Source organism: Diabrotica virgifera, chromosome 5 (assembly GCF_917563875.1).
Source record: "Diabrotica virgifera virgifera chromosome 5, PGI_DIABVI_V3a".
In the NCBI taxonomy this organism is placed as follows: Eukaryota; Metazoa; Arthropoda; class Insecta; order Coleoptera; family Chrysomelidae; genus Diabrotica; species Diabrotica virgifera.
The window spans coordinates 217,824,909-218,113,266 of NC_065447.1; the positions used below are offsets into that span (position 1 = coordinate 217,824,909).

Consider the following 288,358-nt stretch of genomic DNA (forward strand, 5'->3'; position numbering starts at 1 on the left):
ATAACCTAACTCAACTATTAAGAGCAGAAGATTTCAATGTTTATCAAATTTTGTACAAACATATTTTATGTATTAGATTAAGTTTATAACCTATGTTTTTTTTCCTTTCGTGTTAAGCCCTATGCCTATCCGAGGTCCACCTGTCTCGTCTAAATGCTCTGATCGACCCCTGAGCGTCAAATTGTGTCCTAGTCTAATATCCCAAATTATATTGAAAAAAAGACAATGAAAAATAAAAAAAAATATCAAAAAAAAATATATATATATAAAAAAAATAAATAAATAAATAAAAAAAAAATACATAAAAAAATGATAAAAAAAAATCAAAATGAAAAGAAATAATTCCAAATAAAAACAAAAATCGTTGAAAATTAGATATAGGTATATAAAATAGTTCTTTGTAAAATTGGAGCAGGATTGTGATTGGATACATACCTGAACAAATCAGTAGAAAGCAGGAAGCACTCCTTTAGAGCTTCCGCATAAATAATACAAATAATCCCAAAAAGGTAAGATGGCGAATGGACATTGACTCCGAAGCCAATAATGCTCAAACACACACACACAATGTGATAGTTTTAAAATTAAAAAATGTAGTTGAGAAAAAATTAGCAAATAGACTAACTACCTATGTCTTAAACATTTATCATCTATACTATCACCTTAGAACATACTAGATGGCAGATTGTAACTTTTCGTTTGTTATTTACATATTTCCAAAAATGTTAAGGATTAAATACAATCCCATTCCCAAGTATTGTCTTTTATAAATAATTTAAATTAACTTAACTTAAGTAATACTAATTAAATTAACTACCTTACGGGGTTACATAGGTCTTACGGGTGAAAAAATGACCTTTTAAAAAAATTATATCTCAAAAACTAAAAATTATTTTTATTTATAATTGGAACATGTAAAAGTATAGTACCTAAGGTACTCTCAAAAAAATGTTTAGCCAAAAATATTTATTTTTGTAGAGTTGACTGCAATTTTTAGACAACAGCCCTTTCTTTTGCAGTGGGCAGCATAACTAAGTCCAGTCTCATCTGAAATCAAAAAGTTTCTTGTAGTTTATAGTATTCTCTGGCTAGTGAATGAACGAAGGAATTAAAAAAATGAAATTTGAAGATTTTACATAATAAACACATTTTTGACCCCAATTTTTCTCATTTTTTTTAAATGACCATTTTTATAAAACAAAAATAACTTCATCTAATAAAAATTCCTTCGTTTATTCACTAGCCAGAGGTATAAACTATAAGAAACTTTTTGATTTCAGATGAGACTGGACTAGTTATGTTGCCCACTGCAAAAGAAAGGGCTGTTGTTTAAAAATTGCAGTCAACTCTACAAAAATTAATATTATTGGCTAAATTTTTTTTTGAGAGTACCTTAAGTAAGTACTATACTTTTACGTGTTCCAATTATAAATAAAAATAATTTTAGTTTTCGAGATATAATTTTTTTTAAAAGTACTTTTTTTACCCACAAGACCTATGTAACCCCTTAATCTACCATTTAACCAAACTCAAAAGTAATTCCTAATTAATACTAGCAAAGTAATTTTACACTAGTCAACAAAAAAACAAAAAAAATGCGACTGATGTTAAAATGACTGTACCGGAGAGTTTAAAGCGTCCTGAATGCGAATTCAAACACTAAAATTTTCCACCACGTATAAATTTTGAATTATCTTCTTCTTAAGGTGCCGTGCATTTCTGCTTAGGGGTCCACGCATACATTGTCTTGTCAGGTGAAATGTTAGATGTTGAGTTAGAGAATGCACCAAATATTGCTGTTTATTATAAAAATTCTTTTATACTATATACACATAAGTTCAGAACTAGAAACAAAAACCATAGTAAGTCTTTTGTACACAATTTTCTGCCTATCCCAATTTTCCCATAACACTATGTGGATTACTACAAACACACATATTTTATCCTGCTTAGTAAAAAACTAGGATAGCTCCTGGTTACGGTTCCTAAATATTGTAAGTTTTACTGGCTAGTAAATTCCATTAAAAAAATCCATTATTGTAATGTAGAACCTAGAGTTTGTTAAGCATTTTTGTTTGTTTGTTTGTCTTTTGGGCAAGTGAAGGTCTCGAACTAAATCATGTAATTCGGCTTGTTGGATGCAATAAGGTGCTTTTTCGTCGCTTTCGGGAAAATAAGAATAATTCTTTTCTGATACATCATCGGGTTAACTTTTATCGCCATACATTTCCAAATCTTCTTCCCAATTTGCCGGGGGTCCTGGAACTGGTAAATCTTCTCCATGGAAAACCGGTTTTATTGCTGAGATAATATCTGGATATTCAATTGTATGCTTGCCTTTCCTTGGAAACCCAGACACTTTTGTCATGCAGAAGTAACAGTGGTTAAAACGGTTTAGAACTATAATAAGTTTAAATGAGTAGTTTTACTGATTAAGGATTACCTTTGGTTTATTCTTTATTTAAATGTTATGTGTTATTCGTAGATATTCCAGTGTTGTCAAATTATGCACAATTTTTAGGAAAAACGTTAATTTGATAACATCACTCACCGATATATTACAAATGACTGTTTTAAAAAAAATTAGTAAAATACTCATAACTCAAAAATCGTAACTCATTTTTTTTTAAATCATAACTCAAAAATCTTACGTGTTAGAAACTTTTCATCATCATATTCATATTCAGAGAGCAAAAATTAACAAAACACCATTTTGCATTCCAGTCGCAAATTGGTTGTAAACTAGTGTTATTATTTAATCCTATATCCTTAAGAGGAAACAGCGATCAACAGGTAGCAATAAACGTGTTCCAAGACTGCGGCTCTAATTTTGAATAGTTTGTCGAGATATTTGGTACACATATTCGTAAAATAATAAAGAATAGCGGTACAGAGCCCAATTTTAGAAATATGTTAGTATATGGAAATTACTCTACACATAAATAAAATATTGAAAAAAGGAGCCTGTACCGCCATTAAGAAAGACAAAAAAATACACTTACTTCAAATAAACTTTTTTACCCCATACCTAGATTTTGTGTAATCTTGGAACTACTAAAAATAGATTTTTTTATAACAAGAAATCGAATGTCCCTGACTTGGCAACATTTTGCGCCTATGTGTATAAAAATTATTGTTTTTGATAGTATAAACCTCAGTGTCGAATTACCGACACACTGTTGCCTCACTTTTGAAAGTTCGCAATATTGGACCACGTTTGTTGCCACCTGTTGATCGCTACTGTATCACCTTAATTTAATAAATTAGAAAAATATTCATGAACAAGTTGATGTCTTGTTATATTGTTGTCTATCTCTCTTGCTCCTCTATCAACAACAATTTCATTTTCTACATTGGCTAAGGCCATCGCTGCTTCCTCTTCTTCGTGTAGTACGGGTAGGGGGTCATTAAATAGCATTGCAATATTGTGCAACACTGATGTTGCAATTACAATTGCTTCTACCCGTTCTAACTTTACCCTTATTCCAAAGACCAATACAGGAAACCGCCGTTTCCATATACCAAATGTTCTTTCTATTGGATTCCTTGTTCTGATTTGTGCCTCATTAAACAGATTTTCTGCTGGTGATTGAGGATTGCCTAAGGGTGTTATAAGGTATTTTTTGATGCCATAACCACTATCACCAACCAAAAGATACCTTCTATAATGATCCCTTTCTAAATCGGCTCTTAACCTAGAATTGTTGAATATGGTCGAGTCATGTGTAGAACCAGGCCACCGACATACTATATTCTGCATTCTGCACTGTGCATCACACACTACTTGGACATTTAAAGAAAAAAATCCCTTGCGATTTCTATAAATTTCCGCTTCTTGTCCACCAGGTGAAGAAATTTTTATGTGAGTGCAGTCAACAGCACCAATGCATCTTGGAAAACGGCTTATTTTGTAGAACTCTCTACTAATTGTTCTCATCTCACCTTCCCTTTGTGGCATTTTAATGAACTCCTTGTTGAGACTGGCAATTGCTCTGGATACTTTCTGGATAATTCTGCAAGCTGTTGATTTGTCAATGCCCACAAAATCAGCCACAACTTGGAAAAAGGAACCCGTCGCGTAAAACCTTAAAGCAACAAAAACCATGTCTTCAGAACATACAGCATGGTTCCTAAAAAGTTGTAAATTTCAATTAATAACCAACATATTATTTCCCATTGTTTAAAGTTCTTACCTATCAGTTTGATTTTTTATCTGATCAGCAATTTTATTGTGTAAATAGCGAACTGCATCTTTAGACAGTCTAAATCTTTGCAGAAATTCAGTATTATTCCATTTTAGAAAATGATCTTCTCTGCGTCTAAATTGTTTCTGTCTTCTCCTTCCTTCAACAATATTTAACAATTCTAAAAAATCTTCATCATCCGTTAAATTTTCAATTTCAATTGGATTCATTTTAAAAAAAAATACAAACAAACTCACAATGAATTTGACAATGACAAAAATGTGAGGTTAAAAATCCTTGAACCAACGTTAAACCGCCGAATATCGACCGCTCAGCTGAACCCGGGCTTAAACCGAGCTCAAGCTTAAACTTTGTATGTACAACGCACTTCTTGCCCTGAACTCGGTAATGGCGCTGAGCCGGCGTTGAACTTCGATTGTACAACCGGGCCTTAATCTCTCCCCAAAAATAATCTGTTCTTCTTTTTTAAATCTAGGTACTTGCCCTTTTCTGATAGGTATGCAGCATGCAGCTATATTTTAAAATTCTATCCTTTTAAAATTTCGATGTGTATATTATTCTACAAATGTATTTTACTGTTCGATATTTTCTAGAAACATTAGTTATGTTTATTAATAGAGTAATAAAAATACTCGATAACCTGTATAATCACTAATTATTTGTTAACTGAAAATTCAAATATAGTCGGTTCACAAAACTCAAACGCAACTGGCTAGATTTATGATATTTTAGTCGGTAATTTTTTTGTTTTTTGCCAATTTTGCAAAAATTGGCAAAATTACTGACTATTTAGCAATTATTAACTATTTAGTAATTATTTTTTGCCAATTTTACTAAAATTGGCAAAATTACCGACTAAAATATCTAGCAAGTTATCCTGGAATTAGGTCACCATAATTTTCTTTTTTTTTCATGGTAGCAGTTTGTTGTAAATAACTGATCTTCCATTCCTTCATGATACCCATTTTACTATTCTGGAACCCTGTACCATGTTGTATTTTGTATATATCTATCATCATACATAGTGGATGGGTAATATGGGTAGGTAGGTATCATATGAGCCTATCAGAATCAAAACCTGCTAAATCCTAAATCTTTCGTTTTCCACTTTTTTACACATTTTCAAAGTTCAAGTATAATTAATCTACAGGCATAAGGTTTCGGCTCAAAACCTTCTAAATCCTCTTCAAAATACTTACCACTGAAATGTTAACGTTAGAATCAAACCCTGTTATGTCCATAGTTTTATTAACAATAAAATACTTCGTTTTCTTGTATATTTTGTATGTTTTCCTATCAAAATGGTTCAATACCTACTTTTAGTGCATTAGTTACGCCAAAAGCAGTTGATAATGAGGAATTTGTACTATACATTTTACTTGTTTTTTAGGCTCCTGAAAATTTTTAAAAAATGGATCTAGTAGGTTTTGATTCTATAGGTCTCATATGTTTTTGGAGTCACTTGGTAGTCTGCACAAAATTTTTGCCGCCTGCGATTTAATGTCTCGCAGTCATGCAAGGTATGGTTGCATGTCTGTTTCAGGTTCCCGCTACAGGGTCTCCATGAAAGAACCCCATTGTTTGCAGATGTCCCTAGACTGGAACAGACCCAGTAAGGAAGCTGTAATGCCTCTTAAAACTAATCCAAGAAATAATCAAATAATCAGAAAGAAGAACAAAACAGAATATCACAAGAATGAAGATCAAATAAGCATCCAAATTACCTCTCTTCCAAAAAGGAGACAAACCGGAACCAGAGAAATACAGAGATAATAATTTATTAACCAAAACATTCTAGAAGAATCCTTATGTCGCAACCTGTGGGAAGTAGAAATAGGGGTAGGCCAAAACTTAGATGGAAGGATGGTGTAGATGAAGATGGGAGAAAAATAGGTGCAGCAAACTGGCAACGGTTGGCAATGGATAGGACTGACTGGCGTAATAGATTTGGGAAGGTCGAGGCTCTTTCATAGGGCTGTAGCACCATTTGATGATGAAACACAACATTAAAATTGATGGCCAAATAAACTGAATGAAATTATAAAAATATCAGAATGTTTTCGCGCGGTCGGGAAGATCATGTACCAACGCGATATTAATGGTAGGGGAGCCCAAGCGGGGATTTTTGCAGTTACTCGAGCGCGTCAGATTATCATTTGGGGAGAAACCTGGTACCCTGCAGATGTACCTCTACCATATATTGGCTCTTAACACAGGGGAGTTCGTTAAGGGGGGCCCGAAAATAAAAATATATCCTTAAAAAAACTCGAAATTGTCAGATTAAGATAAGGTAAGTTAAGTACATGCAAAAGAGTGCATATTTCAAAAATCTGACGATTTGAGCCGGGCGTAAGGAAATGGGTGAGTCCCAAAGTTTCACAAGAAAAAAGCGAATATTTCGCGAAGCGAATCACTGATTGAAAAACTAAAAAAGATGTGCTCAATATTTTTTAAAAATCTATCGAATGATACCAAACATGACTTCCCACGGAGAGGGGTGGGGGGGCAAATTTATTATTTTAAATACGAATCCTGCGATATTTCGCGAAATGAAGATCAGACCGAAAAACTGTAAAATACACTTATTCAATATTTTTGAAAAATCTATCGAATGATACCAAACACGACCCCCCACGGAGGTGGGGTGGGGGGTTACTTTAAAATCTTAAATAGAAGCCCTTATTTTTTATTGTAGATTTGGATTCCTTACGTAAAAATAAGTAACTTTTATTCGAAACATTTTTTCGAATTATGGATAGATGGCGTTATAATCGGAAAAAACGATTGTTGGAAATGGAAAATTGAATTAAAAAATGGCAAGCGCCCACTAAAATGGAAAACTTTACTAAACTTTTTTTGGTTTTAGGACCTACTCTTCACAACCCAATAGGTCCCCATAACGCTCGAGTGACTGCACATTTAGCATACTTTGCTCCCCTACCATAATGAGGTAAGTTCAAGAGAGATCATTGGAATACAACAAACCAGCACATTTATATTTCGAGGACCTTAATAAAGCATTTGACAAGGTCAATTTAAGGGACGTTATGTTATCCTCTTATTGTACGCAAGAGAGATATCCCTAGGAATAATCAAAACGATCGAAAATAACTACCCGAACAACACAATAAAAGTAACAGTAGAAGAACTAACTGAACCAATTGAAGCTGTCAATGGGATAAAACGATCAGATAATAGAACAAGTGATGCAGTTTAAATATCTTTTTATTATAGGCATCACATTATCTATCCATGGAAAGCTCGAAACAGCCGGTCATGTGTACACAAAAAGAAGATGCTCTTCTGGCATTAGCTCTTTCATTGCCATGTATTCCCATAGACGTATATATTAACATATAGAATAAGCAGACTGTAGAGCTAAGTGACGATACCATTTTTTTTTTCATTGCTCGTTGTCTCCTAACATCAAGAAAGTATAGCAGTGTCTCTTTTTGGTGACGAATTGCTGATTACGAGATTTCTGACAGTCTTGAAAAGGAGTTAGCACTCCTTTTATCGGATCAGAACAAATCTAAAGCATTAGAGCGTCTTTTTGATTAAAAAGTAGATATAGGATATACATCAAAGATCTTTCAGGTCGCAGTGGAAAGGTCTACGAGTCAAACGATCTTTTGAAATCTACTTGTCTAGAAAGACCATAAATCTTCTAGAAAACATAAATTTATTGCAACTATATACCCTTTGATAGGAATTATGGTGACATTAAGAAACAATGTAAAAAAATAAAACTTTATTTCTAAATATTACTGATATCTTTCACTTTTATTCATTTTTGATGATGAATTTATAGGCGTAAAGACTTCATAATCAGCCACCATAAAATTGTAATCTCCCATTAACACAGATGGAGAAGCGCCTTCTCCGTCATATGTATGTGGAAGGTTTGAATAACTATCCATGTTTGTATTGCAATTACTTGAAATAAGTAGATCAGCTCCAGCTCCAAAGATTGGACCAGAACTAAAATAGATAAAAAATTACAAAAGAGAGTAGGTATATTGGATATGCTCCTATCTGTAAAACTAGAATGATCGTTGGGCTGAAAAGTTCGTAGGCTAACATAGAATTGTTGATAAATATTGTATGCGTTATGTCGACCTTTGCGGTGACACAAAAATTATACAGGTCATACAACTTTTCAATACCATTTTTATAATATAATTTTTCTTTAGCCTCAGTTTCGGCGATTACCTCTTCATTGGTACTAAATTTCTTTCCAGCGAACATTCTCTCGAGGTCAGCGAACAAGTAGTAGTCGCTGGGAGCCATATCTGGTGAATACGGTGGCTGCGGAACCAATTTGAAGCCCAATTCATTAAATTTTGTCATCATTTTAATTGAATTTTGACAGGGTGCGTAGTCTTGATGAAATAGCACTTTCTTCTTCTTCAAATGGGACTGTTTTTTTTTCGCGATTTCGTCCTTCAAACGCTCCAATAACGCAATATAATAGTTGCTGTTAATGGTTCTTCCCTATTCAAGATAGTCGATGAATATTATACCATGTGCATCCCAAAATACTGATGCCATAACCTTGCCAGCCGACTGTTGCGTCTTTCCACGCTTTGGAGTCGGTTCATCACGTGCAGTCTACTCGGCTAACTGTCGATTGGACTCCAGTGTGAAATGATGGAGCCATATTTCATCCATTGTAACACATCGGCGCAAAAAATTGGTTTTATTACGATTGAACACAGCTTCAAACACTGCTCAGAATCATCAACTTGTTATTTTTGATCGATTGTGAGCTCTCGCGACATCCACTTTGCACATAGCTTTCGCATACCCAAATATTCATACACAATATATCTAACACGTTCCTTTGATATTATCTTTATAGTCTCAGCTATCTCGAACAGCTTCACTTTACGGTCATCCAAAATTATTTTGTGGACTTTTCGATAGTCTAAGAGCTAGTGAACCCTCCGACTAACGGTCGTCCTGTAAGGCTAGAAATTTTTCTAGTGATAATTCATAGCACACTAAAGCTAAAAACCATGACCTGGCAGGCATCAGCGGTGCACGTGTATCTACCAGGTGAATCGAAAAGTGCAAATTTAGGGGGTAAAATAAACTTTCTCCTGTAAGGTTTAAATGTAAGTATGTGTTTGAGTAAGTCATTTAGAAGAAATGTGTGCAATGACAGGCGATTCTGAAGAGCATAAGACCTTGCCAGGCGAGGGGAAAGATTAGGAGTTTTTCCAAAAATTATTCTTTTTGCATCGAAAAATATTTTTTTAGGTTCTTTGAATCATTCCAAACAGAAAAGGTCTTTAGTGATTTTTCTCTTAAGTTAATAGTTTTTGTTATATAAGCGATTGAAAATTTTGAAAATTGCGAAATCGGCAATTTTTAACCATAAATCGGACATTTATCTAAAAATTTCAATGTTGCCAAGGTACGTAGACATTCTTTAAACATTGATTGATGAAATCCCGAAGAGTTTTTTGCAATAAAATATCGAAAACCCCTTTGTTTTTTAATTGCTAATCAAGCGGGCCCGACACTGTAGTATAAGTGAGGACGTTTGAGTTTGCATAAATTCATTATCTCGAGAATGGGCAAATTTCAAGAGAAATCCTCAGACAGGTCGATTTAAATTTTTGAATTAGGACTTTTTGGCATATATATAATACTAGTGACGTCATCCATCTGGGCGTGATGACGTAATCAATGGTTTTTTTAAATAAGTGCAGGGGTTGTGTGATAGCTCATTTGAAAGGTTATTTAATTCTCTATTCAGTAATATAAAAATTAACATAATTATTTATACAGGGTGAACAAAAAAAATTTTTCTTCTATTTGTCAAATTTAATCAAAGTTAATTTAATAAAAAAAATTTTTTTGTACACCCTGTATAAATAATTATGTTAATGTTTATATAAGTGAATAGAGAATTAAATAACCTTTCAAATGAACTATCAGACAACCCCTACTCTTATTTACAAAAATTATCGATTACGTCATCACGCTCAGATGGATGACGTCATTAGTATTACGCCAAAAAGTCCTAATTTAAAAATAAAAATTAACCTGTCTGAGGATTTCTCTTGAAATTTGCCCATTCTCGAGATAATGAATTTATGCCAACTCAAACGTCCTCACTTATACTACAGTGTCGCGCCCGCTTGATTAGCAATTAAAAAACAAAGGCGTTTCCAATATTGTATTGCAAAAAACATCTTGGGATTTCATCAATCAATGTTTAAAGAATATCTACCTACCTTGGCAACTTTAAAATTTTTAGATAAATGTCCGACTTAGGGTTAAAAATGGCCGATTTCGCAATTTTCAATCGCTTATATAACAAAAACTATTAACTTAAGAGAAAAATCACTAAAGACCTTTTCTGTTTGGAATGATTCAAAAAACCTAAAAAAAATTTGTTCGATGCAAAAAGAATAATTTTAGGAAAAACCCCTAATCTTTCCCCTCGCCTGGCAAGGTCTTCTGCTCTTCAGAATCGCCTGTCATTGTAAACATTTCTTCTAAATGACTTACTCAAACACATACTTAAATTTAAACCTTACAGGAGAAAGTTTATTTTACCTCCTAAATTTGCACTTTTCGATTCACCTGGTAGATACACGTGCACCGCTGATGTCTGCCAGGTCATGGTTTTTAGCCTTGGTGTGCTATGAATTATCACTAGAAAAATTTCTAGCCTTACAGGACGACCGTTAGTCGGAGGGTTCACTAGCTCTTAGACTATGATGTTTCCGTCGGTAACAGCCTCTGCGTCCACTGCGTGCATCGTCCTCGGTGCTCATTTCACCTTGTTTAAACTCAGCAAACCACTTCTCAACGGTTGATTTTCCTGGTGCAGAGTCTGAATAATGTTTATCAAGCCAAGCCTTGGCTTCAACAGTATTTCGCCAAAAAGCAATGCTTTATTAAGACACGATATTCCTTTTTATCCATTTTTTTAAACTAACTCAAGTCGCTTCACTCAAAATGATATATTTATCTCATAAACTAATAGTTCAACAGCTGGCAAATTTATACATGCATCTTTTGAAGGTTAGGACTGACTAAAAAAGTAGTGCCATCTATGTGTCAGCCTACTAACTTTTCACCCCACCTATTACATATACATACTCTGGATGATAACATATGGCAAACGGTTTTTTCACTAAATGAAATTGAGTGGGAGGTACATCTTGATGATTATACAGTGTAAAAACAAAAGCTCTTTCAGAATGCACATAATGACTTTTTCCTGGAGGTCTGCCCCATGCAGCATCACTAAATCCACCACATATTTCTCCCCTGGTGCCCTGCAATAAGGTAAAAGTTTAGAAAATACGGTTACGCAAACTTAAAAACGTACCAGAACTATGACATAAGTAGGAGAAATTCCGTCACAATGTCTGTGAAAGGAAGATGCAGAATAACCATGACTGCTAGCTCTATAGATGAGCCTCCAATTTTGTTTACTGTTACCGTACCAAGCGTTTAGTATTCGTTGGAAATGGCTCTTGTCTTGGCCAAGTATAGCAGAGCCAGGAAATACGTGTGGAGATATTCTGGGTTTTAGACGTTGATCTTCCGAAGCTTCTGGATATTTGCTTGGTAAAGCAGCATGGCGATATCTTTCTAAGCTCAGTTCCATAGGTACTGCTCCAGTTGGTTCCACTTCTTCAGCAAAAACTTGGCTATCTGAAAAATAAAATGATTAGTATACAGGGTGTCCAGAAACTCTACCGACAAACGAAGACAGGAGATTCCTCAGATAATTTTAAGATAATTGAATCCAACTCATCTAGTCCGAAAATGCTTCCTAAGGGAGCTAGAGCTATTTGAAGATGGCGTCTGGTAATTAGTTTTTCTTAAATACCTCTGGAACGCTTCTATTTAGAAAAACAAAAATTTGTATACGTATTTACCTTCCAGAGATAAATCTATTTCATCCATTGCAAATTTCTAGTACCGGTCATAGGTGTCCGTTTTGGGTAGGGCAACGGTTACTGTATCGCATAACTTTTCTGTCTTTAATTTTTAAGCATTTTTGACTCTGGGTTATTAAATTCTGAGATATTCCAGTATTAAAAGGTACTCTTGCTTTAAGTCGATAGGATACACCATTTTCTAGAAAAATCAATTTGAAAATTTTTCGTTTTTTGAATTACAAAAAAAAATCGAAAAAACTATTTAGAAAAATGAAAACTTGTACGTTTAATTATATTCCACAGAAAAATCGATTTCATTAATTTCCAATTTCTAGTACTGTCATATGCGTCGGTTTTGGGTAGGTCAACGAGTATTTTATCGCATAACTTTTTTGTCTTTAATCTTTAAGCATTTTTGACATTAAATTATTAAATTATGAGGTATTCTAGTTCTAAAAGCTACTCTTGCTTTAAGTAGGTAAAATACATCGTTTTTTTGAAATTTCTTTTTTATTTTTTTTTTCAAATTTAGACGACGAAAAATTTTCAAATCGATTTTTCTAGAAAACGAAGCGTCCTACTGGTTTAAAGCAAGAGTACTTTTTAGTACTAGAATACCTCACAATTTAACATTCCAGAGTCAAAAATGCTTCAATTTTAAATAAAAAAAGTTATGCGATAAAATAACCGTTGCCCTACCCAAAACGGACCTATGACCGGTACTAGAAAATCGCAATGGAAGGAATCGATTTATCTCTTGAAGATAAATATGCGTACCAATTTTCGTTTTTCTAACTAGAAGCGTTCTGGAGGTATTTAAGAAAAACTAATTACAAGACGTCATCTTCAAAGAGCTCTAGCTCCCTTATGAAGCATTTTCGGACTAGGTGAATTTGGTTAAATTTTCTTAAAATTATCTGAGGAATTTCCTGTCTTCGTTTGTCGCTAGAGTTTCTGGACAAACTGTATAATTTCACTTTCAGTGAAGATTTGACAATGTGACCGATGAGATCCATTTAATCCCAGTTTCGGATGCCTTCATTCTTAGCGCTTTTACCAGTACTTTTGTTATTGTCTAGAAACTTGAGGTTTAGATGCTTTTAAGTGTTGTAATTTGGAACTATATAAGGTTTTGTCGTCTATTATACTTTAACTAAATTTAAAGAAACTATCAAGTAAGTAGATACTAGTTGTAGTTCTTCAGTTGTTGTCGTTCAGAATGAATTCAAAAATAGTGATTTAGACATTTTACTACCAAATAAGGTAATTTTTCAAGTATATGAGAGTGATGTAAATAATATACTTCATTAACTTTATGTGGTAACTCGATTATGTATACAGAGAGGGGCTAAATTATGGAATAAATTAATTTTATCTAAAATGGACGACTTTGGAGAAAAATCGCGAAACAGGTTGATTTTTATTTTTAAATTACAATTTTTTGGCATATATTTCATACTAGTGACGTCATCCATCTGGGCGTGATGACGTAATCAATGATTTTTTTAAATGGGAATAGGGGTCGTGTGGCACCTCATTTGAAACGGTGTTCAATTCTCTATTCAGTAATATAAATAATAATATCATTATTTATACAGGGTGACCAAAAAAATAATTTTTGAATTAAATTAATTGACGCAAAAAGAAGAATGTATGTAATTTATTTAACTAAAAATACATTGTATTGCTGTCAGTAAATAGAAAAAAATGCTTATTTCACAAATAAACATTTCTTTTCGCTTAAATTAAATCACAAACAGCCTCCCACCTACCACTTGGCAGTTTGAACATTTAATTTAAGCGAAAAGCAATGTTTATTTGCCAAATAAACATTATTTCCTATTTTCTGACAGTGATAGAATGTATTTTGAGTTAAATAAATTGCATACATTCTTCTTTTTTCGTCAATTAATTTAATTCAAAAATTTGTTTTTTGGCCACCCTGTATAAATAATGATATTAATGTTTATATTATTGAATAGAGAATTGAACACCTTTTCAAATGAGGTGCCACACGGCACCTATTCTCATTTAAAAAAAATCATCGATTACGTCATCACGCCCAGATGAATGACGTCACTAGTATGAAATATATGCCAAAAAATTGTAATTTAAACATCAAAATCGACCTGTTTCGGGATTTTTCTCTAAAGTCGTCCATTTTAGAGAAAATTAATTTATTCCATAATTTAGCCCTTCTCTGTATTATCAACACTTATATTTATTGTTTTACTAATTTAATCGGAGTTTTAATAGAGCTCATACCTACCTATGAGCAAAAGACGAACATGGCTAATAACCAAGGATAAATATTGGCAAACACGGGCTCTTTCTTCTTCAGTCCAATGAGGTGTTGGCTGCGTCACACCAGCTTGATATTTTGCCCAGTTGAGGACAGCTCTCCAAACATCTTCTTCTTCAAGGCACAACTAAAATAGATTAAAAATGATATCACCAACAGTATCTCTTGTTAATATTGATAATTCAAGGAAATAAGTAAAACATGTATCCTGTCGAGATACTCGAGATCGTCAGAAAATCACATGGGGAGAAACCTTGTACCCTGTCTTAATACAGGGGAGTGCGGTAAGGTGGGTCAGAAAAAAATCTATCCTTAGAAAAACTCGAAATCGTGACATTAAGATAAGGTAAGTACATGCAGAATATTGTATATTTAAAAAATCTGATGATTTGAGCGGGGCATAAGAAAATGGGTGAGTCACAAAGTTTCACAAAAAAGCGAATATTTCGCTTTTTTGCTAAAAATTTCGAAGCAATATGTCAAATAGTTTAAACGTTATTTTATTTGTTATTCCAAATTAAATTTTTTTGCAACGATATGAGTCAGAAAATAATGGAGATACAGTAATTCTGAGGGCAGTATATGAAAGAAGAAGGTATATTCTATCAATATTATTAAAAAAAATCATTGTTCAAAATCAAATTTAATCATTTTGCAAAAACGTCGATTTTTGGCTTATAAGCATTTTGAATAACTTTTTAACCATTGCCCAAGGGAAAATTATTTTTCCACCTACCTCTACCGAAAGTATACTTTTCCGGGCCTGATTGTAGGGAGCAAAGTTGTACTTTTCTTCCCTAGGGAGGAAAATATTTTGCCTCCCTAGGGAGACAAAGTACTTTTACTCCCTAGGGAGTAAAAATAAAAGTAAAAGTGACGTCATGATAGGTATGTCATTGATGAAATAACTTATTGACGCCCTATACAATATTCTATTTTCTATTACGTAAGTATCTATACATTTTAACGTTTATTTATAGAACACCCTGTATTTTGCAGAATGGTAAAAAACAGTAAATTGTTATTATGATTTAACAATGTTTACAATAATAATCACTAGTCAACAAAAAAAATTGAAAAAAAAATGAACAGACACTCTGATGGGTGTTCTTTACTAATTTTGGGTCGCTGAACTCGAATATGACCTCCGTTTTTCCATCACCCTCCATTTTTCCGCTCCCCCCTATTCTTGCCAAAATAGTGGTGAAATAGGTAAATTTCGTTTAATTTGCTCATTTCGCAGCGATAAATGCCAACTTATAGATTAAAATTACAGTAAAATAATGATTAAGATTATGCCCAACGATAAACATAATTGGGGATCCGAGGGGGCGAAAAAAGGGGAAGAAAGGGGTATTTTTCTGAAAAAAACGTAAAAAATCAGCATTTTTCAGTATTTTTTTTGGAAAAAAAGCGACATTACAGGCCTTTTGCCATTTTTTACACCTTCCCAATACCCCCCTTAAACCGCCTTGCATCATCGTATCTCTCTTTTTCACCCTCCCCCCTTAAAGCCCCCTCGTTCTTCAACAAGAAAAAAAAACATAAATATGGATGTACAAAAAAAAAAAAGAAGTTACCTATTTATTTGAAACAAACTCTTATGTGATTTTGATTGTATCTGAGAATTATGACAAAAATATGATTAGACAAGGTGGAGGGGGAGAAAAAGTATTGAAATTAATCATAAGGCTAAGCAATCAAAAAGTCTGAAAAAAAAACATACCTGCATCTACTTGGAAATTTTTCTCCTTTTGTAAGCGTCCTCCGGTGTTTCTCGAATTTGAGTCCAACAGTAGTCCGCCAACATACTAGGGTTCCATTTTCCAGCGTATCTCTTCTCCATTTGGGCAATCTGCTGATGAAATCTTTCACCATGCTCGTCCGAAACGGCTCCACAATTTTCCGGGAAAAAACTCAGGTGGGAGTGGAGAAAATGGACTTTCAATGACATATTGCAACCTAAAGCCTTGTAAGATTTAAGTAGCTCATCAATTCGTTGTTGATAGTCATCTGACATTTTGTTTCCAAGAAAATTGCGACAAACAAAAACAAAAGATTCCCAGGCTCTTTTCTTGACAAACTGTTGGAGAAAGCATCGTCATCAAATAACTGTTTAATCTGGGGTCCCACAAATACGCCTTCTTTGATTTTGGCATCACTTATATGCGGAAATTTTTGCTTCAGGTATAAGAATCCTTTACCATCCCTATTTAGAGCCTTAACGAATTGTTTAAAAAGGCCCAGCTTAATGTGAAGTGGAGGTATAATGATTTTTTTTTGTCTACTAAGGCACCAAAAGCGATGTTTTTACAACCGGGAATACCATTCACGCGCAAGGGCCAGTCTTTTCGCACATAATGTTGATCTTTAGCACGGCTGTCAAAGAAAGCAACAAAATTTAGTGTATCCAGCTTGCAATCCAGTTAATATTGCCACTACTTTGAGGTCAGCACAAACATTCCATTGATGATGATCGTAACTAATTTTTTCCAAAATTTTTCTTAGATTGTCATATGTTTCCTTCATACTGGTTGCATAGGCAACAGGGACCGATGGTAGATCATTTCCATTATTAAGTAAAACCGCTTTTAAACTAGTTTTTGAGGAATCAATGAAAAGTCTCCAGTTTTCAGATACGTATGGTATTTTTAGCTCAGTTATTAGTCCTGCAATGTTGTTACAGCTAATTAAATCTTCATCATCATCATCTCGCGAGAAAAAAGAAATGAAGGCGGAATTTCTTTTTCTGAAAAACGTAATATTGACATCTTTCTGCAGGAGATTTTTCTGCTGAAGTCGTGAACCAAGAAGCTCAGCTTTTATTTTAGGCAGGTCTAAATCGCGAACTAAGTCGTTCAATTCCTCCTGAGTAAAAAGTTGTGGTTCGTTCGAACCGTTAGGCGTGTAGTCTCCATCTTGGCTCCCATGTGAGGTCTCTTCTTCCAGTGGTGACGCATTCTGTTCAGTTGCTGATTCTTCATCATCTAGGGTGTAGTTTACGGGTGGTATGGGAACAGGCAGCATATTACTATGTTCCACGGGTCTAATTGCCGAAGGGATATTCGGATAAGTGATGGTACGTTTCGATTTTCGCGAAAATCCAGATATTTTCGTCATACAAAAATAACAGTCCTCGGCATGAGAAGTGGGCTCACGCCAGACCATTGGTACAGCGAAGGACATCGGACGTGATTTCCCACGTAACCACGAACTTAAATTAGTGTAACAACTATTGCAACATAATTTTGGAGCCCATGGCTTGTCTTGATCCCCGACTTTGCAACCGAAATAATGCTCATAAGCTTTTTGAACCATCTTATTTAAAGGTCTCCTTTGATTCTTAAAAGTTACTTCTCCACAAATATAACAGAAAGAATTCACATCATTCTTACAAAAACGCGGCATTGTAACTCCAAAAACTTTACAAAGAAATGTACTTGAAGCACAGAAAAAAAAACACGTGTGCTAAACGCAAACACCTCACTTTTAAAAACTTCGAGACAGTCTGTCTCGAACAACACGCTCACTGCAACTGACAGGTGCTTGCTTGCGAATTCAAGTAGTGTAAAAGAGAGAAGGGGGGGGGGTGAAAAAGAGAGATAGGAAGGTGCAAAGGGGTAGTGGGAAGGTGTAAAAAATGGCAAAAGGCCTGTAATGTCGCTTTTTTTTCCAAAAAAATACTGAAAAATGCTGATTTTTTACGTTTTTTTCAGAAAAATACTCTTCCCCTTTTTTCGCCCCCTCGGATCCCCAATTATGTTTATCGTTGGGCATAATCTTAATCATTATTTTACTGTAATTTTAATCTATAAGTTGGCATTTATCGCGGCGAAATGAGCAAATTAAACGAAATTTACCTATTTCACCACTATTTTGGCAAGAATAGGGGGGAGCGAAAAAATGGAGGGTGATGGAAAAAAACGGAGGTCATATTCGAGTTCAGCGACCCAAAATTAGTTAAGAACACCCATCAGAGTGTCTGTTCATTTTTCCATGTTGACCAGTGTAATTTGACTTATATTTGACAGTTATACTGTACCTACTTGTTAGTTTTAGTTCTTTAATAAATTTTGTTAGTTACATAAATAAATTATTTAAAAATGAAAAAATGACTTGTTATTTGAGGGAGGTGGAAAAATCATATGTATAACATGGGAGTAAAGTGCCTTTTCCTCCCTTGAATTATTACTGCCTTCATTCTCGGGAGGAAAAGTAGCACTTTGCTCCCTTGTTATACAAATAGCTATTTTAGCCTCTTTTTTTAATTCAGAGCAGCGTTGAGTCAATTAAAAGAACTTACTTTAAAGTTTTAATTGTGCTAAATTCGAAAAAGATTGCTTTTCAACGGAATTGTCCACAAAGCTTCAAAATGTGTTCTTAAAAACCGACCAGCTTTGAAACTCACGGTAGAGATGAAGGGGAGCTGTTAATTGTATCTCTGGTTCTTGTTTATGTATTTAGACGTTTCTTTTTTTAAATTTGTATGTACTTTTTGCGAACATTACGAATATGCATTATTTAAATAAATAACTTGTTAAATAAACCATCTGATTTGTTTAACCATTTTTTTCTACTTTTTTTTAGTAATATTTATTGTAGAATATAAATATTTATGATTAATATATACTTCTTGAATAATAGAGAGAACCATTCTATTCTTTTAAATCATTAGTTCATAAATACTGGTTTTGTTACATAGACATACTAAAATTAACCCTTAAAATAAACATGCTCCATTTTATTGCATTTAGGTACACTGTTAACTTACATAGTCTGAAGAAATTATTTTGATGACTGCTTCCTTTGAAAGATTCAAAAATGAGTTGGTGCGCACACATTCTGATGCATTCTCTCCAATGAAACTAATACACCTCTCCACAAATCCCGAGGCTGCTTTACCACCTAAAATATCAGTTAATAATACTTAAAATTGTTAAGGTGCATGTAAATATACATAGTGGAAGTTTGGGAACACCTAATTTTTTTTTAATCGATGGTCCAAATTATATAGGCTATTATATTATGTATTATAGAAAGGAACTACAACGTAAACGGAGTTTTATTGTTTAATATAGTCAATGGACCCCTAAATATGAAATAACCGCGGAGTGCTACCATTTAAAGGGGCGAATTAGTCCCTAGGCACAGGACGAATTAGGGTGAGTTCTATGCACTTTTGGTACAAACACGTCTACATAAAAATTGTTCCAGGTTAAATTTATTATTGAAATATCACATTTCAAAGTGAAAAATATTTTTTTTTGCAAAAATAGATTCAAAAGAAAAGCAAGAAAACAACACGAAAGATAGCAATTTTGTTTTTTGCCTCATGACATTGCTTCACAGAAAAAAACTTCCATCCTTCCTCTTTAAAATGGTGTTTGGTAGAAGTTTCTAAAGTTTATGGTTTCCAAAATATGATTTTTTAAACTTCGCTACTCACAGCGATTTTGACCCATTTTCCTTGTTACTTCGCAAACATTGTTGTGTAACTTTTTTCTACTCAGCTTTAGGTAGGTATATGCAATGGTACATTTTGTAAGAAGAAAAGTCAATTACCTTTAAAAGGGTCTATTGCAGAAGGCTGTATGACTATATTTAAGCAAGATATGGTTTTTGAAAATTGTATACTTTTAATGATTTTTGATTTATTTTTCGATTATTTTTAAATTTCTCATTATAACTTTTTTATTGTATATTTCGGTGTATACATTGTGCAACAAAAGAAAGCATATTTTCTTTACTTTAAAATGGTGTATTGTAAAAAATTCTAGAACTATTTTTAAACAAGATATGCGTTCTCACTAAAGCTGGAACCGTATGGAAACTTTTTGAAGTTATACTTCTTTAGGCGCGATTGAGAGTAAAATTTTTCATAAATCTGCGCGCATGCGCACACAGACAGTATGACGTTTAGTTGCTAATCTTTCAAATTATGTATCAGCGCAAATAAGCCATTAAAATAATATATTAGTGTTTTTTAGTAAATGTATTATAATTTTGTATCTTTGGATTTGTCTTCCTTGGGCGTAAAATAATAAAACATCTATTTTTATATTTCACTTGTCACCGTGATGTGTAATTATGTATATCTGAAACGTCAGTAACATGCGCCTTGATGGTCTGGTTGGTAGAGTATTGGACCAGAGATCGAGAAATCGCGAGATTGTGGGTTCAAATCCCGAAGGATTCATATTTTTTTTCTTTTTTTTTTAATATTTGGCATTATTAAGTTTTGGTTAATTTTTGGTAATTATTGTTAATTTTTTGTATTGTAACTGTTAAGTATATTTATTTCGTTGAAATTATATAATAGAAGTATAACTTCTTACGTGCGTACAAAGTACACACACATTCTTTTTTTATTATTAACTTTATGAAAAAAATTATTCTTTATAAAATGCTCTGCATAATCTAAAACCTGAGATGCAATCATCAGATATAAAATTTTATCAATAGTGTACGAGGTATATTAAAAAATATGAATTTCGCTCAAGAGTAAAGTACCTTTATATTTCACAATATCGAAAAGTGTTATCAAGAAAAGTTATTTGGAATTGAAAAAAATAAAAAAGTTACGGATACCCTTGGATATTCTACGGCTATCTTGTTTAAAAATAGTCCTAAAATTTTTTGCTATATACCATTTTAGAGTAAAGAAAATAATATTTTTTATTGCACAATGTCTATACCTAAATGTACAAGAAAAAAAGTCATAATAAGAAATTTAAACAACAATCATAAAAAATATCAAAAATCATTAAAAGAATAAAACCTTGAAAAAGCATAACTTGCTTAAAAATAGTCGCACAACCTTATACAACGCTTATACAATAGACCATTTTAAAGGTAACTGACTTCTATTTCTACTAAAGGTACCATTACATATACATAGAAATGCGTAGAAAAAAGTTACAGAACAATGTTTGCGAAATAATGGGGAAAATGGCTCTAAAACTGTTGTGAGCGGCGAACTTTGAAAAATCCTATTTCGGAAAATATAAAACCTAGTGACTTCTACTAAAAGTCATTTTAAAGAGAAAGGACTGAAGTTATTTTTCGCTGAAGCAATACCTATACCTATATCCCTAAGGAAAAAAGTTATGGGACAAAAAACAAAATTGTTTTCTGTGGTTTTTTTTTCTTGGTTTTCTTTAGAATATATTTTTGTAAAAAAATATGTTTGACACTAAAATGTGATATTTCGATAGTAAATTTAACCTGGAACAATTTTCCTGTATACGTGTTTGTACCAAAAGTGCATAGAACTCACCCTAATTCACCCTGAGCCTAGGGACTAATTCGCCCCTTTCTCAAAAACGCACCTATTTAAATGGTAGCACTCCGCGGTTTTTTTAAATATAGAGCTTTGTTGACCATATGAGACAATAAAATCTCATTAACGTTTTAGTTCCTTTTAGCTCTCTTATGTTGAACATAATCAATAGCCTAATACAAATATCTCCAGAAATACTCACATGGTAGTAAGGTAAAGAAGCATAGAAGGGTTTGATGGTCAAATCTCTGGGGAACGCAGCCTCTCGCAAGACATAAAGTTGCTTTATGAATGAGTTTGTTTACGAGGTTGGAGTCATATCCGTAACATTTGTAACGTTGCCAGATTTACCATTTTTCTGATATCATTAGTTACTTCAGTTTTTTAAATAAACACCCTGTATATTATACCTTTATTGAAATCTCTAATTCTATATCAGTTCAGCCATATAAAATACTTTTGATTTTATATAGTTAGGAACATCTTAATAAGATAAAACAAAAGTCTAGAAATACCTAATTGTCTCGTTCTGATTCAAACTATGTAGGTACAACTAAATTTAAATGTAATAATTAAAAGTTTCACACCCTTCATATGGCTGAACTCATAATAGAAAACAGCACTTCAATATTTTCATTTGTCCGAACATTTAGTTGTTAGGGCTCGTAAAAGGAAAAAGTTGTATTTAGATAATTATTTATAAAATTAATGACATGTTATCAAAAACCTACAAAAAATGTCATTATTGAAACAAGTTTTTCAATGTTTTATAAAGAAACAAATGTAAAGATACTGTTGTTTACTGCTATTTTTAAAGGGCCGGTTACACCAACAACAAATAAATCAGTGAATAGTTAGTTATTCATCGAATAAAATTTATTAGTTGATTATATTTTTATTGTTTCAATAAAATTTTGATAATTTAACCCTTTAATGCTTTGTGGCTACATAAGTAGCCACGTGAAAAGTACATGAATGGTCCAATTTACTGTTATTCATAAGTATATGGTTACATATTTAACCAGAAAACATGCGACTGTTAAAGGGTTAAAGTTAAACTAACGAATTTTCTTTGTTATTGATATTTAAAGTAAGGTTGCCTTGTCAATTTATTCAAAAAATAAATATTTATTTGACAAAAAAAATAAAGTGTAAGCCTGTGGCTCCACGGACGAGAAATTGACGCTAGCAGTAGCAGTAAAACGAACTTAAGGTTCCCCGGAACAGAATAGGAATAGCCGAACTGTACCGACTACAGGACTTGTGCGTAGTCGGTTCAGTTCGGCTATTCCTATTCCGTTCCCTGGAACCTTAAGTTCGTTTTACAGCTACTGCTAGCGTCAATTTCTCGCCTGTGGAGCCGTTCGCTAACAAAATAGTCTCACAAGAAACTTTTTAAAGTGTAACAAAATAGTCAGTATAACTTATTATAAAGTGATGAGCACGCTAATAACTGGCAAAATAATGCAAAAGATGGAAAACACATTAAGTTGTGGGATAAAAAGAGAGTATTGTTACTGATTACCTTAATTATGACTGCTCTTGGATACTAAATTCTCAACAGTTCGGATTTTCTTATGGTAAATCAGCAGAACTTAGTTTGTTGCTTTATGTTGATACCTTGTCTGAAGCTTTGGAGAGAGGGTTGCAGATTGATTCAGTGTATACTGACTTCTCCAAGGCTTTTGATAGGGAGAACCATGATCTTTTGTTACATAAGCTCAAATTATATGGCATAGAAGGTTCTGTGTTGAAGTGGTTGGGCAGTTACCTAACAAATATAACACAGCAGGTTAGGGTTAATCATCATTACTCCAACACTTTTCTAGTAACCTCTGGTGTACCTCAGGGCTCTCATTTGGGTCCACTTTTGTTTAACCTGTATATTAACGACATCGTCACCTGCTTCTCTAACACTTCTGCTCTCTTATTCGCTGATGATCTTAAATGTTATCAAATCATTAATAATCAAGATGATGCAATATCATTGCAATCAGATTTAGATAATTTAGCCAACTGGTGTCTTGATAATGGGATGGATTTGAATGTCAACAAGTCACATTATCCGGTTTTGTCGGAATCATCATTTATCAGTATTTAATTATAACATAAATGATCAATTATTGGATACGGTAGACTCAATTAAAAATTTAGGTGTTGTTCTTGATTCCTCTCTGAGCTTTAACCATCACATCAACAATATTACTCAAAGATCCATGAAAATGCTTGGCTTTGTTAAAAGGACAACTCATGATTTCACGAACGTGTTCGCTATTAAAATGCTCTATTGTTCTTTAGTCAGGACGCACCTTGACTACTGTTCTCCAGTTTGGTCCCCACATTATTTACACCTCAAGAACAAACTTGATAGTGTTCAACATAATTTTCTTAGATATATTGGGTTCAAAAAACACATCAATTATAATTATACAGATATGGAACGATTTTTGAATATCTCTTCTCTGGATGTCCGTAGGAAGCGTAAAGATCTTACAGTATTGTTTAATATTATCAATGGCATATATTACTGCCCTGAACTCCTTGCCAACATATTGTTGTTTGTTCCACCACGATCAACAAGACAAATTCAAACCTTTCATATTTCTTTTCATAGATACAATTACTCATATTTTACTTTTGTTCCTAGAACACTAAGACTTGCTAACTCCCTAGGTGACCTTTTACTTTTTGGTAACTCTGTTGATGTTTTTAAGAACCATTTAACCAAATTAAATATTTAGCAATGTCATAACCTTGTTATTTGTTAGTAATTAATGTTTTGTAATTATTTTACTTTGTCATGTCTTTTTAAATGTTTTGTACTCTCTCATTTTATTCTTATATATTCAACACTGTAATTATCAATATCTTATTAATGTATTACCGAATTGGGCTTGCCCGTATAAATAAATAAAAGGAATGAAACTAGTGGAGGCGGGAGATTCACCGATAAAAACCTATACACTTGCATTCTACTTATTATTTCCCACCTTTAGACGTATCAGAGGAGTATGTCAACTAGAACTGTCACTGTGACAGTGGCAGTTGCCAAACTCGTCCGATACATCTAAAGGTGGGAAACAATAAGTAGAACATAAAATCTATAGGTTTTTATCGCTAAATCTCCCACCTCCACTAGTTTCATTTCTTTTTATCTCACAACTTAATGTGTTTTCCATCTTTTGCGTTATTCTGCTGGTTATTAGTGTGCTCATCACTGTATACTTATAATCATAGACATAAAATACCTAGACAATGAGCTGCCATCTAAAACTAAATGACGACTACGACAGAGAAAACTGAGGCTATTAGGTGGGAAGTGTCTTCCTAATCAGAGGAGTTCATCAAATCAGCAACAGTTGGAAAGTGACGTGATAGATAAACCCAATGTCATTGGATAAACCCTGTCGATTAGAAAGAGACTACCCACCTAATAGCCTCAGTTTTCTCTGTCAGAAACGTCACTTAGTTTTATATAGCAGTGCTCAGTCTAGGTACCAAGTCTATGCTTAGAATAACAATACATATAACTATACACTTTTGGCAATCATCAAAGCCTTACTCTCTCCTCTCATTATTTGGTGGTTGCATTGCAGTACAGAGAACGAATTCGTTTCATGAAGTGGTATTGTTTCATTATTAGTACACACTAAAACCTACTATTTTAAAGGATACTGGTAGTAATCACACTAGGTTTTACCAAAAAGAACTTATATTACGGAATTATATTCTTATTAACTTAAATTACACTTAAGCTAAGATTTTCAATAGTGAGGTTAAGTTTAAGAGTCCGGTTTTACATTTTGGATCACAGTTATATTGTCCCCTTTTAACATAACTCTTCCGAGCTGTCTCCGGTTTTTAGTCTTCATATGAACTTCCTCCGCCTCGTCCAGAACAAGATTCATGTATTCATCGAAGCCGACGATGTGCCCCTCAATTCTTAAGTTGATATTCTCGTACAGCCAAACTTGTACTCTAGATCTATTTTGAAGATATCGAAAAATCAAGTTGATGGGTTGCACCATCACTTTTTGCACTTTTTGTGGTTTGTAAGCCATTTTTTCTGTTTTTAACTAACTTTTTTTAAAACAGTAACTAACCTAACAAGTGCCTAACAAAGCGGTCAAAAGAAACGTTTTGTTTTTGCTGCCAACCGCTGTCAAACCGATCTTCTTTTTTATGTTCTACAACTAGTCTGTAATTCAGCCAGGTTATTACCTCAAACATCACAGCCGTTGAACATGCGTAAAATTAAAGTATCCAATAATGAAATTAATATAAAAATAAATATGCACGATCGAATTTATTGTACAGTGAACTTTATAACTGATTTAAAGGATGTTCTCAACATCGACGATAACGTACTTCCTCATTGTATCTTTAGATAATGTAAAATAAGAGCATCTAACCACGATTTTTATATCCAATCGCTGTAACATAAAAATTATGGATAGGAATAGAAATAGAAAGATATTTTTGCAACAATAAAACATATGTTTACTCAGTTCTTTTGCTCAATTAGAAGCAGTTTTTAGTGCCACAATGGCCAAAATTATTTAACAAAGAAATTTCTAAACAAAAGATGTAACTTTAAATCAACTATATGTATAAACAATGATTTTTGTAAGCTAGAATTAAGAGGAAACAGTAGCGATCAACAGGTAGCGAAAACGCGTTCCAAGATTGTGGCTGTAATTTTGAATATTTTTTAGAGATATTTGGCACACGTATTCGTAGTATAATAAAGAATGACGGTACAGAGCCCAATTTGAAAAATATGTTAGTATGTGGAAATTACTCTGTAATTAAATACAATATTAAAAAAACGAGCCTGTACCGCCATTAAGAAGAACAAAAAAATACACTTTCTTCAAATAAACTTTTTTATCCGATGCCTAGATTTTGTGTCATTTTGGAACTACTAAAATTTTTTATTTCATTAGTAGTTCCAAAATGACACAAAATCTAGGCATCGGATAAAACAGTTTATTTGAAGAAAGTGTATTTTTTTGTTCTTCTTAATGGCGGTACAGGCTCGTTTTTTATTATTGTATTTAATTACAGAGTAATTTCCACATATTAATATATTTTTGAAATTGGGCTGTGTACCGCCATTATTTATTATATTACGAATACGTGTGCCAAATATCTCGAAAAAATATTCAAAATTACAGCCGCAATCTTGGAACGCGTTTTGGCTACCTGTTGATCGCTACTGTATCACCTTAACGTTGGGAGTCAACCTATGTCCAACCTACCATAAATGTTTCCGTTAATATTCCAGAGAGGTTGAGGTTCTCAGAGATAGACAAGGGCCTTAAATGTTTGCTATTTATGTAAATTAAACAAACTAAAACAAATATGTAACAATACTTCTACGACCTGTTGTTCTTCTTGATGTGCATATCCGTGAAGAATGTTGGCGATCATCATGGCAATCTTCACCTTATCTGCAGCAACGCGGAAAAGCTGCACAGATGTTGTGTTAAACCAAGTTCTGAGGTTCTTTACCAGGATGTTCTACTTCTTGGACCTCGCTTTCCAAATATTTTTGCTTGTAGTAGGGCATATCTATATGTGGAAATATTGTACCTTTCGAGATTTGATGATGGTAAGTACCTCTCGGTCAGTGGCGTAACAAACTCCGTCGCCCCCCCCCCCGCAGAATTGAAAATGGGGCCCCCAATAAAAAATTACTAAATGCGACTTGTGTAACAAAAACTTAGGTACATATATGTGTGATAGGTGATAGCCCAGTAAATGAACGTGAAATGCGGCGATACCGTGTAATTTTCAGTGCCGACGTTCAGTTATTTGCGAGTGAAAATGTTAATTGTTCAAAAAAAAAAAACACGTTTTAGGCGGTTTTTCGCAAATAACTCAAAAAGTAAGTATTTGATCGAAAAAATATTCCTAGCAAAAATGTAGCTTATAAAAAAAAATGAAAAACAATGAAGTCTAATCGACCCAGTAAAAGCAAAGTTGTAACTCATGAAAAATACGTTCTTATTCGTCAAATTCCAAATTGAATATTTCAACGTCAAATAACCAAAAAATTAAGCACTTTTTCGGTCATTAAAACTTTTTTAACGTAGTTAAAAAAAGCTTTATTTTTATACTTTTATACAAGTTTCTAGCATCAAAACGAAGCTAGTTACTCTCAAAATAAAATTGACCCCTTGTTTTTGGTAAAAATAAATCGCGAAAATCTCCCCCTATTTAGCACCCCAAATGAAATTAATCATTACCGCTTTAAAAGTTACTGAACTTTTCTTTTATATGACCTGTAAGTTTGACAGGTTCAAAGTGCTTATTTTTGAAAGGATTCTAGTTGAAAGGGCTTGAACGAGTCACTAATTACAAGAATATGCAAATTTTAAACAGCCATATCTTAACCAATTTTTGTCTTACGCAAAACCAAAATAGTTATAAAAGCAAAACCTCCATTTCTTTACTCTTTGAGATTTTTCGTATCACTAATAGGTAGGTACTGTTTAAGTTATTTTGAAAAAAGGGCATCTTTCTAAAATAAAAAAACTTTTTTACTATAAAAGCAAATTTTTTTTTCATGAATAAGAACTTTGAACCGGTTAAAACAGATCATATTATAAACAATACATATTTTGGTATATAAAGTAACTGGTAAAGCGCTAACGATTAATTTTATTTGGGGTGCTAAATAGGGGAGATTTTCATGATTTTTTTTACTAAAAAAAAGGGGTCAAGTTTATTTTGAGCGTAACTCGCTTACAATAGTTTTGATGCTAGAAACTTTTATAAACAAGAATGTGTGTGTACTTTGTACGCACGTAAGAAGTTATACTTCTACTACATATTATGTGATTTTTAAGACTATACCAAAAATTTAAAAAAATAAAAGAATAAAACGCACACAAACACATTGAAAAATGCCACAAAGAAAAAATGATTTCTGGACGATAATAATTGTTGGCAAAAATTTTAAATACGCATTTGCTGAAAAAAAAAATATATAACAAATATACTTACAATCATAATATGCATAAAAAAATAAAAAAATAAAACTTGCATCGGGAATTGAACCCTTGAATTTCGTGCCGCTTTGATTCGTAATCGAAGCGTAGACTCACTCGTCCAATCGCACATTATTTATCATGTGGAAAAATACGGTAACTGAACGTTTTACTGTTTGACAATTGTTTTGAAAATTATGTAGTTTAAATTTTGTGGAAGAAAATATAAAAATATAACAAAACAGTAAGAAAACAGTATCTTAGATGAAGATTGGTAGAACTTTTGTTGGTACCTAATCAAATTAAGTATGTAAATCAAAGCATTACATACCTACTAGATAAATAAATCTACGCCAAAAAATCATAATTTAAAAATAAAAATCGAACCTAATTTGGGATTTCTCTCTAAAATCCGCATTCTTGAGAAAATAAATGTATGTATTTCAACCTAATCCAAATGTATAATTACAATATGATTATAATAAAAACTAGGTACTTACCAAATTAGAATGAGTTTTCCTTGTCCAAAATAGTCCAAAAATATAGGTATATGAAAACTATTTAAAAAGGCAGTATAACTATTAACTAACTTTTGTTTGTTGTTTCTTTTCACACAAATTTTAAAACGCAATAACCATAAATAATCTAACTACAGCTGTGCCACAGCCACCATATTGAATAATTTTTGACATGTCATTTGAACATCCAATCAGAACAAAGTTATAATGCGCATGCGCCCGGTCGCTAGGTTTTCCCATATAAAAATTTACCCTCTATCGCCGGTAAAGAAGTATAACTTCAAAAAATAAAAATAAAGCTTTTGTTTTAAAGATTTAAAAAAGTTTTAATGCGTTTCCCCGAAAAGTTTTCAAAACCAAATTTTTTGGTTATTTCACGTTGAAGTATTCGATTTGGAATTGGACGAATAAGAACAATTTTTCATGAGCTACAACTTTGTTTTTACTATGTCGCTTGACTTCATAAACAGCATTTTTTTTGTTTTTATAAGCTACGTTTTTGCTAAAAATATTTTTTCGATAATTTTTAATTCGATAAAATACTTATTTTTGAGTTATTGGCGAAAAACCGCCTGAAAACGTGTTTTTTTTGTTGAAAAATAAACAATTTCACTCGCAAATAACTCAAAAAGTATTGACTTAGATAAAGAAACTATATAGAACAAAAGTTGCTTACAATTAGTCAATTTATTAATTTCCGGGTTTTTTAAACGTACGTTTTTTACCCCCCGTGTGGGGGTGACTTTCACCCCCCAAGTAAATGCAACTAACGGCACAAGTCCAACTTTTTAGTGGAGGGTAAGTAGAACCTAAATCTAAATTGTCAAGCAAATCCATCGTGACGCTGAGAATTACACTCCAAAATGGTCATTTACAGGGCTATTAAGGCCGCGTCCCACCATCAAATAATTTGATCAACCTGGTTTGAGCAAACTGAAAGTGACAGTTGGTGACGTCACATCCTGAGTGTTCATTGTGGATAATAATGAAAAATTTTAATTTTAAATAAAGTACAAACAAGTTAGACAACTCAATATAAAAAATTTGATCAAACTAGACTGATAGTGAGAGCACAGATTTTTAGAATTTCAAAAAAACTGCAATTGTGACGTCACTTTGACGTACTTCCGGAGTTTGCTCAAACTGTTTGATCAAATTATTTGATGGTGAGACGCGGCCTTGTGTATCCATGCACTGTTAATGACAACTTACATTTTTCATCTTTATTGGTATAGAATAAAAATAACAAAAATTAATAAATGATTACATTATTACATAGTATTATTATTATTCTGAGATGAACAACTTTCTTTGTGCACTATCAGCGATTATATCTACAATTTTATTAATACATAATATTAATATCTGTCTGATGGGCAATTTAATTTTCAATACCGCACTGGCTAAAAAACGTTGCGTATATATGTGTAAAATAATATAACAATAACAGATTTTTACATATTATATTAGACGACAAGATGGGGCCCCTGACATATTGGAGCCCCCCGCAAGCTTCATGCTGCGGGGGCCTCTGTTACGCCTCTGCTCTCGGTTCTTCTTCATTCTTATGAGGATCTCCTCATTTGTCATTCGGTCAGTCCGCGGGATTTTACAATGCTTCCAATTTTCTGCACATATCTTCATTCAAGGTCTACGATTCAACACCATAAAAATGACATCGCAGCATTCTTACTTTTATACCAAGAGAGAGATTGTGGCTCTTGAAAAAGGTACCTATCCGCTTGAAGGTGGATCTAGCTTTCCCGATGCAGGCTCTAATCCCTTGGTTGTTGGTCCATTCTTCATTTATTATGGTACCGAGGTAGTTGTCGTACGTTACTCTTTCTACAGGGGTTTGGTTGACGTAGAGTTGACCTTCTGTTATCTTATTCTTGCTAAGTATCATAAGCTTTGCCTTCTTTATATCTGGTGTCGTCTGCATATCTGGTGTTCTTCAGCTGGTATATACCCGTTTAGTAGAATACGTTTCAGTTTCGTGCAAAAGTTGGTAGTAAGGGGAGACCGGTATAATATTCTTTAACTTATTATGATGGGTAAAATCGAAGGACGCAGAGGAATTGGTAGAAAGCAGGCCTCTTGGTTGAAGAATATCCGGGAGTGGACGGGAATAAAGAAAGCAGAGCACCTATTTAGAATAGCTCGAGACAGAGACAGTTTCGCCATGTTAATCGCCAACGTCAAGGGGACTTGATAGGGCACGTTAAGAAGAAGAAGAAGCAAAAATTTGATAAATATTCCTTCAGAGTAGGTATAGATTAATAATAGAGGAGACAAGATGCCTTGGCAACGCATGATTTTCAGATATTCGGTATGTTCACCTTCAACTCTGAGATTTAGGTACGGTCTGATTCCCGTAAATATTTCTAATTATTTTCAGATCTTTGATCGTATAGATACACTGATTCTCTCGTGCGCAGAAGATTGTTATAATCAGATGGTTTATGTCTTAATTCATTAAAGAGATTGACATGGGTGAAATTTCTTCTCTGCAACCATTCCTTACATCACTGTTTGATATTCTTCCGTTTGTTTTACATACATAATCGATGATCCTCTTATACCGTAAAGTGTCGAGGTGTCTTCTTTACTTAGGCCACTTTTTTCGGTTCCTAGCTAATTTTTTGGCTTCCTGCCACGATATTCCTCTATTCTGCAATATTTCCATCACACTTGTATTCCACGTTTTCCTTGGTCGGCCTCTCCTGTTTTTCCCTATCGGCCTTGCTTCCCATGTCATTTTAACCTGTCTGCCGCCGTTCATTCTAAATAAGTGCCCAGTCCATTTTAATTTCTTTTCATGAATTTTTCCTTTAATGATTTTACTTTTAATTATCTTCTAATATCTTCGCTACGTCTTTTATCGATTCTCCTAGCTCCCACGACTTTTCTTAAATACCTTATTTCCGCTGCTTGCAATCTCTTTTCTTGTTTGTCGTTCAATACCCAATTCTCTGCTCCATATGTAGTGATAGGTACGTAAATTGTTTTAAATATTATCATTTTAGTTTTCCTAGTTATTTCTTTTTTATTTAAGTTTTTATACAGCGAATGATATGTTCTTGTGGCTGCTTTTATCCTATTTCCAATTTCGTCTTCTTGTGTCCCCTTCTTATTTAAAATTATTTCAAGGTATTTAAATGTATCTACCTGTTATTTTTTTTGCCTTGGATTTCAATATTTAAGTTAACATCTTTTTTGGATATTGCCATTACTTTTGTGTTTTCCATATTAATTATTAGATTATAATTTTTTAATTCTGTCTCCCAGATTCTTATGTTCTCCTCCAGAGCTCTTTCAGTTCTTGCCACAATAACAATATCATCTGCAAATACACAGGCTTCGATTTTTATTTGTGCGTTTGTTTTACGTTTCGCAAAAATTACAAAAAGTACGGAGAGAAAGAAGAGATCATCTTCTGGAGAATCCATGGTGAACTGACAAACTTGACAGATATACATGAAGAGTGTATGTGCTCCTCGCACCTGACAGGCGTAACTGTTCAGGCATACCCGTCAGCCTGTACGACGGCGTCAGGTGTACCTGATAGTGAGTGGTCGGCCATATGGAGAGTTTTGTTCTGCGACTACTGCGCTCCCGAATTCTAGGTGTAACATCATCGTGTCAGCGGGATAGGTAGTACATTTATAATAAATACTACCACATTTTTACTTTCATCTTAGAAAACTAGGAAAAAAAAGTTTGGCATACACTTATACAAATGAAGTAAATTCAAATATGTAAATCGTTTTAATATTAGCATTAGGTAAATGAATGATTTCGTACCTGGAGATTTATCATGAATATCCATTGCTGCGGCAAGAAAAGTACAAGCTGATGGCACTGATAATGTTGATGTGACATGATCTTCACATGCATTACGAAGTTCATCTACCCCTAACTCTTGAGCTAGGGCCATCATTTCGAAAATGCCATTGTCTTGGAGAAGGATCTGCAATATTTGGTAAAATATAAAACACGAATTTTGTGTTTATAAAGTAGAACCAATCCAAAACGTTACGTGAGAAAATATACTAAACAGATAAACAAAATGAGAGGGAGTGAACTGATTCTAAAAGTAAATAATAAAATAACGAGAAACGTGGCTTATCATCATCATCATCATCATCACGTAGCGCTACAACCCTGGGTGGGTCTTGGGTATCTGCACAACTTTTTACAATTTGTTCGGTCTTTCATCAACCTAGGGTCAAATGGAATGTTCATTTTCCGGAGATCTGCTTGGATGTTATCTCTCCATCGCATTCTGGGACGTTCGAGTGATCTTTTACCTGTAGGAATCTCCTCCCATGCCAGTCTTACAAGTCTCTCGTTATGAAGTCTGTGCACGTGCCCTGCCTATCTTAGTCGCTGTGATTTAATCTCTTGGACAATATCGGCGTCATTGTAGAGTTCTTTTAATTCGATGTTGGTTCTGATCCTATATTGGTTTGTGGTGACGTCGTGATGAGGTCTGAAAATTTTTCTAAGTATTTTTCGTTCAAAACGTCTGAGCTTTTCTTCGTTTGCTGTGGTCATTTTCCACGTTTTGCGTCCATATGTTAGTACAGGCATTGATGGTACAGGTCTGACGATGGATTTATAGATTTTGATCTTTGAACTTCTTGTAAGATTTTTTGATTTTATAAGCTTATCCAGTGCGAACAGACAGCGATTTGCCGATTTAATTCTGTCTTTTATTTCTTCAGTAACATCATTGTCAGCTGTTATTACGGCCCCCAGATACTTAAAACGTTGTGTCGTTTCAAAATTGAAGGTGTCGACCGTCACATTTTGTCATATCCTGTCTCTTTTGTGTCGTTCTATTTATACACATATATTTCGTCTTCTCTTCATTAATCTTCAGCCCTAATTCACTTGTTGCTCCTTCCACCTTGTTGAAAATGTCTTTTATGGATAGGATGGAGTCCCCAACGAGATCAATGTCATCTGCATATGCTAGTAATAGCTTGGGACCTTGAACCGATAGCAATTCTGTTTTTATTTCGGCCGACCTCATGGCTTTTTCTAATACAAGGTTAAAATGTAGTTGAGATAACGTATCACCCTGTTTGAGTCCACTGTTGATTGCAAAGCTGCCAGACAGTTTATTATTTACATGTACTTTAGATATTCCATCCTCCATACAGACTTTGGTCACCCGAATGAGTTTCTTTGGTATTGAGAACTCCGCCATGGCATTCCATACCTGGCTTCTTTCTACGCTATCATATGCCTGTCGAAAGTCTATGAAGAAATTGTGTATGGGTCTGCTATACTCCCATCCCTTTTCTAGAAGCTGTCTCAGCGTGAATAGTTGATCTACTGTTGATCTGTTTGGCCTAAAACCGGCTTGATATTCTCCTATAGAGCGTTTCACGTTAGGAATAGAACATTGCGGAGATAGCCCCATGTATTTCTTATGAACGATAGAAGCGCATCGATGCCATGCCGTACTGGCTAGAATGAATTGTATATCGGCAGTCGAGTATCCACCCGAGCCCGAGAGGTTTGGCGATACTGATCTCCGTAAGCGTAACGTTCTATTCTTAACTTGAAACAAAGTATAGGACATTTTCAGCATAAGGGGTTAGTCTACTAAGAATGATGTTTGAGAAGATTTTATATGTAGTGTTTAGGAGTGAAATTCCTCTATTATTCGCGAATTTTGTTTTGTCCCCTTTTTTGTGGATGGGCACTATGATGTTTTCCTTCCATATTGCTGGTATCCTTTCTTCTAACCATATATGCGTTATTAACTGGTGGATTTGGCGATGTAGGTCTCCCCCATATTTCAGAAATTCTGCTAGCATCGTGGCATCTCGTCCGTACCTGGCGCTTTGTGATTTTTCAGCTTATTTAAGGCCGTTTGGGTTTCTTCAAAAGAGGGATTTTTGACGGGCATGTTCGCTGTGATATAGATCTCTTCTTTGTGCTGTTCTTCCTGTATGATGTTTAGAAGGTCCCTGAAATACCCCTTCCATTCTTCAGTTACTTCTTTACCGGCGATTATCATATGGCCTTGATTGTCTCTCAGTGTAGGGATAGAATTGGTTCTATGTTCTCATTTCTCAGAGGAAATTGCTTTATATGTATAATTCTCTGGAGCCTGGTTTTGGGTTGGCTTATGCCAGATGGAATGTAGAAAGAACGAATCCATTATAGAAGTAAACAACTAAACAGTTATATTAAAATCATCTTCTGGCTATAAAATCTACTAACCTTTCCTGTGTAAACATATAAAAGAAATTGTTTGAACGTTTCGGGCGCTGTTTGGGGTAGTCTTATTGGAGTAGGAGTTCCTGGAGCTGCTGGAGAAACAGTGCATCCTGGTATTCTGCATATTTCACCTCTCTTCGCGGTTTGAAAACTTCGGCATCTATAACAAAATAATATTTGACTATATTATTGATCTATGCAACATAATGAAATTTAGAAAAGTTCTCAAAAGAACCAATAAATGCACGTAGCTAACATGTCAAACAAAACTAGTGATATTGTGCCGATATCTGCTTTTACCCTGGGGGTGAGTTTCACCCCTTTTCGGGGGTGAAAAAAAACCTTTAAAACAAATCCGGAAGTGGATAAACTGATTAATTCTAAGCAACTTTTGTTCTATACAATTTTTTCATCAAGTCAATACTTTTCTAGTTATTTGGTTTTTTTGTTGAAAAATGAACATATTCATTCGCAAATAACTCGAAACGTATTGACTTCAGGGCCGGACTGGCTCATAAAAAAGGCGCCAACCCAAATCCTAAAAAAGGCGCCAACCTAATATCTAAACAAAACCGCCAAACCCCCCCCCCTCCACCTTCTTTACATGAAACTTTTTTCAAATCCTAACATAAATATTACTTGTGATTTTTTTAAGTTTATTTTAATTTAAATCCATAAAGTAATTTACTATTTTTATTGGAAATAGTAAATTATATTAAGATGCCATAAAAATATAGCTTCAGTTTCCCAGTATCCCTTTTACTCCGTTACATTTTTTGGTGCTCTCTGGAGACTTAAAACAAATTTTTAAAAAGTTTGAGTAATTTTTTAACTGCTTCTACAGAGGAATCTACTGGTTCAAAAACATTTAACAAAAATCATGATTGGTGTTCAATATAAGCCACTTTTTGAATTTTTTCAAATTTTTAGAGCGCTCTAACACTCCATATAATAGAAGAGTAAATCTAGATAAAATATCCGCAACCACACGGTGTCAGACGATCCGTGACTGAGTGGTGAATGACCTAGATCAGACGGCCCCAAACGAAGCCCTCGGAGAACTGACGAAACCCTTTGAAATTCAAGCCCCTACTCATGGGACAGCATAATTCGCCCCTACCCATGGGAACTATATGAATAAGTATTTAATCACGCAGGAAAAAATAAAACAAAAGAAAGGGACAATGGAGCGAGTCGCCGGTGGTGATGCAAGCTGGATCAAGCTATGAATGAGATGATAATATGGTATTCATCAGTAGTGAAGGGAACAAAGGGAAAGTACTTAGCGAAGAAGAAAAGAGAAAGGAGACTTCGGAAAAAGGGGATCTGTTGGAAGAATTCCGGTCAGGGGAAGGGACCTGAACAAAACGGATCTTCCAGCGGAGGCAACCTTGCAAAGGAGCTCCTCACTTGGGGAGAAAAGATCTAGAGAGAAGGAGTAGAGCTCCGACATAACGGCTATGGTAAGAGCAATGAATAAACTTACCAGAGTTACAAATAATTTAGTGAAACTAATGTCCGACCATAAGAACACAAAAGTCGAAATCAAGAATGAGGTAAAAAACTTTAAAAGAGCCACCAAAGACATCTTTTTCTTTTTGTATAGACATAACTGTCTGTTTTTTCAATGTGCCTCTAGTAAGTTGTCGTTCCATCGTTTTCTTGGTGTTCCCTCTGATCGTCTTCCTTCCTTGGGGAACCGTCTCTCGCTGTCCTTAAACTAACGAAGACCACTGTCCACCGAAGACATGGAGGGCACTTTCAGAGAAGTCGCCCTCGGCAGCATTGAGAATCGAAATATAATAGTGGAGAAAATCGGTGAGGAAGTAACGACTAAGAGGCGGCAAGCGTATACACACAAATGGACTTTCCCAGACACACAGAGTTCTTACCCGAATAACTTAGTAAAATAAAAATACAAATGATCGCAACGGTGCTGAACTCAAGGGAAAGAGGCTTTGAAAAAATTAACATTATAAATTCGAATGGGAAGAAGATTACTTTACTTTACGGTCGTCAAACCGAGAAGAGGAAATAAATCTCCAGGCGACTTTGTAATAGTCTTGGAACCTGTACTTCTATGTGAGGGGGTCTAGGAAAGGTCCCACGACCTGATCAGGAAAAATCGAAACTGGTAGTATGTGCAGTAGATACATACAGACCAAGAGAGATACCTCCAATTTAATTCTATGATCACAATTACAAGGTAGAGTCAGGAAAAAGATAACCGGGGAAATCGTCAGACTATTTTCATGATCCCTGTAGAGAACGGTGTGACGGAAATGGAAGGGGACAAGAGACTACTGGCAATTATTTCTAAATTATCGAGGGAAGACATGGAGACACTGGCGACCAGAGAGGCGTCCCTAAGTCACCTTTATGGGTATGGACCTCCACCTCGCGCTGGAGGAGTATGAACGTGGTGACGCAGAAGATGACAGTGAAGGGAGGTGGAAACTTCTACGCTGAGTTGCTAAAGCTAAATAAAGACAGTGCAGATACGAGGAAGAGTAAAATTGGTGTCAAAAGCGCTAAGAAGATTAGGTACAGGGACCTAAACTTCGAAGTGGGACGGAAAGAACAGCCCGAGCAGCTGAAGAAGATAAGCGTGGCCCGCATGGAGGAAAACGTATTAGAGAACATCCGGGGCTATCGCAGGACCAGGTGGACATATTTAATATAGACAGTGATGTCAAAAAGGAAGAAATCCTGAGACAGGCTCGGAGATATACCGGCAGTAGAAAATCTAACACATAGGATTCTAGGGCGCTACAATCCTATCTGTATAATGTAGTTATGGAGCGCAGAAGACTGCACTCACATATTTTAGGCCAATTGTGAGATGTAACAATCTTATATTATAATAGAAAGAGCCGATATTGATACCTACGAAAGGCGTCTGAATCGTAAAATTGGTCTTCGAGGGCGCCGCGCGTCGCATCTAAGCTATTTGATTAGGTATCTAACACCTGATATAAGTTGACAAGTTGTATTTTGTTATACCCAATGGCTTCATTATTTAGGATTCTGGGGCGCAACAATCTAATATCTGATAATATGTTGACAATTTGTATTTTGTTGTACCCAATGGCTTCATTTTTTAGGGTTCTGGGGCGCAACAATCCTATATGTATAATGTAGTTATGGAACGCAGAAAACTACACCTGTCTATTATAGGCCAATTGTGGGATGTAACACTGTTTGTATCAAGTATCAGATAAGTAAATGGCCTAGATGCGACGCGCAGCTCCCTCGAAGACCATCTTTATAATAGAAACAGCGGAAATTGGTAGGTACCTACGAAAGGTGCCCGAATCGTAAAAATTATATTCGAGGGCGCCGCGCGTCGAATCTAAGCTATGTATTATAATAGAAACACAGCTAGAATTTAAACCTTCGAAAGGCGCCCGAATCGTAATAATTATCTTAGAGGGCGCCGCGCTTCGTATCTAAGCTATTTACCTATTATACTAGAAACAGCGGATATTGATTCTTACAAAAGGCGCCAGAATCTAAAAATGATCTTCGAGGGCGCCGCGCGTCAAATCTAAGCTATTTATTATAATATAAACAGCGAATATTGATATCTACAAAAGGCGCCAGAATCTAAAAACGGTCTTCGAGGGCGCCGCACGTCGTATCTAAGCTATTTATTATAATAGAGACAGCGACAGCGGATATTGATACCTACAAAAGGCAAAGGAATCTAAAAATAGTCTTCAAGGGCGCAGTGAGTCGTATCTAAGCTATTTATTATAAGAGAAACAGCGGAAATTATTGATTCCTACGAAAGGCGCCCGAATCGTAAAAATTGTCTACGAGGGCGCCGAGCGTCGTATATGTGCTATTTGATTATCTGATACCTGGTACAAGTTATACTTTGTTGTACTCACTTGGCTTCATTATGTAAGTTTCTCTAGCAGTTTCTGTTTCTTCATTAAGTAAAAACAGTTTTTAGGGGAATGGTAGCCGCCTAAGCTTTATGTAAAGGTTAAAAAAATTTTTTCTAAGCTATGTATTACAATAGAAACAACGGATATTGATACCTACGAAAGGCGCCCGAATCGTAAAAATGGTCTTCGAGTGCGCCGCGCGTCGTATATGTGCTATTTGATTATCTGATACCTGGTACAAGTTATAATTTGTTGTACCCACTTGGCTTCATTATGTAAGTTTCTCTAGCAGTTTCTGTTTCTTCATTAAGTAAAAACAGTTTTTAGGGGAATGGTAGAGGCCTAAGCTTTATGTAAAGGTTAAAAAAAAATTTTCAGCGTTTAATTTTTTTAATGGATAGATACTAACGAAGGCAAAAGGCGTACCGGCCCGCGGGCCGGTGGGCCGGCGGCCCAGTCCGGGCCTGATTGACTTAGTGAAAAAACTCTATAGAACAAAAGTTGCTTAGAATTAATCAGTTTATCTAATTCCGGACTTATTTTAAAGGTTTCTTTTTTCACCCCCGAAACGGGGTGAAACTCACCCCTAGGGTAAAAGCACACATCAGCACAATATCACTTGTTTTGTTTAACATGTTAGCTACGTGCATGCCAAATTTCATATCATTACAAGAGGTTTTTTAAAATTTAGAGCAAAAACCGTGAGTAAACGTACTGTGACGAATTTCTAACTGAGGCCGGCCCTGCCCCTAGTAGTCAACAAACAACAGCGACACGTCATCGACGAGTATTGTCTCCGCTAATCCAGAAGTTTCCCCGATGATAGACGTGGACCCGCCTCAGGCCTTCCAAATGTTCTCGAAGCAGAGCCGTATCTATATAAGCGGATGATTTTTAAGCAGCAGGCAGTCAGTTAATATATTCGACGCGATATATTGTTTTATTGTTTGATCGGGTTGCTGAAATGTATGTATTTTTAAAGTAGATAAGTCGTATTTGTAAATAAATTAAATGTTAGAAAGTGTAAAATAAATTAGATATTGTTGTTAAATAAGTGTTAATTGTAAGTGTTATAAATTAAACAATTTCAAGTAAGTCTTTTATTTATTTAATAATAATTAAAAGTCAATTCGCGTAATAGTTCACAAATAAATAAATCAGTACAGTAAGAACCCAATAAATGGTGCAGAAGTGAGGATACTTGAAATACATAAATTTAACGTAAATTTTCGGTTTAAATAGAGTGTGGAACTTTTAAAAATAAATAAAATATAAATCGTAATAAATAAAGTGTGTGACAATGTCTTCACAACATAAGAAAATCACTGAATTGATCGTTAAGGAGCTCCGCAACCAGTTAGAAGAGAGAGACATGGACACTACTGGGAAAAAGGCTGATCTAGTCGAACGTCTAAAGAACGCTCTTCAGGAAGAGGGTAAAGATCCAGAAACCTATTTGTTTGAAGACAAGCATGCTGCTGTGATCTCGTCGATTTCGAAGGTTTCGACAGACATTACATCGTTAGAGAGCAAAGTTTCTAGTGAAATCTCCCAAGTTTCCTCGGATGTTTTGAAAGTATCGACAGACATTACATCGCTAGAGAACAAAGTCTCGACAGACATTACATCGTTAGAACATAGAGTTTCTAATGATATTTTGAAAGTTTCGGGTGATATTTCATCCCTTGAAAGCAAGATGACTGACAAGATCTCTAAAGTCACTTTGGATTTTGACGACAAGATATCGTCCATAAAATCTACTTTTGAGGAAAAGATCAAGGAATTAGAAAAGAAAATGGAGGAAACTGAAAAAGTGGACAAAGTGGTGGAACCCATCTTAACAGATATTAAAGACGATGAAACCAAATACAAATTGGAGCCACAGTCGATAGTTGAAGGGAGTGTGAGTCTTGCTCGTGTTAAGGTGCCAAATTTCGACGGAAAGTCTTCCTGGAACAGTTATGTGAAACAGTTCGAAGCAGGTGCAAGAGCGAACGGATGGTCTGAAAAAGACAAAGCTGTAAACCTGGTTATTGCTCTTCGAGGAGAGGCTTTAGATGTACTTGAGACCATAGCAGTAGAGGAAACTAATGATTATGAACAACTTATGAAGAGACTAAACATGCGCTATGGGCAGGAACATTTGGAGTATGTCTATCAGGCGCGGCTTAAAAATCGACGACAAAAGAAAGATGAAGCTCTTCAAGAATATGAGCTAGATATTGCCAGGCTAGTGCGATTTGCTTATCCAACAGCTCCCGAAGACATGATGGAAATGTTAGCTGTTCAAACATTTACCGATGGTCTTCGTGATTTTGAAATGCAGAGAACACTGCGATTAGCTCGTCACAAGACGCGGGTCGATGTATTGTCCGCGGCCCTCGAGTTCGAATCAGCTACGCAGGCCTCTGGTGAGTACAGTGCAGTTCGAACTGTGAAAGAAGAGGATGAAGACAAACTTGACCAGCTGGTAAATATGGTGAAAGGCTTTACATCGAAGAAAACGAAGACCATGAATTGCTGCAATTGTGGTGAAAAGGGGCACGCACGGAGTTTAAGGAAGAACGCAAATCAAGAAACTCACCAGCAGGAAATAAGAGAACGCACAGACCCTAGGGGGGCAGCTTCGACTCAGAACTACTCTAAAGACCATCTAATACTAATAGCTTCTTTGAAATGTCGTGAAGATAGTGTATATGTAGATGGAGAAATAAATGGTAAAAAGTATACATTGTTGGTGGATACCGGAGCGACCAGGACCATTATACGACCGTCAGTTATAAACAGTCGTAAGAAACTCTTACCAACGAGGTTGCGACTGCGGACTGCCACAGGTGAAAATGCCAACATCCACGGAGAAATCCAGATACAATTGGGGATTGGAGCAGAAAAGTTCGTCCATACTGTCATAGTTGCAGACATCGAAGAAGATGTTATATTAGGAATGGACGTAATGAATTTGCGTGGATTTCAATTGGATTTTAAGAGCAGGGTAATCAAAGTTGGCAACGAGGAGGTATTTCTTTATCCACATGATGACAGCACTATGCTAGCAGCTATTAGAGAAGATACAGTTGTGCCTGCGAGGAGTGAAACGATCATCGTAGCGCGGCTACAGGGAATTGTAGAAGAAGGAACACCTGTTATGATGGAGCCATGGAACCACGACGAGGAGGTTGGCCGAGGAATCATAATTGGAAAGGAATTGGTTACTTCTGCTAAAGAAATTCCCGTGAGATTGATTAATGTCAATGACTACCCGGTGACCATCAAGAAGGAGACAAAAGTAGGAACTTGTGTACCCGTGACGTCCATAATCCGCCAGACGACAACATCAGATAATTCCAACGACAAGTTCGACCAAATGGTTGCAGTTGCAGGCCAATCTCTAAATCAAATGGAAAAAAGGAAATTAAGGGAATTTCTTAGGTAATATCGTGACATATTCGTACCGAAAGGAGGAAAGACAGGAAGAACGACAGTTGTCAAACATAAAATTGACACTGGTACCGCTAGGCCAATTCGTCAATCAGCTCGACGATTACCACAGGCGAAGAGAGAGGAAGCTGAAAGGATTGTTCAAGAAATGAAGAAAGACGGGGTGATAGAAACTTCTACGAGCCCATGGGTCTCTCCGGTGGTCCTGGTCAAGAAGAAGGATGGAACTACGAGGTTCTGTGTGGACTACCGTTTGTTGAACAATGTTACCAAGAAAGATAGTTATCCTCTGCCTCGGATCGACGACACGTTGGACACATTAGCTGGAAGTAAATTGTTTTCTACGTTGGACTTGAAGTCTGGATATTGGCAGGTAGAAATGGATCCAGTGGACAAAGAGAAGACGGCCTTTACGACAGGATCTGGATTATGGGAATTCAACGTTATGCCGTTTGGACTCTGTAATGCTCCTGCGACATTTGAGAGGCTGATGGAAAATGTGTTGAGAGGGTTATCTTGGAAAACATGCCTGGTGTATTTAGACGACATAATCGTTTTGGGGGAGACGTTTGAAGACCACCTGAAGAATTTAGAAGACGTTTTTAATCGACTTAAAGCTGCCCAGTTAATGTTAAATCCCAAGAAATGCCAGCTATTTCAAAGTAAAGTCAATTATTTAGGCCATATAGTCAGCAAAGAAGGAGTGGCCGTGGACAAAGGAAAAATCGATTCCATTAAGGAATGGCCTGAACCAACTGATAAACACCAAGTGAGAAGTTTTCTGGGACTATGTACTTACTACCGGAGGTTCATTAAGAAGTTTGCAGATATCGCTAAGCCATTAACGCGACTTACAGAGGAAGCAATAGATTATTGCTGGGATGGAGACTGCCAAACGGCCTTTGAAACTTTGAAGAGGCATTTAATTACAGCGCCAATATTAGGGTATCCACTGCCAGAAGGAGAGTTCATCTTAGATACGGATGCAAGTAATGTGGGAATTGGAGGAGTGCTGTCGCAGATCCAAGGAGGACAGGAACGAGTCCTTGGATATTTTAGTAAAGTGCTTTCAAAACCTGAACGAAATTATTGCGTCACGAGAAGAGAACTTCTAGCAGTAGTAAAATCAGTGGAACACTTCTATCAATACCTCTACGGAAGGAAGTTTCTAATCCGAACCGACCATGCCGCCCTTAAATGGTTAATGCAGTTTAAGAATCCAGAGGGTCAGATAGCCAGATGGATTGAACGACTTCAAGAATATGATTTCAAGATCGAGCATCGGGCCGGAGTTAGCCACAGAAACGCTGATTCTCTATCTAGAAGACCGTGTCCAGCAGAATGTTCCCATTGCAACAAAACAGAGTCAAAGGAAGCAGCAGTACTAAGAACAACAGTGGTCAACGACGAGTGGACGCCTACCAAGATCAAGGAAGAACAAGAAAAAGATCCAGTTTTACAGAAGATTCGAAAATGGAAAGAAGAAAATCGTCGACCATCTTGGCAAGAAATATCAAGCCTAGGCTCAGCAGTTAAGACGTATTGGGCCCAGTGGGACTCATTTATCTTGGAAGACAGCTTGCTTAAACGAGTAATAGAAAATGATGATGGTTCGGTGAGGAGAACACAGTTGGTGATTCCAAAGAGCAGAGTAGCCGAAGTACTTCGTCAGTTACACGACAGTCCATCAGGAGGGCATTTTGGTGTAAAGAAGACCCTTCAGAGAATTCGGGAACGATTTTATTGGATGAAGAGTTCCGACGATGTGAAGGACTGGTGTAAGAAATGTACTACCTGTGCTACAAGTAACGGGCCCTACCGGAAAAGAAAGGCTCCTATGAGACAGTACAATGTTGGAAGTCCGTTTGAAAGAATAGCTTTGGATATTGCCGGGCCATTTCCAGAAAGTGACAATGGATGCAAATACATGTTGGTGGTAATGGATTACTTCACGAAGTGGGTGGAGATCTTCGCAATTCCAGACCAGAAGGCCGCCACTATTGCAGATGTGTTAATCAAAGACTGCATCAGCCGATTTGGAGTACCTCTGGAGATCCATAGTGACCAAGGAAGGAACTGTGAGAGCGATCTATTTCAAGGAATTTGTGATAAACTAGGCATGAAGAAGACAAGAACCACGGCCTATCACCCGCAATCGGATGGAATGGTGGAGCGTATGAACAGGACAGTTGGCAAGTATTTGACAAAAATGGTGTCCAATCATCAACGAGACTGGGACCAGTACCTTCCGTTCTTCGCAATGGCCTATAGATCTGCTGTTAATGAATCAACTGGCCAAACACCAGCAAAAGTCCTATTTGGACGTGAGATGCGTCTACCCTGTGATCTAGAGTTTGGATGTCGACCTGGAGAAGATGTTGCTGGTGAGGATTACGTGAATGAATTACGAAGAAGAATGGACGATATACATGAGTTGGTCCGTTCTAATCTTCAGATCGCTAGCGACCGAATGAAGAAACGATACGATACCCAAGCCGAGAGGGGATGTTTCAAGGAGAACGACAAAGTCTGGCTTTATAATCCAAAGAAGCGAACAGGTTGTTCTCCCAAGTTGCAGCAGTTCTGGGAAGGTCCGTACCTCATTGTCAAGAAAATCAATGACGTTATCTACCGAATAAGCAAGATTCCTAGGGGAAAGCCGATGATAGTCCACCATAACCGGTTGGCGCCGTACGAGGGAGACCACGACGTAGATGAAGAAGTGGAAGTCAACCAAATTCGAGGAATACCTGACCTTACCTTTGAAGAGTTCATGGGTGCCTACGGAGGTACCGGTAAAGCAAGACATGGTGTTACCACTGAAGAAAAGCGAGATCTTCTCGCACTTCCCGATGACTATTCGCTGGCCCATACCATCCCGGCCAGTATCAAAGACGCACGAGGGTTGGCATCCGCCTTCCGAAGGAAGTTTGGTCGAGTTGCAGAACTTCAATGCCAACTGCCAGCTCCTGGCAAAGCATTGAAACTCCAAGATGCATCACGTTACCTATTCTATCTGGTAACAAAAGACACTGTCCGTGACCAACCTACCTACCAAGATGTATGGGATGCATTAATTCAATTGAGAGAGCACGTGTTGGAGTCCGACGTGCAAAAGTTAGCCATACCAAAGTTAGAATGCAGCCAATTAGACTGGAGAGTTATCCGAAATATGGTAGAAGAAATTTTCCAAGACACCGAGGTCCAGGTGTTAGTCTGTTGCAATCCGCATAGTTACTGGTGCGGAAAGAAGACCGTCCCCTGTCACTTTTATACAACTGGGAGTTGTAAAAGAGGGTCCAGTTGCCGATACCAGCATCCAGTTCCAGTCCTGACAAGGTTCCAGGAGGAACCATCATTTAAGGAGGGGGCAATGTGACGAATTTCTAACTGAGGCCGGCCCTGCCCCTAGTAGTCAACAAACAACAGCGACACGTCATCGACGAGTATTGTCTCCGCTAATCCAGAAGTTTCCCCGATGATAGACGTGGACCCGCCTCAGGCCTTCCAAATGTTCTCGAAGCAGAGCCGTATCTATATAAGCGGATGATTTTTAAGCAGCAGGCAGTCAGTTAATATATTCGACGCGATATATTGTTTTATTGTTTGATCGGGTTGCTGAAATGTATGTATTTTTAAAGTAGATAAGTCGTATTTGTAAATAAATTAAATGTTAGAAAGTGTAAAATAAATTAGATATTGTTGTTAAATAAGTGTTAATTGTAAGTGTTATAAATTAAACAATTTCAAGTAAGTCTTTTATTTATTTAATAATAATTAAAAGTCAATTCGCGTAATAGTTCACAAATAAATAAATCAGTACAGTAAGAACCCAATAGTACTATAAACCGTTATTTTTGCAATAATTTATTAATAACAAAGTCGGAACGTAGTTTAAGCTATCACGACTAGTGACAATCGATTTAGCGTATAAAAATACTACGAAAAAGACTACAAACTTGCTGTAGATAACGCATTTAGAGCTTTCTGGCGAATAAACGATTATTTTGTTATTAACAAAATAAGAACACATTTTGAGTAATTGCGACTAGTTGCATTCGATTTAGGGACCAAAAATACACTAGAGAAGACCTTAACACTATCACTTTATTTACAGGGCTTCTAATAATTCGTGATAAACACCTAATTTTACCATAATTTGTTAATAACAATTAAACGCACCATATTTGGGCTTCCAGACCACTTCCATTGGATTCAGCGACCCAAAAAACCTATAATACCACCATCAAATCGCGGCGAGCTAAAAGTGCCCACGGGACCCCCTATGTTGCGACTAGACTAGAAGACAGATTCAATGAGAGGAAGCCATGATTCTTAGACAAACCTATCATTGTTCAAGATGAGATTGTTCTAATTTTGATAACAGAGAATAGACATCACTGGAAACATGTAATAATATGAAAGAAGACAGACTTTTAAAGAGAAAAGACAGGTAATCATGTAACGCCGTTGTCCTCTATCAAACAGATTAAACAAAGTTGTTTCTGGAAGATAGGTCGTACGAAGCTGGTTTTGTTGTATATAGTATGATAGGACGACAATACTTTAGTGATAATCAGACATAAAGTTTCAATAGTATATAACGTTAGTTATTATATATAATTTCAGTCGGTCAGACGGCTCAGTGGGCAGAGGCGCGCTTGGTCGACAAATCTAGCGGATATACGATCGAGGTTCGAGCCCCAGCCCGGTCATTTGAAATTAATAAAAAGGCCAACGTCGTAGTATAAAATTCTATATAGAATCTACTTGGTCTGGAGTAAACTGGTGTCTGATCGGCCTATGGAGGAGCGGTACGGCAAGAGATACATCGCCGGAAACATGTCATAATATGAAAGAAGACACACTTTTAAAGAGGAAGGACAGGTAATGATGTTACGCCTGTTGAAAATAATTACTTACAGTTTTAGAGAAACCTCGGCAAAATACTGTTCCTCCGTCTAAGTACCTAGTTTGGACATCGCGATATAAACAAATTAACAAAGTCACGTCAAAATCATCCAAACTGATTTGCGATATCTAATGAAAGGTCGTACGAAGCTGCTTTTGTTGTATATAGCATGATAACACGACGATACTTAGTGATAAGCAGACATAAAATTTCAATAGTAGGTAAATAACGCGCTATAAGTAGTCATATCTGTCGCATGTGCCACGTGCCGTTATTTATTGTCTTTCGTTTTTGAAATACATATCTATATTTATAGGCCAGGAACCGAAGCTTTTCACCTCGCAATTTTTACAGAATGGATAGATTTGCTTGAAAATTTGAAAATAAGTAGTAGACAGACCAAGGATCAAAATCTATATGATGCGGAAAGGCGCTTCTACAATGGGGTGGTTGTCACCCCATCTCTGGGGTGGAAAGTTTTTATTATATTTTGACCACAAAAGATGATAAAAACATTCATTCTAAGCAAAAAATGTAATATACATTTTTTTGATAAAATTAACAGTTTTCGATTTATTTGCCATCGAAAATGTTGGTTTTATATCGAAAAAATCAATGTTTTGATAGGTATACTCATTTACGATTCACTCAATTTTTGCCGTAGAAAAATGTTTTTCAAACCAAGTTCTTGAGAATTGAATAACCTACAATTTTATATTGAAACATTTTTTCGTATCTCTGATGCTAATCTTTATAAACTGAAGAAAATGGCATTTTTTACCAAACTACAAAAATTCGTTATTCGCTTTTAACTCCTGTTTTTTAAAACTAATCATTCTAAGCCAGTCGAACATCTAGAATCTATTAATAATACATAAATAAATAAGAATGAATAAGGCCAATGACTAAAAACACCGCTAACTTACATTATTATGCTTCCAATTGGATTTCTCCTTTTTTTTTTCAAAAAAATATATTGATTTTTTAACCCTAACATTTTTAATTTTGATCCTAGAAGTTTGGTAAAAAGAATTTTGTAGGTTTTTATAAGGTCTATAAGGCTATTAATATTAATTCTTGTTAAAATCCTCAGTCGCAAAAAGAGGTGACTTTGAAAGGGTTAAATTGTCGATAGCTGACTCAATTTTTGTCGCAGAAAAAATTTTTGCAAACCAGGTTTTTGGAAAATAAATCGGCTACAATTTCATATTTGAACATTTTTTCGTATCTCTGATGCTAATCTTGCTATTCTGAAGAAAAGCCAATTTTTTCCAAACTACCAAAATTCTTTATTTGCTTTTAACTCCATTTCTTTTTAAAACTATTCATTCAAGCCGGTCAAACTTCTAGAACCTATTAATAATACATAAATAAAAAAAGACCAAATAATGTCAATGACTAATTTTAATTAGGGTGGTGATTAGGGGGTTGCTTCCAATCGCTTTTTTGCTGAAAAAAATTGGGACTGACATTCGTTTCATTAAAAGTTACTTAATTTTTGAGCTAGAGACTTTTTTATTTCTAAAGATAGATATTTTTAATACCTACTTTAAATTAGTTTGAACAAGTTGTCCTCGAAAAATGCATAGTTTTCTCGTCTGTTGACTTTGAAACTACAATATTTAGCATTTGACGAAGAGCCAACATACCTATATTAAAGTAAAGCGCGATTACTATTGGTCTTAAAGAAAATCTAAAAACACGTTTTCGTTTATTTTTTCAAAAAGTACATTTTTGCTAACTAAAGTTGTTTTCATAAAACGAAAACTTTTGGAGTTATTAGCAGAAAACTTATTAAAATCATTGATTTTTTCGATATAAAACCAACACTTTCGATAACGAATAAATCGAAAACTATCAATTTTATTAAAAAAATATGGCATTCCAAACAATGGCCTGAAGACTGGATAAGATCTACAATAACGACAATCCATAAAAAGGCAGCTTCTATAAATGCGACAATTATAGAACTATTTCTCTTATATCACATGCCAGTAAAATATTGCTACATATAATCAATGAGAGACTAAAAACATTCCTTCAAAGAGAAATTCCACAAGAGCAAATTGGATTTACCAAAGGTAGAGGTACTCGAGAACATCTGTTGAATATAAGACAGATAATCGAAAAATCTAGGGAATTCAATATTCCACTGTACCTACTTATGCTTTATACTTTATAGATTATCGTAAGGCGTTCGACAGGGTGAAGTGGAGACACTTCTTATGGCGAATACTAAAAGAAGTAGGCATACCACAACACCATATATGGTCGTAAAATAAATAACCTACGTTTCGCAGATGACAAAGCCATTCTTGCAAATAGTCAAGCAGAGCTGATTTATCTTATAGGACTAGTTGAAAACGAAAGTCAAATATTTGGTGTGCAATTAAACATATCAAAGACAAAGTTCATGATAATGGATAGACTACGTAACAATCATCCACACATAATCACAATGGATGGGTTTGAGGTTGTGAGCTCATACTTATATCTGGGATCATTAATCACAAACACAGGTCACTACAGGGAGAAATAAAACGTAGATGTGATCTAGCAAAAGTTGCCACAGCAAAAATGACCACAATATGGAAGGACTGTCAAATTTCAAGAGCGTTAAAGATGAAGTTAATCAACTGCTTAATATTCCCAATACCGCCCTACGGATGTGAATCTTGGACCCTGAGAAAATCGGAAAGAAGAAAGATAGACGCCACTGAAATATTTTGTTGGAGAGGAATGCTACGAATTCCTTGGACCGACCATAGGATAAATAATTCAATTTTAAGAGAGCTAAAAGTTAGCAGACGACTCTCCAGTAAAGTCCATCTCCAATAATTAAAATACTTTGGACATGTTATGAGAGCAAACACAGAAAACATGGAAAGACTCATTATACAAGGAAATGTGGAAGGCCGAAGATCACGAGGAAGATCCCCAACAAGATGGATCGATCAAATTACAGGAATATGCAAAAGGCCTATGCCTATGCATGAGTTAAAAGAAATGACCAGAGACAGAGATCTTTAGAGACGGACAATACACGACATTACTTCGACCACTACATTCCCTCTGGGGGTCAGAATTGAAGAGAAAGGTATATCTACTAAAATTAGCGGATTTGAATACAATTTTTGATATAGTTGCACCACCTATTTTTTGCATCAATAACAATTGAAGTAGTTTCTTGATTTCATCGAGTTTATTACATGAAGTAACTGAAACTCTCTCGAGACTACTTAAAATATTCTTTATAAATCTCCACAACAAAGAAACAGTCGTAAAGAGTCACTCTATAATCCGTCAGGTACACTCACTAGTATCCATTCGCATCCCACGGTGACTTCCTCCTTATGAGCATACGAGATCAAAGTGTAATTGTTAAAAGACATCTTTAATTATCATCCCAAACAAGCGTCATTAAAAAGTAGAAGGGTCTTATCATTAGCATCATTATAGGAAATTCTAAAGGAGAGTAATAGACTTAAAGACAATGTCTCATAAAACTGGGCTTTGATGTCGTGATCAAAGATAAGCTTGCCGGGGCGAGGGATGGAGGGATCGACTGGAATCTTTTGTTTGTTGCATCGCTTCGGTATATCACTTTTTCAATTACTTGACGATGATCTTGTCACATCTACGATGCGTAGACGGAAAGTGCTTCCGCCAGAATGCTACTTTTATATTGGGAATTTGTAATTAGCTACCTTAGAAAGGTTTAGCCTGGAGGTTAATTACCACTAAAATAATATTTTTCTATCTAAAAAATTGCTTATTTAATCAATAGAAAAGTCTTATAAAATAGTGCAGTCACTGAAGGTTGTCACCTCCGATTTCGTTGGGGGTGAAATTCTCAGGGGTGAACATTATTTTATTAAAAATAAGTCGAAGCCAAATTTTTTGTTATATAAAGTTATTAAAATAAATCAATACTTTTTGCGTTATTAAAGATAAAATATTTTAATTTTTCGTGCATAATAAAAAATGCATGTTTTACAGCAGTGTGAAATAAATAGCTCAAGAACTATAAGTTTATACAAAAAGTTATTCGTTATTCTTGCGGAAATTGAAGATAATAATAAAATCAAAATCGAAAAGTTCCTTACTTGAAAAACAATTTAATATTAACTCAAAGTGAGTTATAGGTACGTAATTGAATATAATATATTTTTTTCGGCGAAACTGAAATCTATGTATTCAAGCTTAGATAACGAGAAAATGATGCATTTTATAAAATATACTTAAGAGCGCAAGCGCACATATTTTACGCCTATCCCTACTTTTTTTTCTTTACACGGCAAATTACGTGTAGTAAAATTTTCACTAGTATGGATAATATGTACATAAACATTACTTGACAGTGACATTGTCACCATTAACTTAGATGCCTTTTGAATGTTTTTAGATAATAATAGCTTAAATTATCAATTCAGTTAATTAATATGATATTTTTTTTTACTAATTAATACTTAATCGAGAAAAGAGGAAAAGTGATAAAGTGATTTTTTTAATAATATATTGTTACTATGGAACGCTTGGATAAATTTTGCTTTTAAACATCTTTAACATCAAAATACATGGATCACAGACTATATCCTGGTGTATTATCTGATTGGCTCTTCCATAAATAATAAACAATAAATAACTTTTTATTAATTTCACATCAATTATTTATCAAAAATACACTATCGATATTATTTAATAAACAATTCAAAATATTCCTGAAGCCTTGTCAAATATCTAAAATTGTCACTGTCTTATAAGCACATTCTGTTCGACTGAGTGCGTGGTATGACAAAGATAGCGAATGTTCGATTTGAAAAATATTACCACGGACATGGTGTATATTTTTGTCGAATCCTGAAAAAACTAATAAACATTTTTAAAAGATTTAAACGCAGAATGAAAGATTACATTATTACCGAGGGCCGAAAGTTCCTTGGAATAAATAAAAATTTTCTTTTAGTTTTTCACCCCTGTAATTTATTAAAATAAACATTATAGAAGTTTTTAGGGACTTTCGGCCCTCGGTAATAATGTAATATTTCATTCTGTGTTTAAATTTTTCAAAAATACTTATTAGTTTTCTCAGGATTCGAAAAAAAAATTAATCCGATTTAAATAGCATTGGAGCGGAAAGTTTGCCCGATCCCCTTAATAAAGACTAGTTAAAGTACTTGGAAATATCGATCAAATGAGCTCCAGAACAAGTTAATAGGGCTTTTCTTTCACAGTCATTTGTTTCGAGCTTCTGTCATTTGTCGTATAATCTTTTCAAACTTTTTACGAAAAAGTGAAAAATAAAATATACGCCATTTCCACAAAAATTAAAATTTATAGTAAGTAATCCCTACAAGATGTTCTTTAATTTAGCATAAGAAATGACTTCAAAAATTTTGACTGGTTTGGAATGCATATTTAAAAAAAATATGATATAAAAAAATCAGAATACTAATTTTAAATTTTTGTAATTTTCATTTTCTTTTGCTAATAACTCCAAAAATACTCGATATAGATAAGTAAGAAATGGTATAGAATCAAATTTTAAATTTTTCTTTACCATATATTTTAGTTTATTTAGTATTTTTGTAGGATAAAAAAGAATCTAGATAGAAACCGAGATAGATTTAAAGTCTAAATTTTACTGCGAAAGCCATGTAACAGCAGCCTTTTATCATTTTATCTTAAACAAATAAGGGATTTAAGAGAATAAATTTAACATGATATAGTTTGTGACGTTTCGATGTCCACACCGGATATAGTTTTCAAAAAGGATTTATTATCGATGTTATTATAACCGAAAGTTTAACTGTTATGCTACAAATTTTAATGGATGAATGAGTTACAAAACAAAAAAATCATGTTATATTAACAATTATTGGTAAAATCACCCCGACCATTTTACGTAACGTGAATCTTTCGATATATTACTTTTAATATAAATAAACCGGGAGATATTAACAGAACTTCAACCACGATTTTCTAAGTCCTGCCCTGTGCAATACTGGAAGGTTAGAATAGGTACTTACAATTTATGGAAAAATCCACGGGTTTCCTGTGACATTTTCCTGGGAAAATTAGATTTTCCATGAGGAAAAAAATTGGGAGTTGTGATGAATTTCTGAGTCCTGCCATATCCATAGAATGACAGGATACTATCAATTTTATGAAGAAAATTTTTTGGGCAGGAGGGTTGCAAAAGGACTAAGAGTGTATATGGATATACGAACATGTAATGAAAATAATGAAATTTTCATAATTTTCTGAGTCCTGCCAACTTAATAAATTAAACATAATTATTAGAAAATGATCGAAAAAAATGTTGGCATGACGTCTCCTAATGTTTAACTGCACTTGTCCCTTGGAAAATTCTGTGGAAAATTTTCATCCTGGTTCCGTGATTTTCTGAGTCATAAAATAAATTGTATTATAATATAAATAATTTAAGTAGACATTATTCAAAATGGCAGGATGTTTAGTTACACCTTTTTTACTACACATAGTTAAAAATGTGTAAGAAAATTCGTGGAAAGTTACACGATTTTCTGAGTCATGCCATTTTGGACATATCTCAAGAATGTTAATATAAAGCTATTTACAAAGAGGCAGGATGGTTGTGTATATAAAAATAAAATTTTAAGTCAGTAAAATTATTGCAGGTTGTTATACAAACACATTCATATCACCACAATTTTCTGAGTCATGCCACGTCAAGTATGCTTAAAAAACACTAATCTAAAACCGTTTACAACGTGGCAGGATAACCGCAAAGATATTTAATACATAAAAATTAATTTTTATATCGTTAAAAGAATCGTACGGTATTAAATATTATTTTCCTAAGTAATGTCTCGGATTTTTACATACCTTTCAAATCTAATACCAAACTATAACCTATTTATTTTAAGCGATTAGATCATATTTGTATCTAAGTAAACGTAATAAAAGTAATAGGAAGAAAATCAATAATTTTAAAATTAATTGGTTATAGTAGGGATTGTACCTATTGTACACGGTGTCCAGAAACTCTTCTAACAATCGAAGCCCGGAGATTCCTCAGATAATTTTAAGAAAATTTAATTCGGACCAGTTTTTGTCTATCGAAATGGAAACGTTCTGGAGATAAAAAAAATCTAATTACAAGGCGCCATCTTCAAAGAGCTCTAGCTCCCTTAGGAAACATTTTTGGATTATGTGAATTGTGTTAAATTGTCTTAAAATTATCTTAGGAATCTTCAAATTATATACAGGGTGTTCCATTAAAAAAAACATAAGTTTGTGTCACCCTTTCAATACGGGTAGCCCTGTATATTAGAAAATATTTTTAAATTATGATCCTCTCCTTGCCCCACGTTTTATCTAAATAACTTTCTTTCGTATCTCTTACGACAAACGAGTAATTGGACTTTGTCACACTAATGTCCCACCCTGTATACGAAATTACTATAAAACCATCCTGCCTCTTTGTAAACAGACTTATATTAGGATTCTTGAAACATATGCAAAATGGCATGACTCAGAACATCGTGGAATTTTTCACGAATTTTCTTACAAATGTAGGACTCCTGCCGTCTTACAAGAACCGTTTAACCTTCCTGCCGAGTACCGAAAAAGTATTGATTGCATTTGAGTATTATAACGTTTTAAAGGCAGGACTCAGAAAATCACGGAATCAGGGTAAAAATGTTGCGCATAATTTTCCAAGGGACAAGTATACTTAAACAGTAGGAGACGTCATGCCAACATTTTATTTGATAATTTTGAAATAAATGTGTTTAATTTATTTAGTTGGCAAGACCCAGAAAATCATGAAAATTTCATTATTTTCCTTACATGTTTGTATACATATATACTCCGTTAGCCCTTTTGTAACCGTCCTTCCCAAAAAATTTTCTTCATAAAATCCATGGTATCCTGGCATTCTACAGATATGGCAGGACTCAGAAATTCATCGCAAAACAATATTTTTATTTTTTGGGAAAATCTAATTTTTACAGGAAAATGTCACAGGAAATTTGTGGATATTTCCACAAATTGTAAGTACCTCGTCTACCCTTCCACTATTGCAAAAGGCAGGACTTAGAAAATCGTGGCTGAACTTCTGTATAATATCTCCCGGTCTAAAAACTTGATTACTCGAGAGTAGATTTTCTCTCTTCCCTTATTGGTCTGACTTGAAACGTTTCTTTTCCGGTTGCGAAAGTTCGAACTCTGCCGTCGCGTCATCAGGAAATGAATCTTTTCATTACGCGGAATTATTGACACATCAGATATTTTGAGACGGATATTCTGAGCTCTGTATGTAACATAATGTACAAAAGTGTATGCCGTTCTATTGTAATGGGCATTTGAACGTTTTCTCGTTGTTGCTTTTCATATTCTCGTTTTGTAGATAAGTTAACGATGAACGATGATATTTTTTATAATAGGTATTTATACGATAATATACCTAATAGAAATAGTTAAGTTTTTTGAAGAGAAGCTTTAATAGTGACGTTGTATTAATTTTTATCTATAGTAAAATGAAAAATCGTCACGGAACGTGAAATAGATGGAAGAGTTACTCAACAAGTCCGTCATACAAATGTAAACATTTTGAGTTATAGGTACAGGGTGTACCGAAAAGATTGGTCATAAATTATACCACAGATTCTGGGGTCAAAAATAGGTTGATTGAACCTCACTTACCAATATACAAAACTGCATACAAAAAAAGTTACAGCCCTTTGAAGTTACAAAATGAAAATCATTTTTTTTTCATATATCGAAGATTCTTAGAGATTTTTCATTGACAATGGACATGTGGCATTCTTATGGCAGCAGCATCTTAAATAAAAATTAAAGTGAAATTTGTGTACCCCATAAAAATTTTGAGGGTTTTGTTCCCTTAAACCCCCCCAAACTTTTGTGTACGTTCCAATTTAATTATTAGTGTGGCACCATTAGTTAAACACACTATTTTTAAAACATTTTTTCCTCTTAGGACTTTTTCGATAAGCCAGTGTTTACGAGATATTTTGAATATTTATCGATCATCATCATTCTCTTTGCCTTATCCCTATGCGGGGTCGGCTTCCCTAATTGCATTTCTCCACACAATTCTATCTTGGGTCATATCAATGTTCCCCTTTACCAACATGTCCTGCCTTATCGTCTCCACCCAGGTCTTCTTTGGTCTTCCTCTACTACTCCTTCCAGGAATCTGCACTTCAGCTATTCTTCGTATTGGGTGATTAACGTCTCGACGTTGAACATGACCAAACCATCTTAACCTATGCTCTCTCATTTTGGCATCAATTGTTACCACACCTAGACTTCCCCTATTATACTCATTTCTAATTTTATCCTTCTTTGTCACTCCACTCATCCATCTAAGCATTCTCATTTCCGCCACATGCATTCGTTGTTCCTCTTTCTTTTTCACTGCCCAAAATTCAGTTCCGTGCATCATAGCCGATCTTATGGCTGTTTTATAGAATTTTCCCTTCAGCTTCATTGGAATTTTTCTGTCACACAACACACCACTCGCTTCTTTCCACTTCATCCATCCAGCCCTAATTCTACTGCATGCATCTCCATATATTTCTCCATTACTCTGTAATACCTAGGTACTTAAAACTATTACTTTTCACAATCATTTCACCATCCAAAGATACCATTTTATTTGTAGTAACTCCATCTTTAAATGAACATTTCAAATACTCTGTTTTTGTCCTACTAAGTTTTAAACCCTTTTCCTCCAGAGCTTGTCTCCACTGTTCCAGTTTTTGTTCTAAGTCTCTTTCACTATTTCCTATTAACACTACATCATCAGCATACATTAGGCACCATGGAATACTACCCTGTAGTTTCGCTGTTATCTGGTCCAAAACTAATGAGAATAAATAAGAACTAAGCACCGAGCCTTGGTGCAATCCTACTTTCACCTGAAATTTATCAGTCTCTCCCACACCTGTCCTAACACTAGTTGTTACTCCCTCATACATATCTCTCACAATCTTTACATATTCGCCAGGGCCTCCTTTCTTATTGAGTGCCCACCACAGAACCTCTCGAGGAACTCTATCATATGCTTTCTCAAGATCAATGAATACCTTATGAGCGTTGGTCTCTTTATTCCTGTATTTTTCCATCAGTTGCCTTACAATGAAAATTGCATCTGTTGTTGATCTGCCCTGCATAAAGCCAAATTGATTATCGGATATTTCGGTTTCTTCACGTATCCGTCTATCAATTACTCTCTCCCATATTTTCATGGAGTGGCTAAGTAGTTTTATAGCCCTGTAGTTTGTGCATTGTTGTATGTCTCCCTTGTTTTTGTAGACAGGTACTAATATACTGCTTCTCCATTCGTCTGGCATTTGTCCAACTTCCATAATTCTATTAAATAGACCTGCTAGCCAACTTGTTCCTGTCTCTCCCAATGCTCTCCATACTTCCCCAGGAATATCATCTGGTCCGACTGATTTTCCTTTCTTTATTTTTTGAAGCGCTTGAGCCACTTCCTCGTTTGTTATTCTGGTAACCATTGCTGTTACTGTCTCCGTTAACTCCACAGGCTGTCTGTCAAATTCTTCATTTAATAGACTGTCAAAATAATTTCTCCATCTCTTTTTGACATCCTTTCCGTGAATTAGTATTTTATTATTTTCATCTCGGATACATCTAATATCTAATCTGATTAAAATCTCTTGCATTCTTTGCTCTCTGTTTGGCTATTTTATATATCTTTGCTTCGCCTTCCCTGGTATCAAGTTGATCGTATAGGTTTGAATACGCTTCTGCTTTAGCTTTTGCTACTGCTACTTTCACTTCCTTTTTGGCGACCATATAGTTTTGAAGTTATCGAATCCACCACATATTTGTATATGGTCAAAGTACGATTATAGAGACCAGTTAATAATCTGAAAATGTATTTTTTGCACGATTGATCATTTTTGACTGTTTACCGTGACAGATTTTACGTCAATAGGTGACATTTACTAGCAACTCGACGGTAAGTAATCCAACTCGACGGTAAGTACTCCAACTCGACGGTAAGTAATTCACTTACCGTTGAGTTAAAAAATCTCTTAATTTTACTTTATTTTTTGAAAGAATAAAGAAAACTAACGAATTATTTATTAATATTGAAACTTATGGTACAATTTGTTAAATTATTTTGCAGAATTTCTAAATATGGAATTTTATCGTCTGGTTTATTAACGACTGTAAAAGTACGCTAGATGTTCGTTTTTGTATTGGGTACTTTGAAGCACGACAAATTAGATAAACATGTGATGTACATAAACTTAAAAAATACGTGCTACATAATTTAAAATCGCACCGGCGGCTCTAATCATCAAGAGATTTTAGGGTGTGAGTTCATACAACAATATTTAAGCTAAAGAAAAGAAATTATTAATTTTTTGGGCGCCATTAATAGATCAGAATGTATTGCTATTTATCTATATAAAAATTACAAAAATGTTACGAAAAAAATGGTATCCCTTTGACTACTCATGGTACTTACCCTTGTTGTCTGTGGTAGGCTGCATTTCCTAATACAATAAGGATACATAGATGGATTGTGCGAACAGAAAAAGACGAAATAAGTTTTAACATAGTTACCATTTATTTAGATAGAAAATAGTCATTAAACTGAGTTGATTAGAAAAATAAAAAAATAAGTCTTTCGCGTTGCATCTTAAAAGTTCAAAAAAAGGAAAAGGAACGAAACAGTTTATTGCAAAATACCTGGTGATAATCCGTTGTTGTTGAATTGCTGGAATCGGGTTAGCTCGCCAGAGTTGTGGATACGACGAAATCACTTTCACTTTTCACTTTCATTTTTAGAGTTAAAGTACTGTTACATAATTGTTATCATATTATACGAAAAATAAAAATTCCATAGTTCTTTTTGTTTTATGAAAAGAAAATAACTGCATTCATGATTATTAGTGATACTTCTCACTGACTTGATAATTAAACATATTTTATTTAGACCATAGTCTTTAAAAAAAATGGAACTGCGTTCCACGAAGATTGAATTAAGTGCGGTTTATATGAGACATATTAAACGGAAGTCTTATCCGCAAATGTTGAACTAAGTTCTGTTTGAACGAAACATATAACACGCCGTACTAAGAAAACTATTATTTTATCGTACCGGACACAACACAGAGAATATACCGGTATGGTATTTAAGACAACATATCGCACTTGCGATTTTCACGACAGAATCTTTAAGATTCCATTTTGCCTATTTAGGCACAGACAAGAAAAAAATGCAGGTCTTCACTGCATGACCGCTAGAACTTAATTCCTTCCTTCTTGTCCTAATCTCGGACAAGATTCCTCTCTGCTCTCTATATTCACCTCCCTTTTTCACAGCTCTTACCTAATTTGACCAATAATCATCATTCCGAAATTTTCGTACCAATCACATAGCTGGGAAATAATGTTTAGACCAGCCTTATTATGATCATACGTCTCTTTTTCGGCCAATCACCACGAGTGTCCTTTTTGTAACCGTTTAAGGGTTCCCACGAAAGTTACTGCGTCGTACTTTTGTGGAATTCTGAGATTTCTATCATTCAAACACTTAGCAATCTTTCCTATTCTTCTTTTTATGAGGCATATCCTGTGCAAAGTAAATACTTTTAGGAAAGTTGTCTTCGAGCCCTAAAGTCTCTTTGTGATTTTACTGCCTCAAATAACTAAAAGACCAGCTTAGGCGTCTAGAATTTCTTAAAATATTAATCCTTCCGCTTTCTTGTGGGTGGCCTAAGAGAAACGCGTTGGGAAGTACATTTCGTCTTACTTCTATCTATAACGCAGAGACGGACTTTTGCGATATTTAGATTGTGATTCTTCGAGCCTGTTTCACTGCCTCCCCCACGATTTCAACTTCGTGCTAACCAGTTTGAAATCGGAAACGGAAATAAAAAAAATGAAACAGCAAAAAAATGAAAACCTCATTTGTTAGTCACCATATCGTAATATCGTTCAGAGGCCTTAGGCTTTCTCTAACGATCAATACATGTCTTACAATCTAGACATGGACGCGTTAATCATAACACAAAAAATTCACAAGAATACAACGACGCAATTCGTCATCGTAGACACAAAAAAAAATAAAAACACAAAAATAGGGCAAGATATGTTAACGTTTTTTCGGATGCATAGGTTTCTTTCAACCTAGACTAACACCACGAATAACATAAGAATAATGATGTATTAGCATCATTAACGCCATAAAAAATTAACATGTTATCCTTGACTTGGATGCATAAAGTCTCTCATTCATGACTTATTCCAGAGATAACACAATATAATAACGCCATAGGCAGTTATTACTTACGGACAAAAAAACAAAAAAAAAGGAGTTACTGATAGTTCTAAGTTGGACCTTGTAATTCTATAAAGATAAGCCTGTAATTAGTTTATTGTGGAAAAATGGACACATTGCTTTTCAGAAACTTACCACTCTTTCAAGAACAGGGGGGATTAGGAAAATATTGATATTTTAACTTCGTTGTGGTAACCAGAACAAGCGATAACTGACGCGTATCATACGCCTATCATAGGAACATTTTCGGTGGGGTCAACTTAAGGTAGGGTCATAGTCGGTAGAGTCTATTATTTAAAGTTACACAACCAAACGGAAGTTTTAGGAAATGACATAGGAAGTCATCACCTAAGGTCTGTGGCTAAATTGCGATTATGAATGGCTTCTCATTCCGACGAGTCAACTGGCGGGAATCCGCTCACTTCATCCCTAGCCTTTCTCAGTGTCTGGCCATCCATACCGTAAAGGGGGTTAGACAACATATTTTAATAGAGGGGGCTGACATTCATAGGTCCTTGAAGTAAGAATAAACTTAGGCAAAACAAATAGGTTCTATTACGAACTATCACTAGTAACTGTACTAAGGACTTCTGATATCAATCTAGATACCAAAAAAAATAAGAAACGATTTTCAAAAAAAATATAAAAAACATTTTCCCTAAGCTTAAGCTGGATTGCATATAAGCGAAGGTAGTATATCCTAGAAGGATACCAAAAAAATAAAAAAATAAAAAAATAAAAAATCAACTTTTTATTATGTAAAAAAAGTTTTACTTCTATATCGGACTAACGCACGACATAAAAACATTTGAAGAAGGATTTTTACTGTGTCCTTTCAACAAAACAAAAAAAATTTATATTCTTATTAACTAGGTAAAACAGTTCAAAGAACTGGGGTGTGAGCCAAACTGAGTTGCTCTGGAGATCAACGTGCGGAATCCCCTACACTACTTCCAGAGGCTCGTCTCCTTCGCGACAACATAAAAAAAAAATATATCAAATAGATAAACATTGACCGCAGCGGGACAATTCCCTACTATTGGTCTACACCACACATCAAAAAAAAAGGTTGTCGAGACAGCTCTAAAAAATTTATGCGCGTCTCTCGTCCTGAAGGGAACGAGGCACTTGGGGACGGTTTTGCCGAAGCAAAGTTGTATTCAACGTACTACGTACTAGGGTATCAGTGCATTACTGACCCCACGCCAAAATTTGTTGGAAGAGAAACAAATCCCTTCCAGGAAAAACTTCGCAATTTGCGCGACTTTTCCTTTAACACGGACCACGGAGGAAATGGGGCGTCGCTAAAAAAAAATTACCGAAGTATTTAGATTATAATAGGCTTTCAGATCAAAAATTCATATGTCCAAAATCATTTATTTGAAATCACACTTTCCAAAAATTGAAGAATTTCGACTAATAAAAAAAATTTGGTGCACAAAACACAAAAAAAATTATTTCTCTCAAAAAAAACTTTAAGCACCTGTACTAAAAAATAGAAAAAATCAAAAATATCTAAAAAATTTATTTAAAGTTGGTTCATATCGCCCTGTAAATAACGGAATATACATTTCTATTCGTTATCGGACAGATCTGAAGCATCTGACGAAACATTGACGGATGAATAAGCTTTTAAATCTTTAATATGCCAATTTCCAGCATTGGAACCATCTGGATTCCTAAGAACGTAAACTAACGAGGATAGTTTTTTAATTATGGTACATAAAATATATTTGGGAGCCAATTTTGCCATGAAATGTTTCGGGGCGCTAGATAAAACCATATTTTTTCTCCAAACTTGATCGCCAACGTTAAACTGTACGTCGCGTTTACGCAAATTATATGTTTTTGCATTTCTCTGATATGCACGAGACAAATTTTTACGCACGGCCGTGAAAACTTCTTTTATTCCCGTTACTTCGGACGCATAATTATCGCGATCACCCGGTAGGATTTCTATATCAACAAAATCATGGGGTATTTGACCGTAATAATTTCCAGACAACGGTACGTGTCTAGCAAAATTTAAAAATGCCGGTGAATATTTGGTTACTTCATGTTTCGCTGTGTTTATGGCTTGCCGAATTTCATGTATGTGTTTGTCCCAATCGCGATGTTCGTCAATATAACTTCTGATTGCCGTACCAATAGTACGATTGCTCCTTTCAACAAAATTTACTTGGGGAGAATAAACTGCAGAGAACCAGATTTTTTGGACTGCATATCTCTCACAAAGATCTTTCATTATTTTACAATTTAAATTAGAGGCATTATCACACATGAGATGTTGTGGAACTCCAAATATGAGAAACACCTGTTCCTCTAAAAATTTACAGATATTTGAAGCAGTAGCCTTGCGAAGAGGATGTAACAAAGTGTACTTAGAAAACCAATCTGAGACCACCAGCAACCACGTAAAACCGTTTCTACTTCTGGTTAAAGGGCCTATTAAATCAACGGCGATAATTTGCCATGGGTATTCGGCTTTTTTCTCTTTACCCATTTTACCCATTTGCGCCATATTTGGTGCTTTTTGTGCTCCACACGTTTTGCAGGCACGGACATATCTAACAACATCTCTTCGCATTTTTGGCCAGTAATAATTTTCTTGGATTCGAGCAAGAGTTTTATAAACACCAGGATGGGCACAAGTTGCAGGATCATGACACGACTTAATAACATCCTCACGTTGAGGTTTGGGAACAAGGACTTTCCACTCGATTAAATTTGAATTAAAAGGAAGACAAGCCGGAATAAATTTGTATATGAGGTCGTTCTCTACTTTCCACTGTGGAAAACTTTCTGGGTTAGACAAAATCTTTGTACGCAAATCATCGTACCAGGGATCGATGCGATCAGTATCAACTTCAAGATAAGCAATTTGATCATTCTCATGAATCCTACTAAGTGCATCAGGCACCTTATGACATGCTCCTTTACGATAGACGATTCGGAAATCAAACTGTTTGAGACGCATAGCCCAACGAGCTAAACGGCCTGTGGGATTTTTTAAATTTCTAAGCCATAACAACGAATAATGGTCAGTGATGAGGGTAAATTCAACACCATCTACATAAGGACGAAATTTTTCAACAGCAAACAAAGCTGCAAGGGCCTCTTTCTCGGTGGTTCCATACGAACGTTCTGCTCTTGTCAAAGACCGACTAGCATAGGAAATCACCTTTTCTCCACCGTCTATTTCTTGAGTCAATACAGCTCCTAGACCGATGTTACTTGCGTCACACTGAATAGTGAAGGGACGAGAATAATCGGGTTGTACTAGAACTGGGGAAGATACTAAAGCTTCCTTTATGGCGATAAAAGCATTCTCAGCTTCTGATGTCCAGACTATAGGTTCTTTCTTTTTCTTTCCTTTCAAAAGATCATTGATAGGGGAAACAAGGGTAGAAAAATCTTTGACGAAGCGTCTATACCAAGAACAAAGACCAATAAAACGTTTAATCTCCGTTGTGTTAGTTGGACGGGGATAATTAACCATAGTGGAAATTTTGTCGGGGTCCGACCGAAGAGAGTTATCACCAACGATATAGCCTAAATACTTCAAAGTTGTTTTGAAAAATTCACATTTGTCTACATTTATCGTAAGGTTAGCATCCTTTAGTTTATCTCGAACTTGTCCTAACAAGGCAACGTGTTCCTCAGCAGTGGAAGAACAAACAATAATATCATCCAAGTAAGTAAAAATAAAAGGTTCGAATTCTGGTCCAAAAATCTGATCTACTAATCTTTGCTGGGTTTGAGCACTATTACAAAGACCAAAAGGCATCACAGTAAATTGAAAAGATCCACGGCCAACAACAGCAAAAGCAGTTTTTTCTCGCGAAGATGGATCAAGAGGGATCTGCCAAAAAGCTTTTTTCAAATCTATCGAACTTATATATTTAGCGTTACGCAATAATGACAAAATTCGGTCAATATTGGGGAGAGGATATGTGTCATGACGAGTAACTTCATTAAGATTCCTGCCATCAAAACAAAACCTAAACTCGCCTGTCTTTTTCTTTACAAGCAAGACTGGACTACACCAAGGACTGTTACTCGGTTCTATAACTTTAAGTTTGAGCATCTCATCTAATTCGCGATTTAAAATATCTGACATGTATGGCGACATAGGAAAAGGACGTTGTCGAAAAGGCTTTGCGTCACCCGTATCGATAGTCATTTTGATCATATCTGTTCTTCCTATACCATTCTTTTTGTCTACCTCCTGAAAACTATGGATGACAGCATCCGCTAGAGGTCTTAACTCGGCGGCAAGAGAATCAATCGAACACAAAGATTGTGGAAACGAAACATCGCCTTCAGGTTTTGAAGTTACTATCTCACAACAAGGATTTCTGACACTCCATTTATTTTGTTCGAAATTTATCGCTAAAGAAAATTTTGAAATGAAGTTACTTCCTAAAATAAAATTTATTGGTAGCGATGGCACTACAAGACAACTAATCACATGACAAATTCCATTCGCCACAAACGGCAAATCTACAATACCAGAAACCTTTTTACTCGATCCGTCGGCTAAAGACACATTCTGACTACACGGTAAATCGATCTCAATGTTGTTTCTCTCAAGAAAATCCAATCCCTTTGATCCGACTACAGTAGTGGAACACCCGGTATCTAATAAAAGCGTAAAGGGTTGCGAAAGAATTTGAACCTCCAAGTAAGGTCTGTTATCGAATGGCTTTGAAGCAATGACCGGAGATAATTTTGACGAATGTTTATAAAAATTTTTTACTGTACCTAGCCATTTGTACCAATCAGAGACATTAAAATTTTCTGGAAACTTATTATTGGCCGCAAAACATGAATGTTCGGGGTTTGAAATTTTATTGTGAACACTCTTACCGAACTTAAGGGTGTTGGTTATTCGTTTTTTGAAGGTTTGACACAGTTTGGGCATGTCCTTACCGTAACATTATCTGCGCCACATCGGAAACAAAAATATCTATCAAAACGCTGTTTACAGTCGTTGAAATTGTGCCCGCGTCTTCGGCCATTAAAACAAACGATCATCTTCGATTTATTCGAAGTACTTTTACTAGGGTTTTTTGCCTCAGAATTTCGCGGAGCCGAGCGGTCGTCATTATTTTTAAAATTTGTTTTTCCGTTAGGAACATTGGCTTTTCTGGAGGGACCGGGGAACTCATGATTAACATAAGCGACGGACGTTTCCTTCTTGACACTAGGCACGACCACATTATTCTCTAGTTTACGAATAACAGCAGACAACTCCTCAACAGTATTGGTATCGACTAATGCAATCAACGGAATATATTCAGGGATAATATTTTGCCTCAAGTGTTTCACGATAGTTTTCTCTAAAGGCTGCACCGTCAGCCGTTTTACCAAAGACATAACCTGTGCCTGAAATAAAGCGAACGACTCATTTTTCTTCTGCTTCCTGGATTTGATCTGGTTCCATAAATCCTCGTCGTAGTCTTGGGGAAGAAACGTAGCCTTCAAAAGACCAATCAATTCGTTCCATGAAGAAACGGTACTACGAACACTCCTGAACCACACAGCAGCGCTACCTGTAAATAACTCGACAGCTGATCTGAAAAGAACCTCTTGTCCTACATTACGGGATTCAGCCAGGTCTCTAACTTTTTCTATGAAAGGGAAAACTCCTTTAGAATCTCCACTAAACTTAATGTTCCAATCAGCTAAATTAGTTGGATGCGACACCTGAACGACGGGAGCTGGAATATTAACGACCGGCTGTGAAGGAATTATATTCGAAGAAACTGATGGCCCAACAGGAACGACTTTGTCATCTAATTGCCCTTCTAAAAGTAAACAATCTGCAGAAGCCTCTGCCTTATACTCTTCTTCTTCCTCAAATTCTACGGGTAACCTAGCTATTCTAAAAGATAAATGCGTAAGATGAGCCTTTGCCCTACGATAGACCGAATCTCTAACGTCTCCTTCGAAATCTCCAATTAAACTACGGATGTCAACAGCAGTTTCGTCTATCTGCTTCTTCTCATCGTTGAATATTAACCTATTTTCCTCTAAATCAATAACGGCCTTTTTACTAAGTAATTTACGAAGCATTGTTTTTTTGTCACTAAGATTTTTCTTAGTCTTAACCCCTCGTATCAACAATTCATAATCAATTTCGTCATTTTTTAAATATTGAACCACGGAGGATTCCATTTTGAATTATATTCTCTCAAAAATTATGCAAAAAAATTCAACAAAACTATTTAAACTCAAAATTTACTGTAAACTTGGAATTGAAAACTAGCAGTTATTATTTTATTTACCTTTGGAATTTTCTCTTTTCGTATTTACATTACTATCTTATTTCTTATCTGCGCATCCATCGAAATTTTATAAACAGTATAAAATCTCTATTCAGACACCTTTAGACAACAAGGAGCCACATTTTAAATTAGTGCTGGGAAAAATACCATTTACGTGTAAAACAAAAAAAGGAATGCAATGACGTTGTTTTTAAGTACTCGTTAACACGGAGCAAAAAGAAACAAAAAAATGACAGAAACCTCTAGGTGCGGTCGCCGTTTTATGAATAAAACTTAGGTTGCGTTAAAAATAAAAAAGCCTTTTTGTGATATTACTAATTAAGAGTTAGATGAAAAACTTAGCGTTATTTTATGAATCAATAATGAGCAGAACAACGTGGACAAAATAAGAAAACAAACTAATAAGAATTAGACAAGAGATAGCCCCACGTTCTAGGGTGCCATTTTATGAAGCACGACAAATTAGATAAACATGTGATGTACATAAACTTAAAAAATACGTGCTACATAATTTAAAATCGCACCGGCGGCTCTAATCATCAAGAGATTTTAGGGTGTGAGTTCATACAACAATATTTAAGCTAAAGAAAAGAAATTATTAATTTTTTGGGCGCCATTAATAGATCAGAATCTATTGCTATTTATCTATATAAAAATTACAAAAATGTTACGAAAAAAATGGTATCCCTTTGACTACTAATGGTACTTACCCTTGTTGTCTGTGGTAGGCTGCATTTCCTAATACAATAAGGATACATAGATGGATTGTGCGAACAGAAAAAGACGAAATAAGTTTTAACATAGTTACCATTTATTTAGATAGAAAATAGTCATTAAACTGAGTTGATTAGAAAAATAAAAAAATAAGTCTTTCGCGTTGCATCTTAAAAGTTCAAAAAAAGGAAAAGGAACGAAACAGTTTATTGCAAAATACCTGGTGATAATCCGTTGTTGTTGAATTGCTGGAATCGGGTTAGCTCGCCAGAGTTGTGGATACGACGAAATCACTTTCACTTTTCACTTTCATTTTTAGAGTTAAAGTACTGTTACATAATTGTTATCATATTATACGAAAAATAAAAATTCCATAGTTCTTTTTGTTTTATGAAAAGAAAATAACTGCATTCATGATTATTAGTGATACTTCTCACTGACTTGATAATTAAACATATTTTATTTAGACCATAGTCTTTAAAAAAAATGGAACTGCGTTCCACGAAGATTGAATTAAGTGCGGTTTATATGAGACATATTAAACGGAAGTCTTATCCGCAAATGTTGAACTAAGTTCTGTTTGAACGAAACATATAACACGCCGTACTAAGAAAACTATTATTTAATCGTACCGGACACAACACAGAGAATATACCGGTATGGTATTTAAGACAACATATCGCACTTGCGATTTTCACGACAGAATCTTTAAGATTCCATTTTGCCTATTTAGGCACAGACAAGAAAAAAATGCAGGTCTTCACTGCATGACCGCTAGAACTTAATTCCTTCCTTCTTGTCCTAATCTCGGACAAGATTCCTCTCTGCTCTCTATATTCACCTCCCTTTTTCACAGCTCTTACCTAATTTGACCAATAATCATCATTCCGAAATTTTCGTACCAATCACATAGCTGGGAAATAATGTTTAGACCAGCCTTATTATGATCATACGTCTCTTTTTCGGCCAATCACCACGAGTGTCCTTTTTGTAACCGTTTAAGGGTTCCCACGAAAGTTACTGCGTCGTACTTTTGTGGAATTCTGAGATTTCTATCATTCAAACACTTAGCAATCTTTCCTATTCTTCTTTTTATGAGGCATATCCTGTGCAAAGTAAATACTTTTAGGAAAGTTGTCTTCGAGCCCTAAAGTCTCTTTGTGATTTTACTGCCTCAAATAACTAAATGACCAGCTTAGGCGTCTAGAATTTCTTAAAATATTAATCCTTCCGCTTTCTTGTGGGTGGCCTAAGAGAAACGCGTTGGGAAGTACATTTCGTCTTACTTCTATCTATAACGCAGAGACGGACTTTTGCGATATTTAGATTGTGATTCTTCGAGCCTGTTTCAACTTTTACAATCATTAAACCATCGGTTTGTTGGATGTCATTCATAGTAATATTATATAATTCTTCTCTTCTACAGGCACCAGATATTCCCAATATCATTGCGACCTACAAATTATGAAAAAATCTTCATTAGAGTATTTCTTTTACCTAAACTAGCTTATATTACCTTGTGAACTAGAAATTCTTCATCCGGTGCTTCCAGCAGAAATTTTTCAAATTGCTCCCGTGTAAAAATGCTCGCTTTCTTAGGCCTATAGCCAACATTTTTTCTCTTCAAATACGCGATCAAAGTTGAAAACTTGGAAATATCAATGCCATCATAAAGAAAAACGGTGGATTTAATCATTGAATATTCTGCCCAGAGGCTTCCAGGAGCTTTCAACTACATATGTCTTTGAACGAAATATGCCAATAGAGTCTTTTCTTCGATTCTTAAATTCTTGCCTTCGCACCATTTTTTAAAACTTTGGTAGATATTTTGATAACGGAATTTGGATTTTTCGGGAATAATTGCGGAACACCCTTCTTCCCAAGCCCGTTCAATTTCTTCAAATTCACTTTCGCTCATATTTTAATTTATAATAATCAAAATTGTACTTAAAATTGTTGACAACTAAATAAAAACTCAATTCTCCATTGTTGTTATGCACCCTAGTTACTACCTAACAACCAAAGTATCTATCTTGATAAAATGAATGAAACTAGTCAATATGACAAAATGTTTAATTTTATAATTTATAATGGTATCAATCGTGCAAAAAACATTATAAGCATGTCGAACGTTAAGGGTAACCGATCTCAGGCAATAATTGGAGTCGTCGCTCCGCTCCTCCTCCAAACAATTGTCTTCGATCGGTATAAAACCCTTACCGTTCTCCATACTTAATATACTATATAATTTACATTTTTAGGAATATTTTGAAATAGAAGCCACATCTCGATAAAAGGTGACTTATCAAAAAAATACTAAGCAAAAAAGTTTAAAAAACACTGTGTTTAACAATCAACGGTTTAACTAATGGTACCATAATAATAGTTTAATTGGAACATACACAAACATTCGGGGGGTTTAAAGGAACAAAACTCCCATAAAATTTTTATGTAAATAATATTAAAAAAGAAGCCGCATCTCGATAAAAACTCGCTTATCGAAAAAATACTAAGAGGCAAAAAAGTTTTAAAAACGTTGTGTTTAACTAATGATACCACAATAATGAAATAATTGAAACGTATACAAAAGTTTGGGGGAGTTTAAGGGATCAAAACCCCCATAAAATTTGTATGGGGTGGAGAAATCTCACTATAATTTTGTTTTAAGATGATATTGCCATAAGAATGATACATGTCCATTTTCAATAAAAAATCTTTAATAGTTTTCGATATACATATTAAAAAAAAATCGATTTTCATTTTGTAACTTCAAAGGGCTGTAACTTTTTTTATGAGCATATTTGTACTAAGGTGAGTTAGGTTCAATCGAACTATTTTTGACTCCAGAATGTGTGGTATAATTTTATGACCAATCTTTTCGGGAGACCATGTATAACTAAGTTTAAAGTAGAATAAGGAGACTCAGAATATCGTGGCTGTGCAACCTGAGAGAATGGTACGGATGTACATCAAATAAACTTTTCAGAGCAGCCGTCTCTAAAATCCGAGTAGCTATGATGACCTCCCTCGCGGAGATGGCACTTAAAGAAGAAGAAGAAGATGTCTAAAGTCAGCTAAAAACCAAGACTCCAGAAATCGTTGTCTTGTTTTAGTATTAAATTAAAATACAAACCGTTGAAGTTAAAATAAAAACAAAGTAAGATGATTAGGATGGATTCTGTAAAAATGAGCTTAGGATGTGTGAGTAAAAAAATCGAAGCAAAAATAGGAATTTCATGAAAATATACCTTGCCATTAGGATCACTCGATGAGCTAGTATTCTTTCTTCTTCCCTTCCAAGCACAAATGCAATATCTGCGGAATCAGTGTCTTCTGACAATCTTTGAAGATCATCGAGCAGTCGCGGTACTCCAGCGAGGGCTTTGTCTGCTGGAAGACCTGTTGTTCCTAAGCCTCCTATTCTTGAGCCCATGTTTCTTCTGTCTGTAAAAATGGTAATGTTAATCTTAATTGTACAACATACCATAACAACAAAAGAATTAACAGAACAACAACACAATCGTAAAATAAAAATATAACGAAGAATAATTATTTATTATTTACGTACTGAGTTGACAAAACTCCAAAGAAACTTTAGAAACTACTAAGAAGTCATTCTCTTCTTAAAAAATATAGAAAAATGCAGCTAGCCATCAACCAGCCGTCCACCACGACAAGCTTGGTATCGAAATTAATAGACTGCGTTCCAGATATCGTCCATTATCAAAGACGACCTCCTTACATCACAAACATTTCACCTTCACCAACGTCTGGAGAAGACAATGGAAGAGCGACTCACCATAGGAAGTACACCATATGACCTGTATCGATGAGAAACTGTTAGGGTTTGAACTGCTCCGTAATACGCGGACTACACAGAACAGAAAAAGATTAAGCAGCGGAAAATGTGCCGACAACAACTTACATAGAAGGAGAAAAGCCTTTATTCCTGAATGTGACTGTGGTGCGCAACGACAGACTATCTATCAAAACATCACATTTTTGAAGAATGTCCCCGAATTCGGTTCCGTGGAGTTTTTGATAATTTCCTGAATGCGACCGAAAATGTTTTCGTTTATATTTGAATCAGTGAGTGAAAGAACAATATAAACGCCAAAAACGACATTTTGAACTGAGATAGCCAAAATACGTTTAATAGGTTAATGCATCACTGGGCAAAAGAACAGTATAAACACAACTCTCTGCGATTCAATATCGACAGGGCAATTTGGTAGATGAGTGAAAGAACCGTATACGTGCAATGCTTATACTGTTCTTTTGCTGCTTATACTGTTCTTTCACTCAATGACATTACGTCGTCGCGCGCCACTTGTAATCAGGATTCATTTAGTGAGTGATAGTAAAGGGTTAACAATCTTGCATTCCAGGCATTGTTAGTAAAAATAATATTTCTAAACAAAACCAATAAATGTAGTTTCAGAATTGTGTTTTTTTGTAATTGAGTGAAAGAACAGTACATGTACACGATACATTTTTACAAATATCTTTTTTCTGGAGTTTGTTTTAATAAATTTTATTTGGTAATTTAATAAGTAAGCACAAAAGCTACAACTTTAGAATGTATGAAAATATCAAAAAACCACTAGATTTTTGTTTAAATGGTTTTTTTTAAATTTTCTTCAAATGACAGTTTTGGAGATGTACTATTCTTTCACTCACCGATTCATTTATACATTAAATGTTCGTTTGTAATACTCCATTTAACGTGTTCTTTTGTTTTTAATTATGTATTTTTTGTATGCCATACGCTAAATAAATAAATAAATGGAAATAACAGATAGAGCAAGACTAATCTGTAAAAAAACGTGTATTTTTGGATGTGACCTTCTGTATTAATAATTGACTTATGCTCCTTCTCAGATATGCCCGGAACATTAATAAAAAAATTAAAATATTTAAAAATTTCGAAAAACATCTATTTGTTTCTGCTTTCTTTGCTTATAACTTTAAAACGATTCGTTTTGGAACAAAGTCGTAAAGAAATAAAATAAAGATAATTAAATTTTGTATGATATACGACTGGTCAAAAATGTCTTGTATTACCTTTTCTGCAATATAGCAATAAATACAAAATAAGGGGACAAAATACGCCTGTTGTTATTCAATGTTTCTTAACCACTTGTGGCACTTAGAAAATTAGTAATTCGCTTAGAAAATTCTTATAACTAACTTAAATGGTCTACCAAATTTTGGTACCTAATCGATTTTGCATAATAAATTTGCAATGTAAATGTTTTTAAAAAAGTTCAAATTTTTTAAAATCTTTCTGAACAAAAAGTAGACCATTTAGAAGTTGGCTAATTTTTTTTCATATTTATAAAGAGGTGCTCTACCTATCTAATACACTTTACAGAATTAAAATCGGATTATTTAAGGGGCCTCAGCAATGTTTTAAAATGATAAACAATTTTTTGGCTTATAAACAAATAGCTTTGTTTAATAATAAAAAAAATTAATTTTTAGCAATGCAAATAATTAAAACCGGTATAATTAAACTTTCAAATGCTGTCAGCAGAATTGCTATTTTATTTTTTAATCAAAAGTTATTCTCGTTCAAAAATTGCAATTTTACGATTTTTTGAAAGTTCCGCCGCGTTTATCTCGAAAACTATGCATCCTACGAAAAAAAATTTAAGAACATTTTTTGCTTAGAATTACCCAAGGAATACAAAAAAATGTTTTATTTTGCGAAAAATTGATGCTATGTAATTCCTCAAGTTCTTTGTTTATAACAATCTTATCGACATCCGGATCAACTGTTACCCAAAAAATTCGTGTTCTACGGGTCAAAATACATAAAAAACTTGGGTAAGTCCATCTAAATAAAGGAGCCCGTAGCACCCCCTCCTGGACACAGCACTTATTTGTTTATAAGCCAAAAAACTGTTTATAACTTTAAAACATTGCTGAGGCTGCTTAAATAATCCGATTTCAATTCTGTAAAGTGCATTAGATACGTGGAGTGCTTCTTTATATGTAAAAAAATTGACAAATCTTTGTATGTTCTAGTTTTTGTTGTGCAAGATTTTAAAAATTTTTAATTTTTTAAAAAAAGTGTAGATTGCAAAATTATGTAAAATCTAGTAAGTCAATTTTAATGAAATTTGGTGGACGCATTTAGCACATTACAAAAATTTTCTAAGCGGATTAGGAAGGTTCCAAGTGTAACTTAAGTGATGGAAAAACATTGAATAAAGACGGGCTTGTTTTGCCCCCTTATTTTATATTTATTGCTATTTTGCAGCAAGGGTGTTAAATTAAGACATTTTTAACCAATCGTATCTGATAGAAAATTTAATTATCTATGTTTTATTTCTATACGACTTTGTTCCAAAATGAATCGTTTTAAAGTTATAAGCAAAGAAAGTAGAGAAAAAAGAAGGATATTTTTTGAAATTTTTAAATATTTTTTTTATTAATGTTCCGGGCATATTTGAGAAGGAGCATAAGCCAATTATTATTAACGAAGTTATAACCTAACTTTATCCTCAAAAATCCGAATGCCACCTCTCACATCCACGTAAAAACAGATCCTTCCTGGTCTAAGAGATAAAATGTTTTTATCTAACTCATATTATGTATAAGTTTTTAGGTTGTGAAAACTGTCATTATAGATAGCAGTGCGTGAAGGGTTTAAAGTGTGCGTGAAGTAACAATGTATTTTAAATGGGATTTACTTTTTCGCACTTTTTTTGGCATACTTTCATATAATCAAATATTCTTAACTTTCATGCATTGTCACGCGTTGTCATGGTGATGACATTTTCAGCAATAAATTACGACAAAATTTTGACAGTTTTGTAGTTTGAAAGAAGTTAGAATTTTTAAATGTCAAAGTTCTAACAATTGTAGAATAGAAATGAATTCAAGTGACGAAGAGTTATAGTTTTTTTATTTGTTTATCGTAGATAAAATATTGCATGAAACTGTGCGTGAAGTACTTTTTGCGAACTTACGCGATGTATAGCACTCGTTCCGCTGTCGCTCGTGCTCTAAACATCGCGTGCGTTCGCAAAAAGCATACTTCACGAACTGTTTCATAAATAACTATTGTGACACATTTGAATTTTACGTTATATTGTATTCGAAGTTACGTGAACAAGATATAATCGTATGCAAAATAGTTCTATTTAACGAAGGATACAAAACAGCTTAGAATGATATAAACATAATGTAGACTTAACAGGCAATTTACCTATTAGGACGAATGAAGAAACACAAGAAGTTTTGGTTCTTCATTCTGACAATTGATGGAACAATGATGTAACAATTCTGACAAGAAACACAAGAAGTTTTGGTTCTTCATTCTGACGATTGATGGAACAATGATGTAACAATTCTGACGATTTTAAAAAGACAATGTTGTATACGAAAATAGTGTTAATATCCACACGAGTTCCGAGTTCTTGATTTTTTTTTTGTATTTTTAGTTAGTTCGCGCATCATATAGTTTTGAGTGCAGCTGTTGCCAGATCCACAAGTTTCCGTTACGAATGTAGAACGTATCGTATGGCCACTTAACAATTAAACCAGTAGAAAGATGACATTGGAAAGAAGCAAATTGGCCGAATTACAGGAGACACATAAACGAAATGGGCATAAAGAGAGAATTTGAATCCGTAGCAGAAATGAAAAGAAATATAGAAGAAATCATAAGAAAAATTCAACAAGCAATGGAAATGCACGAACAAGAGAGAACTAATTATTCCGAACTAGTTGAAAGAAGTCAAAAAACAAGAAACATAACTAGAAGAGTATACGAAAGGACAAGAAGAAATAAGGGCAAGACTTATTCAAGCAAGTGAAGCAAGCGTCACGGAAATAATCGACACAAGAAAATCAGAAAGCAAAGGAAAATTTTTCACATTTTTCGAACAATTGGAAACATGCAAAGATCATCTCTCTACTAAAACCAAGGAAGGACGGAAGAAGACCAAAAAGTTAAAGGCCGATATCCAATATTACCCCAGGCTGTGGGTGAAAAAACGTGATATAATTAAGGAATTTTTGAAACCTATCAGGTGTTGTAAAGGACGATGCCAGGAATAACTTCTACTAAAATGTGACCAAAAATATTGTGAGCTTTTTTTTTAATTGCGATTTTCATTTGTTAAATTTGCAATTTTTAAAGATTTTTAATTTTGCAGCTTAGGATATTGATTTTAGAGAAAAACTTTTTGATAAAAAGTTGTAGTAAATTAAAAAACCTACAATTTGAGCTATGGTAAGTTCAATTTCGTTTATTGGTTATTGCAAAACAGCATGCGGATGTCCAAAATGGCCGTTTTTTACAATTGCGTTATTTATTGTACAAATAATTTTTTTTTATTTTTTAAAGCTTTAAAATGAAGATCTTTCAATTCCAAACATAAAAAAAATTGCAAGGCAGGATTAATGAATTTCTTGCTTAGATATTATAAATTGTTTATCCCAATAGGTCAAATGTCGAAGGCTATAACTTTTTGAAGAAAAATCGTAGAGAGTTGTTGTAACATCCAATCTCCTTCTAAAGAGTTATATTTTCATATTCTGATGTAAATAAATGCGTAAAATATTTTTAAACCTCTAATTTTTGGGTTTGAAAATAAGGGGGCAAATTTCGTTATAAACATTTAGAGCTGAAGCGGCCCAGTACATCCTATGAGTTTTTAACTTACAGATTATTGCTGCTGAAGAGGAAACGAAGATTTATAAAAAAATAAAAAATTTCTACGACCAGCTGAAGCCGAGCTAAATGTTGGGTTTGAAAATAAGGGGGCAAATTTAGTTATAAACATTTAGAGCTGAAGCGGCCCTGTACATCCTATGAGTTTCTAACTTACAGATTGTTGTTGCTGAAGACGAAACGAAGATTTATAAAAAAATAAAAAAAGTTTACAACCAACTGAAGCCGAGATAATTGTTTATTTTTTCTTAAATCGTAGTGCCTTTATTTATAACAATTAAGAAATTATTTTACAGTCATTGACTAAAGAAAGACTTATATTATCTTAAAATAGAAATTATTATAAACTATAATTACATTTAATTATTAAAAATTATTTTTAAAATCGGTGCTTTTGCGAGCGGCCGAATTTTGCAAATCGCCCGGCTCGCTTCAAATCCGCGCGCTCGGAAAATTTTTAAGTAACTTTTATTAAATTTTGACCGAAAACAATTTAATAATATTACCATTATAATATATAGTGTATTTACCACTGTATTTGTTTTTCTTGATAAACTTTTATATGTGAAATCTAATTTCTGAAGAAATAATATTACAAAAATGATACATATAACTATATTTTTAATTTTTGCATTGTTATATAAATATAATAATAATAATGTTACTTCTTATTATACAATATAAAACATTTTCTTCTTGTAGTGACTATCCGTTTTGGATGTTGGCGACCATCATGGCAATTTGGCAAACCCCATTTGGAAACTGAGAACCAGGAAGGCGAAGGATTACCTTGCTAGAAAATTTACGTACGTCGTTCAACACAACAACTACAAATCTTTTTAGAGCAGCAGTACCGATTTAGTGTGCAAGTACAGATTGCCATGATGGTCGCCAACATCCAAAACGGATAGTCACTACAAGAAGAAAAAGTTTTATATTGTATAATAAGAAGTAACATTATTATTTATTATTATTATATTTATATAACAATGAAAAAATTAAAAATATAGTTATATATTTCATATATAGGTATGTATCATTTTTGTAATATTATTTCTTCAGAAATGAGATTTCACATATAAAAGTTTATCAAGAAAAACAAATACAGTGGTAAATAGACTGTATATTATAATGGTAATATTATTAAATTGTTTTCGGTCAAAATTTAATACAAGTTACGTAAAAATTTTCCGAGCGCGTGGATTTGAAGCGAGCCGGACGCTCGCAAAAGCACCGATTTTAAAAATAATTTTTAATAATTAAATGTAACTATATTTTATAATTATTTTTAATTTAAGATAATATAAGTCTTTCTTTAGTCATTGACTGTAAAATAATTTCTTAATTGTTGTAAATAAAGGCACTACGATTTAAGAAAAAAGAAACAATTATCTCGGCTTCAGTTGGTTGTAGAAAATTTTTATTTTTTTATAAATCTTCTTTTCGTCTTCAGCAACAATAATCTGTAAGTTAGAAACTCATAGGATGTACAGGGCCGCTTCAGCTCTAAATTATTATAAAGAAAATTGCCCCCTTATTTTCAAGCCCAACATTTAGCTCGGCTTCAGATGGTCGTAGAATTTTTTTATTTTTTTATAAATCTTCGTTTCGTTTTTAGGAACAATAATCTGTAAGTTAAAAACTCATAGGATGTACAGGGCCGCTTCAGCTCTAAATGATTATAACGAAATTTGCCCCCTTATTTTCAAACCCAAAAATGAGAAGTTTAAAAATGTTTTACGCATTTATTTACATCAGAATATGAAAATATAACTCTTTAGAAGGAGATTGGATGTTTCACCAACTCTCTACGATTTTTTTTCAAAAAGTTATAGCCTTCGACATTTGACCTCTTGGGATAAACAATTTATAATATCTAAGCAACAAATTCGTTAATCCGGCCTTACAATTTTTTTTTTATGTTTGGAATTGAAAGATCTTCATTTTAAAGCTTTAAAAATAAAAAAAATTATTTGTACAATAAATAACGCAATTGTAAAAATCGGCCATTTTGGACCTTTCGCAGGCTGTGTTGCAATAACCAATAAATGAAATTAAACTTACCATAGCTCAAATTGTAGGTTTTTTTAATTTACTACAACTTTCTATTAAAAAGTTTTTCCCTAGAATCAATATCCTAAGCTGCAAAATTAAAAATCTTAAAAAATTGCAAATTTAACAAATGGAAATCGCAATAACAAAAAAAGCTCACAATATTTTTGGTCACATTTTAGTAGAAGTTATTCCTGGCATCGTCCTTTACAACACCTAATAGGTTTCAAAAATTCCTGAATTATATCCTGAAATCGACCTATTTTTCACCCACAGCCTGGAGTATATCCCTACTGGAATTTCTACAAAAATATCTATAAAAAACTAATGAAACATACACAAAAGAAAAATAGTACAAGAAGACCAGGTCTGATCCAGAAGAGGAAGATATTGCAAACTGCAAGTAGTTGTCATTGAAACTAAAATCCGTTTTAACCGAAACCAAAAAACAGGAATGGCTATTCTCGACATAGAAAAAGTGTCTGAAAATAAGACCTTATCTACAAGATGGACAGAGGTAAATCTCATTATTTATAGTTCAGAGAAATATGGAAAAAAATAGCCTGTTGGTGACACAACCCCCTCCAGGCCGAAACCAATTTTTTTGAGTAATATGGACATCTATAATAATAACCTATATATTTCCTGCAGCCGATTTTGATGATATACATAGTTATAAACAAATGAAGATCAAAAAACGGTAAATTTAAACGGTAAACAAATTTGAGAGCAAGAAACTCATAAACGGTATAAAAAACTTCAATATGGCGTTTGCTTAATATGTCTATCCTTATTGATTGCTTAGAAAATTGCGAAATAAATCATAAATTTTGAGTTTTTATAAATATTTATAACTTATGTAAAAATTAACTTAGAACCTTCTTATTAAACGGAATGCTGAGACTTATGGTGCTTAATTCATACCCTAAATTTCGAAGAAATTGGTCAAATAGTTTAAAAGTTATTTAATTTGTTTATCCCAAATTTATTTTTTTTGCAACACTGTAAGTCAGAAAATGATGAAGCTACAGTAATACTTTGGATAGTTTATGGAAGAAGGAAATTTACAGTATTAATTTAATTTAAAAAAATTACAAAAAATAATTATAAATATTGCAAAATTATTTTGCAAAAACATGTGAATTAAATAAATGGGGGGGGGGGGCTAACTTTGTCCCTAATTGTCCTAGGACAGTTGTTTTTCTTTCTAAATGTGTATAAAAATTCAGTCTTTCTAAATATGAAAAAATAATTTTTCTACAGGTAACGGTTAAAAAGTTATTCTAATTGTTTATAAGTAAGCAAAAAGTCGACATGTTTTTTCAAAATAATTTTACACTGTTTAAAATTATTTTTTGTCATTTATTTTTAATAATGGTAATAGTATAAATGTTCTTCTTTCATAAACTGTCCGAAGTATGATTGTAGCCTCATAATTTTCTGACTTGTAGTGTTGCAAAAAAAAATGAATTTGGGATAAACAAATTAAATAACTTTTAAACTATTTGACCAATTGCTTTGAAATTTAAAATATAATTTAAGTACAAGAAGTATCAGCATTCTGTTTAATAAGAAGGTTCTAAGTTAATTTTTACATAAGTTATGAATATCTTTAAAAACTCAAAATTTATGATTTATTTTGCAATTTTCTAAGCAACCAATAAGGATGGACATATTCAGCGAACGCCATATTGAAGTTTTTTATACGATTTATGAGTTTCTTACACTCAAATTTGTTTAAAGTACTTAACTTTTTGGTAATAGATTAAAAAAGCGAAAATTTAGCGTTTTTTGATTTTCATTTGTTTATAACTATGTATATCATCAAAATCGGCTGCAGGAAACATATAGGTTAATAATATAGATGTCCATACTACTCAAAAAATTTGGTTTCGGCCTGGAGGGGGATGTGTCACGAGAAAAATCTTATTTCTCTGGACTATTAGTCAACATATGTGATACATATTTAGCTAAGTTTTATCAAAAGATGTCCAGGATGCAAGAGGTTCAGAAAGGGATGCCTCAGGGCAGCATTTTATCGCCCATTTTATGCAATACTTTTGTTTAAGATTTGCTACTTCCAACACATGCAATAATAAACACAGTCCTATACTCGGACGATACGGCAATATAAAGGCGAAGCAATAAAGCACTAAAATCGGCCTTACCTCCGAAAAAAAAAACGACAAGACGGATCTTAGTAATTATTTTTGCATTCGATTCGTGAATGCGCCAGGAAACTTTGTGACCCAGAGCCATGATATAATATTGAAAAACTGCATACAAAAAATGCATTCTTAAAGTGCATCTCAAACATACAATAAAAAAATTCAGAACTCGTCAATTATCGACGGAAATGAGTTCAATTTTGTTACTCTGGGATTTTTGGGGTCGCTGAAAACGAATATGACGTCGGAAGTGATCTCCGGAGTACCTAGTGCCCAGAGTACCTACTGTTTACATCGTCATTAAAATTCATTAAAAAATTAGTCAAAAATCATTACTTGGAGGGTTTTTAGGGTCACTAACGACGAATATGACATCGGAAATGATCTACGGAGTACCTGGTGCCCAGGGTATCTCTGTTTACCCCGTCTTGTGGAGTTTTCGGCAAAAAATTTATTAAAAAATTAGTCAAAAATCATTACTTATGGGGTTTTGGGGTCCCTAACGACGAATATGACATCGGAAGTGATTTTCGGAATATCTAGTGGCCAGGGTACCTCGTCTTATGGAGTTTTCGGCAAATTCATTAAAAAATTAGTCAAAAATCATTGCTCGGGGGTTTTTGGCTCGCTGACGTTGAATATGACATCGGAAGTGATCTACGGAGTACCTGGTACCCAGGGTACCTACTGTTTAACTCGTTTTCTGGAGTTTTCGGCAAATGCATTAAAAAATTAGCCAAATTCATTACTCGGGGGGTTTTTGGGGTATCTGACGACGAATATAACATCGGAAGTGATCTCCGGAGTACCTGATGCCCAGGGTACCTACTGTTTACCTCATCTTCCGAAGTTTTCGGCCAATTCATTAAAAAAATTGTCAAAAATCATTAGTCACGAGATGAACAGTAGGTACCCTGTGCACCAGGTACTGCGGAGATCACTTCCGATATCATATTCGTCGTCAGCGACCCCAAAAACCCCCTGAGAGTAATGATTTTTGACTAATTTTTTAATGAACTTGCCGAAAACTCCCGAAGACGAGGTAAACAGTAGGTACTCTGGGCACCAGGTATTCCTGAGATCACTTCCGATGTCATATTCGTCGTTAGCGACCCCAAAACTCCCCGAGTAATGGTTTTTGACTAGTTTTTTAATAATTTTTTTGCCGAAAACTCCATAAGACGAGGTAAAAGGTAGGTACCTTGGGCACCAGGTACTCCGTAGATCACTTCCGATGTCATATTCGTCGTTAGTGACCCTAAAAACCTCCCCGAGTAATGATTTTGACTAATTTTTTAATGACTTTTAATGACGAGGTAAACAGTAGGTACCCTTGGCACCAGGTACTCCAGAGAACATTTACGACGTCATATTCGTTTTCAGCGACTCCAAAAACCCCAGAGTGACAAAATTGAACTCATTTCCGCCGATAATTGACGAGTTCTGAATTTTTTTTTGTCTGTTTGAGATGCACTTTAAGAATGCATTTTTTGTATGCAGTTTTTCAATATTATATCATGGCTCCGGTTCACACAGTTTCCTGGCGCATTCACGAATCGAATGCAAAAAGAATTATTAAGATCCGTCTTGTCGTTTTTTTTTTCGGAGGTTCAGTGCTTTATGCTTCGACTAATATATAGCAGGAAAAGAAGAGTTGTCGATACACTAGAAAATTATTTAGGAAGAATTTCGGAATTCACAGATAAATGGAAGATAAAAATCAACGCGGAAAAGACGTAATTTTTCATCTTTACGCAGCAGCAAAATATACCAGTTGAAGTCACGATGAGAGGAAACGTTATCGTTTACCAAAGAAAAAAGCGAATTTGGCAAAAAGTCTAATTCAACCTTATATTTTCAGGTCCAGCCACCTAACGATAGCCAAGAAGATCAAATTATACCAGGAATACGTTAGATCCGTGATGCTGTAGGCAGTCCCAGTTTGGAGTTCCACAGTACAGCAGAAATTAACTGGAAGATTTAGGAAAACAGAAACTTGTTATAGATAGAATATCTGATAAATACAACCGTCCGATAAAGGCTTCAGTAAACATCACTGAGGGAGAGGGAGATAACAGAGAACACGACAAGGTACTTCTACCATTAAGCCACAAGAAGACCAGAGACATTCTCAATAGAGATCGAATCCAGAGGACGCATAGAGAAAAACACAGACTGATTGACCATCTAGTCAGGGTCTAGACAGGTGGTTGCCGAAGACAGCCAATCAGGGAAGTAGGAACAGTGCTGAATATATATGTAGTACCTACCTACAGAAAAAATTGTTCTAGAGTTCAACAACAGAAATAATCAGGTACAGGGGCGTAACAGAAGCCCCCGCAGCATGAAGCTTGCGGGGGCCCCATCTTGTCGTCTAATATGTAAAAATGTGTCATTGATATATTATTTTACGCATGCATACGCAACGTTTTTAAGCAGTGCCTGGAAATCGTCAAAAACTTTCCTCGATTCGAGTTAGCAAACAATGTAGAAAAACGTCCAACCAAAATTGCTTACTCTAAAAACGTTATCGACGACTAGGTCGTCATCCAGATTTCAAACTGTGCTTGGTCTTGGTGTAAGGCAGAACTAAATAAAAATTTTAGTAACACTGTCTAAAATAATAATAACTACCACATATCGTGAGTAGAGAATGACAACTAGTAATTAAAAAAGTAAAATGGAACAGTTTGAATTTGTCTTCCCATCTATTTTACAAAATAAAGTGGTACTTTTACCTAACTGTAAAGAATTTTTGTCAAATCTTAAATACGTCATTTTTACAAGAAACCAAAGATTTTGCTACTAATTGTGGCTTTCCCTGTACATACGTTTAAAATCAAAAGGTTTGGTAGAGTTAAGCATTTTGATGGATTCTTACATGATTAACGCATCTTAAACCCTGAAAGAAATATATTATATAGTAGGCGTGTTTTTCGGAAATCTCGATGTACATAGTTATTGAACAAATTCAAGCTGGATTTATAAGTATGTACAAAGTGAACAACGATGTTAAAGTCTTACATCTTAGAGGTGGATATCTTTTCAAATCGGATCCAGAAGTTTTTGCAGGAGCCAGTAACTTAGTTGCTGCGTACCCGTCAGATTTATGTAACGAGATTTGGAGCAACTGCAATTTGTTAGAAAATCATTAAGGACACAGTTGGAATCGGCGAACTCAATTTATGATGCAGCCAAAATTATTCTTATAGATTTTCATTGCACTAGTGCTTGCATCTTGCATATCAGAAGTGTGTCATGCGTACATCTTGTTTTCATCTTTACTTGTCACGACCGCTGGTTCAGAGATAGGTACCTACATATTTCTAAACTTAAATTATAAAACCATATATTCGTAGTACATACGAACAATCTTAGAAGCACGGTTACCTTCTCTATAGAGCTTATAAGTACATATTGAAAATAAAGTTGTCTATCAGATAGATATTAATAAAATAATCGTAGATAATATATTCGCTGATATTAGTTCACGAAGAAAGTTGTTAATTTCATAGAAAGATACTATGTAATAATGTAATAATTTAAAGAGTGTAGGCGCCAAATTTCGGACTAATGCTTTTTAAATGAATTCATTTTTTTCGAATCCTGAGAAAGCTAATAAATATTTTTGAAAAGTTTAAACGCAAAATGAAAGATTACATTATTACCGAGGGCTGAAAGTCCCTTAGAATAAAAAAAAAGTTTCTTTTAAATGGGATATTTGAAATTAAAAATAATACTAAATGCTTTCATCTTTCATTCTGCGTTTAAATTTTTCAAAAATACTACCTAGTTTTCTCAGGATTCGAAAAAAATGAATGCATTTAAAAAGCATTGGCACGAAATTTTGCGCGTAGGCTCTCAATTTTTGTTCTATTTTATTCTATACCAATAAAGATCAAAAATTTAGGCTGTTATAAACAGTGCATAAATACACTAACACATATACCTACGTTTTTGTTACACAAGTCGCATTTAGTAATTTTTTAAAGGGGCCCCCATTTCCAATTCTGCAAGGGGGCCCCGACGGAGTTTGTTACGCCACTGATCAGGTACCCAAATACCGATCAGGTACCACAAAGCAAGCGGTGCACAAGCGAAAAGTTGGAAAGAAGATAAGTCTTTAAAGTCAAGCGTCCACAGACCCGCATCGTACGCATCGTACGCAACGGATTTTAGTTTGACAATCGATAATGCGATCCATACGATGCGGATCAGTGGACGCGGTTACATAAGTTTCTGTACAAGGCAAACTAAAATCCGTTGCGTACGATGCGTCCGATGCGGGTCTGTGGACGCTTGCCTTAAAGGCTCGTTTTCACGGATAGGATAGGATTTGTCCTATCACACAAAACGTACAATAAGATGTAGCGTGAAAACAGCAAAACGTACGTCTTGTCGAATCGAAAAAATTAAATTCGCTTATTCACAAAACGTACGTTTTGTCGTACGTTTAAAACGTACAATAAGACGTAGCGTGAAAACGAGCCTTAAGACAGACAGGCAATAAAGTTTTTATTCTACATCCCACCAGAATGAAAACAATGGGAACCTTCTCTGGTTACACCTCCGAGGCTTCTACAATTTGCAAGCCATACGGATGCTGAGACTAAGGAAGATGAGGGAATTTTACAATTTATAATTCACGTCCCATCTGCTCAGTGCGGTAAAGTTCCAACGAGAATGGTTCCCTTCGTACTTCAATCAGAGTAAATGTAAATAAAAATGAATAACCATTTTCAATTTCGTTGCAAAACGAAAATACAGCCGAACCATATTCTAGTCCAATCAGAGAGTGCAGCAAGCACCTCTACCGGTTTCGAAACTTATTAGTCTCTCATCAGGAGGCTCATATGCTGCTCTCTCTGATCCAACCAAAAGATGTCTCAACATTCGTATAGCTTGCAAATTGTAAAAGCCTCGGAGGTGTAACCAGAGAAGGTTCCCATTGTTTTCATTCTGGTGGGATGTAGAATAGCATTATGTTGTTTTATATGCCATTAGAGTGAAAACTTATTCTTTTTGCTAGCAGTTGCCGCTAGGGCATCTATGCCATTTCGTTCGTTGCAATCCGGGACTGCACGCTGGGGTTTGTTTTGGTTGGATCAGAGAGAGCAGCATATTGTGCCTCCTGATGAGAGACTAAGAGGTTTTGAAACCGGTAGAAGTGCTTGCTGCACTCTCTGATTGGACTAGAATATGGTTCGGCTGTATTTTCGTTTTGCAACGAAATTGAAAATGGTTATTAATTTTTGATTTACATTTACTCTGATTGGAGTACGAAGGGAACCATTCTCGTTGGAACTTTACCGCGCTGAGCAGATGGGACGTGAATTGTAAATTGTAGAATTCCCTCATATTCCTTAGTCTCAGCATCCGTATGGCCTGCAAATTGTAGAAGCTTCGGAGGTGTAACCAGAAAAGGTTCCCATTGTTTTCATTCTGGTGGGATGTAGAACAGCATTATGTTGTTTTATATGCCATTAGAGTGAAAACTTAGTCTTTTTTTATTTTTTATTTTTAGTTTAGATTTACCTACCTTAGGACCTTAGGTAGGTTTAGGTATACGCTTATGGACAATTTTTCAAGTTTATATGGGGTGACATAAAATAAGAACCGTTTTGAAGTCTATAATAGAGATTAGATTATTTTGTCCTTTTAGTTTAGTTTAGTTTAATAAATGTGTAACATTTTTTATTTATCTTTTGATTATTTTGCTGTAACTATGCTCTTTCTTGTGTATCTACCTATTAAGTCATTACATAGTAATTTCTACATATTATGTTATTATCAGTCATCAACAAAACACCGCAGATTAACGGATAATTCTCCTACTACAATTATTCAGATCATGTTTATTGATATACATATTACATAGCAATGCATATTGAACGTACCAATCAAAATTCATCACGGCACATGATACTACATACGACATATTACATATTCCGAACTTTAGGACATTTCCTGTACACAAACACCTGTTGTCACACAAATAACGCACTTACACTGTAGAAAACTTATTTTAAATCAGTTTAGTGGTAACGACAATGTGGGATGCTGCCGATACAGTTACATCTTTACCCGACCGAACAGGTAGAAGCTTTGTTTTAATTGTGGATCCGATCTGTCTGATCAGTTAAGTTTTCAGGTAGATTCCGTGAGGTGGTTCTTGTAAAATCAACGGATGACTGTAACGGATGGTTCTGTCGGTACCAAAACAAGTCTTGTTTTCTCAAAACCGGCATTCTTCAGTTTAGTGCCCTCGCGAAGACTACGTACTACGTTGCCAAATCTGGTTTCTTCCTATACGTATTATAAATATGAGTCATCGAGATTAAAGGAAGAACGTTAGTTTGTTATGATTATGTAATTTAGAAAAGAATTAGATCAGTATGCTCAGGTCACACGAACTATAATAAAATTTTGGTTTGTTAAAAGCAAAAGTATATGAGATAAATCCAGATGATAACGTTAAAATCTAACAGTCAAAAATTTTTAGGGTTGATGAAGTAGGATATTTTAACCATAATTATAACAATTTTATTTAATATGCTCTACAGGCCTTGTAGGTCTAGGGCTTTACAATTTACAATTTTACATAATACACATGATAGTACCTATACACAATGTCTTTTAATTTTATTTAATGTGTCTACCTAAAGATTGCTCCACTATGGTTCTTCACTGTATTCTATTTTTCGTGTTCTCTTTCCAGCCTGTAATTTCCATCGATCCTATATCTTCCTGAAACTTGTCTTGCCATCTTTTTCTTGGTCTACCTCGTCTACTTGTCCCAACTGGTCTTCTCAGCAGTACCTTCTTTGGCATTCTTGCCCTATCCAATCTCTCGACATGACCTGCTCACCTGATTTTTGTGCCTTTGTGTATCTTTTTATACTTGGTTCCTTGTAAAACATCCTTAATTCTTGATTGGTTCTTCTTTGCCAACCGTCTTCCGTATTTTGTCCCCCGAAAATAGCTCTGAGTACCTTCTGTTTCCACCTCTCTATCGTTTCTTCTTCTGTTTTATTTAGCACCCATGTCCCACATCTCTAGGTGACTGTTGCTCTTATTACGGTTTTGTATATTCTGGTTTCCGTCTTTCTCGATACGTGCTTTGACTTTAAATATTTTTTTTAAACTATCGACCTTTCGGTTACCTTTTGCTATCCTGTGCTTTAGTTAATTTTGCTCGTATCCTCTTTCGTCTATTATGATCCCTAGATATGTAAAGTGCTTTACTCTTTTAAATTTATACTCTTTTCCATCGAAAGCTATTAACTTAAGCATATCTTCAGGTCCTCTTTCTGTATTTCCTAGCACCGTGTATTTAAATTTTTTCTTCATTTATTTCTAGGCCGATTTTTTTTGCCTGAAAATGTAATTTCTATGGTTGCTCTATTCATTACCCACATTGATAATCTTTATCTAAATTTCTCTGGATAATACCTACTCGTTCCCAAATTCCAATATTTTAAATTTTTCTAATTTGTTATCCGTGTCCTTAATGGCAATAACTACCTTGTTTTTTCCTCATCTTATTGTATTTTTACTGCTTCTTTTGCTATAGTTTTCTTATTGATAAAATTATTGTCTTCCATTGGAAGGATATCTGACGTGCATATAATGATATTCTTGGAGGTTAAAGGCCCATTTATACATATCAGGGCCGTGTCCGTTCCGTGTTAAGACAGGGACGTCCCAAAAAAAAACAATATGTATTCTTATGAGTATATTTATACATTGGCGTTTCCCGGACGGAGCCCGTCCGAGCCCGGTCTGAAATTAATCCCAGCCGATATTTTTTCAGTCGGCACTGGCGATGCACGAAAATGACACGGATCGCAGGGACTTGTATAAACACGATTTTATTGTTTTGTGAACGCGACTGCTGGAAAAGAGGCAAGCAATAGATATGGTGAGGTGAGATCTTCTATCCAAGCCGAAATATTTTCAACTATCTTTTACACAGAGATATGTAATAACTGATGGATTCGACCGTTACTTGATGGAAGTTCATTTTATCTAACAATAAAACACTGAAAACGTTTGTTTTCTATACTTCCACAAAATTTATTATAACTAAGTGACTACAGCTGTTTCGGCGAAGTGCCTTTCTCAAGTGATATAGTTTACGATGTGTTTGCCTTTTTAAGTCTTCAACTGAAGAGGTTGAGGAGTGGGGAGCTGTTTGTAAAAAGAAAGAAAAATACAAAAGTAAAAAGAAAAGGGAGAAAAATACAGATATAATTCTGAATGACCAACTCGAGACAAACAGCTCCCCACTCCTCAACCTCTTCAGTTGAAGACTTAAAAAGGCAAACACATCGTAAACTATATCACTTGAGAAAGGCACTTCGCCGAAACAGCTGTAGTCACTTAGTTATAATAAATTTTGTGGAAGTATAGAAAACAAACGTTTTCAGTGTTTTATTGTTAGATATGTAATAACGTTTTCCTCTCTTATTCGGCCCGGTACGCACACTGCCACAACCCGGTTGTATGTAAATATTGCATTAAAAATACCCGGACTCGGCACTGACCCGGAACGGACACGGCCCGGGTATGTATAAATGGGCCTTAATGGTTGGCTTTTGATAAGATCAGTTAATGGTACTTGGCTATATTCATCGGTGTTATTGATTAGCTTGGTCCAGGCAAGTTGATTACATGCGACAGTAGGTTTCTCTTAAGATAGCACCTTCGACTTCTTGTCTTGGGATGATGATTGTGCCTTATATTTCTTTTATGGGCAATCTGACTTGTGTAATTGTTTGGGGTTCTGGCTGGACTGTATATGTAGGAAACCGTAATGCATAGGAAAACGGAAAACTAGAATGCTCTGTAGTAAGAGTAGCGGAAATAATCAAGATTTGCCTTCAGAAGTTCAAGATTATCGAGGCCGATAAGACCATCAAAGGTTTTATGAAATTTGAAAAGATAGAATTGCAAGTTCAAATCGGAGTTAATTTGGGGAAAATTTGGAATTTCTACACAATAATCTTGTGAATGATTCTGAAAAGTTAATGTACCTAACTATAAATGATTCGTATTTAATATTATTTTTGCAGAATTTATAATCAATATCTATATTGATATTTTTCAGGATTAAGGAAAGGTTTAGTGGCTTCTGTATCAATAAAAAGTTTAGAATTTTAATTTTAATGTAAGGGACCTGCTCTCTTTTGTCAGAATATAAATGCAATAATTCTAATGCGTTCCTTCTATTTCTTCTTGAACTCCTTGAAAGTGTGCATCTTCTTCTTTAAATTCTTGACTTTCTTATTCGTAGTAATGGTAATTTTGGTATGCGTCATTGTATATACAGAGTGTCCAGAAACTCTACCGACAAACGAAGACAGGAGATTTCTCAGATAATTTTAAGACAATTTAACCCAATTCACCTAGTCCGAAAATGCTTCCTAAGGGAGCTAGAGCTCTTTGAAGATGGCGTTTTGTAATTAGTTTTTCTTAAATACCTCCAGAACGCTTCCAGTTAGAAAAACGAAAATTGGTACACATATTTATCTTCCAGAGATAAATCGATTCCATTTATTGTGAATTTCTAGTACCAGTCATAGGCGTCCGTTTTGGGTGGGGCAACGGTTATTTTATCGCATAATTTTTGTCTTTAACTTTTAAGCATTTTTGATACTGGATTATTAAATTGTGAGGTATTCTAATACTAAAAGGTACTCTTGCTTTAAGTCGGTAATTTGAAAAAAAAAATTCAAAAATAAAACGATGTATTTTACCAACTTAAAGCAAGAGTAACTTTTAGTACTAGAATACCTCATAATTTAATAATCTAGTTTCAAAAATCCTTAAAAATTAAAGACAAAAAGTTATGCGATAAAATAACCGTTGACCTACCCAAAACGGACGCATATGACCGGTACTAGAAATTCGCAATTAATGAAATCAATTCATCTCTGGAATATAAATAAACGTACCAGTTTTCGTTTTTCTAAATAGTTTTTTTTTGATATTCAAAAAACGAAAAATTTTCAAATCGATTTTTCTAGAATCGGTGTATTCTACCGACTTAACTTCTACCGACAAAATGCTTAAAAATTAAAAACAAAAAAGTTATGCGATAATATAACTGTTGTCCTACCGAAAACGGACGCCTATGAGCGGTACTAGAAATTTGCAATGGATGGAATCGATTTCTGGAAGATAAATATGTGTACCAATTTTCGTTTTTCTAAATAAAAGCGTTCTGGAGATATTTAAGAAAAACTAATTACCAGACGCCATCTTCAAATAGCTCTAGCTCCTTTAGGAAGCATTTTCGGGCCATAAGTGATTAATGTAGAATTTATTATCTATGTAAAGGTATCTTTGACTTCATTGTTCTCAACTAAACCATTTCTTCACTTGTAAATCTTAGTTTATAATTCCCTCAATTATAGTTAGTTGTAGAAATTGTATTTAATAAACTGTTTAAAAATAGTTAATTCCTGAACAAAGTCAATTTGCTGAACTACTGTTGAATTTTTTTTAAATAAAGTTTATCTACAAATCTTTACCGTTGCTGTTTACAAACATGTCTTCCGTCTTCCTAGATTTATTTAAAAATTTAGATTTATTTCCAAATAAAAACCAATTTCTGTTGATCATCCCTCATTAAAGATTGTGCTGCTGGTATGATGATGCATTTAAGAATATCTTTCCTGCAATACGTATTACTGGGAAATGTTTTCAAATAAGATAAAGCTCTCAATAAGGTCGTAAAGCACGGCAGCATAATAAACAACACTGTTTTATTTTCACGTGATGAATTACTTTATTATTTATTTTAAAAGAAAGTCAAGATTTAAATAAGAAATCTGCTACGACGAATTAGTCAGGATAATTAGGAAAAAATATGTATTAATTTAGATTAGATAGAAAATAAAAAAAAGTGGTACAGAACGGTACTGTAGACTAGCGCGAAGCTTCATACTGTTTTCTGTATTTTTAAATTTTAAAAAATATTATTTTTATAATTGAATAAAGTAATTTTATTATTTTTTATTTTACGATTTTTTTTACAATCAGCGATTTCCAAAGTTTATTTATTTATTTTAACATTTTTTTGCATTCGAATCTGCATAAAACATCTGTTAGTCCTTTATATACATTTTAACATACTTAATTAAAAAATATACATGTATAACGGACTCCCCTCATCGCATAAATGGACTTTTCCAACTATTTAGTGACGCTACTTTCGTGGCGACTGCCTTAGAATTTTCCTATAGAAAAAAATTTCCTATAATTTTGAAAAGGTATTTTGAAAATATGTAAGGATAGTTACTTGGATTCAAATAAATTCCAAGAAAAACTAAAAGAAAAACAATCGATTACAAATTGTTGCAAAGTCTTCGACTCGCTTTTAAATCACGTTTCCACAAAGAAACAAAATTAGCTGCACCAAATGGACCAAAAGACAGGTAAGCAAAAGAGAAACAAATTAAAATATTTTATTCAGCTTAGCTGCACCTGAGAATAACAGACTACAATACTGTTTTACGAAAAATAACGTAAAAATAAGTTAAGAGAAATACTTTGATAGTTTAGTAAACGAATAACATGGCCGATATGATTTTTGGTGATTTGATAACTGTCTGTAGCTAATACGGAGACGTTGATTCTGAATGTGAATTTGATTTGAGCCCATCATTTCGAAGATTTTTCACAAAATTATATATATATATATATATATATATATATATATATATATATATATATATATATACACAGTATGTCCCTGTAAGTTGTATCCATATGGAAAACTTTTTTATTATTAATTTTACGAAAAAAAGTTATTCTTTATAAAAAGCTCTGCATGGTCCAAAACCTAAGATTCAACCATCAGATATAAAATTTTATGAATATTATACGGGGTATGTCAAAAAGTTTGAATTTCACTCAAGAGTAAAGCAGCTTTATTTTTCACAATATTGAAAATTGCTATTATGAAAAGTTGTTTGGAATTAAAAACTATATTCTAATATGCAATTACATCCTTCTAATTGAAAAATTTTTTTTTTGAAAAATTATGGATAACTAACATTATTTTCAGTAATTTTAATATTTTACCGTGAGTGAATGGAGTAATAGTTCGGTTTAAGGGTATTAATTTTTTTCGAATCCTGAGAAAACTAATAAGTATTTTAAAAAAAAATTAAATGCAGAATGAAAGGCTAGTTTATTACCGAGGGCCGAAAGTCCCTTTGAATAAATAAAAAGTTTCTTTTGAATGAAATATTTGCAATTAAAAATCACACTAAATTTTTCGTTTTATTTTTACCCCTATGTACCTTATTAAAATAAACATTATAGATATTTTCAGGGACTTTCGGCCCTCGGCAATATTTGACATAAGATGGTTGAATTTTAGGTTTTCAGACCATGCAGAACTTTTTATTAAGAATCACTTTTTTTCGTAAAATTAATAATAAAAGAGTTATCAGAACTGAAATAACTGAAAATAATGTTAGTTATCCATAATTTTTCAAAAAAAAAAAGAATTCAATTAGAAGGATGTAATTGCATATTAAAATATAGTTTTTAATTCCAAACAACTTTTCATAATAGCTATTTTCAATATTGTGAAAAATAAAGCTACTTTACTCTTGAGTGAAATTCAAACTTTTTGACATACCTCGTATAATATTCATAAAATTTTATATCTGATGGTTGAATCTTAGGTTTTTGACCATGCAGAGCTTTTTATGAAGAATGACTTTTTTTTGTAAAATTAATAATAAAAAAGTTTTCCATATGGATACAACTTACAGGGACATACTGTATATATATGTTATAGTCAAAGCCCGAATTTCAGGCACTCCTAGGTTTGACTAGTCAATCCTCAGGTCTGACTGACGGTCTTAGTCAAAGCCCGAAATAAAGTTACAGTTTCGGCCTTTGACTAGTCAAACCTAGGAGAGACTAAGTTGGTCAGGCAAAGGTCGAAATTTAATTTTATGAAATCGGGGTTTGACTAGTCAAACCCCGATCAGCTATTAAAATGTCGTAATTCGTTAGATTAAGTTTAATAAAACGTCATTTTTTAATTTTAATGTTTAACATTTTTATCTTGTAACTAAAATAAAAAAAAATGAGTGCTTATTCTCATATGTTGAGACGTTATGGCATTGAATGTTACGGCTGAATTGTTTGACAATTTTCTTCCTCTCCTAGTGACGACAGTCCAGGGGCTTCGTTCGTATTATGGTGATTCTTAGTTTTCCTCCGATTGCAATATCTTCTTTCACAGTTCACATTACTTCTTCAGATGTGGTTTGTTGTATTTGCCAAAAAGAGAGCTCTGATGCATATACGTGCATAATTTGTAATCAGGTGGTACATGTTGTGTGCGCTGACAGCACACTTGGTGCATACTATGAAGATTTTGAAAGAAAAGTTACATGCATGCGTTGTGCACAGACAGAAAAAATTAAAATAAATAAAGGAGAGGCGATTGAAGGTCTTCATGCCTAGGCTAATGCTATGAAACAATTAAGTGAAAAAAAATTTCCTGACGAAAAACAATTATTGACGGTTTATTGACAGTCCGAAATACGAAACAATAAACACATTTTTTTCAAGAAATCAAATAAGAGAATACAAAGAGAATTTTCTTAGTTTCGAAGATGTTCCAGACGTTAAGCTGCCTCTAAGAGAAATTAGTACAAAAGATTCTAAATTTGGAGGACAAAGTTTTATAAAATGCTACTGCAATAAAAAATGCTCATCAAAATTAGGTAAGTGTATAAGGTCTAACATATTGTAGCAAAACAATGAGTCACCAGCCGCAAGGCGTAAGCCGAGAAAAGTCTAGAGCGAAGCACGCTATACGTGGAACCGATGCGCGGTTGTTGGAAGGTCACACGATAGTCGGAGAGCTGGCTTAGCCCGGAATGATCGAGAATAACGACTAGGATATATAAGGCATAATTTTTGTGAATAGAGTTAGTCTTAAGCTAAAGTTTGTAAAGTAAACTTGTATAAATAAATAATAAAGTCGTATATAAATTACGAACCGCTAGTTTTATTGTAATTAGAAGTAATTACACTAATCACGCTACAGTTGGTGTCGGTGTTCGGTTAACTTAGTGCGATATAAATAAGTGAATTACAGAGAGACTTTAAAATACTTTTGGACTTTATTCGTCGGGAATAGTTAAAGTGCGTTGATTGTTCGGTATTCGGAAAGACTGTTAAAAGACATTTTGGAAAGTACGTGTGTGCCGACCAAATATGTTGCTACAAGAACTTACAGTAAAACAGCTCCGTGAACAGCTCGAGGAACGGGATCTGGACAGCAGTGGGCTCAAGATAGTCCTACAAGCACGACTCGAGGATGTCCTCACGAAGAACGGAGAAGACCCAAAGACGTTCCACTTCCAGTCAGCAGAACAAGTAATCTTATCGAAATTAAAAACTGTTTCTGAAACGATCGATGAAACTTCTAGAAGAAGCGACGAGAAACTTGAAGAAGTTAGTAGAAGAAGCGACGAGAAACTTGAAGAAGTTAGTAGAAAAAGCGACGAGAAACTTGAAGAAGTTAGTAGAAGAAGCGACGAGAAACTTGAAGAAGTTAGTAGAAAAAGCGACGAGAAATTCGAAAATGTTGCTAAAAGATTCGATGAGACTTCTCAAATAATTAAAGAGGTCTGTAGGCAAAACAACGAAAAACTAGAAGAAGTTTGTAAACAGAACAATGAGAAATTTGAAGAAGTTTCTAGAACATTCGATAAGATGCAGAAAAGTGTAGAGACCGTAGAAGAAAAGATCAAACAACTAGAGAGCATGATAACCGATACAAAAGTACAACCATCAGTTAATGCAGCAGCGTTAGATCCGGTAGTGAAAGATGAACTACCGAGAGACGAAACGTCGCATAATATGAGATTCAAATTACCACCATTCGATGGAAAGTCCTCTTGGTCCATATATCTTAGACAATTTGAAGCTATTGCGACCGCCAATCATTGGACCGAACAGGAAAAGGCTGTTTCCTTGACTGCTGCTTTGCGAGGTGATGCTGCAGATATATTAAGATCAATTCCTAAGGGTCAAGAAAATTGTTACCAGACCTTGTTCACTCGTCTAGAAAAACGCTATGGAGATGCCCATCTACAACAAGTATACAAAGCACAACTGCGAAGTAGAAGTCAACGAGCAAGTGAGAATCTGCAAGAATTTGAAGCAGATGTGGCTCGTGTGGTGCGGTTGGCTTATCCAGAGGTGCCAGACAGCGTTTTAGAAGAAATTGCAGTAGATACCTTCGTCAATGGGCTGAAAGATAATGAACTACAGAAAGCTTTACGACTAGCAAGGCCGAAAGTTTTAGATGAAGCACTTGCTATTGCCTTGGAACACGAAGCAGCTAGCCAAGCTTCACGAAACAATCGAGTAATAACCGTGGAAAAAGGCGATAAGAGAAAAGATGAACGTTTGGTGGAAATGGTACGGAGGGTGATTCGTGACACGATGCCGAAGAGACGCATGAAGAGGGCTGGAAGAGTTGGTTCAAATACAGATGCTTCCTCGATACGGCCATGCAGTGAAAGTTGTAATCACCGGCTTAAAGTAGATGAACAGCTTTGCCCTGTGAGACGAACTACCGTCGTTAATGAGCAATGGCAGCCACAACAGTTACAAGAAGCCCAAGAAGACGATCCATGTATAAAAAGAGTATTGGATTGGATGCGTCGAGGTGAGAGACCTAGTTGGCAAAACATTAGTGCATGTAGTCCGGAAGTCAAGGCCTACTGGAGCCAATGGAATTGCCTGATACTAAAAGATGATCTTCTGTACAGAACCTTTGAGAACGATGATGGTACAGAATCTAAGCTTCAGTTGATTGTACCTAAAAGTAAAGTGTCAGAAGTATTGCGTCAGTTGCATGACGGTACATCAGGTGGACACTTTGGTATTACGAAGACTCTGCAAAAGGTTCGAGAACGGTTCTATTGGGTGAACTGTAAAGATGATGTAAGAAGATGGTGCCAGAAATGTGAACTGTGTGCATCCGGTAATGGTCCAGTTGGTAAAAAGAGAGCACCCATGAGACAGTACAATGTTGGCAGTCCTATGGAAAGAGTAGCAATCGACATTGCAGGTCCATTTCCAGAAACTGATGCTGGAAATAAATACATCCTGGTAGCCATGGATTATTTTACGAAATGGACCGAGGCCTATGCATTACCAAATCAAGAAGCTGCTACCGTTGCAGAGGTACTTGTTAAAGAATTCTTCAGCCGATTTGGTGTTCCCTTGGAGATCCACTCCGACCAAGGGCGAAACTTTGAGTCAGCTCTTTTCCAAAACGTTTGCAAATTGATTGGTGTCAATAAGACCAGAACAACACCCCTGCATCCTCAATCAGATGGGATGGTCGAGAGGATGAACCGAACGATGGGTAAACACTTGTCCAAAGTTGTATCTGAACATCAGCGAGATTGGGACCAACACATTCATTTATTCCTGATGGCCTACCGCTCGGCCGTAAATGAAACTACAGGTCAAACACCAACCTGCCTGATGTTGGGTCGTGAAGTTCGTTTGCCCTGCGACCTAGAGTTTGGCTGCAGACCTTCCGAGGAATATGTTGCAGGCGAAGAATACGTAGACCGCCTGAAGTTACGAATGAACAACATTCATGAACTTGCCCGACAACACATCCAGATAGCCAGTGACAGAATGAAAGATCAATATGATTCTCGCTGCAAGAATGAAAGCTTCGAAGTAGGTGATCTTGTCTGGCTTTATAATCCACAACGTCGTCGAGGCCTGTGTCCTAAACTGCAAAGACAATGGGAAGGTCCATATGAAGTTAAGAAGAAAATAAATGACGTAATATATAGAATTAAGAAGTTGCCAAACGGTAAACCAAAAGTTATTCACATAAATCGTCTTGCACCATATGCTGGCTCAAATGAAACAGAGGAAGCCCGAGTCCTCCAACAGGAGATGAAAGATGCACCACAGCCAAGTTTTAAGGAATTTATGTCAAATTACGCAGAAAGAAAGAGTGCTAGATTCGGCGTGACCACAGAAGTTCAGCAAGATCTGTTTGGTGTTCCAGAAAACGTCTCTCTAGCCCACTGTGTTGCCCAAGACCTCGAGATGACTAAAGGAATCTCGTCCGTATTCAATAGAAAGTTCGGCCGCCTGGACGAGTTAAGGAATCAACAACCTAAAATTGGAAGAGTATTGCGATTGGAAGATGGTCCTCGATCTTTGCTATATATAGTGACCAGGAAGTCTTATACGGACACGCCAAGCTATGAGAACATATGGCGTGCTCTATGTAATTTGAAGAAAATCGTGTGTAATTATGACATCAAAGATTTGGCTTTACCAAAAATAGGCCATGCAGTAGAAAATCTGGATTGGAAGATTGTGAGAAGCATGCTTGAAGTGGTCTTCAGAGAAACTGGCGTACGAATTACTGTGTGTTGCATGAACCCGAAGATGTCGGATCCTTCAAAGACAGTAGACTGTTATTTCTTCTTGAAGGGTGTATGCAAAGCTGGAGAGTCGTGTAGATTCCGCCATCCTGGGCCTTCATCTAGAGTTGCTGATCGGGACGCTCAGATCTTAAGAGGGGAGCAATGTAGCAAAACAATGAGTCACCAGCCGCAAGGCGTAAGCCGAGAAAAGTCTAGAGCGAAGCACGCTATACGTGGAACCGATGCGCGGTTGTTGGAAGGTCACACGATAGTCGGAGAGCTGGCTTAGCCCGGAATGATCGAGAATAACGACTAGGATATATAAGGCATAATTTTTGTGAATAGAGTTAGTCTTAAGCTAAAGTTTGTAAAGTAAACTTGTATAAATAAATAATAAAGTCGTATATAAATTACGAACCGCTAGTTTTATTGTAATTAGAAGTAATTACACTAATCACGCTACAATATTGTGCAACTCTAATGCCTGGTTGCACTAACAGATCTTAAGCTAAGACGTGCCTTAAACTCAGCTTACGAAACATTGGGTTGCACCATTGACTCTTAGATCAATTTTCAGCTGGCTACAATGGATTGCCACGCGGATTGCATTTTAAAGAATCAAAAATTATGGTGCAACGTAAGTGAGACTTAAAGGGGTCCTATCTATAAGCTGAACTGAGCTAAGCTGGAGCTTAAGATTTGTTGGTGCAACCAGGCATAAATGCCATAATGCCTCAACATGTGCGAATAAACACTAATTTTTTATTTTAATTACGATAATATAAAAATAATATTGTTCTAAAGCTATTTCCTTATGGCATTTTTGTAATAAACTATTCTAATTGGGAAAAATAAGCCACACTTTAACTAAAAAAATGATTTTATTAACGTTTCGACGCCCAAACCGGATGTCGATGTCAAAATACAAAATATGTATTACTAAATTAGTAAAATCATTTTTTTAGTTAAATTGTGGCTTATTTCCCATTTAGAATAGTTTATTATAAAAATAATATATGTACAGTTACGATCATTGAATAGTTTACAGGCTTACGTATCTAGGAGCCGATTTTTTTTTAAATTTTACCTCGTTTAAACGCACCTTTTACGTCAAAGTGACGTTAGCAGTGGTGTACCTAGAATAGGTTGATTAAAATTAAAAAATCAAAATTATATAAATATATTTTATAAAATTTAACAAAAATGCCAAGGTCCATTAGTTGTCGAGGCATTAAGCTAAATAAAAAAATTAACAAAATGGAAAGCATACAAAGAAGATTTTTGGAGGAGTTTGATATAGTTTTATTTTATTTTTCAACACGCGAAATTTTTGAAAAGTATTGATTTTTTGATATTTTTTGAGTTTGACATTTATCAGATCCGTACGACACTGCAATTTTACAGTATTACAATATAAAAATTAAGGTGTAAACTATTCAGTGATCGTAACTGTACATTAAAATTAAAAAATTACGTTTTATTAAACCTTATCTAACAAATTACGACATTTTAATAGCTGATCGGGGTTTGACTAGTCAAACCCCGATTTCATAAAATTAAATTTCGACCTTTGCCTGACCAACTTAGTCTCTCCTAGGTTTGACTAGTCAAAGGCCGAAACTGTAATTTATTTCGGGCTTTGACTAAGACCGTTAGTCAGACCTGAGGATTGCCTAGTCAAACCTAGGAGTGCCTGAAATTCGGGCTTTGACTATAACATATATATAAAGGGTTGTCTACAGCTAATGCCGTTTCCCTTCCGTCAGCCAGGACTTCCATTTTTTTCGATCTTCCCAGTCTCCGTCTTCCAATCCTTTCTTAGACATGGCTTCGTCGACTTCATTTTTCCAAGATCTTCTAGGTCGTCCTCTTCTTCTCGTTCCTCTTGGGCTCCATTCTGCAACCTTGTTTATCCAAGTGTTTTCTGCTCTGCGTACGTGGCCGTACCATTTCAGTCTTCTCTCGTCTATATATTGCAGGGCATCTTTTTCCACTTGCATTCTTCTCCTTATCTCCTCATTTGTTATTCTGTCTCTTCTGGTGAGACCACAGCATCTTCTCCAGTATTCCATTTCGGTTGCCAGAATGCTTTTTTGGGTTTTTTGTTTATGACCCAAATTTCTGCGGCATATGTCATGATGCTTCTTACTATTGTCTGGTATATCATTCTTTTTGTTTTTCCCTTGATGTTTTTATTCCAGATTACATTATGGAGTTGTCTGATGCAAGATCTTGTTTGTCCCAATCTACTTTTTATTTCTGCTTCTGTTGTTCCGCTTTTCGACATTATAAAGCCCAAATATTTAAAATTCTTCGTTCCTTTTATTTCAACTTGTTCTTCTACTTCTAAGTTTTTTACGTCTTCTTCCGATATTACTAAGTATTCCGTTTTCTTCATATTTATTTTCAGGCCCACCTTTTTGTATTCCTCTTTTAGTTTTCTTACCATGTAACTGATATCCTCTTCATCTTGAGCCATCACCACCTGATCGTCTGCAAAACACAATGTGTAGAGATAATCGTCCCTTATCGTTATTCCCATACCCCTACACTTTGTCTTCCAAGTTGTTAGTGCGTGTTCTAAAAATATTTTAAATAGAGTCGGTGACGTTGGGCATCCCTGTAGTAATCCTTTTGTTGTTTTGAAGTTAGCAACTACCTTGTTTCCGATTTTTATATTTACTTCATTTCCACTGTACATGTTTTTGATTGCTTCTGTTAGGTTAGGTGGTATCCCTATTTTAGTCATTGCTTTGTACAGTTCTTTCCTTGGCACGGTGTCGTATGCCTTCCTAAGGTCTATAAACGCCATGTGTACATCTTTGTTCTTAGCTCTTTTTTTCTCTATTGTCTGTTGTATTGTATGGATATGATCTAGACATGATTTCCCTGCTGTGAAACCTGCTTGTTCTTCTCCGATTTTACCTTCTATATTTTTCTCTATTTTGTTCCTGAGGATCCTGCCATTCAGTCTTCCCATTGTAGCGATGACGCTTATCCCCCTGTAATTTTCGCAATCTTTTCTGTTACCTTTTTTGTATATCGATGTTATGTAGGCTTCCTGCCATTGTTTAGGGATGTCCACTCCATTTATTGCTCTTTCCATGATTCGGCATATCATTCTTCTTAATTTCTGTGTTCCGTATTTGATTAGTTCCGCCACAATTCCTCCTGGTCCTCCAGCTTTATTGTTCTTCATGGAATTTATTGCTTGTTTCATCTCTTTGTCTGTTATGACTATTTTTTCTTCCTCTGTGGTCATTATTTTTTGTTCGTCTCCATCGATGCTGAATTCTGGTCTTTGCTCTATCAGTAGATTTTTATAGTGGTTCTCCCACTCGTCGTCTGGTATGTATTGTATAAAAGTTTTCTCTTTCCTGTTAGCTCGTAATGATTTCACAATTTTCCAGGCTTCTGAACTTCTTGTTCCTCCCATATTCTGTTCTATACTTCTACATGACCTTTCCCATTGTTCATCTTTTTCTTTCGTTGTAATAGCCCTTAACAAAATTAACCTTGGCTTAACCGTCTGTGGCGACACTCTTTAATTACTATTTTTGCTAATTTTATTTTTCACTAACTTTTATCAAAACGGTCATATAAATTCACATCTAATCTACAAACCAGCTGCTAAGAAGTTTTACGATACGAAATTTATCCCTAACCATAATATGTTTTTGGTGTGTTCAGTTTAACAAACTGAATTCCCCATATTATAGTGCAGTCACTGAAGGTGGATATGAGCTATTACCTCCGATTTCGTTGAACCTCCATCGATTTGCATGAAAATTAGTGAGTGGTTAGATCATATCTCAAGGAACAAAGGTGACATGGTGCTAACTTGCGCTTTTACCCTGGGGGTGGATGCCACTCCTCCTCGGGGGTGAAAATTATTTTATTAAAAATAACTCCACAATTCGATAGAGGGACAAATTATAAGCGAAATTTGTTATATAAAGTTATTAAAATAAATCAAAACTTTTTGAGTTATTAAAGATCAAAGATTTTAATTTTTCATGAGAAAAATGCATGTTTTTAACCGATTTTTCATAAATAACTCAAAAACTATAAGTTTTTGTTATTATTATCAAAATTAAGGCTAATAAAAAATCAAATAAACTCCTTACTAGAAAAACCTTTCAATGTTAACTAAAAGTGAGTTATAGGTAATTGAATTTATATTTCTTTCGTCGAGTACCCAAATCTAAGTATTCAAGCTTGAATACCGGGAAAATTATGCATTATATAACGTAAACTTATTAAACATTTGTCAAAGTTCATGGAAATATCTATCAAATAAGCCCTCGAACAAGTTGATAGCGTTAAAATTTATGCACCAAAAATGTTTCAAAATTTATCTTTTAAAAATTTTCCAAAAAATGTTATTGTTTTTTGTAAATAACTCCGTTAATTTTTAAGATATCAGGTTCACCTAAAAACTATTTAAAAGTTGATTCCAAGAGCTATTAAAAACGTCGAATTTAGTCTTTTAAACCTCTTACTGTTTTAAAAATAAAAGGTTAAATGGCCCCGGTTACATGGTTCTCGCAGCAAAATTGAAATTGTAAACGTTTCTATCTCGGTTATTTTTTACTCTACGGAAATAGTAAAATGGGTAAAGCATTTGGAACAGAAAAAATTAAAATTTAGTTATATATCATTTTTTACATATATTGAGCATTTTTGGAGTTATTATCAAAAGAAAATGAAAAGTACGATAATTTTAAATATTCTGATTTTTTAAATTATATCTTTTTTTTCAAAAATATGCATTCTAAACCGGTCAAAATTGTTAAAATCATTAACTATGTTAACATAAAGAAATTTTTGTGAGGATTACTACAAATTTTAATTTTTATGGAAATGGCGTATGTTTTATTTTTCACATTTTCCTAAAAAAATCGAAAGGTTTCTCTTATTTTCATCATAACTTGCTTAATTTTGATGCTATTAACTTCTACTGGAGTTCATTTGATAGGTATTCCGAAGTACTTTGACAAGTGTTTAGCAAGTATATTCTATAAAATGCATCGTTTTCCCGTTATGTAAGCTTGAATACTTATTGAGTACTCGTCGAAAAAAATATATATTCAATTACCCATAACTCACTTTGAAATAACATCAGTTTAGTTCTTTAAGTGGGGAGTGTATTAAATTTTTTATTATCTTTAATTTTGGTAATAATAACTTTTTTACAAAAGCTTATAGTTTTTGAGTAATACGTGAAAAACAGCTTTAAAATATGCATTTTTTTAAGAAAAAATAAAATATTTGATATTTATAACTTAAAAAGTATCGATTTATGTTAATAACTTTATATAACAAATTTTGCTTAAAAGTTGCCCCTCTATCGATTTCTGGTATTATTTTTAATAAAAAAAATTTTACCCCCGAGAAGGGGTGGCATCCACCCCCAGGGTGAAAGCGCAAGTTGGCATGATGTCACCTTTGTTCCTTGAAGTATCTTCTAACTACTCACCAATTTTCATGAAAATCGATGAAGGTTCAACGAAATCGGAGGTGAAAACCTTCAGTGACTCCACGTATAATAAATTAATTACCTTATCAGACTTTATGTCAACTTCTTAAAATACAGAAAGGTTCTCAACTTTTAAAACGCCAGATGTAGTAATTTATTGCCTTTTCTAGCCATATTGTAGAAATACAAACATATTAGCGTTTGTGTTTTTTTTTTCAGCCACAGTCAGTCGATACACAACCACGGGTCGATTTACAACCTCCCGTCGGTAGTCACACCCCAGCGGGCGTCAGAATAGACGTGGTACGTCAACAACACAGCCTTTCGAGATATAAGCAAAACACGTTTCTTTATCGACACAAATAAATATATTATTGTTCATTGTTTACACTTATTTTTAATTGATTCCGTAACCTACCCTCGGAACACGTCTATCTATTTCTCTCTCTTTACCTCCTCTCTATTTGTTTCAGTTACTCCAAGGTAGGTACCCAAATTCTGTTACCTTTTCAAATTTATACTCTCTCTCTCACTCGTCCTTCGATTGATCCATTTATTTTCCTATGCATTTTCCGCTCTCATTTCAATTTACTTGATAGCCCAGTCGGGATAGCATTTGACCTTGCATTAGGAGCTGCCAGAAATTTTATTTTTCTAGTCTTTAGGGAGGGTCAATATTAGTATAAATTTAAAATCTCGACTGAATTCCACCGTTGCGTTAGCCGCCATCTTGATTTTAAACGAGAACGGGTTTTGCTCAATATCTCCGCCATTTTCAATTTTTTGACAAAAAGTGTATAAACTGAAATTGTTGAAAATACGATTTTCTATAATTTCATTTAGTATAATTTTTTTCGTGCGGTCGGTATTTTCCGAGTTATGAGGGGAAAATAGTGACAGTTGTAGCATAATTATTTAATTATTGAATTATCTCGTTTATTATTAGTTTTACAACAAATATATACCTATACAAAAATGAAGAGAATTAAATTTTGTACAATTTTGATGCCATTCATTTTTTTTGATAAAATCAATATTTAAGGTAGTGCGTATGTGGTAAAGGTGCGAGCGTAAGACCTGATTGATTTTGTAGCAATTGTTTTTGTTCAATATCTCCGCCATTTTCAACTTTTCGACTAAAAGTGTAAGAACTGAAATTGTTGCAATTACGATTTACTACAATTTTTCGAGTTAACCAGTGGCGGGTCTACAAGGGGGGAAATGGGAAAATTCCCCCATGAGGGTCCAAAATTTAAAAAAAATTGTTGAAATATTACGATATATTAGCTGACATAAAACTTAAAATATCGACCGACAAATTCAACCAATAAAACCCGCTAGTTAATAAAATTAAGTGAACTTAATGCATATAATGTCTTTTTATGTCTTTTATATACTCAGTTTGGTTGACGTTTCATTGGAAGTTTCAAAAATTGTATAAAATATAATTCTCTTTATTTTTGTTTATGTACAATTATGTCGTAAAGTTAATAATAAATGAGACAATTCAATAATTATGCTTCCCCTCCGCTTCCATTATTTTCCCCCTTAACTCGGAGAATATTGATCGTATAAAAAAAGTTGTGCCAAAGAAATTGTAGGAAGTTGCATTTCCAACAATTTTCTTTCCCACCATTTATGTCGAAAAGTTGAAAATGGCGGAGATATTAAGCAACAACAGTTCTGATTTAAAATCAATATGGCGGCTAATGCAACCGCGGAATTCAGTCGAGATTTTAAATTTACACTACTATTGATCTCTCCTAAAGGATATAATTATAAAATTTGGGGCAGCTCGGAAACAAAATTCAATTCAATAATTATGCTCCCCCCACAACTTTTTACTATTTTCCCATGTAACTCGGAAAATATCAACCGCATTAAAAAAATTGTTAAAAAGAAATTGTAGGAAATTATATTTTGAACAATTTTAGTTCGAAATGGCGTAGATATTGAACAAAAACAATTGCTATAAAATCAATCCGGTCTTATGCTCGCGCCATTACCGCATACGTACTACCTTAAATATTAATTTTAGCAAAAAATTAAAAAAACCAAAATTGTGTAGAATTTAATTCTCTTCATTTTTGTATAGGTACATATTTGTTGTAAAACTAATAATAAACGAGATAATTCAATAATTCAATAATTATGCTCCAACTGTCACTATTTTCCCCTCATAACTCGGAAAATATCGACCGCACAAAAAAATTATACTAAATAAAATTATAGAAAATCGCATTTTAAACAATTTCAGTTTTTACACTTTTTGTCAAAAAATTTAAAATGGCGAAGATATTGAGCAAAAACGGTTCTCGTTTAAAATCAAAATGGCGGCTAACGCAACGGTGGAATTCAGTCGAGATTTTAAATTTATACTAATATTCACCCTCCCTAAAGATTAGAAAAATAAAATTTGGGGCAGCTCCTAATGCAAGGTTAGGCCTGTTACTCGTCTAACCCGACTGGACTATGATTTTTTCTTGAGTCAGGCCATATTTTCGTGCTCGATCTTCAAATTTTGTGAACATTTTTCGAATTTCTACTCTTGAACGTGTTCTACTCATAAACACCAAGTCATCTGCGAAATCTAGACATCTGTGATATCTAGGCATACCATTTGTCTGGATCTTACTCTAATTATCTTTTCTAGTACTAGGTTGAATAAGTCCGTTGACAATTGCATCCCTGTTTTAATCCTAAAATTGACGTTAAACTGATTTGAAGGCTTTCCTTCTATTGCGACTTATTGACAGTATAGTATTAGTTAACAACATTTCAACAAACTAATCGAATCAGTTTTTCTGATATTCCTAGTGATCTCGTTGTTTAGTTTCGTGAGATGGAGTAGTAGGCCTGTTTAAAACCAACAAAGACCATATGAAAACGTAGATTTCGTTCATAACTGTTGTTTTGTAATAATTTTAGCATAAAAATTTCCTTAGCTGTTGTTCTTCCCTTTCTGAAACTAGCCTGGTATTCTTATATTATTTCTGTTTCGTAGGTTTTTATTCTACTTCTTATAAGTTTTGCTAATATCTTATATACTACTTCTAAGACTGTGATTCCTCTGCAATATTTACAGGTCATCACCTTTCTTGTGAATTGGGCAGAAAAGTGGTGTGTTCCATTGCTCTGGCATTTTTCGTTTCCCCATATTTTTATAAGTCAAGCTGTCTTTTGCTGCAGTACATATACGTAACCCTACTTTTAATATTACAGCCGATACTCCGTTTTCTCCCACACTTTTATTATTTTTTAGGAATCTTATTACTTCTATTATAGTCGGTTCGCTAAACTCAGACACAACTGGCTAGTGATTTTAGTAGGTAATTTTTTTGTTTTTTGCCAATTTTGGCAAAATTGGCAAAATTATTAACTATTTACCCAACACCGAAAGGTACAAATGGGTCTACTGATTAAGTAAAGTAAAGTAGTAATTATTAAGGGGGGGTATGGTTTGAAATCAACATATCAAGCACATTTTTGTGAATTTTTTTCGAAACTATGGTAGAATTATTTTATTTTTAAATTAAACAAACATATTAAGTACAATTCAAAGAATATTTAAGAAAAAATTCAATCCAAAATATTGAAAAATAAGCCATTGGTGACAAATTTTGACAGGCAGCTCAAAAAATAATGGATTTTGCGGTGAACATCAGAACTCATCACTGGATCATACGAAACAAAAAATTCAAAAAGATTTAATTAGCTTATGAGCTTCACGAGGTAACAACGTCAAGTTTTTTTATTTATAATGATTTTTGAATTTTTGGTATCACTCAGAAGTCAAAAATACGAAATTTTTGATAAAAATTTTGTGAAAACCAACAGATTTAATATTGTTGAACAAAAAATAAGCACAAAACGAAAAATATCTGGAGGTTGTTACCTCGCGAAATGTCTAACGAAAATTTATGCAAAATTTGAGGTAGATCGGTCAAGTAGTTTTTCAGTTACAATGTCCACCCAGGGCCGTGCCGTGCTATGATGCGGTGAGGCAGCCGCATCAGGCGGCATCACTAGAGGGGCGGCATAATCAGTAAAATCTAATATAATAAATAGATAATTCAACATTATTGGAGAGAAGTTTTGAAAAGAATTAGACTTTTGGCCTCACAATGTTTAGCTTTGCGTGGAACAACTGATCATTTGTTTCTACCTAATAATGGAAACTTTTTTAAGTTAGTACAAATGCAAGTTAGTACATTGTCATGATGATTTCCAACCTTCGATAGAAGATGGAACTTAAAGAAGAAGAAGGTAAGATGAATTGATAAGTTTAATGGGTAATATTATCTTAAACAAAATTGTCGAAATAACAAAAATCGCCAAATATTTTTCGATAATCGCCGATTGTACCCCAGACGTAAGTCATATTGAACAGCTCGCATTGATGATAAGAGTTGTCGCTTTTAATTCTTGTCAGAAAAAATACCTATAATATCGAACGATTTTTTATTTTTTTTTTAAAGCTAGCGATTCAACCAATGAAGGTTTAATGGAACTTATTTTGACAAATTGGGGAAAGTTAGGTCTTGAGTTAGAATGACTTAGAGGACAAGGCTATGATAACGGGACCGATATGAAAGGAATAAGAAAGGGTGTGCAAAATAGAATACCTACTTGAAAAATATCCGAGGCGCTTTAGTTACCCTGCGCATGCCACTTTTTAAAATTAGGTAGTCATAATAATTGACGCAGCGTCTTCTTCTATAGAAACAACAACCTTTTTTGTATTATACAAGAACTGTAGGTGCACTTTTTTCTGGTTCTACAAAGTGTTGGAAAGTTCTGAAAAAACATGTTTCAAACTAACTCTAAAACCGTTGAGTGTTACTACATGGTCAAGTCGAATAGATGCATTGAAATCTGTAAGATTTAAATTTTGTAAAATATAAATATGATGCCTTATTCGAAACAATAGAAGATATAAACACAGATCCGGAAACTAAAATCAAAGCACGAGGATTAGCAAAAGCTACTTATTAAAAATTATAAATTTATATGCGGTGTTGTTCTTTGGCATTTGCCTATTTCATATAAATTCAGTCTCGAAAAGTTTTAACATGTAACTATACATTTTTCAGATTGTGTAAAAATGTTGTCAGAAACTACCGAAAAAATGGAAAGTTACAGACAATCTGGCTAAGACCAAATGAAAATTATTGTTAATAGAATTGCAGAAAATCTTGATATAAGTTCCGAATTTCCAGCTGAAAATGAAATTCGAGTCAGGAGAAAAAATCGCCCTTTCAATAGAAAAAGAATAAGAATCATATATAGAGTCAAATGATATTCTAGAAAAATTGCGTGATATATTTTTAACGATACCGTACTCCATGAAAACTTTTTTTAAGGTTTGAAGATTTTGAACTGTTTGTGCCAAAATAACCTATTAATTTCTTTATACCCAAATATGGGTATGTACCACTAAGAATTTTATTAACACTCCCTGTCTCGGTAGCTAGTGGGTAAAGAAGTTTTTCAAAATTAAAAACTATTTACGAAAGTCCATAAGACAAACAAAACTAAAAAATATAGCACTCATTTCAGTAGAGTCCTCACTAGCTGCTACTTTAACCAATGTGATTGACGAGTTTGCCAAAATTAAAGTCAGTAAAGAAGGGCAAAATTGGAATTTTTGTAAATGTTATTTAATGTTAATATATATTTCATTAAATTTAAAGTAGGTTTTGTCTTTAAAATAAAAATTGTCCTTCATTTTGTGTAGGTTCATTTAATAAAAATAAAAGTTAGGTTTCAATCATACTTAAGGGGCGGCATTTCGAAGACTTGCATCATATTGAAAAGATGTACCGCACGGCTCTGTGTCCACCGCATTTGAATAAGCAGTTTTGAGAAAAATGCGTTTAAAGTTTTGACAACTGCATCTTCATCTTCTTATTTGTGTACCAAATCGTAAAGTGATGAACATTGGAATATGTTTTTTGAATTGCGGAGTAATCTACAAAAGAGAAGGCGAACAGTTGTTTAACGTTTCTCACTACGGTCAAGCGTGCTGGCGCGAAGCCGCGGCAAAGCGGATCGAAGGTAGGGATATTCAACACTCTGCATCTCGGGTAATTTTACTCCGATCAATCTGAAATTTTCAGAGAGTATTCTTGAAAGTATGCATTTTTATTTGAAATAATAAAAAAAATTAAATATTTCAAACCATACCCCCCCTTAAATATTTAGTAATTATTTTGTGGCGACACGCTTCAATTTACTATTTTTCTGATTTTAATTTTTATGAACTTTTCTCTCAAAACGAAATAATACGTCCCATATAAAATTCACATTTTTTCCTCTGATAATATACCAAACCATATGCATAAAAGGGCCTGTTCAGTTTTAAGAACGAAATATATCCCTATTCAGGTAAAATGCCTTTTCAGCTTTTCAGATCTAATAAATTATCGCCTGTCTGGCCATAATGTAAAACCACATAATAACCCCTCGCTCGGCAAAAGAATAACAAGCCCTTACGAGATATAAACAAAGCACGCCTTTTTACCGAAATAAATAAATACATTATTGACATATATGTATTACGTTTTATTTATTACTTTTATTTTATTTGTTTTCGTGGACAATAAGGTTATTACACGCATGCACATACACCACAGAACAATTTTTTTACTTACTAATTTACTAAAATCACTAGCCAGTTGTGTCTCAGTTTAGCGAACCGACTATAGGTACCTACTTTTCTGTCGATGTCGGTTCTTGCGTTTGTTGTTTTATTTCTGTTTGGTCTTTATCGCTTCATAATTGGTTAAAATATTCTGCATATCTGTTCAATTTTTCTGTATTGTCCTATTGTCATATTTTCTTTATTTCTGGACAACATTGTGCTTTTATTTTGTGTCTCTCGTGTCTTTTTTCCTCCTTGATAAAAATTTCTAACTTGTTTTTGGATATAGTTATCTTCTATTATTTTTATGTGCTTTTCAGTAATTTTCTCTTCTTTTGCTGCACACTCGTTTAGCTTCTATCCTCTTGGTTTTATAATGCTCATCTTCCTTAGTCTCAGCATCAGTATAGCTTGCAAATTGTAGAAGCCTCGGAGGTGTAACCAGGGACGTATCTTGCGATTCCTGCGCCCTTGGCGAAATTCAATGCTACCGCCTCCTTAAGTTTTGAAGCTGTTTCGTATTCAATTGATAAGATTGCCAGATTGCTCATGCGTGTTTGACCACTTCTCGACCGTAAATAGTTCTTAATAATAAATTTAAGTTTACTAAATGTCCTTTCACACGATGCAACGCTAACGGGCATTGTAAGGTAAATTCTGTAAGTAATTTCAATATTTGGGTAAGCATCTCTTAGCTGGTACTTATGAATTGCCTGCAAACTTTCTAAGTGGAATGCCGAGCCCAACTGTTCAAACAGCTCGTTCATATGGAATTTGAAACTTCCAATTTCTCTTACTATTTCAACAGCATCCACGTCTCTGCTGTATTTGAGGCCAGAATCTTTTGCACAGTTTTCCAAATCAGAGTCTGTTGTTTTTGCAGTGATGACCCTGATAAGAATCCAAAATCATTTGAAACTTTTGTGTAGGCCTCTGATCTTTTACTCATTTCTGTTATTAATTTGTCATAAACCAAAAAACATTCTCGTTGGAATTCTTGTCTTTGAAGTATGAGGCAGCTCTCATTCATGGCCATTTCTGATGATAAGGCTTTAACTCTCTTAGTTCGTGTATTTGGAAATGAACTCTCAATGCCAATTTCATCACATGTTGATACAGCTTTGGAAATTATATCATCCACATCATCATCACGCCGTTTCTTAATCTTCTTGGACAGGCCATTCAACAGTTTTGATGCAATGTCAAGAGACGTGTCTTTAGCTTGTAATGACTTGTTTGTACAATCAATTGATATTAATATTTCAGACCACAAATAGAGCAGGCAGATAAACTTAAAATCAATGTTTTTGATTATGCTTGAAGCCCCAAAAACAGTTTCATTATTCCATTCATAATTGTTGGTTATCTCCTTTAGAGTAGTGTATAATCACTTAATGTTTTTCTCAATAGAAGTGATGGCCTGTCTTTTTGAAGACCATCGTGTGTAACTGTGTACCTTCAGAGTGCTACCCAAATACTTGTTAAAACATTCAAATCGTATCGTTGAACCACTGGCAAAACAGAATATACTCTGTACAATACCAAAAAAAGTGATCACCATTGGGGATACTTCTGCTGCATGAACACCAACCAAATTCCAACTGTGCGCGGCACATGGCACAAATCTAGCTCAAAGTCATTGATGTTGTCAATCTGAGCTTGTACGCTGTTGTAAATTCCTGCCATGTTCGATCCGTTATCGAAGCCTTGGCAACGACAATCATTTACGTCCAATCCATCTTCTTTCAATTTTGTAGGAATTTTATTTGAGATTCCTTCACCAGTTTTCTTGTGGCTAACAATAAAATCAACAAAACTCTCCACGATTTGAGCCTGACCACTAGAGAAATCAATGTATATTATGACTTGACTCGATTGTTCGGAATGAGAAACGAGTACCTACAGTCAAAGATAGCACAGATAGAGTACAAATGCAATAGAGACTTCTTCTAAATATCTCACAAATATTTCGAGCAAGAGAACTAGCAGTCGCCAGTCTACGTCTTCTTCACAACTCACGAGCCGTGATTCATAGCCTGAACTGAACTTGACACTTGACTTTGACGTTGTGTGCAGCTCCGCTTCGCTGCTCGCGCACTGAGAGCATGCTCAGTTCTATCTTCTGCCGCTCGACGCACTGCGCTTCTTGTGCCACCTGTATTACGCTGCCATATTAGTATTAGCTTGCAACGCTGTAAACCATCCAGTTAACAAAACTTAAAATCCTTTATATATTGCAATTTTTTTTATAATGTTACTGACACCGTACCGGTATTTACGTATTCTCTTATCTTTTTAATTTTGCTAGAATACGGCATCATATTTTTTCATCGAAAGTAGGAAAAATGCTTAGTTTATAAAATTAAAATCTTGGATTTCCTAAAAGTTTCTCTTCCGCTAATTTTGCGCGCCCCCTCATACTTGCGCCCTTGGCGGGCGCCTCTTTCGCCAACCCCTAAATACGCCCCTGGGTGTAACCAGAGAAGGTTCCCATTGTTTTCATTCTGGTGGGGTGTAGAATAGCATTATGTTGTTTTATATGCCATTAGAGTGAAAACTTAGTCATAATGCTATTTACTCTTTACTGTATTGATTTATATATTATAGAAATATAATATCTACACAAATAAGAAAAACAAAAATATCTTTTTTGTCCATTAAGTTTATCTAAGTTGCTTTCACTGCTATACATTGATATTTTCTTTATCACCCGAACTAAAACGATTGAAATTTTTAATGAATTTATGTGCTATTTATAAAAATAAGTCACACTCTAACAGATTTGTGAGTCCTACATTTCTCGATTGACTTATACCGTGATAGATTCACATTCCATATGGTAATTACTTAAAAGCCAGGTAGTTATTTGATTTCAATTTAATTTTATTTATTCCAGAGAAGCGACATTGTTTAATTTAGAAGGCATTAACCAAAACGTCTGTTTTATGTTGAGTACAGAAACACAATTGATACTAAAGAGGAATGAATGTTTGTTGTTTGAACTTGTAACACCAACTGACACTAATTCTTTTAGCGGAATTGAAAAAATATAAAACATAGAAGTACATATGTTACATTTAATTTTCTTTGTATATTAAGGAGATGTGATACATACGATATGTGATACAAGCGATATGTGATACAAGCGATACATGGATGGGCAGGGCATGTGATACGCAGTAACGACAATCGCCTTATAAACAATGTGTTCTGGGAAAGGCCGGTTGGAAGAGAAGGTTTGTAGGACGGCCTGGAAAAAGGTGGAAAGATGCAGTCAGAGAAGATCTGGAGAAAATGGAAGTGAGACAATGGTAGTTAGTGGCACAGGACCGACAAACATGGAAGGCAATAGTAAACGCGGCAAAGACTCACGAAGAGTTGTAATGTCATTGATGATGATGAGACTCAGAAGTCTCATGTAAGTTTCTATTTGTATAGATCAGTGTTTTTCAATCTTTTTGATTTTGCGACCCTTTTACAGGTTGAAATATTCTGGCGACCCCCTGGTGTCATAGAAAGCCAAAGAAATAATTTAATTAAAAACTACATACGTTAGGTAATAATTTTTTCCTATTTTGGTATATTTATCTTTTATTCACGCGGGCCAAAAATTAAAGAACAGCCAACATTTTGCTTTGCAGTTTGACGAATCTACAGGTATTACCGACTGTGTACAATTTGCAGTATTTGTGAGCTTTGAAGCAGATGACAATATCATGGAAGAAATCTTATTTTGCAAAGCACTTCCTGCAAACACTACTGGCCAGTGTTTGTACGATATGTTTTTAGAAAGCACTTGCTACTACTATATTGATTGGGAAAAATATATCGCTATTTGTAGCGATGGCGTTAAAACTATGAATGGCAAAAATAGCGGACTCATTGCAAAATAAAATCGATAATGCCAAACATATCCTGGATACACTGTTTTCTTCATCGACAGGCTCTAAGGTAGTACTTTCTGATATAAATAACATGCTCAAGGATATATTAAAAATTGTAAATTCTATCAAAGGTAAAGCTTTGCAAACCCGGCTATTCAGAATCGTTTTTGAAGATAAGGACTCGCTTCATCAAAATCTGCCTAATCACACAGAGGTCAGTTGGCTATCCAAAAGAAGTGGGTTGACAAGAGTTCTGGAACTGAGAGCTGAATTGTTAATGTTCTTAAAGATGCACAATCTATATTATATATGCTTACGGTTTTTCTGACAATATTGGCTCTTGAAATTTGCATTTTGGCAGATATTTTTAGCCACCTTAACAATTTGAACAATAACCTTCAAGGAAGAGAAGAGAATATTTTAACAGCTAAAGATAAAATAAAAGCATTTCACACAACACTTCGTTTGTGGTCAACCGCTCTGCAAAACAAAATGTTTGAATCTTTTGCATGTGCTCAGAAGATTGATGAAGATAATGCAACAGACCAAAGTTTTGCAGTATCGACTCACATTTTTTGCGTTATACAGAGCTTGCATAATTTACAAGAGCAACTTTTGACATACTTTCCAGAGTTGCACTCTAAAGCTGACAATAGGCATAGATGGATTCTAAACCCTTTGTTGGACACATAAATAGATCTGACTGATGTCAACAAAAAAAAATGAAAGAATGTCTTCTAGATTTAGCTGCTGGTGGCATGCTTAAAATGGAATTTTATTCGCAAAGTGTCGACGTATTTTGGATAAAAATAAAACACCAATACCCAGAGCTGGCAAGGGAAGCTCTTAAATTATTAGTGCAATTCGCCACATCATACTTTTGTGAACTGACATTTTCTTCAATGGTAGACATTTAAACTAAAAAGAGAAATAGACTGCAATTAGAAAATGATTTCATTAGTAACCTTTCAAAAACAGTACCACAATTTGATAAACTTTTGAAAAACAAACAAGCTAATCCTTCCCATTAAAATTGTGTTTTAACAGGTTGACTGCCCATGTATAAATAAAAAAAATTGCCCCATATGCCAAGCACATATTAATATTAAACATGCCTTTCTGAAATAATTACTCTTTATTTAAATAAAAAAAAATTCAGAATAATGAAAATTTTTCAAAAAAACCGTTAGCGGGCGTATGCGCCCGCCCGGGCACAGGCGGCATATTTATGCCCGTGGTGCCAGCGGGCGTCGTACTGGCGGTCGCTTATATTCGAGTCTGAACTTGTCAAACAGAGAAGTGCCACAGTGCCAGACCAGACTACTCAGTATATCTTTGACTGTTGTTTGATGTATGTGTTGTGTAACAATGAGTAAACGAAGCAGAAAAATTGTTGAACTTGCTTTGAGAGATGCTGAAATGTCAGGTAATAACGATATTCATTTTTGAAATAGATATTATTTTTTTGAAATCCACGGATTTTTAATTTTTTTGTTATGGTTCTTTTTATGAGGATTTTTCAGTGCGCCACTAACGATAGAAAAAAAGGTAAGTCCGTGATAATATATATTTTAGTGACATGCCATTTTAGTTAAATCTGACAGTTGTCAAATTTTATTTGCAATTGGGCATAAAAACAAATCAATTGTCTTTATTGCATTTATAATATGGTATTTTCTTTGATTTGTATATTCTTATAAATATAAATTGTACAGATTATATTCGTAGATATATTATATAATTAGTAAATAAATTGTTTTCGATTATAGCGTCATCTATCGACAACTAGAATAATCACAGAACTAGAATAATTACCAAAGTAATCACCGACGTGCCTTTTTTTCTGTCATATACAACTTAATGCGTTAGAAAGTTACCGAAAAACTGTGTCGCACTGAAAAATGCTCATGAGAAAAAGCATAGTTACTATATTTCGTATTTTTTATTATTTCAGGTGACGAATCTGACCCCTTTAGTTCACTTGATTCCGATCTTGATCCCATGTTTTTGCCAACCAGTGATGAAGAAATATTATCCAGTTCAGATTTCTCAGACATAGAAGCATCTTCAGACATGTTTTCTCAGAAAATAACATTGTCCAAACCCAAGTCAAATATTAAACGCAAATTGCAATCATCCAAAATCACTTCAAAGAAATTGTGTACGAGGAATGTTTTGGAACAACCAAGCTGTTCTACATCACTTTTGCCCGATGATGCCTCTGAGGAGGAAGAAGAAGTTGCTGATGCTACAGCCACAATTCCATTTACAGCAACAGACGACAATATGTTATCTAAAAATTTGGAAAGGGAACAGAACAATATTTCATCTGAACAATTGGAAGAATTTTTTGATGTTGAAACTTTAGCTCAAACTCAATTAGCAGATACTGACGATATCCAGGAAAATGAGGTTGGAGCAAATCAAAATGTTCTAGAACATACGTGGACGCAGCCAATTGGAAATCATCACGAATTTGAATACTCTGCGGAAGATGGATTATGTGGCAATTACGCTGCAATCCTTATAAATGATTTATCGCCTTATAAGTGTTTTCGTACTTTCGTTGATGATGAAATAATTGACGAGATTGTAAATCAAACAAACTTATATGCTACTCAAATATTGTGTGATTCCAACGATATTACCAATGATTCAAGACTACAGAGATGGGTTCCGACCGATAAAAAAGAAATGATTAGATTTCTTGGTATAGTTGCTTACATGGGTCTGGTAAAAATGCCTTCTTTGGAAAAGTATTGGAGCAACGACGACCTATATAAAAATGTTATTATACCAAAAACTATGTCCCGAAATAGATTTCAGCTGCTTCTTAGAATGTGGCACTTTTCGGATAATGAAAGATGTCCAGAAGGAGATCGTTTATTCAAGGTGCAGCCATTACTAGAAAAACTTATCAAAAATTTTCAAAAAGTTTATACTCCAGGTCGAACATTTTGTGTAGATGAGTCTATCGTTCCATTTCAAGGAAGATTGATATTCAAACAATATATTCCCCAGAAAACGCACAAATACGGAGTAAAACTTTTTAAATTATGCGGTGGCAATGGATATACATGGAATCTACGCATATATGCTGGAAAGGAAACAAGGGAGGGCAACGCTTCTGTACCAACTAACATTGTCATTAATCTCTCAAAGGACCTACTAAATTCAGGACGAACTATTATTGCTGATAACTATTATACAAGTCTTGAACTAACAAATATTTTGTTGGAAAATAAAACACATTATATTGGTACATTGAGAGCTAACCGGCGTGGAAATCCGAAAGATGTCATACTCAAAAAGTTAAAAAGAGGGGAAGTATTTGGACAGGAAAACGAAAAAGGTGTATGCGTCTTGAAGTGGAAAGATAAGAGGGATGTTCTTCTTCTCACTACTAAGCACACTACAGAAACCGTAGCCATACAGCGACGCAGTGGTGTGGTTCATAAACCGAAGGCAATAATTGAATATAATAAAGGAAAGTCATCTATTGACCAATCTGATCAAATGACCTCTTATAATTCATCGTTAAGAAAATCACTAAAGTGGTATCGAAAACTAGCGATAGAATTCATTCTGGGGACAGCGGTTGTAAATTCTCACATAATATACAACCAACTTGCTAACAAAAAAGTAAAAATTACAGAGTTTCGGGAAGAATTAGTGAGATCCCTGCTAACTTATGATGAGATAAATGATGATGAAAGTGAAACAACACAATCGACGTCAACGAAATCAGCACAAATTCATAAGCTACTTAAAAAAGAAGGGCCTTTTAATAAAGCCAGAAGATATTGTAGAGGCTGTTATGCAAAAAAACTTCGTGGAGAAATATCCAAAAATCGTGTAAAAAAAGTTGTGACCTATTGCGATATTTGCGAGGACAAGCCTCACTTTTGTTTGGATTGTTATAATATACATTCAAAGTAGTTATATTAATTTGTTCATAGTATAATGTAGCCTTTTTTCTTGTGTGTAGTAGATTTACTTTAATTTTTTATTAAAAAATAAAAATAAATAAAAATTGTAGTTTTCTTCAATATTTGTCTAGCAATTCTATAACTCGCATTTATATGCGAGCCTTGTATGCCACAGCGGTCGTATACTGTATCTAAAACCATTCTAAATAAGACCGCTGGCAAATATAGACATACAATTTTGTCGAGTGCATAGCGGGCGTATACGCCCGCCGGGGCATATCGGGAAAATTAGGTAGCGGGCGTATACGCCCGCCCTGGCAGTCAACCTGTTAAGGACCTCAACTTTTTCTTTCAGTCGACGACCGGCGACCCCCCTGGGGGTCGCGACCCACAGATTGAAAAACACTGGTATAGATATTCCATTATTTGCTCTTCTTTCATTCTTGCTATAATTTTGTGGATTTTGTTTGCTAAGTGAGCTCCTACATACTTGTAGGTAATTGAGTCCTGTGGGAATTTCATCATTTCCTGGCGCTTTGTTGTTCTTTAGTTTCTGGATTGCTTCGTTAGTTTCCTGTAGGGTCAGTGCATCGACTTCTGTTGAGTATTAAAGACACATGCAGAATTTAATTTCTGATAGTTAAGACTTTGTAACACACAGTGGCGGATCTACGGAAAGGGATAATGGGGAAATTTCCGCCCAACATGGTTCAAAATTAAAGAAAAAAATTGTTAAAACATAAAAATATATTTCCGTCGACCGTCCATTTATGATCAATTTTAACACCCTCAAAATCATTGATTAATGACATTTAATTGACATGACATGACATGATTTTCTATTAATGAACGATTTGAAACGCTCGGTGATTTTCAGTGACCTGTGGTGTAGTCAACCAAACATATTATATTTTATATTCCCACTAAAAAATTTAAAATCAAGTAGCCGCTGTTAGTACTATCTGTCATTGTATGCCATTATTTACTTTATTGTTTAAAATTCAGTGTATTTGAAAAATCAAAAGATGGATATATCTTTATTTCTGAAAAGTACGGTCGACGGAAAAGTTTTGTAACCAACTCGTGAATTAAAATGGCGATTAACAATCTCGAACGTTAACGCGTTCGCAAAATATCTCAATTGTTAATCGCCCTTATTAATACACTTGTTGGTTAAATAACTATTAGCTTACATGAAAATTAAACCAGAGACAGACAAATTCAACACAATAAACACGATAGTTAGGAACATTAAGGGAGTTTAATTCACATAAGTTATTCATCATCATCATTCTCTTTGCCTTATCCCTATGCGGGGTCGGCTTCCCTAATTGCATTTCTCCACACAATTCTATCTTGGGTCATATCAATGTTAATCCCCTTTACCAACATGTTCTGCCTTATCGCCTCCCCCCAGGTCTTCTTTGGTCTTCCTCTCCTACTCCTTCCAGGAATCTGCACTTCAGCTATTCTTCGTATTGGGTGATTAACGTCTCGACGTTGAACATGACCAAACCATCTTAACCTATGCTCTCTCATTTTGGCATCAATTGGTGCCACACCTAGACTTCATCTAATATACTCATTTCTAATTTTATCCTTCTTTGTCACTCCACTCATCCATCTAAGCATTCTCATTTCCGACACATGCATTCGTTGTTCCTCTTTCTTTTTCATTGCCCAACATTCAGTTCCGTACATCATAGCCGGTCTTGTGGCTGTTTTATAGAATTTTCCCTGCAGTTTCATTGGCATTTTTCTGTCACACAACACACCACTTGTTTCTTTCCACTTCATCCATCCAGCCCTAATTCTACTGCATGCATCTCCTTCTATTTCTCCATTACTCTGTAATACCGATCCTAGGTACTTAAAACTATTGCTTTTCACAATCATTTCACCATCCAAAGATACCATTTTATTTGTAGTAGCTCCATCTTTAAATGAACATTCCAAATACTCTGTTTTTGTCCTACTAAGTCCTAAACCATTTTCCTCCAGAGCTTGTCTCCACTGTTCCAGTTTTTGTTCTAAGTCTCTTTCACTATTTCCTACTAACACGATATCATCAGCATACATTAAGCACCATGGAATGTTACCCTGTAGTTTCGCTGTTATCTGGTCCAAAACTAATGAGAATAAATACGGACTAAGCACAGAGCCTTGGTGCAATCCTACTTTCACATGAAATTTATCAGTCTCTCCCACACCTGTCCTGACACTAGTCGTTACTCCCTCATACATATCCCTCACAATCTTTACATATTCACCAGGGACTCCTTTCTTATTGAGTGCCCACCACAGAATCTCTAGAGGAACTCTATCATATGCTTTCTCAAGATCAATGAATACCATATGAACGTTTGTTTCTTTACTCCTGTATTTTTCCCTCAACTGCCTTATAATGAAAATTGCATCTGTTGTTGATCTACCCTGCATAAAGCCAAATTGATTCTCGTATATTTCGGTCTCTTCACGTATCCGTCTATCAATTACTCTTTCCCATATTTTCATGGTGTGGCTAAGCAGTTTTTTATAGCCCTGTAGTTTGTACATTGTTGTATATCTCCCTTGTTTTTGTAAACAGGTACCAGTATACTGCTTCTCCATTCGTCTGGCATTTGTCCGACTTCCATAATTCTATTAAATAGACCTGCTAGCCACCTTGTTCCTGTCTCTCCCAAGGCTCTCCATACTTCCCCAGGAATATCATCTGGTCCTACCGCTTTTCCTTTCTTTATTTTTTGAAGCGCTTGAGCCACTTACTCGTTGGTTATTTTGGTGACCATTGCTGCTACTGTCTCCATTGACTCTACCGGCTGTCTGTCAAATTCTTCATTTAATAAGCTGTCAAAGTACTTTCTCCATCTCTTTTTGACATCCCTTTCGTGAACTAGTATTTTATTATTTTCATCTCGGATACATCTAATCTGATTAAAATCTTTTGCTTTCTTTGCTCTCTGTTTGGCTATTTTATATATCTTCGTTTCGCCTTCCCTGGTATTAAGTTGATCGTATAGGTTTGAATACGCTTCTGCTTTGGCTTTTGCTACTGCTACCTTCGCCTCATTTTTCGCCACCATATTTCGCCACCATGATTCACATAAGTTATTATTTATGTCATTTATGTAGTTTGGGTTTATCTTTTTATATCTTTTGGTTGGTGTTTCATTGGAAGTTCCCCTCTAAGGCAAATTTCCCCTGCCAATCTTCTTCTTCTTCTTCAAGTGCCATCTCCGCGAGGGAGGTCGGCAATCATCACAGGTATTCGGACTTTGGAGACGGCTGCTCTGAAAAGTTAGTTTGATGTACATCCGTATCATTATCTCAGGTTGCGCAGCCACGATATTCTGCGTCTCCCTATGCTTCTTTTTCCTTGAATCTTTCCCTGCATAATGAGTTGGAGCAAGTTGTATCTCTCTCCACGTGTAATATGTCACAGATATTCCAATTTTCTGGTTTTGATTGTATTTAAGACTTTCATTTCTTTATTCATCTTTCTAAGAACCTCTTTGTTTGTGACGTGTTCTATCCATGATATTTTTAGGATTCTTCTATATACCCACATCTCGAATGATTCCAGTTTTTTCATTGATGCCGCATTCAAGGTCCAAGCTTCCATTACGTAAAACAGAGTCGAGAACACGTAGCACCTAGCCAACCCTACTCTTAGCTCTAACCTTAAATATCTTGTGCAGAGCACTTTTCTCACTTTGTTAAAATTCGCTCTAGCCTTTTCTATTCTAATTTTAATCTCCTGGAAGTAATCATTTTTGGAGTTGATCATTGTTCCAAGATATGCATATTGGTCTACTCGCTCGACGTTGGTTCCGTTTATGAGGAGATTCTCGTTATTTCTTTGAATTTTAGATATTCTCATAAATTTTGTCTTCTTGATGTTCATTGTTAGACCGTATTCTTGGCAATATGTCGCTATTCTGTTAACTAGTCTCTGAAGATCTTCAATATTTTCGGCTAAGACGGCAGTGTCATCCGCATATCTAATGTTGTTAATAAGAACTCCATTCACCTTTATTCCAGCTGTTTCACCCTCAAGAGCTTGTTTTAGGATCTCTTCCGAGTAGGCATACGCATCCCTGTCTCACCCCACGTCTAATTTCAATTTCCTCTGACAACTGTTCGTTAACACGTACTTTTGCTAGCTGCTTATAGTATAAATTAGATATGATCCTGAGGTCATTGTAGTCTATCTTCTTTAATTTCAGGAAATTCATTAATTGTTCATGTCGTACTTTATCGAAAGCTTTATTATAGTCAATAAAACAGATTACCCTTGCCAATGCAAATGTCTAGATCCGTCACTGGTAACATAACAGCTACTAGCTAAGCTATGGGTCCTAAATGTATTTATCGAGAATAATGGTGTAGTACTGAAGGAACATCATACAAATAAAATAATTATTACACAGCACATAATTTATTTTTGTCTACAACTACACAGTACATTTTAAAAAATAACAGTTTAAAGTACATTTTAAAAAGTAAGTCAGAAACAGCTTATTATATAAACAGCCAAAAATAATTCAATACAGTCCATTCAATATCAAAGAACTTGGCATACATTAAATCAACAACTTCATTCTCATTTAGGTAATGGTTTAATTATCTTTGCACAGAAAATCTTTGAAATGTTCCGTCCATCTCGTAAAAATTTTCTCCTTATTAGCTATTACATTTCGTTCCTGGTCCCTACACAGATTTAATCTAATTCTTAACATTCTTTTCTTGCACTATTGATCTTTCTGTAAAAGTTTCTTGTCTCGCTCTGATTTTGTTAGGACTGCTCGTGCTCGTTCTTCAATCATTTTATTATCAGACTTCAAGAAAGACTAAATCTGAATAAAAATAGTGAGAATTTTGTAGTGAAATAACTTTAGGAATTCTCAGTTTGCTGATGTCCAAAACAACATATAACCTTACTTACTGTAGTGCTGCTGACATCATGTATATTCCAAAATGGAAGCAATATGTTATCAGAAATGAATTATTTTCGAAAAAAAAACTACAGAGTCGTCAGATTTCGATGTTGGGTGGTTCCAACACCTACCTATTGTTAAGTGTATTCTGTACAACAGGAGAATAAACAATAGAGTTAGTACATCAAAATATCGTTACGTAAATTGAGTATTAAAGAAACCTGAGGAAAATGCCACAGATAAAGAAGTTCAAAGATTAAGGGACGAAAAACAGATATGGAATCTAGAAAAGCTTTTAGAAATATTGTACTTAAGGAGTCAGAAAATGTATATTGTATAATATGGAAGAGAAAAATTCAATAAGCGTATAAAGATATAAACAAGGGGTCATGAAGGCTGAACCAGAAGGAACAGGACGAATATCATCTTTAGATGGAACAAGGAATGACCGAAGGTGGAAAGGTCCAATCGCTTACATTTGCGATATGATGGTCACGTTGCTCAGTCGAAAGAGATTGGGCGTAGTTCTTTGGGTTGGGCTGATGTTACAATAAAAGTTGGAAAATGAATAAATAATAATATGCGAATTGGGCTAATGAAACGACAACAGACAAAAGATGGATAGATAACAATTAACTGATGATTTGACATTTGGACTCAAAGAAAACGAGACTACTGAATACATAACATACAACAAAAAGATGGGCACCATTAAATTTTGATCAATTAAATTTACAAAGGAACAATTAACGAAAGCGACATAGGTAGGTAGTTTTAATTGGTAATCGAGTTTTGCTCATTTGTATAAGTCGTTGAAGTAATATTGAAAAGGAAAATGCAATCAAACAAACACAAATGGTACCTTTTCCTCCATCTCTGAGCTTTTAATAGTTAAATACGTAGTTTCTCCCCTTCCGATCAGTTTTGATGCCTCAGAAAGCTCACGTTTCACGAGTTTTAAATAGAAATATACCTCGCATTGTTTTCGCCAACACCATTGTTTAGGAATAGTGTATATCTGGCTACCAACCCTTAATGCCATTTTCTAAAATCGTCAAATATTCACAATAAACGCTTTTTTTTGTTACTTATATTCTTTATTAACGTCCAAGCCTCTATTTCATACAATAACACAGAAAATACATAACACCTCAGTATTTATACTTTGAGTTACAGACTCAGATCATGATTGCAAAGTACTTTTCTGTGATCATTGAATATTAATCACGATTCTAATGAAGCACACATTTCAATCGTATTATTAAGCTTTTCCTGGCAGCATATGAGGGCTGTAAGTTGTATTTAAGGGGTCGAAAAAATTTAAGGGAAAAGTTTAATTTTTTTGCACTTTGTTGCCTGGATTGTTATGCCACAAAACTAGAAATATTAGACCTAAATGTTAGTATAAACATTTTTTAATATGTACTCTTTACATAATATATTAAACACAGACGAAATTAATTATGCAAGATCATGAAAATGTAATAAAAACAGTCTACGATATACTATACGCATATCGGGGTAGAGGACAATCAAAATTTGAGGGTAGTTATGACTAAAAAAATTAAAACCTTACAACTTTAGGACTCTAGGTGGTACTTGTATTGTATTTGAGCTACCAGTATACATTTACGAAGGAGACAGAAACAGTAAGATAGGCAGTTTTAATTTCTAATCGAGTTTTGCTCATTTGTATGTCGAGTTTTGTAAGTCGTTGAAGTAATATTGAAAAGGAAAATGCAATCAAACAAAAACAAATGATACCTTTTACTCCACCCCTGAGCTTTTAATAGTTAAATATGTAGTATCTCCTTCATACTTGGAGTTGCAAAGTACTTTTCTGTTATTATTGAATATTAATGGCGATTATAATAAAATTTTGGCGCACGTTTCAATCGTATTATTAAGTTTTTCTGTGCAGAATATGAGGGCTGTAAGTTGTGTTTAAGGGGTCGAAAAATTTAATGAAAAAATTCAATTTTTGCCCTTTGTTACCTGGACTATTATGCCATAAAACCAGAAAATTTAGACCTAAATGTTAGTATAAACATTTTTTAATATGTACTTTTTACATGGATTAAAAACATACGAAATTAATTATATGTGAAGATAAACTTGTAATAAAAACAGTCTACGATATATTATACGCATATCGGGGTAGAGCACAATCAAAATTTGAGGGTAGTTATGACTAGAAAAATGAAAACCTTACAACTTTAGGACTCTAGGGGCCGGTTGTTCGAACGCTAATCAACAATGATCATTATCAAATATTTAATTACTGTCACCAAAACTGTCAATGTCAACTTTGTTTGGGTTACTGAAAACATAATTAATTACAATTATGAGATTTATTATTAATTATGTTAATAATTATTGTTATATTAATTGATTATAGACTCCACAGAATTTTTAAGAACCCAAACAAAGTTGACATTGACAGTAATTAATTATTTGATAATGATCATTGTTGATTAGCGTTCGAACAACCGGCCCTTGGTATACTTGTATTGTATTTGAACTCAGGGCCGCCGAGAGGGATGAGAGGGCCCCGGTAAAAGTGAAAATTGGACTCCCGCAAAAAGTAAAGAGCGAAAAAAATGTTTAATTTTTATAAAAAAAAATTATCAATAATTAATAAATAAAAACAAACATTTTAAATATAAATTTTATTAAATTTTGATTATATTTATAATAGGGAAAACTTTTATAATACAGGTGCTTTTCGAATTTTCTGGTTGGCAAAGATTTCTATATTTTTCAAAAAATCGCATGATTTTACCAAATTATTATCAATGCATCAAGTTGTTAAGAGAGTTAACGGATCCTATTTTGTAGATCTCATAACATTTTTAATGTGAGAAAGACAACTTATAGACTCTTTCCTCTTCAGCGGATTAAATTGCTTAATTATTATTGCTTAAACAATCTATGACTATATTAAATATTTCACAGCGAAATATTTCGTCAGGCTCAAAATTATCAGTGGTGTCACTACTAGGCCCAGGCAAATCATCAAAAATTTTGGCAAGTACATCGGCGGCCCCGGTAAAATGTACCGACTGTACCCCCCTCTCGGCGGGCCTGTTTGAGCTACCAGTATACATTTCCGAAGGCGACAGAAACAATAAGATAGGCAGTTTTAATTGCTAATCGAGTTTTGCTCATTTGTCTGTCGAGTTTTGTAAGTCGTTGAAGTAATATTGAAAAGGAAAATGCAATCAAACAAAAACAAATGATACCTTTTGCTCCATCCCTGAGCTTTTAATAGTTAAATACGTAGTATCTCCCCTTCCGATCAGTTTTGCAGCCTCAGAAATTGTATAGAAGTTTCTAGCTCACGTTTCACGAGCGTTAAATAGAAATATACCTCTCATTGTTTTCGCCAACACCATTGTTTACGAATATTGTATATCTGACTCGCAACTGTGAACATGAAATGCCATTTTCGAAATATCAATATCACGCTAAAATCGTCAAATGTTCGCACCAAACAATCATCGCAGTAATATAGTTAATAACAAAGTATAATTGAGTTGCTATCTGATTTATTTCAAATATGAAATATGGCAGAGCGAATGGTGGATGACAAGCGTATTGAAGAATGATATATTCTAGTCTGGGGGCTAGGGCAGTTTTGCTGCCGATCAAAGACAACATGTTTCATAGTGTACGTATAATGAAAGTATTAATATAATTTCCGGGCCTAACAATGAGATAATAATTAGATATGAGATAGTGTCAAAAAAGGCATTAGTTTAGGGCAGTGGCGGCCGGTGAGGTAGTGCCATGAAGTCATGACACTACCTTATTTTTATGCAGAAACATATTTTTTTTTATCTTTAAATCGTTTTAATGCGCGTTCATTTGTTTGTGCGTATTTCTTTTCTCTTTATAAATTATATAAAATCTGGCAACTGTGTAGTGTAATACAACCCTCGCCACTCACAGCGGACGGGATGATCGTGCCAAAATCTTAGATGGCTCGCCTGAAAAGAGAAAGATTTTACGGGAATTCTATGTAAGTGACAGAGATAGAGCTATATTGCACTTTTAATACACGTTTAAATGAGACTATTCGTGCCTGATTCGACAAGGAAGATCTAATATTTTTTACTATGATCATATTGAATAGTGGATCGTAGATGCAAAAAGATTCTGGTACAGGGTAGTACATTATATTTTCGAGTTTCTTTACACGCTCGCTCGCTCGTTTTTGTATTTATAATTATTGCATTTTTAATTATTAAACTTTTTATTATAAATTATTATATTTTTAAATATTTTAAAATTTTTTAATTTTTAATAAAACCCCAGTTAAATTCAGCTTATCGTTATAGTCTAATTAAACATAATGAACAAGAAGTTGATAAGAATCGATATGTTTTGAATCAAATTAAAAATTTTATCTAAATGGTTTTGTGGAGCTTTCGAGTTAGTTTTGTGAAATCACGACAAAAGGAAAATTCAGAAAATAGAGGCATCTTTCTGGAACTGTTTAATGTTAGCCGAATTAGACAACGACTTAGGTTCATATTCAAAGTTCCAAATCTTTTAAAAGTATGTAGCTCAAAACAACACAAAATGAACTCCTTCAGTGCATGTTAGATGTTTATCACGAGGAAATAAGGAAAAAAATTAAAAATTATCTTTGTGTTGCAGGGATTGCTGATGAAACGACAGACGTCGCGTCGCTGGTGAATTTCAATTAGTTATAGTTTTCCGATATTTGTGTAAAGAGCGACAAGTTGAGAGATGTTGGAGATTTTACTTGCTGGAAGGACATGATGTCAAATCAATCACTGAATGCATTTTAAATGTTTAAATTTCTTGACACCCCAGAAATGGTATAATATATACCTTTAGTATATACCTTTAATTTATATATAATTATACCTTTTTTGACAATATCGTGAACCCGTCACTAAAAATTTAGGCAGCTGCCCGAATTCTGGCACTACCTACTTAAAGTGATACGAGCCGCCACTGCATTAGGGCTATTATTTACCGAGTTACCGTGTTTAAAATAGACTAGACGTCAATCAAGATATATATTATGTCTGTCTTATTGACTATAATAAAGCTTTCGATAAAGTACGACATCAACAATGAATGATTGTCCTGAAATTAAAGAAGATAGACTACAATGACCTCAGGATCATATGTAATTTATAGTATAAGCAGGGAGCAAAAGTACGTGTTAACGAAGAGCTGTCAGAGGAAATTGAAATTAGACATGGCGTAAGACAGGAATGCGTGCTGTCGCCAGTTCTTTTTAATGCCTACTCTACTATCTAAAATCTAAAGATCCTAAAAAAGGATCTCTTCCAGCTGTGATTAAAGATCTTGACGGTGAAACAGCTGGAATAAAAGTGAACGGAGTTCCCATTAACAACATTAGATATGCGGATGGCACTGTCATATTAACCGAAAATATTGAAGATCTTCAGAGACTGGTGAACAGAATAGCGATGTATAGCCAAGAATACGGTCTAAAAATGAACGTCAAGAAGATAAACTTTATGAGAATATCTAAAACGCAAAGAAATAACAAGAATCTCCTTATAAACGGAACCAATGTCGAACGAGTAGACCAATATGCATATCTTGGAACAATGATCAACTCCACAAATGATTACTTCCAGGAGAATAAAATTAAAATAGAAAAGGCTAGAGCGAGTTTAAAAAAATGAGAAAAGTGCTCTGCACAAGAAATTTAAAGTTAGAGCTAAGAGGAAGTTTGGCTAGGTGCTACGTTTTCTCGACTTTGTTTTACGGAATGGAAGCTTGGACCTTGAATGCGGCATCAATGAAAAAACTGGAATCATTCGAGTTGTGGGTGTATAGAAGAATTCTGAAAATATCATGGGCAGAACACGTCACAAACAAAGAGGTTTTGAGAAAGATGAATAAAGAAATGGAAGTCTTAAACACAATCAAAACCAGAAAATTGGAATATCTCAAACATTTTACACATGGAAAGAGATAAAACTTGCTCCAACTCATTATGCAGGGAAATATTCAAGGAAAAAGAAGCATAGGGAGACGCAGAATATCGTGGCTCCGCAACCTGAAAGAATGGTACGGATGGATGTACACAAAATGAACCTTTCAGAGCAGAAATCTCCAAAGCCCGAATAGCTATGATGTTTGCCGATCTCCATCGCGGAGATGACACTTGAAGAAGAAGAAGAAGTGTTTACAGTGGCGTTGCTTTTGTGATTTTTATAAACAACGGATTCAAAGCCATTTTGAGTTAATTTATCACTGCTATTTAGTGGGATAAAAATACCACCCAAACTGAGAAATACCTCAAAAAGAGTTACCGGGACTCTGCTCCATCGATTACAACCATTAAATGATGGTTTGCTTAATTCAAACGCGGTCGCACTGACACCAATGATGTTGAACGCCCTGGAAGGCCAAATGATGCAGTTATTCCCGAAAGCATCGAAAAATACTAAAAATTATTATGGAAAATAATTATTTTTTAACTATTGGTGAAAAACTGGCTAACAATATAAAAAAACCACCATCCAATTAACCGACTAGAATCTCAGTTGCTTAAAGTACTTTCCTTGATCCAATAACTGAAGGTGAAGTTATAACGATTACTCAATCCCTTATATTACTCAATCCCTTATATTAAGTTGAATAAAGCATCCGGACCTGATTTATTAAAGGCAGAGATATTAAAAGAAGTGCCAGGAGAAATTGTATCTCCTTTAATATATTTATTAAATAAAATTATTGAAACTGGAAAATGGTCAACAGAATTTAAAGACGCAATTATCAAACCTGTATATAAATCAGGAAATAAGGATTTAAGATTAATTATTTATATGGGAAATAAGCCACAATTAAAATGAAAAAAATAATTTTATTAACGTTTCGACGTTATTTATCAGTAATATTTTGTATTTTGACAACGGCACCCGATTTGGGCGTCGAAACGTTAATAAAATTATTTTTTTCATTTTAATTGTGGCTTATTTCCCATATAAATAATTAATCATAAAAATGACACAAGGAAATAGCTTCAGAACAACAATAAGGATTTAAGTCAAAATTACCGCCCAATTTCACTAATCTCTAGCCTTGCAAAAATTATGAAAAAAGCTATTAAAACTCGGATGTTAAAATTTTTAGACCTACATAAAATCATCTCTAATAATCAATTTGGCTTTGTTGAAGGCAGAGGTACAGAGTACAGATGATACGATTGCGTCACTAATGGATCGCATTTATGATTTAGTCGATAGAGGAAAGACCACACTATGTGTATTTTTAGACTTGGCTAAAGCTTTCGACACAGTAAACCATAAGCAACTCTTGGAACTGATGTAAGTTTCAGAGGCAACGTTTTAAGATTTTTTGAAAGTTACCCAGACAATAGAGTAGTAAAAATAAATGAAAGTATTAGTGAGGGAAAGGTGGTGAAGTACGGTGTTCCGCAAGGAACGATTTTTGGCCCATGGTTGTTTATAACTTATATGAAATTAAAAGGTAAAATTATTAGCTTTGTAGATGACACAGCTATACTGCAAATAATTGGGAGAACCTAAAATTATTGACCGAAGAAGATTTAAAAAATTGTTTTGATTGGTTTGCACACAAACAATTAACTGTTAACTTCACATAAACGTTCTTTTTGCCTTTTGGATCTTACAAAAGAAGTCTGCCTAACTATGAAGTACTAATAATATCCAATGAAGGACGTAACGATCAACATATTATTCAGTCTGCTCATTCTGTAAAGTATTTGGGAATTACAATTGATGGTCATTTAAAATGGAACCTACATATTGCGAATGTGACAAAAAACCTTCGAAGTTCACTCTACAAATTTAAATACTTAAAAAATATTTTAGAACAGCCCCTTTTAAAAACTATGTATTTTGCCTTAGTAGAATCCAGATTAAGCTATGGGATTCTTTGGTGGGATGGGGCGTATACCTATCAATCATTTGGAACAACTAAATGTCCTCCAAAGAAAAATTTTATAATCAATTTATCGCAAACCCAAGCTTTACTCCACTGAATTACTATGTATACAAGAAAACTAATATTTTTAATATTAGGCAGCTTTATTTTAAAGCGGTTACTGTATACCAATATATAAATACACTACAGTTTCACTTACATGAATACTGCACCAGAAACAGGAATCAAGCAATAGCCTCGAAAAGTGAAAAAACAATTGGATAGCGTTGTTTCACTTACCTAGAACCTAGTACATTAATTTAATGTTTTACCCACTGATATTCAGAATGTTAAGAATATAAAACAATTTAAGATTAAAGTAAAGAAATATATTAGAGACACACCTCTTACAGTAATTTATTATTTAACTGACATTAGAAAATAAAACAAGTGTTTGAATATTAGACTCATAAAAATTGTTGTAATTGTGTTAGTTTTCTCATTTGTTGCTATGCTATTTTTTGATAAACGCATCATATGGATTTTTTCCAGATATTTTTTTCCAGATTTTGAAACTGATTTTTTTTATTTAATTGTTAAAAAAAACAATGTAATATTCTTGTTTTTGTTTTGTTTTCTAATTATTATTAAATAATATAAAATTGTATTGATTATGAAAACATAGTGTATACTTAGGATATTTTCTACATTACAATGAACCCAATTAACCACTGCACAAGCAATATGATTCAAGTGGTATTTGTGTTTATTTATAGGGAATTATAACGATTTTAATGTATTATCATTGTATGCAATAAGTCAGAGTTTTTGCATGGGTATATTACAATGGATGAAATATGGTTTCACGACTTTACTCTGGAAGCAAATCGGTGGTCGTATGAGTGGATGGTATCCGGAGAAAGCCGTTCAAAGCGACCAAAAACGCAATAAACTGCCGGAAAGGTTATAGCCTCTGTATTTTTTGACTCGCAAGGAATTACTTTCATTACCTATTTAAAACATGTAGAAATAATCAACAGCCTATATTGATTTATTGGACATTTGAAGAGCAAAATCGCAAACAAAAGGCCTCAATTGTTGAAGAAAAAATTGTTGTTTCAGCAAGACAATGCACCGTGTCACAAGTAGATGAAAACGATGACAAAAATGCACGAATTGAGCTTTGAATTGCTTCCACACCCACCGTATCTAGCTCCCAACGATTATCATCTTTTTCCGATCTTAAAAAGATGCTCCGTGGCAAGAGATATCGCTCCTATGAGGAAGTAATCGCCGAAGCAAAAGCCTATTTTGAACGCAAAGATAAATCGTTTTCCAAAGACGTCATCAAAAAATTAGAAAAGCGTTGAAATCACTGTATCGCCTCTAAAGGAGATTAAATAATCTCCTGTTTTGTTTTGATCAATAAAAAATAATTTTTGCCAAAAACTGTTAGGTATTTTCCTAGTTAAGCCCGGGACTTATTGACCAACGGGTTACATAATAATAAATGTATATTATAAATATGTATCTATACTCTGAAATAGAGCTTCACGATACGATACAATATCGATACTTTTTAAGTATTGAGTATTGTATTGGTTATGCCAATGAAGTATCGTATCGAGTATCGATATCGGCAATACTTTCTTAAAAAAATATCGTATTGATATTGATTTCGATACGATATCGATACAATACTTGATAAAATATCGACATAAAAAGGATTATACATCTGAGCTGTGTAGGCCCTTTATGCCCACTTTTGCATGCTTGACAAATGGACATTATTCTAAAAATATTACGAATATTGCTTATAACTTATAAATATGTACATTCTTATAAAGATTGAATATGTCTGAATGCTTCTTTGAAAGTCGACAAATACTTACTAATTCTGTATTGTTTAAAAACTACTTTTGAAAATATAGGGAAATCCCCTGAGATTCGGAATAAATCGCAATTCAGTATTTGTTAAAAATTATTTTTGAGTCATCATCACTTACTTCCATAATATTGCCACAAATGCCACATGATATAAACAGTGTAATCATAACAGACAATTTACTCACTCTCAAGAATTTCAAGTTCATTCACTCAAGTGTAAAATATTATAACAGCTAATACTTGGGTTGCAGATCACTTATACTTTTATGTACTAAATAAATATGATCTAAATATCTATTCCACAAAATATAATCAAACAACTGTGGCGTTTTATTTTTTTTCTCGATATCGATATTTTCAATAATATCGAGGCAAGCGTATCGACAATACAATACGTATTAAACCTAGGAATTTTGTGCAGTAAGATGAATCGTCATGCAACTTTTTGCATTCGATTAGAGAGAGTGTCAGGCAACTTTGTGCTAAGGCAAAAGTTTTCTAGTTTTTCTCAAGTTTTCTAAGCTGTCTAGGGCAAAAATTTTTGTGCATAAGAAAATGCATTTTAAAAATTCATTTTGAAGAGGTGAAAATGAAAAATTTAGAACTCGGGCAATATTAATGGAAATGAGTTGAATTTTTATAATCGGGAGTTTTGGGGATCGCTGAGCACGAATTTCATATCGGCGATGGTCTCCAAGGTACCTGGTGCCCACGGTGGAACTCGTCGCCTAGAATTTTACGTTATAATCATTAAAAATCAGTCAATATCCATTACTCGGTGGTTTTTGGGGTCGCCGGCCACGAATTTAGTGTTGTCGATGGTCTCCAAGATACCTGGGGCCCAGGGTGGAACTCGTCGTCTGGAGTATTATGTTATAATTATTCCAAATCATTTAAAACCATAACGCGGGGGTTTTGGGTGTCGCTGAACAAGAGTTTCATGTGGTCGATGGTCTCCAAGATACCTGGTGCCCAGGGTGGAGTTCGTCGTCTGGAGTATTATGTTATAATTATTCCAAATTATTTAAAACCATTACGCGGGGGTTTTGGGTGTCGCTGAACAAGAGTTTTATGTGGTCGATGGTCTCCAAGATACCTGGTGCCCAGGGTGGAGTTCGTCGTCTGGAGTATTATGTTATAATTATTCCAAATAATTTAAAACCATTACGCGGGTGTTTTGGGGATCGCTGAGCACGAATTTCATGACGGCGATGGACTCCTGTGTACCTGGTGCCTAGGGTGGAACTCGTCGCCTGGAGTTTTATGTTATAATCATTCAAAATCAGTCAATGACCATTACTATGAGGATTTTAGGGGTCGCTGAACAATAATTTCATGTGTTCGATGGTCACCAAGGTACCTGGTGCCCAAAGTGGAACTCGTCGTCGGGAGTTTTATGTTATAATTATTACAAATCATTTAAAACCATTACTCGGGGAGTTTTGGGGGCCGCTGAACATGAATTTCATGACGGTGATGGTCTCCAAGGTACCTGGTGCCCAGGGTGGAACTCGTCGCCTGGAGTTTTATGATATAATCATACAAAATCAGTCAATAATCATTACTATGAAGGTTTTAAGGGTCGCTGGGCACCAATTTCATGTTGGCGATGGTCTTCAAGGTAGGTATACAATAATCTAAAAAATACGTGTTAAATTAAATGTTAGTGCACGTATTCATAATCAATTTATTTGTATAATATAGTGAAAAAATTAATAAAAAAGTAAAATAAAATAAAAAGATATATTTACTTACTTGAAGTTACACAAATTTCTCTCTTCCGCAATTTCGAAAACCAAAATTATAAAACAGCGCAACTATAGACTGTAGATAATGAAAATTCCTTTAATACCAATCTTAAACGGCTTTATATTATAATATTATTATTTATTCTGTAATTAACAAAACCAATAAGTATAAAATATATGACTTTTTCAAAACACCCACATTAAAAACTTACTTTGCTTTAAATACGGTTCACTTTTTAGATATTTTTTTTATAATTAATTAAAATTTTTTAAAAGAATAGAACTACATAAAAGTGTAGCTTGGAGGTATTCACATATATACTATGCTTTATTTTTAAACCAGGAGCAGTAAAATAAAATGACAGATTAACACCCAAGAAAGTCAATAGAAAAATCACCATATACATCTTCTTTTTGATCATATTGGCCTTCGACGGTAATCCATCAACATTATATTATACTAACACATCGCTAAAGAGTTCTAAAAACCACTGTTTTTTACATAAAAGCAGACTAGAAATCTAAACTTAATTACCCTTGAAATGCCAATTATGTCAAAATTTCATAAATGTCATTAGTGTCAAAATTTAACGACAACTGCTTTAAAAGCGACAAAATTTTAAAATAATTTTTAAATAGGTAATTTTTTAGGATATAATATAAAAGTGTTTTAAGAAAAATTATTAATGAAAAATATATTTAGCGACCACCAAAACACCGAAGTAATGGATACTGACTGATTTTGAATGAATATAACATAAAACTGCAGGAGACGAGTTCCACCCTAGGCACCAGGTACTTTGGAGACCATCGCCGACATGAAATTCGTACTCAGAGAGAGACCCCAAAAACCCCCGATTAATGGTTATTGACTGGTTCTGAATGGTTACAACATAAAACTCCAGGCGACGAGTTTCACCCTGTGCACCAGGTAACTTAGAGACCATTGCGGACATGAAATTCGTACTAAGCGGCCCCCAAAACCCCCAGATTAATGGTTTTTCACTGATTTTGAATAATTATGACATAAAACTCCAGGCGACGTCTTACACCTTGGGAACCAGGTACCTTGGAGATCACCGCCAACATTAATTAAATTGTGTTTAGCTTCTCCAAACCCCCCCCCCCCCCCAGTAATGGTTATTGACTGATTTTGAATGGTTATAACATAAAACGCTAGGCAACGAGTTCCAACCCTTGGCATTAGGTAAATTGGGCACCATCGCCGACATGAAATTCGTACTCAGGGACCCTCAAAACCACCAGGGTAATAGTTTTTGACTAATTTTGAATAATTATAACTAAAATCTCCTGGCGGTGAGTTCCACTTTAGGCACCAGCTATCTTGGAGACCATCGCTGACATGAAATTCGTACTCAGCGACCCCCAAAACCCCCAGGGTAATAGTTTTGGCTGATTTTGGATAATTATAACTAAAAGCTCTAGGCGACGAGTTCCACCCTGGGCACCAGGTATCTTGGATGCCATCTCCAACATTAAATTCGTGGCCGGCGACCCAAAAAGCCCCCGACTAATGGATATTGACTGATTTTTAATGATTATAACATAAAACTCTAGGCGACGAGTTCCACCGTGGGCACCAGGTACCTTGGAGACCATCGCCGACATGAAATTCGTGCTCAGCGATTCCCAAAATCCCCGAGTATATCAATTCAACTCATTTCCGTCAATATTTCCCAAGTTCTAAATTTTTCATTTTCACCTCTTCGAGATGCACTTTTAAAATGCATTTTCTTATGCACAAAAATTTTTGCCCTAGATGAATTTAGTTCACAAAGTTGCCTGACACTCTCATGAATCAAATGCAAAAAGTTGCATGACAATTCATCTTACTGCACAAAATTCCTAGGTTTTGGGCTTTTTAGTGCTTCGTTGCTTCGTCTAATTGCAGTGGCGTGCTGGAACTTTTCAAGCGGCCCGGTGATTTTATATAAAAGCGGCCTCCCATTCTCATTTTACCTTCTATTATCAGGATGTTTTATTCGGTATTTAAAAAAACAAAAATATAAATTATTTTTGAATCAAACATAAAACTTTGAATTCAATGATTTTTTTCTTAATTTGGTATATTTTTTCATTTAAGAATAATAAATCTTACAAATAATAATTGACATGTATGACAATAATATTGAATGCAGTAAGGCAGAAACCATAATTTCCTTAGTCAATATAATATGAATTTGATGTAATTAAGGTACAAGTAAAATAAAATTGAGGATTTTTCAATTATGTATTAAGTTGCATTTTAGTAAATCAATTAATTATACAAGAGAATACAAATACAACTACAACGCAATAATCTAAATATTCTTTTGCAATTATTTTATAAAATAATTACTTAACTCTCGATCAATAATTTCCGCATTAAATAGATTTTTGAGCAAATTCGTCGATTATTTCATCATTTTGAGCTCATACAAAGCTTCTTTTTCTATATCCATGAGCATAAAAGTGATCTTGTGTTAAAGTACTTCTTAGCCGATTTTTTATGTATTTAAATGTTGAAAAGCTTTCTTCGCAAGATACTTGTGTCACTGAAAAAGTTAATAAATGCTTTATATTATACTATTTAAATTTGGATAAGCACGCACTGATATAAGTTGTACTTATGCAAAACAGCGTAACAGCAAGCTATACAATCTTTACACTTTTTAGTACCACACGGAGGTGAGGTTTTCACGATATCAACATTGTCATTTGTTACTTGATGTTCATTATCACTTGGATTAATAATATAATCCTTCATATTTTCTGTAGGCTGAACATATTCATCATTAACTCCATCTTGTATAATCTCAGTATTTTGCAAAATCCTATTTTAATGCAATCCATTTATCAGCAAAATCCATGAGTTCTTCTCTAATTGTAGTCGCAGATATGGTAGGATAAAACTTTCTTAATTATTCAGTAAATGATTTAAATGCCATCAAAGGTATACCATTTTTTTATTGTATCAAAATTGTAGAGTGCTTATATCATCATAAAACGATTTGATTTGACTTAATCAAATCGTTTTTAGATACTTTCAATAATTCGGTCAAAAATGAGCAAGACGTTTTGCCATTTTTTAATTCTGCAGAGTACATACACGTTTGAAGGAAATTGGAAAACCATAAATATACTTGTATGTATGAAAATAAATAATATTATTTGTAGCAATCTATTTATGTATATAGACTATAGAGTCTTACTCATTTACTTAAACTATATTTCACAATAAAAAAAATTTGTTTTTTTAAATGTTTTGTTAATATTATGAACAAAATTAACATCCGATTAGAAATTAAAAAAATATTTTTTTGTTACATCTAAAAATTTTTGTGAAAACCTATTTGACCGGCCTCAAGAGGCCGCGGCCTCTCGGTGATTGCACCGATTCATTTATATGGCCAACACGCCACTGTCTAATTGTATTGATTTCAGATAATGAGTATCGTATCGACATTAATATTGGTAAGGTATGTATTGTATCGGTATCGTATTGGTTTTCGATACGATATCAATACAATATCAATATTTTTATCGATTATCGTACTCTGAAACGATGCGAATTTTGATCGTCTACGAAACAACCCTGGCTCCTGGACCATTCCAGACCCGGATTTATTCAAATAGATGTGTAGAGATTATAAGAGTTAGTCTAAGAGCTGGGAGCGGATTTTGTGCGTGATAAGTAATATGGAAAAACTATATGGGGATATGTTGAATTAGTTGTGTACATGACTTTCACCAACGGCCGGAAACCAGAGTTGGGGCCGAGGGTAGTTATAAGGGGTCAAAGTCGCGGATTTTATTATTTTTTTTATGACGCTCATGATCGAGATAGTGCAGCAAAATTTGGGAATAAGTAGGTTATGACGCAACTAAGTAAAATCTTCAGGAGCGGAACACTGCTTGGGGTACAAACGGGTGGTAGGCAGGGGTGAGTATAAAAATATATGGGGTTTTTTTTGCCGTTCGTGATCGAGATAGTGCACCAAAATTTGGGAATAAGTAGATCATGACATTACTAAGTAAAATCTCCAGGGGCGGAACGCTGCGTGGGGGACAAATGTTGTGCTGGGGCACAAAAAAATAATACACACTGCGACTTTGACCCCTTAAAACTACCCTCATTCCCAACTCTGGTTTCCGGCTCTGGGGATTTTACTTAGCTAAGTCATGGTCTACTTATTCCCAAATTTTGGTGCACTATCTCAGTCTAGCATGTCGCAAAAAACTCCTTATATTTTTTTTATGTTCACACCTACCCCCACCCCTTTATCGGCCACGCAGCGTTCCACCCCTGGAGATTGTACTTAGTTACCTCATGACCTACTTATTCATAAATTTTGGTGCACTATCTCGATCATGAGCGTCACAAAAAAAATAATAAAAAAGGGGATTTTGACCCCTTATAACTACCCTCATGCCCAACTCTGGTTTCCGGCTCTGAGGATTTTACTTAGTTATGTCATGGTCTACTTATTCCCAAATTTTGGTGCACTCTGTCAATCACGAACGTCGCAAAAAAAATCCCTTATATTTTTTGTATTCACCCCTGCCCCACCCCTTTGTCGGCCACGCAGAGTGCCACCCCTGGAGGTATTACTTAGTTACGTCAAGACCTAGTTATTCCCAAATTTTGGTGCACTCTCTCGATCATGAGCGTCACAAAAAAAATAATAAAAACGGCGACTTTGACCCCTTATAACTACCCTCATCCCCAACTCTGGTTTCCGGCTCTGAGGATTTTACTTAGTTATGTCATGGTCTACTTATTCCCAAATTTTGGTGCACTCTGTCAATCACGAACGTCGCAAAAAAACCCCTTATATTTTTTGTATTCACCCCTGCCCCACCCCTTTGTCGGCCACGCAGAGTGGTACCCCTGGAGGTTTTACTTAGTTACGTCATGACCTACTTATTCCCAAATTTTGGTGCACTCTCTCGATCATGAGCGTCACAAAAAAAAATAATAAAAACGGCGACTTTGACCCCTTATAACTACCCTCATTCCCAACTCTGGTTTCCGGCTCTGGGCATTTTACTTAGTAATATCAGGATCTACTTATTCCCAAATTTTGGTCCACTATCTCAATCACGAACGTCGCAAAAAACCCTTTATATTTTTTATATTCACCCCTACCCCCACCCCTTTGTCGGCCACGCAGCGTTCCGCCCCCTGAGATTTTACTTAGTTACGTCATGACCTACTTATTCCCAAATTTTGGTGCACTATCTCGATCATGAGCGTCATAAAAAAAATAATAAAATCTGCGACTTTGACCCCTTATAACTACCCTCGGCCCCAACTCTGGTTTCCGGCCATTGGTGAAAGTCATGTACACAACTAATTCAACATATCCCCGTATAGTTTTTCCATATTACTTATCACGCACAAAATCCGCTTCTATCTCTCCGACTAAGTGGGGATCTGGGTTTAATGCAGTATTAGGTAATTTCCAGGGCAGAATTAATATAATATGGAAGATATATACCTGAGTTTTAAATAGAAGATCGGGAGCACAATTCAATTATTTTCATTGTGACGGAGATTTAATTTCTAGTTACAAAGTAAACTCGAGAAAGATAATTGGTTTTCATATACAACGCTGACTATATTCAAATTATTTCAATGTAAATTAAATTTAAAGGCAACATAATATACAGTGCGTCCATAAAGTAACGCATAAATTCGTTATTTCGTAAACCGACGACTTTAAGGAAAAATCCCAGAACAGGTCGATTTTTATTTTTAAATTACGATTTTTTGGCATATATATCATACTAGTGACGTCATCCATCTGGGCGTGATGACGTAATCGATGATTTTTTTAAATAGGACAGGGATCATGTGATAGCCCATTTGAAAGGGTATTCAATTCTCTATCCAATAATATAAACATTAACATAATTATTTATACAGGGTGTTCAAAAAACATTTTTTTAATTAAAATAAGTGAGACAAAAAGAGAGTATATGTAATTTATTTTAATTCAAAATGCATTTTACTACTGTCAGTAAAGAGAAAAAAAAAATTATTTCACAAATAAACATTGATTTTCGTTTAAACGAAATGTTCAAACTGCCGAGACAGGTGGGTGGCAGCTTTAACATTGAATTTAAGCCAAAAACAATATTTATTTGTTAAATAAACATTTTTTTCCTGTTTTCTGACAACAGGAAAACGTATTTTGAATTAAATAAATTACATACATTCTTCTTTTTGCCTCAATTATTTTAATTAAAAAAATGTTATTTTTAACACCTTGTATAAATAAATATGTTAATTTTTATATCAGTGAATAGAGAATTGAATACCCTTTCAAATGAGCTATCACATGACCCCTATTCTCATTTAAAAAAATCGTCGATTACGTTATCATGCCCAGATGGATGACGTCACTAGTATGATATATATGCCAAAAAATCGGAATTTAAAAATAAAAATCGACCTGTTTCGGGATTTTTCCTTAATATCGCCGGTTTACGAAATAATGAATTTATGCGTTACTTTATGGACGCACTGTATGGGATATATCATAAACCCCATAAAAATAAATATAGTAACTATTGAGAAGGAAGTATTGTACGACCTCAGCTGAAGACAAGAATTTCTGTGCCTTAAAAATGCGTATTTTCGCATGTTTCAGATTATATCCAAAACTATCAACTTTTTAGACCCAAAAAAATTTAAAAAAATATTTTACGGAGCAAAAAAAGGTGAGTAATTTTTTATTCAGGAGCGGCCTTACAATATGGAGTATACCTTCAATTCAATTAAATCTTAAAATTCTCATAACTTTTGTTTCGTAAACGCTAGAGACTTCTTCTAACACTAGAGCTCTAGTTAAAGGTTTTTTTTTAGTTTAGGCTGAAAGTTTTTAGTTTTAGCTTCAAAGGCTGAAAGTAAAAACAGGAACGAATGGAGAAAAATTGTAGAAGATGCTATGTCACACAACCAATTGGAAAACCAAAATGTTAATGCGGTTACACCTTTTTGAAAATGCGGCGAAAAAACGCTATTTTTGTAAAAAGAGCACTTTTCGAATGTGTATAATAGCTCGAAAAGTTGTGCAGCAAGAAAAAAACTTTATACGACAAAGTTGTAGCTCTTTTTGCGATCTCTCGAAGCTGTTTATAGCTGTTTGAATATGGTCATTTTTGATAAAAAATAAGCCTACTTTAATTTCTGACAAAAAGGCGCCTTGATATGCGAAAAGTTGAAAAAATTCACATAAAAAGTATGCATCAGGAGCTAAAAAACTGACGTTTTCTAAATTATTTTTGATAAAGAGGGATTCGTGAAAAAATTCTTCAAAAAACGGTAAAAGTGAGTTTTTGGGTCTTTTGAGGCACACAGAAAACCCCTAGGCCCAAACAATTTAAAAAATTTCAGAGTCCTTTTTTGTAGTACAGCATCATGCTAAAATTCGGGAAAAATCGGTAGGCCCTTTCCACAAAAGTATAGAAAAAGTAAGAAATATTGCCCATACATATAAATTTTTTATTTAACAAAATCTTTAATAAATTGAAAATTTTAGCTTTTTGCTCCCTTATTTTTGCCTATAACTCGCGAGATTTCTCCCACAAAAAAAATTATACAAGGTAAAAGTTCACATAATATTTGACTGGCTAGAAATTGAAAATTTAACGTTTATACTTTATAGTCCTGTCGCCAAGGGGGTACAATGGCCTCCTTTATTCAGATGGACATCTTCTTCTTTAAGTGCCATCTCCGCGGCGGAGGTCGGCAATCATCATAGCTATTCGTATTTTAGAGACGGCTGCTCTGAAAAGTTCATTTGATGTACATCCGTACCACTCTCTCAGGTTGCGCAGCCACGATATTCTGCGCCTCCCTATGCTTCTCTTTCCTTGAATCTTTTCCTGCATAATCAATTGGAGCAAGCTGTATCTCTCTCCACGTGTAATATGTCCGAGATATTCCAATTTTCTTGTTTTGATGGTACTTAGGATTTCCATTTCTTTATTAATCTTTCTCAGAACCTCTTTGTTTATGACGTGTTCTGTCCACGATATTTTCAGGATTCTTCTGTACACCCACAGCTCGAATGATTATAGTTTATTTCATTGATGCAGCATTCAAGGTCCAAGCTTCCTTTCCATAAAACAAAGTCGAAAAAACGTAGCACCTAGCCAACCTAACTCTTAGCTCCAACTTCAAATCTCTTGTGCAGAGCACTTTTCTCATTTTGTTAAAATTTGCTCTAGCCTTTTCTATTCTGATTTTGATTTCCTGTAAGTAATCTCCTGTGGAGTTGATCATTGTTCCAAGGTATGCATATTGGTCGACTCGTTCTATATTGGATCCGTGTATGAAGAGATTTTCGTTATGTCTTTAAGTTTTCGATATTCTCATAAATTTTGTCTTCTTGACATTCATTGTTAGCCCGTATTCTTGTCCAAACTGCTATTCTGGTCACCAGCCTCTGAAGATCCCCAATATTTTCAGCTAAGATGACAGTGTCATCCGTACATCTAATGTTGTTAATGGGAACTCCATTTACCTTTATTCCAGCTGTCTCACCCTCAAGAGCTTTTTAGGCATTAAAAAGAATTGGCGACAACACGCATCCCTGTCTCACTCCACGTCTGATTTCAATTTTCTCTGACAGCTGGTCTTTAACACGTAGTTTTGCTCGTTGTTTATAGTATAAATTCGATATAATCCTGAGGTCATTGTAGTCCAGCTTCTTTGATTCCAGGACATGCATTAATTGTTCATCTTGGACTTTGTCGAATGCTTTATTATAGTCAATAAAACACGCATATATATCTTGATTGACGTCCAGGCACCTTTGTATAAGTATGTTAAGTGAAAAAAGAGCTTCACGAGTTCCCTGGCCTTTGCGAAACCCAAATTGCGTATCATTAATGTCTATGTCCAGTTTATGATATATTCGGTTATGGATGACTTTTAGTACCAACTTTAGCACATGGGACATCAAACTAATGGTGCGGTAGTCGCCGCATTCTCTTGCGTTTTTCTTTTTAGGGAAGCAAATAAAGATGGACGTTAACCATTCTTTGGGTAATGTGACTGAGCTATAAATTTTGTTCAAGAGTATTTACCACTAAAATATCAATATGCTGCTCATCTATAATTTTTAAAAGGTCGATAGGAAGCATGTCAGGTCCTGGGCTTTTCCTGTTCTTCATTGTTTTTAACGCATGTATTATTTCTTCCTTTGTAATATCTGGACCTATTTCTCCTGAAGTAAGTTTTATGTGTTCCAGGTAGAGGTACCCTCTTTCATCATCGAAAAGTTCATCGATGTATTCTGCCCAACGTTGTACTTTCTCATCGGTCTCTGTTATAGCAATCCCGTGTCTATCTAGAAGTGCACCAGTGAGATTTTGTTTTCTTAGCCCAGCCATTTCTTTGACTTTCTTATGTAGGTTAAATAGATCGTATCTTTTTTGGAGGTCCTCGATCTCTTTGCATTTTTCTTCAAAGTGTTTTTCTTTTCTATCTCGTGGTTAATCTCCCTGTATTTATTGTCATCTTTGTTCTTATATTGTCTCCGTTGTCCATCATATTCAGTATATCGTCGTTCATCCATTCCTCTTTTCTCCTTGTGGAAGTCTTTCTTTCTTGTGGAAGTGGAAAGTATATCTTTACAAGGTTCTAGTATGCAAGGTTCTAGTATGCAATGTTTTAGTTGCTCCCAGTGCTCGTCAATGTCATTGGTGTCTATGTTCAGCTCTGTTGAAGACATTCTTTTACGTTGGGCTGTTTAAGCTTGCTTATGTCTATTGTAGCAGTTCTCTGATGTCTTTTAATATTTTTAAGTGTGAGTGTAATTTTGGCGATAAGTGGGTTGTGATCTGAGGCCACGTCTGCTCCAGGATATGCTTTTATGGCTTTAACAGCATTACGGTATTTTTCGTTTATCATAATAGGTCTGGATCCCGCGTATGAAAAAAAAGTTGATTAATAGCAAGCTGAAAATTTGTTAATAGCTTAAGGGTGTCTAGTCGAATAAACTTTGATATGTGTGAACACTGGAACAGGGGTAGTTTTAATTGTGGAACAGGTTAAAAATTTGGAACGGTCACAGCACGAAAACGGCACATTTATTTTGTCCGACAGAACAGACTTAAACTCTTCGAACAGAGATTAAACTCTCATGCAAAAATCAGACTGCTATTTATCACCATATGGGCGTTTTAATGAGTGGAACATGTACAATATGTCAAATGACAGGAATTATGACAGGTAATAAATAGCAGTCTGATTTTTTCATGAGAGTTTAATCTCTGTTCGGAGAGTTTAAGTCTGTTCTGTCGAACAAAATAAATGTGCCGTTTTCGTGCTGTAACCGTTCCAAATTTTTAACCTGTTCCACAATTAAAACTACCCCTGTTTCAGTGTTCCCATATATCAAAGTTTATTCGACTAGACACCCTTAAGCTATTAACAAATTTTCAGCTTGCTATTAATCAACTTTTTTTTCATACGCGGGATCCAGACCTATAATGTAGTCTATCTGGTTCCCATAGGAACTAGGTTCCAGATGGACATACCCAAGTTTTTTTATGTATTTTGACCCGTAGAACAAGAGTTTTTTGGGTAACAGTTGATCCGGATGTTGATAAGTTTGTTATAAACAAATAACTTAAGGAATTACATAACAGCGATTTTTTGGAAAACAAAACCTTTTTTTGTATTTTTTGGGTCATTCTAAGCAAACAATGTTCTTACAAGATTATTCGTAGGATGCATAGTTTTCGAGATAAACGCGATTAATTTTTCAAAAAATCGAAATGTTGCAATTTTCGAACCCGAATAACTTTTGATTAAAAAATAAAATAGCAATTCTGCTTACCGCATTTGAAAGTTCAAGTCAAATTATACCGGTTTTGATTATTTGCATTGCTAAATATTAATTTTTTTATTGTCAAACAAAGCTATAAACACATAGTACTTGAGTAATGTTTTCAATGCATTTCTCATTTAAAATCGAACGACTAAGCGCGCCAACAAACAGGCTATTTCCACGTAGCATGCATTAAAACGCATGCATTGGGAAAAGGAAACACTATTTGTTTATAGCTTTGTTTGACAATAAAAAAATTAATTTTTAGCAATGCAAATAATCAAAATTGGTGTAATTTGACTTGAACTTTCAAATGCGGTAAGCAGAATTGCTATTTTATTTTTTAATGAAAAGTTATTCGAGTTCAAAAATTGCAATTTTTCGATTTTTTGAAAGTTTAACCGCGTTTATCTCGAAAACTATGCATCATAGTTTTCTTAAAAGTTTTCTTAAAAGTTAAAAAGCTTTTAAGAACATTTTTTGCTTAGAATAACCCAAAAATAGATACAAAAAAATGTTTGTTTTGCGAAAAATCGCTGTTATGTAATTCCTCAAGTTCTTTGTTTATAACAATCTTATCGACATCCGGATTAACTGTTAGCCAAAAAATTCGTGTTCTACGGGTCAAAATACATAAAAAACTTGGGTATATCCATCTGAATAAAGAAAGTCGTTGTACCCCCTTGGCGACAGGACTATTAAAAAATAGTAATAATTCGGAAAAATGCAACAAAATGGAGTTTTTTTAATTTACGTTTTATAAAAATGTTAGAACATTATTATAATAGACATCAAAGGTTTCAATTTAAAGAACGAAATAGAATATCCGTTGATTTTACAATAGAAAATAGAATCAAGCGTCCGTTCACCAAAATGACACTTTAATCGACGTGATGAAAGCATCGGCTAAAAGTACGCGAAATATGACACAAATGGACACTTATTTACAACGTGTCATTTCCGCTCTCAACAATTTTAGCATCGGTTTTCTGTTCAGGAGCTGTCAATATCATGTTTCAGATATCCCATTCTCTGGTAAATTGCTTTCTGGTCGAGATGTCGGGGAAGAAATATTGTGGCGTTTTGCAATCTCTCGTGGGTTATGAAAGTATTATCATAAAATTCATTTTTAAGATGTCAAAAGCTTCACGAATATTATAATATATCGATAAAACGGGATGTTAAAATATAAACAATAAAGAATGTGGTAGATGGATTCCCTGTATGAATTACTTCGATGGGATTGTTTTAAAAATTTTAACGTAGTTTTCTGTTTTAATTTCCTTTAAGCTTATTAAAAATTATTGATCTTTTGTTGGTCAATATATATTTTAATTTGCCAGCCGCTATTTCCTCATCTTCATTCTTTGAGACCTTATCAGGGCGTGGTGACATTCTAAATATTGTTAGCATTGTCTGTGATCATGTACCAGCTAAACTGCTTCATCTAAGTATTTCACCACCAGAATCTTCCCTTGCTCTTCTAATGGTTTCGAGATCTTCCTCATTGTCTTCGGACTTCTACCTTTCCTTCTACTACCAATAGTTCCATAGTCCCCGTTCGCATCTAAACATTCCGTATATGTATTTGGCACCTAGGAGTTTTCTATTGGTTTCTTGCGGCACGCGGCCATATTTCAACCAATAGGCGCGAGGTGCCATTAACGTATACGGAATGTTATTCGGTGCGAAATTCATATACGGAATGTTAAATGTTCGTAGACGGAAAAAGCCAACTTTTTATTAGAGTCGATTAAAAGGAGTTGATTTTAAAATACTTGTTATTGTATTATTAAATAAAAAATAACACAATTATAGCATATGGAATGTTATTTGGTGCAAAATTCATATACGGAATGTTAAATGTTCGTACTTCGTAGATAAAAAAGACGACTATTTTCGTCTGGTAGCATACAGCCCTAAACTTCAACAGAATTGAATAGCTGAAACATATCTAAACATACTAAATAACACGTGCAAGTCATTAAAAATTCTGCGAAAGCGAAACCTTAGGGAGCGTTCAAGTATTACGTAACGCAGTTTGGGGGAAGGGGGGGTTTTGTAAAACGTTACGGCGCGTTACATGGGGGGAGGGGGGTTCGAACAGCGCGTTACGTAACATTCTTTTTTAACTTAAATAAAAAAACTACATAATTTCTTTTATGTTTTACATAGACCCCTGAATTGTATTATGATTTGTCTACTGTTTTTCAGTAGATCTACTGATTTGAACTCCGATCTACTGAAAACTGTATAAAACCTACTGATTTGAACTCCAATCTACTTATCTACTGAAAACTGTATAAAATCAACCGAAAACTCTAAAAAAAATTCATTGCTCAAATGTAAACCATTTCTCATTTATATTATACAACCCAAAGCCCAACATCCAACAGCGCATAATCTTCTTTCGTTTCACTTCACCTAAATTATATTTGATGGTTTAGCGACATAGGATTTTCAGGGTCAAGTCAAAATGATGTCAAGTGCCTAACCTAAAGGGATTCTTTCGTTGAGAATTGTTTTGTTTTCAAAAGACCATATGTTTCCACTATCCGGAACTATTCTCTGGGAGTTATTTATGGGTTTATCTAATGAATAGATAGGTAGGTACTTTATATTTTGGTAAAAATGAAATGGGTAATTTAAGTCCATAACATGCAGTATCGTTTTCAGCAGTAGGTAGGTATTCATTCATGTTTTAAATATGTACGCAAATTTTCAAATTATTTAAAAATGTCTTTAAATAAAAAGCATTAAATACAAAACCCACTATATTGATACTTAGTTTAGAAAAGTGATAGATATTTTAAAAAATAATACCCTTATTTAAAGTGTGATTCCTGAATAATTAATTTCAAAGTTTTATGTGATTAACATCTTGACGAAAATTATACATAATTTCAAAATTTCACCTTGCATTATTCATAATAGACCCTACATAATACACATTTTTGAGATGAGGTTGTTAAGCAGCTTCTAAAAACAAAAATATACAGGGTGTTTAATTAAAATTAAAGATAATGGACTACGCTAGGCTTGCATGAATCACCCTGTACATTTAAATTTAGGTTTAAAAAGCACACATTTTTATATATGAAAATCTACGGGTCCCAGCGTTTTTTAAAATTATTTAAAACAAGGACAGAAATAATTTTATTCCATAAGTGCCTTCTTATATATATATATACAAGGTGTTTCAGAAAAAGGTAACACGATCTCTAGGATAGGTGAAAAATTTAAAAATAATTGGGATTTGCTTACTAAATAATTTTGGTTTCACGATACAGGGCGTTGAAGAACAAAAAGTTTTATACATTTTTTTCACTATTTTTCCGAAACTACTGGTAACATCGTATATTATTCGTTATACAAAAATTTTTACTAAGCAAAATAAAATGTTGAAATTATAAATATGTTATTTTATTTTAAGCTTTTATTAAAAAATATAAAATAGAAGAATGCATGAGAAGAACAATAAAGAATGAAACCAAAAATGTATGTAAGGATGGGGCCAAGTAGGGAAAATGTAAATGTAAATGTAAAATTAATAATAAAAGATTATTATTGTAATATTTGAACATATTTCATGTCATGGGACATGAAATTACGAGTGGCAGTGATAACCAGACACATGAACTGAATAGAAGAATCGTTCTTGGGTGGGCAGCATTTGGAAAACTGAGAGAAACTTTTAAAAGTGAGTTGCCCACATGCCTAAAGAGAAAGGTATTTGATCAGTGCGTCCTCCCAGTCTTGACGTATGGATCAGAAACACTTACCTTAACTAAAGCCTCGGCTACCAAACTAAGAGTAACGCAGAGAAGAATGGAACGCTCAATGTTATGAATAACTCTGCAAGACAAAATCAAAAACGAAGAAATCAGGAGAAGAACAAAGGTGACTGACGTCATCGAAAGGCTAGCCAGGTTGAAGTGGAGATGGGCAGGACACATTGCCAGAATGACAGATGGGAGATGGACGAAAAGGTTATTGGAATGGAGGTCAAGCGAAGACAAGAGAAACGTCGGTCGACCGCCTACAAGATGGACTGACGACTTAAGAAAGCTAAATAAAAACTGGATGAGAGCGGCGCAGGATAGACGTGGCTGGAAACGAGGGGAGGAGGCCTATGTTCAGCAGTGGACATTTAAGGCTGAATTATGATTGTAAGTTTTTATTATTACCTCAAATGCCATTAAAATAATAACAAAGTTCTTTTATTGAGTTTCCGGTACTTTTCGCAACCTCGTTTTCCATTTTAGGTTCAAATGGCCACTTGGGTGTTACGTAACGTTTAGGTAGGGGGAGGGGGTACAGAAAAACGTTACGGTGCGTTACATGGGGGGAGGGGGGTCAAAAATCCTCAAAAATTGCGTTACGTAATACTTGAACGCTCCCTTAGTCAAATAAAGAAATATTTTCTCTCAAATCTATACCATTCGCATTATTTCGCACGAAATAACATTCCATATAGGTAATAATTGTTTTATTTTCTTTAATAATACATTAACAAAATATTTTAAAATCAGTCTTCTTTAACTGACTTAATAAAAAGTCGTCTTTTTTATAGTCTATGAAAACATTCCGCATATGAATTTCGCACCAAATAACATTCCAAATATTATAATAATTATTGTTTTATTTTTATTTAATAATACATTCAAGTATTTTAAAATCAATCTCTTTTAATCGACTCTAATAAAAAGTTGTTTTTTTCCGTCTACGAATATTTAACATTCCTTATATGAATTTCGCACCAAATAGCATTCCGTATACGTGAATGGCACCTCGCCGCCTATAGGTTGAAATATGGCCGCGTGCCGCAAGGAACCAATAGAAAACTCCTAGGTGCCAAATACATAATACCTACGGAATATTTAGATGCTCCCGTTCTTCTTTTTATATGGATGAAGTAATTTAGGTATGCTAGGTTTACTTTTTTTTATTAGCTTGTATTTAATATGAAGCTCTTCCAGAATTGACAGGTTGTTTCTGTGTTCTGTTAAGGATACACGTAGAATCCTTCTATTGACCCACATTGCAAAGACTTCGATCTTAGTTCTATCGATTTTTTTGTGAGTCCATGTTTCAGCTGCATATGTCACAATGGAAAAGATAAGGGGAATGACCAACCTAATCTTAGGATTCCTTGTTATTGTTCGGTCTTTCTGTTCGGTATTTCAATTAATTTGCCTGTTACGTTTCGGGCCATTTCTAGTAGTGTAGGAACCAGAGGTTGAACCTCGCAAAATGGACACAAGTCCGGTTTTATTTTTTTTTCTGGTAAATCAAGGGGTGCTTATTATGAAACCAACTGTTTCTTAAAAAATTTCGCCCCGGAGTCCCCTTTTCATCCTTTTAAAGAGAGTAATTTGTGGTTTTTGCGAAACGTAGCCCTTCCTCTCAGCTTTGCAAAAAATTTACTTAATAGTAAAATGAAGAGGACTATATTTCCTACTATTTATTTCCCGACAGCATATGTCTATCACCCACCGTTTAGCGAGGGTGGCGCCCTAAAGTTGATAAGTTTTTAAAAAAGATGTTTTAAAAAAAATATTTTTTTCTACGGCCGTGCTAAAAGAGCCACTTTCACGCACGCATTTCGTTTCCGATAGTTGCACTTTCCCGCACGGCGTGTGTGAAAGTAAATTTTCCCACATGCCGTGCGGGAAAGTAAAGTACCTTGTAATATGACATTATAATATATTATGATACATGGCACATGCAATAAACTAATATTTAGATATTATTTACTAATTTATTCCAAATTTATCTTTTTGTGTTCATGTTTTAATGAAATTAGCGCTATAATTCGATGAAATAAAATTATTTTGACATGATATTTAAAAGTCAGATCAGTAGACAATTAGAATGGTTTTGAATCGTCGTCATGGAAACCAATATCGTCGTCGTGGAAACCATTATATTGAAAGTTTGGTTTTGACAACCTTGTCAAAGAATTAATTTGTGTATTTTCACTTATACATCAAAATTGATATAACTCTATTTTTTGTGGCTTTTTTCCAAACGTACGCCCCTAGAAAAAATATTGTTCCTAACTCATGCGGAAAGTGTCTTCCCCGCACTCGACTGCTTGCCCGAACTCCGCTATCGTGTCGTTCGGGTCAACGGCAGTCTCGTGCGTGAAGGTATCACTTTCCGCACTAGTTAGGAAAATAACTATTCCCTAACTGTAATGGAAATCAAGAAAAAACCCTGCGGCAGTTTATCACAAATAAGTGGCTGATTTTTTGCTATAGGTTTCATTTAAGGGCAATTGCCCACTTTTTTAATTACAGGGTGTTACATTTAAAAAAAACCCCTTTTTATACTATCTGAACCGCTTATGCTAGAGTAAAAAAACTTTCAGCGATTACTCATGTACAAGTATTATTTACAAATTTGTCCCCATATTTTCCTTGGAAACACCCCAAAAAAAAAGGAGAATTAATAAAGAAAATAATCAAACCTTGATTTTGGGCCACCACTGTGGCTTTAGGGTACAAAGAAAGTAAAATATGCATAGATCATAATATGTAGCAGACAGTGTGTTCTTTTATTTTCTATAAGTATTTTCATATTTTTAAAGTGGTTATAAACAATTTTATACGAATTTATATTACGTGTACAATATTATATTGATACAATGTATATCCTGAAGTGATTCTATATAGCAAAAATTAGACTCATGAAAAATGTCCAATTCAAAACATATCCCTCCAGGACTAAGTGACATTCTACAGATCATTACATAATATATTTTTCAGTCAAATTCCTTTACGAAATATTATCTGTTTCGGTATTAGATGCTTAAAATACCGATAAAGATGAACTGAGATTTTAAAGCTTTTATCTTAGCAGCCGTAGCCTTGTACATCAAAATAACATCTTTTTCCAAAAATAATCATTTCGCACAACTCGACTTTCTTATTTTCGCGAAAAGTTAGATAAAAGGAAAGTTGCCAAAAAGTTTTTTCCGTTAAACTGAACTGTGTTGGTCGTTGCCTTCATTTCGAAACACTTTTTCACTCGGTTTGTCAAAGCAGAAATTTACCTTCGATGGCGCTGCCTACGCACAACTCAAAGGAAAGGGTTCATCCGTATGTAATTCCGCGTTAAAGAGGTTATCAGAAAAGTCCATTGCTAAATGTAAATTGGCTGCGCTGCCAAAGACGGCGTTAGACGGCTTTTGCGTGGGATGAAAGCGTCAGTTTATAAATAAAGAACAAAGGTATTACTATTAAAGCTTCAACATTTTACCGAAATATTAAATAACTCCAAGAAAATAAGATATATTCTCTTGTACTCGTTTCTAAAAATAGGATACCAACCAAAGAGGGAATAATAGACATAATAAAGAGTTTTAAACATAATAAAGCACCCGGTAAAAATGGCATAACAGAGCTGATACGAGAAGTATGGACCAAAGAGCAAATACCAAAACAGGGAAGAGAAGCCCTATTATGTTCAATACACAAAAAAAGAAATGTTGTACGGAATGTAAAAACACAGAGGTATAGCTTTACAAGACACAACGTATAATGTTCTAGCAATATTGATCAGAAATAGAAATTAATGCCAAAATTGAAGATAACCTGGGTGAATCCCAAGCTGGTTTTAGAGCAAACAGATCAGTAATAGAATGTTTACAATTAAACAGATCCTGGCTAGCTCATATGAATTGAATCTGTCACTAAATATATTGTTTTTTTGATTTTCGACAAGCATATGACAGAATAAACAGACATAAATTGACTGAAACATTAAAAGTAAAAGTATGAAACCAAAAGTAAATTTATGATAGAGGGTCATGTCTCAGACAGGTTTAACATCATTAGAAGCGTACGACAAGGTGACCCCCCGTCCACTATATTTTTCAACATAATATTGGAAAGAAATTTAAGGGAAAGCAATATTCACACTAAAGGCTGAATCTATCACCACATACATCAATGCGTAGCATACGCGGACGACCATACCTTGCCCTAATAACCAGAACACCAACAAAAGTAAGAGACATTTTTAAAAGATTCGAGAGAACAGCCAGAGAGGTCGGGCTGGAAGTAAATGAGGAGGAGAGAAAGAATATGGAGATGAGGGGAAATAATATAAACAGTTAGGGCAGTTTTGGGAAGTATCTGCCCTAGACAAAGAATATAACTTTGATACAGTTGCACAGTTCGATTATTTGGGAGTAACGTTAACAGATATAAGTAAAGAGACACAAGAAATCGAAATAATAATGTCTAAAGGTAGTAAAAGGTAGTCTAAAACAGGAAGTCTAAATAAGATGCTGAGATCAAAGAAAATATCCAGAGGAGCAAAAAGAAGAATATATACTACGGTTATCCGATCAACGGTGTTTGATGAAAGAAGTATGGACGAAAGAGCAAATACCAAAACAGTGGAGAGAAGTCCTCTGCTATGTCCAATACACAAAAAAAATTTATATGGAATGTAAAAACTACAGAGGTATAGTATTACAAGACACGTCGTATAAAGTTCTAGTTATATCGATCAGAAATAACCAGAATTAATGACAAAATTGACTGAATTGACTTGAAGTACTCCTGATAAGAGGTAAATACTTCGAAACACGTGTAGAGCAAAGATGGAAATTGAATTGACGAGAGATGCAATCGTCTACCTTTTTTTTTTTTTTAAGCTCAACAGGCCGTGAAGGCCTAGGGCTGAAAGATTTAATTTTTCCTTACAATTACTATTACATATTTATATATAATGCTATATCCTATACTACTATAATATATACAATATTACATTTGTTTGTATAAAACACTTAATACTACACTTAACATTATAGTCTTTCCATACATTTCTTCACCACCTCCTTCCATTGTTTTCTGTCCAAAGCTTTTTCTTTCCAGTTTACAATATTACTTTGTTTTAAGTCTTCATATACGCTGTCCTTCCATCTCCTTCTTGGTCTTCCTATTCTTCTTTTTTGTATTGGCTTACGTAATAGAACCATTTTTGGCATTCTCGCCTTTCCCATTCTTTCTATGTGTCCTAAGTATCGGATTCTCTGTGCTTTGATTGCCGTCGTTATTTTTGGTTCATTATATAGTTCTTCAAGTTCCTTATTATTTCTTCTTCTCCATTGACCGTCTATTTTCACGCCTCCATATATTGCTCGTTGTATTTTCCTCTCCCATCTTTCTAAAAGGTCTATTTCTGATTTTTTAAGCACCCATGTTTCACATGCATATGTAGCTGTAGGTCTGATAACTGTTTTGTAGATTCTTATTTTTGTTTTTCTTGACACATCTTTGGATTTCATTAATGGACGCAATGCTCCATACTTTTTGTTTGCTTTTGCTATTCTTGCTTTTATTTCCCCTTCCCCATGTCCCTTTTCATCTACTTTTACACCCAGGTATGTAAATTCTGAAACTCTTTTAAATGCGCATACATTTTCTCCTTCTATCTCCAATGTGAAATTGTCTTCATTTTCTTTATCTGTTTCTCCCATTATCATGTATTTTGTCTTTTCCTTATTTATGAGAAGACCAAAAGGTTTGGCTTGTTTTATTATATTGCTCATTAATTTTGTTAGCTCTTTCTTACTTGTCGATAATAATGTTAGATCATCTGCGAATGCAATACATTGGTGGCCATTTTTAAAAATCGTTTCCTGTGTGCTTATTTTACTTTTCCTGATTATTCCTTCCAGTATTACATTAAAAAGAGTCGTTGATAGTGGGTCTCCTTGTCTTAATCCTTCCTTTGTTTCAAAATTATTTGATTTATGTCCCTTCCATGCTATTTCGTTTGTGGAGTTATCCATAGTCATCTTTACCATCCTGACGATTTTACTTGGTATGCCCATTTCTTTCATTAGTGCGTACATCTGTTGCCGCTTTACCGTATCATAGGCCTGTTTAAAGTCGACGAACAGGACGTATACTGCTATTTTATGTTCGTAGCACGTAGTTTGGATTTCTTTTAACGCAAATATTTGGTCTGTCGTCGACCTATTACTTCTGAATCCTGCCTGATATTCGCCCAATATCTTTTCCGTGTATTGATTCAGCTTTTTTCTTAAGATGTTTGTCAATATTTTGTACACGACTTCTAGCAACGCGATACCTCTATAATTTTCACATCTCATTTTATCACCTTTTTTATGTATGGGGCATATCCTTGCCCTGGTCCATTCTCCTGGCATTCTTTCTGTTTCCCATATACTTTTTATCAGGCTATGTATCTCCTTGTGTAGTCTTTTTCCTCCTGCCTTTATCATTTCCGCCGATATTTCCGTTATTCCTGGGCTTTTATTGTTTTTTAGCCCTCTTATTTCATTTTCTATTTCTTCCCTCGTAGGTGTTTCTATTACTATATGGTCATCTTCAATTTCCTGGATTGTTCCCCTTTCTTCTTCGTTTTTGTTTAAAAGTTGTGTAAAATAAGTTTGCCAATTTCTCATTATTTCCCCGGGTTCATTTATTAATATTCCTTCCTCATTTTTCATATATGGGTTATGTTTCTGATATCCCCTTTCCATTTTTCTTGTTTCCTGGTAAAAGGATCTTATTTCCTTTTTTTGGAATTTTTCCTCTATCACTTTGAGTTTTTCTTCGTTGTATTTTCTTTTTTTATTTCTGCATGTTCTCTTCATAATTCTCTTCAATTCTCTATATTCTTGTGTGCTAATGTCACTATTATTTCTTAAGTTTTTTATTCTTATTTTTCTAATTTCTTCTGCTATTTTTTGACATTCCTCATCATACCATTCTTTTGCTTTTTGTTTTCTATTACCTTTAATTAATATTTCTTTACTGGTGTTTAAAACTGCTTCTTTTATGCTTTCCCACTTTTCTTCCGGGTCTAGTGTTTCTGGTTCTTCGTTTAGTCTGCTGGTTATTTGTTGTTCGTACTTCTTCTGTGTCATATTATCTTTTAGTATTGCTGTGTTGAATTGTTTTTTGATTTCTTTGTCCCTTTGATTGTCTTTCTTTATATTAGCATTTATTCTATAGGCTGCTCTTACCAAAAAGTGATCTGAGTCACATTCCGCTCCTCTCATACTTTTTATATTTATTATATTATGGGCGTGCTTCTTCTCTATTAATAAGTGGTCTATTTGATTTATTGTCCTTTTGTCAGGGGAAATCCACGTTCCTTTATGTATATCTTTTCTGCGTTGGTATGTGCTTTTTATTACCATTTGTCTTTCTGTGGCAAAACCTATAATTCGTTGACCATTATCATTTGATACATCGTGTTTACTGTATTTTCCTGTTATATTTTCATATATATCCTCTTTTCCCACTTTAGCATTGCAGTCTCCCATTACTATTTTGATATCAAATGCTGGTAATCTGTCATATTCTCTCTCTAGTTGCTCATAGTATGCATCTTTGTCTTCTTCGGTGGCGTCTTCTATTGGTGCATGTACATTTATTATGCTTATGTTTCGTTGATTCCCTTTTAACCTGATTGTGCACATTCTATCTGATATCGGCTTGAAATTCATCACTCTGGTTTTCCATCTTTTCTGTATGATAAAGCCTGTTCCTAGCAATCTGTTATTCCCCCCACTTTTAAAAAATACTATATCATCTATTTCTACTATTTCTGTGTCTAATTGTTTTGTTTCTTGTAAAGCTAATATATCTATTTCATATCTTTTTGTTTCTCTAATTAATTCTTTAAGTTTTCCCGTTTCATAAGTGCCTCTTACGTTCCATGTTCCCAAATTAGTTTTCATTTTCTTGTTTTTAATCCCAATCGTCTCCTTGTCCATTGCCGTTGTTGCTACCGTTTCATTTACGTCGTTTAGTTTTTTTGTTTCTGTTTTGGTTTTCTATTTTTAAGAGTTGTTGCTGATGTTTATTCCATGTCCATACCTCCTCATTTATTTTTATTTTTTGAAATCCTACCTTGACGTTTTTTCCTTCCAATTTAGCCTCTTTTGCCTTCGTTCTGATTTTACCCTGTATCATCCGTTCATTTTTGTCCATGTCGTCATTAATATATATTTCTTTTCCCTTTATGTCTCTCAATTTGCCTTTATTTTTCATAATTTCTTCTTTGTCCGTTGCATTTTCGAGCTCAATCAAGCAGGATTTACTTCCAATTTTTCTTGCGCTTTTTATTTTTGTCTCAACTTTTAGTGCATTGCATAAAAAATCTTGGACGTTATCTTTTGTTATGTTTTGATCGTAGGTATCCATATCTACTCCCTGCAGTATTATATTATTTCGTCTTTTGTCCTTTTCCATTCTGTCTATTTTATTTTCCAATTCTTCCACTTTTTGTTGGGTTTCTCTGTTTTCCTGTTTCAGCTTTTCATTTTCTTGTCTGAGTTCCTTCATTTCCGCTCTGTACTCTTTTTGTTCTTCTCTTAGTTCCCTTATTTCCATTGTGATAATATTTAGGCTCTCCAATATTTTTTCTAGTTGCCTATCATTCCCAGGCGACCGATGTACTTTTTTACTTCTGCTATCGTCTGCCTCATCTTCCGATTCATCTCCTCTTTTTCTTGTCTTTTCGTCCACACTATACTCGTTCTCAGCCATTTTGTACGTAGCGTTAACTGGGCACACCCGTTTCAACCACGCGGAGGTATGCCCAATTATCCACGCACCAAAATTGCTTTTGTTTTTCGGCAGGTGTTTCTATTTTTTTTTAATCCGGCAACACCGCTTGAAATTTGACCAGCGTTCGCCAGTGTTTATAAGCTTATCTGTTAGCTGTTAACCTCACTTTTATTTGTCCGTTTAGTATTTTATACTATTTTTTACCGTTTTTACTTATATTATTCTTGCATTAGGTAGGGCACAGTTTATACCTTACCTACTTTCGTCTACTTTCATTTCAATATCTTTTTCTCTACTAAAGAGTGCAAAAGGTAGCGTTTCTCAAGGATAAACTGTAGATGTATTGTCGAAAAAAAATATTATTTCTAACATCGTCCAACTAAAAACGGTAACCAGAAACACGTAAATTATTAAGTAATAATTGCATATCCTTCAACAATTTGTACTTCCATACAATCATTTGGACGACACTGGATCGCTATAGAGTTAAACTTTATAAAGGGGAGTCAAACTAGATGCAAATATCTCTGGACTCCGACTAGTTACTGATTTAAATTGGTAATTACTAATTTTCCTCGACAGGGCAAACTCATGGCGAATTTGTGAAACAGGACACAAAGCACTATCGATTTAGATATACAATTGTGTTAACCATCAGAAGGGCTCGTTTTACACATGAAACGAATAAAACGTCTGTGTGTAGCTTCTACAATGTATACTCCATTTTAGTATATATTATATTATACATGTATATTCCTAATAAATAAAAAAATTGGTAGAAGGAATAGATGATAGTCAGTTTGGGTTCAGAAATGGACTAGGAACCAGAGAGGTATTATTTGTTTCTCAATGATGCATGGATATGAATGTGGATGTGCATGTTTCTTACATTGATTGTAAAAAAGTATTTGACAAACTAGGACATGAAAAATTAGTTCAAATTCTAAGGACAAACACGTATAAAAAATAGACTTAAAAATATTAACAAACATTATTTTTCGGACGGTTTTTGGCGAATACCTTTTGCGAAGACTATGCACCTAACTAAAATAGTTATTTATGAAACAGTTCGTGAAGTATGCTTTTTGCGAACGCACACGATTTTTAGAGCATCAGCGACAACGGAGCGAGTGCTATACATCGCGTAAGTTCGCAAAAAGTACTTCACGCACAGTTTCATACAATATTTTATCTACAATAAACAAATAAAAAACATGTAACTCTTCGTCACTGGAATTCATTTCTTTTCTACAATTTGTAGAACTTTGACATTTAAAAATCCTAACTACTTTCAAACCACTAAACCGTCAAAAATTTTGTTGTAAGTCATTGCTCATCATCACCATGACAACGCTAAAGTTAAGGATATTTGATTATATGAAAGTGTGCCAAAAAACCCATTGAAAATATGCGAAAAAGTAAATTCCATTTAAAATACATTGTTACTTCACGCACACTTTAAACCCTTCACTCACTGCTATCTATAATGACAGTTTTCACAAACTAAAAACTTATTCATAATATGACATAGTACCTAGATAAATGTATTTTAATATATGATTTTAATCGGCTCTTTCGCCATTTTTAAAACTACGTCCACCATTTTTACTCTTACTCTCACCACTTTTTAAAATATTGCTAATACATATAAGAAAGTATATAGGGCTTTTCATCGATTGTCATTTGTTTCTAGCCTCTGTCATGTGTCACATAATATTAATATATCTACGTCCTACGTCTTTGGTTTGTATCATTGGTATATACCAATAACGTATGACGTAGGTATATTAATATTATGTGACACATGACAGAAGCTCGAAACAAATGACTGTGAATGAAAAGCTCTATTGCCTTTGTCAGGTTAATCTGACATATATTGTTTTTACCCAATTTTGAAAAAATGTGAAAACTTTGAATTATCCACGTCCGTCTGTCCGTCTGTCTGTCTGTCTGTCTGTCTGTGATCACAACTCATCCGTCAATATACCAGCTAGAATGACAAGTGAGGTGTCAAATGAAAGCTTATAATCCAAGGATGGTACTAAAGGTGAGATATTTGACCTAGGCTGTCTGCCCGTCGGTCCGTCCGACCGCGAATATAACTCCTCCGTCATTTACCAGGTAGAATGACAAATGAGGTGTCAAATGAAAGCTTATAATCCAAGGATGGTAGTAAATGTGAAATATTTGCCTAGGCTGTCTTTCCGTCGGTCCGTCCTACCGCGAATATAACTCCTACGTCATCAAACCAGGTAGAATGACAAATGAGGTGTCAAATGAAAGCTTACAATCCAAGATGTGAAAAATTTGACCTAGGCTGTCTGTCCGTCTGTCCGTCTAACTGCGAATATAACTCCTCCGTCACTATACCAGGTAGAATAACAATTGAGGTGTCGAATGAAAGCTTATAATCCAAGGATGGTACTAAATGTGCGAAATTTGACCTAGGACTTCCGGTTTTATAAATTCGACCAGAAGTACTGTTTTAAAGTCACCGGAATAGTACACATGATATACTTATTATTCGACGCTACTTCGCAAGATGAGAACAAATATATACTTCCGGTTTCATGACTGTCTGTTCATCTGTCTTGCGTCCGCGAATACAACTCCTCCATTATTAATACAGATAGAATGACAAATGAGGTGTCAAATGAAAGCTTATAACCCAAGGATGGTACTAAGGATGACAAATTTGACATCGGACTTCCGGTTTTAGAGTTGCAACCATATGAACTGTTCTAAAGTCACCGAAATAGTATAAGCGATTTATCATTCGACGCGCCTTAGCAAGATGAGAACAAATTTTGGTTTTGGATTTTATATCATTTCCACTTAAAAAGTTCTAACCAGAAGTAGTACATGTAAACATCAATCGAAGCGTATTGAAAAGTTGAGTTTTAATCTTTAGTTCCTGTTTTGAAGTTATTTCTGTTTAAACAATGATGACCCAAAGTTTAGTCAAAATGACTCAAAATTAGTAAAATCGTATATCGATCAATGCAAAGTTACACGAAGCGTTCAAATATCGACTTCCAGTTCTACTTTCGATTACTTTGGGTGAAAACCTAGGACTTACGAAGTAGTTCGCCGGTGCCTGTCGGCGACTAGTCGGCAACAAATTAGCAGCAAAACGCATGGGCACTTTAAAATGATATAAATAATATCGTTAATAGATAGATATACAAGGTATTATATCTAGTATAATTTAATAATTAGTTATTAATATTAATTAAAAGTAAATAAACCTTGTATATTTATCTGTTAGTAACGGTATTATTTATATTAAGTTAGGTTAGAAATTGTCGGCGACAATTTGTCCACTGTACCCGCGAATGCAACTACAGTAGAACGTCGATAATCCGGATTTGTATCTAACAAAAATATCAGATTCTTTTAAAATAAATTAAGAACTTCGCTGCGAAAACGAACCTCTGCCGCAGTTCAAAAATATTTTACACATTTTTTTTAAAAGCCCAAATAGTGTCTGATGTTTTTACTGTACACATGGTGCTATTATAAATTAATTACAATATAGTGTTTAAACATAAAAAAATGTTTTGATTACTTTCACCTTTAAATATTTTACTGTACAAGAGAAAACATAAAATTTTAAAACGTTTGTTGTACTTTAATGTGTATACTGGCCTTTTTTGAGGTAATTTCGATACTCCGGATATTTTGGTAATCCGGATGGGGTCCGGTCCCAATTAATCCGGATTATTGACGTTCTACTGTATTTACATAGATTAGGGAAATAGTTCTGCGCTGCTTTTCTTCTTCTTTAAGTGCCGTGTCCCAATCGAAGGTTGGATATCATCATCACTATATTTACTCTATCTACTTCTGCTCTGAAGAGTTCTATAGAACTGCATTTAAACCAATCCCTTAAATTCTTTAACCATGACACTCTCCTTCTTCCTATAGGTACTCCTTCCGCCTCTTATCTTTATTATCAATCTTAGCATTTCATATCGCTGTCCCCTCATTACGTGTCCCAGATATTGTAACTGTCTTATTTTTATTGTGTTTATTATTTCGTATTCTTTGCCCACTTCTCGCAATATTTCCGTGTTCGTTTTCTTCTGTATTCATGTTATTCTAATTATCCTTTTGTAACACCACATTTCAAATGACTTTAGGTTATTTATGTGTTCTTGCTTCAATGTCCAGCTTTCAAGTCCACAGTGCAGTATCGAGAAAACGTAGCATCTCAAAGCTCTTACTTTCTGTTCTAATCTTTGTTGCAGAGAATAATTGTTTTTATTTTTACAACGCATTTCTTGCTATTTCTATCCTGGCCCTTATTTCTGTTGTTTGATCATTATTGTTTGAAATCCAAGTTCCTAGGTATTTGTGTCTATCAACCCTTTCTATTGGTACATTGTCCCAAATGTATATTTATTTGTATGCTTGTTTTCTTAGTTATTATCATATATTTGGTCTTTTTTATATTCATTTTGAAGTAGTCTTGGTGAAACGGGACCTAAAATCCTAAAATGTGAAGTAGAAATGGCACTTAGAAATTCCAAAACTGGAAAGGCAAATGGACCCGATGAGGTTCCTACTGAATTACTAAAGCTGTTGAATGATGAATCAATATAGGTATAATATTGCACTTATTTAACACAGTATACAATACTGGTATTATACCTCAAGAGTGGCTGCTGTCTACATTCGTTACACTGCCAAAGAAATCCAATGCAAAAGAATGTTCAGAACATCGAACAATATCTTTAATGAGCCATATACTAAAGATATTTCTAAAAATCATCCACAACCGAATTTATAAAAAGTTGGAGTCAGATATTAGTAATACACAGATGGGGTTCAGAAAAGGACTAGGTACTCGAGAAGCTCTCTTCGGTTTGAATGTTCTTACACAAAGATGCCTAGACGTTAATCAAGAAGTACATGCATGTTTTATCGATTTTGAAAAAGCGTTTGACAGAGTACGCCACGATAGGCTAAGAAAAATTCTTGAAAGGAAAGACATAGATAATAAAGATCTGCGAATAATTCTCACCTTATATTGGAACCAGAAAGCTAACATCGAAATAGAAAATGAGATATCAAAAGCAATAGAAATACGTAGAGGAGTAAGACAGGGATGCATTTTGTCACCACTGCTATTTAATGTATATAGTGAAAGCATCTGTCAGGAAGCCCTTTTGCAAGCAAATGAAGGAATCGTAATCAATGGAGAGGTTGTAAATAATATTCGATACGCGGACGACACTGTACTAGTTGCAAAAACAGTAGAAGAATTACAACGATTACTTACAAACATAAATATTGCTTGCAACAATTATGGCATAAACATTAATATCAACAAAACCAAGTATATGGTCTTCAGTAAAATCATGACACAACCAGCACATATTAGTATAAACGGCATTCAAATTGAAAAAGTATCAAGTTATAAATACTTGGGAACTTTAATAAACGAAACTGGAGACCAAAACAATGAAATAAAAAGATGTATCGAAATTGCCAGGGCTACCTTCACAAAGATGAGAAAATTCTTCTGCAACAGAGATATAAGCATCCCTCTACGATTAAGAATGCTAAGAGGCTACGTATTTAACACGCTATTATACGGTGTAGAGGCCTGGACTCTCAAACAGAACAACATAAAAAATATTGAAAGTTTCGAGATGTGGTGTCGAATGCTGAAGATAAGTTGGGTTGAAAGAATCACAAATCTTGAAGTAATACGAAGGATAGGAAGAGACCCAGAAATTTTGTTAACGATAAAACGAAGAAAACTCGAGTATTTGAGTCACCTGATGAGAGGTCATAAATACGCATTACTTCAAAATATAATGCAAGGAAAAATAGAAGGAAAACGGAATCCAGGCCGTAGAAGAATGTCATGGTTGCGAAATTTGAGAGAGTGGTTTGGCTGCACCACTAATGAACTTTTTAGGTCAGCTGTAAACAAAGTCAGGGTAGCCTTGATGATTTCCAATCTCCGATAGGAGTGGCACGAGAAGAAGAAGAAGAAGATATTCATTTTCAATCCATATTCCTCACAGAAACTGTTTATTTTGTTTAGTAGTAATTGGAGTTGTTCAGCAGAGCTGGCCATAATTCCTTCACTTTGAGATAATAATGCTTCTTCAAAAATGGCTTCACTATATACATTAAATAGTAATGGAGATACATCCTGACTAAGCCCTCTCCTGATTTCAATTTCTGGACTGGGCTCTTTATCTATTACAATTTGTGCTCTTTGATTCCAGTAAAGGTTTTTTATTACTCTTAAGTTCCTTTTGTCTATGTCTATGCGCTGCTATACATTCACATATTTTGTGGCTCTTTTAACTCATTAGTAATATTTCATATTTCTCATCACTGAAGCAACTCATCTATCACCCCGAAGCTATAAGAGCATTTCTTGGTATCAATGAGGCTTAATATATTGATGGGACTTCAATAAAAATCAAACTGATTTTATTTTCTTCAATATTATTGCCATTTGCCATGAATATTATTGTTTCAAATAAAAAATAAAAATGTATACCATTTTTATTCAGTTGCAATGCGAAGGCAAAACAATCTTACTTTTCAATTAGAATACGGAGTGCAGTCCAGTCCCTTGAATCGCGATTTTCGGCTCTTATTGGAGCCTTCATCGGAAGGAACGTAGGCACTGTTCTCCATATTTTAACTGATTCGTATCGAGAGGTTTTCCCACCCATTGCAACTGAAGTGATGATAGTAGGTGGCTAGCGCCATCTGGCATTGAAAGACGAAGTAGTTTTCAATCCTAATAGTAAATTATTAATATTGAAAATATTAAAAATATTACTAAAATATTTTTAAATTGAAAACTTATTGGTACACTTTCCTGGTGACACCTCCAAGACTTCTACAATTTGCAAGTCAAATGGATGCTGCAGTGATGCTACGTTCCTTCCGATGAAGGCTCCAATAAGAGCCGAAAATCGCGATTCAAGGGACTGGACTGCACTCCGTATTCTAATTGAAAAGTAAGATTGTTTTGCCTTCGCATTGCAACTGAATAAAAATGGTATACATTTTTATTTTATAGTCGTATTACTCCGTAGAGTAACTAGGTGCATTTTTCCGTTGGAACTTTACCAGCTGCAGACGGGGGATGTGAATTGCATAGTGTAGAATTCCTTCCCTCTCGTCTTCACTGCAGCATCCATTTGACTTGCAAATTGTAGAAGTCTTGGAGGTGTCACCAGGAAAGTGTGCCAATAAGTTTTCAATTTAAAAATCTTTTAGTAATATTTTTAATATTTTCAATATTAATAATTTACTATTAGGATTGAAATTATTGTTTTAATTTACTCCTTACACGTTCAATAAATTGATGAATATCGATATTGCTTCAATAATTTTGACCGTGTAAACTACGTTTAAAGAATAAACGTATAAAGAATTGAACGTATGTTTCTTCATCCCCGAGAAGGAGTGGCTTTCACTCCCCAAATAAAAGCAACCCCGGGGTCAAGTAAAAAAGTGAAGTAGAGAGTAAGATTCGACAGCGAAACGGGACCAGAGATTATAATGGAGGAAATCGAACAAGCAATACGAAACGCAAAAAACGGAAAAACTGTAGGTCCAGACGAAATACCTGCGGAATTACTGAAATGTCTAGACGATGAAACTCTACCGGTACTACTGGATCTGTTTAATGAAGTATATAAAACCGGAAAAATCCCTCAGAAATGGTTGGTGTCCACCTTTGTAACAATACCAAAAACAATATACGCCAAAGATTGTTCGGACTACAGGACAATATCACTAATAAGCCATACCCTCAAAATATTTCTAAAGGTGATTCATGGAAGATTATACAGAAAGCTAGAATATGATATGGATGATACCCAATTTGGGTTCCGCAAAGGACTTGGAACAAGAGAGGCATTGTTTGCGTTTAATGTCCTCTCTCAAAGATGCTTAGATATGAACCTGGATATTTACTCCTGTTTCATCGACTTCGAAAAAGCGTTCGACAGGGTCCGACATGAAAAACTAATAGAATTATTGAAAAACAGAGATATAGACAGACGAGATTTACGAATTATCATCAATCTGTATTGGAATCAAAAGGCCAATATAAAGATAGAAGAACAGGAGTCCGAGAATATTGATATAAAGAGAGGAGTAAGACAGGGTTGTGTTCTGTCGCCGCTACTGTTTAACCTGTACAGTGAAGCCATATTTCAGGAAGCGATAGCGGAGCTAAGTGATGGAATCTCTATAAACGGAACAATAGTAAATAACATAAGATTCGCTGATGACACCGTTATAATGGCAGACACCCTGGAATCACTACAAGAATTGCTAAATAGAATTAACGATTATTGCATTCGATACGGACTAAAAATAAACAAGAAAAAAACTAAATTTATGATTGTCTCAAAAACAGAACATGGAAATGAAAGGTTAATGATAGAGCAAACCCAAACAGAAAAAGTTAAGACATACAAATATCTCGGAACCTGGGTTGATGACAAAAATGACCAAAGCAAAGAAATTAAAGTCCGAATTGAAACTGCAAGGCAAGCATTTATAAAAATGAAGACACTGCTTACAAACAAAGACCTTCAGTTGCCTCTCAGATTGAGGGCTCTAAGATGCTACATATTTTCTATATTGCTATACGGAATGGAAGCTTGGACATTGAAGAGACAACACATAAGAAGAATAGAAGCGTTCGAAATGTGGTGTTACAGAAGAATATTGAAAATTCAGTGGGTTCCAAGGATTACCAATGTTGAAGTGCTACGACGTTTAAATAAGGAGTTAGAAATTATGAAAAGTATAAAAACTAGAAAACTGGAATATTTGGGTCACATTACCAGAGGAGAAAAATATGAGTTGCTGAGAATTATTATGCAAGGAAGGATCCAAGGAAGAAGAGGCATAGGAAGAAGACGCATCTCCTGGCTGAGGAACCTTAGAGAATGGTTTAACTGTAGTTCATTACAACTATTCAGAGCAGCAGCCAACAAAGTGACCATAGCCATTATGATATCCAACCTCCGATAGGAGAGGGAACTTTAAGAAGAAGAAGAGAGTAAGAGGAACCTAAATCCAAATTTTACAGCAAATCCATCATGACGAGGAAAATACACTCCAAAATGTTCATTGACTCGTTTTTACTTTGAGTTTAAAAATTATGCATTTTGGAGCACCCTGTAGAGTGTTCTGTGTGCACTGACATATGAATCATGTGCATATTGTGTTGCCTAATACGATTAAGCGTGTCACTCACGTCGCCCTTTGACAAACCGACGACAAATTACATTGTGGTTGTACTCGTATTTATCAAAGCGCAGATTCAAAATGGATTCCGTGGAGTATGTACCTTTTGCTAATTACGTATCTATTAAATGTACGTGTCACTTAATTAAAACTAATGATATAATCAAACGTTTAATCTCGTGTATACACAAACTGTATTCGGTCTCTAAAATAGAGCTAAATGGAACTGTATAGAGTAAAAAATATAGAAATGTTGTAAGCTTTTGATAGTTTCAAAGGTATTTTATGTTTAGAGCATTTTAGATTAAAGTTATGTAAATATAATTAGCGATACGGAAAATATAATTTACTTCTTTTTCAAAAGTTAGTTGCCACCGATAAAAATCCAGCACAATGTTAAACAGTATTTTATGGAAAAATGCATCAGCAAATCAAATAAAAAAAGCAAACTACAGTGATAAGTATCACTCTATACCGCTGTAAGGAATGGCCACTGAAAGAAAGAACACTGGCAAGGCTGAGAGCAAAGGAAATAGAATTTTAGAGAAGAGCGGCAGGAAGATCTAGAAGAGAAAGGGAAAGGATTAACAACGAACGCATTAGAACAGCGGTTCTCAATCTTCTTGAGTCATGTCAAACAATTATTTTTATTATTTATGGTACCACCTGATTGTATTATCAACACGTGCTAAGTACTACTATTTTAATTTTTTTTGTGTTTTGTGTACCACCGCAAATAATGATATGTACTATCAGTGGTACATGTAGGTACCACAGATTGAGAACCGCTGCATTAAAGAAATAATGGGAATCAAACAAACAATCACGTAGGGGAAGGACCGGGAAGATGACGCAGCGTCTAAGATGACGCACCTCTGTATTTTATCAAGTACTTCACTAAATTCAGTTTTTATACCCGTGGCGCCCTCCTTTAGAAACTACTATTACTTTAAAACTTCATCGATCAGCTTTTGTACTGTTTAGTATCTGTGAGGCAGAGTAACGCGATACACGTTGATTTCTTGTTATTTTTGACACTGCGAATATTAATGGTAAGTTGTTTAAAAATGGTTCCATTGGATTTTCTTCATATTCATGGGAGTAGGTGATATTTATTTTCAGTTAGCGAGGATTTATGTGTTAAATATTTGATGATGGATAATTTTGATAACCATTTTTTGTAGGTTATGCTGAACAGGCTAAGTTGACGCAGACTGCGTCATCTTTGCTGTTATAGTGCGTCATCTTTGCCTTTTCAGTTCATTACCTTAAATAACAATGGAGTATAGAATATTTATTATTTAGTGTCTATTTTGCATTTTGAGGCACCTTTTTCTTTTTTAGAAATGGGAAAATATATACGAAAAACACAGAGAGGATCATTTTCTGCAGCAGCTCTTAATGCAGCATTGAATGCAATTTGTAGAGATGGTCGTAAAATTCGGGAAGTGGCAAGGGCATTTTCAATACCAGAAGCTACATTGAGGAGAAAACTTAAGGTTAAAAATTTATTAAAGGAAGTCAAATCAGAGTCTCTTGGTAGAGCCCCATTGTTTTCGGCACATCATGAAAAGGAGATACTAGATCATGTTCTCAAGCTGGCCAATTTATTTTTTGGTATCACTTGCATAGAGCTGAGAACCATGGCATTTGCTTATGCAGAACGCAATGAAATTAAACACAATTTTAATAAGAATAAACAAATGGCTGGAAAAGACTGGTATCTAGGATTTATAAAACGAAATCCTCAAATTTCCTTGAGAAAGCCAGAAGCTACAAGCATTAATATAATAACAGCCTTCAATAAAATAGAAGTAGACCGCTTTTTTAAAAATTTGGAAACAGTGCAAGAAAAATATAAATTTCTGCCAGATCGCATTTACAATGTTGATGAAACCGGTATATCTACGGTTCCTAAAGAATCATGTAAAAGACTTGGACCCAAAGGAGTAAAGCAGTTTGGAATCATTTCTTCGTGGGAACGAGGGAAGAATATCACGGTAATAATGGCGTTCAGTGCCTCCGGTAACTACATACCTCCATTATTTATATTTCCCAGGAAGAGGATGAGCCCACAGCTTCAGAAAAATGGACCAAGCGGTGCGATTTACAACTGCACGGATAATGGATGGAGTAATACGTCTATGTTTTTATTATGGCTGAAGCATTTCCAAAAAAAAAGTCCTGTCTAGTCCAGATAATCCCGTGCTGTTAGTATTAGATAATCACTCGAGCCATATTTCACTGGATATTTATAATTACTGCAAAGAGAATGGGATTATAATGGTTAGTATTCCACCCCACACATCCCACAAATTACAACCTCTTGATGTGTCATTTTTTTCTGCATTAAAATATGCGTATGGTCGCCATTGCAATTCCTTTCTAAAATCTAAGATCAGCAACTCAGAGTTTGAAGATAAAATTACTCCATATGATGTCGCCGAGATTTTTAAGTTAGCATATGATCAGGTGGCAAATATTGATAAGGCCGTTTCTGGTTTCGGAACGTGCGGAATTTTTCCGTTAAACTCTGATAAGTTCACAGAAGATGACTTTTTTCCTGCTAATAATTTAAACAATGATAGCTTGGATAGAGATGTTTCTCCTGAACCTGCACCTCAGGGAACACCTCCACTAATAACAACACCATCTATAAGAGAACCAGAATTACCACGTCTATCAACCAGCCGACAGTCTCCTGAAAGTCGTCACACAACCCCCACAAAACAAAATGAAATAACCAAACGTCCACATATTTCTCTTTCACTTATTTCTCCAGTTCCTTTGCCCAATAAAAAAATTAAAAGAAAATATGGACGACAAAAGCAACATTCTGAAATTCTAACAAGCACCCCTTTAAAAGAATTCTTAGAAGAAAAAGAGAATAAAAAAAAAAGAAAAACTGGCGAAGTCGGAAGAAGGAAAGAAAAAAGTAACCAGACAAGTATTGGTTAATGATGCAGGATTAATCCTCAAATTTCCTTGAGAAAGCCAGAAGCTACAAGCATTAATATAATAACAGCCTTCAATAAAATAGAAGTAGACCGCTTTTTTAAAAATTTGGAAACAGTGCAAGAAAAATATAAATTTCTGCCAGATCGCATTTACAATGTTGATGAAACCGGTATATCTACGGTTCCTAAAGAATCATGTAAAAGACTTGGACCCAAAGGAGTAAAGCAGTTTGGAATCATTTCTTCGTGGGAACGAGGGAAGAATATCACGGTAATAATGGCGTTCAGTGCCTCCGGTAACTACATACCTCCATTATTTATATTTTCCAGGAAGAGGATGAGCCCACAGCTTCAGAAAAATGGACCAAGCGGTGCGATTTACAACTGCACGGATAATGGATGGAGTAATACGTCTATGTTTTTATTATGGCTGAAGCATTTCCAAAAAAAAGTCCTGTCTAGTCCAGATAATCCCGTGCTGTTAGTATTAGATAATCACTCGAGCCATATTTCACTGGATATTTATAATTACTGCAAAGAGAATGGGATTATAATGGTTAGTATTCCACCCCACACATCCCACAAATTACAACCTCTTGATGTGTCATTTTTTTCTGCATTAAAATATGCGTATGGTCGCCATTGCAATTCCTTTCTAAAATCTAAGATCAGCAACTCAGAGTTTGAAGATAAAATTACTCCATATGATGTCGCCGAGATTTTTAAGTTAGCATATGATCAGGTGGCAAATATTGATAAGGCCGTTTCTGGTTTCGGAACGTGCGGAATTTTTCCGTTAAACTCTGATAAGTTCACAGAAGATGACTTTTTTCCTGCTGATAATTTAAACAATGATAGCTTGGATAGAGATGTTTCTCCTGAACCTGCACCTCAGGGAACACCTCCACTAATAACAACACCATCTATAAGAGAACCAGAATTACCACGTCTATCAACCAGCCGACAGTCTCCTGAAAGTCGTCACACAACCCCCACAAAACAAAATGAAATAACCAAACGTCCACATATTTCTCTTTCACTTATTTCTCCAGTTCCTTTGCCCAATAAAAAAATTAAAAGAAAATATGGACGACAAAAGCAACATTCTGAAATTCTAACAAGCACCCCTTTAAAAGAATTCTTAGAAGAAAAAGAGAATAAAAAAAAAAGAAAAACTGGCGAAGTCGGAAGAAGGAAAGAAAAAAGTAACCAGACAAGTATTGGTTAATGATGCAGGATTAAGACTAAATAAAAATAAAGGGAAAGCCAAAGTACAAAAAATAATCAAACAAAAAATAAACAAAAAAATCTCGGAGGATAGCGATACTGAAGAAAGCGATTTTGATGAAGAAGGTCTTTGCAATGACGATGAGTTGGATGACATAATCAACGAGGGAGGTGAAACTGATATCTGCATATTATGTGGAGACTTCGGCAAAAAGACGGAACATGGTTCAGATGCACAAGTTGTGGACAATGGGTGCATAAAGAATGCAGTGGAGCCAAAAGTCCCGAAAACTACATTTGTGACTTTTGTTAATATGTTAAAAAAGCTTTGTTTACATTTTCTTACTTTCAGTATTAAAAAATAAATTTTCTTTTCATATCACTTGCGCTTTTAATATAGATACCTACATGCGCCATCTTCACCATCACTGTGCGTCATCTTTCCCTCGGTGGAAGGTAAGATGGCGCAAAAGCGTTTTTTTTGAAGCCGCATAAAAAATACTTCCTTTTATTGAATTTAAAAATAATCCTAGAAATTGGTTATAGAAATGTCCAAATTACAGGCTCGTAGCATTCAAAGTTAGCTTAAATATTTTTTACCCTTAAATAAAATGTATTTTGCTTAGGTGCGTCATCTTCGACGTCCTTCCCCTATGCCTTATCGACAAAACATTTTGTCTGGTTCGGACATACACAACGAATGGATGAACAACGAATATCAAAGAAAATACTAAAATGGCAACCAGAAGTAAAAAGAAAACGAGGTGACCGAGAAAAATTTGGAGCGAAGGAATAGACAAAGAGCTGAGAGAAAGAAACATAGAAGAGGTCCTATGGAACAACCAAATGAAGTGGTGATTGGAACTCGGTAAACAGCGCAAAACGTTATGGATATGTAGTAGGTACCTAGTAGTAGTAATTTCGGCTGACGTATAATTGAGAGTGTAAAAGTATAAGTATTGTGGTGATTATATTAAGGGCCTACTGCACGTATTTTTATTACCTAAATTCGTCATTGAATTATCAATGCATTTTGTTAAAGATTAAGGAAAAAATAAAAAAAAACTATTCTAAATAGTTTGTTTCTTCTCTATTCTTCTTCTTCATCCACTCGTGGACAAAGGTCTCCCTATGAGATCTGTAATATTCTTTTTTGTTTTGTGCTATTTGGTGCCAGTTTCTCCCCACTTATTTCTTCTACTAAATATAAAAACTGAAATGTGTACATTATTTTGAGATTCATAATCTTTCATAAAGTGTAGATGAGGAAGAAAGACTTTAACTATGAATTAAATGTAATATATAATAAATATGTGCTATATTACTCTTTCAACTCTTGTGTTCCCAACCGAATATCCGGGTACTAATCTACGTACATTTTATTGTATATATTTTTTAAATACTTCACTTTTTTTTTAGGTGTTGTGTCTGTATTCTGACGCTATCATCATGTTTACAATTTGCTGAAACCTATCTTCGTCATTATCGGCTGCTGCGTGAAATAATTCGTCTTCTGTGGAACCACACCATTGTCATTGTCTAATATTAGACATAAAAGTTTCTTTCAACCAATCCATCTCTTGTGACTCCATCCATCTCCTTTCTCTTGTGACTCCAACCAATCATCTGTTATTTTTCCTTTGTTGTAAATTTTGTTAAAGAAAGTTGTTAAGTGGTATTGTACCCTCGGAGGTCGGTGGGAAACTTTACACCCAAAATATCAAAATTCAGTTTGGCAACACTGTGTGAATGCTGATAGTAACATATCCCTTTTAAGATAAACATAACTGTAATTTAGTACAGACAAATTAATAAATTTTTTTGCCAACAAATAATGTTTCAAATATGATGTGCAAAATAATTTTCAATTGGGTTCTGCTGATGAGCTTGCTTTTTTGTCATTAAAGTAAAAAAAAAACTTAAAATTTATTCTTTATAATCATTACCGTCCAGTCCTCCTCTTATTATTTTCACTGTACTAATATTCGTCGACTAATTTACAATGATTAATGCGATGTTATATCATTAGCGGCTTCTGGAGTGTCTTAGACATATCTAATTTCATTGATAAAATGCGCAGTCACACTTATTTCCACTTGAATCATAACCATTTTCTCGTCAAATAGGTTAAGTAGCTCAGCAGGTATATTGGTGGTATATTCTTGTTGTTCACTTCTTCTTTAAGTATTGGCAACCAAAGCCTGCCACATTCTTCTGATGAATTTGATACCCATTTTTCTTCATTTAGTACAATGCGACCTGCTTCTTTGATTTTTCTCTTTTTCATGTCTATTTCATTCATGATTATTGACGCATCCTTCCACTGTACCCTATGTTCATCGTCTCAGGTATGTTTTCATACCTATATTTGTCAAAATCCTTATTTTAAAATCTTATCATAATCTTTATTTTTTGAAACGCTTGAGCCACTTCCTCGTTTGTTATTTTGGTGACCATTGCTGCCACTGTCTCCGTTGACTCCACAGGCTGTCTGTCAAATTCTTCATTTAATAAGCTGTCAAAGTACGTTCTCCATCTCTTTTTGACATCCTCTTCGTGAACTAGTATTTTATTATTTTCATCTCGGATACATCTGATCTGATTAAAATCTTTTGCTTTCTTTGCTCTCTGTTTGGCTATTTTATATGTCTTCGTTTCGCCTTCCCTGGTATCAAGTTATTCAAACCTATACGATCAACGTGATACCAGGGAGGCGAAACGAAGATATATAAAATAGCCAAACAGAGAGCAAAGAAAGCAAAAGATTTTAATCAGATTAGATGTATCCGAGATGAAAATAATAAAATACCAGTTCACGAAAAGGATGTCAAAAAGAGATGGAGAACGTACTTTGACAGCTTATTAAATGAAGAATTTGACAGACAGCCTGTGGAGTCAACGGAGACAGTAGCAGCAATGGTCACCAAAATAACAAACGAGGAAGTGGCTCAAGCGCTTCAAAAAATAAAGAAAGGAAAGGCGGTAGGACCAGATGATATTCCTAGGGAAGTATGGAAAGCATTGGGAGAGACAGGAACAAGGTGGCTAGCAGGTTTATTAATAGAATTATGGAAGTTGGACAAATGCCAGACGAATGGAGAAGCAGTATACTAGTACCTGTCTACAAAAACAAGGGAGATATACAGCAGTGTACAAAGTACAGGGCTATAAAACTGCTTAGCCGTACCATGAAAATATGGGAGAGAGTAATTGATAGACGGACACGTGAAGAGACCGACATATCCGAGAATAAATTTGGCTTTATGCAGGGCAGATCAACAACAGACGCAATTTTCATTATAAGGCAGTTGATGGAAAAATACAGGAGTAAAGAAACAAACGCTCAAATGGTATCCATTGATCTTGAGAAAGCATATGATAGAGTTCCTAGAGAGATTCTGTGGTGGGCACTCAATAAGAAAGGAGTCCCTGTTGCATATGTAAAGATTGTGAGAGATATGTATGAGGGAGTAACGACTAGTGTTAGGACAGGTGTGGGAGAGACTGATAAATTTCATGTGAAAGTAGGATTGCACCAAGGCTCGGTGCTTAGTCCGTATTTATTCTCATTAGTTTTGGACCACATAACAGCGAAACTACAGGGTAACATTCCATTGTGCTTAATGTATGCTGATGATGTCGTGTTAGTAGGAAATAGTGAAAGAGACTTGGAACAACAACTGGAACAGTGGACACGAGCTCTGGAGGAAAAAGATTTAAAACTTAGTAGGACAAAGACAGAGTATTTGGAATGTTCATTTAAAGATGGAGTTACTATAAATAAAATGGTACCTTTGGATGGTGAACTGATTGTAAAAAGCAATAGTTTTAAGTACCTGGGATCGGTATTACAGAGTAATGGAGAAATAGATGGAGCTGCATGCAGTAGAATTAGGGCTGGATGGATGAAGTGGAAGGAAGCGAGTGGTGTGTTGTGTGACAGAAAAGTTCCAATCAAGCTTAAAAGAAAATTCTATAAAACAGTCATAAGACCGACTATGCTGTACGGAACTGAATGTTGGGCAGTGAAAAAGAAAGAGGACCAACGAATGCATGTGGCGGAGATGAGAATACTTAGATGGATGAGTGGAGTGACAAGAAAGGATAAAATTAAAAATGAGTATATTACGGGAAGTCTAGGTGTGGCACCAATTGATGCCAAAATGAGAGAGCCTAGGTTGAGATGGTTTGGTCATGTTCAACGTCGAGACGTTAATCATCCAATACGAAGAGTAGCTGAAGTGCAGATTCCTGGAAGGAGTAGGAGAGGAAGACCAATGAAGACGTGGGGGGAGACCATTAGGCAGGACATGTTGGTAAAGGGGATTAATATTGATATGACCCAGGGTAGAATTGTGTGGAGAAATGCAATTAGGGAAGCCGACCCCGCATAGGGATAAGGCAAAGAGAATGATGACGACGATGATTTGTCAAAATCCCGGTTTTTGATGTATTTTCATGCTTGTTTATACTGACCCTTAGTAGTCTTGCAGGTTCTCCCACACAACAGTTGTGCATTCACAGGGTATTTTGTAAATGCAGTTCTTTGGCATCTCTTGTGTGTTGATGGGTTTTTTTTACAAAATAGATCTGAGTATGTTGGTTATTTTAAATGTTGTTGTGATGTTGTACTTCCTTTTCGTATGGTACTTATTGTTGTCATCCTTGAGTCTTTTCTTGTGGGTGTTGCTAGATTGTTTGTGATGTTGGATTGTTTTCTTTCATCTAACTAAATGACAATGGGTAGTCATGTATTGTTTAAACCTTTGTTTCGGCAACTAAATTTTACAGAAATAGGCCTGGATCCCGCGCACCAAAAAAAGGTTATTAACAGCAAGCTGAAAATTTGTTAATAGCTTAACGGTATCTCGTCGGACAAACTTTGATGTATGGGAACATTGGAACAGGGGAAGTTTTAATTGTTAAACGTCACTTTAATTGTGAAACTTTCCATTCTAAAAAGTTTATGATTGTGAAAACTAGCATGTTGTTTTTAAGTTTATTCAATAGCAAACTTTATATGAAAAATTGTTTGTCCGACAAATATGTTGGGCATTTTAATAAATCTGACACGTAGAACATGTCAAAGGACAGGAATTATGTTGGTGATAAATGAGGCGCTCAGAGCAACAGTGGCCTAAGTCCCAAATTGAGCATTTTTAGATTAATATATCAATAAAAACAGCAACATTAAATCTTCGGATTAACAAGGGTCTACACAACCTACCTCTATATTTGGCTAAATGGCGCTACATAACATTTGTAGCGTCATCCCACAAGCATACATGTAACCTGTTCCACAATTAAAACTTCCCCTGTTCCAGTGTTCCCGTTCATCAAAGTTTGTCCGACACTAGACACCGTTAAGCTATTAACAAATTTTCAGCTTGCTATTAATAAATTTTTTGGTACCCGGGATCCAGGTCTAAAAGCAAACCACACCAACAAATATGTATTTACGTTTTCACTCAAATCACAACGTTGACATCAAAAATGGAATTATAAAATCATTATATGATAAAGCCCAAAATATCTGCTCCTATAAAAAGGTATTAACAAATTTTCAGCTTGCTATTAATAAACTTTTTTGGTACCCGGGATCCAGGTCTAAGAGCAAACCACACTAACAAATATGTATTTACGTTTTCACTCAAATCACAACGTTAACATCAAAAATGGAATTATAAAATCATTATAATGATAAAGCCCAAAATATCTGCTCCAATAAAAAGGTATTAATAAATTTTCAGCTTGCTATTAATAAACTTTTTTTGGTACCCGGGAACCAGTTATAAAAGCAAACCACACCAACAAATATGTATTTACGTTTTCACTCAAATCACATCATCATCATCATCATCATCATCATTCTCTTTGCCTTATCCCTATGCGGGGTCGGCTTCCCTAATTGCTTTTCTCCACACAATTCTATCTTGGGTCATATCAATGTTAATCCCCTTTACCAACATGTCCTGCCTTATCGTCTCCCCCCCGGTCTTCTTTGGTCTTCCTCTCTTACTCCTTCCAGGAATCTGCACTTCAGCTATTCTTCGTATTGGGTGATTAACGTCTCGACGTTGAACATGACCAAACCATCTTAACCTATGCTGTCTCATTTTGGCATCAATTGGTGCCACACCTAGACTTCCCCTAATATACTAATTTCTAATTTTATCCTTCTTTGTCACTCCACTCATCCACTAAGCATTCTCATTTCCGCCACATGCATTCGCTGTTCCTCTTTCTTTTTCACTGCCCAACATTCAGTTCCGTACATCATAGCCGGTCTTATGGCTGTTTTATAGAATTTTCCCTTCAGCTTCATTGGAATTTTTCTGTCACACAACACACCACTCGCTTCTTTCCACTTCATCCATCCATCCCTAATTCTACTGCATGCATCTCCATCTATTTCTCCATTACTCTGTAATACCGATCCTAGGTACTTAAAACATTCACAATCATTTCACCATCCAAAGATACCATTTTATTTGTAGTAACTCCATCTTTAAATGAACATTCCAAATACTCTGTTTTTGTCCTACTAAGTTTTAAACCTTTTTCCTCCAGAGCTTGTCTCCACTGTTCCAGTTTTTGTTCTAAGTCTCTTTCACTATTTCCTATTAACACTACATCATCAGCATACATTAGACACCATGGAATGTTACCCTGTAGTTTCGCTGTTGGCTGGTCCAAAACTAATGAGAATAAATAAGGACTAAGCACCGAGCCTTGGTGCAATCCTACTTTCACCTGAAATTTATCAGTCTCTCCCACACCTGTCCTAACACTAGTCGTTACACCCTCATACATAGGTGACGTTAATTTGTCCAATTCGTTCCTCTATTTGCGCATGTGCAAGCAATGTCATGAATCAATTTGGTGACAAAATTTAAATCCTGTGCAATGTGCAGTGGAGAGTAGACCTATCACGACTAAGAGAAAAGATAATAAATAATATTAATCTTTCTTCAACTACAACTACTAGATTTCATACTTTCATAGTATCTAAATGTGCTTTTAAACACATGTTAGTGTAGATTTCAATTAATTTATTTATCTTTTAGATATGTGATAGAAACAGCAAGTCTAAGCGATAAAAAAAATAGGTTAGGTTAAATGATATTTTCAAATAGATTGGATAAGTACATACGAATTAAAATTAAAATGGACCGATGTCAACGGAAAAGACGCCAATATTTTATCAGATTGGACACTTTACTACCTTATTTTAGAGTGTAGTGTGCTTAAAGTGTAATTAAAACAATTGATGGTTTCGATGATTACTTGGTGGAAATTCATATCTAACAATAAATACAAAATTTGTTTTGAATCTTCCCACAAGATTTACTTAAAATATTTGTTTAAGGTTGTTGTTAGTTCTGAAAGCTGGTGCTATTCCTGTCTTTTTATGTGTTTGGCTACATATTTTTGATATCTTAAATATGTAATAGGGCAGAAGGTAGGTACTGGGTTTTTTCTGTGATAATGGGAAGACTAATTTCAGGGCTTTTTTATGCAGTTTTCGATTTTAGATTGTGTTAATTGTTTGTTCCTTGTACACATTGCTTACTTCTATGTATTTGTTGAATGATGTACAATTCTATCTCGAAGTTATTTATGACATGGATATTTCTGTCAGTCTATGTAACATATTAGGCTGCCAATAGGATTTTTCTACCCTTCTCATTTGTTTAAGAGCTTCTGTCCATAATGTCATATATTAATACGGTAGAACCCCGCAAATCCGAACTAATTGGGGGGACAGCCTGTTCGGATTATCCGAAAATTAGCCTAACTAATAATTCAAAGCTTTCATTGTCGTTGATTTTGAGTCACAAAACGTTCTCGCAAGAAGGTGGACAATATTTTTGAACTCAAGTTGACTACAATAGAATCGAAGTAAGTTTATGTTTAACCTATATACTATATTATTATAAACACTACGTATAAAGTACGTATTCATTTTCAAGAAATTTTATAAAATATCGAAGTCCTATTAATCCTATATCGTTCAATTTTCTGGTTTTACTCTCTATAATAAACATGTTTTCAAGTTTTTGTCTTGAATTCTAAAATTTGTTGTACTTTCCGTTGGTTCGAATTTGCGGGGTTCTACTGTATTATACATGGATTATACGAACTATGACAAGCTTGAAGCTCGAACAAATGATAAGCGTTGAAAGTCATATTTAGGTATGTTGTGTTAGGACGGGATGATGAATTGTGTCAGTATTTTGTATCACATAAAAAGTAGCAAGTTGCCTAAAGTCTTCATATCTTCTTCTTGTCTTTTTCCTATGCCTATTACGGTGTTGGATAAATGAATGCCCCAAGTCTAATATCTTAAAAGCCCTATTTTTGATTTACAATGATGATTCGGACAACTTGCTTTTTTTATCTAATACAAAATACTGACACATTTCATCATCCTATCCTAACACAACATAAATAAGAATGTTTTACGCTTCTCATTTGTTTCGAGCTTGTCATAGTTCGTATAATCCATGTATAATAGTATAATATTAATATAGTACTAATACAGAATCTCAAAACAAATGAGAAGGGCAAATGTTACATAGACTGGCAGAAATACCCATGTCATAAATAACTTCAAGATACAATTCAGAATTGTACATCATTCAACAAATAGCAGTAAACAATGGGCACAAGGAACAAACAATTAACAAAATATAAAATCAAAAACTGCATAAAAATAAGCTCTGATCCATTATCACAGAAATAACCCAGTACCTACCTACCTTCTGCTCTATCACCTACAATTGTTTTAATTGCACTTTAAGCACACTACACTCTAAAATAAGGTAGTAAAGTGTCCAATCTGATAAAATAATAGCGTCTTTTCCGTTGGCATCGGTCCATTTTAATTTTAATTCGTATCTACTTATCTAATCTATTTGAAAATATCATTTAACGTAACCTATTTTTTATAGCTTAGACTTGCTTTATCTGTTTCTATATGGTTTCTATCACATATCTAAAAGATAAATAATTTAATTGAAATCTACACTAACATTTGTTTAAAAGCACATTTTTAGATACTATTAAAGTATGAAATCTAGTACATAGTTGAAGAAAGAATAATATTATTTATTATCTTTTTCTTATCTATGGCCATAGATCCATAGGTACACTGCACACGATTTAAATTTTGGCACCAAATTCATTGGATTATTGAATTGGACAAATTAACGTCTCCTCTCATACATATCTCTCACAATCTTTACATATTCGCCAGGGACTCCTTTCTTATTGAGTGCCCACCACAGAATCTCTCGAGGAACTCTATCATATGCTTTCTCAAGATAAATGAACACCATATGAGCGTTGGTCTCTTTATTCTTGTATTTTTCCATCAGTTGCCTTACAATGAAAATTGCATCTGTTGTTGATCTGCCCTGCATAAATCCAAATTGATTATCGGATATTTCGGTTTATTCACGTATCAGTCTATCAATTACTCTCTCCCATATTTTCATGGCGTGGCTAAGTAGTTTTATAGCCCTGTAGTTTGTACATTGTTGTATGTCTCCCTTGTTTTTGTAGACAGGTACTAATATACTGCTTCTCCATTCGTCTGGCATTTGTCCAACTTCCATAATTCTATTAAATAGACCCGCTAGCCAACTTATTCCTGTCTCTCTCAATGCTCTCCATACTTCCCCAGGAATATCATCTGATCCGACTGCTTTTCCTTTCTTAATTTTTTGAAGCGCTTGAGCCACTTCCTCGTTTGTTATTCTGGTAACCATTGCTGTTACTGTCTCCGTTAACTCCACAGGCTGTCTGTAAAATTCTTCATTTAATAAACTGTCAATATACTTTCTCCATCTCTTTTTGACATGCTTTTCGTGAATAAGTATTTGATTATTGTCATCTCGGATACATCTAATCTGATTAACATCACTCATGATTTCACTCATGATTTCACTCAAATCACAACGTTAACATCAAAAATGGAATTATAAAATCATTATATGATAAAGCCCAAAACACCTGCTCCAATAAAAAGGTAGTTCAGGAAGAAAGAAACCTAAAAACAGGAAATCCGGTGTCGTAAACTAGCATTAAGCTGCAAAGCTTAGGAGTGATAACTGAATAGCACCAATGATGATGATAGTGAGGATTAAGTATTATAAATATAATAGGACACTTTAAACCTTTTCCAAGTCTACGAATATAAAATGGATATCCCCATTTTATTTTTTAGCATTTTGTGATTACCAGTTTTAAGACAGATGTATATTATCCAGACCTGATATATATTTTGCCTTGTAAACCGCTTTGCTCTATTATCTTTTATAAATTCTAAGAAAACTATTTGTGTATTAATGATTTGATACAAAAACGTTTTATGTATTGATGTAATCTAATATAGTCCTGTCGCCAGGGGGGTACAACGGCCTCCTGTATTCAGATGGACTTACCCAAGTTTTTTTTATGTATTTTGACCTGTAGAACACGAATTTTTTGGGTAACAGTTGATCCGGATGTCGATAAGATTGTTATAAACCAAGAAGTTGAGGAATCACATAACAGCGATTTCTCGCAAAACAAAACATTTTTTTGTATTTTTTGGGCCATTCTAACCAAAAAATGTTCCTACAAATTTTTTCGTAGGATGCATAGTTTTCGAGATAAACGCGGTTGAACTTTCAAAAAATCGAAAAATTGGAATTTTTGAACCCGAAAAACTTTTGATTAAAAAATAAAATAGCAATTCTGCTTACCGCATTTGAAAGTTCAAGTCAAATTATATCGGTTTTAATTATTTGTATTGCTAAAAATGTATTATTTTATTGTTAAAACAAAGCTATAAACACCTAGTGCTTGAGTGATGTTTCAATGATTTCTCATTTAAAATCGAACGAGTACGTAGAGGAGGTAAACGTGCAAGCGGGGCTATTTCTAAGTAGCATGCATTAAAACGCATGTATTAGGCACGGGAAACACTATGTGTTTACAGCTTTTTTGAACAATCAAAAAATAAATTTTTAGCAATGCAAATATTCAAAATAGATATAATTTTACTTAAACTTTTAAAGGCGGTAAGCAGAATTGCTATTTTATTTTTTATTCAAACGTTATTCGGGTTCAAAAATTGCAATTTTTCGATTTTTTGAAAGTTCAACCGCGTTTATCTCGAAAACTATGCATCCTACGAAAAAACTTGTAGGAACATTTTTTGGTTAGAATGACCCAAAAAATACAAAAAAATGTTTTGTTTTGCGAGAAATCGCTGTTATGTAATTCCTCAACTTCTTTGTTTATAACAATCTTATCGACATCCGGATCAACTGTTACCCAAAAAATTCGTGTTCTACGGGTCAAAATACATAAAAAAACTTGGGTAAGTCCATCTGAATTAAGAAGGCCATTGTACCCCCCCTGGCGACAGGACTAATACCACTGCATGACTTCTCAGAGGAAAAATAAACGAAATGTTAAAAAAATCACTCGATGTAACGCAAACAAGAATAGTTTTTATTTTTATTGTTTTTCAAGCACCAACACGACTACGCTGGATGGGATTTCATACGAAAATGCAAGTAAACAGAACATATGTTCAATTCGAGTGAACTTGATACGGCCCTAATGTGCCAATATGGTTCATCCCACGAATATTTTGTTTTCTGATACAGATGTAGTTGTATGTCGAAATCGAAGGATGATTCATGTGATGTCAAATCTTTATGATACACAGTGAGATAATTAAGTCGTCAACTAAAATTAAGTATTTTTTGCTTTTCTTCTTGTAGTGACTTTCCGTTTCGGATGTTGGTAACCATCATGGCAATCTGTACTTTTCACACTTTCCTAATAAATAATTGATGGATTCGACCGTTACTTGATGGAAGTTCATTTTATCTAACAATAATAGTATATTATTCAACGAGCATGTAATGATGGCTATTACTCACGATGATGAAGTTTGCGACACGAGCCGTAGGCGAGTGTCGTAATTCATCAGAGTGAGTAATAGCCATTACATGCAAGTAGAATACTATACTTTTTCTACGACCTTCTTTATTTTAATTAGTAAAAAAATATAATTATCAACTACTCCAGATTAAAATTATAATTTACAAACATTAATTTTGTTTACCAATAGCACACGGCTGAATACCTAATTGGTTGCTTACTATTAATTAGCAATGCTGTCTTTATATGTACCTATTGTAAAAGACACAACAATAAATAAATAGTCAATTCAAGTTATATTCATTTCCGAAAAATTATGAGTATAAATTTGTACCTCCTGTCACTGTAATAAACAGGAAATGGCTATTGTCGATTGACGTATTTAAAAATTTATAATGCACATTTATATTTAACTATATATAATATAATAATATTACTATATATAATATGTTATACTTAAAATATATATCACAAGATAATTTTATAAAATAAACACAATATAAGTTTTAAATTCCAATAAACACAGCAAATACGCTAACGTCACTGTCATTGAAAATGGTAAACGTCAAAATTCATAATAGTAAACAAAGTATAAAAGTAAAAAATATACGGACGCATTGTTAAGTTAAAAATCGTTTAAAAAATTGTCGAAGTTAATTATTGATATAAATAATTACAATAATTATTTTGTTAAATAAACAAGTTATTTTATTGTAAGTAATTTTATTTGCAGTTTATATAAGACTAATATTAAAAGTGATATTCGCTACTTGAACCTAACTTCTGCCCGTGAGTAATGACCCGTGAGTAACTTCAGCCCGTGAGTAATGAACTATTACTCACGGGTAAAGTAATAGGTGTTATTATCTATTCAAAAATAGCTAATAATGAGCACATTACTAAACGGTCGTAGAAAAAACACTGAAAACGTTTGTTTTCTATACTTCCACAAAATTTATTACAACTAAACAGCTGTTTCGGCAGAATACCTTTCTTAAGTGATTTAGTTTACATTTGTTTGCCTATTTAAAGTCTTTAACTGAAAAGTTTGAGGAGTAGGGAGCTGTTTGTCTCGAGTTGGTCATTCAGAATTATATCCGTATTTCTCGATTTATTAATTTCCATAGATTCTAATAAAGATAGCTTAAGGCCTTTATTTTGAATATGCAGAATTTGAAACTGTTCATTAAAAGAATGATTATGATCTAGAAGGTGAAGTGCGTATGTAGAAGTGTCTGTTTTTCTATTGTTGAAAGCCCTTTTGTGTTCTGCTATCCGTTTGTCAAAGGTTCTGCCAGTTTGGCCGATGTAAGTTTTCGGACAGTCACCACAAGTTAGTTTGTAAACACCACTCTGTAGTTGTTTTCTCTTTCGGCTCTTATTGTTCTTAATATATTTGCTTAAGTTGTTGTTAGTTCTGAAAACTGGTGTTATTCCTTTCTTTTTTATGTATCTGGCTATTTTTGTTGTTATCTTGCCAGTATATACAGGGTGAGTCATGAGGAGCTGTACATACTCCTACCTCGTATAGAGGCTTCTATGGGGAATAACAAATGACCATTAAAAAGTGTCTGCTCCCCTTGTTTAATAATATACATTGCGAGTTTCGCATTTTGACAGAAATTTATATTCGTCATAATTTTTGAACGGTCAGATCGATGTGTCTCTTATTTTGGTCAATTGCTACACACTATTACCTCCTAATCAACTGATTTATTCAAACTAGAAAAAAATCAGGTCCGGCTTTAAAAAATTAGTTCGTTTTGGCCTTAGAAAAAATTTCACCCTGTATACGCTTTTTGAAAACTCTAATATGAATTTTAAATTTCACCCTGTATACACTTTTTGAAAACTCTAATATGAATTTTACAAATTAGACAAATAGGCAATTAAAATGGCATATTTATTTTTTTCCCCACACAATTACTTATTTTTTATAAAAAAATCAAATTTGACTATGAATTAAAAGTTTGGTAAAGTAAACTATAAATTAAAAAAAATTAACTTTTATTACAAAAATTAACTTTTTTTTAACAAATATTTGATTTATGTTACCACCCAATAAATTGATTTATTCAAACTAGAAAAAAAGCAGGTCCGGCTTTAAAAAATTATTTCGTTTGGGCCTTAGAAAAAATTTCACCCCATATACGCTTTTTGAAAACTCTAATATGAATTTTACAAATTACACAAATAGGCAATTAAAATGGCATATTTATTTTTTTCCCACATGATTACTTAATTTTTTAAAAGAGAATCAAATTTGACTATGAATAATAATTAAAAGTTTGGTAAAGTGAACTACAGATTTAAAAAAATTTACTTTTATTACAAAAATTAATTTTTTTCGAACAAATATTTAATTTATGTTCCCACATAATCAACTGATTTATTCAAACTGGAAAAAAATCAGGCCCGGATTTAAAAAATGATTTCGTTTTGGTCTTAGAAAAAATTTTTCACCCTGTATACGCTTTTTGAAAACTCTGATATGAATTTTACAAATTAGACAAATAGGCAATTAAAATGGCATATTTATTTTTTCCCCACACGATTACTTACTTTTTTATTAAAAAATCAAATTTGTCAAAATCGGAATTTTAACCTAAAAATGAAAAAAAAAGAAGATGAAATCACGGTTTAACTCGCTACAACGTTCCATTTTAAATTTTTTTTCTGAAATTTTTACAGCAAATATCTCTTACCATTGTGAAGACTATGACAATTGTTGTAGACTTTCAGTCTTCTTCTCGTAAAAGTTATGAATTTTTAAAAATAAAAGGTGCAGCTTCGTGAATTGCAAAGTTAGATAGCAAAAATTAAGTGAAACAATTTAAAATTTATCTATTTGATTACGTCTACGTTAAACTATAGTGTCCAAAGAGAAGTGTTATGGGGAGTTTTAGATCTAGACTTGTTATAGAAAAAAAAAGGTGAAAATTTTAATTTTAAGAAAAACGTTGTTTAATTTTTTTTATTTTTATGGTAAAATTGCGATTTTGACAAATTTGATTTTTTAATAAAAAATTAAGTAATCGTGTGGGGAAAAAATAAATATGCCATTTTAATTGCCTATTTGTCTAATTTGTAAAATTCATATTAGAGTTTTCAAAAAGCGTATACAGGGTGAAATTTTATCTAAGACCCAAACGAACTAATTTTTTAAAGCCGGACCTGATTTTTTTTCTAGTTTGAATACATCAGTTAATTGGGTGGTAACATAAATCAAATATTTGTTTAAAAAAATTAATTTTTGTAATAAAAGTTAATTTTTTTAAAATCTATGGTTCACTTTACCAAATTTTTAATTCATAGTCAAATTTGATTTTTTTATAAAAAATTAAGTAATCGTGTGGGGAAAAAAATAAATATGTCATCTTATTTGCCTATTTGTCTAATTTGTAAAATTAATATTAGAGTTTTCAAAAAGCGTATACAGGGTGAAATTTTTTTTAAGACCCAAACAAACTAATTTTTTAAAGCCGGACCTGATTTTTTTCTAGTTTTAATAAATCAGTTGATTAGGTGGTAATAGTGTAACGATTGACCAAAATAAGAGATACATCGATCTGACCGTTCAAAAATTATGACGAATATAAATTTCTGTCAAAATGCGAAACTCGCCCTGTATATTATTAAACAATGGGAGCAGACACTTTTTAATGGTCATTTGTTATTCCCCATAGGGGCCTCTATACGAGGTAGGAGTATGTACAGTTCCTCATGACTCACCCTGTATGATAGAGCAGAAGGTACTGGATAGAAGGATTCCTAATAATACGTCCTGATTAGTAACGTGGTCAGTATAAGATATCCTCAGGCTTTGACGATGAAGCCATGTTTCTAAAGCCTTAATTTTTTTGCAGGTAGCATCTGTAAGAGTCCACAACTCAACTCTGTACAACTGTATCTTCTTCTTATTATAGTGTCTGTCTTTTTCGGCATGCAAAAGTTAGCCAGTGATATTTATGCCTGTCCAGTTCTTTAAATTTCGGAGCAATGACATTTGTTTGTGACCTACTCCTCTCTTGCCCTCAATATTCCCTGTACCATTTTCTTCAAATCTTCTTTGACTGCATCTTTACACCTTTTTTAGGCCGTCTTACAGACCTTCTTTCATCTGGCCTTTCCCAGAACACATTGTTTATAAGGCGATTGTCTTTACTGCGTATCACATGCCTTGCTTGTCCATGTTTCACTTCCATACGCGACTACTGGTCGTATTATGGTCTTAAGATCGCGGCATATTATCATGCATGAATCGTTTCCAGCACGTAGTGTTTAGTTTCCGAAAAATATTGATTTTAATGGTTTTAAACATGAACAATTCACACTGTCTGGAATGTATCGTATCAGACACCTCTTTGTAAAATCAGGTTTTTCGGAGACTACGCTACGTGCTGGAAACGATTCGTGCATGATAATATGCCACGACCTTTATATATCTGGATTTTTGCACCTCGTGAAAGAAGTTTTGACTTCATTAGATGTTGCATTTCAAAGAAAGATCTGTTTCCTGCCATAATTCGCGTTTCACCTTCTCGCTCTATTTTGTTGTAATTTGTGAATGTTGCTCCTAGATATTTAAATTCTTTAACCACTTCGAAGTTATGATCGTTAATACTATAAATTATAGTAATGTTTTTACTTTTTCGCCGTCGTTCTTGTTTTGAGACGACCATGTATTTTGGTTTGTCTTCATTTATTTTTAGACCGATGTGTAATGCAACTTCTTCAAAGCTCGAGAAAATATCCTTAACTTCTAATGTTGATTGTGTCACTGCATTTAAGTCATCGGCAAAGGCGAGTACTATTTTTGCTCCCCGAGCAGTTATGTCTGGTTTTATTTTTGGATAAATTTTTCGTATGACATATTCTAAGGCCAGGTTAAACAACAATGGGGACAAAGGATCTCCCTGTCTCCAGAATCTACTCAGAAAGCATTTGATATTTTTCGCCCTTTTCTAACTTGTGCAAAGGAGTTACTTACACATATTTGTGTTACCGCAGTTAGTTTCTTGGGTACGCCGAGCTCGATCATTGCCTTCCATAGTGTTGCACGATTAATTGAATCATAAGCCTGTTTGAAATCTATAAAGATCTGATGCACGTCCCGATTATACTCACAATACTTTTCAATCATTTGTCTTATTGTAAATATTTGATCAATAGTTGATCTTTCAGGCCTGAAACGACACTGGTAGTCACCAAGTTGCTCACCCCAGTCCATGTCGTACAACAATATGGACCATACATAGCACTTAACCGTTCTATAACGGAGATTGAAGGAAAGGTTGCGGTTACAATGTAGCAGTTTAAATTTAATAAAAGCTTGTCTTGCTTGTTCGGTATGTACGGCATTTTATTTCTTGTTGAGGATCCCATTGGTCATTCACCATTATTCCCAAGTATTTGAATGTTTTCTCTTGCTCGATTGAAGCATTAGGTATCTACTTGAAGTTGTACTCTTGTACAACTGTATAGAAAAGATATAATATCTTGGTAACTTGATTTTTATGGGCATTTAGTTATCTTAATGTTTATTAAAAGTTCATATCTGTTACTTCTGTGATTCTATTGATTAACTCCTGGAGGCCTTCATAACTGTCAGCGAATACCACTATGTCGTCCGCATATCTGATGTTATTGATACATTTGTAGCAGTTTTCTTGAAGAGAAACAGATAGAGTAATTCAAGAAAATTCCTCCGTTTGTCTGAATTCAGTAAAGCCGATTACTATTAAACATCTGTCAACCATAAGAGAGTTGTTTGTATGTTTCCACGGAAATATACATAAAACATTCCTTGCATCTCATAGTTTAGTTGCCTTATCGGAGACCTTAAGGGTTTGCTCACTACGGAGACCAAAGGATGGTATCCTAGCCTAGAGCATGGTATCATACTCTTCATATTCGTGAATTCTCGCATTTAAAATAATGTATTTATTTTACCTGGCGATCGAAATAGACCAGGGCGCATCAGTAAAAATATTAGTACATTTGGACGTTGAGAGGTGACTCAAATTTTTTTGCAGAAATTGCTTGAAAATAAATCAAATAATAATATTTGAGTTATCCTCCCTCTCAAAAAGGTCCGGAACATTGTTTAAATAATCAAAATATCAAAAAATTAAGGAAAAATTCGATTTTTTTCTTGGTTTTTTGATTTTAACTTTAAAAGTATTCATTTCCGAGAAAAGTTGTACTGACATAAAAATTGCGTAATTAAATTTACTACAATATAGAATTGGTTAAAAATTTAAGAAATAGTCACCCTTGTTGCAAAATAGCAATAATTGTGAAAAAACATGCAAAAACAAGTATTCGCATTTTACGTTTTTCAACCATTTATGCTACACTTAGGACCTTCATATTTCACCCTAAAAATTTTTATGATACAGTAAAATAATACTGTAAATTTCATTAAGATCGGTTCAATAAATTTTGCAAAATAAATTTTGCAATCCAGCTTTCGTAAAAAAAAATTCATTTTTTCAAAATGTTACAGGACTGAATATGAAGCAGATAGCAAGTTGAACATTTTTTTGCATATAGAAGTGTACTGTACCTTTCATTTGCAATTTTGCAAAATTAAAATCGCTTAACACCACGGCGTCAGGAATTTTTTTAAATAAACATTAATTATTGGTGCTACGCACAGGACAGCGGATAGGTTGCTCTGATTGGGCATTCCAATGACCTTTGATAATGATTGATACATTTTAATTTTTATGACATTTCGATATAAATAAATAAATTTGTTTATTGCAAAATAAAAACACATACTCTATCCTTTGAAATAACACTTTTATTAGCAAAAACTTTCTTTGTTCATATATTTTAACTTAAATAATAAATGTTTATTATTTTTAAACATATGCAATTGTTTAAACAATATTTCACAAACAATAATAAAATTAGTTTGATTTTTGTGGAATTAAAAAATTAAAATACAACAAAATATAGAGTAAGAAAATAATATATTAGATAAAGATTGGAAGAAATTTTGGTGGAAATCAACCTGTGTGAATCGAACACCGCTGTCCTGCGCGTAGCACCAAAAATTATTGTTTATTTAAAAAATTTTCTGACGCCGTGGTAATCAATCAATTTTAATTTTGAAAATTGAAAATGAAAGGTACAGTACACTTCTATAAGCAAAAAAAAATTCAACTTGTTATCTGCTTTATTTTCAGTCCTGTAACATTTTGAAAAAATGAATTTTTTTTGCGAAAGCTGTATTGCAAAATTTATTTTGCAAAATCTATTGAACCGATCTTAATGAAATTTACAGTATGGTTTTACTGTATCATAAGGTTTTTCTGGGTGAAATATGAAGGTCCTAAGTGTAGCATAAATGGTTGAAAAACGTAAAATGCGAATACTTGTTTTTGTATGGTTTTTTCGCAATTATTGCTATTTTGCAACTAGGGTGACTATTTTTTTTAAATTTTTAACCAATTCTATATTGTAGTAAATTGAATTACGCAACTTTTATGTTAGTACAACTTTTCTCGGAAATGAATACTTTTAAAGTTATAATCAAAAAACGAAGAAAAAAATCGAATTTTTCCTTCAATTCTTGACATTTTGATTATTTAAACAATGTTCCGGACCTTTTTGAGAGGGAGGATAACTCAAATATTATTATTTGATTTATTTTCAAGCAATTTCTGCAAAAAAATTTGAGTCACCTCTCAACGTAAATCTCAAAACAGATCCGCCCTGGACTAAAACTATATTATCGATCGCTATGTAAAATAAATTCATTATTTTGAATGCCAGAATTCACAAATATGAAGAGTAGGATACTATGCTCTAGCTAGGCTAAGATACCATCCTTTGGTTTCCGTAGTGAGCACACGCTAAGACTTAAGACGTATGCGAATCCGGTCGTCGTAGGTCGTAGGTAATATTAAACTGATTGTGAGTAAGTCTACTTTTATTTCCTTTACTAAAATGGAAACAGAGTCACAAGTGCCACTCATTCAACATTAAAAAAAATAATATATTGAAAAAGCAAATATATATCAATACGATAGCGTTTTAACTTTTATTTATTGCTTTTAATACGTCCATTTAAAATCTTTGTCATGATTTTCACAAATCCTCTCGTATAAATACACCTCCGACCCTTTCTCACCTGACGAAAACGACTTCAAACGCCGGCCGCCGCGTCGCGTAGGGAAAATAATTCGGCTCCTTTTGGTGTTTCTAAAAGGGGGAGTGAATAACTTCTAGAATCTTTGAAAACGTCAACAAAACGGCCTTTGTGCACAATACGCATGTGTCCCTTTGGGTGGACCGAATAGATGCGTTGGGTTTTCCTGGGAATTTCCCGAGCCCTTGAAACCGTCGGGCCACTGTAGATATGTCGTCCTATCGATCCACCGGCGTCGCGTCAAGTCGGTGCTCCTGATAGAGGTGGGCGGAACTGTTTATTTTTGGAAATACCTTTTTTGCAAAGTGCATACAAAAAATTGGTGCTACTATAGTATGCATATAGTGTGCGGAGAAATTCTTAAAGGATTTTCGCAAAATAATAAAATGCAAGAAAATTCTTGTAGAAAAAATATTTCATACAGAACAAGTAAAAACTTCGTTTGTATAATGCAGTGGCGCACCCAGGGTGGGGTTTTGGGGGTAAAAACCCCTCCCAGGGCATATAAAAAAATATCGGTGCCCAAGCGAAGCTAGGATAAATAATCCCCAAGAAATATTTGCTGCCGAATAGTTCTCTAAAAATTTTCCCGTTATGCAATCGACTCAAATGTTTTTCAGTGCGTGAGAGCTATAGCAATCGCCATGAAACCGCTTTTCGGCACGAAAATAATGATTAGCAATTAACATTAAGCATAAATTGTAATTTCGATTACCAAATTTCGAATTTCAATTCCATGCCGAAAACTTCAAATTTTACATGACAATCGAGTGAGTTTTTTCAAAAATCGTGGAAGATATGGGGAATTTGCTAAGGCTGTGGGAACCATGTTGTAATTATTCGCTTAAATCTTTTACTCACTCTGCTTTGAATAACTATGTACATAACATTGCCTATTCGTGATGAGAACTCCTGGTCCTGAAAACGATAATCTTGATTGTAATTCAAAAACCTGTTATTTTTTGTAAATTTAACGTCAAAAATATTTAGTTATTATCATCATCAATGGCGTTATAACTCTTCGAGTATCCTTGCGAGTGGTTTACTATTGCCTTCCATGTGTCGGTCCTGTGCCACTATTTCCCATTGTCTCACTCCCATTTTCTCCAGATCTTCTCTGACTGCATCTTTCCACCTTTTTCTAGGCCGTCCTACAGACTTTCTCCCATCTGGCCTCTCCCCTAGCAGCTATCTCTGGTTTGATTTTTGGATAAATTTTTCGCATGGCATATTCTAAGGCCAGGTTAAACAACAATGGGGACAACTGATCTCCCTGTCTCAGTCCAGAATTTACGCAGAAAGCATTTTCTCCACCTCTTCTAACTTGTGCAAAGAAGTTACTTACACACATTTGCGTTACCGCAGTTAGATTCTTGGGTACGCCCAGCTCGACCATTGCATTCCATAGTGTAGCATAATTAATTGAATCATAAACCTGTTTGAAATTTATAAAGATCTGATGCACGTCTTGATTATACTCCCAATCCTTTCAAGCATTTGTCTAATAGTAAATATTTGATCAACAACCGATCTTCCGGGCCTGAAATCACACTGGTAGTCACCAACTATTTCTTCGGCGTATGGTAGTAATCTTTTTAGTAATAATAACGAAAAATATTTAGTCATCAGTTTCAATTCACTGCAAGCAACATTTCAGAAACCTGCTTCAAAAGCTTTCAAAAGCTATGCCAAAAACCTGTGTTCTGCGTTTTCATAACAAAGCTAAATATTCTTAATAGCGCAAAAATTGTTCATGGATGCACACAATTAATAGACAATGTTTTGAACTTAGTTATTCAAGGCAGAGTAAGCAAAAGATTTAAGCGAATAATTACATGATTCCCACAGCCTTAGCTCATTCCCCATATCTTCCACAATTTTTGAAAAAACTCACACTCGTTTGTCATGTAAAATTTGAAGTTTTCGGCATGTAATTGGAATTCGAAATTTGGTAATCGAAATTACAATAATTCATGCTTAATCTTAATTACTTAATCAGTATTGTCGTGCCGAGAAGCGGTTTCATGGCCGTTGCTTTAACTCTTATGCACTGAGGCTGAAAAACATTAGAGTCGATTGCGTTCACGGTAAAACTTCTAGAGAACTATTCGGTAGCAAATTAATATTTCATGAGGATCTTTTGTGGGGATATTTTGTCGAAAAAAATTTGTGGGGATTATTTGTCCGGGATTTTTTGTGGGGGATTTTTTGCTCGGGGATTATTTGTCCGGGGATTTTTTGTCTGGGGATTTTTTATAATTTGTGGGGATTCTTTGTCAGCGATTATTTGTCCGAACCACACAAAAGTCAACCCCCCTAGAGGAAAATTCTGGGTGCGCCACTGGTATAATGGTATAAAAAGTTTATTGAAAAACTATTAAAAAGTCATCCAAAAGGATTCGCAAAACATTTTCAATCTAGGTCAGATCATCTTCAGTGCCCAGAACGAAGTATTTCCACGTTAGAATGAATACAAAAAGTTAAAAATAATGACTAGTTAAAGAAAAAATGTGGAATATACTTACGTTCAGCTTAGTACATGAAACTAGCAGCCTTGTAGAATAGGGGACATCGAGTCCCCTAAGTCGATGTTAAGTGATAAAATTTTAAGAGTGCTCAAAGGGCAACATGATTCACTGCTCGATGGTAACGTGTGGTACTTGCCAGTTAGATGGACACAGACCAACAAAAATATAGGAGATGACAATCTAGTCATAGTCAGTTATCAGTCTGATAAATAGATTGTCATCTCCTATATTTTTGTTGGTCTGTGTCCATCTAACTGGCAAGTACCACACGTTACCATCGAGCAGTGAATCATGTTGCGCTTTGAGCACTCTTAAAATTTTATCACTTAACATCAATTAAGAGTCGCCACTAATATCATTTTTTTAAAATGTAAATCATATTTCTCGATGTCATCTATTCTACAAGGTTGCTAGTTTCATGTACTAGGCAGAACGTAAGTATATTCCACATTTTTTCTTTAACTAGTCATAATTTTAACCTTTTGTATTCATTCTAACGTGGAAATACTTCGTTCTAGGCAAATGAAGATGATCTAATCTAGATTGAAAACGTTTTGCGAATCCTTTTGGATGACTTTTTAATAGTTTTTCAATAAACTTTTTATACCATTATACAAACGAAGTTTTTACTTGTTCTGTATGATTTTTAATTATGGTATACAGCCAGCTACTGGGACTTTTCCATTGTTTTTTTTAATATTTATTCACAAGTAATAAACATTTGGAGGAAAATAAATGTAAAATGAAGGGGGACTAATAATTCACAAAAAAAATGTACCCCAACTATTTACAACAAAACTTATATGTAACCTAATTATTTACAAAAGGATACAGCCTAATTATTATTAACGACTATATCACTAGACTGTTTTAACTGATAAAACGTCATAGCAACGCCACGTTTCCTACTGACAAAACTCCTTCCTGTCCGTGATTTCTCAGCGACAAAATTATGTCATATCCGTCACGAAGGTGTTTGGTAAATATATTGTTGTCATTTTGACAAACGTCATTGAGGCGTAATCCGTTTTGGGTAGATTAAGGGCCGGTTGCTCGAACGCTAATCAACAATGATCATTATCAAATATTTAATTACTGTCACCAAAACTGTCAATGTCAACTTTGTTTGGGTTGCTGAAAACATAATTAATTACAATTATCAGATTTATTATTAATTATGTTAATAATTATTGTTTTATTAATTGATTATATACTCCACAGACTTTTTAACAACCCAAACAAAGTTGACATTGACAGTAATTAATTATTTGATAATGATCATTGTTGATTAGCGTTCGAACAACCGGCCCATAATGAATCCAGACAAAAAATCAAGATTTGGATGCCAGTCAGGTGAAGAAATCCAAAAATTGCTTTTTGTCTCTTGAAATAGTATTGTCGAATATCATTCGAAAGAAAATTATTTACCGGCAAAATTTTCTTCTGGTTTTATTCAAGTTTGTTGCCTTATAGCTATTTTCGCTTATGAAATTTTGACAAAATCACTCGACTGACGTCTCGTGATTTAACTGTCAAAATTTAATTCGCGAAAATTGCCAGGCAACAAACTTTCATGCCAGTCGAAAATATTGCCGGCAAAATTTTCCCTCTTATGATATTATATACGAAAAAAATGCATGCACCTTAATTTAAGAGAAAAAGGCAGTCAATGATTCTAGCTTAAAAAAGTCGTGAAGGCACTCTAACCAAGATGATTATGGTGTTATTTATATAATAGTAAAGAAATGAGTATTCATTTCATATTGAGTATTCAACAGAAATGCTGTAAAAGACACAAGAGTAACAAGGAGAGCAGAAATATATGAATAATATGAATAAATAAGAACACTACTTACTTATATCGAACATAAAGAGAGAAGGAGAAACAGATGTACAAGACACAACAGTCAAAAGCAAAAAACAGATAACTGAGACAATTAAATCGTATAAAACAAAAAATTTGCAGACTTACTAAATAAGAAGATTTTGACGATAACCAAGTTATTATTATAACCAAGTTATTATATATCACTGAGGAAACATGGACAATATTTAAAGATTTGGTAATCAATGCTGCTAAGAGAACATGTGGAACGTGCAGAACAATCAAGAATAAGAAACAGACCTCTTGGCGAAACGACAATATAAAAGCAGCAGGAAAAATGAAGAAGACTAAGTGGCAAAAATACTTAAGCAAAAGAACACCTGCAAATTATGAAGAATACAAACAACAACGAATAAAAGTCAATGAACTAGTAACATTAGCGAAAGAGAAGTCATGGAAGGAAGTCGGTAAGAAGAACGAAAAAAATAGTAAGGGGAATCAAAAACTATTTTATAAAGCTATAAAAACAATGAGAAAAAGAAAGGCACACAACGCAACGGCAATCAAAAGTTCAGATGGTGTACTATTAACGGAATAAATGAAGGTAATGAATAGATGGAAATAATATTTTCAAGATCTACTGGAAGGTACAGAAGAAAAAGAGATAATGGCGACTACACATCAACACCAAAGCCCAAAGACACGATGAAGACTACATAACAATGGACGAATTAAAAGAAGCCATAGGAAAACTAAAACTAGAAAAGGCACCAGGGCAAGACAAATTAACATCAGAAATGATTAAAAGCCTAGGAACGAGGGGCAACGCATTGCTGCTAAAGATAATGAATAAAGCAGCTAAAGAAGAAGTGATACCAAAATACTGGGAAATGGGATTAATATTACTAATATTTAAAAAAGGTGACAAGAATGAGTGTAGAAATTATCGTGGAATAACTCTATTAAGCACAGCCCTGAAGCTATATGAACACATTCTTGAAAAAAAGGTAAGAACAATAGTAGAACCTAACCATTGTGAAACGCAAAGCAGATTTCCAAAAAGGCAGAAGCGTACAAGACCACATCTTTACAATAAAACAAATAATTGTAAAGTCGTCTCAGAAAAACAAAAGGTGTGCTTTGAGTTCATAGACCTGGAAAAAGCATTTGATAAAGTGCCATGGCCATGAGCAAAGATTTGGGAAACGTTGCACCTAAAAAACATTCATGAAAAATTAATCAGGATTACAAAAAGCCTATATCAAAATAATGTTAATTGTGTCATGAGCCAAAATTCAAAGTCAACTAGTTTCAAAACCGCTGAAGGTCTGAGACAAGGTGGTGTGATGAGCCCTTTACTCATTATCTTTATGGATAATATCCTGAAACAATGTAACAATAAAATAAAAAGAAAATTGTATGTAGGATTTAAAAATCCTTAGAGAATTACAGACGATATTGTCATTACAGCAGAAAGTGAAAGAGATTTGCAAGAAAACCTTACAATATGGAACGACATACTAGCAGAAAATGGGAAGAAGATAAATAAAAGTAAAACCAAAGTAATGGCAGTATCACATGAACAACGTGTGTGTGTTTATGTTTTATTGGCACTGGTTTAAGCAACCAACTGGCCAGTCAATGTGTTTTGAATTCTCTCTTTTACAAAATATATGCTTAGTATCTAAATTTAAAACTATTAGTACTACTGTTTTTTTTTACTCTGTTTTTTTTATTATTTTTTTTATTATATTTTTTAACATTTTTTTTATTACATTTTTTATTTCTTTTTATTTTTATTTTTTTTTTATTTTTTTTTATTTTTTTTGTTTTTTTTTTGTTTTTTTTTTTTTGTATATTTTTTTATCGCGCTAAGACCTAAACCCGATTCAACCTCGCGGAGGTTTAGATCTTAGTAACTTTTTATTTTATTTAATTATTTTTTTTTCTTTTTTTCTCAGAGCTTTAATTTTAAACAATTAACATGGTTGTACAAAATTTTATAAACATCTAGATTGTTTGATTGTAAAAGGTATATAAGATTAAAAGGAAATTGTACATTAACTTGAACTAGATTGGCAAAAAAGTTTGATATTTCAATAAAATGTAAAGGACATTCTAACAGCATATGTTGTAGATCAGCTAGCTCTCCACATAAACATTCATCATTATCTACAAGTCCTATTTCTCTTTTGTAGACTGGAGTCAGACAGTGATTACTTCTTATTCGACAAATAGTTTTGATAAAGCCTTTGTTGGAAACTTGATTAAACCATGTCTTGATGGGAAGTGTAGGCTGGATTTTTTTGTAATAATTTCCTTTGTCTGAATTATTGTATTGTTCCTGCCATTTCGTCCGTTTGATAGATCTCATAATAGAAATTATGTCTCCCATAGGAAGTTGATAAGTATGCAGAGTGGATTCCTTCGTTGTTGCTTTTTTAGCCAGATCATCTACTATTTCGTTGTTTTTTATACCAATGTGTGCTTTTATCCAACACAATATTATATTTTTGCCCGATTTCAAAGCTTCACTGTTCATTGCTATGATGTCACTGATGATATAATTTTCTGCAAAATTATGTACATTATATTTCAATGTCTTTACAATGCTTTGGCAGTCTGTAAATATAACATAATTGAGTTCTTTTTGATTAATACATATTTTGTATGCTTCTTTGATTGCAATGAGTTCAGCTGTGAAAATTGTCATTTTATCAGGTAATCTGTTGTTTATTTTTATACTTTTTTGTGGGTAATATATAGCATATCCAACTTTTCCTTCCATTTTTGAACCATCCGTATATAATTTCTGATAACTCCCCCAGTTTTTTTGTACACACTGAAGGTGGTCTATTTTAGTAAGGAAGTCTGTCGCACGAATATTACTTAAATGACAGTTAACTGGAGATAAATAATCTTCATAATTTAGCTTTCGAGACGAGCTTTGTTCAATTTGGTGTATGTCGCCAATGGAATTAGAAACGTTGAGGAAGCTTTCCACAACTAAAAGCAGTTTCTTTTTTTCCCAGTAATAATGAGTTAGGTATGAGGTGGTTAAATGAACAATTTTATTTAATAGCAGTTTATCGTTAACCGCTGTTTTAACTATAAATTTCTCACTTAGGTATTCCCTGCGTAATGAAAGTGGAGGTTCATTAAGCTCACATTCCATGACCAATATAGGTGTGCTACGAAGATAACCAGTGCATAACCTAAGTGCCTTATTTTTGATCCTCTCGATTTTTTGGAGTACAGAGTTTGATGCTGAGCCATAAAAAATAGATCCATAGTCTAAGATTGATCTTATCAAATTTCTGTATAGTAATATTGATATGTTTGGATCAGCTCCCCAGTTACTGACACTTACAGTCTTCATGATATTCATTGCATTTTCCATTCTTCGTAATATGTAATTTGTGTGTTCTTTCCAATTTAATTTGGAGTCTAAAAATACGCCAAGAAATTTTATTGAAGTTTTATAAGGAATACTAGTATTATCAAATTGTAGATGGCTTTGAGGAACATATCGTTTTTTAGTAAAGGTAACAATGGTTGATTTACTCTCTGATATTGTTAAGTTATTATCGGTAGCCCATTTTTTTATAATATTCAATGTCGATTTAAGGTAGTTATTACATCTATCTATTGACTTATTTTCTACATATATCGCAACATCATCAGCGTACTGTAGGATTTTTATGTGTTGAGGAAGTTTAGTTTCTAAGTCAGCAGTATACAGTATATATAATATAGGACTTAGGATGCTACCCTGAGGTAGTCCCAAAGATGTGTATCGGGAGTTAGATTGATCTCCATTTAATCTAACGTGAACTGCTCGATTAATGTATAAGTTAATGATGTTCCATGTTACTATCTCGGGTATTCCTATTTCCAACATTTTCGCGTATAGTATGTGAAGATTAACGTTGTCGTAAGCCCCTTTTATATCTAAGAACAAAGCACTAACTGCTTTCTTATAAGTAAAGGAACTATAAATGTCTATTAAAAAGTGGCAGAGGCTATCTTGTGTGGATTTACCTTTTCTAAAACCAAACTGACTTCTTGGTAATAGGTCGTTCTTTTCTAGCCAAAATTCCAGACGGTTTTTAATAAGTCTCTCATATGTTTTTAGTATACAGGAAGCCAGACCGATTGGACGGTAAGAATCCCAATTCTTTGATGATTTTCCTGGTTTTAAAACCGGGATAATAGTGTAAACGTGCCAATCGTCAGGAATCTTTATGCGGCGCATCCAAATTTCATTATATATATTTAGTAGTGCAGCCTTACCAATTCTTGAAAGATTTGATAGCATCGAGTAATGGATATTATCGGCACCTGGTGCTGAATTTGAGTTTTTCTTCAACGCAAAGTTTAGTTCAGTGGCAGAAAATGGTTTGACTAGGAAACGGATTGGTTCTGGATAGTCGTACAGAGCATTTAGTTGTAAATCAGGAATTACTAATTCTGCAGACGGCGGTGTGATATTTTGATGGAACTCTTCTATCCACGAAGCTTCCGACAGAATAACAGGGACTTTGTTCTTTGTTTTTCTATTTTTTATTCGGTTAACTTTTGACCATACATCTTTAATAGGGACTGACCTATTTAGGGATCCGACATAATCTCTCCAGCTATTTCTTTTAGTTTGTTTAGTGATCTTCTTGACATGTGCATCATCTTTTTTATACTTAAGTAGGTTTTCATGGTTTGGATTTTCTTTGAATATACAAAAACTTTCCTGTCTTCTTCTGACTGCTTCTTCACATTCTAAATCCCACCAGTATTTTCCTCTGGAAGTCGGTTTTTTTATTTTAAATTTGGGGATGCAGTAGGATGCAGTTGTATTTATATTGTGCAAAATTTGTTCATAAGAATTTATATCTTTAAATTGAGAGAATACATCTTCCGAATACTGTTCATATAATTTCCAGTCGGCATTCTTTAAATTCCACTTTTGTGAATATGGATTATATGTATGAGTTGGTTGATCCTCTAACTCTACTCTTATAGGTGTATGGTCTGAACCAAATAGGTCTTGAAGTGTTTTCCAAGTGATCAGGTGGTTTAAGTCAGGAGTACAAATGGTCAGGTCTATTGCCGATTTCGAGAAGTTCCTAAAGAAAGTAGGAGAGCCATCATTTTTGAATATTAAATTATTATCGTCTATACAGTCCATCAAGATTTTACCTTTCATATCTGTTTGGTTGTCTAGGCCCCAGGCAATGTGGTGAGCATTAAGGTCACCTCCTATTATAAATGGTCTTTCTATAGATGTTATGAAATTGTTCCATTGTTGTAACAATAACTTGGTTCCTGGGGGAACATACATAGATATAAATGTGACAGTATATGACTTAAACTTGATTTTTATTGCTACTTTATTGACGTTTATTAAATCTACTTTCATGGTGACTTCCTCGTAATATAGGTTTGAATTTATTAAAATTGCTGAGCCACCGCCAACAGTTACTGAAAAGCGGTCGTCTCTGACAATATTGTACCCGTGAAAGTTATAATACTTTTCTGGTTTAAATCTAGTTTCTGATAATAATGCGATATCAACTTTCTGGTCTTCTAATAGGTGGATAAGGTTTTCTCTATTAGAGTTAGCCGATCTACAATTCCATTGACAAATTACCAATCTATTCATTATTATATAAGAGAGAACTTAAAACTGATTGAATTGAATTTACTAGAACTGATTTTTCTGGAATTTCAAAATTTTTGTGATTTATATTAGAGATAACACTTGTAACTATATTTGATATTAATTCTGTTAATTCTTTTGATGGTTCATGTATTTTAGATCCTTGTTCTGGATTAAATGTAGATTGATACGAAGAAGAGGTGATAATACCACCAGGTCTGTTGGACATGGGGTTTAACTTTATTATTTTTTGATGTTCCATTGTTACTTGGTCTGGTGAGGAAGAGATAGGTCGTTTGTATTTTGGTGGTTTTATTATTGTATATCTATTTGAAACTGAAGGTAGAGCGAACTGATTGGAAGATGTTTGAGACGTGGACAATTGAGTAAAGGAATATGAAGAGGATGGTGCATTCATATTTGGAGTTTGATGAGAATTTATTGAGGAATTATTGGCTGCTATAGATGCATAAGTTATCTTAGGAAAGAGTTTAATTGTTTCCTTAAAAGATAAGCTGTTTTCAGACATATAATGTTTTATTTTCTTTTGGCGATCAAATTCTGGGCATATCTCCCATTCATTAGTGAAGTGTTCACCTTCACAGGATAGACATTTTTTGTTAAACGATGATAAAGAACAAGAATCGGAAAGGTGAGATTCATGACACTTAAAACAGCGAGGATTACTTTTACACTGCTTACTCATGTGCCCATACCTATAGCAGTGGTAACAGATAATTACCTTTTGCTGGTATTTTTCAACAGTGTGTAAGACATGATTAATTACTACATACTTTGGTATATTCTGGCATTTAAAAGACACAATAACTGATTTTGTTGGATTAAATATTACTTTGTCATCTGCTACTATTTTTCTTGTTATTCGTTTCACATACTCAACCGAGAATTTGCAATGGTGATCAAATTCCTTTATTCTATTTTTAAGATATTCTTCCGATATATCTGAATCTATATCCCTTACTACACCTAGTTTAAACAATTGAAATTTTGGAATGTATGCGGTCAGATTTTTTTGAATAAGGAATTTGGAAGTAACTAAAGCATTTGCGCTACTATAATTTTTAAATGAGACCCTAACTCGGTTGCGTCCGATTGAGTCAATTTTTTTTTATATAATTGTCAATTTCTGGATGTAACGTAAATAGGATCTCGCCTATTTTAACAGCGTTTAATTTTCCTGTAAAATTTAAACTGGAGTTTTCAATGAAAATGTAAAAAGGTCCTAAATCAATTTTTTCGTATAAATAAACAGGCCTGGTTTTTTCTGGTTGATCTGAGTTTACTAAAGTATTTTGTTTTTCATTAATATTGTTAAGATTAATACTACTACTTATCTTATTTTGAGGCTGGTTGGGTAGAAATCCATTTAAATCTTGTAAATCACAGCTACTATCCATCGAATTCTCAATATCAGGCGGTTCGCCTCCACTAGATGACTCCATAGAGGAGTTTTCAAGTAACGTTTAACTTATGAACACTTTCAAAATGTAAACTAAATAAGGAAAAGTTTAACAAAACTAAACAAACTAAATTAGAACGGTATAAATCAAATAATCCGCCAAAAATTAATATTTTTCGGAGAGATTTCCAAATTTAAATTAACTTTGACAATTATTTTGACGTATCTGCACATGAACAACAAAATCTAAAAATTAAATTACAAGATGAAGAACTGCAGCAAGTGTCGCAGTATCGCTATTTGGGAGTAATTATACAAGAATCAGGCAAGCATAATGTTGAAATAAATGACAGAATAGAGAAGGCGGCTGCGGCTCGGACATACCATGCATTAAATAAAGGATTTTTAAGCAAAAGAAAAGTATCAAAAGCCACAAAGATGAATGTATACAAAGTTATATTCAGACCAATTCTAACTTATGTTTATTAGTACAATTATGTAACAAAAGATGGTCTAAGACAGGAAGGGGGACTAAGTTCAACATTGCTTACGTTATTTATGGACGAAATAATTACAAAATGTAGTCAGAGAACAAAACACCTACTTGTAGGATACAAAAATTTTCAACGGATTGAAATATCAGAATGTGCTTTTACAGATGACATCGTTATCATGGCAGCAAAAGAAAAAGTCCTCCAAGAAAACTAAAAACCGTGGAATGAAATACTAGAAGAAATTGGCATGAAACTAAAGATAACAAAAACAAAAGTCATGGTAGTAGCTGAAACTAAAGAAAACTTAAATATTCAGATCAACGGTATACGTATAGAACAAGTAGAATGCTTCGAATTCCTGGGTGTAAAAATAGAATATTCAGGTCAACAAGATTTGGAAATCGATAAACACATAGAGAAGGCAATCAACTCATATTATGCAGTGAACACAACTTTTATAGGAAAAAAGGAAATAGCGCAGAGTACAAAAATGAAAGTATTTAAGGCAATATAGGCCCATACTCAACTTCGGTTGCGAATCGTGGACATTAACAGAGAGGCAGAAGAGCAAAATACAAGCGACGTAAATAAAGTACCTAAAAAGAACAAGAGGAGTCACAAGACTTGACAGGATAACAAATGAGCAGATAAGAGAAGATCTGGAGGTGGAATCCATCCTAGAATTCATAGAAAAAAGACGAATGAGCTGGTGTGGACATTTACAAAGACTAGACGATAGAAGACCAGTAAAAATGGTTTGGGAAGCGAGAGTAAATATCAAGACGAAGAAAGCAAGACCAAGAGAAACATGGGACCAATATATTGGACAAGTTCTGCAAAATAGAGGCACATCCTGGAAAGAAGCAAAAGTATTGGCACAAAATAGAAATCAGTGGCGTAAATTTGTACACAATGTACACAACATCTAAAAATTATTATTGTAATCCCGACACCAATAGGGTAGAAAGGAATTTGATTATATATATCATCGACCTCTCTCTCTCTTGTCGTTTCCCCATTACTGAGGATCGTGATTTCTTCCAATATTCCTATAGTTCAGAGAAATAAGGAAAAAAAATATCATGTTGGTGACACAACCCCCTCCAGGCCGAAACCAAATTTTTTGAGTAGTGTGGACATCTATTATAATAACCTATATGTTTCCTGCAGCCGATTTTGATGATATACATAGTTATAAACAAATGAAGATCAAAAAACGCTAAATTTTCGCTTTTTTCGTCTATTGCCAAAAGACTAAGCATTTTAAACAAATTTGGAAGTAAGAAACTCATAAATCATATAAAAAACTTTAATATCGCGTCCGCTGAATATGTCTATCCTTATTGGTTGCTTAGAAAATTGCAAAATAATTCATAAATTTTGAGTTTTTATAAATATTTATAACTTATGTAAAAATTAACTTAGAACCTTCTTATTATACGGAATGCTGGGACTTCTGGGGCTTAAAGCATACACTAAATTTCATAACAATTGGTCAAATAGTTTAAAAGTTATTTAATTTGTTTATCCCAAATTCATTTTTTTTGCAACACTATAAGTCAGAAAATGATGAAGTTACAGTAACACTTTGGATAGTTTATGAAAGAAGAAGATTTATACTAAACCTTATTTAAAAAAAAATTACAAAAAATAATTCTAAGTATCGCAAAATTATTTTGCAAGAACATGTCGATTTTTTGCTTATAAACAATTAGAATAACTTTTTAACCATTACCCGTAGAAAAATTATTTTTTCATATTTAGAAAGACTGAATTTTTATACAAATTTAAAAAAAGAAAAAATTGTCCTAGGACAATTAGGGACGAAGTTGCCCCCCCCCTTTTTAATTCACAGCAGCTTTCTTTATAACAATTACGAAATCAAATCAGTCACATTTGAAAGAACATACTTCAGAGTTTTAATGTACCAAATATAAAAAATATATACTTTCAAACAAATCGTCCACAAAGCTTCAAAATGTGACCCTTAAAATCGGCCGGCCTTGAAACTTGGGAGATCGATGAGAAGGGGGAAGGAACTGTTAGCTGTATCTCTTGTTCTCGCCTATGGATTTCGACGTTTCTTTTTTTAATTTGTATGTACTTTTTGCGTACAGTACGAGTATGCAATATTTAAATAAATTAATTGTTATATACACCATCGAATTAGTTTAAACAATTTTTTTTTCAATTTTTTTTAATAATATTTGAAGTAATTTTAATTACAAAACATAAATATTTATGAATAATATAATAATACATAGTTTTTATTAAACTTAGCAATAATTTAAAGTATGAAAAACAAATTATCCCATTCAATTGTTTCTTAAAATAGTATTGGTCTATGGAAATCAGAAAATCTCAAATAAACTAAGTTTTATTTTTTTGGTAAACATGCTATTAGATGAATGAAAAACTGAAGTTACAGAACCACCAAACAAGAGATAAACGTAATTGATTGGGGTTGGAAATTAAGCTAAGAACCGTTAGTACCGATCCGATCAACAGATCTTCTTTATACCAGATATTTTTTTGCAATCTTAAAATTATAACTTTCAATGTTGTAAGATACAATTATTACAATATTGTAGAAAATTTCTGAAAATAATTTTGTTCTTTTTATCCTCTCTCTAATTTTGTTACATTTCATTTTTCGTTAGTAGCATGTTTATCAAGAAATAAAACCTAGTTTATTTGAGATTTTTTATTTTCAGTTCAATATTACATATAAGCCAATTTAAGATTTAGGAATAATTGAATAGGAATAGTATATAATAATTACAGGGTGTAACAAAAATACAGGTCATAAATTTAATCGCATATTCTGGAACCAAAAATAGTTCGATTGAACCTAACTTACCTTAGTATAAATATGCACATAAAAAAGTTACAGCCCTTTGAAGTTCCAAAATGAAAATCGGATTTTGTCCACTATATCGAAAATTTCTAGAGATTTTTTATTGAAAATAGACATGTGGTATTTTTATGGCAGGAGCAACTTACAAAAAAATTATAGTAAAATTTTGACACCTCATAATAATTTTATGGGGGTTTTGTTCCTTTAAACCCCCCCCCCCCCAAACTTTTGTGTACGTTCCAATTAAATTATTAAATTATTATTGTGGTACCATTAGTTAAACACAATATTTTTAAAACTTTTTTGCCGCAGTACTTTTTCGAAAAGTCAGTTTTTATTGATATTTTGAATATTAGTCAAATCCACCACATATTATTTGTATATGGTTAAGTACGATTATGGAGACTTGGTAATCGTATGAAAATTTATTTATAATTTACATGTTTAGGTATATTTTGAACCATATTAAAAAGAAGCCATATCTTGATAAAAGGTGCCTTATCGAAAAAATACTAAGAGACAAAGAAGTTTTAGAAACATTGTGTTTAACTAATGGTACCGCAGTAATAGTTTAATTGGAGCGTACACAAACATTTCGGGGAAGTAAAGGAACAAAACCCCCATAAAATTTTTATGTAAATATATTAAAAAAGAAGTCGCAACTTGATAAAAACTGCCTTATCGAAAAAATACTAAGAGGCAAAAAAGTTTTAAAAACAGTGAGTTTAACTAATGGTACCACAATAATAATTTAATTGGAACGTACACAAAAGTTTGGGGGGTTTAAGGGAACAAAACCCCCATAAAATTTTTATGGGATGCACAAATTTCACTATAATTTTTTTTTTAAGATGTTCCTGTCATAAGAATGATTTATATCCATTTTCAATAAAAAATCTCTAATAGTTTTCGATGTATTGGAAAAAATCGATTTTCATTTTGTAACTTCAAAGGGCTGTAACTTTTTTATGTGCACATTTGTATTAAGGTAAGTTAGGTCCAATCGATCTATTTTTGGTCCCAGAATATGTGATTTAATTTATGACTTGTATTTTTGTTACGCCCTGTATAACTAATATGTACGTTTTACAATAAAAGTTACATCAAATATTATTTAAAAAATTGAAAAAAAAATTGTTTAAACAAATTTGATGGTGTATATAACAATTAGTTTATTTAAATACCGCATATTCGTAATGTACGTAAAAAGTACATACAGATTAAAAAAAGAAACAACGAAATAAATAATCGAGAACCAGAGATACAGTTAACAGCTCATTCCCCCCTCTCATCGCTATCCCAAGTTTCAACGCCGGCCGATTTTAAGGGCCATATTTTTAAGCTTTGTGGACGATTTCCTTCAAAGGAAATCTTTTGTATACTTGGTACATTAAAACTTTGAAGTATTTTCTTTCAAATGCGGCTAATTTTATTTCTTAATTGTTATAAACAAAGCTGCTGTGAATTAAAAATAGAAGGGGGTTAACTTTGTCCCTAATTGTCCTAGGACAATTGTTTTTCTTTCTAAATATGTATAAAAATTCAGTCTTTCTAAATATGGAAAAGGAATTTTTCTACGGGTAACGGTTAAAAAGTTATTCTAATTGTTTATAAGCAAAAAATCGACATGTTTTTGCAAAATAATTTTACACTATTTAAAATTATTTTTTGTCATTTTTTTTAAATTAAGTTAATAGCACAAATCTTCTTCTTTCATAAACTGTCCAAAGTATTACTGTAACCTAATCGTTTTCTGACTTATAGTGTTGCAAAAAAAATTAATTTGGGATAAACAAATTAAATAACTTTTAAACTGTTTGACCAATTGCTTTGAAATTTAGAATATGATTTAATCACCAGATGTCTCAGCATTCCGTGTAATAAGAAAGTTCTAACTTAATTTTTGCATAAGTTATGAACATTTATAAAATCCCAAAATTTATGACTTATTTTGCAATTTTCTAAGCAACAAATAAGGATAGACATATGCAGCGAACGCAATATTAAAGTTTTTTATATGGTTTATCAGTTTCTAACTCTCAAATTTGTTTAAAATGCTTTACTTTTTAGTAATAGACGAAAAAAGCGAAAATTTAGCGTTTTTTGATCTTCATTTGTTTATAACTATGTATATCATCAAAATCGGCTGCAGGAAACATATAGGTTATTAATATAGATGTCCATACTACTCAAAAAATTTGGTTTCGGCCTGGAGGGGGATGTGTCACGAGAAAAATCTTATTTCTCTGGACTACTAACAATATTTCTCCATTGGTCTCAATCTTCAGCTGCTCTAAGAGCTTCGCAGAATGAAGTTCCAGCTGAATTCTTTATTTGATCGGACCATCTAGTTGGTGATCGTCCTCTTGATCTTCTCCTCGGAACGTTTCCAGAAACAAATGATCTCTCCAAACTGTCATCACCTCTGCGAACCACGTGACCAAAGAATTGCAGAATTCGTTGCAGACATATTGTGAACAGCCTTTCTGTCCAAGGTATGCGCAGCATTCTTCTTCAGCACCACATCTCAAAAGCATCAATTTTTTGGCGGAAGAATCCAAGCCTCTGCCCCGTATAGAAATATTGAAAATACAAGGGCATTCACCAGTCTCATCTTGATATTTTGAGAGATAGATCTGTCTTTCCAAACTTTAGTTAGGCGACTCATCGACCTATACTAAATTTACAATCACGATGCAGTAGAAATGAACAAACGAAGACCCGTTAAATGCTACTAGGAGCACTCCCGAATCATAATTTATAATCTATATACATTGTAAATCCAAAATCATGATTTCCAAAGTTTATACATTGTAAATTATGATTCGAGAGTGCTCGAGGAAAGTCGCCAATTATGGAATACCATTTTGTTTTGGGGATATAAAATAATACCTTTATAGAAATGTAAACAATTTAATGTTATGACACATCCGGTGTCAGAAAGTTGATCAAGAACACTTCGTCGACGGAAAATTAGTCGACAACATTTGGTCTACAAACAGTTGGTCGAATGCACAATTCATCGAATGTAAAATTCGTCGACGAACATTTGATCGAATAATGGATTTTTCGTCGACAAAGACCCAAAGGGAATAATGGTGACAAATGAAGGATTATTGATTTTTATTTTTTTTTCAAGATTTTGTTTAACACGTTGACGGACAGAACGTCTATAGACGTCTAATTTTAAATTGATGTAAGATGTAATGTGACACAACGTCTATATACGTTGCATTTTCCCTATTCTACTTTGCAAAATACATATAGTGTCACAACACTTGCTTATACATTTGACTTACTGTCCATCAACGTGTTAAATTTTCTGCTGTAGTCTAAAATGTTGATAAGTATCAATTGTCCGGAAATGCTCCATTCGCAAGTGCGCCGACAGCAAAAAGAAGAACGGTACAACATCACTAATTAAAATAGCGGTTTGTATTTGCTGCCTACTCTCCCACCGCAGCCAATTTTTTGCCAATTTTTTGCAGCTAATAATCCGTCTTTTGTCACCATTAATCCCTTTATCCTAAAGATAAATAACAGTTTGTCGACGATAAATCCATTCGACCAAATGTTCGTCGACGAATTGTACATTCGATGAATTATGCATTCGACCAACTGTTTGTCGACCAAATGTTGTCGACTAATTTTCCGTCGACGAAATGTTGTCGACCAACTTTCCTAGACCATGACGGGTACATCAGTCATACATTTTTATGTAGTAATTAAAAGCCTTCTATTAAATATCTTAATTAACAAAAACAAATCGAACAAAAAAACAAAATCCCAAATGAGTAACCAAATATGGAATAGGTACCCATATATGGAATATAGGCATAAACCAACATATCAATAACAAACATAGACATAAACATCTGAGATCAAATAAATTTAAATAAGAAAATAGTGATAAATGAAAGAAGTAGCTTAATTCACTTGCAGACATCACAGATCCGTGTATGAAACTATGGACCAGCACAATCATAATGAGCCCACTTACACTTAATCCACTATTCCATAATTAGGCACCAACGACTGTCCATATTAATTTGGATTTATACATTAGTTCAAACTGGGTACCCGTTCAAACTAGTATCAACATTTTTTCAAGTCGTAATATTTTAATTACAGAAGGTCATAAAATATCAAAATAAAGGTACTATTGATATACGCAATAGCATAACAAGTCTGTATTCATGCATAATAACCAATAATACTCGTTGAATATATTTACCCTTGAAATTTTCTTCTTCTTCTTCTTCAGGTGCCGTCCTCGTTCCGAAGTTTGGCTATCATCAAGGCCATGCGTATTTGTGATACCGTAGATCTAAATAATTGGCAGCTGCTGCACTTGTACCAATCTCTTACATTCTTCAACCATGAATGTTTTCTCCTGCCAATGGATCTTTTACCTATTATTTTTCCCTGAATAATTAATTGTAGTAGCTGGTACTTTTGTCCCCTCATTATATGTCCCAAGTATTGCAGTTTGCGCTTTTTAATAGTAAGCGCAAGTTCTTTTTCTTTCTGCATCCTTCGCAATACTTCCATGTTTGTCACTCTCTCTGTCCACGATATTGTCAGTATCCTGCGGTACATCCACATCTCGAATGAAATTTTCTGCGAGACGATAAAACAAAACGCGCCTGTCAGACACGTATCGTTCGCGCATTTGACACAGAGGTGTGAATACGATAATAAAGAGAGCGACTGAAATAAAGGATGGTATTGTAGTGCGCTTCCAACTTATATTTTCGGAGAAATCAAGGAATTCCATATTAGGACACTATTCCATATTTGGTTACTTTCTTTGCTCTAGCATTTAGCGTATCTTGGTTTGTTTATTTCTACTGCATCTTGATTTTAAATTTAGTATAAGTCATAATAATTATAAAATTTATTACTTTAATTATGCAATTAGAGAAAAATAAGAAGACACAGAACAAGATGGTTGGATGACGTGGAGGACGACCTGAAAACCATGAATATACGACAATGGAGGAGAAGGGCACATGAAAGATCTGAATGAAAGGACATATCCAGACTAGACAAGTAAAGACCCAGCCAAGGTTATGATGCCAAAAGGAGAAGAATGATGTAATTTAAGGGTCATCTGGGGTTTTCACTGAGGATGGCCTGATAGGACTAAAAGTTCTGAATGAAAATTTGTAAATTCATTTTGGATATTATATCTAATTTTTAATAAATTTATACCATTTTACACAAGAAGTTGTTATAGTAAGTTTTTTTTAAACTATGGTAGTATGGTAGGTATGCAGTCCACTAGTATTCTTCCTTTTAAATTTTAAATTATCGAGGGGTTCGAGCGAAAACCCGATAAATACCAAAATTATGAAATCCGGTACTTTTATTCCTGCTATAGTAAAGACACGTCTCCCATCACTGGTAAATGTTATTATTTGATATTAACATTTTTAAGCACAATAACTTAAAAAAAAATCAAACATGGTAAAAGCCGTTGACTCATATTTTCAAATAACACCAACCCGATATATAACTTAACTGATAAAAATACTTTTTTGTAAACATATTTATAATATGAGAATCCGGTAGAATCATTTATCTTCTTTTTCCTGTGTAAAGTTACTAATTTTATTAGAAATATTTCTAAGTTAAAAATTGATAATTAATTTTATTGGAGATGAAGATTACAAAATTGTTCATTTTGACAAAATATATTTATGCGAAAATCCGATAAAGAATTTTAGACTATGATAGTTTATTAAATTTCAGCACACTTTTTTCCTGCGAAAACCCAGTAAAAGATGGCGTAAATTGACAATTGAATATTAAGAAAAAAAGCGGTTTGAATGGGGCTATAATTATAATGAAAAACAAACTCAGAGCTTCCAAGGTACCACAGCAAATCAATTGTAGTAAATTTAAATTGAAGTGTACTGAAAAGTTGTTTGAAGACTATTGAAACTCTGTAGAAATTACTGGAGTCTAGTAGTAGTAGATTAGTCTAGAAAAATTTTTATTTTGTACAATATAACTGTTAAACTAATTAGGACTAGACTGGTCCCTAAAACTTCCCAAAGAAAGGAACGAACATTTAGTAAGAGTTTCTTTCCACTAGCTTACCATGAATGAATTCCAGTGTGTCAAAAGTTTTTTAAAAAACGCTGTGTATATTCTCAAATGATATAATAAATGCTGTAGCTAACAGTGATTCTACTGGATAATATTCTAAAGAGGACAATAGCGGAAAACGGTAACCAGTTAATAAAAATATCAAAAGATATTGGTTTGAATAAAAAAAAAACTCCTACTCTACGCCCTAAAAGGCTAAAACAAATTTCATCCCAAAAAGCAACCATATACTTACCAACTCCGGGCAATTTACCAAAGTTGTATAAAAGTACCTTTCCAATAAGTGAAGCAACGAAAACCGATTTGATAAAAATGTGCCAAGAAAATATTTTCGAGAAGATGTGCATACTTAAATAACAAATTTAAAAACCGGTACATAATTATATCGTAGATCGAATTCCAGACGTAATGATGTGAGAAGAATCGGAAGAAGACACATTTTACCTTTTAATTTTCTAAAAAGAATGCAGATTAATTTAGTTTTGTTGGAATACTATACAATTAACTTTTATTTTATAATTAAAAAAATTAAATAAAAATATAAATTTATAAATTAGGTAAAATCCGATAAATATCACGTTTATTTTTTTTTGTAAAGACGTTTTTATAAATTAAACTTAATAGTTATTTATGATATAAGTGTTAAAAGTACACGTTTAAGGCACGCATGTGAAAGTTTGTAGAATGAGCGATAGCGAGTTCTGCAATTCACATGAGTGCCTTAAAAATGTACTTTTTAACACGCATATCATACAATATTTTTTCTACAAACGTAATTACAGGACAATATCTACAAAAACTTTTACTTGAACTTGACTGACATTCAATTTTTATATTTTTTTGACATTACATCAAAATAGCCTGTACGGTCAATACGAACTGCAGTGCCTTAAATTTTTTTAAAGCACTAGTGCCTTAAAGTAGCATTTTTAACGCTCGTATGGAGTGCTAAAAATTGCATTTTTAACACGGTTGTAGAAAAAATAAATTATTCTAACTAAATATTAAATTCTCTACCATTTGGCTATAACAAATATTTGATAAAACTTCCTACGACGATTTTAAATCTTCTTTAAACTTCCTATAATCTTTATTCGTGATTATCTCTAAACAATGGTTTTGTGAGTTATCGGGTTTTCGCTCGAACCCCTCTTTATTATGTTTGTTTCTCATTTCAAATTAAATCTACTCTCTTCTATCTTATTTCTTTCGTCGTTGCTTAATATAATATAACAAAGAATCTTGTCTACAGTCGGAAAAATGAAAGAATACCCATGAACGAACATATAAAACACGCTGTATTTTCCTGTCACCGTGTCACAAAGAAAATTGCCCAGCGCAAGTACAGGTAATAATAATTTACATGTACTTGCGCTGGCCAATTTTTTGTATGACACGGTGACAGGAAAATACAGCGTGTTTTAATATGTTCGTTCATGGGTATTCTTTCATTTTTCCTACTGTAACCAACTTGTAACTGCTCTCTACGCCGCGTAGCGTAATGCGTTGCCAAAATCTACACTCAGGCCCTCCCACCTCCAATTTAAATCCGCCATTTGCTTTGTTTACACTGTGTCTCGTGCGGTAAGAAAAGGTGAGATTTGTGAGGAAATGGACCTCTTCGGAATTTTTTTGTGCAAGAAAACTTTGGGATAAGATTAAAAGTGTTAAGTGTGTTTTTTATCTGTTGTGTTTTGCTTCGGCGATTACTGAAACGGTAAGTGACAACACGTCTAGGTTAGAATATAGGAACACCGGCATTTGTTTTGATAAAAAAATCGAAATATATATTTATTTACTTACAATTTTTTTGTTATAATAGCATAACAAATTATTGACGTAAATTAAAAATGTGTACTGTTTGATGTCAACAAATCAATGTCAGAAGTACCTACTAACAATATTTTGAACAATGTATGCGTTTATTTTATTATTATCGATATTATTTTAAAAAATTGCTAGATAATTAAAAATATATTTTCGTAGATATTTTAAGAAAAAGTGGCTATGACGAACTATTATAAGTCAAATTTTTGTATCAGTTTTCTTGCCGAGTCATTTCTTGTAAGATAAAAGTATTATACAGGGTGTTTGGTAAAGAATGGGGCATACCTTAAACTTAGATTCCTGAGCTTAAAAAAGGTCTATTAAAGCTAACTTAGCTTAGTACAAAAGTTGATAATAACTGAAATACAGGGTGTCAAAGTTAAACTTTTTTTTTGTTTATTTTTGAATATTTCCTGACAGGCATGGGACAACAACACGAAATTCCGTACCTAAGTGGTGCTGGTATTGTACAATCTACTAAATTATGTTAAACAAACGTTTCTGGCTACTAAAAGAGGCGTACGACGGGGGAACGTGAATGGCTGACCCTTCCCAAATTCTACGCCACTGGCGGAATCGCTATTTTAGCGCTATTTTTGGGTTCTCCAATACTTTCAATGTAAAAGACGTACTCTTCATTCGTAACGGGAAAGCCATTAGCTTTCGAGATATTTGAAGCTAAAAATGAAGGAGCATAATATGATATAATTGATCCAAATAATGGCATAACCCAGACATCCAAAGTGAAAGTTATCCTTCAACACCAAATTGTTCTACATGGTCCACATAATGTTCAGAACAAAGTCACACCATTTTGAGCTTCTGGTTTGGGGGGAGAGGGGGGAAATCGGTAAATTCGTAGTTTTTTAGGTTTTTCGTCAATATTTCTAAAACTATGCGGTTTAGCATGAACAACCCTCTATAAAAAAATGTTCTACATTAAATTTGCAATAAAAAGGTCCTATGCATATTCCTCCTAAAATGAACGGTTCCAAAGTTACGGAGGTAGTATAGTATAATTTGGTCCAAAAAAGGCCTAACCCAGACATCTAAAGTAACAGTTTTGCTCCAACAGCAAATTTTTCTATATGGTTCACATATTGTTCAGTAAAAAGTTACACCATTTTGAGCTTCCGGTTTGGGGGAGAGATGGGGGAAAAGTCGGTAAATTAGTAGTTTTTTTACGTTTTCAATATTTTTAAAACTATGCATTAGCGTAAACAATGGTCTATACAAAATGTTCTAAATAAAATTTAAAACAAAAAAGGTCCAATACAGAATTGTCATAATATCAACGGTTCCAGAGTTACGGAGGGTGAAAAGTGGAGGTTTTCGATACTTTTTATATTATCTGGGCAATTGATGATGATTTTGGTGGTGAGGTTGACGTTTTTTCAAGGGCTTATCACTAACATATCATCGGCCACTGAAATAGCAAATTTTATTTACAAAACACAATCCTGTTAAAGAAAATTTCTATAAATTGCCCAAAGAATATAAAAAGTATCGAAAACCTCCAATTTTACCCTCCGTAACTCTGGAACCGTTGATTTTATAACAATTATGTATCGGACCTTTTTTATTTTAAATTTCACGTAGAACATTTTTTTATAGAACATTGTTTTTGCTAAAGCATAGTTTTAGAAATATTGACGAAAAACGTAAAAAAACTACTAATTTACCGAATTTTCCCCCATCTCTCCCCCAAACCGGAAGCTCAAAATGGTGTAACTTTTTACTGAACAATATGTGGACCATATAGAACAATTTGGTGTTGAAGGAAAACTTTTACTTTGGATGTCTGCGTTAGGCCTTTTTTTGGACCAATTATACTATACTACCTCCGTAACTTTTGAACCGTTCATTTTAAAAGGATTATGCATAGGACCTTTTTTATTTCAAATTTAATGTAGAACATTTTTGTATAGAAGGTTATTCATGCTAAACCGCAGAGTTTTAGAAATATGAACGTAAAAAACTACGAATTTCCCGATTTTTCCCCACTCTCCCCCCAAACCCGACGCTCAAAATGGTGTGACTTTTTTCTGAACATTATGTGGACCATATAGAACAATTTGGTGGTGGAGGATAACATTCACTTTGGATGTCTGAGTTTGGGTCTAGTTATCCCATACTAATACATTAATCAAAATAAGTGTGCCTTTTCATTTTTAACTTCAAATATCTCGAAAACTAATGACTTTACCGTTACGAATAAAGAGTATATTATTTGAACAGAAAGTATTGGAGAATCTAAAAATGATGCTAAAATAGCAGTTTCATCAGTGGCGTAGAATTTGGGAAGGGTCAACCATTCACTTTCCCCTGTCGTACGCCTCTGGTAGTAGCCAGAAACCATTATTTAACATAATTTAGTAGGGTGTACAGTGCCTACACTTTCTGTCACACGGATATATGTCAAATTATTTTAAAGTATTCTTTTTTTTTAAATAATTTATTCTTTAAAAAAAATCAATGGGAAAATCCCAATAGTTGGCTGTATACCATAGTTTAAAAAACCAATACAGAAGTAAAAACTTCGAGATGTATTCTGGTATAAAATCGTTTATTTAAAACTATAAAATGTCATCGATTGCAGAACGTTTTCGTTCTAAACAGAACATCTTCAGTGCCTAGAATGAAGTATTTCCACGTTAGTTTAAAGCAAAAGGTTAAAAATGTGACTGTTAAAATGAAAAATGTGGGAATACTTACATCCTGCCGAGTATTTTGAAACTAGCACACTGTAAATAGTGTTAACATCATCATATATGGTTTACATAATGTAATATGTTAAAATGTTATGACTACAAGTCGATGTTAATGGATAAAGTGGAACACATGCTAAAAGGGTGCCATGGTTCCCTGCTCGAAGATACTAGGTACTTGCCAATTCAATGGGCACAGACCAACTGAGAAATTATGAAGTGGATATACAATTTGACAAGGGTGACATGACATGACAAGATAAAGCCAATTTTTGGTTAAAGTTTCATTTGATTTTGGATTTTTTAATAAAATGTGAAGGTTTGTCTGCAAAAATAATTTAAATTATTTGAATAATAAAATCTACTGTAAAGTTTAAATTAGCAACTCTCTATTCCAGAATAACTTATAGATTCATTAAATTTAATGCAGATATATTACGTGGTTTAAGTTGTGACGTCATCGGATGTGAAATGACGAGATGAAAGTTGAGTTTTGTTGAAACATCTCGTCATTTCACATCCGATGACGTCACAACTTAAACCACGTAATATATCTGCATTAAATTTAATGAATCTATAAGTTATTCTGGAATAGAGAGTTGCTAATTTAAACTTTACAGTAGATTTTATTATTCAAATAATTTAAATTATTTTTGCAGACAAACCTTCACATTTTATTAAAAAATCCAAAATCAAATGAAACTTTAACCAAAAATTGGCTTTATCTTGTCATGTCATGTCACCCTTGTCAAATTGTATATCCACTTCATAATTTCTCAGTTGGTCTGTGCCCATTGAATTGGCAAGTACCTAGTATCTTCGAGCAGGGAACCATGGCACCCTTTTAGCATGTGTTCCACTTTATCCATTAACATCGACTTGTAGTCATAACATTTTAACATATTACATTTATGTAAACCATATATGATGATGTTAACACTATTTACAGTGTGCTAGTTTCAAAATACTCGGCAGGATGTAAGTATTCCCACATTTTTCATTTTAACAGTCACATTTTTAACCTTTTGCTTTAAACTAACGTGGAAATACTTCATTCTAGGCACTGAAGATGTTCTGTTTAGAACGAAAACGTTCTGCAATCGATGACATTTATAGTTTTAAATAAACGATTTTATACCAGAATACATCTCGAAGTTTTTACTTCTGTATTGGTAATTTATTCTTTATTTAAAATTTTAGGAACTACGTGTGCCCGGTACTATAAAACTATTTGACATATCCTTATGATACTTGGCAGAAAGTGTAGGTACTATACACCCTACTAAATTATGTTAAATAATCGTTTGTGGTTAACACCAGAGGCCTACGATATGGGAAAGTGAATGGTTGATCCTTCGCAAATTCTACGCCACTGACGAAACTGCTATTTTAGCATAATTTTTAGATTCTCCAATACTTTCTATGCAAATAATATACTCCTCATTTGTAACGATAAAGTCATTAGTTTTCGAGATATTTGAAGTTAAAAATGAAAAGGCACACTTATTTTGATTAATGTATTATGCTCCTTGGTTTTTAGCTTCAAATATCTCGAAAACTAATGGCTTTATCGTTACGAATGAAGAGTACATTTCTTACATAGAAAGTATTGGAGAATCAAAAAATTGTACTACAATAGCAATTCCGCCAGTGGCGTAGAATTTGGGAAGGGTCAGCCATTCACGTTCCCCCGTCGTACTCCTCTGGTAGTAGCCAGAAACGTTTGTTTAACATAATTTACTAGATTGTGCAATACCAGCACCACTTACCAAATTTCGTGTTGTTGTCCCATGCCTGTCAGGAAATATTCAAAAATAAATAAAATAAAAGTTTAACTTTGACACCCTGTATTTAGGTTATTATCAACTTTTGTACTAAGGTAAGCTAGCTTAAATCGACCTATTTTTACCTCAGGAATCTAAGGTTAAGCTATGGTCCATTCTTTACCAAACACCCTGTATATAGTCTATTTACTCACCTTTACCTCTTATTCTTTACCTTTTGAGGAGTTTTGGTGGATTTTCTCCATCTTATAGACGTAAAAATAAATCAACTTAAGGTTTATTAATATGTTATATATAATTTAAAGTAACTATGTCCTTTAGGACATTCAAACCTTGAGCGAAACAACTTTAGACCCCCAAACACATGTGTTTTGAGGGTTTTTAAGGATTTCTTCGAGTTTTGTGGGGTTAATAATTTTTTCCCACTCCCAAACCCTGTAACTTCCCTAAAACGTTATTTTTTAATTTTTTTCGGTGGGTTGCAATCTATTTAAAAATTCCAAAATTTCACACGCATTGTTGAGGCTTTTACAAAATTTCTCTATTTTTTATAGACCCCTAAAATGCACTTTTTCGAAAAAAGTATATTACTTTTTTTGGAGATCTAATTTTGGAGACTGCAGGTCTAATTTTTTTATTTTATGTATTTTATCAAAAACTATATTTCTAATTTTTGACAGATTTTTCCGTAAGGTGCGCCACCTTCAAAGCTGTTTTTAGGGGTTTTTGGGGATTTTCCCATTTTAAAAACTTCAAAATATGTCAAATCAAGGTTTTTTATAGGTTTCAATACCAATATATTACTTGAAGTAAATGAATCTTTTGAGATATTCAAAAATTTGACGAAACACCTTTAAAATCCCAAAAAGCGATGTTTTTTAAAAACTCGTAAAGATCCTAAAAAATCTTGAATAAAAGCATTTTTTTGGGTTTAAAGGCGAAACGCCCAATTTTTGAATATCCTAAAGACCTCAGTTACTTCCAGTTACATATAACCTATAAAACACCTTGATTTGATCATTTTGAAGTTTATAAAATGGAAAAAATTCCCAAATTCTTAAAACGAGAAACGGAAAAATCTTAAAAAAACGAGAAATATATTTTTTGATAAAATACATAAAATAAAAAAAAAAAAGATCTGCAGCCATCTCAAAAAAAAAATTTATGCACTTTTTTTTGAAAAAAAAAAATTAGGTTATGTACACTGAACCTGCGGGTCTGTAAAAAATAGACAAGTTTTGTAAAAGCCTGAACTATGTGTGAATTTTTAAAAAAATTTAAGTTGATTGCAACCCATCAAAAAAAAGAGTTACAAACGAAAAAATGACGTTTTTGTCGGTAAGGGGAGAGGGGAGGGGTTGAGTTTTATTTTTTAATTAAATAGAACCGAAAAAAATATGAATAAAAATTGAATTCTGGTAGTGAAAGTTGCCTACCTTAAATGGGGTAGGTACCCTTTAATACGCTTAGAACCTAATATGTATTTCAAATTTCATAGGCTGCATGACTGTTACTATTCCTGAATTATAAATGGAAGCTTTCTTCGGTAAAATTAAAATTTTTTATTTAACATCACTTAAAATATTTTTTACAAAAATAATAAATAAAACATACAAGCAATAACAAATCAAGATTCTTTGTGAATACAGTACTCTAAGGGCCGGTTGTTCGAACGCTAATCAACAATGATCATTATCAAATATTTAATTACTGTCACCAAAACTGTCAATGTCAACTTTGTTTGGGTTGCCGAAAACATAATTAATTACAATTATGAGATTTATTATTAATTATGTTAATAATTATTGTTATATTAATTGATTATAGACTCCACAGACTTTTTAATAACCCAAACAAAGTTGACATTGACAGTAATTAATTATTTGATAATGATCATTGTTGATTAGCGTTCGAACAACCGGCCCTTAGAATTGAGAAAAACGACCACAGGCCGCCTCAAGGTCTGCTTGCTGGGACTTGTTCCCGATTGAACACTTGTTGTGGTAGTTGGATTATTCGTAACTTGTAACTTATCCTTACTTCCACATGACAATCTTACAGTTATGTCTTCTGAACATTTGCCGTTTCTAATCATTTCACTGGATGCGGAGAGAGGAAGATTGCAGGAGGCACTGCATCTGTTATTAGAATTAGGATCTAGCAAAGATAGATAGAAATTTTCTAACATTGGTGTATTGCAAATTGCAACCGTGACCACTACCGGGGAATATCCAACCTAAAATAAAATATTTAATTGTTAATGTTGTTTGGAATAAATAAAATACTGAAAATAGTGATTGATAATGGTAGGTGAGCCCAAGAGGGGGTTTTTTGCAGTTACTCGAGCGCATCAGATTATCACATGTTGAGAAACCTTGTACCCTGGAAATACCATATATTGGCTCTTAATACAGGGGAGTTTGTTAAGGGGGATCCGAAAAAAAAATCTATCCTTGGAAAAACTCGAAATCGTCAGATTAAGATAAGGTAAGTTAAGTACATGCAAAACAGTGTATATTTGAAAAAATCTCACGATTTTAGTGGGGCGTACGGAAATGGGCGAGTCACAAAGTTTCACAAAAAAAGCGAATATTTCGCGAAATGAACGTCAGGTCGAAAAACTAAAAAATATGCTCTAACAAGAAGTAAAACCACTTCTATGTAAATTGGTATATTTATTAAAACTTAAAAATCCCAATGGATTGAATAAAAATGTCCAATTCAGAACGTTTTCAGACCTATCGGTCCATCATCAGTGAATCTACAATAAAATAAGTAATCCCACTATTAGAATTGAAAGATGGTTGAAATTTTTAAAAGCTAAAAATGTGGTTAGATTACTTACGTGCATACTTGCTAAATAGCCCCAGAACCAAACAATGGTTGAATTTAAAATTCAATTTACATTATTTAAAAATAATATTAAACAGGCTAAACGCCGATGTTACAGGATATTGCCTATGGGAACATGGTGAAACCCTACCAAAACCTCAATCAACCATCTCAGGCCAACTTTGACTATAAAGTGACACTAATGTCTAAGGAACTGTTTGAAGTGACATTGACAGTAGAGAAAAAGGTAGTCGATTTTCAATGTTAATTAACCAAAAGGTCATGACCCACAACAAATGATAAAGATTTTAATATCTGAAAATGTCTAACATTTTAAATCTATTGGTTATTGAAAAGAAATTGTGATATACAAAATTAATTTAGAATATAAGATTATTTATATTGACTGTATACCATAACATTAGATTGATCAAATTGATAGAAAGAAAGTAAGATGCTGTCAATAAAGATAAAAAGATAAAAATAGATGAAGGTGAGAAAAGAGAAAAATCAGTATTAGTTGGAAAGTTATTGTACAAAATGAATAAGTTGGTAGGCAATTTAATCTAGTCTATATTGTATTGGTGGTTGTATATGTAAAAGGAAAATATTGTTATTTAAAAATGCAAATTTTTGTAAATAATGGATTTGAGTTAGGATACAGTCAAATAATTAAAAGTGTGTAATATGTGAATGAAAAAGAATTGTAATTATTATGAGATGGTTTATTTTTTAATTTTATTTCAAAAGTTTTGAGAGAATTCTTGTGACAAAGTGTTGGTATGGGAAATTAGAGATAAAGTAATGTATGATTATAGCTGTTAAGTCCAGTTGATACAAGAATGAAATTAAAATGAAAATAATATTGAAAGTGTACTGAATAAAATAAAACCAAAGTAAGAAAAAGAATATTGATATAATTTAATTGTAATGATAATGGATCTGAATGTGAGAACTGAAATCAAGTGAATGGATGTTAGTTGGAGAGGTAAAAGTTTTCTTGGAAAAAGTCAAAGACAAAAAGCAGAGGGCTGTGGTGTAAGGTATAAAGACAAGAATTTTAAGGGAAAGAGAGGGATAAAGAAAAGATGAGGTGTGGAATTAAACTGAACGAAGTAATGAAATGAAAAAGAAGTAAAAAGATGGTAGGGTGAATTAATGAGGTGATGGTTAATAGGGTTCAATAGTTAATAATGTTATTCGGGTAAAGGAGTTTGGAAGCAGTGAAGGAAAGAGGAAATTTTGAAAAAGGCGAGAGAGTAAGTTGAAAGAGAAAGAATAGGATAAAAAGAGGAAGTTGAAAAAATAGGAATTATGAGAATAATTGGCGGTGAATGGGGACAAAGTTGCGGTTAAGGGATGTTTGTCTATTGACACAGTTGGGACTCTTCTTCATGTCCTTGCCAATCTCCAAATCTTCGTATAAGTCTAAACGGAGTGTATTGTTTTGTTGAATATTGTGTATCAACTGGACACCTTCAGGAATCTTAAGTTCATGTTTATTGACTTTTAAATGGTGTGAAAAGGCAGAAGTGGTATCTCTCTTGCTGTGTTCAGCAGATCGGGTAGAAAGGGATCTGTAAGTTCTGCCGATGTAGGTGGCATCACAATCTGAACAAGAGAGTCTGTATACCCCACTCCGGTTCATATAATGGATAGGATCTTTGGTATTAGTTAAACTTTTGCTGAGAGTGTTATTAACTTTGAAAGATATTTTTATGTTGTCACAAGAATTTGAAATGATATGTTTGACTCTTTCAGATAATTTGGAGTTATTGAATGGTAAGGAGGCATAGATGGGAGTAGTTGTGGATGATGTAGAGAAAGCGGATTGTTGTAGTAATTTGAGTTCTCTTTTTTGTTGAAGTTTAGTGATAATGTCTGGGTCATAACCATTGTTGACTGCAATCTGTTTGATAATATTCAACTCTTTGTTGAATTCAGTTACGGATAAAGGAATAGAGTTTAATCTATGTATAAAACTGCGAAAAGCAGAGAGTTTATATGATAAAGGGTGATTAGAAGTAGAATGGATAACATGATCTGTCTGTGTTGGTTTACGGTAGATACCAAAGTTGAAGTGGTCATGTAGTCTGGTAATAGATAAATCCAGAAAGTTAATGGAGTTAGAAGATTCTAGTTCCATGGTAAAGGTGATATTAGGATGGATTTGATTTATTTTGTGAAGTAAGTTGTGAGCTGAATCAGAGTTACCAGAAATGAGGACTAAAATGTCATCAACATAACGGAACCAGTGTAAGATCTCTGGATTTTTTATGATATAGTTGGATTCTAAGTGATCCATAAAAACATCAGCTAAGAAAGGGGATAAGCAACTACCCATTGCTAAACCGTCAGGTTGTTGATAAAAGTTGTTATTAAAAACAAAGTAATCTTGAGATAGACAAATTTTGAGAATGTTTATAATAGACGAAGTGGTGGTGGAAGTGACAGAATTATTTAAGAGGAGTGAATTAACCAGACTAATCGATTCATTTTTTGGTACTGAAGTAAATAAATTGCTAACATCAAAAGAAAGCATAACAATATTTGGATTAAGATTGACAAGTTGAAGTTTTTCAACTAATTGGCGAGAATTCAAAATAGTAAACTGTGGGGTAAAGTTAATAAAGTTTTTAATGGTGTTAAGAATGAATTTAGATAAAATAGAAACTGGAGTGTTAATGAAGCTGACAACGGGACGAATAGGAATGTCAACTTTGTGTATCTTTGGTAAACCGTATAACCTGGGGGTGAGTGGATTTGATGGAATTTTAGTATATGGTGCTTCAAATTCAGAAAAGAATTCAGTAAATTGCTTTAAGTTGGTTTTCATCTTCGAAACAAAAGATTTAGAGGGATCAACAGGAAGCAAAGTAAAGTTATTGTTGTCTAGGAAAGAGGTGACTTTGTCAATGTATAATTGTTGGTCTAAAATAACAAGGCAGTTACCCTTATCTGCTTTGCTGAAGATGAGGTGGTGGTTTTGGATCTTATTTTTGATAGATTTGAGTGTGGAGAGAAGGGATTTAGACTTATTATATGAGAAATTGGGAAAAGAGAGAGATGAAGAAGTTTGTGTAGAAGTAGAAGGGGAACTGATGTTGGTAAGAGAGGAGTTATTGTTGGAAAGAAGTTTAGTTTTGAATTTGTTGATAGTTTGGATGCAAGAGTTTCTGATTGAAGTTTTTTGTGTGAGTGAAATGGAAAGATTCTGAATAACCATGTCGGTCTCTATGGAAAGACTCTCAAGATCTTTGATAGATAAATTGCTAGGAATGGAGTGTTTGAGGCCGAGGTTTAAGAGTTTTAATTCGTCATCAGAAAATTGGACTTTTGAGAGATTTTTGATTCTTGGGTGGAATCGAAAATTGGAATAATTTTTATTACGAGAAGCTTTTTGTTGATCAAGTCTAATCTTATTGTTGATTAAGTGTTTTAATTTATTATTGACTCTATTAAATTTAACTGAATGTGAATGATCTACCTTATCCTGAACGTCTGACATAAAAGAATTAAGATTAATAAATTGTAAAGTTTCAAGTAGAGAATCATATGTTACCTTTAGCTTACATTCTATGTAGTTGAGTTTACTGTAATGTTTACAAATCTCTTTCTTCATGAGTTTAATCTGCATGGAGGTCCTGATGTTAGGATGTACATTATTGGATGTTCTAACTCTACAAAATGTTGGGAAGACTTTATGATGTAAACATCTTGAAATGAACCATATGTCCAGCTTTATGTTGCTCCGTTGTGTGGCTAATCGCAAGTATTGTAGCGCCAAGTTGACCATACTGTCATATATAAACTAAAAGGGAGGTTCCCTAGGTTGGCTGTATACCATATAGTTAAAAAACTCTAACAAGAAGTAAAACCACTTCTATGTAAATTGGTATATTTATTAAAACTTAAAAATCCCAATGGATTGAATAAAAATGTCCAATTCAGAACGTTTTCAGACCTATCGGTCCATCATCAGTGAATCTACAATAAAATAAGTAATCCCACTATTAGAATTGAAAGATGGTTGAAATTTTTAAAAGCTAAAAATGTGGTTAGATTACTTACGTGCATACTTGCTAAACAGCCCCAGAACCAAACAATGGTTGAATTTAAAATTCAATTTACATTATTTAAAAATAATATTAAACAGGCTAAACGCCGATGTTACAGGATATTGCCTATGGGAACATGGTGAAACCCTACCAAAACCTCAATCAACCATCTCAGGCCAACTTTGACTATAAAGTGACACTAATGTCTAAGGAACTGTTTGAAGTGACATTGACAGTAGAGAAAAAGGTAGTCGATTTTCAATGTTAATTAACCAAAAGGTCATGACCCACAACAAATGATAAAGATTTTAATATCTGAAAATGTCTAACATTTTAAATCTATTGGTTATTGAAAAGAAATTGTGATATACAAAATTAATTTAGAATATAAGATTATTTATATTGACTGTATACCATAACATTAGATTGATCAAATTGATAGAAAGAAAGTAAGATGCTGTCAATAAAGATAAAAAGATAAAAATAGATGAAGGTGAGAAAAGAGAAAAATCAGTATTAGTTGGAAAGTTATTGTACAAAATGAATAAGTTGGTAGGCAATTTAATCTAGTCTATATTGTATTGGTGGTTGTATATGTAAAAGGAAAATATTGTTATTTAAAAATGCAAATTTTTGTAAATAATGGATTTGAGTTAGGATACAGTCAAATAATTAAAAGTGTGTAATATGTGAATGAAAAAGAATTGTAATTATTATGAGATGGTTTATTTTTTAATTTTATTTCAAAAGTTTTGAGAGAATTCTTGTGACAAAGTGTTGGTATGGGAAATTAGAGATAAAGTAATGTATGATTATAGCTGTTAAGTCCAGTTGATACAAGAATGAAATTAAAATGAAAATAATATTGAAAGTGTACTGAATAAAATAAAACCAAAGTAAGAAAAAGAATATTGATATAATTTAATTGTAATGATAATGGATCTGAATGTGAGAACTGAAATCAAGTGAATGGATGTTAGTTGGAGAGGTAAAAGTTTTCTTGGAAAAAGTCAAAGACAAAAAGCAGAGGGCTGTGGTGTAAGGTATAAAGACAAGAATTTTAAGGGAAAGAGAGGGATAAAGAAAAGATGAGGTGTGGAATTAAACTGAACGAAGTAATGAAATGAAAAAGAAGTAAAAAGATGGTAGGGTGAATTAATGAGGTGATGGTTAATAGGGTTCAATAGTTAATAATGTTATTCGGGTAAAGGAGTTTGGAAGCAGTGAAGGAAAGAGGAAATTTTGAAAAAGGAGAGAGAGTAAGTTGAAAGAGAAAGAATAGGATAAAAAGAGGAAGTTGAAAAAATAGGAATTATGAGAATAATTGGCGGTGAATGGGGACAAAGTTGCGGTTAAGGGATGTTTGTCTATTGACACAGTTGGGACTCTTCTTCATGTCCTTGCCAATCTCCAAATCTTCGTATAAGTCTAAACGGAGTGTATTGTTTTGTTGAATATTGTGTATCAACTGGACACCTTCAGGAATCTTAAGTTCATGTTTATTGACTTTTAAATGGTGTGAAAAGGCAGAAGTGGTATCTCTCTTGCTGTGTTCAGCAGATCGGGTAGAAAGGGATCTGTAAGTTCTGCCGATGTAGGTGGCATCACAATCTGAACAAGAGAGTCTGTATACCCCACTCCGGTTCATATAATGGATAGGATCTTTGGTATTAGTTAAACTTTTGCTGAGAGTGTTATTAACTTTGAAAGATATTTTTATGTTGTCACAAGAATTTGAAATGATATGTTTGACTCTTTCAGATAATTTGGAGTTATTGAATGGTAAGGAGGCATAGATGGGAGTAGTTGTGGATGATGTAGAGAAAGCGGATTGTTGTAGTAATTTGAGTTCTCTTTTTTGTTGAAGTTTAGTGATAATGTCTGGGTCATAACCATTGTTGACTGCAATCTGTTTGATAATATTCAACTCTTTGTTGAATTCAGTTACGGATAAAGGAATAGAGTTTAATCTATGTATAAAACTGCGAAAAGCAGAGAGTTTATATGATAAAGGGTGATTAGAAGTAGAATGGATCACCCTTTATCATATAAACTCTCTGCTTTTCGCAGTTTTATACATAGATTAAACTCTATTCCTTTATCCGTAACTGAATTCAACAAAGAGTTGAATATTATCAAACAGATTGCAGTCAACAATGGTTATGACCCAGACATTATCACTAAACTTCAACAAAAAAGAGAACTCAAATTACTACAACAATCCGCTTTCTCTACATCATCCACAACTACTCCCATCTATGCCTCCTTACCATTCAATAACTCCAAATTATCTGAAAGAGTCAAACATATCATTTCAAATTCTTGTGACAACATAAAAATATCTTTCAAAGTTAATAACACTCTCAGCAAAAGTTTAACTAATACCAAAGATCCTATCCATTATATGAACCGGAGTGGGGTATACAGACTCTCTTGTTCAGATTGTGATGCCACCTACATCGGCAGAACTTACAGATCCCTTTCTACCCGATCTGCTGAACACAGCAAGAGAGATACCACTTCTGCCTTTTCACACCATTTAAAAGTCAATAAACATGAACTTAAGATTCCTGAAGGTGTCCAGTTGATACACAATATTCAACAAAACAATACACTCCGTTTAGACTTATACGAAGATTTGGAGATTGGCAAGGACATGAAGAAGAGTCCCAACTGTGTCAATAGACAAACATCCCTTAACCGCAACTTTGTCCCCATTCACCGCCAATTATTCTCATAATTCCTATTTTTTCAACTTCCTCTTTTTATCCTATTCTTTCTCTTTCAACTTACTCTCTCTCCTTTTTCAAAATTTCCTCTTTCCTTCACTGCTTCCAAACTCCTTTACCCGAATAACATTATTAACTATTGAACCCTATTAACCATCACCTCATTAATTCACCCTACCATCTTTTTACTTCTTTTTCATTTCATTACTTCGTTCAGTTTAATTCCACACCTCATCTTTTCTTTATCCCTCTCTTTCCCTTAAAATTCTTGTCTTTATACCTTACACCACAGCCCTCTGCTTTTTGTCTTTGACTTTTTCCAAGAAAACTTTTACCTCTCCAACTAACATCCATTCACTTGATTTCAGTTCTCACATTCAGATCCATTATCATTACAATTAAATTATATCAATATTCTTTTTCTTACTTTGGTTTTATTTTATTCAGTACACTTTCAATATTATTTTCATTTTAATTTCATTCTTGTATCAACTGGACTTAACAGCTATAATCATACATTACTTTATCTCTAATTTCCCATACCAACACTTTGTCACAAGAATTCTCTCAAAACTTTTGAAATAAAATTAAAAAATAAACCATCTCATAATAATTACAATTCTTTTTCATTCACATATTACACACTTTTAATTATTTGACTGTATCCTAACTCAAATCCATTATTTACAAAAATTTGCATTTTTAAATGACAATATTTTCCTTTTACATATACAACCACCAATACAATATAGACTAGATTAAATTGCCTACCAACTTATTCATTTTGTACAATAACTTTCCAACTAATACTGATTTTTCTCTTTTCTCACCTTCATCTATTTTTATCTTTTTATCTTTATTGACAGCATCTTACTTTCTTTCTATCAATTTGATCAATCTAATGTTATGGTATACAGTCAATATAAATAATCTTATATTCTAAATTAATTTTGTATATCACAATTTCTTTTCAATAACCAATAGATTTAAAATGTTAGACATTTTCAGATATTAAAATCTTTATCATTTGTTGTGGGTCATGACCTTTTGGTTAATTAACATTGAAAATCGACTACCTTTTTCTCTACTGTCAATGTCACTTCAAACAGTTCCTTAGACATTAGTGTCACTTTATAGTCAAAGTTGGCCTGAGATGGTTGATTGAGGTTTTGGTAGGGTTTCACCATGTTCCCATAGGCAATATCCTGTAACATCGGCGTTTAGCCTGTTTAATATTATTTTTAAATAATGTAAATTGAATTTTAAATTCAACCATTGTTTGGTTCTGGGGCTATTTAGCAAGTATGCACGTAAGTAATCTAACCACATTTTTAGCTTTTAAAAATTTCAACCATCTTTCAATTCTAATAGTGGGATTACTTATTTTATTGTAGATTCACTGATGATGGACCGATAGGTCTGAAAACGTTCTGAATTGGACATTTTTATTCAATCCATTGGGATTTTTAAGTTTTAATAAATATACCAATTTACATAGAAGTGGTTTTACTTCTTGTTAGAGTTTTTTAACTATATGGTATACAGCCAACCTAGGGAACCTCCCTTTTAGTTTATATATGACAGTATGGTCAACTTGGCGCTACAATACTTGCGATTAGCCACACAACGGAGCAACATAAAGCTGGACATATGGTTCATTTCAAGATGTTTACATCATAAAGTCTTCCCAACATTTTGTAGAGTTAGAACATCCAATAATGTACATCCTAACATCAGGACCTCCATGCAGATTAAACTCATGAAGAAAGAGATTTGTAAACATTACAGTAAACTCAACTACATAGAATGTAAGCTAAAGGTAACATATGATTCTCTACTTGAAACTTTACAATTTATTAATCTTAATTCTTTTATGTCAGACGTTCAGGATAAGGTAGATCATTCACATTCAGTTAAATTTAATAGAGTCAATAATAAATTAAAACACTTAATCAACAATAAGATTAGACTTGATCAACAAAAAGCTTCTCGTAATAAAAATTATTCCAATTTTCGATTCCACCCAAGAATCAAAAATCTCTCAAAAGTCCAATTTTCTGATGACGAATTAAAACTCTTAAACCTCGGCCTCAAACACTCCATTCCTAGCAATTTATCTATCAAAGATCTTGAGAGTCTTTCCATAGAGACCGACATGGTTATTCAGAATCTTTCCATTTCACTCACACAAAAAACTTCAATCAGAAACTCTTGCATCCAAACTATCAACAAATTCAAAACTAAACTTCTTTCCAACAATAACTCCTCTCTTACCAACATCAGTTCCCCTTCTACTTCTACACAAACTTCTTCATCTCTCTCTTTTCCCAATTTCTCATATAATAAGTCTAAATCCCTTCTCTCCACACTCAAATCTATCAAAAATAAGATCCAAAACCACCACCTCATCTTCAGCAAAGCAGATAAGGGTAACTGCCTTGTTATTTTAGACCAACAATTATACATTGACAAAGTCACCTCTTTCCTAGACAACAATAACTTTACTTTGCTTCCTGTTGATCCCTCTAAATCTTTTGTTTCGAAGATGAAAACCAACTTAAAGCAATTTACTGAATTCTTTTCTGAATTTGAAGCACCATATACTAAAATTCCATCAAATCCACTCACCCCCAGGTTATACGGTTTACCAAAGATACACAAAGTTGACATTCCTATTCGTCCCGTTGTCAGCTTCATTAACACTCCAGTTTCTATTTTATCTAAATTCATTCTTAACACCATTAAAAACTTTATTAACTTTACCCCACAGTTTACTATTTTGAATTCTCGCCAATTAGTTGAAAAACTTCAACTTGTCAATCTTAATCCAAATATTGTTATGCTTTCTTTTGATGTTAGCAATTTATTTACTTCAGTACCAAAAAATGAATCGATTAGTCTGGTTAATTCACTCCTCTTAAATAATTCTGTCACTTCCACCACCACTTCGTCTATTATAAACATTCTCAAAATTTGTCTATCTCAAGATTACTTTGTTTTTAATAACAACTTTTATCAACAACCTGACGGTTTAGCAATGGGTAGTTGCTTATCCCCTTTCTTAGCTGATGTTTTTATGGATCACTTAGAATCCAACTATATCATAAAAAATCCAGAGATCTTACACTGGTTCCGTTATGTTGATGACATTTTAGTCCTCATTTCTGGTAACTCTGATTCAGCTCACAACTTACTTCACAAAATAAATCAAATCCATCCTAATATCACCTTTACCATGGAACTAGAATCTTCTAACTCCATTAACTTTCTGGATTTATCTATTACCAGACTACATGACCACTTCAACTTTGGTATCTACCGTAAACCAACACAGACAGATCATGTTATCCATTCTACTTCTAATCACCCTTTATCATATAAACTCTCTGCTTTTCGCAGTTTTATACATAGATTAAACTCTATTCCTTTATCCGTAACTGAATTCAACAAAGAGTTGAATATTATCAAACAGCTTGCAGTCAACAATGGTTATGACCCAGACATTATCACTAAACTTCAACAAAAAAGAGAACTCAAATTACTACAACAATCCGCTTTCTCTACATCATCCACAACTACTCCCATCTATGCCTCCTTACCATTCAATAACTCCAAATTATCTGAAAGAGTCAAACATATCATTTCAAATTCTTGTGACAACATAAAAATATCTTTCAAAGTTAATAACACTCTCAGCAAAAGTTTAACTAATACCAAAGATCCTATCCATTATATGAACCGGAGTGGGGTATACAGACTCTCTTGTTCAGATTGTGATGCCACCTACATCGGCAGAACTTACAGATCCCTTTCTACCCGATCTGCTGAACACAGCAAGAGAGATACCACTTCTGCCTTTTCACACCATTTAAAAGTCAATAAACATGAACTTAAGATTCCTGAAGGTGTCCAGTTGATACACAATATTCAACAAAACAATACACTCCGTTTAGACTTATACGAAGATTTGGAGATTGGCAAGGACATGAAGAAGAGTCCCAACTGTGTCAATAGACAAACATCCCTTAACCGCAACTTTGTCCCCATTCACCGCCAATTATTCTCATAATTCCTATTTTTTCAACTTCCTCTTTTTATCCTATTCTTTCTCTTTCAACTTACTCTCTCTCCTTTTTCAAAATTTCCTCTTTCCTTCACTGCTTCCAAACTCCTTTACCCGAATAACATTATTAACTATTGAACCCTATTAACCATCACCTCATTAATTCACCCTACCATCTTTTTACTTCTTTTTCATTTCATTACTTCGTTCAGTTTAATTCCACACCTCATCTTTTCTTTATCCCTCTCTTTCCCTTAAAATTCTTGTCTTTATACCTTACACCACAGCCCTCTGCTTTTTGTCTTTGACTTTTTCCAAGAAAACTTTTACCTCTCCAACTAACATCCATTCACTTGATTTCAGTTCTCACATTCAGATCCATTATCATTACAATTAAATTATATCAATATTCTTTTTCTTACTTTGGTTTTATTTTATTCAGTACACTTTCAATATTATTTTCATTTTAATTTCATTCTTGTATCAACTGGACTTAACAGCTATAATCATACATTACTTTATCTCTAATTTCCCATACCAACACTTTGTCACAAGAATTCTCTCAAAACTTTTGAAATAAAATTAAAAAATAAACCATCTCATAATAATTACAATTCTTTTTCATTCACATATTACACACTTTTAATTATTTGACTGTATCCTAACTCAAATCCATTATTTACAAAAATTTGCATTTTTAAATGACAATATTTTCCTTTTACATATACAACCACCAATACAATATAGACTAGATTAAATTGCCTACCAACTTATTCATTTTGTACAATAACTTTCCAACTAATACTGATTTTTCTCTTTTCTCACCTTCATCTATTTTTATCTTTTTATCTTTATTGACAGCATCTTACTTTCTTTCTATCAATTTGATCAATCTAATGTTATGGTATACAGTCAATATAAATAATCTTATATTCTAAATTAATTTTGTATATCACAATTTCTTTTCAATAACCAATAGATTTAAAATGTTAGACATTTTCAGATATTAAAATCTTTATCATTTGTTGTGGGTCATGACCTTTTGGTTAATTAACATTGAAAATCGACTACCTTTTTCTCTACTGTCAATGTCACTTCAAACAGTTCCTTAGACATTAGTGTCACTTTATAGTCAAAGTTGGCCTGAGATGGTTGATTGAGGTTTTGGTAGGGTTTCACCATGTTCCCATAGGCAATATCCTGTAACATCGGCGTTTAGCCTGTTTAATATTATTTTTAAATAATGTAAATTGAATTTTAAATTCAACCATTGTTTGGTTCTGGGGCTATTTAGCAAGTATGCACGTAAGTAATCTAACCACATTTTTAGCTTTTAAAAATTTCAACCATCTTTCAATTCTAATAGTGGGATTACTTATTTTATTGTAGATTCACTGATGATGGACCGATAGGTCTGAAAACGTTCTGAATTGGACATTTTTATTCAATCCATTGGGATTTTTAAGTTTTAATAAATATACCAATTTACATAGAAGTGGTTTTACTTCTTGTTAGAGTTTTTTAACTATATGGTATACAGCCAACCTAGGGAACCTCCCTTTTAGTTTAAAAAATATGCATTCAATATTTTTCAAAAATCTATCGAATGATATCAAACACGACCCCCCAAGGATAGGGGTGTGGGTAAATTTAAAATTTTAAATACGAACCCCGCGATATTTCACCAAATAAACATCCGATCGAAAAACTGAAAAATACATATATTCAGTATTTTTGAAAAATCTATCGACTGCCACCAAACACGACCCGCCACGGAGGTGGGGCGGAAGGTTACTTTAAAATCTTAAATAGGAGCCCCCATTTTTTATTGCAGATTTGGATTCCTTACATAAAAATAAGTAACTTTTATTTGAGACATTTTTTCGAATTATGGATAGATGGCGCTATAATCGGAAAAAACGATTGTGGAGCAGTCAATGAGGGTATTTTGCTCCGAATTCCATCCTACTACATCGATTTACTTGATATTTTCACAGTAAGTAGGAAATAGCCTAAGAAACAAAGTCTACTCTATGACGATGTGCGCTTCTATCTTGGGGGTGGTTTCCACCCCTTTTCGAGGTGAAACATTTTTTTGTTAAAATAGCCACGGAAGAGGCTAGATAACCTAATTTTAGTCAAAAACTGTTCTATAATTATTTTTTGAAAACAATACTTTTTGAGTTATTCGTGGTTGAAAATTGGCCATTTTCATTGACAAATGACACCTTTTCGGACGGATTTTTGCGAGTACCTTAAAAACTATGCATCTAACAAAAAAAATATACAAAATATTTTTTACCTAATAAAAAACAAAGAGATTCGTTCCTTCATAAATCTTCTAGTTATAATACAAAAAGAGATATGGTAGGTGAGAAGAGTTTGTTTTTTTGGTGCATGCTAAAACCGGTGTATTCAACTTCAAATAACAGAGAAACGGTCGATGTTAGGTGTATAATGATACTAATAACTTTTGTAGTGCTTGAAAAGGCATTTAAAATGAGCAATATTAAATGTCGATTACATTCAAACTAAGCGAGATATGCTACAAAAAAACTGATGACTAATGTATTTTAAGAAGAAATGAGAAGTGTATTTAACCACTCATCCATCAGAATTAAATTACATCGTTTTGCTTTTACAATACTTTTTACTATAGTGCTATTTCTATGTAAAAAAATTTTGACTGGTTTAAAATGAACGGTTTTTGAAAAAAAAAATAAGATCAAATTATACAGCACATTTTTTTTCGGAGTTGACTTTCACCTTTCTCTTTGTGAAGACAGAGAAATCAACTCAACCACCCACATGCTTGTGGCATCGTCATATGGTGCCTTGAGGTATGCCTTTTAAATTTCACCCCTCGCCAGGGTTTAATAAATAATATGCCAATGTACGACCTTTGGTCGGCATTTTAAGGGTTTTAACCCATGTATTTTTGGTGGCTTAGCATGTAGAGCTTGCTTAGAACACTGATGATGCTCCCTTTAGAGCGAAAACGTTCTGTATTTTAATGTAGCCCTTTTTTGGGTTTCAAACTAATATACCTTTTACACAGAAGATCTTTTTCTTCAATGTTTTTTAAATTTTCTTGAACATCTTCCTGTTTCTCCATGTAATTCGAAAATGATAGGAGATACGAAAAAAAGATATCACACAAAAATGTGGGGTTCTTTTAGGTAAAAATTTCGTTTTTATTTTTCATTACTGCATCTTTTATCATTTTCAAGTTACATGGAGAAAAAGGAAGATTTTTAAGAAAATTTAAAAATGCGCTCTATAATTTGATCTTATTTTTTTTAAAACCCATTCATTTTAAACCCGTCCAAGTTTTTGAACATGGAAATAACATTATAATAAAAGGTATTTTAAAAGGAAAACGATGCATTTACATTCTGGTGGATGGGGGTTAAAATCACTTCTCATTTTTTTCTTAAAATACATTAGTTATCAATTATGTTTGCAGCATATCCCGCTTAGTTTGAATGAAATGGATCTTTAATATTGCTCATTTTAAAGGTCATTTCAAGCACTACAAAAGGTATACATAATATTATACACCTAAAATCGACCGTTTCTCTGTTATTTCAAGTTGAATACACCAATTCGGGCATGTACCAAAAAAACAAACTCTTTTCTCCTACCATATCTCTTTTTGTATTATAAGTGGAAGATTTGTGAAGGCAAGCATCTCTTTGTATTTTTATAGCCTACAAAAATGTTTTATATAGTTTTTTTAGTTAGATGCATAGTTTTTAAGGTTCTCGCAAAAATCCGTCCGAAAAGGTGTCATTTTTCAATGAAAATATCCAATTTTCAAACACGAATAACTCAAAAAGTATTGAGTTTTCAAAAAAAAAAAAATATAGAACAGTTTTAGCTTAGAATTAGGTTCTCTAGCGAATTCCGTAGTTATTTTAACCAAAAAAAATTTCACCCTTGAGAAGGGGTGGGAACTACCCCCAAGATAAAAGTACACATCGGCATAGGGTAGACTTTGAATTAAGAGATAAGTAGAGGCTATTCCCAAAATTTCATTAAAATCCATGCAGTAGGATAGAATTCGGAGGTAATATCCTATTCTTGCTCCCATTGACTGGAGTATTGTTGAAAATGGAAAATTTAGTTAAAAAATGGAAAGTCCCCACTAAAATGGAAAACTTAACTTAATTTTTTTTTTAGTTTTAGGACCTAATCTTCACAATACAATAGGTCCCCATAACGCTCGAGTAACTGCAAATTTAGCAAACAATTAAAAATTTAATATTCACCATTTTCGAGCATACAGGTAATATGACCGGGTAATATGCGCGCCAATGATGAATATAAAATTCTTAATTATATGTCAAAAAATGTGCAATAACTACGTCTTAAAACCCAAAAAATTTCATTTGTATATCTCAACCCGTTTTATAGCAATAAATAAATCGTCGGTTTGTAAAAAAATTCAACACTTCCTATCTCGGAAACGAATATGCACTAGCTTTGTAACACTTACTTTTGAACTTTGTTGAATTTTCTAACCTGTAATTCCCCAATGGTTTGAAGTTTATTACGAAGCGAAAATCAACCGATTTACTGTTGGCAGGACCATATTTAAATTATATAAAATAATATGCAAGTACAAAAATATTAAAAGTAAATTTAAAACTTACCAATGTTAATACAATCACACTTTATGAGATTTCCTTCCAACATCATTTCAGTAGCAACGTTTTCATATGCTTCAACATCAGGATTAAGCGAACCAGCATCCATGGAATGGATCGTATTGTTTTTGAACTGATATATAAATCTTAGTGAACCGAAATTTTTGCCAGAACCTTCCAGCAATCCAGGACTGATTTTTTGCAAAGCGCCGCTTTTTAGATCCTCAAAAGTATTTCTCCAAATATAAACATTCGTGACAAGAATCGATATCGCATAAGGATGAAATGTTTTGACGTAATTGTTAGAAAAAGTAAATTTCTCTGCTGTTCCATTAAATGAAATGCCGGCGATATCAACAAATTTATTGTTTTTGATTTCTACGTTTTTACTGGTGACTTGAAATGCAAGGTGTTCCATAACCTCTATTTTACTATCCTCAATTATGAAGTGTGATAGTTTGTCCAGTTTAGCGAAAACAGCTGATGTTTGTACTCTGTTTATTTTAACATCGGTGAAAGTAAAATTACCAAAGTTTTCAGGAATTTGAAAAGCTCGTGATCCTATAGTGTCTATTGTTACGTTTCTAAACGAGAAGGCATAGAAATCCTTCTTTGGAATGATACAACCGTAAGAATGTGTGGTCCTCTGGATTTGAGCAAACGTATCTTTCGGAATTTCTTCTATAAATGCAATATTCTCGAAAATAACCGATGTTGGAACATGGGACTTATACTGGTGCGGTTAAATTTTTAGTCTTTTAACGTTTCTTACTTGTAAAACCTGTATGTTTTTATTTTCTCCTGTACATCTAAAAGATATGGTTAGGTTCACACAATTTTGAATAAGAAGATATTCGATATTGGATGGACTGCTGAATTGGTTGATATATAAAGTGAGATCCTGAAACCAGTTGAAAATAGAATTAATGTATCTGTAGATCAACAATTGGCATAAAGCTGGTTAAATATCCTATCTTTATCATTACATTATTAATAGTTTAAGATCCGAATCTAGGTCAACCTTCACCCGTCTGTTTACCAGATGAAACATTTTTTTATTAAATTTTATACATACACAAATACGTCTTGCACGACTTGTCTATCAAAACAAGAATAAAAAACCGCTAAACGCCGTAAAAATGAGTGGCGCATATAATATTCCAGCTACAAAAGAGCTGATAATAATATGAATATTACGTGGCGCGAAAATGTATTTTCATTTTGATGGAAAATAAAATTCTAGTTTTATTTTAAAAGATTTTTCCATAATATTTGCTAAATTTGAAGTAAAACGCTGCACAAAAGAGTAACCTTGATACAGTTTGCATTTTGATTTGAAGCTCTTTTGTGTCGCGTTTTACTTCAAATTTAGCAAATATTATGAAAATATCTTTTGAAGTAAAACTAGAATTATTTTATTTTCCAACAAAATGAAAATACATTTTCCTGCCACGTAATATTGATATCAGCTCTTTTGTAGCTGAAATATTGTATGTGCCACTCATTTTTACGGCGTTTAGCGGTGTCTTATTCTGGTATCACGAGTTTTTCAAAATGATTTATAAATTAAATGTATGAAGTTGAATGTAATGTTTCTCGATTACACGTTGGGCGTTATAAATGGTCGCCTTTGTCGCATTATCTCCCAAATGATCTAGTGTCCATCGAATGTTCACTATTTTTTTTTCTATTCGAAATAGATTGAAAAAAAATATTGGGCTGGCCGGTAAAAGGTAACTACATAAACCATTTTGGCGATAATGGTTAAATGGATTATAGGTACTTTGAGAATTCGATAACTTAAACGGCTTATTCCATTTTGATCACTAAACATGAGTTTAAAACTTATTGACAAGTAGTATCTGATGCTTTTAAGGTCAAGTATGATAACTGAAGGTATTACAGAAATTATTGAGTTTGAATAACCGTTTTTCCCATACGAAATAGATTTGATCATATTTATGAAGCCTATAACTTAAAAATTCGAAATTTTTCAGATATAAGGTATACACCGTTAGATACGTCTAGAGCCCTTCTACAAACGCACAATTATTGGCACAATTCGTAGGTTGAAATTTTGAGTAATTGGCGAAAAACCAAAATTTTCAAAGTTACTTTTTCAGTTTTTCGGCTATACTTATGGTGCTTAAGCACCATTTGAAAGCTTAACTCAACGCTATTGATTTGGTGTTTTTGCGGTTTTTCTGTCTTTCCCTGTACCGAATGTATATATATATAGTGGCTAAACACCCCTTTAGGGGTTACGCCGCTTACGCTCTCTAGATCTATGTTTTGAGGTAGATCAGTCCTCATGTTCGTTATTTAATTTTCTCTGTTATTTTTCTCCACTCTTTCCTGTCTCTGGTTTTCCCTTTCCAATGTCGTATGCCCGCATTGTTGAGATCACTTACTACTTCTTGTAACCATGTAGATCTTGGTCTTCCACGTCTTCTTTTGCCAGCTGGTGTCCATTCCAATATTGAGTATATCGTCGTAGTTGATCCGGATCTCCATATGTGTCCTAGCCATTTTGCTCTTTGCTGTTTTATTTTACATACTATATCCTCCTCAATTTCTTCCAGTAACTCAAGGTTCGTTCTTTGTCTAAATTCATTGTCATTTATTTTTATTGGTCCTAATATTGCTCTTAGTATTTTTCTTTCTTGTATTCTAAGGTTTTCCTCTTGTTTTTTTGTCATGCTAAGAGTTTCGGCTGCATACATCATCGTCGGTCGAATTATTGTTTTGTATACTTTCATTTTTGATTTCTTACTCAATAACTTATTTTTAAGTAATTTTTTATTTGCATGGAAGCTCTTATTTGCTGTAATAATCCTTTCTTTGATTTCGGTTTCTCTTTCTCCATTGTTTGTTATTAATATTCCTAAATATTTAAATTTTTCGACTTCTTCAAAAGTGTATTCTCCTACTCTAACCTTTCTGTTTTCAAAGTTTTTGTCAAATCTCATTATTTTGGTTTTCTCTTGGTTTATTTTTAATCCCATTACTTTTCCTTCTGTTACCATTTCGTTTAACATTCGTTCCATTGTTTTTCTATTTTTTGTTATTAGCACAATATCATCAGCGTATGCTATTATTTGTCCTTCTCTCGTTCGGAGGGTGCCTTTGTTGATCTTCCTGACGACGTATTCTAGGGCAAGATTAAACAGAGTTGCTGATAATGAATCTCCTTGTCTCACCCCTTTATTGATGACAAATTCTTCTGTGTCGCCTACTTGAGTTTTTATACTAACTACAGTTCTACTCATTGTCATTTGTATTAATCTTCTTAATTTATGTTGTATTCCCATTTCTTTCAGAGCTACCATTAGTTTTGATCTATTTATTGTATCAAATGCTTGTCGAAAATCTATAAAAAGCAGTTCAATTTCTATTTTATATCCATGAGCTTTTTCCATAATTTGTTTAACTGTATGTATGGCATCTGTTGTAGACTTTCCCTTAACAAATCCGCATTGATAGTGTCCTATGATATTCGTGGTAGCTTCGGTCAGTCTTCGTTGTATTAAGGCGGACATGATTTTATATGCTGTGTTTAATAGCGTCAGTCCTCTGTAGTTTTTACACATCTGTTGATCTCCTTTTTTATGAATCGTGATAATTTGTCCTTTGTACCATTCTTCCGGCATTTTTTCTTCGTCCCATATGTCTTTTATTAAATTGTATAATCTATCTTTTAATTCTTCACCACCATATTTTATAAGCTCCATATTGATACAGTCCGATCCTGAGGCTTTACCATTACGGCTGCTATTAATAATTTCCTCAACTTCCTCTTTTGTTGGTATTTGTAGCTGGTTTCCTAACATCATTGTCTCTTCTCCTCTGTTTTCATTTAGGTCTTGATCTTGTTGTTCTATTAATAATTCTTTAAAATAGTTAGTCCAAATTTCTTTATACTCTTCATCGTTTTCTGATACTTTTCCATTTTTATCTTTTATGCTTTTTATCTTCCCTTTAAACGTTTTGTTCTGCTCACTAATTTTCTTATAGAATTCTTTTGTGTTTCTGTTCTTACTCTCTTTTTCTATTTCTTTTATCTTATCATCCAACCACTCACGTCTAATTTTCCTTATTTTTTTCTTACATGCATGCCTTATTATATTGTATTCTTCCCTATAATCCTGTCTATTTGTTCTTATCCACATTTGTCTCATTTCTACCTTCTTTTTTAACATTTTATGGCATTCTTCATTATACCATTCTTGTCTTTTTTTGTTTCTTCACTTTGTCTTACATTCTTGTACCGAATGTATAGACACCCAAAAAATGCTTTTTTCTACGTACCCAGTCCTATAGGCTTATGGGTGGTCAAAAGTCACAAACTACACCGATTCTAAATCGACCCTAACCCCCTCTTGAAACATAGAAAAAAAATCCATATCGGTGTAACTTTTCCACATACATACAAACATTTCCCCTTTTAAAACAGCAATCGGTAACTTTTGAATGGTATAACCGATTTTCAAAATTAAACATGCGTTGGAAATGTAATGACCAATACTATCAGAAGCCGTAAGGCACATCAAAGAAATATGAAATGTAAATCACGTTTCATGGAAATAAAACACTGCTAAACAAATAGACGTTCGGCCATTTATGAAACTTTCCGAATATAAAAATGTGTTATGAGCATGAATCACACTCGTTTCATTGGTAAGCGGACTTCAAGATTTGATTAGCCGTGTTTAGTTTTCATGAAACGTGTTTTACGTTTTATGTTTCATGTTTTTCGTTTCATGTTTCGTTGGTGTGCGGCTTGCCTAAAGGTTGGTCTTGAATTTTTGAACTTTTTGGGATTTCTGGGGACGAGAACGAAAAACAGACCCTAAATGGGAATGGCCGTAAAATCCACACCCATGGACCAAAATGGATGGTTGACATAAATGGGTGGGCGAGTCTTTTCCTAAACTTTAAGATGGAATTCAGCCCAATTTTCAATTCAGTCAGATTTAGAATATCGAAAATTTCGTGTATGTATATAGTGTCGCATGTTGTGGGTCATTCGCGAGAACTGCCGTTCTCTGGAATAAGTTCATAGCTATCCTTACGGGAAGGGCGTAAGGTTTCAAATCAACATTTCAATCACATTTTTGTGAATTTTTTTGAAAGAATCGTATAATTATTTTACATTTAAATTAAATAAACATATTAAGAGGAAACAGTAGCGATCAATAGGTAGCGATAACGCGTTCCAAGATTGCGGCTGTAATTTTGAATATTTTTTCCAGATATTTGGCACACGTATTCGTAATATAATAAAGAATGGCGGTACAGAGCCCAATTTGAAAAATATATTAATATGTGGAAATTACTCTGTAATTAAATACAATATTAAAAAAACGAGCCTGTACCGCCATTAAGAAGAACAAAAAAATACACTTTCTTCAAATAAACTTTTTTATCCGATGCCTAGATTTTGTGTCATTTTGGAACTACTAAAATTTTTTATTTCATTAGTAGTTCCAAAATGACACAAAATCTAGGCATCGGATGAAAAAGTTTATTTGAAGGAAGTGTACTTTTTTGTTCTTCTTAATGGCGGTACAGGCTCGTTTTTTTAATATTGTATTTAATTACAGAGTAATTTTCACATATTAATATATTTTTCAAATTGGGCTCTGTACCGCCATTCTTTATTATATTACGAATAAGTGTGCCAAATATCTCGAAAAAATATTCAAAATTACAGCCGCAATCTTGGAACGCGTTTTGGCTACCTGTTGATCGCTACTGTATCACCTTAAGTACAATTCAAAGAAAATTAAAAAATATGTTTAAGGAAAAATATGGAAAAATAAGCCAACGGTAGCAAATTTTTACAGACACCTAAAAAAAGAGATTTTGCGGTGGACATCAGAACTTGTCATTGGATCATGTCAAATAAAAAAATTAAAAAGATTTTATTAGCTTATGTACGTTCTTTAAAGGTGAAATATCTAAATTTAAAAAAACCGCTTGGATTGACATGAAATTTGGCATACACATAGCTAACAAGTCAAAAAAAAGTGATATTGTGCCGATGTGTGCTTTTGCCCTAGGGGCATTGGCGTAGTTAGACTTTGAGCTTGGGGGGGGGGCACGGCTCCCTGAGCATCTTGAAGTATGATTAAGGGACCCAAAAAGCCCGCCGCAGGTGCCTCGGAGGCGAAAATTTTTTTGAGCACCACGCCCATTTTTCATTAAAAAAATCACCAATTTTGCTTCTTTTTTTTTTACCTGATCATATACATAGTCACACGAACAGAAACCATTTTCTAAACTTACAACTTAAAATCTTTATTAATTAGGAATACAAGTTATAATTTTACAAAGGTTCTTTTTATAAAATTACAAAAATAAAAATGAAAAAACCAATTCTTTTAGTAACGGGTATAGGTACATGTCATATAAGTAATTATAATAATGTTATTTTAGGTAAAACATATACATCTTATTATAATTTTGCTACAGAAACATGCTTCTAGGAAATTAACTCTTGTCTAAACAAGAGTTAATTTCCTATTTTTTTCAGCAAATTTACATAAAACTTTTTCAGCTGTTATTTTATTTTTTACGATTTCATTTTCTATATGTATTACTGAGAGATTAGAAAATCGATCCTGAATCATAGTAGCTCTTAGCCAAGTTTTGATTCTCCTCATAGCTGAAAAACTCCTCTCACAACTAGAAGAACTTACTGGCAATATTCTAGAAATTTGCAACAGTTTATACAGGTTGGGATAATATTCTTTTTTAATATGCTGCATTATATTATCTATATTTATTTCAGGTCCTTTTAGTTGCAACATATTCTTCATAACCACAGCTTCAGCATTTAAAGAGAAAGTATCAATTTTCAATATATTTTTATAATTGTCTACGAAATCTTGTGCATTCTCCAAATCTAATTTACAAAATGCATCAACTGATGTGGCTAATGGTAAATTTTCAAATCTACTCGTAAAATTAACTATTATATTGTCTAAAACTTGGTAGTAAATATTAATTTTCCAGTATTCTTTAGCCGTTATATCCTTTTTCAAGTCAAGTGTATTGCTTTTTCCTATAGTTGACTCAGTAAAAAAGTCATTTTGCTGTCGTCTTCTTTTTGAAACTCTTAAAGGCTCCAGTGAAATTTCGTGTTTTTCAGCAAATTGTTTAATATCTTGCCAAATTTTAAACTCAGATCTGTAACCTTTAAAAGTTTCAATAGTACTTGTTATTAGATCACTAGCCTGACCAAGAGTAGTATTTGTGTCTTGGAAACATTTATTTAGAACATTAATTATAGAAAGTACGTTATGGAGTATATGTAAAGAAACTACAAATTCAGGTTTAGTTATTGTGGTCAATAGCCCTATCGCTTCTATGGATTGCTTATCTCTATTTTCGGCGATTTCTTCTTCTAACTCTAGTTTAATGGTTTCGTAGTTTATAAGCACTGCTTTGCAATTTTCAAAACGACAACTCCATCTAGTTGTTGATAGACTGCCCAATTCACGGCTCGCTTTAACGCCAAGGCTATCTAATAACTTTTGCAGGTTGGCGTGATGACCGGGATGTGAAAAGTGCACATATAAGGCTTCGATGCCATTAAAAAAAACTTTAGCCAATGCAATATTTGCACACGAATCAACAACAACTAAATTTAGTCTATGTGCTAAGCAATGTATATAAACAGCACTAGGATGACTCTGTTTTATAATAGCCTGCAAGCCTCGATTTTTACCGGACATGACGCTTGCGCCATCGTAAGACTGTGCTATTATAGGAAGCTCGTTTAAACCATGTTTACTTAATTTTTCTAAAATAAGCCTAGCTAATCCCTGAGCATCTCTAGAGTCAGAACAATTAATGAAACCTATAAACCTTTCAACAATTTCTAAATCTATGACATACCTTATAATCAATGATAATTGTTCTTCTTTATAGCACCTTGCCTCATCCACGCTTAACGAAAAGAAACCACAGTTTTTAACTTCTTTAGCTATTTCCTGCAGAGTAAGGCTTGATATAATCTCAATTATTTCATTTTGAATGTCTGGACTGCAATAATTGGAGTATTTTTCAAAGTGGACAGAAAATTGCTTATCATATTTGGCAAAAACTTGAGCAATTTCCAGGAAATTGCCTCGATTCTTAGACGATACATCTTCTCGATGCCCTCTCAAAGCCAAACCTTGACGAATCAGGGTTAGTATTATATCAATAACTTTAGTTAAATATTCTCTATTTTGAATAACTTCTTTTTCTTTTTGTTTTAAAATTTGCTGGCAAACATCTCCGACTTCCGCAGTTTGGCGATAGTTTATATACATTTGGCTGCATGCAGCGTGAACCGATGATTCCGAATGTTTTTTTTAAGGCTTCTGACAGTTTCCTCCAGTTATTAAAACCACTTTTAATAAATTTTTCATTCTGGTCTCGTACGTTCTGTTTGCCAAAATGCCTGCACACAAAACAATATATTTTATCTTCCACTTTATTATATTCTAACCAGCTTTTATATGTTTCATAATATGTGGAAGAAAACGACCTCATTTTAGCTCCAAACCGCGATTTTGGGAAAACTAAAATTGGCTGCATTGGCCCGGTTTGAAGAGTCCCCAACCCCAATGTTTCCGTTCCCGTATCACCTCGGCTAATATCACTCTCAGCCAAAATGGAACTATTTGAAGAACTGTCCTTATCTTCGGCACTTATGGTAGATGAGCTGGCTACGTCTGCGATCCCTACGCAAATATTTTCTGGACTTTCGAGAGACTGCTCTACATTATTTCCTTCTTCATTTTGAACTGCTTGCTCGGTTCTTGTCTCGGTTCTTGTAGATGGGACAGAGTTCTCGCTTTGTGAAGAGCTTGAATGGCGAACCGATGATTGGGTATTTTGAAAATATGACCTTGTATCCTTAAATTTTTTCATGTTTATATCTAGAAAATAAAAACAGATGGTCATGCTTACATAATATGTACACATTACTGTGGGTCATTTTGATTGATGATCCATTTATTGAGATCTCAGCTACAACAATATTAAATGATTAAATGAACAAAGCTATAAACAAAAATGTGTAAGCAACTTTCAAATGCCATATGGACATAATGTGTACTATAGCTTTTTAAATTTTTGAGATTTAATTTTAATCTTTTTGCTAAAAAAACGATTTTTTATTTTTGATTTTAGTTTTCTATATGTCTCGATTATTTTGAGCTCTCGTCAACTCCTTTTCCCTTATAAGTTATGAGGTAAAATTAGATGAAAAATGTTCGGACGTTAGTGTATTTCTCTTGTATCGCGCATCACGGCAAATAAACTTTTCGAACGTACCCAGTAACTGTTAAGTGAAAGTGACCCCATTATTGACCCCACCCGCTGGCAGGATTGGTCGGCGCTGCGCCGGAAGTGACGTAATCGATATTAACGACAAGGCCCGGCAGTCGGCACTTGAGTCATAGAGAAAAAAATCTGCCGTCAGAGAAAGAACAAAAATATTAAAATTCAACACAATACCTATACTCCTTATTTTCAAATCTCTTACAAAATTCTTTACAGCTTTGGCCATTATATTCTATCTGTTATCTGTTACAGTTCCTATATTATCTCAATACATGCATCAATAAATTAGTAAAAATTATAATCTTACCTGTTTGTGTTCCCTTTCAAAATCGTAAATACTAAGTAAGTGAAAAACACCTAATTTATTGTCGAATCGTATCTGACAAAAACAGCAATAGCCAATATCACATTGAATTTTCGAAATCACAAAAAAATCTTGTATGTATGTGTCGCTGCAATAATCGCTGCTTTACTCGCATGCGGCATGCGCCTGGCAGAACACTAAAATTTAATAACGCCGCGCCGCCGCGAAACTGACTGTTAAGCAGTGTTGCCAACCGTACGGTAATTACCGTACTTGTACGGTAATTTATGCCAAAATACGGTATACGGTAACATGATCATTACCGTACGTAAATGTACGGTAATAATTCAGAGATTATCAAGAAATTTTATTTATTTGTAGTATTTTCCATCGTATTTATATATTTATAATCCGTCTGAAAATGATGACGAAATTAAGATTGAAAATATGGAATAGTTTCCCACTTTCCTTTTTTTTTACTATTCGAATAATGAAAACCTTCATATTATACCATCATTTGTTTTTGTTTTGTTTGTGTTTATAAGTTTTGTATATTTTGTTTATAGGTCTAAAGTAAAGTTTTTAAATATTTGTAAATTTATTAGCTTATACTGGCTACAAAAAACTAAATATCAAATGCACTATAATTTCTATTTACAGAAAATGACAAGAATATTATGTATACAGTATGTCCGCGGATTGAGTTTACAAGAGGACAAATTTTTGTATTTTTGATTATAGCCCTGTTCAACTAAATTGAAGTTTCTTATGGCAAATGATATTCTCTCAACAAGCAAAAATTTTCATCAAGGATTACTTTTTTTCGTATTTTGCAAATTACGGCATTTTTACTCTTGCGCAAAATGATATTTTTTGTATTTTTGACCAACCCTGTAGAACTAAATTAAAGTTTCTTATGGTGAATGATATTTTCTCAACAAGCAAAAATTTTCATCAAGAATGACTTTTTTTCGTATCTTTCATTTTTTGGTCCATTTGTCCTCTTGTAAACTCAATCTGCGGACATACTGTAACATATTATTACGCCAAAAATATCCAAATGTAATTTAAAATAATGTACGGTAATACGACGCAAAATACGGTAATTTCGGACTACAGGTACGGTAAATTGGTTGACAAAGGTTGGCAACACTGCTGTTAAGGCAAGATCCCGGCTAAATCGACTGGCGCATAGTATAGCGAGTTGCGTCATGTTGGTGTCTGCGTATACCTAGCACGACTTCATCCGAGATTGTAATGTGGGTTGCCTATATTGATTGTGAATAAATCTTGTCTTGAACCGGAAGAATGGGAAGCACGAACTTCAAAAAAAATTTTTTTCGCAGACCGTGGTGGGGAGTTATAATACTAAATACAAATTTCGTTTTTTTTTTTGTGTTTTTTTTCTGGGGTGGGCCACCAGAATTCTGGGGGGGGGGGGGCCGTGCCCACCCCTGCCCTCCCCCTAACTACGCCAATGCCTAGGGGTGACTTTCACCCCATTTTGGGGGTGAAAAATATATGTTTGAAATAAGTCCGGAAATGGATAAAATGACTAATTCTAAGCAACTTTTGGTCTATAAAGTTTTTTCACCAAGTTCATACTTTTCGAGTTATTTGCGAGTGAATATGTTATTTTTTCTACAAAATAACCACGTTTTCAGACGGTTTTTCGCAAATAACTAAAAAAGTAAGTATTTCGTCGAAAAAAAAATATTCTTAACAAAAATATAGCACGTAAAAAAGTGAAAAACATGGTGTATATATTAGGTCACTATACCTAGTAGAAGCAGAGTTATAGCTAATGAAAAATAGGTTCATATTCGTGAAATTCCAAATCGAATATTTTAACGTGCCATAACCGAAAAAGAAGCACTTTTTGGAGAAAACTCATTTTAACCTTTTTAAAAAATGCTGTTCAAAAAATGCTTATTTTTGTTTTTTAAAAAAAATTTTTAGCATCAAAAGTAAACAAGTTACGCTCAAAATAAAGTTAGTCCCTTTTTTTGGTTGGAAATCGGGAAAATCACCCCCTAATTAGCATTTCAAATGAACTTAATTTTTACCACTTCACAAGTTTTTTACTCGCGTATGTATTAATCATATTATCTGTAAGTTTTATCGGTTCAAAGTTCTTATTTTTGAAAGAGCTGTAGTTAAAAGGGCTTGAACGAGTCACTTCTCACGAGTGTATGCAAGTTTAGAAACACCGAATCTTAACCAATTTTTGTCTTACAGAAAAACAAAAAAATACAAAATATTCAGAAAAGTAAAGCTGACTTTTTTATTGTTTAAAATTTTTTAATATCTCTAACAATTTTTAAGTTAATTTGAAAAAAAGCATTTTTTTCAAAATTAAAATTTTTAAAAATTTTACTTAAACCAAATTTTTTCAAAAATAAGCACTTTGAATCGACGAAACTTACAGATCATATAAACACAACATAAGTAAAGTAACTTGTGAAGCGGTAACGATTAATTTAATTTAAATGGCTAATTGAGGGATGATCTTCCTTTTTTTTTGCCAAAACAAACGGGACCAACTTTATTTTGAGTGTGACTTGCTTTCATTTGATGCTAGAATTTTTTTTTATAAAAACAGAAATAAAGCTTTTTTAAACACTTTAAGAAAGTTGTAATGTGTTTTCCCCAAGAATGCTTCATTATTTGGATATTTCACATTGTATTATTCTATTTGGAATTTTTCGAATATGAACCTATTTTTCATTAGCTATAATTCTGCTTTTGCTAGGTATAAAGACCTAATATATAAACCATTTTTTCACTTTTTTAAAGGCTATAGTTTTTCTAAGAATTTTTTTTTTGACAAAATGCTTACGTTTTGTATTGAGTGATTTGCGAAAAACCGTCTAAAAACATGGTTATTTTGTTGAAAAATTAACATATGTATTCACTTGCAAATAACTTGAAAAGTATTGATTTGGTGAAAAAACTCTATAGAGCAAAAGTTGCTTAAAATTAGTCAGTTTATTCATTTTAGGACTTATCTTGGACATATATTTTTCTACATCCCGAGTTGGGGTGAAACTCACCCCCAGGGCAAAAGCACACATCGGCACCATATCACTTTTTTCTTTGACATGTTAGCTGTGCCTATGCCAAATTTCATGTCAATCCAAGCGGTTCTTTAAAATCCACAGCAAAAACCGTGAAATAATGTACCATTACGAGTTTCTCGAGGTATTCTCGAGGTAGTCCTGTCGCCAGGGGGGGTACAACGGCCTCGTTAATTCAGATGGACTTACTCAAGTTTTTTTTATGTATTTTGACCCGTAGAACACGAATTTTTTGGGTAACAGTTGATCCGGATGTCGATAAGATTGTTATAGACCAAGAACTTGAGGAATCAAATAACAGCGATTTTTGGCAAAACAAAACAATATTTTGTATTTTTTGGGCCATTTTAAGTAAAAAATATTTCTACAAGTTTTTTCGTAGGATGCACAGTTTTCGAGATAAACGCGGTTGAACTTTAAAAAAATCGAAAAATTGCAATTTTTGAACCCGAATAACTTTTGATTAAAAAATAAAATAGCAAGTTTGCTTACCGCATTTGAAAGTTTAAGTCAAATTATATCGGTTTTGATTATTTGCATTGGTAAAAATTTATTTTTTTATTGTTTAACAAAGCTATAAACACGTAGGGTTTCCCGTACTTTTACATGCGTTTTAACGCATGTAACGTAGAAATAGTCTTGATTGCACTAGTACCTATTCTACCTACTCGTTCGATTTTAAATGAGAAATCATAGAAACATCACTCACGCACTAGTTGTTTGTAGCTTTGTTTAGCAATAACACAATAAATTTTTAGCAATGCAAATAATCAAAACCGACATAATTTGACTTGAACTTTCAAAGGCGCTAAGCAGAATTGCTATTTTATTTTTTAATCAAAAGTTATTCGGGTTTAAAAATTGCAGTTTTTCGATTTTTTGAAAGTTCAACCGCGTTTATCTCGAAAACTGTGCATCCTACTAAAAAACTTGTAGAAATATTTTTTGCTTAAAATGACCCAAAAAATACAAAATATTGTTTTGTTTTGCCAAAAATCGCTGTTATTTGATTCCTCAAGTTCTTGGTCTATAACAATCTTATCGACATCCGGATCAACTGTTACCCAAAAAATTCGTGTTCTACGGGTCAAAATACATAAAAAAAATTTGGGTAAGTCCATCTGAATTAACGAGGCCGTTGTACCCCCCCTGGCGACAGGACTAAGGTAGAACGTTGTCGAGTTTTTTTAGTTTTAATGATTTTGGATTTTTGGTATCACTCAGAAGCCAAAACAACGAATTTTTTGCAAAAAGGGTGAAAATCAACATATTTATTATTGTTAAACAAAAAATAAGTATAAAACAACGAAACGAAGAAACTTTCTTCGTTTTTGGATGCGTTTCTGATAGCATAATAGGTATAAAGAAATCGGCTTTACAAAGCAATGGAAGAATTCAATATTATGGTGCACTTAATACAAAGTGAAAATAACACATTCAAAAGTCGTAAGTTTCTATAAATACATAGGTATACAAAATATTTTAGATGGTAATATAATTGTAATATACTTACATCTCCAACGCAGTTATAATATATAGCCAAAGTATTAGTTTTGGGGTACGCAGAACAGATGAAACCACCTGCCCCACATCCTCCAAAATTTATTCGGACACTTGCATTGGACACACTGAAGAATATCGCGAAAAGCAAAAAGAGAACAGTGTTATTTGTTAACATTTTTTTAACTGACAATAATACAAATTTTATCACGTTTGGGAGGATGTGATTAGAGAATTGATGTGATGGTATCTTTCTGCAACTGAAAAACTGTAATTCTGGTAACGATAAGTGTGATTGTCGGGAAGGCCAATTTTGAAAATATATAGGGGTTGGAGGGGTACCTTGGACAGTGGGGTATAGTGGTCAGTTTCAATTTTCAAATACAGGTTTCGCTTATTACGAGGTATACTAGATGTCCCATAAAATTCCTATTGAACTATAACACCTCTATAACGAGGCATATTTGGTTATAACGAGGAAATATGAAATCGAAGAATATGTTTCTTTATTTGTTTTTGGCGTGATGATGGCTATAAATAAATACCCCAACTGAATGTATACAGGAATGCCCAACATCTGTGTACTTACCGAGACCAGTGCTGTAATAAATTACACCACCTGTAATAAACTTCTTCCTGTCTATTTATCTATCGACCGATATTGAATTTTACAATTTAGGATGGCCAAGTTTCATTGTTGAACTCGACCATCGACACCTAATAAACTATGTTCATTTTAGTTGTGGTGGTATGCAAAATATTATTGTTGTCTGATATAACGAGATCCGTTTATAACGAGTTAATTAGTACGCCATTTCAGTTCTCGTTATAGAGGGAGTCTACTGTAATTTAAATCTAGGTGCATGCTGCCATGTAGTTATAGAACTTTGTTTTATTCAAATGTGAGGAAATTGGAGTGGTTATTTTCTGAACTTGAATAGGGTGTACCTGAGGTAAAAGAGAATTTGAAAGTTCATGTTAAGAAATACTTTGAACCTGTATAGGAGTTGGGGATTAGTTCAGAGAAATAAGGAGAAAAAATATCCTGTTGGTGACACATCCCCTCCAGACCTAAAACAAATTTTTTGACTAGTATGGACATCTATATTAATAACCTATATGTTTCCTGCAGCCGATTTTGATGATATACATATACATAGTTATAAACAAATGAAGATCAAAAAACGGCAAATTTTCGCTTTTTTCGTCTATTACCAAAAAATTAAGCATTTTAAACAAATTTGAGAGCAAGAAACTCATAAATCTTATAAAAAACTTCAATATGGCTTTCGCTGAATATGTCTATCCTTATTGGTTGCTTAGAAAATTGCAAAATAAATTATAAATTTTGAGTTTTTAAAAATATTCATAACTTATGTAAAAATTAATTTAGAACCTTCTTATTATACGGAATGCTGAGACTTCTGGTGCTTAAATCATACCCTAAATTTTAAAGGAATTGGTCAAATAGTTTAAAAGTTATTTAATTTGTTTATCCCAAATTAATTTTTTTTGCAACACTACAAGTCAGAAAATTATGAAGCTACAGTAATACTTTTAATAGTTTTTGAAAGAAGAAGATTTACACTATTAATATAAATAAAAAAAATGACAAAAAATAATTATAAATATTGCAAAATTATTTTGCAAAAACATGTGAATTAAAAAGGGGGGGCTAACTTCGTCCCTAATTATCCTAGAACCATTGTTTTTCTTTCTAACTGTGTATAAAAATTCAGTCTTTCTAAATATGAAAACATAATTTTTCTACGGGTAACGGTTAAAAAGTTATTCTAATTGTTTATAAGTAAGCAAAAAATCAACATGTTTTTGCAAAATAATTTTACACTGTTTAAAATTACTTTTTGATATTTTTTTTAATTAAGTTAATAGTGTAAATCTTCTTCTTTCAAAAACTATCCAAAGTATTACTGTAGCTTCATAATTTTCTGACTTATAGTGTTGCAAAAAAAAATGAATTTGGGATAAACAAATTAAATAACTTTTAAACTATTTGACCAATTGCTTTGAAATTTAAAATATAATTTAAGCACAAGAAGTCTCAGCATTACGTTTAATAAGAAGGTTCTAACTTAATTTTTACATAAGTTATGAACATTTATAAAATCTCAAAATTGATGATTTATTTTGCAATTTTCTAAGCAACAAATAAGGATAGACATATTCAGCGAACGCCATATTGAAGTTTTCATATGATTTATGAGTTTCTTATTCTCAAATTTGTTTAGAATGCTTCACTTTTTAGTAATAGACGAAAATGCGAAAATTTACTGTTTTTTGATCTTAATTTGTTTATAACTATGTATATCATCAAAATCGGTTACAGGAAACATATAGGTTATTAATATAGATCTCCATACTACTCAAAAAATTTGGTTTCGGCCTGGAGGGAGATGTGTCACGAGAAAAATCTTATTTCCCTGGACTAGATGGTATGTTTGCCAATGTCCACTGTTGGACATAGATCTACTTCATAATTTTCTTGCCATAGGAATGCCACACGTATCACGGGAAAAATCTAATAGTTTTCGATTTTTTTTTGGAAAAAATCGATTTTCAATTTGTAACTTCAAAGTGTTGTAACTTTTTTATGTGCACATTTTGTACTAGGATAAGTTAGGTTCAATCGAACTATTTTTAGTCCCAGAATATGTGATTTAAATTATGACCTGCCTTTTTGTTACACTCTGTAGGTATATAAAATATATACAATGAAATTTTAATAGTCTGCATGATTGTTGCTGTTTCTGATTTATAAATGGATGCTTCTTTCGGTAAAATTATATTTTTTTATTTAACATTACTTAAAATATTTTTACAAAAAATAATAAATAAAACATACAAAAAATAACAAATCAAGATTCTTTGTGAACATAGTACTCTTAGAATTGAGAAACACGACCACAGGCCGCCTCAAGGTCTGCTTGCTGGGACTTGTTCCCGATTGAACACTTGTTGTGGTAGTTGGATTATTCGTAACTTGTAACTTATCCTTACTTCCACATAACAAACTTACAGTTATGTCTTCCGAACATTGGCCGTTTCTGATCATTTCACTGGATACGGATAGAGGAAGATTGCAGGAGGCACTGCATTTGTTATTAGAATTAGGATCAAGCAAAGTTAGATAGAAATTTTCTAACATTGGTGTATTGGAACCGTGGCCACTACCGGAGAATATCCAACCTAAAATAAAATATTTAGTTGTTAATTTGGTCTGGAATTAATAAAATACAGTTTAGTTTATTAGCAACATTAATATCACAAGAGAGCGAGAATAAATTGAAAATAATGCGACAATTTTTCGAAAACTTGTTGTCTGGCAATAGATACCACAGCCCGCAGGGCTCAAGTGACTATTGCCGAATGACAACAAGTTTGAGAAACAAACTGGAGCATTATTTTCTTATTTATTCTTACTATCGTGTGGTATTCTAAAGATTATTTTTTAGTACTCACATACAAGATTCAAGTCTTTAAATTGCGAGCTCCAAAAATTGCCGATTTGTATTATCCTCGTGACAATAATTTGGCATATAAAACTTGTTGTAATTAATCAGAAACAAAATACTTAAAATTTATTCTCAGTATAATAATGTTAGTAGATTATTCCCAGTATAATAATAATCAGATTGGACAGAATTAAACACGCGATGAAACATTTTACTACACGATTGGAAATAGAGCTCCATTTTTCCGGCCCCTTTTGATTTCCGGGAATCGATAGTTGGTAATTTGGATTTTCGGGGAATTCCCAGGAATCGGGAAATTTAAAAATAAAAAGAAGAAATTGTTTTTGTTCTAATTATTCAATGCAATTAGTATAAAAAATTTGATTACACATTAATAATGTTTAGAAAAATTCAAATATTTGAAAGCAAATTAAAAATTTTAAAGAAAATTCCACACCTGTAATTTTGAACCAATCAAAATACGTTATTTTGACAGATCACCATGGCAACGGAGGTATTTTATCGGAAATTTTTTGCTCGTGGGGTACCCAACAGCGAATTATAGTGGAAATTTTTTGACGTTTACAATAACAGAACATTTTTGACAGACTGGTTTTTATTTGTTTACATAATTTAGTTTTGATTCATTTTAGTTACAAAGCTAAGATGTTTTCTATATTCTTCGGACACCTCCTCTCTTCTTAATGGCGAAAATGCAGGACTTTGAATGTTTTCAATTAAGTTTCTATGTCTAATAAAATATATATAATATTTAGACACTAATTTATTTACCTTTTTCCCATTCAGTACTTTAAATTTTGCGTAGTTTAGTCGCAAATATTCGTGGACAATTTGGAACAGATTTTCTTTCTTCAAGTTGAAGCCACAATCCTCTATTAATTCAAATAAATAAGCCATGGTACGATGATTGATCTTTACATCAGATAATTTCACGCATATTTTGCATATTGTATGATTTTCAAATCGATTCATTTTTTAAACAAAGAATTTTATTGGTTTTACTGACTGTGCAATATTATTTATTGTAACAAAACGCGAGTTTTTTTTTGATGTTTTGAAGTGTCAAAATATAATGATCACAGCCTCCTATGATTGATGCTTGCTGACGCTGGTTATGAATTCCATACCATTAAAACGCGCATAACGCACGTTAAGAAAAACGCCAAAAAATAATTTTCTATCACTTGTAGTTACTCAAAACTTATGTAAAATTGAAGAATATACTATTTTCTATCTTGAAATGGTATTCCCATGCAACTACAATGAGTAGAAATTACGAATTTGAAAGCCTAAATAATTGCTGACAAAGCTATGGCGCGCTATTAATCTGTTCATGCAGCTTCCCGAAAAACCTCTAAAATTATAATTTTCTACCACTTGTCCTAAGCTCAAGTAACTATACAATAAAATAATATTATATTTTTTGTCCCTAAATGGCACTTTTGAGCTACTACAATCAGTGGTAATCAATAGTTTAATAGGCTAAGAGTCCATTGGTGTGAAAACAAACTGAATATTATTATGTAATCTGTTCCTGTAGGTATGTAACCGTAAAACTAATATTTTTTTTTATTTTCTACCACTTGTAGTAGTCCGAAGTAAATAAAAAACATTTTATGTTTCACTGGTGACTTGATGAAGAAAATAATTTGCATTGTTGAAATAAATTTTAAAAATATTTGATTTCCCACCACAATTTGGTGTGGAATTTTCTTACCGAATACCACGCGAAGTCAAATTAATATCCGGAAATTTTTTTTTGATCATGAATATTTTTAGAAAATTTCCGGAAATAATTTGACCTCTAGTGGTATTACTAGTGAAAATTTTAAAAATAGAAAAATTACAAATTTGTGTTATCTGAATTTTCGTTGTTTTTATTATTGAAATATGTTTTAGAAAACATAAATTGTTGAGTGTTTGATCTTTCAGGCTGGCTCTTTTTTGTACAGAAATTTGCTGAAGTTGAAAACGCCCTTTCTGTTGATGTAGGTCTGATGCTTTTTAGTGAAGTGAGTATTTTTTTAAACTTCAGGTCAGCTGATTTGCACTAATATAATACCGTATTAAATTTCCTATGTACTAATTCTTCATAAAAATAATTTTAATTCAAAATAAATATTTATGTTATAATTCTGGATTCTTCAAAATGAATCGGATCGTCGCATAAACAAAATAATGTTTATGCTGACGGATGTGATACATTCTGATTTTACTCCAAAATTGGAAGGTTTAACCCGGGAGCAGTCGCGCCAAAAAATCTAACATTATTTTATCCTCTTCCGTGATAACTTGAAGAAAAATTTTGTAACATAACTCTTCACTCGTAAGTGCCTCGAGGAAGATTGTAGTAATGCGTAAGAATTTTTTTAAAATGCCTTTTTAAGTTTTTTTTAAATTTTTTTATTTTTTTTTTGTGAAATTTACGGCTTTGATGAGAACCAATTAGCTTTAAAATTGTTAGAAATAGATATTTTTAACGTAACAAGTCAATAAAAATATTATGCCATAGAAATTTCTTTTAAATTCGCATTTAAATTCGTATTCTGAGATTTTTTCTCTACGCGCGACTACTTACGTGACAGAAGTGAGCGCGACTGCTCTCGGGTTAAAATATAATTGAAAAATAAATAAGTGGAATGATTTAAAATTATTATTAAGTAGAGATAATAATTGTATCAGAATCATTTATTCATTGTGAGTTAGTAATATCTCCGCTTATAATTTAAAATAAAATATTTTATTTCGGAAAATAAAACCGGGAAATCTGTAAAAATCCCGGGAATCGGGATTTCCATTTTTTACTGATTTCCCGGAAAATGTGTCCTGGGAATTTCCCGGGAATGCAGCTCTAATTGGAAATTAAAAGCATTAAAAAAGAATCTATAAAAATTTTTTCAGAAAAAATATTTCAACATTTGTGTAAGACTATTTGATAGTTGCTAAGGATGCTTTAAAGAGGAAATGATTTATTTTAAGTTAATCATGAAGGGTAAGTACCAATTAAGGTCAAGGTTAAATTTTTTACCTTTTGGGCATCTTGTATTTTAAAAACGGTAGTTCTTCTTCTTACTTCTCTTTAAAAACAATTCTGATTGTTCATTGGCGGATTGATACCATCAATTTTTATTTTACATCTGATTGATTATTTATTGATTACTATTGTTTTAGTTTTCTTGAGTTGAGATGGTCTTAGTAAATTATTTTACTCTTTGTCGAGTAGTCTTTGCAAACTATCTTTATCTTGAGCTATTAATATTGCGTCGTCTGCGTAATGTGCGTAAAAGAATATTTTTACCTCTTTGTTTCTATTCTGTATCCTCTTACAATGTTGATTATTTCATCCATGATTAAATTGAAGAGCATAGAGCTCGATGGGTCCCCCCGTCTAATTTTCTTTGTTTTCATATTTAATTAAGCTTTTCCTAATAATTTTTGAAAGTATTGTATAGATAGATTACTTCTCATAGTTCTCATACCTGAAAACTTCAGGTTTCACAGAATTATTAATTTAATAAAATTTGCTAAAATGGTTTAATCTTACTTGTCTGATTGTTTTTATTTAATTCAGTACTATCATCTGTTTGCACCAGTGTTAAATATCAAATATTCATAATTCATATCCGATATTGAACAGTATAAATTTATCACCCCGTATATCACATCAGTCAATTTGTTATTATATTTAAACATGTGCGGGTTATTTCATTTGTTTAATTGTTGCAATTCATAAACTATATTTTGGCAATGGACATTAATTTAGCTAAGTAAAAACTTTTGTTCTTTTGTCGTGTGGGCTATGGGATTACGTAACGCAGGTTGGGGGGAGGGGGGTAAAAAATCTTCAAAAATTGCATTACGCAATAGTTAAACGCCCATTACAGTGCGCGTTACGTAGGGGGGGAGGGGTGGTCAAAAATCGCGTTACGTAATATAGGCTATTGATTATGTATTTTAGAAAGGAACTACAACGTTAACGGGGTTTTATTGTTTCATATAGTAAATGGACCTCTAAATATGAAAAAACCGCGGAGTGCTACCATTTAAAGGGGTGCGTTTTTGAGAAAGGTGTGAATTAGTCCCTAGGCACAGGGCGAATTAAGGTAAGTTCTATGCACTTTTGGTGCAAACACCTCTACAGGGAAATTGTTCCAGGTTAAATTTACTATCGAAATATCACATTTAAAAGTCAAAAATATTTTTTTTACAAGTATATTCAAAAGAAAAGCAAGCAAAAAACACGAAAGATAGCAATTTTGTTTTTTGCCCCTTTTTTACGGGATATAGCTATAGGCATTGCTTTACAGAAAAAAAAGTTCCATTCTTCCTATTTAAAATGACGTTTCGCAGAAGTACCTATGATTTAGAGTTTCCAAAATATGATTTTTCAAAGTTCGCCACTCACAGCGATTTTGGGACATTTTGTTTGTTACTTCGCAAAAATTGTTCTGTAACTATTTTCTACGTAGCTTTAGCATTTAATAGGAAGAAAAGTCAATTTCCCTTAAAATGGTCTATTGTAGAAGGCGGTATGGCTATTTTTAAGCAAGATATGGTTTTTCAAAGTTTTATACGTTTAATGATTTTTGATATATTTTACGATTATTTTTGAATTTCTCGTTATAACTTTTTTTATTGTATATTTAGATATATACATTGCTAAATACAAAAGAAAGCTTATTTTATTTATTTTAAAATGGTGTATCGTAAAAAATTCTAGGGCTATTTTTAAACGAGATATGCTTTTTCAAAATGTGACATATACACATGCAATAGGTTCCACTAAGTTGGAACCATATGGAAAACATTTTTATTATCAACTTTATGAAAAAAAGTTATTCTTTATAAAATGCTCTGCATAATCTAATACCTAAGATTCAATCATCAGGTGTAAAATTGTATCAGTAGTGTACGAGGTATGTTAAAAAATATGAATTTCGCTCAAGAGTAAAGTACCTTTATATTTCACAATATCGAAACGTGTTATTAAGAAAAGTTATTTGGAATTAAAAATTATGTTACAATATGCAATCATACTTTTCTAATGGAAAAAATAAAAAATTTAAAATTTTTCTCGAATTACGGATACTCTTGGATATTCTACGGATATATTGTCTCAAAATACACCATTTTATGCAATACACCAATTTTTGCAATACACCATTTTAAAGTAAAGAAAATATGCTTTTTTTTGTTTCACAATGTGTATACTTAAATGTACAAGAAAAAAGTCAGAATGAAAAATTTTAAAAATAATCATAAACAATATCAAAATTCATTAAAAGTATAAAATCTTGAAAATCCATAATTTGCTTAAAAATAGTCGTATAACCTTATACAATAGACCATTTTAAAGGCAATTGACTTCTCTTTCTACTAAATGTACCATTATATTATATACCTAGAAATGCGTAGAAAAAAGTTACGGAAAAATGTTTGCGAAATAATGGGGAAAATGGCCCAAAAATGTTGTGACTGCAAATTCTAAAGACTCTTACTATACGACATTTCAAAGAGGAAGGATGAATGTTATTTTTCTCTGAAGCAATGCCTATACCTATATCCCTGTGGAAAAAAGTTATGGGGCAAAAAACAAAATTGCTTTCTTTCATGTTTTTTTCTTGCTTTTCTGTTGAGTATATTTTTGTAAAAAAAAATATTTTTGACTTTAAAATGTGATATTTTGATAGTAAATATAACCTGGAACTATTTTACTGTAGACTTGTTTGTACCAAAAGTGCATAGAACTCACCCTAATTCACCCTGTGCCTAGGGACTAATTCACCCATTTCTCAAAAACGCACCCATCTAAATGGTAGCACTCCACGGTTTTTTCAAATTTAGAGGTCCATTGGCCATATGAGATAACAAAATCCCGTTAACGTTGTAGTTCCTTTTAGCTCTCTTATTTTGAATATAATCAATAGCCTAATACTTGAACGCTCCATATATGACCCGATTCATGTTGCCATCAAGAGAGAACATACTTTTAGAATCATTCATTAGAATCAACTCAACCAGGCCATATGTGCCTTTAACTTCATTCCTTCGAGTAATTTCAACGAGTCAATATGTAGCATTATGACAGACTAAAACTAATTCGCGTACGAGCCCCATATCAGTACAACTACGTTCTCCCGGGGTTGGTTCTACTAGCCTGGTGTCAGTCGCTATCAATAAATTTTATAAGTGCTATTGGTGTTTCTATAACAGGCGATCATCCTCTACTGAGCCCGAAGATTAGACAATCAGCTTTTTAACACTTATTTTTGAACTCTGTTGAATTTTCTAACTAGTAATTCCCCGATTTTTTGAAGTTTATTACGAAGCGAAAATCAACTGTAACTACTGTTGCCGCTGGTAGGACCGTATTATATCGAATAAAATATGTGAATATAAAAATAATAAATGAGATGTTAAAACTTACCAATATTGATACATTCACATTTTATGAGGTTTCCTTCCAACATCATTTTAGTAGCAACGTTTTTATATGCTTCAACATCAGGATTAAGCGAACCAGCGTCCATGGAATGGATCGTATTGTTTTTGAATTGGTATATAAATCTAAGCGAACCGAAGTTTCTGCCAGAATCTTCCAGCAATCCAGGACTAATTTTTTGCAAAGCGCCGCTTTTCAGATACTCGAAAGTATTTTTCCAAATGTAAACATTGGTGACAAGTATCGATATCGCATAAGGATGAAATGTGTTGACGTAATTGTTGTAGAAAGTAAATTTTTCTGCTGTTCCATTAAATGCACTACTAGCGATATCAACGAACTTATTGTTTTTGATTTCTACGTTTTTACTGGTTACTTGAAATGCAAGATGTTCCATAACTTCTATTTTACTATCCTCTATTATGAACTGTGCTAGTTTCTCTAATTTAGCCAAAAGAGCTGATGTTTGTACTCTGTTTATTTTGACATCTGTGAAAGTAAAATTACCAAAGTTTTCAGGCATTTGAAAAGCTCGGGATCCTACAGTGTCTATTGTAACGTTTTTAAACGAGAGGGCGTAAAAATCCTTTTTCGGAATGATGCAGCCATAAGAATGTGTGGTTTTTTGGATTTGAGCAAAAGTATCTTTCGGAATTTCTTCTATGAACGCAATATTCTCGAAAGCAACCGATGTTGGGACATGGGACGTGTACTGTTGTGGTTCAATTTTTAGCCGTTTAACGTTTCTTACTACTAAACCTAGTATGTTTTTATTTTCTCCTGTACATCTAAAAGATATGGTTAGGTTCACACAGTTTTGAATAAGAAGAGTTTCGATATTGGATGGACTGCTGAACTGGTTGATATATAAACTGACATCCTGAAACCAGTTGAAAATAGAATTAAAGTAACTGAAAGAACAGGAAAAGAAAAGTAGTTTTGAAGTATGTAAAGTTATTTTTTGGCCATTGCAGTGAGAAATAATTTTTCTCACTGATTCTCCGATAGTTTTCCATACATATGATAGCCGTTTTGATGGTAACATGCACAATACAAATACAATTAATGTTGTCAAATAAAATGTGTTGAAGCAAACCTTACCAGGAATTACCTTTCAGAACTGTTCAAAAATAACTGTTAAAATTATAATTTTAAATAAATAACGTATACAATTTTAAGAATATTAAATACCTACATATATTTGTATGTATTTTATTTCAATTTATGCATATAATATACGTAAAAGCACCTAAATTATTTAATTTTGAAGTTTTAACTCTTGACAAAAACGCACCCATAGAAAAAGTACAGTGTACAACACGTGAAAAAATGACACATTTCTACCTTGCATGATTTGCGGCACTCGCCTCGTGTCTTGGCTCGTGCCAACAAACTTCTGCGCTCGTGAGAATTATGTCTTTTTCTCACTCGTTGTACAGTATACTATTAATTTCCTAGCTGAGTGTTTTCGATTCGGCTTACAAAGCCATCTTCAGAGCTGTGATACGTCACAAAACAAAAAGTTTTCGGATTAACAAGTAATCCATAAAAACCCTTTAAAAGTTTCAAGATCTTAAATGATAATATTATGAATACAATCGATGGATGTTGCAAATATTCCTGGTAATATCCTGGATATTACCAGGAATATTTGCAATATTCATCGATTGTATGATCCATTAATATTTGCAACATATATCGATTGCATTCATAATATGTAGTATCATTTAAGATCTTGCAACTTTTAAAGGGTTTTTACCCATAACTTTTTGGTGGCTCACGCATGCATGCTATTGGCTTAACACTGATGATGGATTACTTGTTAATCCGAAAACGTTTTGTTTTGTGATGTAACCCTTATTGGGTCTTTTAAATATACCTTTTACAAAGGATCCTGTATTTTTTGTGATTTATGGTATACAGCCAGCTACAGGAATGTTATTTTTCTCGTGGATACACAGATTAACTTACGTCGAAGGTTTAAAGTGCCACTAAAAAGAGAGAGGATCCCATTTTAATTGCACAAAATAGTTATAAAAAATTAAAAATATCCAGGATAGCACATGGGACTTTCACACACGTTAAAATAATTTTGAGCATGGTAAGGTTGAAAAACCTGCCACCTAAATTGACAGAATGAAGGATGAACTAATAGTTGAATGACTAAAACAGAAAGTCTTGTCCTATTAGATACTTCTTCTCCACAATAAGTGTATAGAATAGAGGATAGAATAGAAATATGCTTTATTGTCACTGAAAATTATACAATTTTATGGACAAAGCTTAACATAGAATCACAAAAAAAATAAATATATAACAATAATAAATACAATTTTCTGAAATTAGATAAATCGTCAATAAAAAAAATATAAACAAGTTAAAAAAGTGAAGCAAAAAACAAAACCAATATATTGCAAAATTGAACATACAACATATAATAAAACACAAACAAAGGAACTAATAAGTTTAAGCTGCTGTATGTGACACCCAAATATAGATAAATATACTTTAGTTACTTGTACATTACTGTAATTTCTTAGTTAGTCATTAAGAAACTCTTCTACTGAATAATATGGTCTTTTAGATTAATGAGCTTTTGTCATTTTACGGTACTTGAGGAAAGATGTTGCAGATTTAAGTTGTAAAGGGAGATGGTTGTATAGTTTTTTTGCGGAATATAATATAGATTTCTTTACTAACTCAGAAGACGGGATCGGTAAATAAACATCAAAAGTTGAATTTCTGGTGGAGTAGTCATGATGAGGCCTTGCTGGAAAGGCATGCAGGTGTTTACGAATTAAGCCAACAGTTTCTAAAAATACAAAGATGGAAGGGTTAAAATTTCGTGATCTTTAAAATAACTTCTGCAATGGGTTGTTCTTCTGAGGCCAAACAGATATCTTATTGCTCTTTTTTGTAATTTGAAAATAACATAAAATTGGGCAGCTGTACTAGACCCCCAAAAAGAAAGACCATATCGAAGATGAGACTCGAACAAAGAAAAATATGTTATTTTAGAAGATGCTAATTTGAGTTCCTTCGAAACAGATCTTATGGCATAGCAGGCCGAGACGAGTTTCTTACTTAACAAATCGATATGAAGGGACCATTTGAGGTTGCTGTCTAAAATAATACCAAGAAATTTTACAGAATCAACGGTAGAGATCTGGCTGTTATTCACAAGCAGGGGTTGAAGAGCACCTGTAATGAACCTACCTACTCATATGTACGATATTAATATACCTATGTATTTTTATATAGTTTTTAGTCACCCGGTATATGTTATTTACAATTATGAAAAGTTTCTCATGTTTAAATCACTAATATTTGCTATTAAAAATCAGAATCAATACTATTCATAATTATTTTTTCCCATTTAAAATAAATAAGTTTCTCTAGTTTATTTGTCTAATACTTCGTATCTATAAGTAACAATAATATATTTCGCCCATTTCTTTGTTCGATAAGCTATCCATATTTGCTGTTTTAATATTAATATTTGAGTCCAATCTCTTGTACTCAAATCCATCCAAAACCTCGTTAAATGATTGTAGATAACAGAACCTATAAATTCATAGTTTTAAGAAATAAACGTAACATTGTAATTTTCATTTTCCAGTATAATAAATTAATCCACGTCATTCTACGTAATTTTATTCTAAAAAGAAGAATTAGTCCGGAGAAGAATTAGCAGCATAGTATTCCATAACACACCTTTATATTATAATGCTACCGTTTTATCCACGTTAAAGGAGAGTAAATTAGAGTCAGACCAGGTTTTTATCGTAAGAAGATCAGAAGTTATAGTTGCATGAAGAGTTGCAATAGTTGAGTTGCTCCAAGTGATACTGGTATCATCAGCAAAAAGAACAAATTTTCCATTGATTTTTAAATTAGTGATGTCATTTGTAAAGATAAGGAAAAGTAGAGGACCCAATACTGAACCTTGTGGTACTCCACATACAATGTTTTTGAGACTAGAGTCAGTATCATTTGCTCTAACCAGTTGTTTCCTATTATCTAAGTAAGATTTGAACCAATTCAAAGAAATACCTCGAAGTCCATAGAAATTTAGTTTTTTAATCAAAATGTCGTGATTTACACAATCAAAAGCTTTGGCATAGTCACAGAAAACAGTGGTAGCATAAAGATTATTGTTTAGTGAATGTCACTTACGTTGTGACATTATGTAAAAGTCCCGTGTGCTATCCTGCATGTTTTTAATTTTTTATAATTATCACTTACATTTATAATAAACTTTTCAAACAAGGTCCAAAGCTGCTATTGCATGTTTTTAATTTTTTATAATTATCACTTACATTTATAATAAACTTTTCAAACAAGGTCCAAAGCTTTTTTTAAAAAAACAAGGAATTTTTTGCAATTAAAATGGGATTTGTCTCTCTTTTTAGTGGTACTTACTTTAAATCTTTGACGTAACACCCTGTATATTTGCTTACTTTTAAACCATGGTTAACAACTTGATTTAAAAGAACTATATCATGAAGGTTGTATTATAAATAATACAGGGTGAAATTTTGTAATTATAATGTATGGAAACCACTTATGGAATAAAATTATTTGTGTTCTTATTTTCGAAAATTATAAAAAACGCTAGGATACGTCAACTTTAAAATTCTAAACAAATTTAAATATAAAGGGTGATTCACGCAAGGCTAGTGTAGTCCGTGATCTTTAATTATAATGAAACACATTGCATATTTTTATGTTTTTAGAAGCTGCTATCTCATCTCATCTCATCTCATCTCAAAAAAAGTGTATTATGTAGGGTCTATTATATTATGAATAATACAATGTCAAATTTTAAAATTATGTATAATTTTCGTCAAGATATTAAATACATAAAATTTTGAAATTAATAATTTATCATACTTTGAATAATGGTATTATTTTTTAAATTGGCTAAATAAAGACATACATTTTCTAAACTAAGTATCGTTATATTGGGTATTGTACTTATAGACACAAACAATTTTGTTTCAAAGTTTCCAAAGTTTTCCATACCTTATAATTTCAAAATTTCACCCTGTATTATTCAGAATACACTCTACATGTTCGTTGAAATCAGGTTGTTAAGCAGCTTTTAAACATATAAAAATATACAGGGTACATTTATATTTGTGTTTAAAAAGTGCACATTTATACAGAGAGAGTCTGTAATTTGGAATAAATTCAATATCTCAAATACTAATTGTTTTTTTTTGAAAAATGATCAGACCCTTCGATTAGTATTTCAAATTATAATTTTTGACATACAATAATAATGTATACAGTGTGTCCCAATTTAGAGATGTGACGTCATCGTTGATTTTCTTAAATAGCAACACTGTCATTTTGATAACTATTTTGATTGCGTGTGAAAAGCTATACATAACTGCAAAATTTCAAATTTTTATTCCCTACCATTTACAAGATAATAAAAAATAACAAAGTTATGAAAAACAAGTAATCAAATAATTTAATTTAATTAATTCAATTAAGCAAATGCTCACAATGTTGTCCATTGACTATTTGACAATATTTTAAACGCGATCGAAATTCGTTTTGAGTATTTCTAATGATTTGGGGTGAAATTAATCTGCACTCATTTCTTATTTGCGTTTTTAGATCCTCAACAATTGTTGGCTTGGTCTTAAAAACTTTGCTTTTCAAGTACGCCCATAAAAAAGTCCAACGGATTGAGATCTGGGGATCTTGGTGGCCATTCAATTGGTCCCCTTCTACCTATCCATCTGCATGGAAATACGGCATGGATATTTTCTTAAAATGATTATGAATACAAGTTTTTAATTTAAAATAAATTCAATAGTTCAAATACATTGGTATTTGAACAGGTACAGGTACAGGTACAGGTGAATAGGTACAGCGAGTCCCAATTTTAAGGACATTTTAAGATATTGTCAAATAGTCAATGGGTAACATTATGAGCATTTGCTCAATTGAAATAATTAAATTCAATTATTTGATTACTTGTTTTTCATAACTTTGTTATTTTTTATTATCTTGTAAATGGTAGGGAATAAAAATTTGAAATTTTGCAGTTATGTATAGCTTTTCACACGCAATCAAAATAGCTATCAAAATGACAGTGTTGACATTTAAGAAAATCAACAATGACGTCATATCTCTAAATTCGGACACCCTGTATACATTATTATTGTATGTCAAACAGGAAAATTTGAAATACTATCGACGGCTCTGAGCATTTTTCAAAAAAACAATTAGTATTTGAATTATTGAATTTATTCCAAATTACAGACATAGCTTTGTTATTTTTTATTATCTTGTAAATGGTAGAGATTAAAAATTTGATATTTTGCAGTTATGTATAACTTTACACATCCCATCAAAATAGCTATCAAAATGACAGTGTTGCCATTTAATAAAATTAACGATGACGTCATATCTCTAAATTGGGACATCCTGTATACATTGTTATTATATTATGTCAAAAAGGACAATTTGAATTAATAATCGACGCCGACGGGTCTGAGTATTTTTCAAAAAAACAATCAGTATTTGAGATATTGAATTTATTCCAAATTACAGATTCTCTGTGTATATAAAAATCGGCGGGTCTTAACGTTTTTTATAATTTGTTGAAACAAGGACAGAAAATTTTTTATTCCATAAGTGCCTCCCACACTGTATGTATACAAAATATTTTAGATGGTTAATACTTACATCACCAACACAGTTATAATATACAGCCAACGTATTAGTTTTGGGATAGGTAGAACAAGTAAAACCACCTGCCCCACATCTTCCAAAATTTATTCTGACACTTGCATTGGACGCCCCGAAGAATGTCGCGAAAAGCACAAAGAGAACATCGTTCTTTGATAACATTTTGTTAACTGACAACAATAACAATTTTATCGCGTTCAGGAGGATGTGATTAGAGAATTTTTGTGATATCTTTCTGCAACTGAAAAAATGTAATTCTGGTACACCATAAGTGTGATTGTGGGGAAGGACATGTATTTTGGAAATATACAGCTGATATATTTCTGTTGTCACGTATTAGCACAATATTTGTAAAATACAATAATTTTTTAATGTTGCAATCGTTTTTAGTATGAAAAATGCATTATTCTTTATGAAGGAGTGTTAGATTTTGATTTGAGTATTTCATCGCATTTAATATTTCTGTTTCTGTTATGAACTGTCTCTTTCTGTAAGAACCATCTGCAAACAGATGTACTGCTATATATTTGGTAAAGTTTTTATCTTTCTTTCTTTCTAGCCTTCCTTATACACTTTCAGGTATCGGATTTGAGTTTAGTTAAGCTACAGATTCACCCATATATTCCATTCTTTTCTGTCCTCTGCTATTATTTTTATTTATTCAAGCGTTTTCTGTTTAATCTTTCCCGCATCTACTACTTGATGTGTTTTTTCATCGGTCTGCCTTTTTTTGGGATATTTTTTGTTTCGTGAATTTTTCTCGTTAGTCTACTGGGTTTCATTCTCATGAGATGTCCATACAGTTTAATTGTTTCTTGGTTCTTGTTTGGTTATCCCTTTTATTGTCCATTTCTTATTCTATCTCATTTGGCCTTTCCGACTATAGCTCGTAGATGTTTCATCTCCATTGCGTTTATCCTACTGTTATGCTTTCCCTGCAAAGTCCAAGTTTCACTAGTATTACAGTATCGTCTGCATCACAATCGTATTCTATTTATGTTCATTTTTGTTTCTTGGGACAATTCTTCTTTCTCAGGACTGCCGCTAGTGCGTAGTACTTACAGTTTGTTCGATATTTTTGTTCTGTTTGTTACTTTGAGGTCTATTTTTCCATCATTGGTAATTATACTTCCAAGATAATAATATGCGCTAACTATTTCCAGTTTAGTATTTTTACATTTTACATTTATTTAATTTTCTTCCTTTTCGCCGATGACCATTATTTTACTTTTCTCGATATTAATTTCCATTTTTAGTTTCTGTATTTTCTCTTTCCATATTTTATGGTTTTTGAATTTTAGTCATGGAATCTGCTATAAGGACTATATCATCCGCATTTACTGACTGTAATCTTTTGGCATGGGCCATTCCACGAATATATGTCTGTTCCAGACCATCGCGACAACGAATATTTTAGTGTGCAACATAAGAAGTACGAAACTAAATTGCAAATTACATTCTTGTTTATTGGAATAATTTTTAGAGCCATTTACTTTCGTACTTCTTATGTTGCACACTAAAATATTCGTTGTCGCGATGGTCTGGAACAGACGTATATTCGTGGAATGGCCCATATCCTATTATTATTGTCCGTATTTGGTTGGTTCTTTCTCCAGTATTTCCATTCAATTCGTCCATGACTATTATGAATAGCAGCGGGCTAAGACTGTCTCCTTGTTTGATACCTCTTTCCCAATTGAATTCTTCAGATTTTTTTCCTGTTATCTGTAGGTTTTCCTGTTCCTACACGCCCACGTCCTTTTACTACTCTGTATATACTTTCAATTATTTTTATCAGTGTAATTGGTACTTTTATTTTCTGCAAGCATTGCCATATAATTTTTCTTTCTATAGAGTCGAACGCTGTTCTTCGATCTATGAATGCCAGAATGAGCTTTCCTCCTGAGTCAATACTTCTTCTTATTATATTTCTAATGATGTAGATGGTATCGTTTGTATGTCTTTCTGGTCTTTGCTGCTTGATCTTTTCCCAGTTATTTTTCTACCTCTTGTCTTAACCTCTTCTCCACTACTTTCGTGTATAGTTTAAAACATACCAATGACAAACATATCGCTCTATAATTTTCGCAATTGGCGTATTCTCCCTTTTTGTAAATTGGCACTACTATAAGGTTACTTTTTCAGCCTTTTGGGATTTGTTGCTTTTTCTATTCCTTTTTGTGTATTTTCCACAGTCAGTTGATCCCTTCGTCTCCCATGTATTTTACCATTTCCGAGTCTATGTCATCATTCCCTCCAGCTTTACCTGTTTTTATGTTTGATACTCACTGTATTTCTTAACGCAACCTGCAGAATGAATCCACATAAGATAGTAAGCTTTTTTAAACTTTCCGTGATCAAAAAATTTTTAATGTTTTTTTTGTGAAAGTTTCATGTGCTGTCCTGGATGTTTTTTTATTTCATAATTTCAATTAATTGCGAACAACGTTTTAAAAAATTACACAAGAAATTTATTTTTTCAATTCGAATGGTACCTCTGGCCTCTCTTTAGTGGTACTTTAAAACCTTTGATCATAGCTCTGAAGATGGCTTTGTAAGCCAAAAGCGCCCAGCTAGAAATTAAAAACTTAACATACTTCAAAAATACTTTTCTTTTCCCATTCCTTCAGTTGGCATAAGTATGCACAAAACATATCAGTCTTTTCAATTATTCTATTTAAAGGCGGATTGACATTACTAGTGAATAACGAACGTGGCTCACGCTTAAGTATTTTGCCCGTGCTATTGTTAGATATTTTATTATCTATTTTGAAACTCGAGCAGTACATTTGTATCTATGCATTGCATAAATAATACAAATGTACTGCTCGAGTTTGAAAATAGATAAAATATCTAACAACAGCACGGGCAAAATACGTAAGCGTGAGCCACGTTCGTTATTCACTAGTAATGTCAACCCGTCTTAATGGATTCACGATTCACGAAATCGTTACGATGTTTTTTGATACATTTTATACTTAGCTTATAACATGTATGAGACTACGTAACTATGAGTATGAGACTAAATAATTGTTTATATAATATATCTTTATATTTACTAGAAGGGAAGTTCCCTAGGTTGGCTGTATACCATATAGTTAAAAAACTCTAACAAGAAGTAAAACCACTTCTATGTAAATTGGTATATTTATTAAAACTTAAAATCCCAATGGATTGAATAAAATAAGTCCAATTCAGAACGTTTTCAGACCTATCGGTCCATCATCAGTGAATCTACAATAAAATAAGTAATCCCACCATTAGAATTGAAAGGTGGTTGAAATTTTTTTAAAAAGCTAAAAATGTGGTTAGATTACTTACGTGCATACTTGCTAAATAGCCCCAGAACCAAACAGTGGTTGAATTTAAAATTCGATTTACATTATTTAAAAATAATATTCACAGGCTAAACGCCGATGTTACAGGATATTGCCTATGGGAACATGGTGAAACCCTACCAAAACCTCAATCAACCATCTTAGGCCAACTTTGACTATAAAGTGACACTAGTGTGTATGGAACTGTTTGAAGTGACATTGACAGTAGAGAAAAAGGTAGTCGATTTTACAGTTAATTAACCAATAGGTCATGACCCACAACAAATGATAAAAATTTTAAAATATCTGAAAACGTCCAACATTTTAAATCTATTGGTTATTGAAAAGAACTTGTGATATTCAAAATTAATTTAGAAAATAAGATTATTTATATTGACTGTATACCATAACATTAGATTGATCAAATAGATAGAAAGAAAGTTGAGCTGCTGTCAATAATGATAAAAAGATAAAAATAGATGAAGGTGAGAAAAAAAAGAAAGAATCAGTATTAGTTGGAATGTTATTGTACAAAATGAATAAATTGGTAGGCAATTTAATCTAGTCTATATTGTATTGGTGGTTGTATATGTAAAAGGAAAATATTGTTATTTAAAAAATAAATGTAAATTTTTGTAAATAATGGATTTTAGTTAGGATACAGTCAAATAATTAAAAGTGTGTAATATGTGAATGAAAAAGAATTGTAATTATTATGAGATGTTTTATTTTTTTAATTTTATTTCAAAAGTTTTGAGAGAATTCTTGTGACAAAGTGAGGGTATGTGAAGTTAGAGATAAAGAAAAATATGATTATATCTGTTAAGTCCAGTTGATACACGAATGAAATTAAAATGAAAATAATATTGAAAATGTACTGAATAAAATAAAACCAAAGTAAGAAAAAGAATATTGATATAATTTAATTGTAATGATAATGGATCTGAATGTGAGAACTGAAATTAAGTGATGTGATGTTAGTTGGAGAGGTAAAAATTTTTTTCTTGGAAAAGTCAAAGACAAAAAGTAGAGGGCTGTGGTGTAGGGTATAAAGACAAGAATTTTAAGGGAAAGAGAGGGATAAAGAAAAGATAAGGTGTGGAATTAAACTGAACGAAGTAATGAAATGAAAAAGAAGTAAAAAGATAGTAGGGTGAATTAATGAGGTGATGGTTAATAGGGTTCAGTAGTTAATAATGTTAGTCGGGTAAAGGAGTTTGCAACAGTGAAGGATAGAGGAAATTTTGAAAAAGAAGGGAGAGAAAGTTGAGAGAGAAAGAATAGGATAAAAAGAGGAAGTTGAAAAATAGGAATTATGAGAATAATTGGCGGTGAATGGGGACAAAGTTGCGGTTAAGGGATGTTTGTCTATTGACACAGTTGGGACTCTTCTTCATGTCCTTGCCAATCTCCAAATCTTCGTATAAGTCTAAACGGAGTGTATTGTTTTGTTGAATATTGTGTATCAACTGGACACCTTCAGGAATCTTAAGTTCATGTTTATTGACTTTTAAATGGTGTGAAAAGGCAGAAGTGGTATCTCTCTTGCTGTGTTCAGCAGATCGGGTAGAAAGGGATCTGTAAGTTCTGCCGATGTAGGTGGCATCACAATCTGAACAAGAGAGTCTGTATACCCCACTCCGGTTCATATAATGGATAGGATCTTTGGTATTAGTTAAACTTTTGCTGAGAGTGTTATTAACTTTGAAAGATATTTTTATGTTGTCACAAGAATATTATTTTTAAATAATGTAAATCGAATTTTAAATTCAACCACTGTTTGGTTCTGGGGCTATTTAGCAAGTATGCACGTAAGTAATCTAACCACATTTTTAGCTTTTTAAAAAAATTTCAACCATCTTTCAATTCTAATGGTGGGATTACTTATTTTATTGTAGATTCACTGATGATGGACCGATAGGTCTGAAAACGTTCTGAATTGGACTTATTTTATTCAATCCATTGGGATTTTAAGTTTTAATAAATATACCAATTTACATAGAAGTGGTTTTACTTCTTGTTAGAGATCTTTATATTTCTTTTTCTATTTATTTTTTTAGCTTCCGTAAGGTTTCTTTGATAAAGATTGAGATTTTATTTAAACTCAAAATTTACGCGTCTTTCAAACACATACTTCTTTCTGTCTGGTTCATATGCACGGCACCAATGGCTGCATATTTCCGTAAAACTCAATTTGCCGTTTAATAAAAAAATTGTATATTTCTTCATTCCACGCCTGATTTTCTCCTTGCTCTGTCGTCACCTGCTTAATCTCTAACTCGAAAATTTTGAACGCTCTTGGGTATGTCAACATTATAAGTTATAAGAACTGCATATTTGAATGATTCCTTTTTCTCAAAAGTAAACAAATGTCCAATTTTGATCCGAACTTGACATGTTTACATGTCGGTCCAATGCTTTTTAAATGCATTCAATTTTTTCGAATCCTGAAAAAACTAATGAGTATTTTTGAAAAATTTAAACGCAGAATGAAAGATTACATTATTACCAAGGGCCGAAAGGCCCTTAGAATTAAGAAAAAGTTTTTTAATGAGATATTTGAAATTAAAATTCACACTCAATGTTATTTTATTTTTCACCCCTGTAACTTATTAAAATAAACGGTATTGAAGTTTTCAGGGACTTTCGGCCCTCGGTAATAATGTAATCTTTCATTCTGCGATTAAATTTTTCAAAAATACTTATTAGTTTTCGCAGGATTCAAAAAAATATTAGTGCATTTAAAAAGCATTGGGCCGAAATTTTGCGCTTGCGCTCTTAAGTCGTGTTAAAGTATTATACATTTTTGTAATCAGTATTTTAAAAGCTTTTAAATGAAGCGTCACATGATGTACTTTCCCATTTTAAAAAAATCAAAGTTATGACTGTCACCTGAAGAAGGATCGCGTAAAGCTCGAAACATAGATGCTATGTACTATGATTATTTTAAAAATCGACCTGTCCGAGTGTTTTGATTATGTGCTAAAAATAAATAAGTTAATAAGGGTAACACTTATTCCAGCGCAATGTATAATTAAACAATGTTTTTTTTGCCTTTTCTCTTTTTTCGAATTGTTTTTTAGCTTAACTTTTCTTTGATAAAAATTGAGATTTTATTTAAACTCAGAATTTACACGTCTGACAAATATTTCTGTCTGACTGTTCCATATGCATAGGCGCCAAAGGCTGCATATTTCGGTAAAACTCAATTTGCCATTTAATAAAAAAATTGTGTATTTCTTCATTCCACGCCTGATTTTCCCCTTGCTCTGTCGTCACCTGCTTAATCTCTAACTCGAATATTTTGAACGCTCTTGGGTATGTCAACATTATAGAACTGCATATTTGAATGATTCCTTTTTCGCAAAAGTAAACAAATGTCCAATTTCGATCCGAACTTGACATGTTTACATTTTCAAGAGACATTTTTAAATAAAATAAACAAATTTCGGAGCACAACGTGTCTCTGTATGTTTCCGGTAGGTACGTCAGATTTTAAATATCTATGAGTGTTGGGGCGCCTCAAGTTTGTACTATTAGGCCGATCTTAGATTACAGATCTCACTGAAAAATCAGTCAAGCAATGTTTCTTTGTAATACTTTTATCATGAGAAGAATGTACTGTTATATTCCTAATTGATATAAGAAATAAAAGTTTATAATTATAAATTAAAGTCAAATTAAAATAAAGGTTTTCATTTTTCTCGACCACGGGCATGTAAATTTGGAACACCCTGTATAAAACAAATTATGTCTAGGTAGCTTTTAAGAGAGTGATTCGGAGAAGTGTTTACGAACCGCGGGAACAATACGACTCAAATAAACAATTAGAGTGATGTGTACAAAGAAAGTGTTCGCGGAAGGATTTGTCATTAACCACCGCTAACTAATACTCTAGTGAAGAAGATAATGGGTCATTAAATTTGTAAATGTTGTATTAATGTAGAAAGTAAAATTGAAATGGGGAATATTATTTTTTCTTGAAATCCATTAAGATATTTAGAAAAAGGAAAGTTGTGTTGATAAATACGGAGAATTGAAAGTTGCTTGGGATTGGTTGATTTTTGAATGCTGGAAAGGGTAATTTGGAAGTAGGAGAATGGATGAGAGATATGTGGCAGAATGTTTTGAGCGATCGAAAGGCGAAGTCCAGTGTTCGAGAAGAGTACAAAAAAGTGAAACGCCGGTATAGTTAGTTTGTTTGTTGAAATTTAAAAAGTAAGATATCGTGGAACGAGTGTTAGGCCGAGTCGAGATAAGATATAACTCCTTGAGTCTAGAGTATCCCGGTTTTTGTTGAAGTGTTTGAAAAAGGTAGAACACGGCATCAGGAGAAGGCAGGAACGAGGACGGTACGAGGCGTAGTTTTCAGAAAGGAGCAGAGGCTTTACTGGGAAGCTGGTACGAGTCGTTTGATCGCAACCCAAGATAGGAGGAAACGTGTTTTGTGTGAAGACATTGTCAAATCATCAGTAAAGGTCAGTCTATTTTGTTATGACATGAATGTATGGTTTATGTATTAAATACCACGTTGAAAATTGAGGCACACAATCATTATTAAAAATTTTTCATCAAACCTAAATCAATTTATCACTGAAAAATCATAATAGTTCATTTTAAATAAAATAACTTTGGAGACAAAAAGAAATAAGATTCCCATGTTTGTAAATGTTATATTAAATAAAGATAGAAAGATAAGATATAAGAAATATTAAGCATTGAATGCCATTTAGATAAAATAAACGATTTTATAATTTCTAATTGGAATTCATATGTGTGTATTATTTTACTCTCTTTTATCTATCCCGATTAGGAATCCACTGAGAAATATTTTGAAGCCACGAAAGTAAGTAATTGATATTATAATTTAGTCCTGAGATTGACACTATATTGATATTTGATCTGTTTGATAAATGAGATAATCATTAATTAATTAATTAAAATAAATTACATCTGAGAACAGCATCAGATTTCAAAAATAAGATCACAACAGTACATTAGAGCAGAGGCGGCTCTAGCCCATGTAGCGCCCTTGTGCAGTCGATGCCCTGGCGCCCTTTGGTAGACGCGCAGTCAAAATGGAATAGTCGAATAGGTACCTACCTAATACTAGTACATAGGCTATTATATTAGAGGGTACTAGGTACGCTTATAATGTAAACAAAAATCCAGATGCAAATATTGCAGTATTAAATGATGTCGTGAACCAATAGGTATTCACAGCGTCAGAGCAACCTACCCAAATCTGTTAAAAATATTTAATTAAAAATGAACTTTTTTATCTGTTAAAAATATTTAATTAAAAATGAACTTTTTTATCTATGAGGTAAACAGGTAAGGTTGAAAATTGGTTGAGGAAATTTGACAGGTTTCGAATAGACACAATTTGACAAAAGAGCACGAGGGAGGGCAGGTGTGAAAAATTCTGTTATTGCCTCGACTTCTTCTGCTACAGTTTTCGCAGTATTAATGAACTTCACAAAAGCGCATACTCATTGCGTAGTTCAGACAAACTTATTTTTGCATGATCCATCATGTTTACGGCTTCTGACAATACAACATCGGACTTTTAAAGATCCTTGCTAACTATGTTTATCTTGCTTAAAATTTCAAACCAAATAAAGAAAAAACAGATGAATTTAAATGACTTAATTTTTGCCAATATTGAATTTGCCCTATTTATCCACCATCTTTGGTGTTATCAGAATGTATGCTAAACAAGGCATCATACACTTTTCCCAGATTAAAACGGAGAGCTTTTACTGCTTCAACCCTGCTCTCCCATCGAGTATTTGAGAGTGGTTTTAGACTTTAAGCTGGCAAGCTTTAGTAAGTATTTGCCAGCATGCTATTGACGCAGAAAAAACATAAATTTCTTGTGCAATTGAAAATAAATTGACCATTTTTAATAATTTAGGCGGGCGGCAATCTATAAATCGCGCTTAAGTGCCAATGTCATTTTTCATTACTCGTTTTAAAGCATATCTTATGTTGAAACCAAGTAAAAGACCCGCTCTTTGGCGCTCGGCGCCCCCAACATCCCGGCGCCCGTGTGCACCGCACACCCTGCACAATAGGTAAAGCCACATCTGCATTAGAGAGAAATGGGCGAATATGTTACAGGCCAAACCCGATTTCAGGACAAACTAGTTTATCCTGATATAAATACACACACTTCAGGCCAAATTAGTTTATCCTGATATATTAAAGACTCATACTTTAGGATAAACTAGTACGGCCTAGTCTAAACCAATTTAACCAAGTCAAAAGTAATTTAGCGAACATGTAAGGACTTTTACATGCGGGGAATTCCCAAATCACGTCCCAAAAGTGATGGCAAAAAAATTATATATCGATATATTGTATCATAATATCGTCCCTACCATTTCCAACTATCGAATGTGAAAAATCGGGTTTTTCAGATTCGATACCTTGCCCTCGCATTGTACATGATACATCTTGTGGCAAATTCTCGTTATTGTAGCTTGATTAGGAGCGCGGGAAATATGCTGTTTAAACCATCGAATATGAACATTTTTTCATTTGGTTAACTGCAAACTGACGAAAATGGATATATTCGATACTTTTGTTTTGTATAAATATAACTAAATGTTACAACGCTAAATGTCGAATGTGTCACATCATAATCTGTAAACTGTCGAAAATGCTAAACTGCTGAGAAGAATAAAATGCACGTGTTTACAATTTGTGCGAATTTTGTTTCAGTATCGCTTCCAAGAAATTCTTGTGAGGCAGTTTATGATTTCATTTTAACGGATTTTCATTATTTGATTATACAGTTATTCGCTGTTATACATTCGCTACTTTGAATCATCGGACCGAAACAAATCTTTTATTAATACAAAAAGCAAAGTAACATATGTGGTTTTTTGGAAAGAAAAAAATGATAAGCAGTTCAAATTTGTTATCAATCTAACAAGGATTAAACATTACATACAAAAAATATAAAAATGTTCCCATTTGTCAATGCGCTGATTTAGGAGTCTCTTAAAAAGAGTTATTTTGCTCTCCTGAAAAGTACCACTTTTCACATTCGATAGTTGGAAATGGCAGGGACGATATGGTACATCGAATGGAGATATTGATACATGCTATAAATCAATATATTCTTGTAGAATTAAATAATATACAAATATAAATAAAAGGATGAGGTTTCCTCCAAAAATTAAAGGAAAAGATACACTTACGAATAAAATCGAGTACGAATTAATATTGTTTTCACCAATTTTGAAAAAATGTGACAACGTTGAATTATCCACGTCCGTCTGTCCGTCCGTTTGTCCGTCTGTCTGTCTGTCCGTGAACTCAACTCCTCCGTCATTATACCAGGTAGAATGACAAATGAGGGGTCAAATGAAAGCTTCTAACCTTTTTTTCTCTTCTTTGCTTCTTCTTATGGATTGTGTAGTCCTCGACTCTCCCACACGTGCTCCTCGGATGCTGCGAACGATCCTTCTCGTCCAAACTGCTTCACAAACAAACAACAGCACTTGCTCGAAATCTCTCCTCAGTTTTCTCTCTGCTCGATATCTTATGCAAATTGATACCAACCAGCTACTCGTTCCAGACAGAAACAGGAATCTCTTCGGATACAAGGAGATTTAATTTCTCAACTCTATCAACAATTTCATTTCAACACGATTCTGCTTACACGGCCGCCAACTTCACCACTTTACACCGACTTCTTACTTTTCAAAAACTGGACTGTTCTCTCTAGATGTTCATTACACAGTGAAACTTTTTTCCTCTTCAACTCAGACTCAAACACTCTATTCTCCCTCCATGCGTCTCTCTCGCCAATCACAAAACATCCTCTCTACACATTACATTCCTAATTTCATTTCTTAAGAACAAATTATTTTTGTATACAACTTTTCCGTTTCGTCAAATTCCAGGAGATACCAAAATTAATTTTGTGTTTCTACATGCTATAAAAAAACCGATATTCTAAAATTCAACAATGGTGTCTACCGTCTTTTCTTCCAAGAAGCATTTATAAATGTCCTATTGTTTATTTCAAAGCGAATACACGTACTTTCCAATCCGACCGTATCAATTGTATAAGTCCGTTCATAGAAACACTAATACTGAACGATTTTCACTTCCAACGAAACACTGCTTATGACTAATACTATTTACAATTTTTTCGGCCATATACAGGGCGATGAAAATCTATGATCTCGTGGTCTTTGCATAAATTAATTTTCTAAAATTTTCCCATAAAATTATATAACAGTATATTCTGATTGTTAAACAAATTATAGTTAAATAAAATTATCTAGCCTAACTGATGATTTTGCCTCATTTATAGTCCAATTATAGTTCATTATTGACTGGCCTACACAGCGCTTGAATCGCCTGGAAATTTTTTCGAGTGTCTACTGTTTGGTCTCTTGAAGGATTCGTCAAAAGCAGAGCTGGTGAAAGTGTCTTTAGCAGATTTTGACCCTTCTTAATCCAGTGGATTTTAATTATGAGTCTCGAGTTCAAAATTAAAATCGCTCGTTTCCTTTTGAAGGTATAATTAGGGGTTTTGTTTCATCCTTAAAGGATGCGATGGTTTGCGGTTAGCAAGTGGATATTTATTTTACTAGTTGTAATTGAGATCGTCGGACTTTTTTGGTCGAAAAAGATAAAAAATAAAAAATAGTATGGGATCATCGGATTAATGTACCGGGTGTCCCAATAAGAATGGCTCTCGGCCATATCTCAGGAACCGTTTATAGTAGAGCTTTGAAATAAAAAATTTTATAACAAAAGTTGCCTCAGGAAAAGCCTGGAAATTATTTTCATAATTGTGGGTCCACCGTTAGAGGCCGTAATTGAATATCAAAAATAAAAAAATCTAAATTTTACAAAATTTTCCTAATGAAGGGGCACTGGAAATCCGATTATTGTATTCTTCATCAAATTCTGCGCATATTTGATTTAACAAGTTTAACTCTACCTTTGCAAATAAGAGGTGGGGGTGAGTGGGAACCTTGTTATGAAAAAATGGCTGTAAGTCCGGATCTGCTAAATCAAATTTTGAAAACTGGGTCTTGTTGAAGACAGATCTTTTTCTTCAATGTAAGCGTGATAATTTTGAACCATCCTAATAAGTAATAAGCCAGCTGGGAGGCGTTATTTAATTTATTTCAGAAATCTAGTTTTCTTTGGAAAATATTAAATACAAGTATGCATTTTTAATCATACTTTATAAAATTAGATTAAATTAGCAATAGAATAGCGAAAACCGCATGTCGATACCCTTTTTCTATCTCAAGATATCTCGAGAAACGTGTAAATTTTATACATAACTGTTACTATCACCGGTAAACTAAGTTAATGAAAAGTAGTGTGCTGTGGAAAAAAACAAAATAACATTTTCCAGATGTCAACGTATAAAAATATAATTAATTAAAACAACAATGTAAAGAGAAACAATACTATTAAAATTAAATATAACACAGAACAAAAAGACCTACTTAGTGACGACCTAAACATTCAAATTGTTGCCCATCATACACTACTCTAGAATACATTATCCAGAGAATACTAAAGGCCATTCAAAGCATATCGAGAGCAGAAATTGAGACTGCTGTTCAATCTACTCTTGAAAGAGTAAATGTTTGCAACGAAAATGATGGGCAAAAATTTGAACGTTTATGTCATCACTAAATAGTTGTTTTTATTTCTTTGTAATAGGGCTTTTCAACGCTTCTCATTTGTTTCGAGCCTCTGTCATATGCCGTATAATCCGTGTATAATATTAATATACGAGATATGAACGAGGCTCGAAACAAATGAGAAGCGTTGAAAAGACCTAATATACGTTGACAGCTGGAAAATGTTTCTTTGTTGTTTCCACAGCACACTACTTTTAATGAATTTCGTTTACCGGTGACAGTAACAGTTATGTTTTTAAATTTACACGTTTTGTAAGATATCTCGAGATAGAAAAAAGGTATTAACATGCGGTTTTCGCTATTCTGTTGCTAATTTTGTCTAATTTTGTAATATGGTATTAAAAATGCATGATTGATTGTATTTAATATTTTCCAAGGAACACTAGATTTCTGAAAAAAATTAAATAACGCCTTCTAGCTGGCATATTACTCAGTAAGTTGGTTCGAAATCATAACTTTTACATTGACGAAAAAGATCTGTCTTCAACAAGACCAAGTTTTCAAAATTTGATTTAGCAGAACCGGACTTACAGCCATTTTTTCATAACAAGGTTCCCACTCACCCCCACCTCTTATTTGCAAAGGTAGAGTTAAACTTGTTAAATCAAATATGCGCAGAATTTGATGAAGAATACAATAATCGGATTTCCAGTGCCCCTTCATCAGGAAAATTTTGTAAAATTTAGATTTTTTAATTTTTGATATTCAATTACGCCCTCTAGCGGTGGTCCCACAATTATGAAAATAATTTCCAGGCTTTTCCTGAGGCAACTTTTGTTATAAAATTTTTTATTTCAAAGCTCTACTATAAACGGTTCCTGAGATATGGCCGAGAGCCATTCTTATTGGGACACCCGGTACATGTACAGGGATGTAAAGTAAAGAAATGCCAAATAAAAACTACTTGGCATACAACTTACAAAATTGGTGTAGATGAATATTTTCGTTAATTTGTTTCTTTTACAGTGTCGAATAACTGGATTCTTCTTCTTCAAGCGCCTCATTTGTTTCAAAAGTTCAAAATCAGTTGTACAACACTGCAATTTAGCAGTATTTTTTCCGCTCAGAACTTTTGTAAATTTCAAAATTTCTGCTTAATTCCTGAGTGACACTTTCCTTCTACGGTCGTGGACTATAATTTCAGTGATTTTTGTAATAAGCATTTCTGTATCTTGAGTAAGGCATTTCCTTTAATTACAATTAAGCCAAACATCGCAAACCCTGGACTACCAAAGATATCCGCATATCAGTCAAGAGTATGCTTTCACTATTATTGTACATCAAGAAATTTACTACCAACAGTGTCTCTGTCCAGGGCCTATTTTACCACTAGGCCCGTGAGGCACCTGCCTCGGGCCCGTATTTGAATAGGGCCCGGAAAGATCACCAAACAAACCATGTTTATTACAATAACAAAACAAATTTTCAAAATTCTTTCGTTTTACGAACAGGCAATGATACATGATAACCATAAGAGTTATAATTAAGTGGATAGGCGCAAACTTTTGGCTTTAATGCTCTTTAAATGCATTCATTTTTTCGAATCCTTAAAAAACTAATAAATATTTTTAAAAAATTTAGACGCAGAATGAAAGATTACATTATTACCGAGGGCCGAATGTCCCTTAGAATAAAAAAAAGTTTCTTTTGAATAAGATATGTATGTAAAATTAAAAATCACACTCAATTTTCTCTTTTTTTCACACCTGTAACTTATTAAAATGAACATTATCGAAGATTTCGGGGACTTTCGGCGCTCGGTATAGTAGGGGAGCAAAGTATGCTAAATGTGCAGTCACTCGAGCGTTATGGGGACCTATTGGGTTGTGAAGAGTAGGTCCTAAAACCAAAAAAAGTTAAGTAAAGTTTTCCATTTTAGTGGGCGCTTCATCATTATCACTGGCTCGACAGCCCTTTCTGGGTCTTGGCCTGTTCCAGGATTCTTCTCCACTTTGATCTGTTTCGTGCTTTTTTTCCAGTTTTTTATTTTTAAGGTTTTTGTATCATTTTCTATTTGTTCTAAATATCTCAGCTTCGGTCTTCCTCTTGTTCTTTTTCCTACTGGCATCTGTTTGAATATTTTGTTTGGTATTTCGCCTTCTTCCATTCTTTCTACGTGTCCCATCCAACGCAGCCGTCCTATTTTAATGAATGTTATGATATCCGGATCCTGGTATATTTCGTATAGTTCAAAGTTGTACCTTCTTCGCCAAATTCCATTTTCTTTTGTGCCCTTATATATGTGTCACAAGATTTTTCTTTCAAAGGTGGCTAGCAATGTTTCCTCTCTTTTAGTGAGTGTCCAGGTTTCTGAGCCGTATGTGAGTACCGGTCTTATTAAGGTTTTGTATATTTGGCATTTTGTTTTCCTTGCGACGTTGTCTGATCTTAGTTGCCGAATTAAGCCATGGTAACTTTTATTGGCAATAAATATTCGCCTCTTCACTTCCTCTGCTACGTTATTATCAGATGTGACTAGGGATAAGTATGTAAAGTTTTTTACTCCCTCAATGTTGTATTCTCTAGTGGGCGCTAGCCATTTTTTAATTTAATTTTCCATTTCCAACAAATTATTTTTCTGATTATAACGCCATCTATCCATAATTCGAAAAGATGTTTCGAAAGGAATCCAAATCTGCAATAAAAAATGGTGCTCCTATTTAATTTTCTCCCCACCCCACCTCCGTGGGGGTCGTGTTTGATGCCATTCGATAGATTTTTCAAAAATATTGAATAAGTGTATTTTACAGTTTTTCGATCTGATGTTCATTTCGCGAAATATCGAGGGATTCGTATTTAAAATATTAAATTTACCCCCACACCTCTCCGTGGGAAGTCGTGTTTGGTATCATTCGATAGATTTTTAAAAAATATTGGGCACATATTTTTTAGGTTTTCGATCTGTTATTTTCGACTTGATGTTCATTTCGCGAAATATCGCGGGATTCGTATTTAAAATATTAAATTTACCTCCCCACCCCTCTCCGTGGGAAGTCGTGTTTGGTATCATTCGATAGATTTTTAAAAAATATTGGGCACATATTTTTTTAGTTTTTCGATCTGTCATTCATTTCGCGAAATATTCGCTTTTTTCTTGTGAAACTTTAGGACTCACCCATTTCATTGCGCGCGGCTCAATCGTCAGATTTTTGAAATATACACTCTTTTGCATGTACTTAACGTACCTTATCTTAATCTGACAATTTCGACTTTTTTTAAGGATATATTTTTTTTTCGGGCCCCCCTTAACGAACTCCCCTGTGTTAAAAGTCAATATATGGTAGAGGTACATCTGCAGGGTGCCAGGTTTCTCCCCATATGATAATCTGACGCGCTCGAGTATCTGCAAAAATCCCCGATAGGGCTGCCCTACCATAGTAACGTAATCTTTCATTCAGCGTTTAAATTTTTTAAAAATACTTATTAGTTTTCTCAGGTTTCGAAAAAAACGAATGCATTTAAATAGCATTGAAGCCGAAAGTTTGCGCCTATCACCTTAAACAATGTGTAGGTAATTGTTTAAATATAATTTTTATTTATTGTTAATAAAAATTGTATTTTCTTGTGCACCTATATTTCTATTAAATAATTAATACATTTAAAAAGTTATTATTATTATTATTAAATTATATTTAGGGGCCCGAAAATTTTCTAGTGACTCGGGCCTGATTTGAAGTAAAATAGGCTCTGTCTCTGTCACTGAATATATCACCAAGTACAGGGTATTTATCTAAAACTTATCAAATCAACTAAAAAATCTACTGTTAAAATCGTCTGGGAAGCTCTAAAAGTGTTGCAAAAGAAACTTGGACCATAATAAACGATCTTCGAAATCAAACTCACAACTCGAAACATTTTCCCTTCCAGACCCTGAAAATCTAAATGAATACTTCGTTTTTTTTTCTTCAATTATGGCCTTTGGGAACTAAATACATCGTTAATATAACTAAAAATATAACATCAACTATTTTGCCGCAACAGAATCCTATTTCCGATCTCCCTAATGCAAAAAAGGTCTGAATTAATTCTTTATAAGAGCAGTTGATAAATCTGAACTGATCCAAACAATCAATATGGTAGGGGAGCAAAGTATGCTAAATGTGCAGTCACTCGAGTGTTATGGGGACCTATTGGGTTGTGAAGAGTAGGTCCTAAAACCAAAAAAAGTTAAGTAAAGTTTTCCATTTTAGTGGGGGCAATTCGAAAACATGTCTGGAATAAAAGTTGCTTATTGTTACGTAAATAACCAAAATCTTCAATAAAAAAATGGGGGCTCCCACTTAAGATTTTAAAGTAACCCACCACCCCACCTCCGTGGGGGGTTGTGTTTGGTGGCATTCGATAGATTTTTCAAAAATATTGAATAAGTGTATTTTTTAGTTTTTCAATCTGATGTTCAATTAGCGAAATATCGCGGGATTCGTATTTAAAATATTAAATTTACCCCCCCCCCCTCTCCATGGGAAGTCATGTTTGGGATCATTCGATAGATTTTAAAAAAATATTCTTCTTCTTTTTCAAATGCCATCTTCGTTCCGAAGGTTGGCGATCATCAGAGCAAAAAAATATTGAGCACGTATTTTTTAGTACAGTCGGAAAAATGAAAGAATACCCATGAACGATCACATGCATTAATCAGTTATTTTGTATTTGCTGTCTTTTTCTATAACAAACGTTTGTTATTTATAGAAAAAGACAACAAATACAAAATAAGTGATTGATCTGATCGTTCATGGGTATTCTTTCATTTTTTCGACTGTACACTGTTTTGCATGTACTTAACTTACCTTGTCTTAATCTGACGATTTCGAGTTTTGCTAAGCAGAGATTTTTTTTCGGCTCCCCTTAACGAACTCCCCTGTATTAAGAGCCAATATATTATGCTAGAGGTACATTTTCAGGGTACAAGGTTTCTCCCCATGTAATAGTCTGACACGCTCGAGTAACTGCAAAAATCCCTGCTTGGGCTCCTCTACCAATAGTATCAAATAGGGCAGTCAATGAGGGTATGTGGCTCCGAATTCCATCCTACTATATCGATTTACATGATATTTTCACAGTAAGTAGGGAATAGCCCAAGAAACAAAGTCTACCCTATGCCGATGTGTGCTTTTGTCTTGGGGGCGGTTCTCATCCCTTCTCGGAGGTGGACAATTTTTTGCTTAAATAACTACGGAAGTTGCTAGAGAACCTAATACCAAGCAAAAACTGTTCTATAATTTTTTTTCGAAAACTCAACACTTTTTGAGTTATTCCTGGTTGAAAATTGGTCATTTTCATTGAAACTTAACACCTTTTCAAACGGTTTTTTGCGAATACCTTAAAAACTATGCATCTAACTAAAAAAACCATATAAAACATTTTTGTAGCTTATAAAATAACAAAGAGATTCTTTCCTTTATGAATCTTCTAGTTATAACACAAAAAGAGATATGGTGAGTGAAAAAAACTTGTTTTCTTTGTGCATGCTCAAAGCAGTGTATTTAACTTGAAATAACAGAGAAACGGTCGATTTTAGGTGTATAATGCTACCAATAACTCTTGTTGTGCTTGAAAAGACCTTTAAAATAAGTAATATTAAATGTCGATTACATTCAAACTATGCGAGATAAACTGTAAAAAATTTGATGACTAACGTATTTTAAGAAAAAAATGAGAAGTATATTTAACCCCTCATCCACAAGAATTTAAATGCATCGTTTTCCTTCTACAATACATTTTACTATAGTGTTCTTTTTATGTTCAAAAAGTTGGGCGGGTTTAAACGGAATGGTTTTTGAAAAAAAAAAGATCAAATTATTGAGCGCATTTTTAAATTTTCTTAAAAATCTTCCTATTTCTCCATGTAACTCGAAAATGATAAGAGATGCCAAAAAAAGCTGCCATACAAAAATATAGATTTCTTCTAGATAAACATTTTGATTTAATTTTTTATAACAGTATCTCTTATCATTTTCAAGTTACAGGGAGAAAAAGGAAGATTTTTAAGAAAATTTAAATATGCGCTCTATAATTTGATCTTATTTTTTTCAAAAACCATTCACTTTAAACCCGCTCAACTTTTTGAACATAATAAAACACTGTAGTAAAAGGTATTGTAGAAGGAAAATAATGCATTTAAATTCTTGTGGATGAGGGGTTAAATATACTTCTCAATTTTTGTCTTAAAATTCGTTAGTCATCAATTTTTTGCAGCATATCTCGCTTAGTTTGAATGTAATCGACATTTAATATTGCTTATTTGAAAGGACTTTTCAAGCACAATAAAAGGTATTGGTAGCATTATACACCTAAAATCGACCGTTTCTCTGTTATTTCAAGTTGAATACACTGATTTGAGCATGCACCAAAAAAACAAACTCTTTTTACCTACCATATCTCTTTTTGTGTTATAACTAGAAGATTGAATAAGGAATGAACCTCTTTGTTTTTTTATGATCTACAAAAATGTTTTATATAATTTTTTTAGTTAGATGCATTGTTTTTAAGGTATTCGCAAAAAACCGTTTAAATTGGTGTTATATTTCAATGAAAATGGCCAATTTTCAACCACGAATAATTCAAAAAGTATTGAGTTTTCGAAAAAAAAATTATAGAACAGTTTTTGCTTAGAATTAGGTTCTCTAGCAACTTCTGTAGTTGTTTAACCAAAAAATTTTCCACCCCCGAGAAGGGGTGGGAACCGCCCCCAAGACAAAAGCACACATCGGCATAGGGTAGACTTTGAATAAGGAGATATTTTCAGGCTATTCCTAAAATTTCATTAAAATCCATGCAGTAGGATAGAATTCGGAGGTAATAACCTGTTCTTGCTCTCATTGACTGCCCTAAAAAGCAAATCATCCTGTAGTACTAATGGACTGTCCATTAAAATTTTGTCAAATCTCCAATAAAATGTGTTGGAAGTCCTTATCTCACTAATTAATGATTCTTTTGAGAAAGGTAAATTTTCAGAGTGCCTAAAGACGCCCTTATTATTCCTCTTCATAAGGGTGGTGAAGAAAATATTGCCTGCAACTATGGACCTATTGCCTTAGTACCGGTACTGTCCAAAATGATTGAGAGACTCATAAAAGACCGACTTATGTCCTTTCTCGTTGAAATCAACATTTTATCACGAAATCAGTTCGGCTTTTTAACAAATAAAAATGTACCACTGATGCCATGTTTCCTGTACTACATGAGGTTTAC

General features: G+C 33.6%; 5 protein-coding genes across 6 annotated transcripts; 1 reads left to right on the forward strand and 4 right to left on the reverse strand.

The window, feature by feature from the left end:
- Positions 1-7,941: 7,941 nt before the first annotated feature.
- Positions 7,942-225,475, reverse strand: LOC126884659 (uncharacterized). 2 transcript variants are annotated; one of them, XM_050650727.1, is made up of 9 exons: positions 225,361-225,475; positions 71,272-71,467; positions 35,450-35,606; positions 33,014-33,179; positions 19,189-19,322; positions 14,385-14,544; positions 11,557-11,885; positions 11,325-11,503; positions 7,942-8,186 (listed from the first exon to the last, which is right to left on the reverse strand). In XM_050650727.1, the coding sequence occupies exons 2-9, from the start codon at positions 71,454-71,456 to the stop codon at positions 7,970-7,972; spliced, it is 1,527 nt and encodes a 508-aa protein (XP_050506684.1). In that variant the 5' UTR covers positions 71,457-71,467; positions 225,361-225,475; the 3' UTR covers positions 7,942-7,969. The 2 variants fall into 2 exon arrangements, with proteins under 2 accessions (XP_050506684.1, XP_050506683.1); XM_050650726.1 differs by lacking the exon at positions 225,361-225,475 and adding an exon at positions 86,827-87,075.
- LOC126884665 (probable small nuclear ribonucleoprotein E) lies at positions 25,391-25,841 on the reverse strand. The gene has a single exon (XM_050650734.1). It carries the CDS (start codon positions 25,755-25,757, stop codon positions 25,479-25,481), a length of 279 nt encoding a protein of 92 aa, XP_050506691.1. The 5' UTR covers positions 25,758-25,841; the 3' UTR covers positions 25,391-25,478.
- LOC126884658 (piggyBac transposable element-derived protein 4-like) lies at positions 115,739-118,421 on the forward strand. Its single transcript, XM_050650725.1, has 2 exons — positions 115,739-115,814; positions 116,343-118,421. The coding sequence occupies exons 1-2, from the start codon at positions 115,742-115,744 to the stop codon at positions 118,325-118,327; spliced, it is 2,058 nt and encodes a 685-aa protein (XP_050506682.1). The 5' UTR covers positions 115,739-115,741; the 3' UTR covers positions 118,328-118,421.
- Positions 223,036-226,149, reverse strand: LOC126884657 (uncharacterized). Its single transcript, XM_050650724.1, has 2 exons — positions 225,870-226,149; positions 223,036-225,785 (listed from the first exon to the last, which is right to left on the reverse strand). The coding sequence occupies exon 2, from the start codon at positions 225,592-225,594 to the stop codon at positions 223,111-223,113; it is 2,484 nt and encodes an 827-aa protein (XP_050506681.1). The 5' UTR covers positions 225,595-225,785; positions 225,870-226,149; the 3' UTR covers positions 223,036-223,110.
- A 28,155-nt stretch (positions 226,150-254,304) lies between these two features.
- LOC126884660 (uncharacterized) lies at positions 254,305-268,348 on the reverse strand. Its single transcript, XM_050650728.1, has 3 exons — positions 268,159-268,348; positions 261,439-262,333; positions 254,305-254,724 (listed from the first exon to the last, which is right to left on the reverse strand). Exons 1-3 carry the CDS (start codon positions 268,321-268,323, stop codon positions 254,354-254,356), a joined length of 1,431 nt encoding a protein of 476 aa, XP_050506685.1. The 5' UTR covers positions 268,324-268,348; the 3' UTR covers positions 254,305-254,353.
- Between the last annotated feature and the right edge of the window lie 20,010 nt (positions 268,349-288,358).

Bases quoted from the DNA above. Each gene is read 5' to 3' on its own strand.
- LOC126884657 (XM_050650724.1), bottom strand. From the start codon at position 225,594: ATGGTCAACTTGGCGCTACAATACTTGCGATTAGCCACACAACGGAGC.
- LOC126884665 (XM_050650734.1), bottom strand. From the start codon at position 25,757: ATGGCTTACAAACCACAAAAAGTGCAAAAAGTGATGGTGCAACCCATC.
- LOC126884660 (XM_050650728.1), bottom strand. From the start codon at position 268,323: ATGTTATCAAAGAACGATGTTCTCTTTGTGCTTTTCGCGACATTCTTC. The intron at 262,334-268,158 runs GTAAGTATTAAC...AACTGGTTTCAG, and splicing joins ATTATAACTGTGTTGGTGAT to GATGTCAGTTTATATATCAA. The intron at 254,725-261,438 runs GTAAGTTTTAAC...ATTTTATTTTAG, and splicing joins ATGTGAATGTATCAATATTG to GTTGGATATTCTCCGGTAGT.
- LOC126884659 (XM_050650727.1), bottom strand. From the start codon at position 71,456: ATGGGCTCAAGAATAGGAGGCTTAGGAACAACAGGTCTTCCAGCAGAC. The intron at 11,886-14,384 runs GTAGGTATGAGC...TTTATTTTTCAG, and splicing joins TGTTCGTCTTTTGCTCATAG to ATAGCCAAGTTTTTGCTGAA. The intron at 8,187-11,324 runs GTATGTATATGT...TATCTATTTTAG, and splicing joins GCCATATGTTATCATCCAGA to TTCTGGTCCAATCTTTGGAG.
- LOC126884658 (XM_050650725.1), top strand. From the start codon at position 115,742: ATGTGTTGTGTAACAATGAGTAAACGAAGCAGAAAAATTGTTGAACTT. The intron at 115,815-116,342 runs GTAATAACGATA...TTATTATTTCAG, and splicing joins GAGAGATGCTGAAATGTCAG to GTGACGAATCTGACCCCTTT.